General features: G+C 35.5%; 1 protein-coding gene across 3 annotated transcripts; it reads right to left on the bottom strand.

The window, feature by feature from the left end:
- Window positions 1-12,816: 12,816 nt before the first annotated feature.
- On the bottom strand, window positions 12,817-191,438 carry LOC129244669 (uncharacterized). Of its 3 annotated transcripts, XM_054882437.1 has the most exons (9): window positions 190,190-191,438; window positions 135,324-136,449; window positions 80,535-80,694; window positions 64,855-64,923; window positions 25,468-25,520; window positions 19,334-19,403; window positions 15,302-15,859; window positions 14,377-15,222; window positions 12,817-14,303 (listed from the first exon to the last, which is right to left on the bottom strand). In XM_054882437.1, the coding sequence occupies exons 2-9, from the start codon at window positions 135,356-135,358 to the stop codon at window positions 14,073-14,075; spliced, it is 2,022 nt and encodes a 673-aa protein (XP_054738412.1). In that variant the 5' UTR covers window positions 135,359-136,449; window positions 190,190-191,438; the 3' UTR covers window positions 12,817-14,072. The 3 variants fall into 3 exon arrangements, with proteins under 3 accessions (XP_054738412.1, XP_054738413.1, XP_054738414.1); XM_054882438.1 differs by lacking the exon at window positions 64,855-64,923 and having other exon boundaries at window positions 190,190-191,437; XM_054882439.1 differs by lacking the exons at window positions 64,855-64,923; window positions 80,535-80,694; window positions 135,324-136,449; window positions 190,190-191,438 and adding an exon at window positions 38,695-38,990 and having other exon boundaries at window positions 12,819-14,303.
- Between the last annotated feature and the right edge of the window lie 59,204 nt (window positions 191,439-250,642).

Genomic DNA, 250,642 nt, shown 5'->3' with positions numbered 1-250,642 from the left:
AAAGCTTATCCGCTCAAGTAGAACTGGACAGTCGACGGTGCTATTAACTACACTGAAAATAAACAAAATTGAAAGGACTGCCCTTTTCTTTTCTACAGATTCAAAACTAATTAGTTTTAGCCAAGAATTATAGGATAGAACAGGGGACTCAAATGGTAGAGAACGTAATGTCTGCTTAAGAAATGTCTTTGGAACTCGCTCAATTCTATTTATCGAAAGTTGGTCGTAAGGCCTCGTATTAAGAAGAGGAAAATGTGAAAATCCCGTTAGCATTTCATTTTATTTTATTTATTCATTTATTTATTCATTAAGGTCTAACAAAATTCAAAACAGACATTTAAGATACATATAAATTCAGAACTAAAATACAAATTTACAATATTAAACATTAAATAGTGTAGTAAAATTAGATTACCACCATAAGAAACCATTAAATTGCTAAAAATATATGCAAGTTATAATTGAATTTTAACGAAATTAAAATTATGAAACTAAAATAACAAATATTTACAAGGTATTATTTTGATTTCTTACATAGAAAGCAATTTTTTAATTGCATTTGAAATACTTGTTTAGGCCCAGAAAGGTCCAAATCCAAAAAGGTTGAGAGATAATTAAGTGGGAACGCCACTGTGGGAGGTAAAAAAATAGTCGTTTTTGGGGAATTTTGTTTTGTAAATAGGAATGAGTATTCGAGAATCGGACAGAAGGCAATTTATTACATATCGTCACATGAAATCAAAAAAGCCCTAAGTTACATTTTAAAAATTTTACGGGAGAAGCAAAAAACCTTTTAAAATGAAAATGTTTTATTCACCGTCACCGTCACCGGCTTTTCGAATTTTGTTTATACCAACGTCATTATTGGTTGTTGGATTATAAAATTTTAAAGGAACATGTATAATGATACGGTGCATGAAAATCAACTAAAAAGTCGATTTTGAATTTTTTGTAACTTAGGGCTTTTTTGAATTCATATGACGATATGTATTAAACTATGCTGATGTAAGTTTTTATTCAAAAATATTGAAAATTGTCAAATTTATGTAAATAAACGTAACGAGTTAAAAAAATGACGTCATCTGGTGGCAGCGATACAGCAATGAATAATCATCTGAAATAAAAAAACCAAAAATTTTATTAATCTACACAATAGTGGCTATCGTTGTGCGTAGCCGTTCTTTTTTTTTTGACAAAATGGTGGTAATTTGAATTTCAATGTGTGTTTTTCACCATTTTTTTGATTTTCAACAGGCCCAAAAAAATTGTCATTTTGAAAATTTTGAAAATCGGCTACGTACAACGATAGCCAATGCGATAACAAACATTTTTAAAAAAAGAAATTAGTCTTCGAGAAATAGTTGCCACCGTATCAAAAAAAGTCGATTCGAGAAAAACAGATTTGAAATAAAGCATCGTATCGTAAGCGCTTCGGGGCCGATCCGACGGGCGCTCACTTAAATGCACATAGAATCGGGAATAAAGCGAATTTCGCCTAAAAAATTTTACCACATTTTCTTGAGTAGTTATACCAACAATTTATGCAAAAAAAATCGATTTTTTTGAATTTTCACAGTGGCGTTCCCCCTTAAGGTGAGACAACGTTCTAACGAGTAGCGCATTACCACTATATGATGTCCTCACTCAACGACGAAAATCTCTGCAAGCAACATCAGATTGTATTCTTTCTAGAAGGACCGGGCAATCAATTTTGCCATTAGTGAGATCAAAGATAAATGATACTCGTACTGCCTGAAAAGTATCTCTGTCACTTAATGGAAAGAGACTAAGCAAACGACAGCGAGATTCGTATGATGGTTTCGGATCTGAGATATTGAGTGAATGTAGTGCGAAACGCACAAAAAATCTTTGAACCCTCTCTACTCGATTTATATGAACTGCATAGAATTATCAAATTTGGACCGAACAAACGCAGAGTATAATATCTTTAGAGTATAAGGGTCAGTGAAGTGCGATGAGTGACATCTAACAAAAGTGAGCATAGCAAGTGAATTGGAAACGGCATAATTTAAGAGCGTGATAAAATTACGCTTCGTATCAAAGAAAACCGCTAAATCTTTTATCACATCGGACGAAGCAAGGTATGTAAAATTAATATGATAGGAGATATTAAGGGGGTTTTGAAGTTTAGAAAATGTGATTTTATGAGAGAAATAGGCCATTCATAAGGCACCAGGAAAATAAATTAAAATAAATTATTCAACTCGGACTGTAGGACGGCTGAATCACTAGAATTTCTTATTTCAGCATACATTTTTAGATCATCAGCATAGAGAAGAAAATTAGCAAAGGAAAAAACGAACAAATATCATTAATAAATTAAACAAATAACAAAAGTCCTAAAATACTACCCTGAGGTGGCAATGAACTGTTTCGACGAAACTCCATCGATAACTACAGTACAGCATCTCTTTATTAAATAGGATCGAATACAATCAAGGAAAGTGGAATGGAAACCGAGACATGCCAATTTAGTTACTAAAATCGTATGAGAGATTTTATCAAAGGCTTTAGAGAAATCCGTGTATATCGCTTCAGTTTGGAAGGCTGCGTGGCAATCTTCAAATCTATGCAAAGCGCATAAGTTAGATAACGTAGCTCTTGCAACTACAAAATCATGCTGTCTAGGACTAATTAGACGTTTAACGCTAAAATATAACTTGTCTTTGACAACGCATTCAAAAAGTTAAGATACAGCAGATAATTTGAAAATTGGCCTATAATTTTATCACTATCATTAATTTTATATGAAGTAACTAGCGAAAACCCGCCCGTTCCGCTGGTCGTCTTTAAAAAAATCTAGATTAATTAATTATATTAAGCCGAAAAATAGTGTGTGTTTTTTATAAAAATTCTCGCGCATGAATAGAAATGAAAGACGTTTTAAATAGTAGTAGCAATTAAAAAACGTTTGATGCGATTTACTTTATTACTTTTTTTTATTGTAATGCTCTTTGGTATACAATATTCTTCGTTTTTCCCCTGCGTTGTTGAATAAATGAACAATACCGATGGCTTACCAACTCTTGAGCATGAAACATAAAGTTGGCCATGAGAAAAGCATGGGTATTCTAAATCAATACCACAAATTGATAAAGTTTGGCCTTGTGACTTATTAATAGTAATCGCGAATGTAAGGCAAACAGGAAATTGAAGACGTTTGAATTCAAACGGCATATCCGATGGTATCATTGGTATTCGCGGTATTAAAACGTCTTCACCAGAGTATTTTCCATTCAAAATTGTTGCTTCAATGACGTTATTCATCAATCTCTTAACTGTTAATCGAGTGCCATTACATAGTCGTGGTTGATTTATGTTTCTCAACATAATAATCGGTGCTCCTATTTTCAAGTTGAGCATGTGTGGCGGTAATCCATAAGCCGGTAATTTACAATATCATCTTGATTTGTAACAGTGTCAAGGGATCGATATGTTTGGTATGTTAGCCAAAATAGCCGCATTCATTTCATTCACATCTTTATTTTTGCCAGCCATGATGGCACGTTCACTAAGCCAATCATGATTTTTGTAATTTTGAGGCAAATTTGGGAAAATACTTTGAATTAACTGTTCTTTCGTTTGACTTATTTGACAAAAGTTTGGTTGTGAAGTTATTAAGCCAGTTAAATTATCGACAGGAACTTTGCCATATCCAATATCCAATAATTGCTGTGAAAATTCAGCAGCTGAGGGATCATTTTGCATTAGAACACGTACATTTGTAGTTAGTTTGAGTGTTTGAACATGTCTCCACAAATATGATGATTTCAAACATGCAGCCAATTCATCTGCTACAGTTGCTCGAGGAATAACATGCAGTGTTTGTCTAAAATCACCTGCCAGCAGAACTAAGGCACGACCCAACATTTCATTTTTACTACGTAAATCTTGTAATGTCCTATCAAGCGCTTCCAGTGACTTTTTATGTGCCATCGTGCACTAATCCAATACAATTACGTGTGCGAAAAAGCGGAGAAGGAGAAGAGAACTGTTCTATTCCCCCCAGCCTTAACCCAGCTATGTGTTCAGGTGCAAATGACTTTTTTGCGTGAAGTCTGATATAAAATAAGTTCTATTTACTCTTCTTAAATTTATATAAACTTTTCCAGACGAAGTAAAAAAACTGACATATATTTGCTTCAACCGTATATTTGTGAGTACACAGGTAATACGTAAATATATGAATGATATAGGTAATATCTCATATTAGCATAACCTTTCAGCAAAAAATTAAGGAAACGATCACCAATCACGCCGGCAATTTTTCACTATAACTGACTTCAGATTAACGTTTATATAACAAGCGTATATGCAACATTTTAAAATTTTTTTAGATTTTTTTTTTTAATTTTTAATAATAAATGGTCTTCCTCTTCCTGTAACTATTCCTTTTCCTCTTCCATCTCCCGCTCCATCTCCTTTCTTTATCCCGGAAACGGGCAGTAAAAATTACTTTACTTAAAAGCTTTCATCAACAGCTTCCATCTGATACCCATATTGTACAAACACATCCAAGGGTTCCTTGGTCCACCTTTTCGGCTATATCTCGAGACCCTGGTCACTCAGAGATCTAAAAAATACTCTGTATTAAAGCACTCATCAGTAGCTTTGATTTGATACCCACAATGTAAAAACACATCCTAGGGTTACCCGGGTCCTCGTTTTGGCCTTCGGCAGCGCCACCTGGTGGCGAGTGGTAAATATCACCGTGGAAAAATATATATATATACCAAATTTCATAATAATCGGCCCAGACACACACGACCAAAATGTATTGAATTCTAATGAATGCTATGTGCGGTGCAAAATACGTGCGGCAAATAGCAAAAACACACTCACTTAACCGACGCACCGCACATGCACGTGTTATCGGATTTCAACCAAACTTCACAGAAACCTTTGCCAAAGTAACACCAACAATGTGTGAAACTTTCATTGTTTTCCTTATACGCGTTGCTGAGATTACCCCGGACAAATGCACACTTTTTTTGGCTTAATTTTTATATATATAATATAGATTATATCAATATCACTTTTATTACCGCTTTTGTAAATTGGAGTGGGAGAAGTCAGCTTCCAATCATCGATAAATATTCTTTCAGCCAAGGGTTTGTTAAAAATTAGTTTAAGAGGTTTTCAACAAATTCTACACATCCCACTTTCATTTTCATTATTTTTGGCCTCTATGTTGCCTGAATAAAGTTCTTTGCCCTGTTGCGTTGTTTCATTTTTTTTTTCTTTTTTTAACCCAAAAATTTAACAGACAATAAAAATAAAACAACCATAATTTCTATTGTTTAATATTATCAATTTTATTTCTTATTTTCATTCCTTTGTTTTTTAGTGTATTTATTTTGTTTTTATTTTGCATAAATGCTAGGTTTATAATTTTTTTAATAAATATTTAAGGTATTACATATCAATAGGAAAAATATTTCAACAGAAAAAAGAACAGAAAAAATAGTATTGTTAAATAGTGTACAAGTATATAGTAGTCGTTAGTAACTAACTACACTGAGAAAAAACTATGCGTATAGCCTAAAAATATACAATACATTACAAAATACGCACTAAATCTAAGATCTTTAACGTCACTGCTACACTAAAATATGTGTTTATATGCATATGCGGTAATTATAATTAATCCATACAAATCTTAGGTTGATAGTAGTAGTCTATAATATAATTAGGAGTAGTATAATAATTTAGTAGTGTTTCGTTTAACATTTTGTACTGGCTACGCTACCGAGAAAAAGGAAGAAAGGGGCAAATATTTGCGCTAAACCTCGTGACATTACTTAAATGCTATGTCTGTGTGTATGCCTACGTATGTATATGTGTATGTCCGCAGGTTTGTGAGTAAATACCCAGTTACTGGCTTAGTTAAATCACTAGTTGTATGTACATATGTATGTCTGTAAGTAGTTCATTAGTCGATTACTTCGCCGTTACTCAGCACTGCAAATATTTTCTTTTTATTACGGATTTGTAAATATTTTTTATTTACTCATTACATCTGTACATATGTATGTATATTTTGCTGTAAATGTGTGTGTAATACTATGCACTTGTGTTGTTATTGTTTAATTTATATTGTTCGCGGTTACATCATAAGTAGGACATTATTTTCTTGCAAGTTTTTCAGTGTAAGTGCGTAAAATGCAACTGTTTTTGGTTGGCAGTGGTGAGTGGAAAAAGTTGACAACTCTTAAAAAATCTTTCGTTGGACAAGCGTATGCTGGCTATTGGTGTTTTCGAAGTGCCTAAATGCATTGAAGGATTTCAGTAGAACTCAGCGATAAAAAACGATACGAATTTCGAAATAAAATGTTTGTGTCCACGACGATCGGATTCAGATGCATGTATGTAAGGACAGTGATTCGCATTGATAGTCAGCCTATATTTATGTATATAATAATATTTGACGAAAATGTTTATGGTCTATTAATGCTTTTGGACTACTGCTGTAAATACATAAACATTTAATTGAAGAGATTTAAAAATTTTTAAAATGTATTTACTATTATTTTTTTTTATTTTCTAAAGAGTATGAAAGAATTTTATATCAGGTGCACAACTAAGTTCCCACTGCTTGTCAATAAATGCCGCCAGCAGTGTGTGCTAGTCGATTCCAACATAACCTAAACGTCATAAACCAAGCTTAGACATATGGCAAACAAACTGCTTCGACGCATTAGTGATTTTGTTTTGGTATCATATACTTTTGGTTTTGAGAAAATGTCTAATTTTGTTCCGAATAATCGTCATTTGCGGGAGTGTTGATTTTCTTCTTTCATTCGAAAAAATGGCGGCTGAAGCGCATCGAGAGCTATAAAAAGTTTATGGAAATGCTGCTTAAAGTGTAACAACGTGCCGTCGCTTCAAAGACGGTGATTTTAATGTTGACGACCGTCCGCGTGAAGGAAGGTCGAAAATCTTCGAAGACACTGAATTGAAGGCATTGCTCAATGAGGATCCGTGTCAAACGCAAGAAGAGCTTAATTCAGTATTAGAAGTTACCCGCTAATACATTTCCAAGCGATTGCATGCTTTGGAAATGATTCAGAAACAGGGGACTTGGGTTCCTTATGAGTTAAAACCAAGGGGTGTTGAACGTCGTTATTTCGCCTGTGAACAACTGCTCTAGTGGCAAAAAGGAAAGGGGTTTCTTCATCGCATCGTGACGGGTGATGAAAAATGGATTCGTTACAGCAATCCAAAGAAAATAAAGTCATGGGTACTGCCCGGACATGCTTCTACGTCGTCGCCTCGGCCGAATATTCACGCTGTGAAGGTTATGTTCAAAAACAAAATTGGAGGACTAATTTTGTGCCACTTTTAAAGGTCAAAATAAAGATTTCCATCATTTCAAATCCCTTTTGTTTTCATTTAGGATAAATTTATTCAAAAACAAAATTGGATGGTTAATTTTGTGCCACTTTTAAAGGTCAAAATAGAGATTTCTACCTTTCAAAATAGTTTGTTTTTATTTAGAAAAAGGTTATTCAAAAACAAAATTGGGTGATTAAGTTTCCGCCACCTTGTAAAACTTGAGGGGAAAAATCGGATCGAAATTAAATGAAGTTAAAAAAGAAAAGTGGTTTTAGAAATCACATTTAGTTGCAAGAGAGTGTTGCCAGACGGTAGCGCCATGAAATTTTTTTTATTCAAAACATGGCACTTTAACAGGAAACAACAGTAGAGTACAAAGAAGAAGAGCAATGCATGTTATTTGGTTTTCGCTTTTAGTCTATAAAAGGTCAAAATCTATAAACAAAGATTAATGGTTTTAAACAAAGTAAACAGTAATTTAAACAAAATTTGACAATGTAGAGACTAAATAAAAAAAATTGTAACCCTTCTGTTGCTAGTTGACTTGATTTATATAAAAAAAAATGTTCAAGTCCCTTACTATCATTTGGTAACAAAATAATAGTGTATACAGTGGGAGGCATAACTGAGAGCACGAGGATGTTTTTAAATATTTAGAATGGATTTTTTAGATTTTTTTTAGTATTTACAATGTTTTTTGAGTACAGATGTTTTGTAATTTTTTTTGTTCATATTTTAACTAAAGCCAAATAAATCTGAATTTCAAAATTTATGAAAAATTTGAAAAAATTCAACAAATTTCAATGTAAATTTACGCCTTTACGATGAACTTTTAGAAAAATTTCGAGTATGCCGTTTTATACCTTATTGAATTTTAGGTGAAACTCTGGTTGTTTTGAAAACAATTGTTTTTTTGTTTGGGGACAGTGATCGAGCCAATTATTCTTTAAATTAATCTATCGCTAGATCGTTTCTAGAACTCAATATCCTATATGAAATGATTGATGCGAACACTTCTAGATGTTAAGTCGAGCTTCTCCTCCTATTTGTGGCATGCGTCTTGATGTTGTTCCACTAATGGAGGGACTTATGCCGATTCCGAACGGCAGATATTTTGTTTTTATGAGGAGCTTTTTCATTGCAGAAATACACTCGGTGGTTTACCATTGCCTGCCTAGGCCGACCGCTATTAGAAAAAAATGTTTCTATCACTTTGCTGTTTCATGCACGGAGTCACGCGAATGGTTATCACGCACAAACTCGTTCGGCTAAGGCGACCGAAAAAAAATTACATACTCTAATTTTTAAGTAAACAAAATGATTTATAACTTAAACAAGATTGAGAGATAATTTACAAATTGCAACAAAAAAAAAATCGATATCACTGAAACTCAGCCATCAGCTAACAAAAATTTGTATTTTCTACTTCTCATTTTAGCTCTTCAAGTTCTACTGAAACCCATTAAATAAATCCTTCAAAGCAGCAGCATTGCCAACGAAAGTGTGAGTGTGAAGGCACTGCCCTCCCTGCATGTTGTGCTGCTGTATTTTGGTGTATCGAAATTTATTGATAGTTTTTTAAGTGGTTTTTTAATAATTATTTTTTGCTACTTGCCTACTTGCCTACTTTCACTTTACTTTCATTCTATACGTACAAGTACTGCGAAGGTGTACCTCTAACAATTTGCCTGGAATATATTTGTTTATGTTTGTTTGGAAACCGTTATAACTATTATTATTACTATTTTTATGTTATATATTTTTTATTGTTTATTTTCTCTTGCAAATTTTTTTGTTTTTGCCACAGTTTTTTCATTGTTTAGCGTATTAAACATTACATTTTATTTGCCTTTTTGATTTTGTGATGTCACGCATTACATTTTTTGTTCGGCTGCGCTTTTGTTGTCAATTTAAACTCCTATACGATTTATAAAAATTATTATTTTTTTGTTCAATATAATAACTCCATTGTATATAGGGTCTGTTTAGTTTTTAATAACTATAAATTTTATTTTGGTTTTTATTTATTTGAATTATTTTGTGCGGAAGACTACTTAACTTTAATAGTTTACATGACGGGACATAAGATTTTTGTCATTCGTTCAGCTGCATGCTTCAAATTTCTCTTTCCTTTCCTTTCACCAAATTAACAGCGTTACTTGTAGAAAATACTTGTTTTTTAAATGCTTGATAAATGAAAAAAATATATTACATAAAAAATGAAAAAAAAATGGAAATATCATTTTATAAAGCATTTAGTAGCTGTTAAATTTATTATGAATAAGTTCTTATTTATATTTTGAATACATTTGTTGAATATACCATGTTTACTATAATACAAATTAAGTATCATATAAGAGTTGCATGTAATACAATAGAGGTATTCATGATGTCGGTCGAACAAATTACATTACTGGCAAAAGAAGAATTGCATATCTTAGAAAATAATTTTGGCTATCTTTGCAACATTTATTTGTGAACTTTGAGTTTGATAAATATTTCACTTTACCGCCAGTGTCTTTTTTTAAGTTTTCATTTCAAACTACTCCAATTCTCATTTGCCATCTTTCACAAATACCTCTTTATGATTAGTCGTAGTTTTCGTTTATGTCTGGAAATCGTTTTCATACTTTACAAAAGAAAATTTGTATAATTTTCCATAATGCAATAAAATATTTCAAAATCCCTAAAAAAGTCAGATTATCGTATTCGTAATTAGTCTTACATGAACCAATAGATTACAAAATTGTTCAGTTTTTCATTTTACATGGTATTTTTACGAAGTAGCACAGTAAATATCGAGTGTTACATGGCAAAATACATAAAATAGAAAGAAATAATTAATTTGGCCAATTTTAGGAATAAATAAGAAGAATAAAATTTAAATTAAAAAAAAAGAAAATTTAGGAATAACATTGGAATTTTTTAAGTTTTGGTTACTTGGACTTGCACTTGATTTTCAAAGCATTTTTATATTACATATTTCAAAAAACAAATTTTGTTTTGCAGAATCTTAGGCTGAAATGAGTGATTAAAAAAAAAGGCAGAATTTTAAGCTGTAATAAGTGATTTTTAAAATTTTTATCGAAGTGGATATTTGAAGAATTAAAAAAAAAAAAAATGGATTCAATAACAATGCATTTAAAAACAAATTCTGTAATTTGAAGCAATGATAATTGTCATTATTGGCCATTTGTAGGTATATATTTTTTTGGCAGTATTGTAAATGTTTATTGAATAGTAGAGAAATATATTCTTATAAAATGAACAATAATTTAATAAATTTCCTAGAGCAATTAATTTTCAAATGCGTTTCCCCAATAACAAATAGTTTTGAATACCAGAAACAAAACCTATTACTAAATTTCGTAGCGCAGTAATATTCCCAACCTTTTCATTTTACACATTCATATTTCTGGCATAAGGGGGACGGTATATTTAGTACCTGCATTAACATTTAAAATTCAAATGGTCAAAACAACTATATTAACCCTTTACCGCATATGAGCCCATATATCGTCCCCTTAGTATAACAATAGCCTATGTGCTCATAGGCTATTATTTTTTTATTGAATTTTTGGATTCTCCATCGTCGATTTTATATGTGGTCAAAATTTTGTCAAATTCTAGTTCCACAAAGTGGGGCAAAACGTCAGTCAAAATATAATAAATATTTACAGACATAACGAGATTTGAGTGAGAGCTACTTTCGACAAAAAGTTTGAAATTCATTTTCTCAAAACATCAAAAAATTTATAGGCTATTTTAATACTAAGGGGACGATATGGTATTGCAGTTTTGTTTCAATTTTACTTCTAAATTAATTATTATTAAATAATTTTAATACAACAAATATGCATTTAGCAATAATAGAACGCAAAAAAATCAACAGAATTGTGTATGACATTTTGAAATAACCTCACTTTTGTATGATACAAATGGGTGAAAAGGCAGAATTGAAGTTCGCGTGATTCATTTTCAAAAAATGATAGCAGAGTAAAGCGTAAGCACTTTTTGACAAACTAAAAAATATATTTTTTCATGGAGTCGCTGTACTCATCTTTCTCGGTGTAAAATAAGTTTTCCGCTTTTCAACTGTTTTCTATACTTTACAACTATTTTTGATATGTGGTTCCGTAAAAAACCCAAAAAATAAATTTATTACTTTTCTTTTAATATGTCTTATTGATAATTAAACACAATTATTTCCCCCGTGAAACAATTTTTTTGCAACGCTTTATTAATTCATGCAGTAAAGGGTTAATGGCAGTTTTTAGTAAAAAAAATATTTTGATTGCAAAAAATACTAACATTTAAAGTTTATCGGAATATTTCCTTAAAATTTAAGTAGTTCTGGAAAACTTTTAGCAAATGAAAAATTCGATGAATTTTTTGGAAATTTATTTTTGAGTTTTTCGGAGTGACATTATTCGTAAAAAATAGTTTTATGACCCCTAACTATTCTAGCAACTTTATTAGTATTTATTAGTAAATAATGAAGAAAGTGAAACTCGGTGTTTACTAAAAATTTAAATAATGAAAAAATGGTTTAATTAAAAAAAAAAGACAATTTTTAACATTTTTTGGTTTCTACTAAAAATTTAAATAATTCAAAAATAGTTTAGTTAAAAAAAGTAAATGTTGAACATTTTTTTATTGACACTAATTAAAAACGCACTATGCCTTAGATAGACTATTTTCGACTTTTTTTTGTGTGAAAATTCTTATTGTTGTTTATCTATTTTAAATTAATTAATGCTTGGTCGAGCTACGTATTAAAAATTTCGGTTGAGAATTAGGATAGGAATTTGTTAGAATTATAAATTTTGGAATATTTCGAAAATATCAAACCGAAATAAGTTCAAACAATTTTTGATTTATTTTCACCTTAAAATTTTCAATTTTTTCATTAAATTTTTTTAAATTGTTAGAAGCGGCTTCTGGGTCATGTCGTTCGAAGAGATATATAAACGCTTTATGTTTAATTTGTTTTTGAATTATAGAATTTTGAAATATTTCGAAAAAACTTTTGATTTCTTTTTCAAATTAAAATTTTTCATTTTTTCATAAAATTTTTTAATTGCTACAAGCGGCTAGCCCATGCCGTTTCAAGTGATATAAACACTTGTAATGTATTTGTTGTGGCACCTACTGGTGGGAGCAGAGGAAAAGTAAGTCTTTTTTTGGGTTTGAAAGAGCAGATGGAGCAGAATTTAGGTTGACTTGGCGTGTCCAACTGGCGCCGGTTAGAAAGAAACGACAGGCGCAATTGGTGAAACTAGACGAAACGCGATAACCGCGCGTTAATTAAGAAAAAGAAGAGTAAAACCTACTTTTGAATTTTTTAGTCTTAACTAATTGCTCTGAATTTTAAATGCTTTTAAAAGCTGGCATGGTTTAAAGTTACACATTTAGTTACATACAAGTTCTAATAAAATAGTATTTAAAAAAAAATAATAATAAATAAATAAATAAGTGTACTCATTGATATTCAATTTTTTTAGCATGAAAAGTTCTTTTTCGAAGTTTAACTATTAAAGTTTGGGTTGACTCATTCATGCAGGGATTAACTATTTTCACAAAAAAATACAATATCTAAGTGAAGTTTCGTTTGAGTCCAAAAACTGTTAGTTGTTCCATTTGTTTCAGTAATTTTCTTTTTATTAATAAATAATTTTCTCGAAAATATGTACCCTGGATTTATGAATTTCTTAGAATTAACAAATATTAACAAGCATTTTGAAATGTAACACTCGATAATATGTACATACATATGTACATTAATGTATAACAGTACACAAATTTTAATAAATTTACATTTGCTTATAAATATTATACAAAACTGTTTCTGTGTGTTTCCACCTTACCAAATTATTATATATCTACAATGTCTACTAATTAGTAATTTCGCTTCGAAACTTACCAACGAGCCGCTTCCTCTCGACATACTATCTTACATATATTCCAGCATATAACGGATGAATCCGGAATAAACTGATGAGTACACTTATATGAGATGGAAGTGTCTGTTACTCGGTTGGCTTTCGCTATTCTGCAACCAAATGTGAGCACTCCCCTTCGGTAGTGGGAGTGTGGTGAAAATAGTAGAAATCACTCATTTTAATTACATACATACATTATGTGTATGTATGTGTCTATGTATATATGTATATCAAATGTAAATTTGCTTGCCACACTACAAAACTTTATTCATAAATATTAGTATAGACAATACGAGTAAGTAGGCAGTGTGAATTTACATTTTACGATTTTCAATTAATTTTTTACTGGCTAATATTTATGTATATATTTAAATAAAAAAAAATTTGCAAAATTAATCCTCATTTTTTGCGCCAATAGATTAGTAATTTTTTTTTTTTTTCTTTCATTTTATTTCTATTTTTGTTTTTGTAGAGTAGGCAGTTTCTATTTTGGTGTTACGTTTGTGTTTCTTCCACAATTTTATTCAGCAATTTGCTCGTGATTTCTCTTATTTCGTGCTTGGTTTCTACATCTACGTTTGCATACTTTTTCTTCGCTCAAATATCACATATAAGTCTTTTTTCATAAATTTGCTTAAATTAATTAACTTTTGGGATTCGCTTCAACCGTAACGGTGCATATCGTTTTATAACATTATCAATACTTAATTTTATTAACTGAATGTAGTTTTGTTTTTTTATATTTGTTTTTGTATTTATATTTGTATTTTAATTTTAGCTCGCATAAGAACGTCGCACGGGAACTGGCGGAGGAATTTTCGATTTTCGTATTGGTTGCTGTTGTTGTTGCGATTGCTGCTGTTGCGTTTCGCCAAAATGTATTGGTCCACTTTGGTGTTGCTTTGGCGACGGCGGCGATTGCTGTTGTACGCTAGTTGGTATACGCGTTGGCGGTATTTTTGGCGTCGCGCTTACACAGCTGCGCACAATCTCCGTTTTCATTTCCTATAGCACGAAAAAAGGTGAATAAAAAATGTATGTTACGTTTTAGTCATCAAAAAAAACATGACTTCCTCACCTTTTTCGGTGATAACGGCGCTGTGGGCGAGCTAGCCGGCGTTGTGACGCGCTTCCAACCGCTGCTTTTGCGCCACGAGTTAGCCGGTCGTTGCTGCAGTCGTTCTTGCAGCTTGTGCGCACTTGCAGAACCACGACTTACACCGCTACTGCCACTGCTGCTGCCACTGCCGCCAACTATGGCGCCATTAACGCTCTCGCTCCGCACCACACGCGGCGGTCTACCGTCGTTGCCGTTTACGGTTACACCGTTTCGTAGCAATCCATTGAGATTGTTGAGTTCGTTTTCCGTTTTGTGCATCATCGATTTGGATTTGACCATTAGATGCGCTGGTCCAGCAGCGACAGGTCTTCGCAGTTCCGTGCGTATTATCGCTTCAATGCATTCTTGTTCGTTCAGCTTTTGCAACGCCTCGGGTTCTAGTTGTATGTCTTCGATTTCGATATCACTGCTTTCATTGCCACACAATTGTGTGTCCATCTCCTCTTCTTCTTCAATGCTGTCTTCGACGATGCTGCCGTTCAGTTCGTGTTGCGTTGTCGTACAACGCGAGTGTTCGTCTGATTCGCTGGATGAGCAGCTGGTCACTTGCGCGCGTCCCGCTTCGCTTGGCGTCGGGCTGGGCGCTTTCAGTCGGTTGCCATTCAACGCTGGCTTGCAACGTAGACGCACGCGTCGATCAGAAAGACTAGACACTGCGTCTTCATCATCGTCATCCTCATCGTCTGTTTCGCCTTCGATGTAGGAGAAGAGACTACGCGCCGAGGCAGAACGTATATCCACTAACTTGTAGAATTCGTTGGTGAACTCAGTGCGTGCAATATCTTCATCCTCGGAGTAAACGATCTGTGAAAGTAAAAGAGCGTTTTAAATTTAAAAATTATTTGTCCACATAGATGCCCAAGTACATATATTAGAGGTTCACCTTTTGTTGCAGCAATTGTGAGATCGCTTCCGACTCAGAATCCGTTTCCGCTGTAGTCGATGTTAGGAAATCATTCGAATTCCATATCCAGTCATTTTCGCCATTTTGCCTAGAAAGGTTTGTCGTCAAGCGTGCACCACGCAAATGTTGGTGCTCATCATCCAGCGTGACGACGGGCAGCTCCTCTTGTGACATGCTCCAGTCTTCCATTTCAGTCGAACATGGTTCCGCCGGCAACAACCACTGCTCCGGCTCTTCGGGTAAATCTTCCAGATGCCCATTCGACGGCTGTGGTTGCCCACTGCTCATGGTACAGTAGCCTTCGTCACGCCCTTTGGCGGGACTAGCCGAAAGCGCTGCATTTTGCGCTTCCAAATCGCGTACTCGATTCTTAAGCATGGTGACCTCTTCGCGGAGTATGTCTTCAGCAACAATGGCATCCACTACCTTGCGCATGACATCGTCTAGACAGCGTTCGTAGTGACGTATGCTGCGTTTCAGTGTGTAATTTTCCTGTTGCATGGAACGTAAAAGTGTTTCTTGGTGGGTGATGCGGGTCTGGAAAAGGAAAGGTTGTCATTTAGCTGGGGAAGGCAAAAAACTTTCTTTTTTCTATTGATTGAGTCTAACTCCCTTAATCTACGAGTTCAAATGGAGAATTAATAAATTATTTCCATTTACTTTTCCAATTTATTACTTTCCATTTTCTTTCTTAATTTATTATTCGTCTACCTGTGAAAGTCTTGTATTGTAAATTAGGCGCAGTAAAGGGAAGCGGATTTAGCTACGCAAATATGATGCTACTTTGAACTAAGTAGGTAGAAAAATCCTTTCTCGATGAACAAAACAACACTTTATCAGGCTCTCATCAGAAGCTTGAACGATGGCAACATCAGATGAGGGACGCTTCATTTTGGAGTGTTTGAAAGAAAGAGTCTGCGCCAAATTTTTGTATCTTTGCACGTTGGCGACAGCGAGTATCGTAGGCAATGGAGCAATGAACTGTATAAGCTTTACGATAACATAGACTTAGAGCAGCGAATAAAAATTCAGCGTCTTCGTTGGCTAGGTCATTTAGTTTGAATAGATATAAACGCTCCGCTTTTCATAGTATTCGATGCGGTACCAGCTGGTGGTAGCAGAGGGAAGGCCTCCTCTGCGTTGGAAAGATCTGATGGAGAAAGCCTTGGCTTCGCTTGGTGTTTTTATCTGGCACCAGTTAGCACGAGAAAGAAACGATTGGCGCGCTTTGTTACTAAACCCTGCCCAAACAGCTTAAACGGTTATTGCGCCAATCAAGAAGAAGAAGAAGTATGGCAGTATTCTCGTAATGTCGGCTTATAATAAGGGCGCATATTTTCGGGAAATGAAAACAAAAAAGATTTTTGGTTTTATAAATTAAATTCATTAACAGCGATTTCATTAATAAAAATGAATTACAACAGAATTTGTTCTAGAAGTTATTTTCTATACTCACTTTTTATTGTAACTTTACCACAGTTAAAGCAACTTATTTTGCATTGAAATTACATTTTATGAAAAAGGTTATTTAAAATAGATTTTTTTAATGAAAATATTTCGTAGGTGCTAGTTTCAACATAAATTAGATATAGATATATCATTTATTTTAGCATCAACATTTCTTGACAGTGCTATTTGGGGGTCTAGTCAGTAATGCGATGCGAATGATAATTGCAATGTGAAAGGCAGAAAACGTCTACTTCACCTTGCTGGTAGTGTTGTGCATCTATATAAATTATGGAACAATAAAGCTCGAAATTTACTAAAGTTTTTAAGTACATTCCTAATACCATATACACCATAATAACTCAAATCAATGCTCTGATTCTTAAGTAAATGAAAGCGTGAAATAAAGCGTTTTTCAGTAAGAGCGCTCCAACTTTTTTTTTTTTAATAAAACACAAACGGTTTGACTTTTTTAACTAATTTTTTTTTTATTATCGAGTTTGAATATATACATTTAAGTATGAAGTTCGATTTATTTTGCATGACCACCGCGTGCACGTTTTACGAAGTCCAATTGTTGAACCCAATTTTCGACCACTCTTTTACATAAATCGGCCGAAATTCCAGCAATTTCGCGTTCAATATTGGCTCTGAGCTCACAAATCGTCACCGGCTTGTTACTGTAGACCAATGACTTCACATAACCCCAAAGAAAATAGTCTAGAGGCGTCAAATCACACGAGCGCGGCGGCCATTCGACCGGTCCATTTTTGGAAATAATGCGCTCATCGAACTTACTCTTCAACAAATCAATTGTAGCGTGTGCTGTGTGGCTTGTGGCCCCGTCCTGTTGAAACCACATGTCGTCTAAGTCCATACCATTCAATTGCGGCGAAAAATAATCGTTTATCATGTCGCGGTATCGATTTCCATTCACAGTAACGTGGCGATCGTTCTCGTCAACGAAAAAATATGGGCCAATTACGCCGCCGGCATGTAAACCGCACCAAACAGCGATTTTTTCGGGATGCAACGGTGCCTCATAAATCACGTGTGGATTGCTTTCTGCCCAGTAACGCATATTTTGCTTGTTGACAAAGCCATTGAGCCAAAAGTGAGCTTCATCACTGAAGATGATTTTTCGACTTTAAACTTTCTTAACAGAACACGCATTTTTATAATAAAATTCAATGATTAGCAAGCGTTGCTCAAGTGTGTAGCGTTCCATGATGAAATGTATACTAATGAAGTTTACAAATGACAAGCGGAAAATAAAAAATATTGCGTCGTTCGCCCTCCCTATCGGAAAAAAGTTGAAGCGCACCTATTGAAAAACGCCTTACAATATTCTAACAAATATGGTTTCTGTATGTAAATATAAGTATTTTGATAGTCTCATGACGTTTGTTTGACATGTGGAAAAAGGCGCTGAACTCATGTTAAAAAAAAGAGATATGGACTTCTCACTCTCTTATTTGCTGAACTAATTTACATTAAATATAAAATAAATATGCATATTTCTAAGTACTACACACATACATAGGAATGTTTGGTACGTTACGGTGTACCCCTAAAAACTGTTGGAGTTTCCCCATCGGAATTATAAGATTTATTATATTTTAAGACCTACGCCAGAAGCTTTAAAAAACTTTTGGGTATGCAAGTTTATAGCCAATTCAATTTCAGCACATGTTCAGAAGTCGCTTATGTGGCAGAGAATGCTCAACATCGTATGAAAAAAATTATAATTATAATTATAATTTATAAAATCAGGGCGATTTTTGAGCGACTTTATATTTTTTTATATTCAAATTCCCTAATCTGTACTGACGCCATAGCCGAATGGGTTGGTGCGTGATTACCATTCGGAATTCACAGAGAGGTCGTTGGTTCGAATTTCGGTGAAAGCAAAATTAATAAAAACATTTTTCTAATAGCGGTTGCCCCTCGGCAGGCAATGGCAAACCTCCGAGTGTATTTCTGCCATGAAAAAGCTCCTCATAAAAATATCTGCCGTTCGGAGTCGGCTTGAAACTGTAGGTCCCTCCATTTGTGGAACAACATCAAGACGCACACCACAAATAGGAGGAGGAGCTCTGCCATTCAACGAAAAAGGGTGTACGCGCCAATTATACATATGCATACCATCTGTACTGCATGCAAAATACAATATTATATTTTTTATATTAGTGATATATAATATTATGTATATTATATTTTACAAAAATATTAAGATTTACGTAAGCTAAACCCGTTTTAAAATACCTTAAAAAATGTAGTATTTTTAAAATAATTTTATAAAAATTTTTTTTTTCAGAACAGTTTAAGATTAAATCAAAATAATGAGATTTTAGCAGTACTTTCAAATCAGCCCAGTTCACGTACATCTTAATAATTTTCCGAAATATTTCTGCGCAAGTCTTAAAGTGTAATGAACTTTATAATTCCAATGGAAAATAATACCGTTTTATTTGGAGGGTGATGCACCCTAATGTACGTCTGCTAATAGATTGTTTTCAATAGTGCTAGGTATAATATTTAATTATGTTATTATCAAGTACCCACCTGCAACGTTTTGTGTCCCGGACAAGTTTGCTTTTGCTTTCGCTCTTTCGATTTTATCACACGATTCATGCTGCAGAGAAAATATAACAAATTTGTGATAATTATAGAAAAATATTTATTGATTCAATTAAAGCCACTTCCGAAGATAAAATCATTGTAAAATATATTTTATGCAAGGTGGCGCAAAATTAATCATCCAATTTTGGTTTTAAATAACTTTCTTAATAAATAAAAATAAATGATTTTGAGTGATGGAAATCTTTCTTTTGACCTTTACGCGCTCTATTGCTTGTCTGTTTGTCTATTTCATAAGCAGCTGTCTATTTCATAAGCGTCAATATGATTGACGTACGACGCCATTAGCAAAAATTATGAATGTTCCGATAGGGTGACTAATTTTGCGCCATCTTGTACTTTATTGGGGATGTTATGGTACTAAAAGAAAATATTAGTACTAAAAGAAGAAATAAAATCTAATTTTAAGAAATTGACTTTATTGAAAACAACGAGTGGTGGGATCACTGCTTTTTCATCGTTGAAATGAGATGTGAACTATCAGGTCATGAATTCAGATATGAAAGGTAAGCAAACGCTTAAGGGGAGCAGAGCGCTGTTCATTTATCTCTTCTCTCGTAAATATAACCTAATATATGAATTCTTAATGGTGAATTTACGTTCTCTGCCAGAAGGACAAAATATACCAAAAAACAAAAACTCCGCAAAATACAAAAAAAGCATGCACTGTATTTTAACTACACAAACAAAACTCATATAATATACATTGCGCTCGTTTTTTTCTGCTGTTCAATTTTTCTATTTCCCACTTATTTGCAAATCTATGGTGTGTGGTGGCTGTATGTATGTTTTAATAATGAATTTAGATGACAAGCAGGGGAAGTTTAGCGTAGAATAGATTGTAGTGGTAGCAGTACCACGTTCTAATAGAAATCGGTGTACGAAGGTTATGCTTATTTTGGCTTAGTAGGGTTTCTGTGCGTTTAGAATTGAAAACCAAATTTGTCTGAAGATTCCTCAGGTGGGTTCATTACTCTATTTTTCGTTCGCTATTCTCAAAATAAAGTTGGTTACATGTTTATAAGGCTATATTAATGTCATCTGCTATGTTTTCGCAAGATTCCGAGTCTCGCTAATTCATCGGACCAACAATTCTTCTCGATGTCACAATATCCATGAACCCGTGTTACATCTGGGCGAAATGTCTCAGTCATCTCCTTAAGAGATGTGCGTCACTTCAAGGCTACTTTGAAGGTTGTCGATTGCTTTGTGCGAAATTTTTTCGCCGACTAGTTGTCAGGGAAAATATAGATATGATTTCCCGGTATCGCACCACACTGTACCAGTGCATGACCTTAATAATGCAGGGGGAAATTGCTTTGAAATTATTCAAGGGCCTTTATAGTGCAGTCATAGGTATTGTATTAAAATCTGCAAAAAATGATTCGATTTTTATTTATTGTTATAGATCAGATGTCGGAAACGGTTACACCCAGCTCGGCGGTAATGCTTCAGGCAAACTTCAAAAATAAAATTATATTTTTTAATTAAGAATTTGTTTTTTTCTACAATTAATTAAACAATAAAAAAATTTCATATTTAGTTGTACCAATGAAGAAGAACATCAAAATCCTCCGTCTCAATGACAAAAATTACTTGGGAATTCAGCATATACATTTGAAAAACAGTTCACCCATAAATTCACATCTGATTGTTGTTACTAAGAAGCATACCTGAGCATCCTAGGACATGCCTGTTGCTAAATTCATTAACAAAGTAAGGCGCATTCCATTCCAAAGCTGGGTAAGAAACTAACGATCTCGTCTGTCATTCAGGGCTGACGAGTACTGAAGGGTTAGTATGAATACTAAAGTGGAATCAAATGCAAATGGGAATACGCTCGCGTTATGATAAGAATATTATATAATATTAAACTATAATCGACGTAATTTTCTCGCTATATTTAGAGCCTCTCAATCAGAGTGTAATCCATATTTTACCTATTATCGACTAATAGTTTAATTTAGTTTCCTACGCTGCGTACTCACAGCTTTTTAAATCCCATTTAATAATCTACTGGTTTTCACAAAAATAAATTACTTGACTTTTAAAATTTATTTAAGTCCTTAAGAGGTAACAAGCCAAATATGGTTGAAAGTTTTGCGCTGCACGCCCATTAAATTAACAAAATTATAAGTTGCCAAGCCTAAGGCAATAACATTTATACCACAAACATATTTACTTAGCACAGGCTGTGGATAATAAACCACATAAAACAGTAGTAAACTCCACAGAGTCTAAAAGATAGAGCTGATAATTTGGTTTGTAGGCATAAGTTTACAAGTACACTTACATGTCTACATACATATGAACCTTCATTTAACTGTAATAAATGCTACTGTGCTATTTGGGTATCCAAAAAATTTTAAATTGCCCTAAGGAGAGCCAGATAGAGCCAAAAAATATAGCTATCTACTTATATGGCAATATATGTATGCACATATGTAAGTATGTATTTATGCCTAGCTTTGCATGCGTGGCCATAGGCACATTGCACCTTTTTGCACAGTTAGTAGTTGTGCAATTTTCAAATTTTGTGGTTCCCGAATGTGGGAGCATATGGATATGGTACATACCTACATACATGCGTACACACTATACACTTCGTAAATAACCGTACAATGAACACTTGTATGATGAATTTTCTCATGTAATTACTTTGTACGAGTAGTTATGAGTTTGTGGAGCGCATGTGTATGTATCATAGGTACATGTGGTGGTGCCTAACCAATTTTGAGCAACCCTTAAGGGTGTTTCCCTGTTAGTAAGTGTTGTATTTACCAAAATAGGAGGTCAAATGAAGTCCTGAGGGCAACTAGGAAATTTGCATGTGAAGTATCAGGGGAATGTTGCTGAGTACAAATAGGTTGCATACGAATATAAGTACGTAGGTCAGCTGGGTAATTTGGCAATTTGAAAATTGGATACACATACTTATGTATGCACGCTAATAAGTGTGTTGGTGAAATTTTTGATTATTGTTCGTTGTAAAAAAGTTTGGCTAGATAATAGGTTTAGGGAGTTTCGAAGTAACACTTTTTCGTAACGAATTCGAAAAGCTTGCAAAAATTGCTGCGTATTAGCTTGGATGAAGGTGGTAACACCGCTTGGATGTAATATTTTAGACGCAATGCATGGAAATGAGCACAACGTGCACATTAATAAATATTGAAGGAAGTGACTAATTTTTGCATAAATTTGCAGGACCGCCTTAGAGTTTCACAAATGAAGAGTTCGCTTTAAGCCACTTTAGTTATTAAGTTATCCAAGTATTCAGGAATTATCGTAAATTTTCTGGAAAATTGGATATAGTAAACAGTAAGTCGAAAACATTTAAAAAAAACATTTAATAATTTTGAGATTGATCAAATGTGGAAAGTTTTGTCACATACTTTTCGGTTTTTTTGTGCATTTTTATAATTTTTTTTTGGTTTTTTAGGATGAAATATACTTAAAAAAATGTTTTTTTAACGTGATATTTTTATTCAAAATTTTTGGATTGTTTTGTTTGTTAGTGTCCTTCTTTAGGGTTTTCTCTTATTTTTTCATTATTAGCTGAAACCATCTTCAGTAATCTCTGAAAGTTTCATAGAAGGATTCCATTAATTTTGCGAGATATACTCAAATGCGTACAGCGAATCGGCGGAAAATCAGTGCTAACTTCTGCTCCGTTGCGGTAACGCATTGGATTGACGTTTGAGTAGTCTAAATGTTTATAAATTCGCGTCGCGCTTAACTGTGCTTTTTACCTTGCCAAGTTGAGATCTTTTATTTTCATGCTCACAGCGGATCTTGCCCGTCTCTAGTGGTGATGTTTTCTTCAGAGGCTTAAGCCAAAACACATTTTTACTTAAGACGCCTTGTGTTAGTTTGTGTGGGACAGACTATTTATATATTTTCTAGATATACTTCAAGTATATCTTCATGTGTATTCTAAAGAATGAATGTGGCTATCTTCTAAATTAGTTTCTAGTGTTATTGTATAGTTCGGAGGGAGCTCGGGTAGTTTAAGGATTCTATTAATGAAGTAACGTTGAAGTTTATTTACTTCATCAAACAAGGCATAACCCCAAACTTGCACTGCGTAAGTTTGTGTCGCTTCCATTTCGATTTTAATGAAATGAATGGCTTCGCTAAAAAATCGTTCCATGTGCAATTAATACTAGCGTTTGCTGAAGTATTTCAGGCTTCTGAGTGCTTGCCGATTTTTGTGTGAGAATGCCACCAAGATATTTATATTCTGCCACCAATTTAATTTCTTCACCTTGGCACCACCATTTTTCTGGCTGGGAAAGTCGTCTGCCTCTTCTAAAGACCATCATGCTCTCAACCAATAGTCCACCTTACAAATAGTTATGCAAATCATTTAGGTATAAAGTGAACAATAATGGCGACAACAGACATCCTTATTTCACACCAGTGTAGGTTTCAAAATAATCGGATACCTCTTTTCCCGTCCAAACCGCAGATCGAGTATTCTCGTAGGTATTTTCTATCAGGTTCGTTATCTTGCTAGATATTCCCATCTGTCGAAGTTATGAAACAATGAAAGTGTTGCCGCATATAAACAAAAAAAAGTTGTTCTTGCCGTGAAAGCAAATATTTATTTCGTTTTGTATATAAAGAGGTTTTTGTTGCTTGTGAAATATTTACATTATAAAATTAAGGGTTATTGAAGCGAAAGAGGGCATTTAATAGAACTTATGATAGTCGTGGACGGGATGAACGACTTCGAGATCGGAACGTACATTAATTTTTCAGGAAAACTTGGTTAAACCTGGCCTGTTCTTTAAATTTCAAGCTTTTACCGAAAATATAAGAGTGCATTTGAATTGACTCAATTAATTTAAAATTCACTATTTTTTTTGTATTTAATTTGATATAATATAATATAATAAAAAACCCCATCGATTCAAATTTGCGCGATTCAAAATTGTTCTTTTTCAAACAGTTGCCATTTGCGCCGGACTTGCCGTACGGCAAAAGTAGAGAGTTGCCAGCTTTGAGCATTTCGGCATGGCGGAATATCTATTTGCTGTTGCTGGCACATAATCTATTTAGCTGTCAGTCAAATTCGTTTCCGTAACGTACCCATTCGACGGTTCTATTACTAGGCAGATACACTGCATTTCTCACTGGTTCTTCGATGGTGTGCTAATCTCCTATTTCCAAGACCACGTATCCACTGGCTACCGCGCTAACGTTTTTTTTTCTTAAAATCAAACCATTAAATAAAATCATTAATAATAACAATAGATTGGCTCATATGCCCATAAAAGGCGTTTAAGTCAAGGCTCTTTCTATCGGTGGGTAGCGCACTCTGATCGTTGTCTCACAAATGGAGAAACCTGCAATTTAACGCTGCCTTCTATTGGCAGCTGGCAATTTTCAAGTAAAAATTTCACAAATATACTCGGATGGTTTAAACTGTTTGCAGAAGCCCAAACTCTGTTAGAAAAAAATTATTTCTATAATTTCATATTTTGATAATTTTTTACCTGACGGTGTTCCGCATTTTCTTCATATAAAAAAATTATCATACTTTCGTTATATTGAGAATATGCTCACCACCATCAGGGGAGAAAATACAAAAATTCAAGAGGAACTTTGAGTTAGTTCAAACTTGCACTATATTATATTAAAATTTTATGGATTTTACAACTGCCTACTAATATTTTTGTTTTTTAAATGTAATTAAAAATTTTGAAACTTTCAAGAAAATTTGTCGAATTTTTTTAAATCGTGTGCAAAGTTTGAAACTTCGATTTATATTACGGTAATTGTGAACCTTATTTTTAAAAAGAATTAATGGAACAATTTTCAAAAGGGAGCCATTTACAAGTTTTGACTTTTTTCTTCTCATTTAATTTCAATAATTTGGTTATGAAAATAGAGCCCATTATTTTACAAAAACCAAATAAATTGAAATTTAAAATTTTGTGAAAATTTCATAAAAAAAAATCAATATTTTAATAAAAATTCTAAATACTTATATATGCATGCATACCAGTGAACTTATTTATTATTAGTTTTTAATATTTAAAGCCATAAAAACTTACTTATCCAATTGCTCACGCAGCTCCTTCTCAAACGTCGGTGACACGCAATGACTCTGAAATGAATAAACATAAAAATGATTTGAATTTAAAATGTAATTGCTTAAGAGTTTTAAAATTTAATAATCAAAGAATTAGAAATAATCATAAAATGTTACATTTAAGTGGTGAGCAATAAAATGCAGACGATATGCCATGTAGAAATTGTAATTATTTACAGTATACATATTTATGTACGTGCACACTTGTAAATGCATTAATGTACAGAACGAAATACTGTAGTTAAAAATCGTAAAAATCTAAAAACTTATCATTTTGATTGACTTTTACGAGCGTTAAAAAGCAACAATGGAATGAGTAGAAATTAATAAATACATAAAACACAAATACATATGTATGTACATACATATATATTAGGGCGGGTCGATTTAAAAATCGCTCATTGCTCTGTGAAAATCGTATTCTAGGGATCAAAAAAGAAACTTTGCCGAAGGAACCATACCTCTAAAACGAATTCTGATGTCCCCCAATTTGGGTCGAACTTTCGGGTAGGGGCAAATTTTGAAAAATCTCACTTTGACCCATTTAGAGTGCTCCAATCGAGTCCAAATGTATGACCGACCCCCACTAACTTTGGACGGCCGATCCACCCATTCCAGTGGCACACCCCCTGGAACTCCCCTGGGGGGTTCCCCATACAATCATTTCAAAATATCACCATTTTTGGCCTTTACATGAAAAAATCAGCTAAATGGCTATGTGTTTTCTTTATTTTTATTTATTTATAATAATATTTATTATTTATTTATAATAATATCTATTTTTTCTCTTAAGAAATTTATTCAGAACATATGTAAATGAAAAAATGAATTTAAGTGAGTTATAGCAAAGAAACTAAAAAGTTCGACGCAAATTGGGGGGCATCAGAATTCGTTTTAGAGGTATGGTTCCTTCGGCATAGTTTCTTATTTTGATCCCTAGAATATGATTTTCACAGAGCAATGGGCGATTTTTTTGCCTCTCCACAAATCGACCCGGCCTAATATATATAATATATATAAGACCTCAAAATATTACACTATAGGCGATAGTGGTTTGCAACAAGATTTACGACTTAAAACACAATTTTAAAATAAAAAATATGTGTGTATAATAAGAATAAAAAAAAATTTTAATCAGTTTTTGATAGTTCCATGTCAAAACAATTAAGACTAGCAGAAAATTATAGACACAACTCTATTGTTTTTTTTTTTGTAAAAACATAGTTCATACTACAACAAAATCCATACAATATAACATTTCAAAATTTGTACAACAATTTTTTAAATATTTTTAAATTTTTAATTTTTTTTTCAAAATTTCATCAAAATTCTCAACTTTTTACCAAAAATTTGGGATTTTTGGATATGCTCAGATTATAGCCCATTGAATTTTAGCATAACGAAGTGCAAGTTTCAAGTGATTACAAAATACCGTTGACTTTTGGTAATTTTTTTGTTGACGCTGCTAGGCTTTTTCTTCCTATAATAAAATCGAGTAGTCACTTTGTATTGCGGTAAAGGTGTGACACTTGACTACAGCTTAGGAGCATGTGTAGGTATGATATATATTTATTATATTTTTCATTACTATTTATTATTATATTATATATTTATTTCGTTAAAATCAGTTCAAAGAATATTATATATACATATATATATATAATTTTACTTTCTGCTCAGCCTCAGCCTTAGACTGGGCCTATTATGGGAGCGAAACATTCAAAACTTCTCACTTTCGGTTTCTTCCGCTGAATCGTGTCAAAGTTTGGATATTTTCGCATAAAATAAACATTCAACATACACAAAAAAAGTAAAAATGTTTGCTTTTACTCGTATAATGTGAAACTTTTCCATACAGTAAATTTCATGCTGTAAATAATGCTGGAGAATACCTCGTTGAATTGAAATCTGCAAATCGAAATGACTATTGCCGTTCATACTAAATTGCTGGTGTGGGTGTTGCAAAAGCAGATTGCTAAATAAATATGTGGCATTATATATACATACACATAATCCATACATACATACATACGAGGTGTGTTCAAAAAGTATTGCGAATTTTGAATTTTCGCAGGTTACGTATATTCGAATTTCGATTTTTTGTGGCGATATGTTGGTACTCATGTCTCTCACTCATGCAAATGGCAAATGTGGCCATTTGGACGCTCAGGTAATTGTTGACAGCAGCTTTGCTTACACGTGTTTCGGCTCGTCTTCGATTTTTACCTATTCAAAAAGATGGATCAAAGAATCTGTATCAAATTTTGTGTGCAAATCGAAATTAAGTGCGCGGATGCATTCCGAATGTTGACTGTGTCATACGGAGAAGCTACTTTGGACCAAAGCAACGTTTATCGGTGGTACAAAATGTTCTCAGAAGGCCCAGAAGATGTGAACAACGAAAAGCGAGCCGGACGCCCGAGCACTTCAACAACAGACGAAAAAACTGGTGACGTGAAAAAAATGGTATTGGCCTATCGTCGAATAACCGTTAGAGAAGTTGCTGAGAACCTAGACATATCGATTGGCTCATGCCATTCGATTTTTTTTTATGATTTGGGCATGAGACGGGTCGCCGCAAAATTCGTACCAAAACTGCTCAATTTCGACCAAAAGCAGCATCGCATGAACATTTCTAATGAGATGTTGGTCTCTGTCCGCGACGACCCAAATTTGCTCCAGAGGGTCATAACTGGTGATGAATCGTGGGTTTATGGTTATGACGTGGAAACCAAAGCGCAATCATCTGAATGGAAGCTGCCACACGAACCAAGACCGAAAAAAGCGCGCCAAGTTCGGTCGAATGTAAAAGTTTTGCTTACCGTTTTATTCGATTGCAGGAGCGTAATGCATAATGAGTTCTTGCCACAAGGTAAAACGGTCAATAAGGAATATTACCTGCAAGTTATGCGCAATTCGCGCGAAGCAATCCGCCAGAAACGCCCAGATTTGTGGAAGAACAAAAATTGGCTCTTGCATCACGATAACGCCCCTGCTCACACACTAATGATGTCACAGCCACCGTATTCCCCAGATCTGGCCCCCTGTGACTTTTTCTTGTTCCCTAAACTGAAGAGGCCCAAAAAAGGGCGACGCTACGCTACGATTCACGAGATAAAGACGGCATCGAAGAAGGAGCTGAACAAGCTAAAAAAAAATTGATTTTTTGAAGTGCTTCGAAGATTGGAAAAAACGTTCACACAAGTGCATAATATCTCATGGGGACTACATAGATACTAATGAATAAATAAACAATTTTTGAATAAACACAAAATTCGCGATACTTTTTGAACACACCTCGTATAATCCACGAAAAGAACATTTCACTATACTGATCAAGGCAAGCCAGTCAAACATGGCTTACCATTCAAAGTAAATTGATTTCGGAAGCGATTAATATGCGAATAACACGCATGTGATTTTTCTTTTCTTTTATTTCATTTTGCAATAAAGAATGTACATATATAAGTATAATGGTCAATGGATTATTAATACCACTACACTTGAATACGCATACAACCACATTTGCCATTTGCTGCTCAATGTAGGTATATATTTAGCAGGCAGTTTTTAATAAAAAAAGCACCCATCAACACTTCATTCAGTAGAATTAATAAACATTGTGCAACATACGCACCCACATACATACATACATACGCATAGGGCAAATATTGTCTAATAAAAATGAGAAATTACATATTCGTCGGTATAATAAATATGGTGATAAAGATTTCTAAAACAAATAAAATTAATTCAATAAAAGAATGAAAGAAATCGCCAATTTATTGTTGTGCCACGTATTGCATTAATGAGTTGGTGTTGGCAGAAGTGGTGGTGGTGCTAGAGGCCTCAGAGATCAGGCAAAATAACACATTTACATATGTGCATGTACTGCTGATGAAATCTGAACCAGTGAGTTGGAATGACTAATTCCAATTAGTCAGAAGAAGCCTACTTAAAAAAATTTAACCACCTTATGCGCGCAGGTATTAAAAATTAAGGAAAATTACTTTTAAGTTTTTACGGTAAAATAGACTTTTCATAAAGAAAATTGTTTCGAGAATAAATTATATTTGTTTGTTAAACATTTTTGTGAAAAAATTTTTTGTCAGCCTAATTTTAGCTATTAATAAAAAAAAAAAAACAATTTGATTGGAGGTGCTTTCCAAAAATTGAAAATTTTTTACCAACATTTTTTTCAGCTTAATCTTAGGTATTAGTAAAATGGGGGGGAAAAAGGGAAGGTGTTTTTCAAAAATGGTCAAAATTTGTTGTTTTTACAAAAATTTTCAACAAAAAAATATAATTTGTTTCAAAATTTCAGCATATTCTTAGCTATTAATAAAAAAAAAATTTAAATCTGAGGGAGAGTGTTCTCCAAAAATCAGAGCTTTTCTTTTTCTCCAAAATTTTTTTGTCAGCTTAGTTTTAGGTATTAATAAAAAAATGGGAAAAGCTCCGAGAGGTGTTTTCAAAAATTACAACTTTCTTTTTACAAAAAATTTAATTTTTTTCCAAAAACTTTCTTTAAAAAATCCTAAAATATCTTAAAATATTAAAACAAAAATATAAAAAAAAATTATATTTGTTTGTTAAAAATGTTTGGCAAAAATTTTGGTTTTTGTCAGGAAAAAAATATAATGTTTTCCAGTTCTTTTGCCAGTACAGTCTGAACTGTTAATAAAAAACTTTATTTTTACAAAAAAATTAGTTTTTTCAAAATTTCAGCAATAAAAAAAAAATAAAAAAAAGAATAAAAATTTTAAAAAGAACTGAAGTAATTTCACGTTAAAAAGCTCTAACATTGGATAAACTCTCAGATGAACTAAATTTTTTTCCAAAAATATTAAATAGAATAATAAATAAAAATAGAAATATATTAAATTAAATAAGAAATAAAAAATGATGCAAGTGTTAAAACGAACTGAAGTAATTTCAATTTGAGAAGCTCTATGCCAAAATTTTTAATTTTTAATAAATCTCGCAATTACTAAATTTGTTAAAAAAATTTTCCAGTTTGAATCTTTGAAGCTCAGAAATAGTTATGAATTTTGTTTTTGAATAACTTTTTTACTAAATAAAACAAGAAAATTTTGTGTGAAGGAAATCTTTATTTTAACCTTCACGCGCTCCATTGCTTGTCTGTTTGTAGGAGTATAGTGCAGCTGCACAAGCATCAAATATGATTAATGTACGACGTCTTTTGAAAAAATTATAAATCTTGCGAAAGGGAGATTAATTTTGCGCCTGCACGTACATCACTATTTGTGATTTATTTAGAAAGTTCCTTTAAGGAACTAAGGCCTAAATCCCATTTTTAAATCTATTTTAGGAAACATTTTGATAGTTTTGATCTTAAACATTGTTGATAGTTGGATTATCTATCGAGCATAGAATATACCTATGGCTATGAGGGTCTTACTTGGAAATCATAAAAATCATGCAAGTTCTCACAGCATGAAAAATACTTTGCTGTGCGATGGATATGATCAGTGAAACCAAAATATTGGATTATTGTGGTTTTATCTTCTATGTTTAGTTAGGTTAGCCATGTTGCTTGTCTAAGACAAGATACTCGATGACCCTAAGGCCCAAAGTGATACCTGCATATAATTTCCATCTCATAACTAAGAACTTAAGAAGATAACTAGTCCCTCCAGTGAGACATTTTGCAAATTTTCCAGGTCTTCAAAGAAATAATCGCCAAGTATGTATTTAGAGAAACTTCAACATGCTGGGGAACCACAGTAAATAACTCATTAAAAAGTTTGGATGTAATGGAGTTATCAGCTGTAGCGGCACCAGTTCAAAAAAGTAATATATTTTCGCTTCGGGGTATGTACCACATATACATATTATCATATGTACTTATACATACAAATAAATATATAAATAGCGTGTACTTATATCAGTGGAAATGTACGTTCAATGTAAGTTGTCAAGCGGTCGCATGAATGCGTAATGTCACATTTGTGCATGAAGTGAGTAAGCGCGCTTAATCAAGCGGAAGCAAAATATTAAAATAAAACAAAAATATATACGCATACTTGCACATGACAACAAACACACTAGCAGCATTGATCAGAGAAAATTAACAATACATAGCACAGCAAGAATACAGCAAAGAAAACCTATCAAAATTCGCTGTCGTAAAAGTGTTCATCGATTCCCTAGACTGGCTGCCGTCAAGTGCCCCAAGTGTTTTGTCTTCGGAGTTCTGCGAATAAGTTAAGCGTTTTCTTCATGTTATTTTATCACATTGTTATTCTTAATGTGGAAGTTGCTGTATTTGCTTTATTTTTACTTTGCAGCAATTATTTGTATTGTTGTTTTTAGTTGTTGATGTGATTGGCGCCAGCGCTCAGTGGTTGTGGCAGCATTGGTGGCGCCGCACACTGGGTGTGGGTGCAGTCACAAGATTACATAAGACAGTAGCTAAGCAAATGACATGTTTGTTTGACATGACATGGCAGGCGGAAGGCCGGAGGTCGGCTGAGCTACTGTGCAGCGGTGAGCTGTTGATTTTTCCCCTCTTATAGGTCTCTTTGGTGTCGTTTGTAACGCTCGGGTCGAGATACATATGTACCTATATTTAATCTTGAGGATTACATATATATTATTGAAAGCTGTAAGGGAGTTGCTTAAGTAAAGTGAAGAATGTTGGGATGGCGATATGACAAAAATTTAACAATATACATAATTCCAAGTTGAAGGGCTTTGCCTACTTAGAAATCAGCATTAACGCACATTTGTACTTGAATAGCGAAAACTTATCGCGAAGAATAAAAAAATACACTCTACAGCTAGCAGAGGACTATCTTTTTGCATTAATCTTGTGTGGCTTGTATGTTTAAGTATCACTTTGAAAATTGTGAAGTAGCTACACAAATTAATTTCACTTAGTGAGATATTTTTCCTTGGCGTCCGTATTCAAAGCTGACAAAACATCTAAACACTATCAGCGTCATAACTGCATAACGTCCTACTCACCCGAAATTGATGCGAAGACTCTTCTTTATGTAGTTAAGCCTACAAATAAGCTAAATTTTAGAAAACTTACCACAAAGTCCAAAACTCTTAAATCTCTTGACATGAAGTCGCTAGGATGTTTTTCTACGAGTCACTAAATTTTAACCTACGATTATGTAGCTGTGCTTTGGTAGTTGATTCATAGTACGCTAGTTCACGTAGTTCATAAAGTATCGCGATACTCATATCAGTTCAAGTTTGGTCTATTTTGAAATAGATTATGCAACATATTTTTTGAAAAGCCTTTTCCAATATTCTTTTCTGGAGCCCTCCGTAAAGAAAGTTAGGCCAAGCCTTCATCAAAAAACTCAGGATTGCTTCGTTGTTCTCTTATGGGAAAACAAGCAGCATATTTTCTTGCCAAATAGCCTTCGCACCAAAAAATATGTAAAAATCCTGTTCGATATGGAAATAATGAGATGTTCACTTGTACTCTGTACAAGTATGGACATAATTCAGACAAATCACGGGCCAATACATATATCCAGTAGCACCTGTTCTACTATATTGCAGACGACAATACGAAGTATTTTGTAAATTTTTGTCTGGTTTTTGCTCGAACAAGCTTCTCAATCTCACGATGCACTTACATGACATGCTTTTTACAGATTTTTTCCTTTCCATTGATTGAAAAATTCGAAAAAACAAATTTTTCACATATTTTGGCAAGGGTTGTATGAAAGAAAATATTTTTGAATTTTTTTCTTTCATTTGTTTGCTTTCATTCTATGCCTATGTGTCTATGTCATATACTTTTATTGAAATAGGATAATTTGTTTAATGACTTAACTATTAAATTTTTTAATTTGTTATACATTTAATTGAATAAATAAATAAATATTTGATAATTGGCCTTAACTGAAACATTGAAGTCCTGGAAAAAATCTTGACGTGCTGCTAAAAAATGAAAAACTCAGGTTTACTACCATTGGGTAAAAGTATACCACACATATCGATTTTTTAATGTGTGAAAGAAAAGTTCAAATTTGTCACACTGTGTAACCTTCACTCTACTTGTATGCTGAATAAATATTAATGACAAAAAAATATTTTGCTTAAAGCTTCAAACTTTAGTTGCTTTAAAGATCATTAAAATATTGTTCTTATTTTCAGACTTTGGAAAGCAGCCGGTAATAGACATAACAGCGCTATAGTTGCTTTTCACAGGAACTAGGAGTTCCACCAGAGAACACACAATACCAAAATTATCTCTACAATACATATAATGCATTTTAGATTAGTCTTAGAAGAGTGCATAAGGTTCGGTTGCTGGTCTTACTGGTGCCCGTATTATTAAGGAGCCCCATAAGGACTTGGACGAGAATCCACTTAGGTTGTGTGCTTCCAGATACGTTGATACCAGGCAGTAACGCTTTGGCTTGGTGATGTGCTCAGACTTGGCTCGTGCTACATTACTCAGCAATTACCAGAAATAAATCCTTGCACTACTATAACGCCATACCGTGAGACGTTGAAGAGCTTTTAGATCTTCTTGCTGATGTTTCTGAAATAAAAACATCTGTTTGCCTGTTACTTTCGAATTGGTCTTGCAGTGTTTGGACTCTTAATATAAATGTTTTGCTTATTGGAGCTTCATAGCAGTATGCATGATAGTTCTATCCCAGGATGATAGAGCATCCACAAAAAGTTCATTACTCGAAGTGCTTGGATAAAACTAGAGATAGTGGATCGGAGTAGCCACACTTATTCCGAAAGGACTGTGATGAACAATAACGAAGTGATAATGGGAATATTTAATATGAAATATGGTTTGCCAAGTCTATGGTATGAGGGCTCAATGTCAAGGCCATAAGGTCATTGGAGGAAACGAGATCGTAGACGAAATAGCGAAAAACAGGGTCTTATATCCACGGATTTTATCATCGAGATACCAAAGTCAATACGAATACTATGCAACGAACTAGACGAAAACATGATCAGAAAATTCAGGACGAGATAGGAGAGCCTGTCCACTTGCGGGACTAAGATCGTGTGTAAATATGACTGTCACAGTCTTACTAGATTCATATTATCACTCACATGGTCCTGAGCCTTTCTGTGCATTTACAAAGGGCCACATCAACGAACTTCTCATTAGGTGGTAGGAGAAGAAGTTCGGTGTACACTGGCGAAATTCTACCGGTCACCGACAAGCGACCTACACCGCACAGAGGAATTTCTGATAAGCTACTTTCACCGTGCAGAGTAGACTTAAGACATTTAACTGGTTATTTTACAGACCACTATAGCCTGAGAAACAACCGATTCTGCGAAATGGACACTGAAAATTCAGAACACATTCTTTATAAATGTCCTGCACTAGGCAGAACACGGCTACACCCCCTTGGAGGTAGTGCCGTGCATCCATATAAATTATGGAACAATAAACCTCAGAATGTGCTAAAGTTTTTAAAAAGCTTTAAAATATAGGCTACCCATAGGTTTTGCACAATAAATCACTTACACGAAGAGATTGGAGAACTATGATAGTCGTGATGACGGAATATGGCACAGCAGAACAGTGAGGAGTGCACGAAATTTAGGGAGCATGGCTCAAAGGAAATTGTAGAGCATCTGCTTTGCGGATGTCTGGCGTTATTCAAAATATCTGGGGCATCACAGTTTGATGGATGGGAAGGTATTCAGCAATTGGCTGGAAATGTCTCTTTAAATTCGCAATAGAAACAGGCTCCATGCGAGTGGACTATTTCAAAACGCATAACTAATAAACTCCATTTGGTATTGCTATGTACCGAACAGGTCTATGCGTGACTGCAAGTCAACCAGTTCAACCTAACTCAACCTAGACTTTAAAATGAAATGAACGCCATATTCCAAATACTTGTTTAGGTACTTCATTTGAATATTTCAATGGCGAAGTTAAATGCAAAGTATTTCGCAACAATTTATCATTAGAAAAATACGCGCAATTGAATAGCTGAAAAATAACCTGCAGCAACCAAAAAAAAAAAAATAAACAAATTTTGACATCCCCAAATACCAACCACCAGTCAAACCAACTGGCAGCCCTCACACTCCTTCAATAAGTTAATTCTGTGGATTGCACTGGGGGTACTTGTACAAACAAACGAGATTTGGGAAATTCCGTATTGTCATTTGCTCAAACGTGAGGCCCAGTTACTCGCCATGCCGACATGGATGCCTGCTGCCACAATTAGCATAATGAATCATACGAGCTATGCTGGATGGAATGCCAAAATCATAACCGATAACTTCAGAACATCAGCAACATAACAAGAATATTCACTTACAAATGGAAAAAAAATTAAAATAAATTACAAGTGTCAGTTGAGCATATCCTGTGGACAGTCGCCAGTGCGTCGCCTGGACCAAGGGATTCTTGATGTATGTATGGGTATATGTGTGTACATATGCGTGTGGGAGGAGTGCAAATGGAGTGTGTATCTGCATAAATATCAATTTGATGAGTATTCAAATGGACTTCATACAAGTACTCGCCAAACGAGTATGAATTCAAAGCAACAGGGGATGCCATTTGCCGCATGCTGATATTGTTGTTGATGGCGCCGTAATATAATAACAAAGTACGTTGTAGTATGAAACAAAAATTGAAAGAAATTTGAATACTTTTCGTGTAAGGGTTGTTGGCAATTTTCAAACAGTTGCACGAATTAACAAAACAAATCCTAGCAACATGTTGCATTGGTGCGAACATAATGCCATGTTTTGATAAACCCCAAGCACAAAGGGCTCAAGCGATTGCTAGCAGGCGACTGCGCGGGTGACAAGCAGCAAATCCGCTGAAGCGCCAAGTTGGCTTGGCTGACTTTGGCAAGCCAATGGAAAAGTGGGAAAGTGGGTAGGCGCATCCGTTTGCGTGTGGCATGTACACGTGCGATTGCAATTGCAATGCGGGGAGGAGAAGAACGCTTGAAGTTGTTTTTGAATATGTTTCGGGTGTGTGGGTGCTAAGGTGGTTGATTGGTTGCTTGGTTCGTTGAATTTTTCACAACGGAAGGGCTTAAATTATATTATTGCTGTTGTGTGTATAGTCGCCGTTCAGCTTTAGTGGATTTACATTTACTTATGTATGAAAAATTGAGGAAGAGATTTTCCGAAAATATGAACATGCGTAATATTTAATTAACATTAAGCATTAATATCACTGGGTGGTGACTGAGAATTGTAAAGCCACAGCTGAATGGAATTTAACGAAAACACAGTTGTACCTTTGTATGAGGAATTCACATTGTGAGTGACTGAGTGCCGGTGTGGGAAAGTAGGTACAATCACGGATGATAGATTACAAGGTTTGACCATCCGAAGCAAAATTTTGAAAGTGTCTTTGGCTGTTGTGTCATAAAGGATTCGACTGAGAGAGAGGTGCATGAAATGAAAACGAAATGTGTAAAGTGAGGTTAGCTGAATAGAATCAGTTTTCCAATCAGTAGCTCCAACGAACATGAGTAGTGGCTGTGTAGATTTTTTCGTATATAACCAACACAACCTCGGCTTTTGGCGATCTCTGTCATTAAACAAACCGCTGTCACATCTCCTGAATGTAACAGCAAATCAACTGATTCCTTCAAAATGTCAAAGTGCCGGCTAACGGTTTGATTTTGGACGCCCCTTCTGCAGTTTTTCCATCGTGGGTACAATAGTGCTTTAGGTAACTTTCACTCAGCGCAATTTAGTTGCAATGCTATAAGAAAGTATGATATATTACCAGGTTTGGCCAACAGCTATGGTGAAAAATGGAACTGAATGAAATGAGTTGGATATATTGTGAGTGGATTACAGAAGAAAGAGATGAACGCAAGTTTTTTCCGTGAGAATACATTTTTGTTGATACGGTGAATAAATAAGTTGAAAAATTTTCAATAATCATAAATCTTTTTAGGGAATTTCATTTTTTGACTAAAAATACTGCGATTTTCTATTAAATATTTTCAATATACATATATTAAAATATTCTTTTACTTAGGCTAATACGATCATTTTTTGAAATATGCCAGAAAAATATGCAATTCAAATAATGTCAGTCAATTTTTATACATCCCAAATGCTTTCAGAGCACGAGTATTTCCAGAAATTCAAAATAGGGAAATGCGAACACCCCACATGCATATATGGTGACACAGCCGCAGATGACGCTGAAGACGCCGTTTTGCAATGCATGGATTGGGAACAAGAATGTCAAACGTTGGAGAATACAGTCGGTCACATACCTACTGAAAATGTATTCGACAAGATACTAAGCAGCGAGCAAACGTGGGCGTGTTGTGGTGGTTTCGCGAAAAAAAAAATTCCGGATGAAAAAGAGGGACATGGGCGCAGCCAAAAAAGCATACACCTTGTAATGGGGAAGATGGAACTTCACTCTGAAGTAATGGGAAAGCGGTTCCAGAGTGGGCGACGGTTACAAACGAGGCGAGTTTTTTGTCTCCGGACAACCATTGCGATGTTAGCTTTGTTGATGCAGTAGACATTTTAAACCTCCTTATACGCAAAGAAAAAAATGTAAAATGGTAGAAATATTGACTTAAATATTCCATAAAAATATACACCAATAAATTTTATTATATACTCCTGAAGACAATATTAATGGTAAGTGCAGTTTTATAATTTTTTTTTTTTTTGTAAGAATTTATGTCAACATGAGAGCAAATCAGTAAAACTTCAATGCAAAATAAAAAAAAATTGAGACGCTTAAGGGCAAAACGGCAGGTGACCCAATATTCTGCAGCTCTTCTTCTTTCCTCTTTCATAATTGGTTTACCGCTTTCCTCTTTTTATTGTTCCTCATTGTAATTAATTGCTTTAATAAACATATATATTTATAGAACCGCAACTCTTTCGGTGCATTTTCTAGCAATTAGGTAAACTTTCGTATTAAACTGGTAAAAAATTAAAAATTTATTTTCTTTCACTGTGAGTGAGTGCTAAGGATTTTGCAACAGAATAATGACTGGTTTACTTGAGTTTTTTGTTGTTGTCTAGAAAATGGAGAACAATAGTAGATGGCGTTGATGATTTTTTAATTGCTGTATCCATGGTATTTAAAGCGATTGAATTGGTAATTCCACTGAGGTGGTTTGAAAATTTTGCCATTAAAATGCTACACTACTACTACTACAGATGCTCCAAAACTTTCGTTCTACTTTGAAAAGGAACTTACCATATTATAACCGAGTGCTGCATAGTTCAATAAATCGCACTGGAAACTCGGCATGCAATACATAACAGCTGAACAAGTTAAATAACCACACCAGCGTGAATATTTTGATTTTATTTCTTCAAATGCAAGCACAAATTTTTAATTTCTTTCCTGTTCTTTCTGTTCCTCGCCAAACAAAATATAGCTTGTTTTTCAAATAAGTAAATGTAATAACACGTATAGCAACAACAATAGAAAAATTAAACTACAACAAAATCAACTACCAGCCGTAATAAATATTAGTGCTGCGCTTTGAAAAAAAGCCGGTTGAATACTGAAAGGCAATGATGAATTAAACGAGACGACTTGCAGATGTTGTCGGCATAAAACCAGAAGAAACAACCCTCGGTGTTGTTGTTGGTAGATGGTGTCGTTTAGCCGGCCGGCATTTCGTGACCATTCAGTCACTCAGCCAGTCAACCGATGGACTATTTTCAGCTGTTCGTGACACTGAAATATTATTAATGTTGCAGTTGTTGTTTTAGTAGTGTAGCGAGAGTGCATTAGTGCATGTGGTTGTTTTTATTGCAATGTATGAAAATGGAAGAGGTCAAAATGATGAGAGACATAGTGGTGGCCGCTTTGAATTTTCGAGCAAAGTGGTAATGAGGGAAATATAAAGTTTGTTATTTTTATTTATTTAAAAAGGTAATTCGGAGTAAAATCCATTAAGAAAAAATATTTAATAGTGTATTGGGTTAGTAACTATGTATGTCAATAGTTTTTTATATAAAAGCTGTACAAATTTTTCTTATGAATATCGATGGAGATCATGAGAAAGAGTTTCGAGCACTGAAGGTATCTCTCTAACTATGCAATTACTAATAACGTTTAAGTAATTTATTATTAAAATTTTGCAATAACCCTAGAATTTTTAATATAAAATGTGAACTTATCACTTATATTTTCAATAAAATATGGCACCATTTGACACGAGATTCCGAAAATTATATCAGCTCTTACAAATGAACCCAAGCTAGAAGCTGACAACAGAGGTTTGCTACCAGATATTTAAAAAGTAATCAGAATAAAACAACCAGAGCGAATACAATTTATTTTTAGAGACATATAGGAGTAGAATACGGATTAGGAGCCTTCTAGAGAACTACTTTTCGGAAGATAAATGTTGTAATTCCACAAGATTTGGGAGCATAAGATGGAACCAGAAACTGGGGCAGTTCCATGAGGACAATAATATTGACCGTTGTAGGAGAATTCAATGTCTATGCGATTTGGTAGTAAAGAAATAATATTTTTCGCTTTATTCACTGTATGTGCATAGGTATGATTATATGTATAGGGCGCGCCATCTTTTATGTCGGTATGTAAACGCTGAATAACTTTGTCATTTACCAACCGATCGACTTCAGCATACATGTTTTCGATACCTCAATTCAGTACATATTTTCTATCAACCATGGATCGCTTTACACCGAAACAACGCGAAATCGATGCTATAAAACCCGAAATGATTTACAAGGTGATGACAAGCGCAGAAAAAAGATCGCAGTTTGTGATTGCTAATAGAGGTGGTTACTTGATTGATATTGTATTCAAAAAATAGTTTTAATGAATGAAATGCATCTGTCGAAAGAAACCGTTAACATTTGACATTGGTTTCACTTAGTACGGATGAACCAGGTTTTATTTTGTCGAATAGTGTAATTATTGTAGCTTTACGCGGCCAAGAAAATAAAGTCATGCATTCGAGAGCTTTTGGAATATTATTGAAATACGCTCAGCATTAAAGGGTTTTCCAATAAGAGGTGTTATTCCCGGATCATTTTCATGCATTTCAACGACTCAATCAGCAAAGACACGACATTGTTGATGATCGGCCGGCTTGAGTTCTTGTGTTAACTGGACTTTATAAGCCTTAAGACCCAAATCTTTATGCGAAATTCGGTGTAATGACGTTTGTGGATGCCTAATTCCAAAGAACGACGAGGAATAGACAAACCTGTGTTTTCTTCAACACTTTCGGCTACAACAGCAATATTTTCGGCTGTTCTTGAGCGACGTGCACGGGTTTTATTCTTCACATCACTAACTTGTCCCAACAGCTCGAATTTTTTCACCAATTTCTGTGTTGCGGTCCGACAAGGTGTTTCACGATGACCCCAAAATGTTCGAGGTTTACGAACCACCTCTGCCAAATTTTCACCATTTTTATAGTGAATTTTAATAATTTCAATGCGTTGCTTAAGCGTGTACCGTTTCGTTTTTAGAATATTAATGGCATAGTTTCTACTTGTCAAATATTAAGAAATGACAACTTCAAAAGTGACATCTACCGAAATAGTGGGCTATTCAAAATAATACCTGTTATAGGAAAACCCTTTACTATGCATTCTAGAAATTTTTCTTAGCCTGTAAAAAAATACTTTAGCGAATTGTATTTTGCTATGACCAAAATATTTTATAAAATGCGTTTAATCGGCTGAAAAGTAGTAATGAAAGTCAACTGGCCTGCTGGCAATAAATATAGAGTTTTCTAAAGGAACTATGCAAACCGAAAAAATGTGAAAGTGTCTTATTTCATAACTAACAGAGGAGTATTATTACTTTTACGTAAATACTTTTTCTAGGCGTAAATCTAAATGTGAGTCACATACGTCAATCTGTTACCCTACCCTTTAATAAAAAGCTGTTAAAATTTCAATTAGAACTTTCACGCCTGCAGCGTTGCTTTTATGTGGTTAGTTAGATGGGCATACATATGAAATATATTCAGATTTCACACTCAAAGATATCGAATTCACTATACACATATCGTTAAAAAATATACACTTACATATACATATACATATGTCCATGTGACTGCTCGTATATTAGGATGGTTCGACTTTTTACTGCACAATCGTATCACTATTTTACGAATCACACATAATGATCGCTCAAAAATATACGAGAAATCCCATTTGTCTTTTGCATTAATAGCACTTAACTTTTTTTTGCCCCAAAAGTATGTACAAGTCGGTGGTTCTTATAGGATTTTTCGCATTAAATACGAACTGGTAAGTAAAACCTCTTTATCAAGCCTTCAGTTTTTGCAACAAAGCGGTATGAGAGAGAGCTTAAATATGGCTTGAATGATAGCTTGAACCCCGAACTGCCACAAATGAAAGAAAAATCACAAAATGCTATAGGAGTCACCAACAATTTCTTGAAACAAAGCTTTGTCAATCAGCGCAATTTGGTAATATTTTATTGTTATTAAATGTTTATGAATATTTGTGAATAATTTTTGTTTGATTTTAACAAAACGTAGATAAACTAAGTGAGCAGTGTCTAATCCAACGATAATATTTCCACTTCTAGGAAGAAGGGATTTGAGATTTCTTTTTTAAATTACTTATTAATCTTTAAAAAGATAACACAGGTCAACAACGTTTTGTTCTAGGAAAGTGTAGGGTCATTTTCGAAGTAATTGTTTGCGTAGAATCCGAATCCGGGGTTTAAATTGTTCTATCACGTCAGGATTTTGAGATATCCTAACCTAAAAGTGCAAAAACGCTGTTTTTGCCCGTTTTTGAGGTTATGTAGCTACGCAGATTTTGCTCTTCATAAAAAAGTAAACATAGTATTTTAAAGTATAAGTCTTCCTCTTTTAAATGCCTTTGAGTTTGCTTAAATATCTTTATTTTTCACTGAGATATCGCATTTTGAAGTTTCCATGTTTGTGAATTTTTCGATATTCGAAAATCCATTGAGATAACATGAGACGTGATGCGGTCGATTACATAGTCGCACAAAAGAAAATAAAAAAAAAACTTCAAAATGCGATATCTCAGTGAAAAATTAAGATATTTGAGCAAACTCAACGGCATTTAAAAGAGGAAGACTTATAATTTAAAATATTACGTCTACTTTTTTATGAAGAGCAAAATCTTCGTAGCTACATAACCTCAAAAATGGGCAAAAACAGCGCTTTTGCACTTTTAGGTTAGGATATCTCAAAGTCCTGACGTGATAGAGCAATTTAAACCCCGGATTCGGATTCTACGCAAAAAATTACTTCGGAAATGACACTACACTTTTATAGAACATTCCGAACCCATTTTTTTGCAGACCTGTGTAATAAATATATTTATTTTTCAAGCATTGCGTACCAGAACAGTACACATGGTGTGCTCAGTGAATTTTTGTTTTATTTCACCTCAACTCATTTTATGAAAAAAACGCAAGGCGTCAGAAAAAAGTATTAAAAATTAGGCGATTTACCTGCTTAAAACATGCGCTTGTTTTACTAAAAGTTCATAAGCTATGTTACAGAGTACCCTAAAGCTTTTTAAAAATTAAGATTAAAAAGCTAAAAAAATTTGTTGAAAGTTTGAATTGAACGTTTGAAAGCTTTTAACTTGGCGAACATTGTAAATATTTTAATCCAATCTCCGTGCTCAATTATGTTCTTCTTCTTCTTCTTCTTAGCCTCACAGTCCGTGGTGGACCATAGCTTCATCAACAATTTTTCTCCACTTTATTCTATCCATGGCTACATCTCTCCAGTTGTGTACGTTCATTTGCTTAAGATCTGATTCGACGTCATCTAACCATCGCTTTCGTGGGCGTCCTCTTTTTCTTCCTCCAATTGGTGTTAAAATAAAAGCTTTCCTAGCATTTCGCTCTTTCGGCATGCGCAGTACGTGCCCAATCCAGCTAATTCGTTGGGCTTTGATAAAACGTATTATATTTTGTCCTTGAACGATTTCTTCGATTTCATTATTGTAGCGAATGCGGTAGCTGCCATCTATTGTTGCAACCGGACCATATATTTTCCTTATGATACGTCTTTCGAAGCACATCAGCTGATGAATGTCATTTATTTTCAGCGTCCATATTTCTGCACCATATGTAAGGACGGGTCGTATCAGTACTTTGTACATTCTTATTTTCTGTGCTCTGGACAAATCTTTTGATTTAAATAGTTTTATGTTAACGTAGTAGGCGTTATTTGCAGCTTGGATTCTGTCGTTAATAGCTATCGCCGAATCTTTATCTGCTGATAGTTTAAAACCCAAGTATTTAAATTCAGTGATATTTTCGAAAGCAAAGTTGTTAATACTTAGGTCATCGCGTGTCGTGTTGTTGACTGACCGAATCATGTATTTGGTTTTCTCGGTATTTACGTGTAGTCCCAGAGCTTTTGCATCTTTATCAATGTTTATCAAAGTGTTTCTATCTTTAGCCATAATAAGAATATCATCTGCGTAGGCACATATCTGAAAATCATTATTAAATAATGTTCCATTCGTGTTTATTTCTTTAACAGTCGTGTGTAGCATTAAATTGAATACTAAACATGACAATGCGTCTCCTTGTTTTACTCCGGATATGATTTCGAATGGGTCTGACAGGCTTCCTTGCACCAGTACTTTACTTGTTGTGTTCGACAATGTACAGAGAATCAAATTAATTAACTTCAGAGGTATTCCAATTTTCTGAAAGCAGTATTTTATCCGCTTTCTATTTATACTGTCAAATGCCTGTTTGAAGTCAACAAAGAGGCAAAATATATCAATTTTATATTCGTAAAACTTTTCGAATATCTGGTGGACAGTAAAACCTTGATCAATCGTTGAGCGGTTGTTTCTAAAACCACATTGGTAATCGTCTAGGATGTTCTCAGCATAAATATTCAGCCTTTCAAATAGAATGTTTGTAAATACTTTATAACCTGTATTAAGTAAAGATATGCCTCTGTAATTTTGGCATTCAGTTTTATGTCCTTTTTTGTGTATAGGTACTATTATGCTTGATGCCCATCCAGTGGGTATTTCATTTGAATGCCATATTTGGCTTACTAAGGTAAATATTTGTTTATGTAGTTCATGTCTGCCATATTTCAGAAGTTCTGCGGGTATTCCATCTTCACCACAGCTTTTATGGTTTTTAAGTTTTCTTATAGCCAATAGTACTTCGTCAAAGCTAGGTTCTTCAACATAGATTTCGGCCGTATGTACTACTTGTTCCTCCTTACTTGTATTATCGTAGTTTTCTTTGTTAAGTAGTTCGTTGAAATATTCTTTCCATCTATCTATTACTTGTTGTTTTTCGCTGATTATGGAACCATCCTTTGCTTTGCATATATTTGTTCGAGGTTGAAATGTTTTAGTCTGTTTTTTGATGTTCTGATACATAGCTCTGACATTTTTGTTTCTAAAATCGCTTTCAATTTGTTCAATTTGCCGCTTCATGTAGGTTTTTTTCTTTTTTCGCATTATTTTCTTAGCTTCTTTTCTTTTGTTTACATAATATAATCTATTTGTACGTGTGTTTCTTTCCATATATTTAATTCTAGCTTCCTTTTTCGCATAATTAGCTGCTCTGCATTCCTCATCATACCATTCGTTCATTACTGATCTCTTCTCTCCAATAGTATTCTTTGCGGATTTTATGATTGTAGCTTTCAGTTTATTCCATTGATCTTCAATATCTAATTCAGTTGAGTCATTATTTGTGCTATTTTCATTAAATAAAATGTTTTCAATCGCATATTTGTACTTTGCTTTCATATCTTCATTATTTATAAGTTCATCTGTATTCCACTTTAATTTTTTATAGCCTTTGTTGTCATTTACTATTGAAAATCGTTGTCGTAACTTAGCTACCACGAGATAGTGATCTGTGTCGCAGCAAGCGCCTCTATATGATCTCACATCTATGACTGATGTAGCATGTCTTTTGTCAGCAAGTATATGATCGATCTGATTAGCCATATTGCGGCCCGGCAATTATGTTCGGTACTTTATATTTTCAAACGCATTTTCATATTTTTGAAATCTCAAAATAAATTGAACAAATTGCATTTCTTCGTTTCCTTTAAAAAGGAAAGGCCGCATGCAATTATATGATTTTTAATAAAGTGTCTATTTTAAAATTTTGATTTACACCGCACTAGTAATCGGAATAAAATAAAAATATTTTCGTTGGAGAGAAAAAATTTTAGCTATTAAAATGCATTCATTCAAATTCAAGAATAAATCTTAAAATAATTTGTTCTTCAGAAAATTTTTAATGTAAGACCATTTTTCAATTTCCACTACCTTCTTTTATTGTTTAATACCCGTAACATTATTTCTCGGAGTTTAAAACACGTTTTCTAGTGTTTTAGTGAAAAAATCTGAGGAATGGTTAAAATCGATTTTCTCGCAAATTTGAAGTGATACAGACCTCTGGTGGATACCGATGAAATCGGTAAGCTTGCCTGTAATAAACAGAATATACGAAAACGCCAATACATTAGTTATTTTTTTGGTTACGACAACACTTTCATACTTAAATATTTGAAAGCGACTGCCGCTCAATAGATGCGTTGTAGGGTCTTTGAGTCGCTGCCGCTGATGCTATGTACCATTGATAATGGGGCTTGCTTATTTTAGCAATATTTCAGAGTTTTAGAGTCCTATAACTTAAAAAGGGATATACTGTTTGAGCTTATCATCCATGAATTCCATATACAATATATTCGCAATTTCGACATTATTTAAAAAAATTTGTTTTCGACGAAAGTTTTTCTAGGAACGCAACTTTGACTCAAGTCAGACTGATTGTAAAAATATTTTTTTTTAATGCATTTTCTCCCATACTAATCGAGCCACACTAATGCATGCATCTATGTAATTATGTATGTATGTACGTGTGTATGTATGAATTTATTCCAACTTAATTGTGTAAAATGATATTTTACATGCGAATTTATTTCTTTTAATAATAACACAGTGGCATTTTGTTTTAAAACATGAAATAAAGGTAAGTAGAATCGGATTTCAAAAGGCAGGAGAGTACATATGCACATACGAGGGTCATTTGAAACGTCCGTGCAAACTATCTTTGGTTAGTAACATCTTTTGGAAGAATACACACCAAGTTTGGGCAGGATTGGAATTCGTATTCCTTTGATTCGAGGAAGTCCAGTGATTTTCTTTCCTTTTCCACACAACAACGTGCCACCTGACGTCTCAGCAGTAATGGAAGTAGGATTTCTACTCGTTTCACATCCCTCATATTCTACAGACTTTGATTCGTTGGATTACTATTTGTTCCACAATTTCAAGAAGTGCCTTGCGGGAAAAGATTTTATTTAAACGAGGAGGTGATGGCAGAAACGAATGACTATTTTTCGTACAAATCCTATTGTTCAGAAGGGATCAGCAAGCTAGAACAACGGTGGACAAAGTGTATGAACCTAAAAGGAGACTATGTTGAAAAATAAGAAAGGCTTACCCCATACAATTAAGTACTTTTTATTTTACACGGACTTTTCAAGCGACCCTGATACATACACATATTTTTTTCAGATTATTATTCTTTTTCTTTTGGTCGTGTGCTTCTGTAATCAGCTTTTCACTTTTTGTGACGCTTTCTGCCTTTGTCTTTTTTAGATTACTGTTTTTTATTTATGTTTTACTTCACGCTGATGCTCATTCAGTCAGTTTCAAATACAATAGACGCATAACGGTGTTTTGTTCGCTGGTTTATGGATAAGTTTCATAAACCGGAAAATAGCTAAGGCACGTACGATATCATAACAATATAAATAATTCTACTGCACTGTGATTTTTCGGCAAGTATTTTGCTAGTAATTTATTTCTTACATAAATTTCCAATTTAAGCAGACTCTAATAGTGACTCATTTACTTTTGAGCGCGTGACTCCCGTACCATCCTAATTTCCTCAAGAGTTCACTAGACGCACTAAAAGCGTGAAGAAGAAATATATTTTTTAAATCATCTGCATTTCAATTCTGGCTATTTTGACTTAATAAATTAATTTTTCTATTTTTATTATTGATTTTGAACTTTCCCAACACAGTTGGTTTCGAGTGGTCTATTCATATAATTTTTCGTTTAGTGGCTATAGTAAATATTAATTATACAGGGACGTCACAGTCAGGGGAACGTTTCAAGGACTTAGACTAATTGACAGTGCAATCGAAACTGCCGCGGAGTATTTGATATCGCTTTTGGTCGCATCCGAATATTTCGCAATAAATCTTATATACTTGTAAATGCCAGATCGCAGTGACATTGCTGGCAACTGTTTGGCCGATGCCCTGATACAACAGGACACCCTTAAGGTAGTTTCTTCATGTAAACCGAGGGTACAGGGTTTGATTGAAAAGTAATGAGCCTTATTTTTTTTAAGCAGTTTTATTAAACCTTTTGGCTTATGCAACTAATATTCTTCAAAATAGGACCCTTGAGCGTCAATACACCGCTGGTAGCGGTCATTCCACTGCAGGACAAATTTTTTAAACTCATCCGCCGGAATCGCGTTCAATTCGGCTGTCACAGTTTTTTGGATCGCCTCGATGGAGTCGAAACGCCTCCCCTTCAGCTTTCTGTTCAGGCGCGGGAACAAGAAGAAGTCCGGAGGGGACAGGTCTGGAATGTCGGGAGGGTGGGGAAGCACCGGAACCCCCATCTTGGCCAATGCAGAGGTGCAGAGGAAGGCGGTGTGCGCCGGCGCATTGTCGTGATGAAGGGTCCAATTGTTGACGAGGTCGGGCCGAACCCGGGCGACGCGGTTTTCAGCAGAAGGAGCACTTCTTTGTAAAATGCCGCGTTTACAGTGCTTCCTGGAGGTACAAACTGCTTAGCTTTACGCAAAATTTGATCGAGTAACGTTGCTCCAACGATCGCTGCATTTTCGCCACTGCAAAATACTAACACACTTTTAAAACAGCTTTCACGTGCGGAGTGATGTTGACTGCGCCGCTGTTGCCAGCGAACTGGGACCGGTTTCTAGTGGAAGGAGAAGGTCCAACGATTATTTTCTCCCACCAGCCGATTCGGTTAATCGCTTGGTAGACGCTCCGCGCGGGAAGGCTCTTTACTTTTCAACCCTGTAAGAGTTAATTTGGCTAGCTGAGTCTGCATTTGCGCAAATGGGCCTCGAGTAAACTCAGACGCACGGGACATTTAGGGTGATGCTTTGGAGCTAATAAAGTTCCATCGCTCATTAGTGATGGTGGGATGACATCCATGATCAATGATTATGAGCTGCAATCATTTCAGCTTCTACTACTACGCTGATCTTCTTTTGCAGGGCGTAGATTGGTATATTTTCGTTCTCACTAAACTTAAGGAGCTATCAGGTTTCGTTAATAACCATCCACAGAATTTTCGCATTTACATGCAGCGTTTTTCTTTCCCTAAACACTAACTACAAGTTGACGCCAAATTAATCATCCGATTTTGTTTTTCAATACCTTTCTTATTAAATAAAAAAACTTGATTTGGAGTGATGGAAATTTTTTGTTCGACCTTTACGCGCTCTATTTCCTGTCTGTATACCGCATCTGTCTGGCTTACAAGTCTCAAATATGATGAACGGACGACACTATTTGCAAAAATAAATTATAAATTCTTCCGATATGTTTACTAATTTTGTGACGCTTTGGTTTGTTTGTAGGCTTGAGTATAATAGAAGGGAACCGGAAAAAATTTAAAATTATTTTAACTTTCATATTTATTCAACGTTGAAAACTTTGGTATGGAGGTTTTTAAAGTCCAACATCTGCTGTTCTTTTTAACATTTTATTTTTATTTAAAATAATAATTTTTTTGTTAAAATTTTTTGTGATTGTTTTTTGGAAAAAATAGAAATCTCAGATTTTTTTTTAATTTTTTCTATTAATAGCTGGGACAATGGGCCGTAATCCCTGAATGTTTAGTAGCGGGATTCCATTAAGTTTTGGAGTTATATTCAAATACGTACAGCGCACCAGTGAAAAATCAGTGCAAAATACTGCTATAGTGAAGCGCTGGCGTGCGTACTCGTGCTAACGTCCATTTGCAAATCGATCGAATCGTCGCTACGTTAAATAGCAAGCAGATGTACGGTGTTTGTCACTTGTTCCGTGGATGTTTCATTAATTTACTGTAGTGAAGAAATATCTAAAACTTGTAGAGGAACATGCAACTTGGAAAAATGTATACAATTTTTTAATTCGCTGCCTAGAAAACCCCTTTTTCGTGCACAGCAACATATAAAATCAATAACTTATCGCGTAGAGTGGGTGTCACGTAGTTGGTTGTCACGCGTATCTCGAATTTTGCATTTAATTTCAACGCTCTTTAGCAGTTTTATTGAAATAAGAGTGTGGCGTATGGAAAAAAATGAAACGGGCCATATGAGAAACAACAACTACAAATAATAATGCAACCACATTTTGAATAGGGGGAATTTAGAGGGTAGTTTTCTTATTAGAGGGTTGTTTCAAAAGCGACACCAGGCAGTAATGTGATGAATCATAAGTGCAAATAAAACGCGAAAAAGTGCACGCAAACTATGCAATGTCCATGAAATTCAGAGAATTGATGTTGAAGTTCAAATGTAATGATAGAGTTAGGAAAAGTGTTCGTTTGAACGAGGCAAATTTTAGTAAAGCTATAAAGGCAATGTGGCCTTTTGAAGCTTACATGCTTTTTTTACAAATTTTGTATACTGCGCCGTGATTTTTTATTGTGTGAAAATTGTGCATGGTTCCTCTTTTTTTATATTGTAAATAAAAAAAAATATTTCCGCCCGAATATAGTTTAGGTATGAATGTTCGTGTACTCGTCTAGACTATCATAAAAATAAAATAAACAATTCCTATCAAACTTGATTTACGAGTATTATGATTTTCATGAGGCAAAGGTCGTCTAAGCAGCCAGCGTTTTTGCAAAATTTTAATGTATTGGTTCTTTATAATTATTACTCTTACATATAAATAAAATATAAAAAAAATAATATTATTATTGCGAGGGGATTTAACACTGCTACCTTCATGGAATTAGAGTATTTTTTTGAGCCCTACTTCTTCAATAAATTTTAGTATTTATCCTATTTAATTGTCCTTTGATATAATATGTTTACTCAGGTGTTTGCCCCACTTTTGTATCAGTGTTGAGCACTTCACCTCCCTTTAGAAACTGCAAGTTCCATTGGATTATATTCCCGGGTTAGTAAGATGATGATTCATTGTAAATTGAATATTAGAACTTCTGCGATGATTCTAAAATTAAAATCGGTCTAAGTTAAAGATACCTATCATTGATTTTGATTGCATTAAACCTGGTAGATTGTCCCATTTTCTCTACTTCCTGAATAAAAGAGAAGAGTTGCCCGTTCCTAAGACATAAAATGTCTTTGGGCCTTGATTTACATGCACACTTTTTGCATTAGGCTCTAATATTTTGCAAACTAATAGAGATTTTTTAATTTTTATGAATCTCTTAATTGATGGTTATCGATCTTGGTATAGAAAATTAATTATTATTAGTTTGAAAAGTTTTTGATTTTAGAAAAAGTGAGAAAACGCATACCTTATAATTATGACTTAAACAAATTTAGTCTACTAAATTCGCCCTGGTGCAGCTATTTCTCCAAGTTGTGGTATGCGTCTCGATGTTGTCCTACAAATGTGCTTCATTTTAAAAAATAAGCTTGGGTGATGACGTTCTACGAATTTTATAATGACATGGAAATAGTTAAAAGGCATAAAAATACAGCGATCGAAATTGATGACGCCAACGAACACAATGAATGGACCTGTCTGTACTTGGAACGAAAACTGGCGAAAATACGCAATGTAGGTATGTACAGTGACAATAGGCGAATCTTTTTTCTTTCAGCCTAAATGGATAAATGGTTGTAGCGTCTGACGCAAATGATTCTTCTAAGAACAAATATCATATATAGTAGAGTAACATATTGCCAAGTTATGACAATTTATTTGTTTCCAATAATTTCTAATTTTAATAATTTTTTTATGAAAATAGTGTTCTTTCTCCCACAAAATCTAAATAAATCCAAGTTTCAAACTTTGTGAATATTAAAAAAAAATCCACCTGATTTTAAGAAAATTTTCGAGTATGCAGTTTTATAGCTCATTGAATTTTGGATGTGCCGGTTTGAAGAAATTTTTTTTTTTTTGCTGTCGGTGTTAGGTATTTTTTCCATATAAAAAAATGTCGATCATTCGTTATAAGGAGAAAAGCCCGAGACCGCCAGCAAATACGAAATTTCGAAAATCTACGAAAATATTAAGCCACTTAAAATTTGGACTTTTGGATCAAAATTCAAAGAGCAATAAAATGGCATAACCGATATTTTTTTCAAAATTCTGATTAAAATAAATGGAATTTGGTGAAAAATTGTTTGACTGTTACAATCAATCTGCGTACCACTTTAGGATTTAATTGACTTAATCCGAGAGTCTTTATTATATCATAATCTTTTAACGAAAGCAAGGCGCTTTAAAAGAAGCAAGGGGCTATGCAAGAAAGCAACTGTCAAAGTTATTTATAGTTCTCACAGATCAAATACGAGTACATGGCCACGAAATACTAAAATATGCAGATAGAAAAGGTTTCTATCAATAGCTGTGGACCCTCCGAAGACAATGGCAAACCTCCGAGTGTATTTCTGCCATGAAAAATCTCCTCATAAAAAATAAGTGTGTCTCGGAGGTGGTATAAAACTGTAGGTCGCTCCTTTTCTCAAACAACAACAAGACGTATAGCACAAGTGTGAAGAGGAGCAAAGAGGACCAAATACTCAACAAAGAAAGACCAAAAAACAGCAACAACTCCAAAAATCTTAGAAAATATACAAGATATCGTATTGGAAAATCATTGAGGGACTGAAAGAGATTAAGTAGAAGCCCTAGGCATCTCTTTGGGCAGTGTAAGTAGTATTTTGACTGAAGTATTGGGTAACAAAAACACATTTGAATGCGACTTTCTCAGTAACATTTAGAGCGGTTTCGAAAGGATACAGCGGATTTTGTGCGTCGATTCATCAAGAGGCAAAAGAGTGGTGTGAATCTGGTTCTTCGGCTCCGAAACGAGTTCGTGCCCAGAAATTGGACAAGATGGTGCTCATCAGTTTTTTGGGATATGAAACGAAATTTGTTTGTGGATTACTTAAAAAGTGGTAAAAGAATAAATTCTGAATATTATTGTAACCTTTTCGACCAACTAAAGAAGAAAATGGTGAAAAAGACCTAGTTTGCAAAATATTATTTTTTCATCAGGACAACGCGCTGTGTCGTGTTATAAGACAATGGCTAAAATCCATGAATTAAAGTTCGAATTGTTGGAGCATCCACCGTATTCATCAGATTTGGACTCTAGCGATTTCCATCTGTTTTCAGACCTAAAAAATGCATGTGTGGAATGCGTTTTTCATCAAATGATGGGGTCATAACAGCTGTGGAAGCGTATTTTACAGACCTTCCAGATTCTCACTTCAAGGATAGAATTCATAAATTGGAATTTTGTTGGAACAAGCGCATTGACGTTCAGGGAGACTATGCAGAATAATAAAATAATAAAAATGTCTTTCAAACCATAAAATTTTGTTCTTCTTATCGAACAACCTAGTACATTCTGGCTGACTTTCTGCGCTGCCTATAATACCTTGAATATATTTTCCTTCATGCTCATACCTGATCGCTTTCACATTTCTACAAAAAATCCATGGCCAAAACTGTCAAATTTTCGACCTGCGTTATTAGCTTCTGCAACATCTATTACACGCCGCCTTTCTCTCACCCATCTGACAATTCTATGTGGATTGTCAAAACATCCTTGCCGCACTCTAATTAGCCAAGCTGTAAATTTTAATTAGAGGCAAAATCTTAAAGTACACACTCGAATGTGGCATGTGTCCTTCGTTCTATAATACACCGCATTTGTTATGCACCACTCCCCCGGCACTCACACTCACCTACCCGCTTGCTCCACTCATTCGCATTTGGAGTGCCAAAAGAGTCACTTGAATGTTGGCACATGAATGCGTGAATTTTTCTGGGACATTAAACTGAACAGATACTTCAAATTAAGAAGAAGGAGCAGAAGAAAAAAAAAGAATACACAAAAAAGCTGAAAAATGAAAAAAGAATACAAAAAAAAGAGAAAAAAGAAAAGTTAAAAAGCACCGAATGCACTGGCGCATTGTGCGTTCAGACTGAATGACGCGAAATTAGCTTTCGCTTTCAAGTGGCAGCGGCATATGTTTGTGCAAATCTATGTATGTATGCATAAACACGCCTACCAATAAAACCAAAAAAAATAATAATAATAAGTAGCATACTTTGTGTGAGTTAGTATGAGTGCCCGGTACATCAGTTTATACAACTCTGCATAATGCACTCCAGTACTCAAGAGCCTATTATTTATTACGAGCGTGACGCGGAATCGAGTACAGTGGCAAACAAGCTCGCCAACAAGCTTATCGCCACAAAGGCATACATCCATACAATCACAGACACACACATACGTAAGTTGTGTGTATTTTGAATATACGCCATAGAACTGCATTCGGCGAATCAACTTGAATAAAGTTGTACTTGCATATTGAGTTCACGTCGTTATAACCCACAAATGTTATTGGTCGTGGAGCCGGGACAGTGGAGAGGGCTCTGACACACCGGAGGAAGCTGTTCTCTCGGGCTAATTGGCGACTTTATAACCTTTTATGAAGAGTTTTCTTGTGCGTGTATGCCCACTTTTGTTGTTCGGCTATTACTCTACACACATACACATGAACATATACAAATTTCCATATATACATCCATGCATACATACATTATTTTTGTGTCGAGTAATGCCTTAAGGACTTTACATTATTCATCATTGCTATTAACAGGCAGGTGCTACGCATCCATACACATTTCTGCCATTCATTCTCTTCGTTGGTCCTTGCTGTTGCGCGCGATTCTGTGTTTAATGGAGCCGTTAAGAAGTGGTAGCTAGTTGGCTAGCCACCCTTATCTAAGTAAGAAGTAGCTTTTAATAGTAGCAATACTCCCCATACGCAACGAGTATTTTATAATATATTTGTATACTTCAACTCCAATACAAAATTATGACAAGTTTTACTGGCGCAGTCTAAACAACGTGCCGGCTTATGGGGTACTTAGCTTTTGTTTGGGCCTTTTACAATTTTTGGGGTGGAAAACTAAAACGAGTTTGAAGTTATTGGGGTATCGGTTTTATGACAGTTTACCTCCTGGCATTTCATTAAATATGTCGATTGTGGGTGAATGGGTGGAAAATGTGTGGTCTTAATTGAGGCAAGCTGCGAAGTTGTTTTGTTGCAGGAAATTTGGTTTCTCAAGTGCACTCAGAATGAACTACCTCTTAAATTTTATATTAAGCAATAAATGTTGGTAAAATGTGGAAATTTCTAATGAGCTATTTAAATAATTAAATAGTCTGCATCAATCTTGTCAAGTTCCATAAATTAACTTCTCTGGCGCTTATAGGTATAAAGTTTTGGACTGGTTTATTCCAGAAGGTAAAACTCATTTACCAATGGTGAAGGGGATTTTTCAAATACTACTTATAAATATAATATATGCAAGTGGCGCAAAATTAATCACGCTACCGGAATATTTATAATTTTTGCAAATGGCGTCGCACATCAATCACACCACCTTGAACAAAAAGTTACCGGAGCAACCGCCAGCTGACGCTCTAAGTGAATTGATTTTAGTTCTGCTTTTTTTGTTAGCTTAGGTGCCCTAGTGGCAGATGAAAGCATCAATAAAGTGAAAGAAAAATTGATCAATAACCACAAATTAACCAACCGAGAGCTGACAGAAGACTTGAACATTGCTTATGGATCCATTCAGGACATTGTATTTAATGTCCGTGTTGCTGCAAAGTTGATCCCAAAGGACCAGAATTTCATGCCAAAAAGGGACTTTGATGATCTCGCCAAATATATGATTTTCAAGGCTGAGTCCTACCCAACATTTATCAAATGCATCATTATTGGAGACGGGAGGTGGACTTATGAGTACGACACGTAATCCAGACATCAGGCGAGTGTGTGGATAGCTCCAAATGAACCAAGACCAAAAAACCAAGTCGACTTCATTAAAAAAAGAAAGCGATGCTCACGGTTTTTTCCCAGAAGGTCAAACAGTTAATAAGGACTATTATTTGGGCGTTATGAGACGCCAAATCATATACGTGAAGCAGTTCACTAAAAAGGAAAGGATTTGTGGGAAAACCACTTGTGGATTTTGCACCATAATAACTCACCGTCGCACAATGCCATTTTTATCTGAGAATTTTCGACCAAGAGCGAAACGAATACCATCCAGCAGCTATCAAACTAATATGGCTCTTCGATTTCCTTCTGTTTGATCGAGTCAAAAAACCACTGTGGAACACGTTTTAACAGCCTAACCCGGAAGGTAGTCTCCTCGCGAAATGAGATAATTGGGGTTCCCTTGACTATTTGTTCTCCGTTCCTGGGCACGTGGGCTTTGCTTCAATTCAACGGGCGCTGTGCAAGAACATTAACTTGAAAGGTTGTGAGATCCTGCTGTCCCTGAAAGTATCAAAGGCGCTCCAGAGAACTTCGAAAGCTAACATAGCCTTTTGTGGAGATTGGTCGTTCTTCGAGGGACTAACTCGGCTTTACAGCGAAACTCGGCTTTACAGCCCTCTCTCAGTAGAAAAGTAGAGAAATGAGAAAGTTTAATATCATTCGTAATGGGTCTATGGTAAGCGAAATACTTTGAAATCAGATATCCATAATCCCTCAGCACTAAAATAAGCCAGCAAACAAAAATTCCAATATAATTATCCTACTTATTTAGCTGCGATTAGTGTTGCCTTTATTAGTGTTTGAGCTAATCTCAAATGATTTCTCCTCCAACCATTAACATTTCTGTTGTATTGCTCTCCGCTTTCAGCTTAACCGCAAAGTTTCTACTGAATTAATTGATTTAAATCCTGTTTTGTGTCAGCAGCTATTTACTGCGTCTTTAATTAAAGGATTCCACGCTCGGTGATTGTTAAATTGTGTCAACTGGCATAGCAAGGAAATGTAGATATAAGAATGTCCATCCGCATTGCTGATACAAGCGCAGAGACAAGTCGTACAACTGTTTCAGCTGTTAAAATGAAAAAAAAAGTCGAGAAAAAACAGAAAATGGGACGATTTCCGCTGAACAGTTGGAAAAAAGGAAGTAGAAAAAATCCCGGCTATAATCGTTATTTACATGCAGATAAAGGGCGCTACGAATTCGCAAGCAACGAAATGTACAACGCACACAATCGAATTACCGGCGTTGCACCGACTATCGACCATACTTACACAAATACATATATACGCGTTGTCGCATGACTGGGCCGGGCTTGATCCACATGGCAAAGCGCCAAATTGGTGAAACAGCAGGGAGCTGCCAAGTATCCCCAAAAATAGAGAAAAAAGTGAAAAATACGAAGAAATAAAGGAAAAACGGAGGCGAATCACTTTGTGGAAATCGATAAGCGAAGCCCATGGCGCGTAAAAGACAATAAATTTCCGCCCAAGCACCCCACCTCTCAACTGATAGTGAAGTGTACATTCATTCAGTCATTCGCTCATGGTTGTTATGTGCTGATGTGTTGAGGAATCCAAGTAGCCTGTCAGTCAGCCACCCACCCACTCGATGGCAAATCTGTCTACTGGCGCAAATGACACCAAGCAGCGACGGCTATGGCACTCCTTCGAAGAGTCGCTTCACTGCCGAAAATCATTAGAAAATTTGTACGCCCTGACTAACCGATGCAGTGGCACGCACACAAACATATAGTAATTGTTTGGTGGTAATGGAGTTGAAGGAACATTCTTTGTTACTATACGCAGTTGTCTACTAAAGGGTGGGCCAACGGCTGAATTTTCTTTTAAATATTATAGAAAATGGCGCGTAATATGATATATTTCAATGAGTATGAGTTTGTTCTTAATTCTGGGGTATAGGTTCATTCAAATGACTGCTTCGGCAGGCCCTACAGTGGACTACTCTGACAACCCAATTTTTCAACACAATGCTGATGGTTTCTGGCTCTATCTCACCCATTACTCGGTTGAAGATTATATATGGTTTCGGAATTATTCCCATAATTTTGATCTTTCATGGCGTACGACAGTTATCAGAAAACATCAATAAGATAAAAACTATTTTTTCAAATAGCGGTCGCCCCTTGGCGGCAATGGCAAACCTTCGAGCTCGTCATCATTCGGAGGCTGCATAAAATTGTAGATCCTCCATTTGTGAAACAATATCTAAGCACACTCACAAAGGGTGTAGGCGCCATTCATATATAATCGCGACCCACGAAAAAAAGGCGAACGGAGTCGGGTTGTAGCTCCGAGGCTTCCAAGTGACAGCGCTAAAAGTGCTGCTAACACGATGATCGAAGTTTTTCTTCATTTTGATTGGAGCCTTATCACTGAAATGATTTTGGCAGAGTTTAACAAAGTTATACACGCCGAGTGCAGTCAAGTCCTTCTCAATCTGATCTTATCAGCCGAAAACGCGCTTTCCTCAATCTCGAACTTAGTGCCACAAGTATCGACTGTTTGATGGGCTGTGTGCCAACGACCAAAAATTCCATACTATACTATACCATACTAGTCTCAAACTATCAATCTTTGCGAATGTATAGGTTTCTTAAATATTACGTGCGAAGCACTCATTTTGAAAGCCAGTTTTAAATATTAAAAAAAAAAATCAATCGTAAAAGGATGCATTTCCTAGCGCGGAGATAGGATTCTGAGTTTTTGCTACTTTTTTGAGTGTGAAATATCAGCCAGTGTCAAAATAACAATTGATTCCAGTGCAAACCAGCTAATGGTCCACCCTTTATATACGGACATACTTATGTGCATATACGTGGCTTCATATCTGACTACATTCTAACTGAGTTGACTGTTTGTCTGTTGTGCTTTTTCACATCATAAACTTTGGGTATAATGGCATTTGCGCGTAAAATGCGCGGCCAATTTCGGTAATTGTGGGTGGGTAAATACGACATATTTCTATACAAGAGCCAGTTAGTTGATTTTCGTTTCGCTTTGGTTGATTTCGGTTGGTTGGCGAGGCTTTGAACTACCACTGCGCTACTTTTTTATTCAATTCAATTCAATTACTGAGTTGAAAATACTATACCATAACATCGATGAGATTTTCGTTGGAGGCTGTGGTACTGGTGCTTGGCAAATTTGACAGTTATTTGTCTTTCAATGCTTAGCATGTATTTAGGTATTTTGTTGTGCTTTCCTATGCCTTTACGCTGGCTTAGTGCACTCTGTTGCTTCAAGGTGTTTTGAAGCATATCCGTTAACGGTGCTAATAGAATTTAGTTAACAAATTAGGTAATTGCGGCATTTGGTATATCACGAGAAATATGATTAAAATAGGCAGAATTTATTTATTAAAGCGGAAGCGCGTATTAGTGATTGACAATCGAAGACAAACCAACAATTTTTATTGGTAAATTTTACTTCCAACTATTTAAATCAAAGCGCCATCCAGATAATGCCAGCGTATTCCAAGAAAAGTTGGTAGCAATTGGAGAAGTTTGGAATAGCATCTATGACAACATGCAAACTGGAGCCAAGTTGGTTATCTTCCCTGATAGTCAGGCTGCTACGAACATAGTAAGCTCAATCAAAATAACTTCTTCTGAAAAGAGTCGATATAGGCATTTTTTGACAATTTCACTCCATCATATAAAGTTTAAGGCAATAGTGGCCAGAGTCCGAAGGAAAGAGATCTTGCTGCAAGTGAGATATGCCCCGGTAAAGAATGTATTTTTATTGTGATCTGATGAAAAAAGCTGTATTGAGTTCGTTTTTAAAGACATGAACCCTTATTCCAGTGGATTACTTTCGTCATATTTATACTCTTCTCAAGATGCCTAAGCTATACATTTTTTACGTTTATTAAGAATGACGTAATAGCGACAGGGTTCAAGTGAGCCCTTATTTACGAGTGAAAAAGCCAGAAAGTTAAAAGAGAGAAAATTTGTATTTGTTGGTTGGACGACTGGAATCCAACAGAGCAGATCGCACTAAAACTATGTAAGGATGAAGGAAGTGCAAGAAGTTGATCTGATGGGAGCAGAGCAAAGTTGTGCACTCTGCACTCTGTGAAATTGCCAAAGTAACGATGATAACACAGAATATGAAGACACAATGCTTATTTAATAATCGAGGTGATATTGACCGTATATATCGTGAACCATATATTCACCACATGTCAAACGGAATGGTTTTGAATGATTTGTGAAGAAGAATATTTTTTTTCAAAACATTTTAACACTCTATGGTTCACTTTAAGGTTGCTATTGACCACAAAAGAAACGCTCCCTTCAGGTTCTCCTATTTGCATGTGGTATTTCAGTGGTCTATCGAGCGATGCCAACGGCTTCGTCAAAATACGGAATCACCTGAAAACATTTTTTGTAGTAATTTATATACTTTTTATATTTGGAAAAAAATTGATTTGAACAATTTTTTCCTTCAAAATTTTTGGTAGATTTTTGTCAGTTCTTTTCTTAAGTTTTTCATTAATAGCTAAGTGCTTAGTGCTTCTTGAAAATTTCATATTAGGACTATCGTAAACTTTCCGAGTTATATTAAAGCACGTCGCCCGAACCAGACAGAAATACCATGTATCTGTTTACTAATGTCCGTAGAGACGCTTCGACCGGTTTGAAAACGAGCGTAATATATAGTACAAGACCGTATGCTAGCGCTGAGCTAGGCAGAATTTTGCACTGCTTCAAAATACTTGAATCAATTGACATGTACTCGCTCTATTATTATTAATGTGGTTATTTGTGCTTGACCGCAAACCAATAATTTAAGGCTTTTGATGAATTTGATTCTCTTTTCAAGCTTTTTTTCTGCAAATTAGAGTTCGTAAGTCCCCTCTATCTCTTTGTGTTCGTCTGGAGGATAAACTGTGTAGCCTGCCCCAGTCCTAGCCTCTCCATCCGGTGTTGTATGAATTCCCTATTTTCCCATTCTTTGGTAACATCCTTTATGTGGAATTTTATAAACCCACAAAGGGGTTCTGGTCCATGAAATTTTGAAGTAGCATTAATTTCGGTAGGTAGTGCTCGGGTTTGTTGCCGTCATAAACTGCATGTCCTAGCACCCCGCCCAAAAAATGGTATTTTTTGTTCCCAAACTTTTGAAATCAAAATGTTAAAAACATTATCAAACCAGACTCCCACCAATACTATAAGTATAACATTCCTCCTCTTCGACTGATTTTCACCCTGAAACCGCGTTAGCATTTCCTCAAGGTGGAGTCGCGTTTATGTTTATTGACACAACAGGCTTTTGCTTCCAGGTTACATTTCTGTGGGCGTATGTAGACTTCACGTCATCGATAGTATCTACTCCTTATACTACGTTTATAAGCGATTGTGGAGAAAATGATAGGTCAGAAAATGTGCAATATTCTGATGCTTATACACGATTGCCTTGTCTTCCGTATCTGCCTAAAATACTTCAATTCCACTGCCAAACTGCTTCTACTGCTGCTGGCGTTCTTGTTGCTGCTGAAGTTCCAACTGCTGCTGTTTTTTCTGGGCTTTCCTCTCTAAATCAATGTGGTTGAGCCTCCCCACGACTTTAGCCGTGAACGATTTTATGGCGTCCCATTTAGCGATGGACAAGCACAAATCTAAAACAAATCTTGTGTGAGTTGGCGCCTACCCCAATTCCTTCTCTAGCACTGCTCGTTCTTTACTAAAACGTTTACAGTGAAAGGCAATGTGACCGGTGCTCTTAACTGTATTGGAGTAACTGTGGAACAACGAGAAGGGCTGTCAGACAGCTGGAAATGGTGTAGGTATCCCGAGAAGCAGCCGCGTCTGGTGGGTATCTGGGTATCATCATACTTTCTGTTCATCCACTATCCGAGATTTGGCATAAGCTTGTACGTCTACCAACCTTTGGTTTACTCTTCCCATCTTTTTTGCAATTCGGCCATCGATCGCGCTTTTTCTGCTCCCGTTGGTTTCACTGCTTGCACTCCATATAGGTGATATAGCTGCACCGCATACGTCTATGGGTACGGCCCACCTCACGCATATGGCTTTGCATGACCTCAGGCCTTATCGGCGTCGTGTTTGGCACGATAGAGTCTACCACAGTTGATATGAGTCGTCTCCTTTCTAATTGTGAGCCACCTATTGTAGGGAGAGTTTTTGCGAATTCTTTGCTTCTAGGCTATTGAGACGGTAGTGCAAATACGGCTGCCTGTCTATCTGAGAAAATATTTATGTGTCCATCAAACGGTACAATATACACAAAATTTACGGTTCTTTGATCAAGCCATTGTAGCGCACATTCTAAAGGCTCTAACTTATCGTAGAATGATCGCCATGCGTTAGGAAATACTCGTAGCCACCTTTCATGAAAATTAATTTTTTTATTAGGAATTAAGCAATGGAGTTCCACTGTTAGGAAGAGTAAAAGTTCCCAGTAAACAGTTGCAAAGTTATTCAATATACACAACAACTTAAGATTCTCATACTTGTTACATCACAAAAACTTTGTTAAGTGGCTTTTCATAAACATCAAATCATGGCACTTAAGCACTGCGTATGTGTGTGTAAATGCACTTATGCTTATGCGAAAGTACTTATGAAAGTACGTATACATATGTGAAAGTACATTCGTGTTATCTCCATTCAAGCAGACCATAAAACCCGGAATTGAATGTTTCTGGAATCTATGTTAGATTACATACTTTAACGAGCGTTAGTGATGGCTTTTCGTAATACTTTTCCACTCGGACAGTGGTCAGACATTTAATTCCTCATTTGAGACGTTAATTTGCAACAAAACATGCGTATAAACAATTGACAAATGGCATGGAACGGCTGAAAGATGACAACAACTAGGCGTTTCAGCAACTACCAGCATACATATATACATTAGGGTGCATCACTGCACATACTAAACAAAAAAATTTCGTAAGCTAGGCCGATTTGAAAGTACCTCCCAAAATATCTCAATAGTTTGATTCCGTTGATAAAAGAAAAATTCTATTATCTGAGTTTTTTGTTTGAAGAAAAATATTATTAAAAACCAGTTTGGAGTTTTTGGAGACATTTTGAAATCGGTCCATCTCACTTAAATCTTAATATTTTTGGGAATTGTTTTCTTGAAAGTTTAAGCATAGTTTTAGTTTTTGTCATATGGCTGCCTAGTTTGGTGGATAGCTCTTCGGAAGGGCTATAACACCACTAAATTAGTGCGAGTTAACGTCAATCTGCACTTCTTCAAGTTCAACCTATTGCTGCTCAGAGCGCTATCAGGTTGAACGAGGTTGGCTTTTGGGAAGAATCTTCTGTAGGACATGGTAACATTTTGAGCCAGATTTCTCCTTTTGGTCAACTCCTGTAAGGAGAAGATCAAACATCTGGAACGTGCAGGAAACATTTTTTTATCTGTGTTCAACAACATAGTAACATAGAGGGAAATGAAGTTGCCGATGAGCTTGCCAGGAAGGAGCCGACAGAAACGGTTTCAGTTAGTGATAGACATCGGTATCCTCTTATCTGTTGTTAAAGGGAAATTGCACTATTTCTTTCTTCAAAAAGCTCCATACAGATGTAGTTCTATCTTATCGCGGAGTTCTATCTCAAATACACTTTCACCTCAGTACGACAGAAGCAGCACGCTTAAAGCGTAGGGGATCTTCCTCCATTCAATTTCCAAACTCATAGCGGTGTTTACCGGTCACTGAGTGTTCGGAACTCATGCGGTGAAGCATGGACTTCCGTACAACCCCAATTGCAGCAGAAAGAGACTGTTGAACACTTTCTTTGCAAATGTCCGGGTCTGACGGCTAGCCGATTGAGGCTCTTTCGTGTGCCTTTTTGGGGGTAGCCTGAGACAGTTCTCTCGCCTAGATCTCTTTTCCCTCCTCCACCCGGCACTCTAGAGCTACTTGTAGGATACCTTGGTACTCTTGGCATCTAACCTACCTACCTTCCTTTGGCATATCATAAATTGTATAACTCCTGTGGAAAAATCCCAACTTGTTTGGTGAGGCACCCTAATATACAAACATACGTACATATGTGACTCTAGCAAAATAAACAGTAAATACTCGAATTGACTGCAAAAACAAATAGCATGAATAGCGAAGAAGAAGAAGATGAAGAGGAAGTTGGTTTAGTAACCAAACACCAAAAACGATTCATGGAGCGAGCAGAGTAGCGTTGGGTGACGCTCGAGCAGAAGAGTGAACCGACAATCCACCATCAAACCATTCCATAATATTTATGTGTGGAAGCCAACATGTGTATGCGATGGCAATGGTGTGGAATGGGTTAATAAAGAGTATTTGTTGAGTTTTTCCAGGCGTATTGCCTACATTTCCTGCTTCAACCCAAACGCCAGCCAAATGAGTGGGGGCTATGAATGAGAGGATCTATAAACTGGGCTGGGCGAAATATTGGCTAGCAAACGCCAAAGGCCGCAATTCACTAAACATCTCTACACAGTATCGTTCACATTCCGTTGGGCGCTGCCGCTGTTGAGTGGTTGTTTATTTCAATTGCGTGCAGAGATGGACAACTGAATTGTCTCTGCAAATGGTATCTGTAACTAAAGAACCAAACCTTCACTGGCCAGTTAGCCACCAAATGTGCTTGTATGTGCGTTTGTGTTGGAATGTGGCTGGAGAGTAATGTCCGTTTCAGGAAATTAAGTTGCCACATCAGCTTTGCGCGCTTTCTGCCACATAACAGTTACATCTAATACATTGACGAAATTGACTGCTCGCCTGACTGACTGAATGTCTGGTGACCATTGGCTATAATGTGTTGCATGGTTAGGCTCTAAGTACCTACTTTATCTGTGCTGGCCACATAAATATGTTCGTCTAAAGCAGTGTATGCACTGTATGTGTGTGTATAAGAAATTTTAATAGAAAACTGTGTGTGTGCTTTTATTTTCATTTTAATTCGATTCAAACTCCGGCGCGTTATAAACGAGTTTCACTGACAGTCGAGAGTTTGTCGTTCGTAATCTGTCCTTTTTCTTCTGTCTTCCATCGTTTATCGCCCTTGTCAGCTATAACGACACTTTGACGTTGGCGGCGCCACTAAGCGCATACTTAGCAGTTGCATGGGCTCTAATACGAAATTTCGCTTGGCAGTTGGCCGCTTAGCTTTTACTATTAATTTCGTTATTATTTTTGTTTTTATATTTTTTAATATAGTTTTTGTTTTTGTTTTTTTTTTTTTTTTGGTTTCGATTTCCCTTCTTTTTCGATTTAGCGCTATTACCAACAAATGCTACGGTACTCACATTATTAACCCTTTCCTGCAAACGGGAAAGCGCTTCTTCGAGCTCGATAATCCGATTTTCCAGTACCTCCTGCGGAGAGAGTAAAAAGAGAGAAAGAGAGTGCGAAAGATAGCAAAACAATAATCGATGAGTTAAAAAAATTTTGTTACTCAAATTATAATTTTTGGTTTGTTTTTAGTTAACATAAATATTTACTTATAATGCGATAGTGGTGGTTTTTATTGTTAAAAAAGCCGAATATGTTTTGTTTCTGTAATACACCAAATGGGTTTTGTAAGTGACACCGCGTTAAACGTATGTAAATGAAATAATTACCGTTTTGTGCTGTGTAAATTATGAAGTAAATGGTGTGATTTAGTGTTGGTGTGTAAATAATAATAAGATGGTATTCGTGATGAGTACAAGTACAAACACCAGTACACAGATAGAACAGACAGATGAGCGAAGGATGAAATCCACATAAGTACACTAATATCTAGCATAGTATGGGTTCCTTATATTTACATTCGTACAGTTGCCGCAAGTATGACTCTACTCTATGGGCACTACAGAGCAAAAATTACTAATACTTCTATGGCGAGATTTATGCACTCGTATTATATTTAACTACGTAGTGTGTATTTAGGCGGAAAATATTAAAATGTTACTAGACAAAGGGAGAATATTTTAAGAAGAGCTTATGAGTTATACAATCAGTATGTGTCAGAAGAAAAGAACCGGTTTTTTTTTCTTGTAACTTCAAGATATATTTCGTTCTGCTTTTTGCTGCATAATAGTCCCACTCAAGGGCCACGACGCCATTGCTAACTCAGGTTAGTATCGTAACGTAACCAAACAAAAATGAGTGAGATGTACGCGACGCGTTTCGAGGCGGTATTTTTATGCACGCATTCGAAAGTGCCGAAATTATCTTACGCCGCGGCTGCAAAAGTAATTAAAAAATCAAACAATTTTGTTGTGATGTGGAATCAGCGGTATAAGGTGTAAAAAAATGTTGATGAGTTTTCCGAGCGTGGCTGGCTTGAAGCGAGTGACGACAAAAAAGCAGGATAAAGTGATCGTCCAACTTTTTAAACGTGACCCTACTTTGTGGCTAGCCAAGCACGATCAGTTCTTGCTAAAAAGGAAATGGATGTGAGTATCAACACCAACGAACGTCGACTGAAGGAGGCGAACATATCTTACCGTCTCACATCATCAAAACCACTGCTCTCAGAAAAACATATTGAGAAACAAAAAAACAAGTAAGTATTGGACTGGTCTTCCCAGTCCCCAGGCGCCAACCCCATTGAAAATGTGTGGGGAACAATGAAAATGCATATTGCTGGAAGGACAGTCCATGATTTAATGCAACTCGTGCGTCAAGTTCGCAAAACCTAGTCCAGTCGACGAGCTGGCTCAAAGCATGAAGAAGACGCCAGGCTATACTCGTCAACGAAGAAGACTACACGGCTTATAGAGTAATTGCGACTCGTAGTTTTGTGCATACTTTCATGTAAAAGAAATTTTAAATATATATCTTTCGTGAATAATTGCGGCTCCTTTTTTCTGACACAGACTGTAGATGGATTGTGCTAAATTTCACAACTGTTTACTACACAGGGTCTTCAAGTGTGAGAGTCTATAATTAATAAATGAGTAAATGAATTAATGATAAATGAAAAAATTATTGTTATTAATATTTAATTATTACAAATAAATTTACAATAAATATTTCAACGTCCGAGCAACTAAGGCTAACATCGGCTTAATAAAAAATATTTTCCAAAAGTCGATGTTTATGTTAAAATTTCGGATGACATCTGGGCCTACCAATCTTCAGACACGTATACGGGGTATTCATACCACATACTATAATAGAATTAGGGAGGAGGTTATTGATAAAACCCTAGGGTTAAATTTAGGCTCATTATAGGTTGATAACTTGAGAAGCGTCAACATAGAACCATCTAAACGACTTCCTTATAGCAATGCAAGAAAGGAAAATTGGAAAAAGTTCTCTAAGCTTTAGGCTAAGTTAGATCCCCCTGAGAAGGAAGAAACAACTAACGTCTCCAGCTTGGAAAATAACGTAAATTTATTGATATCTGTAATGAATCAAGCTTTTCGTAAATCTTGTTCAGTAAGCAGGCCCAAAAAAACCGAACAAACTCATGGTGAACCCGGGTGTTGAAACTACTAAGAAGAGAAACAAGAAGGCTTCACATTGCAGCAAAGGCGTCAATGAGAGGATTGGGACTGCTATCGAAATAGTTCTAATACCTTTAAGAGGGAAATAAAGAAAGTAATTTATTGCTTTATTTATTGAAGAATTTGAGCACACATCTGAGTTCTCCACATTTAGGAAATGCCTCTCCGAAGAATCCAGCCGACCAAAGTTTTTGGAAAGACCGGAGGGAAGCTTCATAGAATCAGGGCAGGAAATACTTGGATATCTCAAGTAAATACATTCCCCCGGACGCCAAGAATGAACGAATAATGTGCAAAGTTCTAGCCCTTCTGGAATTCAGAACTCACAAGGAATATTATCTGTGAGACTAAGGCAATCTGGGCAGTAAACTCCTTGCAACCCTGCAAATCAGGAGCACCAGATGGAATTATGCCAGTGATGTTGCAGCAATCAATAGAAACGATGAATACTTATATATTGTATTGAACTGTGAGGGTGTTCTTTATTCCCAAAGCAAGAAACCGGGCCATAATACTGCGAAAAATTTCAGACCAATTCGTGTCAACTCGTTTTTACATTAGAAAGGCTGATTGATTTACAAATGTATCAAGTGCACTTTATAGTACGCACAAGCACTAGCCAGGAAACGGAAATAAGCGCCAAAAAGTAGGCGCAAAAAAAACAAAAAACGCCAAAAAAATTGGGTCCAAAAAACCCCCCAAACAGTAGGCACCAAGGAAATATAATGCCAAAAAGTAGGCATCAAAAATATATTTCCTACAAGTTTGCACCAACAAACAAGCGCCAAAAAGTAGGCAGTGTTATTTCTCTCTAGAAATTAGCCACCACAAGGAAAAACTCAGGAAAAATAGCCTAAAGTGTATCTAAGGTATACATAAGGTATAGCTCTCTCTCTCGTTTTCCTCTACGAAGTGTATCTAAGATATTATATGTATCAGGTATAGCTCTATCTCTCCTTTTCCTCTACGTTATATCTTTTTTCTCTCTCGCGGAACGAAAATGCCCAAAACGTTGCATGGTCTTGAAATTTTACTCTCCATTCCCGCTCGTCCATCGACGCCTAAGAAGTTTCACTTCAAAAAACCGTCGCCGGCCCCTCGGAGGTGGCATAATACTACCTCCAATTGTGGAAAAACATCAGCCGCTCTGACTACGCAACTCTATAAGTACGTACATTTGTATTAATAAAAAATATTTTATATGTGTTTTTCCTAGTTTTTTGTATTTATTTTTCTATTTGTTTCCTTTCTTCAAATATATTGTAGTAACTTTCATTCAGTTTTCCAAGTAAAAACAAGTTAACCATAATTTTGTAAGCATTCTTAAAATGGTTATAGGAAGTATTAAGATGTATTTACACGCATCATACATATTTATAAGCTTACTTTTATAAGCATTTATAGAAAATTCTGCGCTACCTCTCAGCACAATTGCATGTCCAGAAATCGTATTGCACATGCGCAGAAGTGCTCGATCGTTCACATGAACAGGCTGGCTACAAATAATAACAATCACCGCGGTGCGCGTCACGCATTACTGCACTTGAGTATTGTGCGTTTGCAGTGCAATGAACTTCCACGCAATCAAAGCGTAAAGTGCGTCATAGTGAGGCAATAAAGTTGTGCTACTAGCCAAGTCCATTCAAGTTCACTTGCCACATGTTGCTATATGTATGTGTGTATGCATATATGGGCATGTATTTCGTATAAAGCAAGAACAGAAAAGCCAGTGGGCAGCAGTGGGAATCGAAATAGTAGCAGTAGCAACTAGTGGTTGGCTCCTTCTCGTTTGGCGCGCCGAGAACGTGACCATGCATTTGGTTGCATAAACCAACGGCGAGTTGGGCAATTTTCATTGTCGCGGTTTTTGCGTGATATTTTGCTGTAGTAATTTGTTTTTATTCTTTTTGTATATATTTTTTTATTTTTTTTTTTATGAAAAAGTAGCAACTGCAGTAGGCTACTTGTTAGTGCGACTGATAAATGCGCGCCAGCGCGCTATTAGTGAAATTACAGGGATCAAAGAGTCAACAAAGGAAGAGAGCACAGCCTTAAGGCAAATATTCAAAACACTTACAAAGGCATGCATACATTGCAAATGCACACAAACACACACGCACATACACTCACATGCTAAAGTAAGCTTTGTACGTAAGCACTTAAGCCTGCCATTTGCGGCAGCTGTAACTAATGCCGCATTGTAATTGTACGGTAGACAGCAGCAAAGCACTGCCTCAATACTTAATTGTATACTTCGGCGCTGCCGATTGCAGCAAATCTGCGCTTTTGAGCATGCGCAAACACCCCACTGCACGCACGCACACATACACGCGCAACATGCCGGCTTCACTTAGACTTAGCCTAATGCGGACTGACGTTCGGGCGAGTATAACCGCATTGCCGACTGCATTTTCCTTCCATGTGTCGCCTCATTGGTAGTCTACTATGATTGCATACTGCGAGTATAACATAACTACCTATGTGGATGCCTGATGCCTGATGCCTGAGTATCGAGCATGGCTTGTGGTTGCGGCGACCGTCATTGCGATTTCTTCGCCAGTCATTGCTGCTGTTACTCTAGCTTTTGCTGCTACGAGTATTGCTGCTGTATCAATAAGCATTAAATATACAAAGGAATTGCGTGTCTGCCACAATCAGCTCATTGTCAGTGGTCTTGTTAAGTCGTTACGTGCACATGCACTCGCTTCTTTGGATGGTTGTTTGCAACTACGATCGTTAGTTGTTTGCCTTTGATTGCTAAATACGAGTAGTTAACGCGTTTCAGGTGAGTTGTGTTGTAATTGCATTCTGCTGCATCACTTACACAGTTGCTAATCAGAGTATTCAATATGAAAAGACGCTAACAAAAAAAAAATATATAAAATATGTACTTAACTATTTCAGTTATTTGGAAATGAATACATTTATTTTCACATTTTTGTTCAAATATCTGAGCTACGGAATTTGGCGCGCAACAATTAACGTACAGTGCAGTTAAACTTCCATAACTCGAACGTACGAGTGTATGACTTGAAATTTTGAACTCAAACTAAAACTAAGGAGCTTTTGCCCCATCCACTTTTATTGATGTTTCTTGAAGTTTACACCTATACATCGTTAAATATTTATGGTAGGGGGACTATTTATATATATTGACTATATATATGTATCTTATTGAATTTTAGTAGTTTTTTTTTATAAATTTCATTAGGCATTGCAAACATGTTTATGGATGGCTCGAAGTTGGACGAAAGAGTGGGTGGGGAAGTATTCTGCGAGGAGCTCTCCATCAAGCTCAAATTTAGGCTTCCGTTCTACTTCAGTGTTTTCCAAGCCCAGGTAGCCGCAATTAAAGAAGCAGTGAATTGGTTGCTAACTTCTGTAATTACTGTATTGTAAAATTAGTCGGGGAATGCCTGACTTCTCTCTCGATTGCATCCGTATACTTCGATATTAGACTCATTTGGGCTCTCAATCACAGCGGTATAGAACGAAACTGGTGCGCTGTTGACCCTGGAAACGGTTTCATCACAAAATGAGAGCATTGGCGTTCGCTTGAGAACCTGTGGTCTACTCCTGTAAAGATGCCACGTCGCAAGATAGTTCTGGCTATGGGTAGATCCGGGGCGCTCAAAGGATGTTTTAAGACCAACAAAGCCGCAGCTCTCGAATTTGGTGGGTATTCTTACCGGACATTGTCCGTTAGATGTCCATGCGGTGAGACTTGGGATTGCTTCAAGTCCTTTCTGCAGAAGCTGTCTGGAGGAGGAGGTGGAATCATCTCAGCACCTTCTTCTCAGCTGTTCTGCTCTTATCGAGCAAAGACATAAATATTTGAGCTTTCACTTTCACCTGCGGATATTGTGGATTTAAATATCACACAACTTGTGAATCTTTAATATGAACGTAAAAAGCCACTTTTGGTCGCCATCCTCTAATCCAAAAACTCCTTCTTCCTTTTTCCAACTGTCTGGTACTTTTCCTTCTCCTGGCAAGGGTAGCCATTAATCCCAACCTAACCTAATAGTTCATTATCCTACAAAAATCATACAAATCCAAGTTTGAAACTATGTGAAAATTAAAAACTTTTTTTTTTAATTTTCATGAAACTTTCATAATTTCATCAGACATTTTAGAATAATTTTGGGTATGCCGTTTTAAAGCCCGTTAAATGTTGGCATAGTAAAATACAAGTTTCTAGTGGCTCAAAAATTGCATTGATGTTTGACATTTTTGTTTTTTTGCTGGCGATCGTGTACATTTTCTCCATTTAATGAATGCTCGAATTTTTTATATGGAAGAAAAAATAGCAAAAATAGTTATCAAAAATTAACGTGATTTTTGAGTCACTTGAAGCTTGCACTTGCCTAAATTTAATGGAATAAAAAACTGCATAGTCGATTTTTTCTATACCTTCACTCTTTTTGGGGTTTTGGGCCGAGTCCTTCCTCCTATTTGTGCTGTGCGTCTAATGTTGTTCCTCAAATGGAGGGACCTACAGTTTTGAGTCGACTCCGAACGGCAGATATTTTTATGAGGAGCTTTTTCATGGCAAAAATACACTCGGAGGTTTGCCATTGCCTGCCGAGGGCAACCGCTATTAGAAAAGCCATTTTCTTCATTTTGGTGTTTCATGCACGGAGAATCGAACCTACTAAGTCCGAATAGAAGTCACGAACGACGACTTCGTCGGATGAGGTTAAAAAAATATACCTGTCCAAAGCAAGATTAGAAGTTCATTCATTTATTCATGATAAAGCCGAACTTATTGTTGCGTGAAACCGAAGCAGCTGTAAGAAAAAGTGGTGTTAATGTATCCAAAGATACCATTCGAGGACATTTACGTACAGAAGACTTCAAATTCCGGAGCGCATTGAAAAATCCGCTGCTATCATTGTCACACATTGAAAAAAAAAAGACTTGGACAGGTTAAGCCAAATTCAGAATGGAATTGAGCAAACGTAATATTCATGGTTCAATCTTCTTTTTGGGTGAATAGTTGCACACGTCGGTTCTGAAGTACTGCTAATAATCGAGAAGTTCTACGAACTGGTAAGTAATGCAGTTAAGGTCATGGTTGGGGTTGCTTCTCCGAAAAGGATTTGAAGAATAGGTAAACCTTGGATTTTACAAGCAGGCAACGATACCAAGCATCGAAGCCGAAGGTTTGTAGAGTGGAAATAGCGAAATGGGATTGGAATTAAATCCTGGGTTGGCTTTCACAGTCACTTGATGCCAATCTTATTGAATACGTTTGGAGAATAGTTAAGCAAAAACTCAAAGGAACACAAGTAGGGACGGTCAAAAAGTAATCAAGGGAAAATCGATTGATTTGGAAACGATCATCTCCACAACTTGCGTAGAAATTAACACAAAGTATTATTCGAAGATGTGATGCCATTATACCTTACCAACTATGCCTTTTATTGACTATATTGCGTCTAATAAATATTATAAGCAAATTGGCCAAATAGTTTCCAACTTATGGCGGTCACGCCTCTATTAGACATGGTTAATGGTAGTAAAGGGTTAAGGTATAGGCCTTTAGCATAGCGACCATATTGATCTATTGTGCACCCTATGCTGTCTGTTGACTGTTAAGTATGCATATGAATTGTACCAGCTCCTTCTGAGGGAGTGATTGTAGGTCTTCATCTATAAGCATGAACTTGTTTAAAAACTTTTTCTTTCTATGCGTCAACCCCGGACATTCGATGATGAGATGTTCTATAGACTCCTCATCTTCGCAGCAAAATCTGCAGGTGCTGGTGTTGGTTATGCCTAATTTATGTAAGTGTTTGTTGCAGGTGAAGTGACCCGTGAGGGCGCCTGTGAGAGTGCGAATGCTCTTTTTGTTTAACGTGAGGGCCATGTTAGCTCTTTTAGCGTTGAAACTTAGGAACTTTTTGGAGTGTCTAAGACTCCCTCGTTGTTCCAATGTTGATTTATTAGCGTTTTGGCGCAGTACTTTAGTTTTTGTTTTAGGCTGTTTTTGTTAAATCCAAACATGGGACTAGGTAAGATGAAATTTTCATCTGCCCATTTTTTGGCTTGAACGACTGCCTTTTCGTTGCCGTCATATCCTTAATGGCCAAGTACCCAAATTAATGAGACATTGTTTTTGGATGCCAGGTTATTGAGTGCCTTGTGGCATTCTAAGAGAGTTTTTGAGTTGTAGGTATAGCTATCTAAAGCTTTTAGAACTGATTGGCTGTCCGAGAGTATTCTAATCTTTGATCTCTTGTAGTTTCTACGTTGCATGATGTTTGCTGCTTCCATTAATGCGGAAGATGGTGGTGTCCCTGGTGAGAGTGAATGATTTGTGGATTCTGGGCCCCACTACTCCTGCTCCTACACCATAAGGTGTTTTTGATCCATCAGTGTACCATTTTTGTGAATCATCATTCATCCATTTTGGGTTTGTTTTCCACTCGTTCCTCTCAGGAAAGGTAACTGTGTATCCTTTTGTGAAACAGGGGGTTGGGTCAATGTGGTCTGAAACTTGAAACTTATTTAGGATAGTTAGGTGACCGGTGAGATTGCCTAATTTGAAATTTTCTTTCATGTGTAGCATGAGTGCTTGCGTAGCTGCTTCCTCTTGGATTGCTATATGAAGTGGTGGGTGATTAAGGAGTGCTTCCATGCCAGCTGTTGGGGTAGTTCTCATAGCCCCTGTAATGCGTAGGCAATCAAGCCTTTGTACTTTTCCCAGTTTGGTTATCGCTGTTTGTTGGATAGATTTGCTCCACCCTACTAGTGCCCCATACAGTATGATTGGTCTAACTATTTGGGTGCATATCCAGAGGGCCATACTAGGGCTGAGGCCCCCGGATCTCCCCAGTAATTGTTTGGTTGTCCACAAAGATTTCGTGGCTTTTTTTGTTATATTATTTATACGTGACTCCCAAGTGAGTTTTTTATCTAAGGTTAAACCTAGATACTTGACCTCTTCCTTTAGTTCTTTCATTTATTTTTAATATAGGAAACTCCAACTTTCTTTTTCTTGTGAAGGGGATAATTGTGGTTTTGTTAGGGTTGATCGACAGCCCCTCCTTTTTACAGCATTCCCATGTAGCGTTCAAGGCATTTTGCATTAATTCTGTTAGTGTCCTTTCATGGTTGCCTTTTATTATTGTATAACAGATATGTCATCTGCATAACCAAGGGTTATAAATCCCTTATTGTTTAGGTGCTGCACCAAGTCATCAACTAGTAGGGACCATAGCAGTGGAGAAATAACTCCTTCTTGCGGACATCCCTTTACTGTTGTTACACTAAGTTCAGCTCGGCCTAACGAGGCTTTAATAATCCTCTGATTAAGCATTTGGCCTATTAGATATACTGCAATTCAAAATCATTTCATAAGCCACGTATGTATAAGTGTTTTGGAACAAAAGCGGTTTCGTTTGTTAAACTCGATCAATAGTAATTTCGGAACTTTATATTTAAGCTTAAAGCCGCGTGAAGTCAGATACTTCGTCTTTAACTTTACAAACACTTGTTTCCGATATAACTGTATAAAGTATTATACTAAAATGCATAGCATGCAATATTTGTGTTTAGATTTTAAGCTGAAAAGACTTTAAAGCTCTTATTATAAAATTTGCTTAAAAAAATGCTTGCAACTTCTCAGCAGTTTGACGGAGGTTGAAGTTGAGACAGAAAATCACTGAATAGCTGGGCAATTAATTTCAAAAAACAATATATTATTTCTGAATCTCATGCAGCGCTACTCAAGTTCAAAAGTTCAACTCTGAATGTAATAACAATTCTGAAGAATATTATTTTAAGACCTCACTTGAATGGAAAAATAAAACCAATGTAACGCACGTAAAGCCAGTAACCAACCAAGCCCAAAATTTGCGATGTAAGCGATTATGACTATGATGTATTAGACAGACATTCTGGTTATTATCGGCAAACTGACATCAAACAGCATGCGAGCGCTGCGAGAGGTCCACATTAATACTCGTGCGCACCAAAAGTCAAATAATATTTAAGAAAATGCATATGCTTTCAGGCGCGTACATAAGTCTGTACTATGCATAGGCCTGCACTTAGGTGCACATACTCTTACATATATACATACATATGTATATGTATGTATGCACATCTGATATGCGTGTGCATTTTTACTTGGGAGCGTTCTCAAAATGAAACACAGGTGTTGCCTCGAGTTGCATGTCATGCCCACGAAACATAGAATTTCGCCTCGTTCTAATTACAGTTGTTGGTAATTGTGCTAGCTGCTGTTATTGTTGTTGTTGTTGGCCGACTGTTGCTGCTTCAAATGTCGGTTGCAATTGAGATTATGCTTTTCCTTTGTGGTTTCATGTTTTTTCTCTCTATTTCATGTTTTTAGCTTTACATGCTCCACATGCCCCCTTTGCTCTACACACACACATACACGTACTTAGAAACATATATATGAATGTGGACTATACTTTGCTTTTTTAGTGCATGAAATTGCTTCATCAAATGATGCATCATATTATGTGTGTTCTAACAGATATTTTTACCGTTAGATGACTACAACAGAAAGAAGGGTTGTTGGAGAAATGTATTAGCATGTAAGTATGTATGTATGTATGTCGTTTGTAGTATGCAACTCTTAAGAAGGAAAATTAGTTAGTTTACGAAATAAAGCAAGTCACTCATTATTTCAAGTATATAATTAACCCAGTTTTGAATACGTAATCTTGAAATTGTTGAAGGTTAATAGCTGAAGCATATTTGTACGTGACACTCGCTTTGTTGGGGCGAAAAGGAGATAGTAAAAAGCTTTCAAGTATGTAAGTACGCACAGATATGACATTTAATCCCGAACCACTGAGTAAATAGCGGGACTTTGAGGTTTTCAAATGACGATACCGGAATTTCGAAATTTTTTCGGGACTTTTCGAGATTTAGAAGTCACCTAATTCTAGCTGAAACTTGGATATAAATAATGGTGAAAGCATTGCATGCATTACTTATGACGGTATTTTACATATTTTATTTACTTATTTAATTTATTTATTTACTTAGGACGTTTTGAGGCTTCTAAATGGCGATGCCGGGATCCTGCAATTTTTTCGGGGTTAAGGGGGGGGGGGGGTAGGGTCACAAAATCGAAATTTTTTTTCTTCACTCATCTTATAGTAAATCATTTCAAGAATGTTGTGTCAAAATTTTAAGTGGATCGGAGCAGAACTCTCAAAGTTATAGCCTTTGTAGGCACTCTACCTCGAATGCGGAGCATCGATAATTTCTCAGAGTCATTTTTTCAAACGCGTTTTTCCCGAAACGACTTCTTAAAAGTCGGTGCCAATCACAACTCCGAAACTATTCAACCGATTCTTTTCAAATTTGGCACACGTTTTCTAAATCAAAAATACCTCCCCCCTACACTGTTTTTTTTTTATTTTTTGTTTTTTAAGGTTGTTTTTCACTTACAAATATGGCGAAATTTTTCGCCAAAAATGCTCGTTTTACGTTTTTTTGCCACCAAAACTACAAAAATGAAAAAAAAAGTTTTTATTAATGTAGGGGGGAGCATTACGTCATACTATAACTGAAAAATTCGACTTTTTTAGTTTCAGATGATTCTACGACGAATGCCGATTGGCACCGCAGAGCACCTCTCGAAAAACATATCTCCAAAAAAACTCTGTCATGGGCTTATTTGTCAATATTTTATTATTAATTTTTTTTTAAAAGCTTATTGAAAATATGTACAATACAATGCAACTGATTTTATTAAAGTATCTTAAGCCATATTTCTGTAAAAAATTCACAAAAAAAGTGTTTTTTTTTTAGCGCTAAACCCTACCTCCCCCTTAAGAGTTTACCTAATTCTAGCTGAAAATTGGATATGAAACATGGTGAAAGCCGTCTCTTCACAATTTCTAACGGTATTTCATATCTTTTATTTACTAATCTTATTTATTTATTTATATGGTATATATCCAACCTAGTCCAGGATGTCTAATAAAGTTTTGCACTTCTTAGTGAGGTAACTGTCTGGTTAGGCAAAAATGTGTCTACCTTTCTATAAAAGTCTATATTTATTCCGATAGCCAAGCGGCGATTAAATCTCTTGGTGGGGTTGTCACCAATTCGCTACTTAATCGGTCACGGAAAACTTTTCTATGCTAGTTGCTTTGCTCACAGGCGATTGTATCCTAGGTTGAAATACTCAAAAATTGAACGTACCTCAATTTGACCATTACAGAAGCTGCAAAAATGATGAGGACGAATAGTCTGTCAGACACCTTCTCAATTACTACCCTGCATACCAAGCCACGAGGTTTAGATACTTTGGCTTATTGTTTTTGAATGACACTGACGACCGTATGGATATAGGTGTCAGCCAGATCAATGAGTTTACACCTAAAACAAAATGGTTTAAAGAGGAGTAGCAGATAAACTGCTATGTAGTGTCACCATGAATCGGCAATAGTTTTAGTGAGATGATTTAGAGATCGAAGGCCATTTCTACCAACTTACCTACCTCAGTATTGATAATTGCTATGCTGAGGGTCATTCAAGTTTTACTTTTGAAACTATGTCGATTGAACCGTTCTGTTCGCTTATTTGTGAAAACAAAAATTTCACTTGTAAAAAGTTTGTGGTGCAACTTTTAAATTCAGTACAACTAAAAATCATTATTTCTTCAATATTCACGCACATAATAAAATTTTACTAAGACTGCTTTTCTGAATTTTTGGCGGAAGACACTATAGAATGGAAACTTTATTAATTAAAAAAAATTAATTACAAAAATAGAAAAAAAAAAAAATATGACTGGACGTACGTGTTTAATAGTGTTAGGTCTAGTGTAAGTCCACACTGCACGTAGAGTTTTGAACAATTAAAGCGTATTAGTTGTTTGAAAGTAGTATGCTACATGTAAGTTTTTTTATACCAAAAATATTCAAGGGTCTATAGGGCTCTATAAGGCTTAAACTGTAACTTACCACATTATTCTTCAATACTCCAGTAAACTTCTCACTCGATCGATTTTGCTATGAGACTATTATGTTTTACTTTTATAATGCAACCAGATACATTATAATGCGTGGTTTGCGTTTGAGAAAAAGGTTATTTTACTAATACGGAAATAAGTACTAAAATAGCATTGCTATATATTTACACTTGGAAATACGAAATACGAAAAGCCAAAGCTGAAGTTATCATATGAATGTAGAAGTATAAGCATAGATAAAAAATTATATACAAAGAAATATGAGTATGAGAAACCATTTCATCTATGTTATTAGCTTTAATTACCATATTAAATTGTTATTACATTCGTTACCAATTATTCCATACAGAACCCAAATGAAAACTACTAGATCGCTAATACCCTTTTATGCGTACTTCGTCTTTAATAAATACCACAAAAGGCGCATTGATTAGTTTTAAGCATCATGTTTAAAAAAATTGTAATTGGAAAATTAATTCTTGAAAACTTTGTGTCCGAATTTGCATAAATACCATAACTAATAAAAAATTATGCAGAAGTATACATTTGTGTTTAAAAAAAAATACTTGTGTGAAGTTGTAGTTCTAAAAAAGTTTACATTTTGTTAAAATAGCTTTCGTTATTTCATGAACAAGCAAACTCTCTCCTAAGGCACTAAAATGCTTTTAACGACGCAGTTAGCGGCTTTGTGTACGAGGGGTGCCTTTTATATTTCGGGATTTGGCAACCCTGGTATTGCAATCAGGCAACTGACAGTTGTATCGCAAAGTTTGACATTTTTTGGCTTTTACATACTCAGCACGTTTTGAAATACCAGCGCTATTTGTGTTGTTTACAGTAACTTAAAAGAATCATCTCGGTCCAAAAATGGAATTAAATCGTGAACATTTTTGTGCGATTATTTTTTACAACTTTCGACGTGGATTAACTCAGTAACATTGCATGGATGAACTTAATTCATTTTTTGGCCATGAAGCCCCATCAAGAACCAGTGTTTATCGATGGTATGGTGAATTCAGTCGTGGTCGTAGTTCACTCCAAGACAAATTTCGTGAAGGTCGTCCAAAATCAGTTGTTGTTCCGAAAACCAATGATGCTGAGCGCGAACTGATATTGAAAGATCGTCATGTGACTTATCGTGAGATTGAGACAATCTTAGGCATTAGTGGGACCAGCATACATTCAATATTGCATAAACATTTGACTGTCAAAAAAATTTGTTCGCGTTGGATCCCACACAATTTGTCAATCGCTCAAAAAAAGGCTCGTGTCGATTGGTCGAAGGAAATGCTCAAAAAATACGATCGCGGTGCTTCGAAACACGTCTATGACATCGTGACAGGAGATGGATTTACGCGTATGAGCCCGAAAGTAAACAGCAGTCAACTGTATGGGTGTTTCAAGATGAGCCAAATCCAACAAAAGTTTTTCGCGCACGAAGCACTTCCAAGCAAATGGTCGCCTGTTTTTTTCGGAAAAACTGGACATGTCGCAACCGTACCACTAGAACAACGCAGAACAGTAAATTCTGAGTTGTACACAACCATTTGTTTGCCAGTTGTCTTCCAAGAAATTAGGAAAACCAATCGCCAAAGACGGATCACTCTTCACCAGGACAATGCGAGCTCTCACACATCGGCTCAAACAATTGCATTTTTGAGCACCCAAAACATCGAATTAATGGGTCATCCGCCGTACAGTCCTGACTTGACACCGAATGACTTCTTTTTATTCCCGTACGTAAAAAACAAACTGAGAGGTCAACGTTTTTCGACACCTGAAGAAGCGGTTGCGGCATTCAGAATGCATGTTTTGGAGGTACCTCATTCAGAGTGGCAAAAGTGCTTCGACAATTGGTTCAAACGCATGCAAAAGAGTATAGATCTTCATGGAGAATATTTTGAAAAACAATAAAGTCATTTTCGATGATTAAAATTTGTTTTTGTTCTCTAATCCCGAAATATAAAAAGCACCCCTCGTATTCCCACCGCAAATGCCTGTGAAAGAAAGTGTAAGAACTGTTGCACAGCTTAAGGGGAACTAGAGAACTATTTGCTATTTTAGTTTTTGTTGACTTTTACGTTATTTTTATGAAGATTTTGCCTGAGAAGAGCTCTAGTAAATTTTTCTGAACTATAATTTTCTAGAACATTTTAATCCTATAGAAATGTATTTTTTCCTATCTTAAAGGATCTAATGGGTTAAACTATTTAACATATTTTCTTGTTTCCAAAAAGGTATACAATAATTGAAAAATCGGCTGACACAGTATTTTTAGAATTCATATTTATTCATAGGTATATAAAAAAACTCAATAATTTCACTTGCTTTATAACAAACAAAAAAAAAAAAAAAACAAAACAACAAGAAAGCGGTATGACGAAAGTTTTGCTCAAAAATGTTAGTTAATGGTAATTTTTGTTTAATTTCTTCTTTATGTCTTATCAATGCGCCTTTTTTAATTTGTTAGTTTTTACCTACCCAAATTTTTGTAGAATAATACACTTTTTTTTGTTTGACTTACCCGATCTTTTCGACTTTGCGCATCGGAAACATCACTTTCCTGTGAGTGTTGTTGGTGTACTAGCTGGATTTTCCCTTGAGATATTGTAATATAATTCGTTGGTGGCGAAAACGCCTGTATGTCGTCCTTGTCGTCATCTTCTTCTTTAATATCTAGCGTTCTGGAAAAAAGGATGAAAATATCATGTAATTTTATACATACATCCATAAATCAGTGTTAACATTAAGGTGCCCAATAAGTTGTTTTAAAATTTGCAAAGATGTTTTGAATAAATAATTTCCTGAAGTTGTTTATTTCGTTTTTAGCCCATGACTTCATACAGAAGTTGAAATATCGATAGCCCAAATAAATCAAACAGTATAGTAGAACTGTGTGTTTTATTTAAATTCTGGCCTTGAGATTAACATTTTGAAAATATTAATTTTCCAAAGGGTGTGACAAAAATATACGTTCCTATAAATAAAACAAGTTATATATATATGTATATATATGTATATATATATATATATATATGTATATATATATATATATATATATGTATATATATATATATATATAATATATAATTTTTTTCTTTCTTGCTACACTTTCGTATGTATTGAAAACCTTTTCCAACTAAATATTGAACGAGTTTGTGGAGCTCTGAGTACATAATAACTCTCCTTTACTCCTACCAGCTAAGTTTTTATGATGACTTCTCAATGCTTTACATTCTTGTTTAAACAATAGCATCGCGTTCGCAGTCTTTACCAGCGTATTTGCAGTCATAAATTAGTCTAAGCTCTTGTTTACATATGTACATATGTACATAGGTGTTTAAGTACATAATAGATTTCAAGTTTTCGATCGTAAAGCCACAGCTTGTTTGCTTTATTTCTGTGGTATTAATCGCACAGCGATTATCTAAGCAAATAAATGTTTACTAAGCACTCTTTATTTTTTCTAAATTCGATACAACCAGTATTTACATACTTCTTAAAATACACACACATAAACAATTGGTTGCACATAAGCCGATAAGCTCGCTTCTAAAGTGCATTGAGAACATTAGCAGCTGTTCTTGAACAGAGAAGGCTGTGGGATTAACAAATTATCGATTATTTCTTGTTGTTGGAAAAAGGTAAATGGGTTAATTGGTGTAGTCAAGTATGTAAGTGATTATACAGCAAGATAAGTGTGGCAACGTCAGCTGTCTATACATTTCGTTTCTATTGTAAAACATAATACTTTTCGCCCTCGAAAGTTTAGAATATGGAACCCAATTATGTATTAGATTAGGATTTGGTAATAATAGTCCACACTACAATGCATACTCAGAAGGTTTATATGGTAAAAATTTCTTCGATATATCTATATTTTTTTCTTTATTTTTCATATTAATCAAAAACCTATCATACAGACAAAAAGTATATTTTTTAACAATTAGTTAGAAAAATTTTAAACATATTTCATCATGGCCAAGTCGGATACAGTTTAAGATATACAGTGATAAGATTTTACACGGAACAGTTATTTAATTATATTTAGTTTAACAGGTGAATTTTTTATTTTTTATATTTATTGGTCAAAAGGTCAATTGGTCGGGTCCTCTTCAGACGTCGTATAGTTTTCTTTTTCTAGTTGTTAAAGTGTGTTGACTTTTTTGAGCTTGTGCTGGTTTATTTTTTATAATGATTTTTTTTTTATATCTATGAGCCTTTTTTGTATAGATCATTTGGAAACAACGAGATTTTTCCCAAAGAACTTAGCAAATATTTTGTCATATTGATCTTTTGATTTTAGCAAGTTCCGTTATATCGACGTTTCTCTGTACTTTCTAAACTGTGTAAATTCTATGCCTAACCGCAGTATACAAACAGACAAGCAATAGAGCGTGTAAAGGTCAAAATAAAGATTTCAATAACCCAAAATCATTTTTTTATTACGCAAAAAATTTATTCAAAACAAAATTAATTTTGCTCCAACTTCCCAATCATTTTCATACAAGTAAGATTTCTTCAACTAGAAATATTTGTGGTTACTATTGGACCACAATAAGGATCATGTCTAAATAAGCTGCATACATATATATATTTTCTTATATTCTTTATATTCTTTATTGGGCGTTTGGTCTTCCTCGTCCTCTTATTTGTGGTATGCGCCTTGATGTAGTTCCTTATAGGGACCTACAAGTTTAGGCCGACTCTTAAAAACAGAACATTTTTTAAAAGGACACTTTTTCATGGCAGAAATACACTCGGAGGTTTGCCATTGCATTTCGAGGGCGACCGCTATTAGAAAAAACTTTGTCTACCATTTGATATTACATGCCCGGAGATTCGAAGTTGTGTACTTCCAAATGTCACGTACCAACCAAATCGGCTACGGCGGCCGACAGGGTGTGCGGTTATTCATGTGAGGTAGTTGTGATTTGCACGGATATATTCACTATTTACTTCAACAGAATTAGTGTCTTAATTTCTTAGTACCTGACCGGTAATTGAAACTCTCTACTCCTTCAAAAACGTACTGTCCCATATATACAGTGGGTCAATAAAGAACTCGAACATGCAGCTTCCAATTCAAAATTTTTGTAAGAAAGGCACGTTAAATATTTTTATTTTTATATTTTTCTATTGGGTGTTCAAATAGGATTTTAAAAATAGTAACAATAATTCACAAATCTCTTACCTCCTTCTTGTAAAAAATAGATCATACGGCATTCGCAAAATTGGTGTGAAAAAAGAACTCGGACATCTGGCATTATTGCAATTGTTTTTAAATTAAAATAAAATTTCGGTCGCGTTTTATTGAATAAAAGTCCAAATTATAAACATGGCTAGACAGCGCGGACAAAGCTCAGTTGAAGCCAGAAATATAATTATTAGGCATTATGAAAAGAGTAAAACCGTTCGGGAAATCGCAGAAGTAGTTGATAGACCCCGTCCACTGTATACGTCTTGATAAAGCGTTTCAAAGAAACAACATCCGTGGAAAATAAGAAGAAATCGGGACGACCGAAACTGCTTTCGGTTGCAGGTAGTGCAACAAACTGAGAAAAATAAAAATTCGAGCGCTCCTAAGATGGCAACAGAAGTCGCCCAATACCTTAATATTAACTGCAACTATATGTATAGTGTTGCGAAAGAATAATTGTAATGGAAGACTTGCACTAAAAAAAACCTTTCATCAACGAGATTAACGGACACAAGAGAATGAAATTCGCAAAGCATCATGGGGATAAGGATTTCGAGTTCTGGAAGCTTGTTTTGTTTGCAGATGAAAGCAAGTTTAACATATTTTGGTCAGATGCACAATCATACATGTGGAGAAGACCTAATGAAGAGTTGCTGAAAAAAAAATTACGTCCGACAGTAAGCCATGTTGGTGGGTCGGTAATGGTATGGGATTTTATGTCCGCTGATGGTACTGGAAATTTGTGCCTCATTAACGGCAATATGGACCACAAACAACAACTAACAATTATGAAAAAAAAGTGCTGAAAAGATGGGAATTATGAACAATATGAACAATTTCCAGTACTTTCCTGACAACGATCCCGTCTATGGCTTATGTACAACTGCTCTACAGAACTTGAAACACCTCCACAAAATCAGACATCAATGAAATTTAAAAACTCTGAGCTAATTTGGAAAACCAACTAAAAAAGCATGTTATTAGAAACGGAAAAGACCTAGAAGATTAAAGAAGCGTGGGGGAAAATGGATCCTTTAACATAAAAGAAACTGGTCGAATCCATGCCAAGAAGACTGTATGCTGTTAGAAAAAATAAATGCTTACTGACTAAAATTAATTATATTGTTGTTGGTTAAATATTATTTGCCTAACTCTGCTTTACATAAATGTCCGAGTTCTTTTTTGTCACGTATTTGGGTAAGTTTTTATGCTTGTATTTTCTATGTACGAATGAGTGGAATTTTACTTATCTTTTTTGTAGTTTTGAGCAATACGCTTGAAGAACGAAAATAAATGTGATACATAAACGCAATTGATTTGCATTTTAATATATATTTTTTTGATTTAAAATCATATCACTTGGGTGTCCGAGTTCTTTATTGAGCCACTGTAGTTACATGTTCAGGCTTCAAACTTTGCACATCGCGTGGCGTTTTCATTTATTTGATCTTATCGGCGTTAAATGGAGTCTGACAGACCTTGCTTTCTTTGCGATGTTAGAGAAGAATGGGAAGGAATATATACTCAAAACTTTACAATATACCGCGCTGCTTTTATTGTGAACACAGGTGTATACCCTATGATCAGAAAGTACCGGGAATGATTAAATAAAACAAAACAGAGTTAAATTTCAGGCAAATTTATTTTATCTCCTTCAAAATATGACCCGTCTGAAGCAACACACATGTACCAACGTTTAACCCAGTCCTCCATGCCCCCCCGGTAGGCCGACGAAGAGGTGGCATTCAGCTCCTCCTTCGAATCCTCTTTGATCTCCTCTATCGACTGAAATCTCCTTCTACGAAGTGGTAACTTCAGCTTGGGAAACAAAAAAAAAAAAAAATCGCACGAGGCCATATCAGGTGAATACGGTGCTTACACGATAATATTTACTTGGTGTTTGGTCAAATATTCCAGCACAATTTGGGCTCGGTGCGAAAGCGCGTTATCATCATGCAAAGTCCGAGAATTGTTTGCCCACATTTCCGGCCATTTGCGACGTACAACATCTCTCAAACGCTTCAAAACGGATAAATAATATTCCTTATTGACTGTCTGGCCCGATGGAAGGTACTCACGGTGCACTACGCCTTGGCAATCGAAGAAAACAGCCAACTTCACCTTCTCGGTACTTTTTGATCATGGGGTATATTGCAAGTTTTAAAAACGGCACACATTTTGATTATTTTTAAGATTGCACAATTTTTCACAGCAACAGTAGCCAATAGATAAATCGTAAAACAATAGCACATCTGATGAAGCCGTCCTTGGATTAGAAAAAAAGGAGAGAGAAAAAAAAAACAAAAATTGCAAATTCTGAGCAAGAAGCCTTAATAGTCTATCGACTGATGAAATGGAAAATTCGGTATGCAACAATTTCCAAATATGTACATAATAAAATTGAGTATGCAAAACAGTTGGGTGTGCCAAATATTTGCTTGCGTTATAAAAAAATAATAATTTGCGAAAACGATTTTTATTGTTTTAGTGCTTGTTATTGGCTTGTACAGCGATTGGTTGAGAATGAAAACAAGCTCCTAATAGTACCAAGCTTATTACGCCGATACTTGATTAAAGAAATGGTAGTGCACATACACACAAACATGCAAACAAACATACAGGCGAACATGCATTCGTATGTGTTTGAAGAGCTCATTTATTTATATATATTTTTTAATTTTAACAACAGGGTTCAACGCCTACAGGCCCTACATGCATTCGTGAGCGTTGCCTCATTTTGGTTAGTACTCGTACGATATTAACTTTTTTTAAGTTTGTAAAAAAAATTAATTTTTTTTTATTTTTACCACAGTAGGAACTTGTTTTTCCTGCTCTTCGACGTTTGATTTTGTGCGAAGTGAAAAATTTCATTCATAAGCATTTTCGTGAAGTGTTGACTTGCATGCTGAAAGATGACGGCGGCAAAAATAAAAATAAAAAAAATAAAAAACAAAACAACAACTGCCTGAATGACTATTACGATTGCGACTGCAACTATCTGTTGCTTTTCGTTTACTTAGACAAGTCGTCGGGCAAATAATAGAAGTATTCATATACTAAGACCCATGTGTGTGAAAATACAGTGGTGGTCAAAACTATGGTAACATGTTTTATAATTTTTTGGATAGCCTGCAGCTGCTAGTGCTAGAAATTAATTTTAAATTTGTAATTTATTTATTTTTTTAAATAAACAATAATTTTTTGGCTCGTGGGTATCCGTTAAAAAAAAAACATATAATAATTGAAGATAAACATTTTTTTTTAAATATAATATGATTGAATTTTCTAAAAATAAAATATATCGAAATATAGGAAAAAGTAGTGCCTTTCGTTCTTGTCTGTTTGGCTATAATTTTGCAATCGCTTTTAAACTACGTAACCTTCCGATAAGCTGGATTCTTCAAATTACCTTCCGAGACTTCAAAGATAAAAAATTTGTTAAAAAAGTCTACACAGCCTATAACAACGAGAGATAGTAAGAGTTTTTTAAAGAACTTTGAATTGAATTGAAAGAGTTGATTTTCAAAGAATCGTATCAAGTACTTGGGTTTAATATAGAATTCGAACGAAAGAGGGTCAAAATAATTTTTTGTGCTGTTCGCGATGACAAATATTAATTTTTTATAGTATACATTGAAAGAAAGTTCAATTATTTGTTTTTTTCATAATTAAATTTAAAATGGATGAATTAATTTTGAAATGGATTTAAATAATTAAATTGATGAGAAAATAAACAACTGAGTATGCAGCATTACTACATTACAGCTATAGTTTCACGTGCATATGAACATTTATATTTTACAGGAAATAAACCGCCTATAAAGGCTTCTGAAAAGATATTTTAAAATAAACTGTCAATCTTTGTTTTTGGACTTGTGGAACAGAATATTCTATAACCTTTTAGATCCCACAGAAAGTTAGAGATTGACTTCATTTCTTTCGGCAAACAAATCATCTATACTAATATTATAAAGAGGAAAACTTTGTTTGTTTGTAATGAATAGGCTCCAAAACTACTGGACCGATTTTAAAAATTCTTTCACCATTCGAAAGCTACATCATTCACGAGTAACATGGATCATATTTTATTTTGGAAATAGGGCTCGAGATATAGGTCAAAACGTGGACCCGGGTAACCTTCGGATGTGTATGTACAATATGGGTATCAAATGAAAGCTGTTGGTGAATGCTTTATTACAGAGTATTTTTCATGCCGCTCCGTGACTGGGGTCTCGAGATATAGGTCAAAACGTGGACCCGGGTAACCTTTGGTTGTGTATGTGCAATATGGGTATCAAATGAAAGCTGTTGATAAGTGCTTTAATTCGGGGTAATTTTCATACCTATTGATGACTAGGGTCTCGAAATATATGCCAAAACGTGGACCCGCCGTGTCTTTGCACCGAATTAAACCAAACTTACGCACATTGTTAAGTAAGTATTGAAAATGGGTTTCGTAATGGTTGGTTGTAATTCGGAGCACTGGCAACGGGTACAGCGTTCTTTTGAACCAGCCATAATGTCGCTTACTTTTTTAACGCTTGGGGCGGAACTGAACTGTCAAATTGACAGTGTGAGTTACAATGTGTCAATATTTCTTTCTGATTTGGTTGCCATAAGGAAAAAACGTAAGTGCAACATGTAAAAATTGTTTGTGAATTTTTTTGGAGTGGATTTTGGAACAGTGAATAATTTCTTACGAAATTTGAGAATTTAATGTGAAATCCGAATGAAATTATGTGTTCGTGGAAAAAAATTTTTTTTTCGTGTTTTGTTTTGAAAAATATAAATGGATAATGGTTAAAAAAGCTCCAATGTTTAATAAAACATATAAATTGAAACGAAAAATTCATGGATGATCAGTAAAAAAGACAATTGTTTATTCATATGCGTTGATTTGAAATTTAAAAACAATCTTCTTTTTTCCTGATTTTCAATTTATATTTTATATTTACTCAAAAACAAATAGAAAAACAAAAAATATTGTTTATGCCAAAGCGCTTGAATAAAGAATAAAGAAATAAATAATATGAAGTGTGCCCAGCGAAGGGGGCCGGGTTTGCTAGTAAATAATAAAGCCAGTGACGTATTTCGGAACTCCACTTGTATTTTACATACATACAAGAAAAACTCTCGCTTTCAATAATTTTCGCCACCAGTGTAAATGCATTTAGGTATAATTTTATTTGCAAGTAATCTGAAAAAACACGCCTACAAACATACATACATCCATCTGTAAGTTTCATGCATGTGTGCTAAGCAGCAGCCACGTTGCAGTCAGACAGGCAGCCATTAAGTCTGGCTCGGCTACGTAGCGGATGAATGATGATGGCTGTTCTGGCATAGCACTTCTGGCACATACATACATGTACTATATATGTAAATACGTACAATGTTGCAACTTCTCAGTATGTGCATATGTCAGCTAAATGAATTGACGAATACTAGTGAGGCAAGCAGTTGCATGTAGCGAGACAGCCAAATAGTCGGTTGGCAAAAAGTCATTGCAATGCACATGTGAGTCTGTCCGTCCCCATTCGTATATTTCGTATATTTTTCAGCCTGTCTATTTGTCACACAGCTTTAGTGTCTATTTGTATTGTAACTTGGTTTGTTTGCGTTTGGTGAAAAAAAGTACAAACAAAAAAATCAAAACACGTTATAAATATTTTATTTGTATTTGTGAATGTGTTATTTTTATACTACTGGTTATTTGGCGTTTTCTCTTGTTTGCTTTTTAATTTTTCGATTTTCTCAAAGCTGCAACGGCTTTGAATTTACGACGACTGGATCGCCAACGCAATCGTGGCAACGCAAATGGCAAGATAACAAAACAGAAAAAAAAACAAATTGAAAAACTAAAAAATATTTGTTTAAACCAGCTGGAAAGCAGCAACAAATAAGAAAATTTTAATGAATGAAAAGTAGGGCCCTTCGTTTTTGGCAGTCATTATTTTGTATGCGCATATACAGATGTGTTTGTTCATATGTATGATTGTACGTGTGTGCGCGCATTTAGTCTGTGTAGTGAAAAATGAAAGTTACAAGAATAAACTATTCAATTTTTTATTTTGTATATTTTTGTTGTTTTTTTAATTGAAGAAATGATTTAATTATATTCATAATCTCAGGGGAAAGCTTGAGTAAAGAATGAAATATAATATATTTTTGCAATTGATCTTAAAGTAGTGCGTCAGTTAGTTGCGCCTTGAATTTTGAATCACCGTTGCTTAAAATAAAAATATGTAAACATTTTTTTTCCAAGATTTAGAAAAAACTAATTTTACTGTTGTCAAGCGGCATCAGCACCCAAGTTATTGTAAAATGAATGCAAAGTATAGCGACATAGAAACCGGATCAGTATCGTATCAAAATGGCTTAGTTCCGATACTAGCTTTCAAGTAACTTGATAAACTGCAGGGTTATACTGCACATACATTTTCTATTTCTAGTCTTCCCAGTATTTCAGTGCAACTATGCAAATAGATTTACATTAAATTTATGGATGCTTGCATTGCCTGAAGTGAAAGCGAAAATACAGCGTGTGAATATTTATTTTCAAATTATTTCATAATTGCAGGTAAACACAAAGATGGCGCAATTAAACCATGGCATTAAATAACTGAAAATGTCAACTTTTGTTTAATAAATATTTTAGCCTTTCTCTTTGCCAGCTTTCTTATTGTTTTCCTCAACTGACTAACCAAGCCGCCTCCCACACCTTAGTATAGTTATAAAATATGAAAATTACAATAGTAGGAAAGCAGAAAAAATAATATATTTAAAAAAAATGTTGTTTAAAAAAAATTTAGTTTTGAGAAAAAATGGCACATTAAGAAAACCTGCATTTTGAGAAAAATATAAAAGAAATTTTACAATACCATATAATGGATAAATATTGTTTATAAACCCAAATACTAACGAAATAGCATTTTAATGACGAGGAAAGTTAGAAATAATAAATGAAAGTGCAATAAAATTAAAGTTCATCACTCTAAAACTAATGAAGGGATTGGAGACCAATACAAGCAGAATATATTCTACAAATATATATATATAAGTATATCAGCATATGGAAGCGATTTTATAACAAATACTTTTCGGTTCTTTTTAACATTAAACACATTTTTTTTATTTTTAGAATAAAATATACTTTAAACAAATTTTTTTGGGAAACATTTTATTATTTTGTTCACTGGCTCGCAGTACGCATTTGAATAGACCGATATAATATATAAAACCATCTCTTGATAGAAAAAATAAGACAAAGGTACTAATTTTTTATCTAAAATTTAAATTTTCCAAGAAAAAAGAACAAAATGTTTTTCAAAAAGTTATTAATTTTTTTCTACAAAAATTAAAAAAAAAAATTTTCCCAAAACAAATAAACTAAATTTTTCAAAAACAAAAATTTATTTTTTTCCTCAACAACATAAATTAATTTTTTTCACCATAAATAATAATAAATGGTGGATGGTTCCATGTGTAGAAGTCCACGCAAGTGGGGAAAGTTACTGATCGCCATTCACTTGGGAATGGCCAGGACGATTCTTCTGCATATGGTTCAAGCAGCTCACAACGGCCGGGATTAGCCCACGTATCCTCTGGGTAGCTTCCGAACATCCGTTTGGTAAAAAAGTGTAAAAAAGCCTCGGATGAGACCTCCCTATACTGATGACGACCCCTGCAAACGATCTAAGGATTATGATTTGAGGGCATGCACCTGGAATGTCCGGTCCCTTAATGGGGAAGGTGCCTCTGCCCGGCTGGTTGATGTCCTCGAGAGAGTAAAGGCTGACATCACTGCCATCCAAGAGATGCGATGGACGGGGCAAGGTAAGAAAACCATAGGACCTTGCGACGTCTACTACAGCTGCCATGTAAAGGAGCGCAAATTCGGTGTCGGATTTGTTGTGGGAGAGAGACTTCGTCGCCAAGTACTGTCGTTCACTCCGGTGGACGAGCGTCTCGCAACAATCCGCATCAAAGCCCGTTTTTTCAACATATCGCTAATTTGCGCCCACGCCCCGACGGAAGAGAAGGACGATGCGACCAAAGATTCCTTCTATGAGCGCCTGGAACGTTCCTATGAGCGCTGCCCCCGCCACGACATAAAAGTCGTGCTTGGCGACTTCAACGCCAGGGTGGGCAAGGAGGGAATTTTTGGTCCCACAGTCGGAAAATTCAGCCTGCACAACGAAACATCCGGTAACGGACAGAGGCTGATCGACTTCGCCGGGGCCCGAAACATGGTAGTCTGCAGCACCAGATTCCAGCATAAAAAGATACACCAAGCTACCTGGCTGTCTCCTGATCGAAAAACGCGAAACCAGATCGATCATGTTGTGATAGATGGAAGACACGCTTCTAGTGTATTAGATGTACGCACGATCCGAGGACCCAACATCGACTCGGATCATTACCTTGTTGCAGCCAAGCTGCGCACCCGCCTCTGTGCAGCAAAAAACGTACATCTACCTACGCAAAGAATGTTCGACATTGAAAAGCTGCAATCACAACAGACAGCCAGAAGATTCGCCACTCGACTCTCACTCCTGCTCTCCGAAAGCACTGCCCAACAAATCGGCATGCGCGAGCAATGGAGCCACATTTCTCGTTCCCTACGTACCGCCGCCGAAGAAGAAATCGGATTCCGGCGAGCCCGAAAAAACAATTGGTACGACGAGGAATGTCATGCTGCCGCAGAAAGAAAAGATGCCGCTTATAGAGCTACGCTGCGATCGGGCGCAACGCGAGCCATGTGGGATCGCTACAGAGAGCTGAAAAAGGAAGAGAGACGTATTATCCGAAAGAAGAAACGAGAGGCCGAAATACGTGAGTGCGAAGAGCTTGAGATGCTGGCCAACAGGAACAACGCCCGAAAATTCTACCAGAAAGTTCGGCGGCTTACAGAAGGTTTCAAGACCGGGGCGTTTTCCTGTAAGAACAAAGACGGCGAACTGGTGACTGACGTACAGAGCAATCTTAAATTATGGAGGGAACACTTCTCGAACCTGTTAAACGGTGACAGCTGCGCATGTCACAGAGAAAGTGAAGATCCCGATACCCCAATCGTTGACGACGGAATTGTCGTTCCGCTACCCGATCATGACGAGGTGAGAATAGCGATAACGCGGCTAAAGAACAACAAAGCCGCGGGCGCCGACGGACTGCCGGCTGAGCTATTCAAACATGGCGGCGAGGAGCTGGTAAGGTGCATGCATCAGCTCCTATGCATAATATGGTCGGATGAAAGCATGCCTGCCGATTGGAATTTAAGTGTGCTCTGCCCAATCCATAAGAAGGGTGATCCTGCAATTTGTGCCAATTACCGCGGGATAAGTCTTCTAAATATCGCCTATAAGGTTCTAGCGAGCGTATTGTGTGAAAGGCTGAAGCCCACCATCAACCAACTGATTGGACCTTATCAGTGTGGCTTCAGACCTGGAAAGTCCACCATCGACCAAATATTCTCAATACGCCAAATCTTGGAAAAGACCCATGAAAGGAGAATCGACACACATCATCTTTTCGTCGACTTCAAAGCTGCATTCGACAGTACGGAAAGAAGTTACCTGTATGCCGCGATGTCTGAATTTGGTATCCCCGCAAAACTAATACGGCTATGTAAGATGACGTTGCTCAACACCAGCAGCGCCGTCAGAATTGGGAAGGACCTCTCCGAGCCGTTTGATACCAAACGAGGTTTCAGACAGGGTGACTCGCTGTCGTGTGACTTCTTTAACCTGATGTTGGAGAGCATCGTACGAGCCGCAGAACTTAATCGCTCAGGCACAATATTTTATAAGAGCGTACAATTGTTGGCGTATGCCGATGATATTGACATCATTGGCCTTAACAACCGCGCTGTTAGTTCTGCCTTCTCCAAACTGGATAAAGAGGCAAAGCGAATGGGTCTGGTGGTGAACGAGGACAAAACGAAGTACCTCCTGTCTTCAAACAAACAGTCGGCGCACTCGCGTATCGGAACCCACGTCACTGTAGACAGTTATAATTTCGAGGTTGTAAAAGACTTCGTCTATTTAGGAACCAGCATTAACACCGATAACAATGTCAGCCTTGAAATCCAACGTAGAATCTCTCTTGCCAACAAGTGCTACTTTGGACTAAGTAGGCAATTGAGTAGTAAAGTCCTCTCTCGACGAACAAAACTAACACTCTACAAGGCTCTCATCATGCCCGTCCTAACGTATGGCGCAGAAGCTTGGACGATGACAACATCCGATGAAGCGACGCTTGGAGTGTTCGAGAGAAAGATTCTGCGTAAGATTTTTGGACCTTTGCACGTTGGCAACGGCGAATATCGCAGACGATGGAACGATGAGCTGTATGAGCTTTACGACGACATAGACATAGCGCAGCGAATAAAGATCCAGCGGCTACGTTGGCTGGGTCATGTCGTCCGAATGGATACAAACGCTCCGGCTTTGAAAGTATTCGATGCGGTACCAGCTGGTGGTAGCAGAGGAAGAGGAAGGCCTCCTCTGCGTTGGAAAGATCAGGTGGAGAAGGACTTGGCTTCACTTGGTGTGTCCAACTGGCGCCGGTTAGCACGAGAAAGAAACGACTGGCGTGCTTTGTTAAACTCGGCCAAAATCGCGTAAGCGGTTCTAGCGCCAATTAAGAAGAAGAAATAATAATAATGCATTTTTCCAAATAAAATAATTTTTTTCCCAAAAGGTATCAATTTTTTTTTCCAAATGAAAATTAATCTTTTTTCAAAAAAGTTAAAAATTAAAAAAAAACCGAAATATTTCACTTTGAAAAAATTGTATGCAAAAATTAAAATAATTTTTTTCCTAAACAAAATTAACCTGTAAATTTTTTTCCAAAACAAAATTATTTGTTTCTAAAAATATAAAAATGTTAAGAAGCCAAAATATTTTACTCTGAAAAACTGTATGTTAAAAGTATATTATATTAAAATTTTTTTTTTTCCAAAATAAAATTAACCTTTTTTACGAAAAAAAGTACAATTTTTTTCCGAAACAAAATTATTTGTTTCTAAAAATTTAAAAATGTTAAAAAAACGAAAATTGTATACTAAAATTTTGAACATTGAAGAAATCTCAAAATATTAAATTTGTTTGAAAATTTTTTCAGTTCCCTCCTTATTATACAGAAGCCTAAAAATAGATCAATTTTCATTAATTGCAATTTTAGTTTTAATAATTATATTAATTGACTTGTTAATTTATTGTAGTGGATATTTAGACGACATTTATCACTTTTTCCTGGTTTTACTTTAATATTTTTAAGAAACAAACTGACAAAATTATACGGCGGACACTTGAAAAGGCTTCAAAAACGAAAACCGTCAAAACTTTGAAAATTTTCCAGCTTCGAAAAATAGCTGTCAAAACTTTAATGAAAAATGCTTGAATAAGTCTCAGAAACCATTAAACCTTGAAGCTTTCCAGACAAATTGGTCGCGAAAATAGCCTCAAAAAGAAGCTTCGGAAACTTTGAAACTTTCCCAGCTTCAAAAAAGAAATGTTAAATTGCTAGACAGATGCTTGTAAAAGCATCGAAAATCTCCAAAACTTCTACATTTTACTAGCCTCGAAAATTAACTGACAAAATTAGATGCATTAACAAGTTCTCGAAACCGCGAAACTGTTGAGAGAAATTGGCCATGAAAAGTTTCTCAATTCAGCGTTCTCCGTGCGACACAGAAAAAGCCGACTTAAAAAAACAGAAAACAGCATTAGAAAATTGTAGTGGGCAACACTTTATTTATTTTTTAATTTATTTTATAATTTAATTTTCCCACTTTTTCCTCTTTTTTTGTTTTTTTAACACATCGACCACCAAACGGATTTGACAGATTTTTTGTTTTGAAACGAAGTGTTCATATCTCAATGATCTCCGATCGAGTGCGCTAATAGACATTTGCTCATAACAAATTTTTTAGAAAATTTCTTGTTGTCGGTATCAAGAATTTCAAAAATATTGAAATTGAGAAATTGAAAAAATACTGAAATATTATTCAAAAGTTGCACAGCTATCTTAAAAGTGTGGCGTTCGTGACATCTTCAACAATGACGTGAGCCATTTATGTCAATGAGCGTCTGAAAAAAAGCTGCTGCCGTTAATCGGTAAGTTTTTCGCCGGATTTAGCCAATATCCACTACTCAAAAGCATCTATGTGGTGGCACCAAAAATACAATGCCGATGTAGTACCGAAAGAATTATACCCATCGAGTTAATTGCTCGCAGCTTCGGGCCATCGAATAGTCCAGCACAATTGTGAAATGAAAATTGAAGTGCTGATAATGTAAAAAATCCAATTTATTTTATATAAGTCGGATAAATTTACTGCAGAAGTTAGCAAGGCCAGAAGTTAGTCAACGCCTGTTGTTATCTGGATATAACGGATTTTTTTGCATAATAAAGAAAATTATTGTTTTTATTATTTCTACTTAAAACACACATTAAATAGCTTTAAGTTCGAAAGATAAATTTTCACCATCGGACTTTTATTCTCAATGATAAAATAACATTTATGTGTACAGAATTTGTATGAATCTTGCTATATGACTGAACTTGCAACCCTCCCCGACCGTCTGTTTTAGGTTAGCGTAACGGCCCGGATTTATACCCGGCCAAGAACTGTCACTCCAGCAGCATTCTCCGTTAATTTATGGAGAATGTTTATGCTGCTACAACAAAAACAACAATTTTTTGTATGTTGTGTTTCGCAATTGTGCACGATGTTGTAAAAACGTGCACTCCCGAAAAGAACTGCTTCGAGCTTTCCACTTTTGGCATTTAAGGGAGTCGCCTAATTGTAACTAAATTAGCTCGAAAAGTCTTCCATTTGCATCCTTCAATTGCCCACATATTTTACTGCTCCACGGCTTTTAGGTTAAATGCAAATTATAAAAGGTACCCTAAGACTGTGTATGACACAACATGAAACCCCCTATAAGGCATGTGCAAAAGCTCCAGAGTCTAAGAATCAGCAACAACAACAATAGCGGCTCTATAAAATAACGAGTTAATTAAATCACATTCGAGGTGAAGTTTGGTAATTGGTAATTGAATTTACAAGTTAACTGCACAGCAACGATCCCAGCGGCAAACGCGACACATACAGTTAGTGCCATTGGTATGCATTCCATGTCCGGTATATGTATTCGGCAAAACAACCATTACTTATAAGCAACAGCTAAGAGCAATGAAGGCTTAAATAGCACATGCAAGGCAGGCTGCCACAAGCTATAACAATTTTCCTTTTTTAACAATTACTTTTCTTTTACTCGTATAAGTCTCGAACGACGGGTAGTCACGTGAGTGGGCCAATCTGGAAGTCTACAAGCATACTCTAGGCTCATATGCATGCATGCGCGTCCGCCACTTTGACTGCGATTTTGCCGCGCAACAACAGCAATATTGATTGTCTTAACTAACTGCTGCTGTACGGCAAAGTCCTGTTTATTGATTTTTGCTTGCTTTGCATTTTTGTGCGATGGAAACTGCAAATCAAAAGCCAGCAATTGTCCAAACACTCAAATAATCACTATACAATGCAAGTATTTGGGGATATATGTCGCATGCACTCACACACGCACACACACACCCGAGTGTGTTTTATTGTATGTAAATATATTTTTAATGCACCTAAATCGGCTACTTGCTACATGCCACGACATTTATGCGAGTGTTTCCAAATGCACCAACCGCTGCTATTTGACTTTTGTATGTTGGGAGCGCGCGCTCCGCGAACAAGTTGACAGTAAGTGGGCATTTAGGTATGAAAAAAATAGGAAAATATTAAAAAAATAACAGTTTACTATTTACTTTGCATTAATGTGAATTTTTCTGTTTTTATTTTAATTTTTTGTAACTTTCTGTTGAACCTTCAGCCGCTTTGAGACTTGCAGCTGCTGGTGATTGTTGGTTTAGTGGTTATATTTCAGTCAATATACGAGTACGAACATGTTTACGCTCATAATAAATAGTTACCGAGTGTCGGCTCTTTAGCGAGCTGCCAGGCAATAAGGCTACAGAGGTACAACTGGATATGGTGGCATTAGCGGCTTAACGCTTGCATTGTTTATCTTGTTGCACTTACATGCATGTTTTGTTGTTTTTGTTTTAATTCTTTTTTTCGTTCATACGATAAGGTTTTGTTTGCTCTGAGGCTAGTAGTTCATTGAGGCTATCTAATATATATTTTGGTTATTGAGATGTGAGCCAGTTTCAAAATTATGCTTGGAAGCTGTCAAGGGAATTGATTGACTCGGACACTTTAATGTGACTTAGGTATTTTCTAATGAACTGTTAAAAATTTAATTGAGCCACTCAAAATGACATATTTTTTCTGCTTATTTAATGGCAAGCGACGCGTTATCAATGTTGTAGCAGCTTACCAGGCACCGCCTAGATCGGTTTGTTATTGTCGGCCTGTATACCTAGAAAACTTGCCTTTTCGACTTGACCAAAGGTAACTGGCTTCCAGATAAGCTGCGGTATTTAGAATTAGCGAGGGTATCTATTCTCTACCGGAGAATGTCGTTAAAAGTGTGCCCCTAATTTTGTGTCAATGCATGAAATTGGTGCGTAGTTTCTTTGTGTGATATTTGACCGAGTTTCTAATCCAATTTGTGGTGTAAGTTTTAATGTTGTTCTGTAAATGGACGGATTCACAGTTCTATGTCGCTTCCTAACGATAAATGTCTTTGCTAGGAATAACTTTTTCACTGTGATTGGAAAATAATTCTTCTATGAGTTGATGTTTTTTTTTTGTGCGCAATGTCCCATATTTTTAATACCGTCAGTAAGTTTGAGGTTCTGAAATGCCTACTTTAGGTTTGTCCCCTATGAGACATACTCAGGCTCATGGTCCATTGTGACGCCGCATGGAAAACTTGTCTCGATAAGCCTACCTTCTGATTTGCTTAAATTCTACGTGCTAAAATTCCCCCTGTGGACTGCACAAATTGCTTTCAGAGAAAGGAATTATATCCCTTAACTGGAAGCACAGTTCACTGGCGGCCATCAAATCAATGGTGGCAGTTATACTGAGATTAAAGGTTGCTAGGGAATGCCTGGAAGCTCTAAATAATATTAGCACCGCATTCAAGGTCATGAAAGAAAATTGCAAGGCCAATGAGCTAGCCAGAAAGAAGCAATATTGGAATTCCTATGGCAACTTGCATATTAAGGATAAAAATAATATTCTCCAAGAGGCCAATAGGTCATGGAGAGAAGAAAATTATGTGTCACAATCAGATTAATTTGGCCGCAAATAGATAAGAAAAGATCAGGAGAATTGCTCAACCACTCATGAGAGAACATTTCATAGTGCTACTAGAATGTGCCTACATGGCCTAAGTGAGTTGGCTATGCTAGATTGGTTTATGGCTTTATCCGTTTCATCTACTGGGCTGCACAACTGATGTTCCATAGTCTATTATGAATAGGCGGATTGCCTATCGCGGGCCGTGCCCTGTACGCGGCCAAGAATTTTTCTCCAACTGAGCATTTGTAGTTGGCGGATGAAAGGCTTTGTCCTTGGAATAGCGATGTCGGTGGGAAGATTTAGTTTTTTCTGGATGAATTAATATCAGAATAGTTATGAATGTACGTTTTCCAATACTTTGAAATTGTGGCGAAGATATTTATTTTTTTGTTGTGTAATTGAACATTACAGATGGAGCCATCGCAGCGCCTTTGGCAGTCTGCATTTTTGTTGACTTTGATTCCCACGTGCCCAGGATCCCATATCAATTTGATTTTTCAGGTAAAGGTTATTAGTGTATGCGAATGATATTTATTTAATTCTGATCATTGAGCTATTGAATCCCTGCATCAGTGCATGAGTTACTGTCGGTGCAAATGATAAACTTGCATTTTCTGCGCTTAGCATACGCCACTTCTTAAAGTATATCTAGCAGTTTAGTTCCCTTAGCCCACTTAGTAAATGAAAGTTTGTCAATGTGGTAAATAAGTTTGCTATGGATTTATGTAAGGCTCTTTGCCGCGAAGATGCTCGGAAGTTCGGAGGAGTAGCCGATTATTTTTGAACAGAAGTCATACGAGTAAATGCGATAACTGGACCATCAATGGTTAGTACATAAGATCAACGAAATTCCCTCTGGTAGTGATCAGCCTTGAAATCCAACGAAGAATCTCTTCCCAACAAGTGCTAGTTTAGACTAAGTAGGCAATTGCGTGGTAAAGTCCTCTCCCAATCCTATGGCGCAGAAGCTTGGATGATGACAACATCCGATGAGGCGTTCCTTGAAGAGTGTGAGAGAAGGATTCTCCGGAAGATTTTTGAACTTGTGCACGTTGGTGACGGCGGCTACGTTGGCTGGGTCACGTCGTTCGAATGGATACAAACGATCCGGCTCTGAAAGTATTCGATGCGATACCAGCTGGTTGTAGCAGAAAACGAGAAAGGTCTCCTCTGTGTTAAAGAGATCAGGTGGAGAAAGGCTTGGATTCACTTAGTGTTTCCAATTGGTGCAGGTTAACACGACAAAGAAACGATTGGCGCAATTAGTTTATGGTATGTTTGATCAGTAAACATTAGTTATGGTTTTCAAATATTCCGGTAAGACAGCGAGCGGTCATATAGCGTTGCTGGGACTGCTACCTCGATTTAGGCCATTATCTATCAGCTTTTAATGTTATGAAATTTTTGTTCTTGCCATAATAGCAGAAAGCATTGTTTACAATGTAAATCCATGTAATGCCTAACTAATTTCAGCTTCTTTCTATAATTTCTCGGATTTATCGTACTTTTATTACTTTCAGAAATACAACTAACTATTCTAAAGTATTTTTTATGACATCTCATGTATTCTCCTTTTACATTTAACGGTTTGCAAAGTGGTATTAGAAAAGTTGTAGTATCCAGAAGCCCGATATGTAGTAAGTTAGTATCAGCGGTGCTAAGAATATTTTCTTCAATTAAGCTTTAATAATAAAAAAGGAGAATAAAATTGCACTCAGATCATTTATGGTGCTACGCGAAAGTCGAGTTGAAAAAATTATGCAAATTTTTGTTCGAATATCATACAATAAAAATTTATGAGCGCTTCGCGCACTTAATCATTTAATTAATTTCCCATTATTATGATAATTTTGTTAGCGCAACTTCTAGTCGCGATCAGACAACACTAAAAATGTAATCGCAACACTAAAAACGTAAGTAATTTGATTAAACGTGCCACCAATGAGTAATCAACAATTTGCATAAAGCAAATAGCCACACTGATTGCAAATTAAAATACTTAGTTAAAGTCGAGAAATCAATGAACTTTGCCCCGCACAAGCGCGCACACTAACACAAACTGTGGTCGGCTTAGTAATCAATTTATTTTTTGCGCAAACTTAATTCAGTTTGCCGACTTATTTACTTAGTTTATTGCGCACACCACAAATTAGCATAAAAATCGCGGCATACATGAATAAAGTACAACAATAACAACAATAATTCACACTATTGGCGGTAATATTAAGAAAGCATTTGAGCGCCAATGGAAAGCAAAAAGCAGAAATTACGCATAGTTGAACTCGTCTACACGCGACAAAAGGCGAGCAGAAATAGCAATGCATAGCATAGCATAGCGAAACAGTGCGCCACTCACTATACTATAGAAAAGAAGGCCGCCAATGTCGCTGCTCCTTTGCACTTTGCAATTCAATTGCCACTAATGATTGTTGGCTGCACTGGCACGATTGGCATAGCAAGTAGGGCAAGGAGCAAGAAGAGGCCTATCGCGTTTGCTTAGGTGCTAAGTAGTGAGGCATTGTTCGGTATTTACTATTTGTTAGACATTTATTTGTGAGTCATGGTGCCGATGAAGTGGCGATAATCGGCGCATTAGATTTGCATTGGATGTCAAGCGTTGGGACCTGTGTGCTTGAACTGCGGCGGCATGCAACAGGCAAAGCGGCGACTAATGATTGGCAGCGCTAGCGAGTGAAAATTAGAGTTGACGGCGTGCAACATGCGATAAAAGATATATGTAATTAAATGACAATGAAAACGTTGAGGAATTTGTTGCATCTGATGATGAATGTTAGATGAATCAGTTGCCGTAAAGAATGAAATACATACATACATATATGTTTGTGTATGTAGTAGAGCTTTTATCATAGGATTATGTCTTATATTTTTAGTAATGTTTGTATTTAATAGGCATTTTACAAAATTTAATAAATTAACATAAAATAATATAACATAACGCTATATAACACAAGGCAACATAGCAGAAGATAACATAATGAAACATAAAACAACAGAACTCAGTGTAATATAACATAAAAACAAAACAAAACATTATAATATATAACCTGGCATAACATAACTCAATATAACATAAGACAACATAACAAAACATAACATAATAAAATAGAGTAACGTAGCATAATATAACTTATATCACCATAATACAACATAACATAATAAAACATGGTACAACATAAAATAACGTAATACAACATAAGAGAAATATTTCATAAATTACTTTGTATTTATTTTCAAGTGATGATATCTCTTACATTTCCTTTTATTGGGTATTAAATTTCTTAGCCCCAATGCCAAATTCCAACCATGAGTCACATCTTTTAATGAATTCATTTTAATAAAAGTTTAAATAAAATGTTAATTTTTTTTTAGATTAAGAACTTTGAAAGCATGCAATTTTTTGTACGAGTTAAAAAAATTTCGAAAAGGTAATGGAAGCCAACCATGGAACTTCCAGGTATTATTGAGAATGGTATCAGCTACTTCAATCAAAATGCAAAATGTTTTTTTTAAATCATTAACTTAAAAAAAAAAAAAAAATTGCGCACGAATTAAAAAAAACTTAAAGTTAATGGATTACTGATTACTGTATATAGTATCAGCTATTAGTGATAAGAAAAAATCTTAGGCGATATTTTTCACAAATGTCAAAAATTACAAAAAAAAATTCCATAAAAATTTTGGCCGAAAAAAAAATAAAACTTGTTCCAAATAAATTTGTTAAGTGTATTTTGTGCGAACAAATTAAAAAAAAAAAAGAATTATAAAAATGTGCGATTCAATGGATGATTCAAAAATTTTGAACATTGAATAAATTTGAAAGTAATCAAATTTTGTGTTGAAAATTTATTTTTCAGTTTACTTCTTATTTTACTCAATTGTAGGCTCCATTTTTAGAAAAATTTAAGACCATGTCCAAAACACATGAATTACTTGACATGGATCCCCTCACTTTTAAAATCGCCAATTGAGACAATGCAACTTCAAGGCAGAAGCAGTACTTGAAATTGCTCCCCCACACTTAAAATGGCTAATGTCTTTATTAGGCCAGTCCGTTGCAAAGCTAAAATTCATGCTACACCCACTTGTCTCATTTCCGCTTTCTGGGCAAAATATAAGTTTTTGTCGATACGGCTGTTTTTTGTCATTGGCGTCTGAGTAACCTCATTTTGCAAAGTAAAACCAAAATAACCAAAAGAAAAAAAGAACACAAAAAAAGAAGTAAGAATTAAATAAAAAACTATCGACAGACAAAGCTTTTAAATCCATTTAAGCATTAAATCACTTCAACGCAGACTCCAAAAAAAGAAACATAGCACAAAATAAATAAATAATATACTTCTACTCTATGCGTAATGATTTATAGACTTTACACCCACAAATCATCAAAAAGATATAGCGAAAAAGGTAAACTTCAACTTCCGCCGCCATTAGCAGTTCATTGAACGAAATGACCGATTGTTGCGCAATGGACACGCCACTCGAGCGTAAAGTGAAAAGAAGAAATAATTAAAAAAGTACAAAAAAACATATGTTGTAAATCTATAAAAATACTACAGTATAATGGCATAAGTACAATTGTAAATGCATTTAATTTATTCATTTTCATGCAAAATCCTATGTTGGTATCTCAGCACAGCGGTAGCCACTACTACGGCAATCACGCACCGTTTAACACTTTCAATTAGCCGGGCAAATGAGTGGGCGCCACTGAAAAGGGCCGACGCGTCGTATTTGTGTTTTTTGCTTTTGGTTTTTTTAGCCAATTCGCTCCTCTACAACTGATTGAATAGTGATACTAAACTGTCTAAACCCTACCCAACCAATTTATAAAGCAAACAAGCAAAACATAAATAAAATAAAATAAATAAACTACTTATAAAAAGACAAAAAAAAACAAAAAAAAAAAATAAATAAAACAATAAGTGCCACAATTAGTTTCAACGTCACATTATTCCGTGCTGGTTACCGGCATCCCCTTCAAATAGCCATTAGCACATTTATGTATGCGCAAAAAACAAGCTTTGGTGTAGCCAAAAAAGCTGAATAGAAAATGGATGTACTTATGTATATTTAACAAATCGTGTGTAAGCCATTTGGGGCGATACTAATTGCGTTAATTGATAGCAATAAATTGGTTGCGAATACTCGTTAAATATGGTTAATGGTAAATGGAGCGAGTCATGTTGGCGATAAGTAATCAAGTGTTAATAATTTGCACTCACCTCGGTATGATCGGTTGGATTGTTGTGTAATATATGTCGATTTAAAATTATTTTCCTTATTTTTTACAAATGATAAGTAGAATATCTGCGGAGTTTCTCAAATTCTTTTGTAATATTCAAGAGCGGCTCTCTTGGATACGGCCTTCAAGTGGCTCAAAAATCGCTGAGCAAAGCAAAAAAAATGTCAAAAATCAACGCGATTTTTTAGCAACTTGAACCTTGCACTTTATGATTTCAAAATTCAATGGGCTATAGAACTGTGTAGTCGATTTTTTTTTGTAGGAATTCCAATAAAATTTATATACTTTTTGCAGGAGACTGAAATGATTCAAACTAAATAGGAAGCAAATAAATTGCCAAACTTGTCAATTAGTTCCTGTGCTATAATTATTTAACGCGATGTAGTAGAATAGCTCTTCTTTCCTGCTTGTTTGTTTCAAACGAGTATATAGATGGATCCCAGGCCCCATCCCCTTAGAAAAATTTTATTTTATGGTACCTTCGAAGGCATGTCGATTTTTTCTATACAACACATGAAAAATCTCATTATGCTCTCAAGAACTTGAACCAAATGAAGTCATCGCAAATTTTACTATGTTACGCTTGTAATAATAGGCTCAGATATAAATAGATTATTTACTTTTTCCAGGTAAATCACAATCCGTACTTACAAAATTCCTCTCCCAAAGTCCGAGATTATTAAACAATCTGAGATTATAACGCGACTTTTTTCCGTACAACCCTATGTTTTTTGTGTTATCGATAATTATTATTACGAATGTAAGGAGAAACGTCAAAGTAAAAACTAAATAAAGTGGACGCTGGCAAAGAAAAGAGGCTTATTAATATAATTGTAATACAATAAAAAACGATCGCAATGTCACAAAGAAGCAGTCGAACTCGTCTGGGCTTGTGGTAGGAGAAGCTATCTCAACTATTAGGCTGCAAAAGGAATTCCCATATTTGTATATAAAAGCATAGGAGTTGAAATGGCCACAACAGACTCTAAGTTAGCATTACTTGACAAGCTGATTGTCAATTTTGCAGCTAATCTGCCATATGTGAATGGGTAGATTAATTTTGTGGATTTATTGCTAATCACTGCATATGTGAACGTACTTGAAGAGGTGCAATCTGCAATCTGTTGTAATCTCATTCCTTAAAAGACACTTTAATTAATTTATTAGCTAAAAATATATTTCATTAACTCAGAGATTGCAAATTTTTTCATCATAAATAAATAAATAAATTTATTGTAATAGGTCATACTATACAGCTATTTAAAGGAGATATTACGTTTCAGAAAAGTTATTCAACAGTTTTGTGTTTTTTAAAGAGATTTACTGCGTTCTAAAAAGTGAGGTAAAAACAAAACAAAAGCAAATTCGATACATGTTTCAGTACCACTACGGCCAAGGTGAATGCTCTACATTTTCTGAGACTAAAAACATTTCTGTTGTTTATGGATCCAATAAAGTGGATTGCATTCTGATAATAATATGGACAGAGAAGATGGGACGCTCTCAGATAGGCCAACGATCAAAAATGTCGATGAAGTCATGGAAATCGTGTAGTCGAATCGGCATGTGAGCACTTATTTAATTGCTCAGGAATGGCTGATTTTATTTATTTATGTTTTTTTATTCAGGATATCGCAGCTATAACTTCGCAAGTTCTCAAGAGTTTATTTTAGAGTTATTGTCGACCCCAAAAAAAGGAACGTTTAAGCACCCACGCATCGTATGATCGACGCATTGCATGGCCGGCACGCTCGAGTTTCTGAACCAATTGAACTTCTTATGGGTTAGGTGCGGGTCTAAACAAAAAATTCCCCACAGAGAGTCGCGCGATAAAACCAAAACTTGTGCATGATTTGAAATCGACAATTTGAGTCTGCCTCTTCACTTCTATTTATAGCATCTATATTTTGAGTTGAATGCACATTGCGATCACGCACAGGCCTCGCAATGGTTTCGCTAGGGTTCGCTAGCATGGTGGACGGCGTATGATAAAATGACGTACATTAAAAGATTGAAAAGCGTGCAAAAATATGTAACCGGCGCTATGAGTACAACTCCAATAGCTGCAAGAGAAAGACTTCTCGGCTGGCATCCGATCAAATTACTAGTAAGAAACTCAGACAAAAGAACTGCACTAAGACTGAGGATGACTGGACAATTCTCACAAAGGCTTTTTGGTCACAGTAACATACAGGTCATACACAGAAGGTCCCACTACTTTATTCCACAAGTAAACGTTGGCAAGAGGTCTGCTTTTGTAATATATCAGAATGGATGGCAGAAGGGCTTAGAATCCCATGGTCACGCATACAATTTCTTTACAGATGGAACCAAAATGGCGGTAGGAGTAAGAGTGGCTGTCTTCTGCCCGCAGTTTGATCTCCAAAATTACTTCAGGTTTCCTAATCACTGTAGCATATTTCAAGTTGAGATATATGCTGTAACCAAAGCAACTGAATTAGCCTTGGAACTGCTCCCCTCAACACTCGCACAAACATCTTCATTGATAGTCAACCTGCTTTAAAGCAATAATGACTGTAAAGACTAGCTCAGAATGCGTGCAGCACTGCAGATCCAAAATGGACGAGCTCTGCGAGAACAGACTGGTCACTATCTACTGAGTACCAATGCACAAGGGAAATGAGAGAGTTGGCGAGCTTGCTAAGGCAGGCGCCTGCTTGTCTATGATGAATACGTCAAACATATATTCATCACTCTCAGTTTTGAAGACGGAGCTAGACGAGGAGCTAACTCTGTAAGCACAGTCTATATGGAAGCCTCGATCTTCTACTGGATTGTCAAAATAATGCAATGAACTTGCAAAACAAAAACAACCAACTTTATTTTATCATTCCCAAGGAAGAAAAGTAAAATACTGACTTGCCTCACTTCATATCATCAAATTTGCTCAGAACGACGCGGTTAACTTATGCAAAAAGGAAAGGGGAACATTGGCACTACCCTACTCTAAGCAGAACTTGTTACAATTGCCTGGGATCGGTATACTTTTCATCCCTGAAGGATATTGCTGATAAAAGTTTAAACTGTTTATTAAAACTTGCCAAGACATGCAACATGAAGTTTATTTAACACAGGTCCAACAACGCTGGTAACACTACGGATGCTTGTAAGCTATGTGAGATCTATTCAGATCAGCCAAATATACCTAACCTAAACTACCGCTACTACTAATACGACTACTACTACAATTTCTACAACAAATTCTACAACTAATACTACTACGACAACAACAACTACTACTACTAATATCAGCTATCATTAATTAGTGCCATACATTCACAAACAAGCACTTAAATTGCATTTTAGGTTTATGTATGTATGTACATACATATGGAAGTACATCAAAGAATTTGCGACAAACTTAATTGGAGTATGACGATGAATCCAAATTAAGCCACATTCTCCTACATAACTTGCAGTTAATTACTTAGTTGTACAATTGCATGTACCTACGCGTATGTGTGTGTGTATGCGTAAATTTTTTAGTGCATGTAGTTACTGTTACTCGAAACTATCGAAATGTATTGAACCATGCAGTCGGCGAATGAATGAATAAAATCAATCGAGTCGAACGCGTACTTTCACTCGACGTAAAAATTGCAGCCTTTCTAATTTGACGAATATCTTTAACTGCAAGCCGCAATGAAGAAAAATATACAAAAAATATTTATATTCATACATAAAATCGAACACATACAGAAACGTGCTTAAATTGTAGCATACTCTCGCAGGTGTAACTCATACCCACATGCACGTATGTGCGCATGTGTTTGTGTAGCAGTTCACTGGTTTATCGCATGCATATCACATAACTAACTGCGGCAATAATTTAATGCAATCAGATTGTCTTGTTCGGTTACTTGTAAGGTGGAGTATTCAATTGGAGCAAGAAGTTATATACACGCCTTTCAAAAGGTCTGGCGATGTGTTATGCATCACGATACTATAATATGTGGGTTTCATCACAAAATCACTAGAAATATTATACCACTTAGAAAAGCTGATTCATTTATTTCCGTTAATCTATATGAACCCTTTTCTCTATTAGTTATTTACCCTCACTGCTGGACAATATTTTTCACTCTAAGTAAAATCTCCTAACTAGCAGTGACAATATTTCTTTACTATCAAATAAATTCTGATTTTTATCAGCATAGCCGCCCTTTGCACACCTACTTTAATGACGCGGCGCCAACATTTTTACTTAGCGTAGGTCTTATTTAAATAAATATCATATTTCACTTTACTGTGAAATAAGTTAATGGATGGTTTGTAGCGTTTTGCTTTTAGAATTATTTCAGAATGAGACGCTTGCTTTTCGATGAAATTTTAGATACTACCATTAAGAGGATATAAATATTTTGTACAATCAGGAATAAGCTGAGGGATTATTGTTTAAAATTCACTGTTGATGGTTTCGGATGTTTCCTTAAATGTAAAAAAATGTCAAGAAGTCGTTACATGGCAAAAATGCACAGGAGCGCCAGAAAATTGTTTTCAGAATGTGGAAAAAAAATTATAAAAAAATTACTATGATTATAAAAAGTTTTCAGAAATCATTGAAAAATTTAAAAAAATATTAAAAACTATAAAAATTTATTTAATAACAGTTTTATCATTTTTTTCTTGTTTAATTTTTTAATAATTTCTGGAAACTTTTTATAATCATATACATTTTTTTTAATTTTTTTTGTAACTTTTGAAAGCTTTTTATACATTTTTTTTTTAATTTCGTTTTTCTCGGAAGCAGAAATGGATTTTTATCGAGAGTTTGACACTGTTGATTTTTAAACAGTTTCCACAAAGAAGAAAATAAAAAATGTAAAAAAATTAAAAATATAAAATTTATAAAAATTTCTAAAATTTTATTTGTAGTTTTTTATACAAATTTAATTAAATATATTGTTTATAATAGGACTATGAATAAGTTCGTGCGGTTTTACAACAGATGGCGTAACTTGATTATTATTCCATCGATCCACATTTCCAAACATTCATTGGAGAGCTACTGTCGTAAGGCACAAACGTCAGTATAAGTTTTTTATTTGAAGCGTAAACAACAATATTTTTACCACACTTGAAAATGTCGAATTTCGTGCCAAATAATGTGTTTTTGCGGGGAATTTTTTAATATGAAGAAAAAAGCAGCCGAAAGTCATCGTATCTTGGTGGAAGTTTATGGTGAGCATGCTCTAGCTGAGCGAACGTGCCAGAAGTGGTTTGCACGCTTTAAAAGTGGTGATTTTGGCTTGGAAGACGAAGAACGCGAGGGTGCGCCGCCAAAGTTCATGGATACCGAATTGGAGGAATTGCTCGATCAAGATCCGGCTCAAACGCAAGAAGAGGTTGCAAAAACTTTGGGAGTTGATCAATCAACCATTTCCAAACGTTTACAAGCCATGGGAATGATCCGAAAGGTAGGCCATTGGGTGCCGTATGAATTGAAGCCAAGAGACGTTGAACGCCGTTTAATGGCATGCGAACAACTGCTTCAACGGCACAAAAGAAAGGGTTTTTTGCATCGAATTGTGACTGGCGATGAAAAGTGGGTCCATTACGACAATCCAAAACGTCGGGCAACGTATGGATACCCTGGCCATGCTTCAACATCGACGACGGCGCAGAATATTCATGGCCTGAAGGTTATGCTGTGTATCTGGTGGGACCAGCTGGGTGTTGTGTATTATGAGCTACTGAAACCGAATGAAACGATTACGGGGGATGTCTACCGACGACAATTGATGCGTTTGAGCCGAGCACTGCGAGAAAAACGGCCGCAATACGCCGATAGACACGACAAAGTTATTTTGCAACATGACAATGCTCGGCCACATGTTGCACAAGTGGTCAAAACATACTTAGAAACGCTCAAATGGGATGTCCTACCCCACCCGCCGTATAGTCCAGACCTTGCGCCATCCGATTACTATCTCTTCCGATCGATGCAACATGGCCTGGCTGACCAGCACTTCCGTAATTACGATGAAGTCAAAAAATGGATCGATTCGTGGATTGCGGCAAAACCGACCGAATTTTTCACAAAGGGAATCCGTGAATTGCCAGAAAGATGGGGAAAAGTAGTAGTAAGCGATGGACAATACTTTGAATATTAAATTTGTAACCATTTTACGTCAATAAAGTTTCAAATTTCGAAAAAAACCGCACGAACTTATTCATAGTCCTAGTTTTTTTTTTAATTTTTTGATAATTTTGGAAAACTTTATATAATCTTATAAACATTTTTTAATTTGTTTTATAAAAAGTTTTGAGAAATTACTAAAAAATTTAAAACAAAATTTTATATTTTATTATTATTTTTTATTATTATTTTTCATTATTATTATTAAAAATAAAATTTTAAATTTTTAATGTTTTTATAAAAATTTAATTAAATCTATTTTATAGTTTTTTTAATATTTTAATCATTTTTGAAAACTTTATATAATCTTCTAAATTTTTTCGTTTATTTATTTTTAATTTCTGAAAGTTGTCTATAATTTTTATTTATTATATTTTTATAATTTCGTTTTTCTCGAAGGCAGGGATGCATTTTTATCGAGAGCTTGACAGTGTTGAGTTTTTAACAGTTTTCAGAAGAAAAAACAATTCAAATGTATTTAGTCAGAACAAATTTTCAGAAATTATTAAACAAATATTTTTTTTTTTAATTTTTTAATAATTTTTCCAAACATTTTATAATCATGCATATATTTTTTATTTTTTTAATTCTGAAAGCCTTTTATAAATTAATTTATTTTATTTCTGAAAACATACATTTAATCTTTTTAATCTTTAATCTGGAAACTTTTTATAAATCTCAAAATAATCTCAAACTCTCGAAAAAATCCATCAAAATTTTGGTTTTCAATTTGGTTTTTTTTTGTTAATATAATTTCTGCAAAAAATCCATTCCTGCTATATTAAACTTTTTTTAAACCAGAGTTTTTGCAAAACTCGATATGTAAAACAATATGTAGCTTCTTAAATAATATAATCAAAAAATTAAAAAACAAATAACGGTTTATTAAGCGGTGCGTCTTTACAGAAAGAAAAGACGATTTGTCAAAACCCACATTTCACATATAGAAATTTGAAAAAATAAAATAAAACGGTTTATTTTTCCAAATTCAGTTGCTTTAACAGCAAATTCAAGAGCATTAAAAAAATAATAATTTTTTTCTAATTTTTTTTTTAACGTTTTTGTTTAGGACACGGCTTTTGCAAACTCGATACATGAAAAAAATCATTCATACTTCCATAGCTTTTAAAAATTTTTTTTTAGTTTTTTATACAAATTTAATTAAATATATTGTTTATATTTTTTTTAATTTTTTGACAATTTTTGAAAACTTTATATAATCTTATAAACGTTTTTAATTTGTTTTACAAAAAGTTTTGAGAAATTACTTAAAAATTAAAAATAAAATTTTATATTTTATTATTATTTTAATGTTTTTATAAAAAATTAATTAAATATAGTTTATATTTTTTTTAATCTTATAATAACTTTTGAAAACTTTATATAATTTTCTAAATTTTTTTTTATTTGTTTTTAATTTCTGAAAGTTGTCTATAATTTTTATTTATTATATTTTTATAATTTCGTTTTTCTCGAAAGCAGGGATGCATTTTTATCGAGAGCTTGACAGTGTTGAGTTCTAAACAGTTTTCAGAAGAAAAAACAATTCAAATGCATTTAGTCATAACAAATTTTCAGAAATTATTAAACTAATATTTTTTTTTTAATTTTTTTTAATAATTTTTCCAAACATTTTATAATCAGGCATATTTTTTTTATTTTTTTAATTCTGCAAGCCTTTTATAAATTAATTTATTTTATTTCTGAAAACATACATTTAATCTTTTTAATCTTTAATCTGGAAACTTGCTGCTTGCTGTTGTATTAAACTTTTTTAAACCACCGTTTTTGCAAAACTCGATATATAAAAAAATTTGTAGCTTCTTAAATAATATGATCAAAAAATTAAAAAACAAATACCGGTTTATTAAGCGGTGCGTCTTTACAGAAAGAAAAGACGATTTGTCAAAACCCACATTCCACATATAGAAATTTGAAAAAATAAAACGGTTTATTTTTCCAAATTCAGTTGCTTTAACAGCAAATTCAAGAGCATTAAAAAAATAATAATTTTTTTCTAATTTTTTTTAACGTTTTTGTTTAGGACACGGCTTTTACAAACTCGATACATGAAAAAAATCATTCATACTTCCATAGCTTTTAAAAATTTTTTTTTTAGTTTTTTATACAAATTTAATTAAATATATTGTTTATATTTTTTTTAATTTTTTGACAATTTTTGAAAACTTTATATAATCTTATAAACGTTTTTAATTTGTTTTACAAAAAGTTTTGAGAAATTACTTAAAAATTAAAAATAAAATTTTATATTTTATTATTATTTTAATGTTTTTATAAAAATTTAATTAAATATAGTTTATAGTTTTTTTAATCTTATAATAACTTTTGAAAACTTTATATAATTTTCTAAATTTTTTTTTATTTGTTTTTAATTTCTGAAAGTTGTCTATAATTTTTATTTATTATATTTTTATAATTTCGTTTTTCTCGAAAGCAGGGATGCATTTTTATCGAGAGCTTGACAGTGTTGAGTTCTAAACAGTTTTCAGAAGAAAAAACAATTCAAATGCATTTAGTCATAACAAATTTTCAGAAATTATTAAACTAATATTTTTTTTTTAATTTTTTTTAATAATTTTTCCAAACATTTTATAATCAGGCATATTTTTTTTATTTTTTTAATTCTGAAAGCCTTTTATAAATTAATTTATTTTATTTCTGAAAACATACATTTAATCTTTTTAATCTTTAATCTGGAAACTTGCTGCTTGCTGTTGTATTAAACTTTTTTAAACCACCGTTTTTGCAAAACTCGATATATAAAAAAATTTGTAGCTTCTTAAATAATATGATCAAAAAATTAAAAAACAAATACCGGTTTATTAAGCGGTGCGTCTTTACAGAAAGAAAAGACGATTTGTCAAAACCCACATTCCACATATAGAAATTTGAAAAAATAAAACGGTTTATTTTTCCAAATTCAGTTGCTTTAACAGCAAATTCAAGAGCATTAAAAAAATAATAATTTTTTTCTAATTTTTTTTTTAACGTTTTTGTTTAGGACACGGCTTTTGCAAACTCGATACATGAAAAAAAATCATTCATACTTCCATAACTTTTAAAGTATATAATCGAGGAATTAAAATACGCCTCTAAAGAAAAGATAGGCTTGGGTGAACAAAAGCGGTGCAGCTGCCATTTGCTTTTATATAACTTTGAAAAAAAAAAAAAATATTAGATTGTTTATAAAGCTTTGATTGAAAACAAAAAAATCGTTTCCCCAATTTTAAATTTTAAAATTTAAATTTATCCAGCTGAAAAAACTTCCTAAATTATGCTTATTTTTCAAAATCTGTTTGAATCTCTTAAGGAAATCCGTTCTAGAGTTCTGCTTTTTATTTATTTATTTAACCTGCTCATTCGCTTTTTAGATCCGTTATCTCGCTTTCGTGTGATAGATATATAGAATAAGAGGTCCGTTGCTTTAGCAGCTAATACAAGCGCATTTCATCCTTCATCATGGCTAATTCGCGGAGTTTCTTCCATTTAGCTGCCGCGCGTTTTCTTCTTCAGAATGCACGGCAATCAGTCAGTTCGTATTCACAAGCGTCCTCAGTAATCAATTATTTATTAATATATCTGTTGACATTTGATCGAGATAAGGTATTTTTATAATAAAATTATAAGTACAACTAACGACATATGAGTCCATTTCCTTCAAGTTCGTTATGTTAATGCTTCACTGTAATTACATGCTGCTTCTAGTTTACAACATTAACAAGCGCTGTTCTTGTACCATAACTTTCCATCAATTTACATAACATACTCTGCTATGTAAGATCTATTTTGTAAGGCATTAATCTCAACAACGCCGAGTAATAAATTGTGAAAAAAGCGCGTTACCTCTCACATATTTTTAAATATGTGCGCACGAAATTTAAAATTCAAAAACTTAATTTAGCTGGTTGAACCTAGTTAAAGCCTCAAATAGGCGCATTTAAATAGTTTTAAAGACGTAAATCCCTTTACATGTTAATATAGCTATGCATGTAAACATAATTTTTGTGGTTTTACATAATTCTTAATCCCCACACGGCAGGGAAAGATTTTCCATAGTACAAGCAGCTCATACGCTTCATTTGTTTTTTAGTAACCTTCGCCGCCAGCCTTCTAAGAATCTCAGCCATTTGGTCATAAGACACCGCCGCTTGTCGACTGACGGACGGAAGTCATGTTAACACTTCATATTAAAGTTGCAAGAAACTGAAGTTTTTGCTTAAAGTGTTAGAGTGATTGTTGCGCGTCTCCGTGTCTGTCATTGTCCGTGTTGCCACGTAGCGACAGGTTGTTGTTTTTGGTATTTGCTGTACAAAAGTCTGCATTGTAAGTAGCTGTTTTTTTTTAACTTTTGCATTTTTTTACAGTAACCAGGTTTTTGTTAGTTTTTTTACTTGCTTTCCTTTGAAGTCGACAGGAAGCCCTTCAGGTGCAGTTTGCTAAATAGTTGTTGGCAGTCAGTTGACATTTTGCCCACAAAACATTACAACGCATTGAGGCGCAAACAAAAGGCAGGGCTAAAACGTAATATTAATGCATACAGAGTAGTACTAAAAAATACAAAAAACAAAAAATCTGAAAAAGTGTTGTCATGTGGTTTTGCATTATGCACACGCATATTTAAATTTCCGTGGCAGCATTTAATGAATGAAAATGTTTCAGTATACAAGTATTTACATATTTGACTATGTATGTATGTATAACAATACCATAATTACGACAATACGGAGGTAAGTAAATATGTGTTCTATTTACTCATAGTTTGACTGTTTTGTTTCTGGAATAGTTATTTATGTACATACGCCCTTCGAGAAAATCACCGCACCCTTTGTGATTGTAAATGTGAACATTTAAGTTTTCTCAATTTAATTTTAACTAATTTTCATTAAAAATATAAGCCATTCTGTATGCAAAAACCACATAAATCCATGTTTAAAAGGCAATTTCATCTCGTACTCAAAATGAGTATAATAAAAAGCTAGCTTAAAAACGGAATTACAAATATCATGAATATCATTATTTTCAATATCAAAACTTTGAAATGAAGTAAATGAATTTGCGCCTAAAAACAGGCAACATCTGCTTAATATTATCATTAATATGCAAAGTACTATTTCGGCTCTAAGCTATTTTTGCGGCAAACAATTTAAATCCAAATTAAGGTAATTAAAGTATATCTAAAATAGCACAAATTCGCCAAAAATTTACTATTCTTGTTAGATATACGATTACATGCCGCAGTTGTGTCTACAAATAACAAAAACCGCAAAAAAGTACAGAACATTTAAGGGCATAGTTGGCACGCGTCCTCGCTGTAATTCATACGGTGAAGGTAAACACATGCATCTACATTGTTTAAATGTATGTGTATATATTCGCAAACATTGCGTTAAAATTCCACATAATAAATGTGTAGTTCTCGCACTCACTAATGGGCTTACAATATGTGCGTATGTATATGTGAGCATGCATAGGTGTGTAATAAGTGTGCGTGGTTAATACCCGTAGAGAAATCAGTTCTATTGAGATACATTTGACAGTGATCTTCACCAGTTTGAAGGTAAGCAAAGAAGGATAGAATATTAATCTATGTAATATTTGCACCATTAATTCATACCGCTACGATTTCTTCTTATATACACCCTCTCGCGAAATTATAAACATACCATTAATTTTTTACAACAAAAACCAAATAACGTACAGTTTCAAACTTTGAACAAAATGTTTGAAAATATTTCAAAATATAATCAATACTCCCAATTTTTTCATCAGAATTTTTAGAATTTTTCTGGGTATGCAGTTGTATAGCCCTATGCATTTTATTATAACAAACTGGAAGTTTCAAGTGATTGCAAATTGTCATTGATTTTTGGCAATTTTTTCACCTGACGATGTTGCGTATTTTATCCATATAACAAAATTCGTAGATTTGTTTTATGGAGAAAATGGGCTTTAAAACAGCATACCCAGAAAAATTCTAAAAATTCTCGTTGAAAAGTTGAATGTTTTGATGAAATTTTGAGCAAAGTTTGAGTACTTTATATAGTTTTTGTTGTATCACAATACTATGTTTTTATAAAAAAATTGTGTGTTTATAATTTTACAACGAGGTCAAAGCATAGGATTAAGTTAGCACTTCAGGTGAAATTGCTGACAAAATCCAAATCGCATTGCCGTGAAAATACGTGAAATATGAAAGCAATATTTAGCGCATTTATGATAATTTAAAATTGAGCGAAAACTGACAGTTCGTTTCAGAGTGAAGTGCCTGAGTTCAAGCACTCCGAAGATATGTCATTTTGATGCAAAACGTCTTCTCAAAGAGTGTAAAGAAATCTTCTTTATATTTTTTTGTTTAAAAACACTTTTCTTACCAAAATTTGCCAATTGCTCAAGGAGGATGCTCATAAAGTTGACGCTTGGTTGAAAGTTGATGCTAGTACAGCGTTAACTTTTAAATGCATACAATAATTGTATTGTTATGTAAACTTTTATGAAAAAAAAAATAAAATAAAACTTTAAATAATAAGAAACAAATAAAAAAACATATATGTACATATATATACCTATATTTGACAATCAATGTTGCCAGCAACATTTCGCGGCTGTGAAGTGAGTACTAACCTTTATACGGGGAAACATGATAGTGTACGAAATATTAGTGGTTAGGGACAGGAATTGACTGGAGCAAAGCAAATAACGCATACGATAAAGAAGCTGTAATATCAATAACTTTCCCGAAAAACTAAGTCGAAAATCTAAGAGCCCATTGAAAAGATGATAGGCGCAGTTTCCTTTAAAATAACTTCAAATTTTTACACTTCCAATATTTTGAAACACAAACAAGTGGCCGACTTGAATAATTTTGAAACCACTAGTTCTCTTCTCTTTCTTTTGTTAGAAGAATACATATGGATTGCAGCCTTCATACCTTCGTTAGAGATGGTTTCGCTTGCTACTTATTCAGAAATTCAACAGCTCGGAATGAGTTAATTTCTCTGCAAGGGCTTAAGGTGAATGCGTATAGTTCGGCATGAGCTTATCACAGCGGGAATACCTATCATATATGTTTCATATTCCCTAAAAATTTTTGTAATTATTATATTATTTACATATACAATACATTTTCCGGCCTACAAATATGCGCCAATAATAAAAATGTTTATTAGATTTGCATGACAAAAGGTAATAGAGTGAGAGGTTCGGTGATGCGAAAAACAGGCAGGCGGTCGAATGTGAGAAACAGCTTGAACAGGAGCATAAACACGTACATATGTATGTATGTACAAATACATGTGCCATGCCATATGTATGTGAATATTTCCCTCATTTACTGCTTATTTGGTATTTTATTAGATTTTGTTTTCATTACTCGTTTTGGGTAGGTTAGGGTCACAAATTATGAGTTGAAGTAGAAATTTATTACTTCAGTGAGTTGAATTACACATTTCACCTGGATCACGTACGTGTATAAAAACAATAAAAACAGTAACTACAACTGGGACGCACACATGTCGGCAACGTTATCAGAGGGACATGCACACACATGTATTAGGGATGTGAGAGTCCGGATCCCGAGATTATGGGAGTTAAGATATTCGGGATTTCGGAATATGTAATTTCTTGCGAAGCGTATGAAGTGCAAACAGAAATATCTCCTTTTGTAGAAGTACACTGAGTTAAATTCAGGGATTCGTTTGAACGTTCTTGTTTTTGTTTTCTTTCCAATATATATATATATATGGATATACCTATGCCTCTGTTGTAAAAAGTGACACTGACTTACTTGGTCTTTTAACAGTCAACAGCTCTGTCAACAGGGGAACTTCACAGGGGGGAGTTTTATCCCTTCGGCTATGATTATTAGTTGTCAATTATATCTTTCGATCGAAAGCAGTGGCGTATGCGGATGACATAGTGATCATAGTTTCAGGAATGTTTCCAGCAATAATCAGTGAGATCATGGAAGGAGCTCTGGGATTACACACCAATTGGGCCAAAGACTGTGGTTTAAGTGTAAGCCCGAGTAAAACTGAACTGACGCTATTCACTAAGAAAACCGAGATACTAAACTTTAATCTCCCAACAAGTAAAATACTTAGGTGTTATCCTAGATTTCAAACTCAGCTGGAGATCCAACATAGAATACAGGGTGAAGAAAGCTAATGTAGCTCTTTACACGAGAATATTGGGTAAATAACTGGGGTATTCAACTAAAGCTATCCAATTGGTCCTACACAGCCATGGTAAGATCGATACTAATATATGCAGCACTAGTCTGGTGGCCAGCTACGGCAAATAAATACAATCAAACCAAGCTGGACAAAATACAAAGATCAGCAAGTATCCCAACCACTGGAGCGGTTAGCACCTGTTCTACTGAAGCGCTTAACGTGCTAACACATCCATTATCATTAGATTTACACATAAAAACAATCGCAACATTCAACGTAGTGAGACTCGGAGACATAGAAAGCTGGACAACAAGATCGTATGGATACAGTAAGATCCTCCTACCAGTTACCTTCACTGCTCAAAAACAAATCAGACTTCACAATCCCCGACCTTAAGTTTAAGAAAGATTTTACGGTAGGTTTTCCACCGCGAGCCGAATGGAAGAAAGGGAAGGTGATTGGTTGATTCGACATTGAAATCTACATTTCCTGGCTACCCAGCGTGCTCCAGGCAGAACTATTAGCAATCAGAGAAGCATGCAAATCACTAAAACACTACAAATAGATTGGTGCAAGAGTAGCTATCTTTTCAGATAGTGAAGCAGCTATCGAGGCCTTAGATACCAGTTTCATTTCATTTAAAATAGTTTTACAATGTAGAGAGGAACTAGAATTGCTGGACTTTTCGCTTCAAACTACTGTCATATGGGTTCCTGGTTGTAGGAATATAGAGGGTAATGTGATAGCGGATGAGCTAGCAAGAAAAGGTTCGGCACTAGGCATAACAGACGCGATGGCAGTTCAACACAATAAAAACATCCATTGCTTCACACTACTATGCTTTTTGCCAAAAGAAGGTGGAAGAAATTAACTATCTTTTCAGACAGTGAAGCAGCTATCGAGACATACATGCACCACAAAAAGCAAAACATGGCTGTCATACAACATCCAGAGGACGAATTACCTGTAAGGATACTCTCGCTCAAGCATCTCACTTATCACTGCAACCCTTACAGGTCATTGGAAGGTAGAGGATCACGCAGACTTAATCAATCAAATTCAATCTCATCTGCAGAAGCTGTCAGGCGGAGGGGGTCAAAAAAAGTCGTTTTTACTACTTATGCAAATGTCCAGTTCTAACTAGAGCAAGACTTCGCTCTTTCGGTGAGCATTTCTTCTGTTAATGAAATCTCAGACATAGATATAAAAAGTTTGCTGCTATACGTGGATCTCATGTAATGGATCTGACTCAAACAAAAAAAAAACAAGGCATCACACCAGATCAGTGGTGGCAAAATGGCGCTAGTCCTAATTAGGATCAGAAATATTCAACCACAGCAACAATACATGCTTGTATATCAAAGCCCACAACTATATTACTTTCCGCTTAAATTGTACGTTCCGCTTAATTGTGACTTGCAAGTATTTTGGCCCACTCGCGGACAATGGCTTTTTTCAACGCCTCGAGACTGGTGAATCTTTTAGTTCGGATTTTGTTCTCTAAAATGGCACAAAGAGAATAATCCATCGGATTCGTGTCTGGTGAATTTGAGAGCCATTTTTTGGACGTCATGAAGTTCAGAACGTTTTTTTAGTACTTTGTGATTCACTCGAGCTTTGTGAGACGGTGCCGAGTCCTGTTGAAACGTGCATGGTCTGCCACCGAAATGTTTGTCTGCCCACGGCTTCAAAGCAACTTCCAGAATACTTTCCCGATAATATTTCACATTTACCTTGACGCCAGACTCGATGAAAACGATTGGAGAGCGCACATCTGCGGTTACAACGGTCCAAACCATTAACTTGTGGCCAATCGATAACTCAAATTCTCCTATGAATGGTCGGTCAAATAAACTCTATCGTTTTGGGAGTTTACAAATTGCTCAATATGAAAAATTTTCTGGTCAGAAAACACAACGTTTGGAAATTTACAATTTTCGGCCAAGCGAAGCAAATCCTTCGCTCTCTCAAGTCTGATTTGTTGCTGCTTTGGTATGAGATTATGCGCCTTGTGGATCTTGATTTTGAGATAGTTTTTCAGTATGCGGCGGATGCTACGGTCAGATGTCTTCAGTTCTTTCGCCATGTGATTGGAACTTCGTCGGGGAATTCGCTCAAGTGGCTTCTTCACTTTTTGGACCATTTCTCGTGACGTTGCAGTCGAGTGCCGGACCCTGTAAATGAACTTCTTTCAAGCACAATATTCATTTGTTTACTTTTTAAGTATTTTTGCATCGATCATTTTTGGCATACGGTAGGTTAGGTTATCAGATTCGCATATCTTAAAAATTGCGAGCCTATAAATTTAACTTTTGTCTTTTGTTTTTTACTAATGAAGTAATTTTGACTTTAAATAAAAAATACATTTATAATACCTGTTCAAACAATATTTTTTCGAAATAAGTTATTGCAAAATAACGAATATCTAAATCTCTGCACTATTCCCGAAAATCCGAGATTGTAATAAAGAAATCCCGAAAATCAAGGAAACGTATAAATTAAAAAAAAAATACAGCCCTACTATGTACATTTGGAAATACTTGTGTATGTATGCCTGTAACGATATGTGCGTGTGTATGTGAGAACAAAAGTGCTGGTAAATAGCAAAAAAGTCAAATCGTGAAAACAACACACACAAAATTCATAGGTACAATCCCTTAGCGGCACTTCCAGTGTTGAACTGCAAACATTTGTTTTCGAAATTTTTTATTTCTTATTCTTCCTTTTTTTTGTATTGTTTTTTGTTTCTGTTCAACTGACATTTCCATTGCGCAGCGTTGACGCCTATTTACTCGTACTCGCGTTTGGCACACACCTATTTTTTGCTTAATTTTCCTACACAGTTCATTTATATTTTTTTGATAAATTAAAGCGGTGTAAATAAATGTAAAGCTAGTGCCAAAAAAAATTGGAAAAATTTGGAAAAATTTGGAAGAATTGGGAAAATTGATTTTTTGCTGCCATTTGAGTACTTTTTAAACAGTTTTCATTAAGTACCATACTTTGTGTGTAGGTGCATATTTTTTCTTGTACGATCGGCTTCTCTTTCCACAGTCCAATGGATGATACCAACCGACGTTTATTACTTTCTCACAAATTCGGTTTTGTGAGAAAAATTCAAGCTGTGAGTCATTAGTGAGGCGAAAGGCGTCCAAGTTTGCATTGCAACTTCTCAAAATAATCAGTTTTTGTTGTTTTTTGTTTAGCAATAAAGATGTTTGTCTCAAACTTTTGTTACATTTAATGGCATTTTCACCGTCCAATAACTAACATTTATACTATTTGTCTTTCACTTTTCGTGCTTTTTACATTTCTCCGACTTATTTTGTATGTTTGACACGGAGTTCACTTGCTTACTAATTGCAGTTTTAGCGTGACCCGTTCTTTACGTTTTTTCTCTTCCTGTTTTTTGAAGAATGCCCAAGTGAATGCTTTCTTCAATTTTTTCTATTATTCTCGATGTTAGTTGTGTATTTTAATGGTTAATGGCCATTTAATCTGACTATTGTTTTTGGTCTATGTACTCTTTGTTTTGGTTTTGATATGATTCTCTATGGCTATGTACATACATGTGTATGTATGTATTTCTAAGTATGCGGCCATAAAAGCTCATTAGTCTGAACATTTTTACGTGCTCGCTTATGCAATTTTAATAATTACGCACAATTAAAATGCGTTGAAGAACCATTAGTTAGCGGACTTGTAAGCTCTTAAACTATAACTGTAATTGTGATTAAAGCCATAGCGGCTAAGAGAAGCCCCATATTTAATTATCTATCAGATAAGCACACAATGAGCTTTCTGCAAAATTCTGTCATTATTTACGATGTTGTTTTTTCAGCTTAAAATATTTCATTTACGGGTCGAAAAAAATGCATAAATTTCTTTTGAAAGAACGATAAACTGGGCATTTGTGCGGTTGCCCATCAGCTACGCTCTTTTTAATTTTTTAATAAAATCTTATTTTGACTCTGACAACCAGTTCGAGTTTAAAATACAGCGCCTTCCACTTGAACAATAAGGAAATATCGAAAATTTACTTCCAAATTTTGAAAAGAGATTTTGGTCGAGATAAAACGACAACAAAAAATGCTATATTTTTTTTTGAGTAGGTGGAATGGATAGAATGGAATTGTAGATGGTCGGAAATCTTTCAAGCACTCAGAAATTTTCCGTGGCCATTACACTTAAAGCCAACAGAGAGCATCTTAAGGACAGGCACTGTCAGATGAGGAGCGGATTCATTGCTTCTTTGCAAACTCCCCACATTCTTTTAAAAACCTTACCACTTTGTTGAGGGAAAACCAATATAGCTACGTCCGTTCTTGGTACACGTCTGGTGAAAGCGAATGCTCGGTACTATCTACCGCACAGTGGATCATTGATGCTAGCTATGGTGACCTTAAGTCGTCGCGAAGGATTGTACTTCCTACCAAGGGTCGAGGCTCACCGCTCCTCTGTTTGAGAAAGAATTGCTGGCACCCTGTTACGCCTTTTTAGGTAGCACTTAGTTGTTTTGCATGTGTTATTGATGAGAACCTTGATGTATCCGATAGTCCCGCTTTACTTGGCCCTAAAACTGGATCCGGCCCAATTGGCTGCTTCAAAGAACTGCAGTTCGTCAATTTATCAGTCAGCTCGTTGGCTTGTGCACCACAGCGTCCCGTCACCCACTCAAGCTTAGTAGCATTCGATCTGGCAACGAAATTTTGCCTCAACTTACTTTCCTGAAATATTTTTGAAAAGATGTGTGTGGTTTCTTTAGCCCTTAGAACAGTATACCTTGCTTTTAAGTTCTCGCTCCACTTATCCGGTTTACTACTTTAAGTAATGCAATGACTTCCGATTGAAAGACCACTGCCATCATCTCTAAGATCATACAGCATCTGAAGTTATTGTCGAAGTGCTCTGCCGCTACAATACCATTTCCAGTCTTGAAACCGTAGTTGAGGAAAATTCTTATCGAGCTCCTCAAGAGAGTGCCTGGATTTCTCCATTGCTCCTTGTAGAAGGGTAACGACTTACTTGTTCCCAAGATACTCCAGAGTTTTACAGAGTGCTATGTATTTAGACAAGCTATTCCTTGCAAGAGGCTATTGTTTCAGGATGTGGTGCGCTCAATCTCGACCTGTCTTTATAAAGCGCGATAAGTGCTTGAAAGTTCTTTTGCAGTTCAATTTTCAGATAGACTGATGGCTTCTTCACTCGTATGTATAAGCTTGTTAAGGAATATATTGTTGTTGTTGTAGCAGCATAAGCATTCCTCATGCATATACGGGGAGTGCTGCTAAAGTGACACTCCTTGGTCGGATATAAATCTGGGTCTTTCCGGTTACGTGGAACCGACTGTCTTGGGAACGTTAAGAATGTATTCCTGGCAGTTGCTGTATTGGCTGCCTGGTTACTGACGGTTCGAATTTAACCAGAGCATTGCTGAAAATGTCCTTATGGGATAGGTAACCATTAAACTTAGAGCGGCATGAGTATTGAAGGAAAGTAGATATCTTCAGTAGGACGACGGCATGAAGTACTATAGTTAGGTAGTGTTGAGGTTATTTTGCTTACGCGTCGGTCAAAACTACTTAGTTTTTCTCATGCACAAGTATTGGTTAGGTCTGTCTACTAGGAAAATTGGTTTGAAAATTTTCAACTCATATGTATATACAGCTTATAGTACATTAATATTTCGCCCAATTTTTTCATTTCTTTTGCTTTTTTAAAAGTAAAGCTCCTTGTATAACAAACCCCATTTAACCAATTCACAAACTTTATACAATAAATAGAAAAATTACGCAATCTTTGCTTCCAAGACATTGGTTTTCACATGGAGAAAATGCGGAACATCATCAGGTGAAGAACTTATAAAAAATCAACGCGATTTTTTAGCAACTTAAAACTGGTATTTTCATCCTCATTGGCTACACTATCTTTGGCAGATCATGGCTTCCGTAGCTACATTCCTCCATTTAACTCGATCATTAATCAGGTCCTTCCAATTGGCACCACTCATTGTCCTTAGATCATTTATGCCAGAATGCAGCCACCATTTCCGCGGTCTTGCTCTGCTTCTTTTTCCCACCAATGTTCTGTGATACGCTATAGTAGCTCGGCATTCTGTTAATATGAATCAATCATCTTATTAGTTGACTCTTCATATATATCTTACTGCATTTTCTCTTGCTACGAGTATAAGTATATCGAGCGCTTCGTTATATCTTACTTGATACGCGCCATCTGCCATGCAGAGTATGTATGAGTATTTTCCTTTCGAAAGTTAATATTTGTTTGCTTTGAGGGTTCGTACCTCGCAACTGTACGTATGGACTGGCCTGATTAGCGACTTATACATGCCAAGTTTCTGCACTCTCGTTGTCAGTTCGCAGAGCATATTCGATCACTTATAGCCACAGATGTATCGGCATTGACGTTGATGATTATGTCTAGGTATTTGAATTGATCCACTCTCTCGATGCATTCATTCACGATTGTTAGGTATTTCTCGGCATAGGATTCTTTGCAAGCTGCATACACTTAGTTCTCTCTACGTTTATGTGGGGAACTGCATCTAGTGCTTGGTTTTTTAGTTTTTTGTATATAGTGCAGCTCTACTTTAAACTCAGTATGTGTTTTGCGGTACAGGTAAACACTAATTAGTTGTAGATCTGTTTCGTCGAAATCCGTATTGGTAGCTGCCTAAGATTTTCTCTTATCCAAAGCGTTTGAGAGCACTTTGAACCCCGTATTCAACAAAGAGATGCCCCTGTAGTTATTGCAACTCGTTTTGTCGCCTTTTTTGTGTAGTGGTATAATTAGACTGGTGTTCCATTCAGTGGGTATGCATTCCGTATCCCCATCGGTTTTATTAATTTCGTTATACAGCGAGTTAAGGCGTCACCTCCGTATTCTAGGGGTTCTGCACTTATTTGTTCCTCACCACTACTTCGACTGTTCTTTAGTTTTTTGATACTTCCTATGATTTCTGCGTCATTAGCGAGTTCTATAAAGTTTTGGGTCGTGCTGTACATTCCAATTATATCATTTTGATATTATCCGGTGTGCACTCCGTATTTAAAGCTCGCGCCATCTATCAATTTTTACATCTCTCGCTGCTATTAAGTATTTATCTTTGTTGCGGCAAATGGTGGTTCTAGACTGATATGCTTTTATTTGGCTTCGAATATGCTTTTATATTAAAATTTAAGAAGCTATGAAACTGCTTACCAAAAATTATCTAGAAACCAACTTATTAAAAACCATAGAACTGGGGTGAAAATTTGGAGGAAATTTTTCTAATATTTGTAATATATAAAATTTTAAAATTGGACTTATGTGGGTTTGATAGACAATAGTATAGTCTATATATCCGAAAATTATTAACATTAACAAAAATAAAATACTAGTCAAAACTGGTCTGATTGATGTGCTAAAGTTTCGTGTACATAGACAAAAGTCTAAGCGTTAGAAATTCTGCTACCAAGGACTTTTCAAGCATTAATTAGTGATTATGCTCTTTTGTGACAGATTTTGTTTATGGACTAAAATATTGCATATATGAGTACTATCACAAAAGTGAGCGTTCACAGTATAAAGTAATTGTTTAGGCTTTTTTGTACAAACTAATCACATTTTCCATCTTTTTTTTCATTGCACATATCACATATGTATTTTTTGATATTTAATTATGAATACAATTCAGCAACCACAAACTAAAATTAAACACTAAAAAAGTAATTAAAAATGGTGAAAAATAAATAGCTTTAACAATATTGCAAAAAACATAATAACATAACAACAAAAAATTGCATTCAGGGTTTATAATCTGCAATGAATTGACGAGCAGTTGATGGTGAATGTGAATGCAAATTAATTAATTTTATATTAATTTTTATATTATTGTTGTGGTTTTTGTGTTTATGTTTTTTGCAATATCTGCATATCTTTTTTGCAAACAAAAATACAAACGTATTACGTACGAGAGCGCAAGCGTCAGAGGAGCCAGTACGGAGCGAGCAGTCGGCAATTCATCAGCAGCAACTTTAATTAGTTTGTTGCCTAATAAAGTGAGCGCACATGGAGATTTGTACACTTAAATGAGTGCTGCATATTTGTTTGCATGCATGTACGTACTTTTGTGAATGGCTGATAGTCTATATGTAAGCATGAACATATTCGTGGTGTTAGCTGATAGCGCTTTAACTATTTCAATTACGAATTAATTGCAAACTGAAAAGGGAAATCGTATGGCTTCATTGGCTCGTAAATTGGCGAAATTGGTGACAGACAGACTGCCCCCCATACACACTGCGCCGACATGATGATGGACAGCTGAACACAGCAACACACATATTCTTAATTACATGTGTAATTATGTGTATACAGGGTGGTCCAAATGCAAATTTTGTATGGAATCAAAGATTAGACCTCTTTGTTGCGCCAAATGTTAGCAAGTGGCGAATAGATAAAGCAGCTGGTATAAATAAACTTAACTTCGTAGCGCTGGAAAAGTGCTGCCAAAGATTACATTTGTTTTTGAAAATAGTGAAATATACCAGTCTAATGAGGTATAACCATACGCGCTTGTGGCGAATCTTGTTCGATAACTTTGTTTTTGCTTTCATATACAAATTTTTCGTCAAGTGCAGCGCGAAGATATAGCGAGCAGGGGAGTGGCGAATCGAAGGCGCCTATTGTTTTGACGCTGAATGCTCTTTTTCGCTCGGAATATCGATAGTCAGTAAGAAATGGGGGTTTAAAGAGTTTAAGAATTTTGTATATATATACAACCACACTCTAAAACTTTTTTTTATTTTATGACAAAACGTCATTCATATATAGTTTACAACATACATAGCAACATTTGGAAATCATTAAGAATTACCATCGAAAATCTGAGTCGATTGTCGCAATTTTAAAACGTTTACATTGGTTGTAATAAGCGTCGCACCGGCTGTGGCGTGCTATATTTTTTAGTCGAAAAATTCGCCCAAAATGAACCATCCAATAATGTTTTTGAGTAATATTTTAATAAAAAAAAAAAATGGTTTTGAGTGATGGAAATTGGATGAATCATCCAATAATGTTTTTGAATAATATTTTAATAAATAAAACATAAAGGTTTTGAGTGATGGAAATCTTTATTTTGACCGCGCTTCATTTTGAGTCTATTTGTACTATAAACAGCGGCTGCCTAGTTCACAAGTGTCAAATATGATTGATGTACCACAAAAAATTATAAATGTTTACAAATGATTAATTTTGCGCCACCTTGTATGCATATGTATATTGTGCTTTTGGCAGAAAAAGAATTGTGTTAAATAGTGTAATTATTGAGAGCACGAAAAAAATATATAACATATTTTTTTATTTTATTTTTAAAAGTAAACTTGCACTTGGATCACCCTTCATAATTGTACATATGTTAAGTTAATTTTTTGCACCATCAATGCATCCAAATAAGACAGCAAATGAGCTTTTTCGAGAATTTTGTAATTAAAGTGATATGTGTACGTATGTATGCATGTGCAAATATGTATGTATGTAATTATATGTGTGTAAAATAAATCTGTTCGTACACACATTGCCACCAATTACAACCTGGCTAATTTCGGATTTTACTACCTTTTACTTATGTGCTGTACACACATCCATACATACACGCAAACTTGAGGAGATGTCTTGTCTGAAAACTTTCAATTTTCTGCGAAAAATGTGAAAAATGCAAAACATAAAAATAAATAAACACAGAAAACTAAGACCACACCTCGCCACATTCTAAATTTTTTGACATTTAAACCCACTTTTATTTTTAATTTTATCAGCTGCGGCAACATTTATTTATTTTCACTTCTTCTTGTTTTTCTTTTTCTTTCTCGTGAATGTGTTTAAGTCACAATAAGTAATTATTCGTATGCATCTATCAATAGGTATACTCATACATACATACATACATACATATGTACATGAATTGTATTTTGTTAATAGCCACGTTTTGCTATTAAAATAAAAGTAAAAAATAAACTATAAAATTCCGCACGCAATTCGACTCTTGAAGGAGTTGGCCGGTGCAATTTGACCTGGCTTCGACACAGCTGCCAATAAATTACTTGTGAACATATTTAATGTAGTCTACACGTACACACACACACTTTCATGTGGTTGTTTGGGGCCTATTCGGAAACTAGTTTTCGTTAATTAAGCGTATTGTCGTGCGTGCAAAGCGACTATCAGCTATGACTGTATTTAAATAGCTTTTTTTCCCGCCGTTTTTTTGGTAATTTATTCTATACAAATTTTAATGAGCTCTATTAGGCGGTGTTTGGTTATCTTTTGACAAGTGTGCATTATGAATTTAAGCAACCTCGAAGAAGTATTCCATTGTGCGCAATTTTTGTATGACTTAAAAGACCCCAAAATCTTTGTTAAGTCAACTACAATTCTCAACTCGTTTAATACAGGTATTTAAGCTACTTAAATTTTGATTACAAATTATTGCTATAATCTCTCATCACAAAGCAAGAGGAAAGTTTATCGCACAAAAAGAGGTTAACATTTCCTTGTCCCTGCTTTGGACTGATTCAAAGAATTGTTTCTTATAATCGATTCACGCTATAACTAGGCGAATGAGATAAATAGATAGACAAACCTTGTATAACAGGAAACTAAAGTATGTTGTGACACAGGAGCATTACTTATTTAATACATGAATGCTCATGCGAATCGTTGATGAAGTACTCACACCAGCAAAACAACCAAGTGTGAATGGACCAACTTGACAGGGTAGTAGCAAAATTCCGTCTCAGATAGAGGAGGAGTGAGCTACGAGTTCACGAGCAGGTAGGACACTAATTACAGGGAGGGTACAATCCATGGGGGGCATATGGTCACCATGCGCAGCATCAACGATACACTGCGTACATCTTATTTGGAAGATGAGGATACGAGTAGTATAGAGCATTTTCTTTGTCGCTAGGTGGGCTGTAAATGTTTGGGTGGAATGTACTCAAACAAACTGCGCACAGGTCCATAAAAAAGAAAACGGAAAGTTTGCATAGAAGCAATGAATCGTCACCTACCTGTCATTGGCAATTCTTTAAATCACCTATCTTGGCCTTAAAAACAACGGGAAGTAGTTTCTGAATGCTTTTCCGGCTACTCACAGTTGCATTATGTTCCCTTCGAAGACATATTAACCACGGCTGTCCAAGACACACCTCACACTTTTTATTGAATGCTATAAGGTACTTTGTACACGAATTATTGATATTCAGAATACTCCAAAGCCTCATTATCAACAAGACAAAGTCGGTAAGTTATACGAAGGCCAATGGATGCCTGGAGCCTTGAAATCATATCATATGAAAAAATACCGTCAAGTACGTAGTGTTAATAATAAATTTGTATCTATAGTGTGACTAATGGCCGACACTTCGACCTAAAAGATCTTTTTGTCCTACTACATGTTTAAGACGTACAAAGTTAATATTAGTCCTATTAATTGACTTTATGACTAATTGACCTACCTTAAATATTTTACATCAGGTTCTAGTTTACTTAGATGTTCCTTGCCTTAGATTGCGAATTGGTTGGAGCCAAATTCTTTCAGTAAATTTTCCACCTGGCGGAAAAATTTCAGGATATCTGCAACAATTCTTGATTTCATTCGCATTCATTTGATATCTATGATCGACTCCTTGTCTTTACCAAGGCAATACAATTGCACAAGATATGCTCTATGGCTCCATCATCTTCCAAGACAGAGTCTACACTCTGTCTCATTCCCAATGTCAATTTTTGAGAAATAGTAACCAAGAGATCTTCAAGCTTCTTAATGAATTCTTGAGAAACAAAATACCCAAGCGCCTCATCATCATCTCCAATACAAAGACGAAGGCTTATGGATGCTTAGAGCATTGAAAGCATATCATTTGACAGATTATAACAAAAAAAAAGTGGTGTTGCAGATAACAACTATTTTTTTAATTTTTTTGAAGCCTTTTAGTCAAGGACGGTAGGATCCTCCTTTTGTGGAAAAACATCCAAGACGTATACCGCAAATGATTGGAGCAGCTCGGCCAAATATCCAACAAAGGACGTAAGCTCAAATTATATATATGGTATATAAAGGTTGGCAAAAAAGTCTTGCGGTATTTCCGCAAGCTTGTCTTTGCAAGCGCGTAGTTCTAGTTGTATTCATCGCATCGGTTCACGCTAGAGCTTTTTGGAAAGCTCTTTTCATAAAATCGCTGAATTGATCGAAAGAGACCGGCATAGTAGCAGCCGTAGCATCGGCCAAGAGCTGGGCATGAGTCATCAAACCGTTATAAACCATTTGAAGAAGCTTGGATTCAAAAAGAAGCTCGATGTATGGGTGCCACACGTCTTGACGCAAAAAAACATTTTTGCCTGTATGGATGCATGCGAATCGCTTCTGAATCGCAACAAAATCGACCCGTTTTTGAAGCGGATGGTGACTGGCGATGAAAAGTGGGTCACTTACGATAACGTGAAGCGCAAACGGTCGTGGTCGAAAAGCGGTGAAGCTGCCCAGACGGTGGCCAAGCCTGGATTGACGGCCAGGAAGGTTCTTCTGCGTGTTTGGAGGGATTGGCAGGGAATCATCCACTATGAGCTGCTCCTCTATGGCCAAACGCTCAATTCGGACCTGTACTGCCAACAACTGGACCGCTTGAATGCAGCACTCATGCAGAAGAGGTCATCTTTGATCAACAGAGGCCGAATTGTCTTCCATCAGGACAACGCCAGGCCACACACATCTTTGGTGACGCGCCAGAAGCTCCGGGAGCTCGGATGGGAGGTTCTTTTGCATCCACCGTATAGTCCGGATCTGGCACCAAGTGATTACCACATATTTCTGTCCATGGCGAACGAGCTTGGTAGTCGGAAGTTGTCCACAAGAGAGTCCTGTGAAAATTGGCTCTCCGAGTTTTTTGACAATAGGGAAGCGAGCTTCTATAAGAGGGACATTATGAAGTTGGCATCTCGTTGGGAACTCGTCATCGAACAAAACGGGTATATTTGACTTAAATCGCATTATTATAACCAATTTTATGAACAATTGAAAGTTCAATAAAAATACCGCAAGACTTTTTTGCCAACCTTATATATATGATATATTAGCCAAGATATGGCACAACCAGTTTTCTATATAGACGTAGTATTTTTGATATGCCATCAAATAATTCTAATTTCTCTAAGCTGAGGGCTATGCAGATGCCAACCTCTTTTAGTAGAAACTTTGTTTTGACGCATAGTCGAAGACTAATGTCAAAGAGACGTGCTAACAATTTGTTTGAAGCACATTGAAGAATTGGAGCAAAGAGCAAATTTTTTCTTCACAAGCATTTTGATTATTTGGTTTTTATAATTCTAAAAATTACACTTTGCGCACATTTTTGTATTGCGAATTGTATCGTCGTGGAAATTTTGTGTCCAACGGTTGACAGAAGTGAATGATAATTATTTTTGAGTCTGAAACGAAAATAGACGACTGTAAAAAGATAGGTGCAGAAGAAGAATTTGTGAAATATTGGCCCCTGATGAATGGTTTAAATTTTGAATTCAGAACCTTTCATCCCAATTTCGCGGATTTTAATTAAAATTTTTAGAACGATTTTTGGTAAGCAGTTTTATACTTTATTAAATTTTAATATAATAAAATGTAAAGTTGAGGTTATTGAAAAACTCTTTTCAACAATCTCCTGCATTGTCAATTATGGGATGGCACCGTCGAGGCATACTTTCCACTACTTTTCCTGCATATTCTACCGGAAAAGACCTCGAAATTTTCCGAATTTGTCGAGAAAGTTGATCTAAATTACATGGCCTGCGTCTGCGAAGCTGCATTTTCATCAGAGCCCACACATTTTCTATGCATCCGGGTACTGAGATGGCCAATCTAAAGTGACAACTCCGTTTTGCGCTCCACTCGTTTTCAACGTGTTTTTGCACTCAACATTGGATTTTCCAAAGTACTGCGATATTTCAGTTTATTGGCAAGCAAGTGCCAGCGAATCATTCCGTAAGATATGTCAACACCTTTCGCTTTCAATTTCACAGCAGCTCCACGTAAGGTCAAAGTTGGATCTTTCGAGAACAATGCGAGAATCTTTTTTTCGTCTTTTTTTAAGACTTTGCTTGCACTTCCGCGATCAGGAAAATCATCAACGTTACCGACCTTTTTATAGCGATTTATCCACTTGCTAATGAACTGCTTCGACTTTCTCATATATTTCGCAGCAGCAGTTTGCGTTAATTTGGGTCCCTTTTCATGCAAACATAGAAAAATTGCCTCAAAGCGAGAGGCGTAAACAGCACTCATTTCGAAAAACCACCCAATTGAAGACTAAATTTGACAGACAGCTGTCTTTTTACCTACAACAAGCATGAAGGACTGAGGTGCCCTCTATGGCATTGAAAAAGAAACAGGACGCTCTGATTTTTTATCTACGTGTAACAACGACCACGCTCTTATGTAACAGACTGCATATGGAAAAAATGCGCAAAACTGTTAAGGAAAAAATTAGCAAAAATCTAGGGGAGTTTTCAGCAACTTCGAATTCGTAATTTATTATATTGAAATTTCATAAACATTAAAAATGCATACCAGAGTGAGAAGTCTTTTCATGGCAGAGATTTGCCATTGCCTGCCGAGGGGAGATCGCTATTAGAGAAAAATCGTTTGTATCAATTAGAGTTGTATGCCTGTAATGAGTTTGAATCCATGCCTACCGAATGGTAGCCACGTACAAACGAATTCCGCTAGGCGTCCACCTCTAACGAGTATACTTACACATAAATATGTATAGTATTCAATTATTAAATCACTTGGGGGAAAAGCTAACAAAAAATCTTCCCATCGAGAATGGAAATATTTTACATAATTAAATTGCTTTTTACAGACTACGAGGAGCGGAAATGAAAACTAATTTATTATAATTTTACGAGCGCATTTCTTTATGGGAATTCGCATACGTTCGGTGGTCTAGACTCTTCAATTGTACACACATATCTACATATATACGGAAATTTTACAGCCTAACCTGCACTGTGGTTATTTATTTATAGTATTAAGGATGTGAGTCCCGGCATGGCGGGATTTCAATAATTTTGAAGTCCTAAAAATTTTGGTATTATTTGTCAGCAATCCCAGCATTTTCGGGATTTGAAGCATATGGAATGGATAAAGTAACATTTTTTTTATAACAAAAAAAATACATTAACTTTGACTTTTTAGGAAATATGTATGTGTTTGAACGCTTTAGTTTTGTCTTTTTAATGCAGAAAAAATGTTGTAAGAAGTCACACTGACTTACATTTTATTTTAATATAAAAAATATGCATCATTTCTACTTCCTTCATTTAAATTGTACGGTATTAAAAAATGTATGAACTTCCTTCAGCTACAAAAGTGATTACTTTTCCATTTTTTTTCTTTCCTGTCGATCTTTTTTCGACATACAGAGGCTCACCGCTTATTTCAAGCAATTCGAAAGCTTCTTAACTATAAAACTAAGCAGATATTAAAGAGATATCTGTCCCAGCTATGGGGGAAATGGCAACTGTTTTCCAAACGGAAGTTTTTGCCATCCTGAAAAAAAGCCGAATGGATAATCGAGAAGAGATGGAGCGGGAAACAGATTGGAGTCTTGGCCCTGGAGAACGCGAAACCAACCTCAAGGATTGTTCAAGAATGTAAGAAGCTTAATTCCGTCGCAAGACAAAACAGACTTCTACTTATATGGGTTCCAGGACACTCCGATGTTCAAGGAAACGAAATTGCCGAGGAATTGGCCAACCGTGGATCAGCGGTTCCCCCACAAAGGCCAGAGCCAATAATGGGAATCAATTCCGCAGGAATGATGAATTGGATCAGCGATTATGTATGCAATCCACATAAAGAGCGATGGTCCGGTCTAAAACGCTGCAGAACTGCAAAGTGTTTTGTGACAAGTCCACACAGAAAACTGTCAAACTTTGTACTAAAACTTGGAAGGAAAGACGTTCGGTTGATGGTCGGTATTATTACAGGACACAATCTATGGGGTCAGCATATGAGCACCATTGGAATCTTTGAGGACCCAATGTGCCTGCCGTGCTTGCAGGAGGCGGATAGCACTGAACACTTTTTTTGTGAGTGTCCTGCCTTTGCTAGAGCACGGCTACGACTCTTGGGTGCCGATGTTGTGAGAATGAGTAATATTCGTTCTCTAAAACTGGAGGATATTTACAGATTTGTCAAAGAATCTGGAAAATTGTCACAGGACTAACTATCTCTATCTCTGTCTCTATTCTTTCCTATCTCTTTCTCTGATACTTTTCTCCTTCCCTCCTTGACAATCTCCCCCCTTTCCAGAGCTCTAAATAAAATGGGCTTTTTAGCCTGAGTGTTTTAGAAGCCACCAAATCTCCTGGTGCTCCTTGGCTCGACCTTTTCAAATTTCAATTTCAAAATTTCAGTATTTTCGTGTATTACATTCCAGAATAGACTTCACGGGTGATTGTGTCGACAACGTCGTCGAATGTGGACAATGGTATAGTATATTAGCCAGGGTGAACGAATATTGTTTTTTGTGCTTTGGATCGTTATCCTGATGGGAATCGGAAATTCCACTTTATGACACGATTCTCGCCACTCTGCAACAAGTTATCTTTTGGAGCCTGTAGGTAATTAAATTTGTCTATTTATTATAAACGTTAGCCTCTCGGTATCAGCAGTCGACCTACAGGCCATGTTGCCGCCATCGCCATATTTCATCGTCGGCGTCAAGTTTTCCTTAAGTTACTTTATGATATTTGTTTAGGTCTTTTATTTTGGTATTAATGAAATAATTTTCACTTTAAATTAAAAAGTGCATTTAAAATTTATTTACTTTACAAAATAATCAATATCTAAATCCTAGGGCTAGTCCCGAAAATTTCGGGATCATAAAAATTTACATCTCTGATACGAACATATTCACATAAGGGCTAATTTTTGCTAATTTACCTGATTTATCATTGCGACTACTCCCAAAAATTTCGGGATCTTAAAAATTAGCATCCCTAATACGTAACTCAAGGGTTAATTTTTGCTAATTTTCCTGATTTATCACAGTACCAGAAGCGATTATGAACTCCAAAAATAAAGTCTGATTAGTTGCACATATGTACATATATATATATGCATGTATGTATGAGTGCATGTGCACGTGAATATAGCTTTAGTACTTACTTGCGCGCCAAACGCTTCCTTATGCCGGCCAACATTGCTGCTTTCGCTGTTATTAACTCGATGACTTCTTGATGATTTTCCGGTCGGTCGGCCGTTTTAGCCAATTATGCGCTGCTACCAATTCAATTCTCTCAATTTAGCTAATTTCGTTTTTTGTGACTACGAGCGCGAGATCGATTAGTGAAAAAATTAGTTTTCTTCTAAAACCCCGCCACGGCTAATGGGCAACAGCACGCAGGGCAGCTGTTCTATGTAATTACTAGTAGTATTGCTTTTGTTGTTGTTGTTGTTATTGGTGCTGCTGCTCTTCCCGCTGCACATAATCACAAAGCGAATCACGAAACAATTTCAATGCGCTTCAAAAACTGCCAGTGTAATAAGTTAGATTTTACCAAGCACCTACTTTCATACACAATACACACGCACATGTATGTATACGTTTGCAACAGAGAACTAGTAGACGATTTCGATCTTCGCGCGTTCTCTGCTCAGCATCTTTTGCCTGATAGGCACGAATTCAATTTCACGGATTTCACTCGCGCGATTTTCAAGTACAAATTACTATGGTTGAATTTTATATGCTTTTGCATCATTAACGCCGTCTTTGCCGGCGCAGTCAAAATTCTTATGTGGTTCGTCTGTGTGTAGCTCACGATGGCGGCCACACAGCCCACACGCCGCCGGTGACTGCCTGCAAGGGAGTAAGCAAATTTCCGAGTACACGCGCACTCACGCACGCACGAAATGCGCTGCTGCTCCCAATATCACAATATCAAATTCAGCAATAACCAGCTGTGAAGTTGAAGTTTGCGTTTTGTTTACACTAACTCCAACTGCAGGCGATCCATTCGATTTATTTGCTTATGATTATTTCTTCTTTCTTTTTGCTACGAGAATTTTTATTTTGACTGCGACTTTATTTGTGCACGCGCTCCGTTCCCTTCACTTTGCGGCTGGCTGCTCGAATTTCTTGCTCGCTATGCTTTGAAGCCCGAAAAAACACTTGCGCCTTTGTGGAGTTTCAGCGGACAACATGTCTCCTGCTGTTGTTGCTGTTGCTGCTCGCTGCTTGCTGCTTGCTGTTGGCGGCGAGTGCAGTGGCCCAACACTCGTTTGGGGATAGACTCTGTAAATAGCATAAGAGAAACCAAAGAATTCACACATTATTTTTCTTTTCAGTAACCGAAACTGATGCTGCAAAAAGAGAAAAGAAAGGAGGAAAGCAGAAATATGGTAAGGCTGCAATGCATTGGCCTCGCAAGTACTTCTCCGCTGCCTTCTGGTTGGTTGCGCAAATGTGCTTTGTGATTTATTGTGGGAAATTCGATATTTCTCACAAAGCATGCACATAGACACACACACACATGCACTTTCATCCAGGGAGATTTTATATAACTACGAGAAATGTAAATGAAGTGTTTATGCCAACATAAACACCGAAATGATTATGTGCGAATTTCTCGTGCATTCAAATTAATTATGATGAATTTTTTCATTCCTTTTTTCTTCACAACTTTTCTTTGCTTCATACCAACAATGACTTCGCATAATTCAGAACTTTCAGCATTTCAATTATTTTTAGTTTAAACTCCTGCTTGTCTTTGTCCCTGACGTAGTATATCTGAATGCTGCATTACATTCCACAAATGATTTTTTTCTGGAATATTGTATTACTTGTGGTAGTGTGCGTTTGCAGTTAGGGCGACAGCGTCATAAAATTTCATTCATTATTTTGGGTAATTGTTTCGGAGAGTCGGAGTTCGATAAATGTTCATAAAAATTGTAAATACATTAGAAATATTTTGAGTATGCAATTTTATAACCGATTCAATTTCGGTAGCTCAAGTTTGAAGGATCTCAAAAATCTCGTTAATTTTCGATATTTTTCTTTGCTGGCGGACTTGTGCATTTTCTTCATACATAAAAATTTCGAACATTCGTTATATGAAAGAGTTATGCATAATATTGTAACAACAAAAACAAAAAATTTAAAACTCAACGCGAAATTTGATTTACTTTATGTTAAGTTGAAATGGTTGCCCAAAGAGATGGCATACTCGGACGAAAAGAAAAAATATGGCCTTTGTGATACCCTTGTAAAGGAGGTATGAAGACTAGGAAGAGCAGAATAAGGAGGTGGGAGGTGGGACGGCGGTGGTCAAGATTGAATGGAGTCAAAACTGCGTACCCAGAATTTTTTCTTAGGATTCTGTCTAAAAAAATTTATATTTTGATGAAAATTCGTGGATTGTTTTAAATTTTGTATAAATTTTGAAGCTTTGAGTTATATGGCTATTATTCTACTCTGAATTGTATTTTTATAAAATAATACAATACAAAATTTAAGTACAAAATGAAAAAATAGTCGAAACTTCGCTGCTATTACTGCGACCACAGAAAGTCATTGCATCTCAGCATTTTGACCAATTTTTACTATTTTCGTTTTTTGTTTTTGATTTAAATTATTTTTTTTATAAAAGTTAACTCATTGACTAACAAAACCCATAAAAATTAAAATTTCAAACTTTATATAAAAGTTAAAGAAATTCCACAAACTTTTTGCTCACGATATTTGTTTTAACATAGAGAAAGTGCGCAACACAATCAGGGAAAAAATTATAAAAAATAAATTTATTTATTTAACTATAGCAACTAAAAACTTGCACTTTGTTATGGTAAAATTCCATAAGCTACACATCTGCATACTTTTTTCTAGAAATTCTAATTAAAATCTGTGGAAATGTGATGGAAAATTTTGTGGAATTTTTTAAATTTTTGTATAAAATTTGGAACTTGGCTGGATATGGATTTGAGTAAACTTTTATAAAACATAATGAGCACTCAAAAAAACAAAACGATGAGAAAAATATTCAAGACTGGTGAGAATTTTGATGTGCGCTATCGTTTGTCGCGTGCTGTAACAGTAAAATGAAAATAAAAATAAATAAAAAATAAAAAATAAACTATTTCAGAATCTCTGAAAACTGTGCAAATTACATTATTATGTGCCCCCGTTTTTTTCACATACATACATATTTTCTTTCTCAATTAGCGTTACCTACTTCAATTCTATGAGGTACCACCAGAGAAAACAGTACATAGGGGCGACCGATCGGGCGGCCTGAGTGGCCAGGAATGTTACCGAAACGGCATATTTTGTTTGTTAGAGATTAGATTAGATTTGTGGGGGGTTGGACAAGTCCAAGCACTCAGTCAGTAGACCATTGTACTACACCCGGAAAATTTTCAGTAGAAAGAATAGAGATATGAAAGATAAAAAGTGGGTGGTAAGACGGTTAAATTAGTTTGAGGTCACTCTTCCATAAATCTCTTGGATTCATTGATGAATTTTAAGAGATCCGGAAAAGGATGAGTGTGAACTTTATCCATACTCAGTATATCGCAACCCAATATCCTAAGTCTGCTTCAAGACAGGATAGGCATATCGGCCTGTCTACGACTCTCATGGTAGCCATATGCTGACCACAGACGTTGTGCCCTGTGATTACACCCACCAATACTCTCAGGTCCTTTCTGCTGAGTTTTAGGAGAAAGGTCGCTATTTTCCTGTTTGGTTCTTTCACAAAGCACTTGGCTATTCTGTACGAGTTCAACCCAGACCAACGTCCTCTATGGGTAGACCTTATGAAGTCGTCAATCCATAGTTGAATCTATGCAGAATTGACACCTAGAAAGGGTTCAGGGTCTCGTGGCATACTTGCAGAGCCTTCATTAGCCAATTTATCAGCTAAATCGTACCCTTTGTTGTGTTTTGCAACTCTGTTCAGTTTTGTCTTACATTCACCGACTAACTTCGAAGAGCAGCGAGGGTTAGCAGAGGCTTTCAGTGCAGCTTGACTGTTACTACTGTGTTTGTTAGGGAAGAAATCACGCAGAATCGCCATGGTCTCAGAAATTCATTGCTGTTGACGATTTAAAAAAAAAAAATACGGTTCGCTCATTCCACTGCTTGGTAAAGCACGATTTAAATTTTGAAGAAGTCTGAGATCTTTACTCAATATTTCCTGCACAATAGTTTTTGCAGGTTCCAGGGCAGCCGCTCTCCTACGCACGGACAGACGCGGACTGTGGTGCAAACTTGTAACGACGAGTTCAATATTTTCATTTGCTCTCGATGTCCAGCTTGCACACGACCGTGGTATGTTTGTCACCGAACTTGTTGCCCGGAACTTTCGCATCCGTGAACGAATCAAATCTTTATTTGTGGCATCATGTAAATGTCGAATATTGTAAAGTGAACAAAATCTACTGTGAGCAGTTGCATACGAATCATTCAAGACCTGAAATACGCTTCGATTGTGAATGCACGTTGTTTGCCCGTCCACTGCGACATCGTGTCTAAATAACATGCACCAATAACGAAGCGCAGGGGTCATGCTAATGAAGCAAGAACGGCGCCTGCCATAGCCGAATGGGTTGCTCCCTATTTGTAGATCCCTCTACTTGTGGAACAATTTCAGGACGCACACCACAAGTAGGAAGAGGAGCTGAGCCAAATACCCAAAAAGGGGGCTAACGAAGCTAACGCTAATACGCTCCGCGGTTAGAGAGAAACTTTAAATTTAGAATCTAATTCGGCCCTCGGACACCCTGTAATATGGCGACAACTTTTTTAAATGTGGCACACCTATTTAATTGTCCATGAGTGTATAAGCATACATATAATATATCATTAAATTTTTTCGATCTTTCCGAGTTTTTCTAGGTTTTGGGAGTTTTCAGTACTTTTCAAGTTTATTTATTTTTATTTATTTATTAACTTCAACATACAATAATAAAACTAATTTGTAAGAAAAAGCTTACTGGCTTAAATAAAATAATTCAGCACTTAATTCATACAAAATATACAAAAAAGCATCAGGTCAGTCGCCCAGTTCAAGCTTTCACAACGAATATTTTTGAACACTGCTTGAGGACTTTAAATTTTGTTTTTTTCTCTTGCCTTTCGCGTGACCAACAAATTTAGATGGCGCAAAACTTCCTACGACTAATGACTACTTTGGTGAAACAAAAATGCCATAATTGAAAAGACCAAAGCAAAAAAGAAGAAACAAGAGCAACGGCCATTAATTCTAAGCATATCTCAAACGCAAAGTGCAACATTTCCTGACAAGCATTTTTTCTCCCTTGTTTTTGCTATTCTTGTTTCATAGATCTGACCGAAAAGTAACAAACCATCACAACCACCACCACCCACTCGCTTTAGACACTTAGATTCGCCGCGACTGCCCAGCGCTCCCAGCTGAGTAAACCAGATTTTAATGGACACCTCAGCATTTCAATCTCGGTAGCTATAATTTCATAAATACGCCGCGGAAGAGTTGCTGCAGAAGAATAGTAATTTATGTAGCCACAGAATGGAGATAACAAACGTAACAACACGAGCACAAAACACCGCTTACGTTCCGTTCCATGGTCGGATGATTGCTGCTGGTGTGAGTAAATGAGTTGAAATAAAGCATTTGTGTCGCCACTAAAGCTATTGCCAGAATTGGCGAATGTGTGTGCGGGGATGTAGGTACCTAATTTTTTTGTATTTTCGTGAACAAGTGCATATGTATGTGTATGTGTGCATGTATGTATGTATGTATGTTTGCAATGCACTTGGCGCAAAAGCATAATTTCCTACGTTGCGTCACACAGTACCGCCAATTCTGAGCCGTGAGCAGCAACATAAAAGCAGAATCAAGCAGAAATGTTGCAGAGGCTCTAGCAATCAAAGCGGGTTGGCCAAAGAGAAGAGGTTGCTGGGTGCACTTTTCCGACAGTTACATGTGTGTATATGTTTATATGTATGCATGCCTGTATGTTTGTCTGTCTATTTATTTGTTTGTTTGACTATTGTTTGTTGGCATTTTGTTTCGGCTTCAGCTTCGCCTCCAGCTCCTGCTTTTTGCCGATGCTAGTTTCGCTATCCATATTGCCAACGCTATCGTCTATCCTCTGTCGTCTGTTACCATATTCTCCCTTCCCCCTTCTTCATTCTTCATTCTCCGTTCTCTAGTCGACGTTGTTCCGCATTTGGTTTTAAATGCTACTTTGGGCTGTTGTTTCTGCCATTCATTTAACGGAAACATGCAACAACATTCGATATGCCCCACCGCGCATGCAATTATCCAGCGTCAAGGGAAAACACAATAAGCGACTATTTACAGATGTACTGTAGCTACACAAATAAATGCACGAGTTCATATGTGCATACATATGTACAAATACACATGTAGCTATGTTACAATAACACTCCGACTTTTGTATGTATGTGTGTAGTGTGCAGATATATGAGCCGGCAAACGGTGTCTGTTAACTGCCTTGCAGTGCCAGTTTGTTGGTTTGTTTGCTCTCTGGTTGGTGAGTGAATGAGCAGCGCACAAAACTCTTTCACCATTCGCAGTTGCAGTTGCAGTTGTTGCGCTTTCTGCACTCGCTATTATCACTATTTGTTCAACTACATACAGGCTGATGAATATAGTTAGAATGGAGTGCAATAAAACAAATGAAGAGGCGCATAAAAAAGGCTGAACAGTTGCTCGAAAATAAACATAATATACGTTTGTATGTATGTATGTATGTACATACATTTTTTACACTTTTGTAATATTTGAGGGTAAATTTCTGTATTTGGAATATAAAAAAAAGTGTCAAAATGAACTTGAATCAGCTTCATAAAAGTCAAAACACTGTGACACCTTTCAGGGAAAATATTGTTCAAAATGTTTTTGGTAAAGAAAAACTATTACGCCGAAGGGATGGATCAGTTGTTAGAATGCGTTCAAGATTGTGGTAGGAAAAACGAATCACTACCATTAGAGATGGCGACTCCACAGTAAAAAGTTTTAAATTACCTCATAATCCAGTTGGTGAGGGGGAGCGTTGAGTTATTTTAATTTGTGGTAAAATGTGTAAATGTTTCTCAAGAATGACGTGTTAAAATCTCAAGTCGATAAGAGCAAAATTAGCAAAATTTACAAGATTATAAGTATTTTATCGTCTGTTGCTCCAGACCGGTTTTCGCAGAATGCAAAACTCTAAAGAACTCTTTGGAAATTACTCTCTGAAATGCTCTATATGTATATGTATGCAATAAATCCCATAAACCAGATGAGAATCGCAGATGAATGGACGACGCAGTTAAACGAGGCGCTTTGGTTCACCTATTTTTTTGGTCGAAAGATAAAAATTTATAAAAGTTGCGGTTTTCAATGTAGATACATACATATTTACATGTACATATTTAAATTTTATCCAGCTCGGAACGCTGGTGTTGATATATTGTGAAAATTCGTATTTATTTGTCACTTTAGTTTATATTAAGCATTTATGTTAGTTACATGATTAGATACAGATTCATAAAAATTTCGATAGGTGGCGCTAGTATGGCGATATTTCTAGAAATTTAATTTACAGCCCCCATCTTCTTGAAGGAAAGCGAAGCAATGGCTTGAAAAGTGTTATGGACACTCCGCTCCATCAGAAACTACAATAACCGATGATGGACAACGTAGTGGACGTCCAAATGAGGCGGTAATACCAGAAAGCATAAAAAAATCCACAAAATCGTTTTGAATGATCGACAAGTGAAGTTGCGTGAGTTAGCTGGCATCATAAATATATCAAAAGAACGTGATGGCTTTATATTGCATGAGCATTTGACTATGAGAAAACTCTATTCAAAGTGGGTGCTACGTTTGCTCACTGTTTTGTTTCATCAAGACAACACTCAACACAACGTTTCATCAAGACAAATTTCGATCGAATCAAAAGGGTATCGCTAAAACTGAGGCCTATTTCGAACAAAGCATGAATCTTTCTACAAAAGTGGTATCCAGTGTTAGAATGGCGGTGGAATGATAACGTTGTTCTTGATGGAAATTACGTTGATTAGTAAAGCTAATTTTGAGCAAAAAAACGTGTTTTCTTTGTTCGACTTTGTTCGGATTTTTCAGCCAATCGGTAATGGGTGTTGTAGGAGACGAATGGAAGACGATCTTGAGGGAAAGCCATAAGTTTCTTTGAATACCATTTGATTTCTAAGGGGTTAGAGGTAGTCAGAGGCCCGAAAAAATGATGATTTTCCGCAATTTTTTGTGCTAGTCAATTGCTTTATTTTACAAAAATAAAAACATAACTTTAATACATCATATTTCGACCTCACTTTCGAGAAAGCACCGAGAATTAATTACTTAAAAAAATCGAAATTTAAAAAAAAAAATCCTTCGATCAGGCACGGTTTTTTTTTTCAAAAGCAGTATACATTTTCTTGAAATCTACCAAGCGGTTTTTAAGTTACAGTGATCACCAGTTCAAAAAAATTTAGTTTTGAGAAAAACGCATTTAAATTTTATCTATCGAACCGAAGCGCCCGAGCGCCATTTGTTAATTGTTGAATAACTCGAAGAGTATTTGTCGGATTCACTTCAAATTTTCACACAATATTTTTAAGATATTATACTTTAAGAAAATGCAAAAACGAAAATTCAATTTTTTGAAAATTCTGACCACCCCTAACCCCTTAATATCCTAATTAAACACCTGCATACATCATCATCGCATGATCAAAGCTTGTTGAAGTGCTTCAGGCATCTAATTTCGATGAGAAACTAACACAGCAGCAAATCAATGGGTGTAGTTCAATAAGAACGAAACGAGTCCAGTGGAATTAAGCAAAACACCCCACATTTCAAGATTTATTTTGGGGAAACCCCCTTTTAAGCAAATTCTAAATATTAAGTAACTCAATTCAATGCAGTAGTACAAAATCCCTTTTCATTTTTCTCGGTCGATTTCGCGTATTAAGCTATACTACAAGTATACCATATAAAATTCGGCTGTGCTCATACTTAGACCCTTCTACACATTTTACAGTAGTAAGAAAGAAAGATATTTCTATAAATGTGCACTTAGCCACATACATATATCCTTCCATGTAACATGTATGTACCTATGTATATATTTATGTATATGTGCATTGTATGTGACAAAATAATGTATGAAATGCTGAAGTTTAAATAACATTTGTGCAGAAAAATGTAAAAAACGGGCACAATTGTATTGCTCCAAATGCCATTATTCTGGTAGAGCTAATAAATGTAAAATTCTGCATTTTTACATACATACATATGCACATAAATGAGAGAAACATTTTATTGCATACAGTATTGCAGCCAGCTTTTATATACTATGCATGTATGAGTGTACATTTATATTGTATGTCCATATGGCACGTACTTCTCAAAAGTGTCACAACTCAAAAATTTTGAAAATTTAGCCTTCACATTTTTACTGTTCTGCCGAAATAGGTATGCTATCCTACACGACACTGTGTTGATTTGTTTTTTACATTTCTGGCAAAAAATGTTGTTTTGAGTTGTGTCGCTTTCAAAGAATATATGCAATATGTGAAAACACTATTGGAATAGCCAAACAATGAGTAATTTGAATTTGCTGCTGACTGCCAAATGTACTGTGACTATTGTAACTACAAGTCGGGACTTTAGTTAAACTACACAAATACACGTACAAGCAAACAATTACGTGTGTATGCTTGTATGTACGTATATTCATTTCCGTCATTGTGCAAAAGGAAACAAAACCGCTATAGTTTCAAAAGCACAAATTTCAGTGAAGAAGGCAAAGTGTGTTCTTTCTCAATATTTGAATAAAAAACAATAGAAAGCAATCAAGCATTTTTCGCAAAAGTGCAGTGCGAAGTAGAGAAGAGCACTACGACCATACAATTAAACGCGCATACACACACATATACACATTTTTGTAAGAGTATAGGTAACTAACATTACGAGCCCTATTGTTTAATGCCTCTATTTTGAAGTGACTACTTACTCCTCAACGTCGCCGTACTTTCTTTTCTTTATTGAGTTGCCAACAATTGCAACTTTTTTGCAACCTACGGTTGGTAACAAAAATAAACGGCCTTAAACTCAACTATGTATCATTTACTCTTATTTATATTTACATACAAACATATTACAAGTATGCATTCTATGGTATAAGCGAGCGTGCATGGACTACATAGCTGCGAAAAATGAAGTTGAACTATGAAGTGTATGCAGACAAAAGACGGGTGGGAGGAGTTGAGCAAACACTGCGGAAAGAAGAGAAAATAAAACACTTTTCAAAGTGCAAAATATCTGGTTGCACTGCAAAAAGCCAGAGTGTAGCAGAATAACAAAATGGTAGCAGCTGATAAAACAAACAATTTGATCCAGTAGGTATCAATTTCTACAAAAACAAAAAACCAAAAAGAAAACAATAATGGTCGACCAAACAAAAACTAACATCTGTATCAATTTCTTCGCCTTCGAGTAAATCTCGAAATTCCAATAAGTTTTCTAGCGAAAGAAACTTTTGTAATGAAATACTCAAAGTGTGTTCTCGATTTTGTAATCACAAAAAATACAAACAAAACATAAAATAAATTGGTTGAAGTCAAATATTTTTGTTTCAATATTTGCGGTAATCCTCGGATTTAAAAGAAAGTTAATGGAGTTCGAAAGTACTTACGTACATACACATACATACAAATACTTCGTAGCAGTTTTGTTAAAGAAACGCATTAGCGTTGGTTGATGTGCGATTTCTCACATATTGGTGAGAGCAAGAGAGCAAAAACTTTGTTGATAATTTATGCTATCATAAGAAGTTGAAGTGAAACTTTACAAATACAGTATAAGTTTTAGAACAGTGCTGTCCAAAATGAAAAATGTGAGTGTATAAGTGAGAACGAGAGAATGGGAGCAGCCCAGTGGGAAATTTAAACCAAAATAAATAAGTAAATATTGGATTGGAGTAGAAAATTTTTGTGGGAGGAATCGAAATGCCTTTTGATATTACATCTATAGCTTCCTTTGAACGACTTGTAACATAAAAGGCATTGCAAGTCGCCAAAGGCATTTTCTAGCATAAAAAAGTTCTCACAGGGCATTTTATTGCATACATTAAGCGTCGCGGACAAACGTGGTGTTTATTCGTTGCTGGTTTGCTAACGACTGAACGATGGAGAGTAAGAATACGTGTCATCAATTGATGTATGGGATGGACAGCACTGTTTTAGAACCTCCATGGAGTTGCTGCTAAGAACAACAATGCATTCCGATAGCCGACGCCGAAGTGAGAATTTTATTGTACTCTCAGAGAGCTTTGAATTGTCTTGCACATTTGCATCATTTTTTCTAATCAACTAGGCTGACATAATACCAAGAGAGGCCAACTTTAATATATCGCACTTGTTACGTTAAAGCGTAACAACTCAAAATCTGAACATTTTCAGTAGAGACGAAAAACTGTTTCCGTAAATATTAATAATATAGGTATTACAAGGGGAAAAATATGCAATTGCACGAAAATATCATTAAAAACAATATAACGGTTGTTTCATTCTTATTTGTTTAGTAGTTGCGCTAAAATAACAAATTTTTGAGTGGTTACTCTTTTCCTTTTCTTTTTGATACGGGTGAGCATAAATGAGTGAATTAAGATTTTGAACATTAAATTTGAACAATTTATCAAATTTTCATATAAATTTTGATCTGAATTTTGAGAAAATTTCGATGATGCAATAAATTTCATGTTTGAAGTACGTAGCGCAAAAATCCCGTTGTGTTTTGATACTTTCTTTTTTTACTGGCGGTCTTGTGAATTTTTTCCATATGTGAGGCTCGATATTTTTTATGTAGAAGAAAACACTCAACATCATTAGGGAAAAAAATTTTCAAAAAATGACGTGATTTCTGAGCAACTTTAGGCGTTACCTTAATATGTTGGGGTATAAAATTGCCTTCTCGAAATGATTTTAAATATTCTGGTTAACAAGTTTGAAATTTTGACAATAAAACATGAAATAAATGGAGCAAATTAACAAAAAAAAATAAATAACAACTTAAATTAAATTATTAAAATTTAAGTATTTCAGAAAAAATCAAGAAATTGCTTTATTGGCAATTTGTGCTTTCCATTATTTGAACATATATTACTAAGATTTTTTTTTTTAATTTTGCGCATTTCTGTTCTTCGGGTTAAAGTATTTTTATGTCACCATAGTAATCCAACACCACGTTGGGCGGAGAATAGATCTGATATGAAACCGATAGGATATCTCCAGAGATTTCATATTCAGAAACCATTTAGAATACATCCAAAATCATCGACTGAGCGTAGCCAATGAGTGGAATCTGTTTGGTACAGTGGAGCACCTGGCGAGATTTTGCAAAATTCGGTTGAATCTATGCTTACTGACGCTGTGATTATAGCAAAGCGAGGATCAACGAAATATTAGACATTTTAGACTGGTAGTTTGTATACTTTGTATTTGTATCCTGAGTACAGTGATCCTTTCAGATATAATTTTTCCTTAAAATACAGTCCTGCTGAATTTATAAAGACTAACTTAAAAATTATATTTTTTTATTAAATAGGCTACTGCTTTCAACTAATTTTAATAGAAACAAAAAAATCAGCACCTACTTTAATAAAAGTAAAGCATTTTCTATGATTGCGGCGGTATTTGTGCATTCTCACGATAGTCGGTTTTACGAACCGGAATGAATTTGTAATGGAATAACCGTGTGAAAATGGTAAACCCCTCTAATTGCTCCTACATCTTACGATGGCAGAATAGGTATTTTTATAATAATAGAACCTCAAAATCAGTTTGCATTGTTCAGCCACACTTCTTTGCTCAGACCATTTGAAATTTGCAATGTTCGGCTAAATGTTTTTAGAATAAATGAAAAAAAAGAGTTAAAAGAGATAAATGTGTTGTTAAGGAGCAAGTAAAGTAAACTCTTTCGAGGAATCATTTTGTTGAATATTTTAACGTGTTACTTCTCTCATGAACGAGTCGCTTTGGCTACTTTTTCAGAAAGTCCGAATAAAATGGCATTTCGAAGGTCGCTAGAGGGTTAAGACGTTCTAGAAAATTACAATATTTGCCATAAAATTTGATTAGGGATTTCCTTAAGCAAAATCTTTGTGCAAAGAATTTGTAAATGTACTGAAAAAAAAAACATATAATATATCCCCTTGAAATATGCAAAAAAAAACCAAGGTTACTACATGGCTCTATGTCTTTAATTAAGAGCTGAAATCATTTCCCCCACAGAAAATGAGCTGCACATTGTTGCACAGTGTTAATGAAAAAGCTTAGTGCATTAAAGATTTGTAGTGTAATTACTCTAGATGTAAACCTAACTTAAGTTACGTAAGAACTTAAAAATGTTTACTCAAACTGAGAAATCAGCTTATGTGTACAGTATTATTCCAAATAAATATGAGCACGCCATTTTCCATGAGTTTTTCTTTGTAATTTTCATTGAGTTCGATAAATACTCGTAACAAAAAGTAGACTTTTACCTCCTATAACTTGATCCTCGATCTAAACCTCGTATCTTGCTGCCTCTCAGCTAAAAATACTTTTACGATAAACAAAAAATAACTTCGCAACGTACAGTATATATAGTTTTTAATGATGCCACATTAAATAAATTTATGCAAAACATTACTTTCACATATACATTTTCTCATGGTGATTTTAAAATCCAAAATTCACATCTCTCTAAGTTTGAGCTCTTTTAGGCAAGACCTAGACATACTTACATACTTTACATTACTTAGACTAACCTATGTTTCTGGCTAGCCTAAACTTAACTTATATCAGGTTTAAGATTTCCAAGTATGGTAGATTACAAGGTTTGGCCATCCGAAGCGAAATTGTGAGAGTAACTTCGGCTGCCACGTCATCGGGGATTCGGTGGCAGAATTCTGCATGCTGATTTCACACGTATTCAGTCAGTGATCGTTCGATCAGTCAGGGATCGTTAACATTGTAAACATGAACAATGAAAAATATGATGTGCTGAGTGGCAACCTCTAAGTTTTTATGATAAAAAAAGTCCAATCCTTTGCTAACAGAGCCCTTTCTTAAGGCTGAAGTAATAATTTATATATACGCACTGCTCCTTTGACAAATAGCTCTTAAGTTTCTTAAGTAACGTTTACGTCTAAAGTAATTAAATGATTAATTTTATAAAATTTCACACGGGATGTCAAAAAGCCTTCAACTTGAGTAAAATCTTGACTATTTTCAAATTTTTATTAAGTTGTGAATTTAAATATCGGTGCAAAAATAAAAAAATGTTCTCTGATTTTTTGTGAAGCTTTTTAATGGGGATTGGGATATGAAAAACTTGTTCTAGTATTTTGATGTTTGGAATTTAAGAAGCTGAAATGTCATGATCAAGTGAACTCACTTATTATTTAACATTAATGCTATCTATTAATTTCAAACTTATCCAAGAACACTTCAAGGGTAAACCCGAAGTTAAAAGTTACATTGTACTTTCTTCATATTCAGCTCTGCTCTATTACCGCATTTCTTCAAATATTTTCGGAAAATTAATGTGACTTTACTACTCCATGTGCACCTCTCTTACCAAGCAATTGGATGCAAATCACGTCGTGCTATGTTTTCGTGCATTTGAAAAGAAATTGCAGCAATCATCACTATTTCGTACGCATTTCTAAAAATAACTTCACATACATATGTACATACGTATCTGTTTACTCTTCATTCATTTCATTTGCCGACGAAAGAAACTCAGGCACCTCATAAGAAACCACGAATATTTATATTTACATTTTGCCAATGCCCATTTTTACTTTCTAATTAGTGACGTGCGACTTTGAGGGAAAATATGCAATTTTCTGCAAATATGAATTGCAATGGTTTTTGACAAAATACTTCAAGTCGAATTGATGTCGTGCGTGTGATTGTGATGTGGCTCTGACTGTGGCTGCGGTGGCGATGTGTCGCCACATCGTGATGACAACGCACGTTTTGTGCCACTTGGCGTATATCAAACACAGCCGCGTGCGCCAAGCGCGCTCAATTCAGTGCCCTACAGGCGACAGTAGGAGGGGGGAGAGTGCGCAGGCAATGGCAGTAAATCAGTGGAATCTGTTAGAGACATTGACAAAACGACACTGGGTGGTCACGTAAATCAGTCGCTTTATGCTGCATCAATTTATGACTTGTTTATTTTCACTAAATATGCCAACGACCGTAGCCATGCAATGCGAAAGAAAATCGACGGAGCCAAATTAGCATTTATTTATTTTTGTTTTTGTTTCTGACTTTGTTTATTTTTGCATTGGCATGTGTTTGTAGGTGTGTAGTGCGTATTTATTTTTATGCGACATTAGCGGTTTCTGGGCATTTTGCAAAAGTTTTGCTGATATATGAATTATGAAATAATAAACAGAGTAAATTAAAAACTAACTGCAGCAGCGCCTATGAATTTGCGAAATTTGGTAGTTTCTCGTAGCCTCAAAACTGGACAACCGTGCGACAAAAAGTGCATTGCACGTAAAAATTTTGCTTATGTTTCGGAAATTATTGCTTACCGAGGGCGTAAACTGCACGCATACCCTGTAGGAAATCTGACGGTTTCCTATAAATGCAGATTTGTATGTATACATCTACTGTAAGCTTCGAAATAAAGATGAGATAATGAGAAATTTTTACTATTAATTTATTTTTCGATAAAAATATAGTTTATACTACAACAAAAGTCAGATAATGCAAAGTTTCAAGTTTTTTTAAATTTATAAAAATTTGCATACAAACTTCAAACTCTTTAATCAGAGGAAACTTTTTAAGCTCGTTTCAGGACCCATTGAATTTTAGTATAACAAAGTGCAAGTTGCAAGTAGCTTAACATTTTTTCTCATTGAGCTGTTGCGCACTTTCTCCATATATGGAATTCGTGATATTTTTTATGTGGAAGAAAGAAATATGATGAAAGAATGTCATTGACTCTTACACGAGGGCAGACTAATGAGTGTGTTGCCCACTTTGCAGCGCTACTCTTTACATCTTATGAAACAAAGTCTCAAATTTGTATGTAGAATGAAATAAAATAGAATAATTGGAGGTTTGCTATTTGGGGCCCTCTACTCACCTCAATACCTTACATAAATCCAACTAAACAAGCAAACCTAAGATAGAGCTGTATTCTCGCGGTTGAGATGTATAGGTTACATAACACCATTGGGCAGAAACCGTCGAGCGTGGCTAAAAAAGAAGAAAGGCTGCGAACAATTGAAGAATGGCAGATACGATGGGAGCAATCCGAGAAAGGTAGGTGGACCTTTGAACTGATTCCAAACATTGCAAGGTAGATTTAGCAAAAACACTGTGAAATTGATTTTTATATCACACTGTCGCTTACTGGACACGGTTGCTTCAAAACATACCTACACAGGTTCCACCTTGAGAACGACCCGTACTGCCCGCAGTGCCGCGAAACACAAAAAACGGTAAGGCATATCTTGTTCCAATGTTCGCGGTTCATTAATGAGCGAAATATGCTTGAGGGGGTGTTTGGTGAAAACATAAGTGAGACAAATCTTATCCTACATATTTGCGAAAACGAAGAAAACTGGAAAATTACATGTGTAGTGGCCGCAAATATCATGAAGAACCTTCAATACGTGGAATATGCACGTAGGTCCCTAGAAAGAGTTCCTTAACACAATGTACAGAACAGAAAGACAATTACAGAAGATTGAGTAATAATATACTCACAACGGCCTCCTGACGTACTACTTAACGGTGAAGTTCCAGGAGGACGTACCGTAGGCTTCGGCCATAGGCTTTTGATGCTTCACCTCCTCCACAAAAAAAAAAAATAGAACTGTGTTGGGCTGAGTGTATGTACCTTTTTTCTAGCCGTACTAGATGTCCATTCCGTTCTTCTCGCTATGGTATCGTATTCGAGAAGAAGGTGTGCTGAAGTTTCAGGAGTTTGATCGCAAAAAGGCAGGGATCCCGAGCCAATGCAGATGGTTACGTAATCGGCAGAGGCCTGTGAGAACGCCCACTAGGGCATTCTCAGTTTAACCTTCGGGAGGCTTATGAGATGTCGGACTTAGCCTAGTGTAGCCCCACTGATTGGTATCAGCTTATATCCCAAAACCTAAGCTCGTATTTAACCTCTTTCTGGATTATATGTTGCCCTAAGGTGAGGAATGGCTGAACTTTTACTGATCCTATTACTAGCAAAGTTTTTCGAGGTGTTCCTGGAACGCATATGGGCGATCAATCATATTTGATAAGTGTAAATTACACAACTGCAATATAGAAACAAGCAAAGAATTTAGAGCCTAAAGATCTAAATAAAGATTTTCATCACTTAAAATCAGGTTTTTTATTAAGTAAACAAGCTATTAAAAAAAAATTATGATTAATTTTGATCTACCTTGTGTATTTATAAGAATACTTGCATTTTTGCTGTGATCTGTCAAGTCTACAGTGTAATGCATTAAAATACCATTCAGGAGATTATAAGTTCGATTCTTTGGACAGCCAAGTTGTCATTATATTTGTTTCCTTAAAAATGTTATTTAATTTTGTAAAATTTATTCAATAAACGATTAAGTTTAAAAAAGAATTTTTCTTATTCAATACTTTCTGACATGTAGAAATGTCTTCAAAATCAATGACTCGCAAACTTTCCTAATAAAGAATTTTAATCGAATTCAGTCCTTTTTTTTAAAATCACCTTATTGTCATAATATTAGTGTGGGGTAAAAGAAATACATTTCATCTTCTCTGTAGATGGCAATAGTGATCGGTATCTCGTAAAGTATCGATCGAACGGTAAAATACCGACACTAAAAAAAATCGTTTGCTGTTCTTTGTTTGTTCCATTCAGTTGTGAGGTACAGGGTGTCCATAATGGAAGTTAACAAAGAAAAATTTCGGTACATTTTATCAAACTCTTACAGCATCGAAGCCGACGCCACGATCGCAACATGCGAGAAGAGAGTTGAAGACAGATGTCGGTACTCGCAGCATGAGCAGCGTGATGCCAAAAATTTAATTCACTATTTCATTATTTTCCTACCGAGCCATGCTCACTTACACCTGCATTGCTATAATTTATACTCCCACAGCCTCATTTTATACCTTTAATTCCTTCTGTTCATATTAGCATCTCACTCATTCAAATCAGAACACACAGTGGCGTGTGTGGAAATCTTTTTAAAGAGGGATTTTAGACTTTTTTTATTGCCTATAACATTTTTTTTTGGTTTAATAGTGCGTATGTGTTGTAGCAGCATAAATATGCCCCTTAAATGTTTGGTGAGAGTCCAGCTGGTGAGAGTACTTGGCCGAATATAAGTACCGGTCGTTCCGATTGACTTATTAATATTTGGCTTCCTTGAACTTTCGGTGACATAAATAAAATCTAATTATACTTTTTATACACTGACATATGCATATATGTTAAGATCGCTTTTGGAGCTTGATAAAATCTCACAAAAATTATATATTGACCTCTTACTTTCTAAATCTGTTTTTAAATCTGCCATTGACGCTCTGTAGCGTTACTTTCTATTGTCCTTTTATGGGATTTAATATGTTCGTATACATTAGTTTTAAGTACCTAATATTGTATATTTCTAATCTGTAAGAACTGTAAGATTTCCATACCATAGAGCGAATAATTCAAAATAAATAAAAGCACTTCTACAAATTTGGAACTCCGCAAGAAGATATTGAAAAGAAAAACAGAATGCTTAACTCACTCTTTAGGAACACTTGGCAATACTTGGTCGCTACTAAGATGCATTCATAATTGGCATGTCGCGGGAAAAGAAAATACAAAAGAAAAAGAAAAGGACGAACTACGTTGAATAGCCGGCATGTATTTAAAGGCAGAAGCATACGACGATAGTACGAATGGAACGGCTTTGTGACATTTCATTTTGTACTGACCTCCGAATGTACACGGCGAAAGAACAAAAAAAAAAAACAAACACTCGAATCAGATCAAGGACGATAGATTTAGCATGTTCGGCCATCGTCTATGGCAAAAACCAAAGTTCTCAGAGTAACTTCGGCTGCCACATCATCGGGGACTCGGCGGCAGAATTTTCTCTTCCACTCATTTCACACGTATTCATACACTCGTCCAATCAATCGTTGTTCAAAAGGCAACGAAGTTTCATTGGTTGATGTTTTCATTATAATCAACACAATCCCCGCTTTTTGTATACACATCCTAAGTCACGTCACAGAGCACACCTCTAAAAATCGTTTCATCATGAAATCAGTTGGTCTACTAATACAACCTTTAATATATTCGCCTTGGTGGCTACGATCTAAAGTTACTCATGAGATGGACATGCAGCCGTAAATAATATACAATTTTTACTTTCACCGCGTTTGTATGGACCAAAGCAAAAACTAACACCACACTGCATTTGTGCATTCAGAAAAAATGATGCTGGAATTTTGAATATTTTTGCTATTACAGGAGAGAAACTTCCTCCTCCTCTGAAGGAAAACGTTAAGAATTTCTTTGAAGAATTTGTTATGATTTTTTAAATATAATAGTTTCATGTTCAGAATTGTTCATAGCACAGTCGCGAATGACGCTGAACTGTCAAAGAACTTTCCCCTCACTCAGCTCCGGCTGATACATTAAGATAGCCCAAAAATTTTTTTTGTTTCTTGACTTTCCAAATTTGTTCTATGATGAATAAAAATTAAGTCACCTACATGTACCGTATTCTTTTTTATTAAATAATTCGCCGTACTATCAGCGCTTTACAAAATAATTGAAATTGCAAACGATAAAATGCACTCTTCTCGTTCAAAAATTTATTAAATTTTTTTTTTTAATTTTAAGACTTTTTAAAATTCTAGGGAGTTTCAGTATAACTAAAAAAAAATGGTTAGATATATTTTTTTTTGTTGTAACAAAGCTTTCTGGACATTTGTGAAAGCGGTACCATCAAAAAAAAAATTTTGCTGGGCCATCCTAATGTACATATGCATATACGAGTATACTTGTATACATGTGACCAATCAAATATAGATGCACATGTAGCCTCTGCACCCAATCGCATACTTCGGTGTTTGTATATTTTGCAATTACAAATTTCAATTTTTATTAAATTGTCCGCAGCGAGCGCAATATCTCCAAGAATAACTGCAATATTAGCGTTGAAGTCATTGCTTCATTTATAATTAAAAATTCCTGCTATTGAAGTACACAAATGCAGCAACTCTCTTGGCTCTCGTCGCCTGTGTGAGGATGAAGTACCTACATACGTGTTTTTTTTTTAACTTTCTCCTTTTTGGCTACGTTTTCTTATTGTGGGTTTGCACATAAAAATATTTTTTGTTTTTGTTATTTAAGACTTTAATAAGATTTGATTATTTACGTACGTGGTTTTGTTATTGTAACATTTCAGGATGGTTTAGTTGTATGAAGCATTCGAATGAAATTACGAAGTTTATTTAAAAGAATTTGTGGGTACTGACTTTATGAGTTGAATTTATTATCATCTCAAATCAATGGAAAATGAGCCATTTATTTATGCGCGGTTATTTGTTTTCGAGCATGAAAATTTGGCAAAATGTTTTCATAACATTTTAATCGTCAAAAATCATTCAATATCAGAGTGAAAGAGGTAGGCTTCAGAGTGCATTTTTTAGTTGCAGGAAGCAATAGATTGAGCGCTCAATTGTGTAATGCGTTTTAAGGAGATAAAAATTTATAATAGGATAGACGAGGCGGATGGACAGTAATCAAGGCTATAGCCTCATAGAAGATAACATGCAACTGCGTTACTCTTCTGGCCGCTTGCAGATCGGAGGTGGTAATGTGAATTAGAGATAGGGGAGCAATTTATCTAATTTTGGCAATTATGGTATAGAGTTTATTGAAGTGAAGTACCTTCGGTTCTTTTTACCATATTTATAATCTTTTTCAGTCTTTTTGGATAAAATATACCTTTGAGAAAAGCTATATAAAGAGAGGTTAAGTTTCAAGAGCCGGTGTTGATTTTAAATAAAATACAATGTTTTATGAAATTATTGTAATTTGTCTTTATTATGAAAATATTGGTATGGCTCAATTACACGTGGAACAGATATCGGCCAAATGACCGCCGCGGCCTCGGCGGCACACCTCCATCCGATGGTCCAAATTTTCGAGGACGCTAAGGCATAATTGAGGTTCTATGCCGTTAATGTGCCGAATTATCTCATTCATTAGCTCTTGAATTGTTGATGGCTTATCAACGTACACCTTTTCTTTCAAATAACCCCAAAGAAAGAAATCAAACGGTGTCAAATCACATGGTCTTGGCGGCCGATTGACATCGCCGCGACGTGAGATTATTCGGCCATCAAATTTTTCGCGCAAAAGAGCCATTGTTTCGGTAGCTGTGTGACAAGTGGCACCGTCCTGTTGAAACCTCAATGGCCAGTTCGTCCATATCCATATCTTCCAATTCGGGCCATAAAAAGTTCGTTATCATCTCTCGATAGCGAACACTATTCACAGTAACTGCCTGACCGGCCTCATTTTGGAAAAAATACGGCCCAATGATGCCGCCGGCCCATAAACCGCACCAAACAGTCATTCGCTGTAGGTGCATTGGTTTTTCGGCAATCACTCTTGGATTATCAGTTGCCCAAATGCGGCAATTCTGCTTATTGACGAATCCACTGAGGTGAAAATGTGCCTCATCACTGAAGATGATTTTCTTCGAAAATTGGTCATTCACTGTTGCCCGTTTTCATAATAAGCTTGAATAACTTTAACGCGTTGCTCGATTGTGTACCTTTCCATGGTTCAAATTGAAGTAGTCTCAAATTGAAAAATGTCAAATGAAATGCAAAAACAAAACTTGATGTTTAGGTGTGGTTTACATTCAACATCGGCCCTTGACATTTAACCTGCCTTTATAAATAAAATATACGTTTTTATGGAAAATTTTGTGGAAAAAAACTTGATACTTTTTGAAAAACTCGAAAACTAAAAAAAAATTTAAAAGAAATTTACAATAATAATTTTTATTTTTTATTTAATGTTAAAAATATGGTAAAGAAAATACGAAACATATTCGACTCTCAACATATTTATAACTTTTTTATATAAATAATAATTTTGGAAACATTTTGGGATACATCCTACTTATTTGTTAAACAGTTTTAGAAAACAACTTTTAATTTTAGAAGAATACGCTTCCTATTGTTTTCTTGCATTTAGCTTAGTAAAGTGAAAATTTTTAAAAGAAATTTAATAATTTTCAGATTTATTTAATATTTAAAATTTTGGTACACAGATTTTTGGAGTGAAATGTATTCGAATATCGACATATTTATAACTTTTTTGAGATGAAATATACGTAAAAATAAAAAATAATTAAAAAAATATATCTGTATATCAAAAATAAAATTGTTTTTAAAAAACACGCTTCCTCTTTTTTCTTACTTTTAGCTCAGTAAACTGAAAAATCTTAAAATAAATTTAATAATTTTCAGTTTTTTTTTTAATTTGAAAATTTAGGTATGGAACTTCTTAAAGACAAATATTTTTGACTTTTTTGAACATATTTATGACATTTTAGCTAATCCTGCGGGATAAAATAAGCTTAAAACAAATTAATTGGAAAAAAAAATACTTTTCTGTTCAAAATTAAAAACAAAAAGTTCTCAAAAACACATCTCCAAATATTTTGCTCTTATTTTTTTTATTTTTATTATCTTAGACTGCGTTCAGTAATCCTTACATGCTTTGAAGCAATCCTATAGATGTATATATGTATGTACATATGTGACAATACGTTCAGCGAGCCAATGAAAATGTTCTTATGCTATGTCCAAAAGACCTATCAAATAAAACAAAAAACATTAAGAAGCCACTCGTTCCTCTAAAACTGGAAAAACGCTGATAAAATTTCGGTGTTGGTCTGTACAAAGAAGCTGAGAAATCGCTCGAAAAATGGATCAATCTGACAGAATGATTCGAAATTGTTAAAATTATAGTAGTAAGCTTAAAATGTAACAGGTCTGGCAATGCTTTAGCATCAACACATTCTATTGTATTGTACTATACACATTCAGTGCGTCTTCAACCATGCTTAGTTCTCCACGCACATTAAACTACTTGCCATAACCTTGTCAAAAATAAATACCTACATTATAAATACTGACTTGATTCGCTGCGTCTTTCCTCCAACAGAAATTAATCGGCGCACTTTATATGGTATTCCACAAAACTCTTCGTATAGAAAATTTTACTGTGAGCTCAACTAGGAAATAATTTACATAATCTGGGAGGCACTTTTGATAACTAGAACAATTTTTTCAAAACATCTCCAACATAAGGCGATAGGAAGGAATGGCCAGTTCGCAAAAAATTTATATTTATTAGAAAAAATTACTTCACAAAACTCTTCGTACATTATTAGTTGGGAACTAAACCAAGCAAAAGAAAACGAAATTAGGGACTTAGTAGTTTGTTGGGTAGCTTTTTTTCTTTATAGCAGCTTAAAGTCATTTTCGATGCAATTAGAATAAATTAAAAAAAAATTCTTGAATAAAGCCTGGTTTAATTGTATCATTAGTATGATGAGCTGAACCTTTTCCCTTTACACGTGTTCGGGTGGTTTAACATTTGTACTATGTGACGGAGTTGCAATAAGATGAACGATTCCATGTCAAGTCATCCAAGTATTTTGGACATGGTCTTCACTTTTTCTTAAAATTGGTTTATTTGTATATTAAGATGTAAACTGGAATAGTTTTGAAAAACATTGAGCAATTTTGAAAATTTTGGTGTAGCGTTATTTAAAGTAAAATATTTCGGTTACTTTTAACATTTGAATTAAGTTTTTTTTTTTAGGAAAAAATTAATTTTTTGGAAAATTTTTAAATAATTTATTAATTAATAATATCTATTTAATGATTATAAATTTAATAAAAACAATTTTTTTTTGGAAAAATATAAATTTTTTTGTTCAAAATTTTTCGGTAATTTTTTTTCTCATTTTTGAAAAACACCCTACTATATTTTTTCTTTGTTTTCCTTAATAGCTGAAACAGCGCTCAGCAATCCCTGAAAGTTTCATAGTGATATTCATATACGTACAGCGAGTCAAAGAAAAATGCGCGTAGTGTTGCTTCGATCCATTTGCGAACGGAGGTAATACAGGAGTAAGTGTGCCAGCGCTTCAACAGAACTGTATTTTGCTTATAAAGCTTAAAAAAGTTTGAAATATATTATGACGACTCACCACCATTAATTGGAATCATCCATCACTGGTTTACTTAATTAATGTGCGAGCATTCTAGTCAATTAATTGTGGTTACCAAACCAGATATAGTCGATATAAGGCATGGTATTTATGCTATTGGACGATATTGAACGATTGAGCCTATTTGTATGTATTTGGATATGAAAAGACTATCCTCAAGATTAGTGACTTGTTAGATCATACTTTGACAACTTCGAGGGAATATTTGGCCATATTCAATCACAATTCGTAGTCGTCGAAGAAATATAGATTCATTACAATGCAACAGAGACCAGAGAAAAACGATCGAAATTGAGCACTTCCTATAGTAAATCGAAGCCGAAGAATTCCAAGGTAGGTCACTCGGTTTACAAACTCCGTGCGACAGCTTTTTGGGGCAGATCGTTATTCCAGTCGATTATCTTGAAATGTTTAAACGATCTCTGCCACATGCCATGGAGAGCTGCGTGGATCGTTTCGCCGCCTGGTTGAAGCAAAATCTACCGATTTTCCACAACCACAACGCAGCGGCGCATAATTCTGCAGTTCCAATAGTAAAATTGATGAACTATGTAAGTTAAGAGTTTGGTAGCTTAGTGAGTAAATTCTATCTTGAAATATGAAGAAACAGTTATGCGGTAAGAAATTCGAGTCGAATAAAAGGGTGACGAAACAATTCAATATTTGGCGGGGTTTGAGAAATTATTTGGAGGACATCTAAAAATTAAAAATAAAATGGAAGAAAAAAATTAAAATATTTTACAAAATTAAGCATTTTTTATGCCAAACTATTTATGCTATTTACATTTTCATCGACTTATTGACCCACCTTCAAAGAAAGGAAAGCAAAAGGTGAAACTTTTCTCAATTTTTTTTTTACAATTGATGAATTACTTTTTAGGAAACCACAATTTGCTGCATTTTGTACTACTACCTTGACTTTTCTTAGATTCAGTCTTAAGTTGGCAAACAATTTTTCACGAAATCAAGTCGCAGCGCAAATCGTGCACATTTTCACTGCACTGCAAGCAATTTAAATAAATTATTTTCAACATATTTGAGTCTATGCCATTTTTTACGTTTTTTCAATTTTTTCCTTTTCACTTTTCCTCTATAAAATCAAACACCAAATAAATATTTAAATTTCACAAATTACAACTTTGTAAGAAAGTCATCACTTCCAGCTACTCGCTGACACTTTGCACAGCTGACAGCTTACAAACAACACACGCGTACCGTCATTAGATTGCAAGTTTGGCAAGATGCGAAGCAATGAAGATGAAGTGGCAGCGCAGAAAGGAGTCCAATAAGCAGCCGCATGAAAGCGTCAAAAGAGCTGAGAGAAAAGAAAAGCGCAATTTATGGTGTTAAACAATACCTGAGGCGGTCTGTGTTGAAGGAGCGATACCGAGTGCAAGACATTCGAGTGCTGGTATCAGTATTCCAGAGGTGGCAGTTTGTAAAATTAATTCAAAATTTATGCGCACAGCATTATCAAGGCGACAGGTGTTTGTATGAGTAGACAGTAGACAGTAAACAGAAGACACGAGAGTATGCACATACACGTGAGTAGGTAAATACGAGTATGCATGTGTGCGTGTGATCGAAATGTGTGCCAATGTACGCGGCGGCATTCCATCCGTGATGTTGAGGCAGGTTTGGTAAAACCGTTGGCGGTAAATGCATATGTAGGTGCCCCGCTCTCAGTGCATCCATCTCCATATAAATATATTCAATCATGCACACACACACACACACACAAATAAATTCACTAACCAGCAAAAGCAACGCACCTCAACTGGAAAATCGATTATTCGCTGTGGGTAATTGAATCAATCGATGGTGTTGTTGTTAATACCCGTAGCGCTGCATTATTGTTATTCTTGTTGTTGTTGTTGTTATGTATAATTTTTTGCTATTTTGTTGTCGATGTTATGACGGATAACATGTGCCATTCGAAGTGGTGCAGGTCCGGTGTTTCATATGTGGCGCATGTTTTGGCGTCAAAAGTAGGTGACGTGTGCCTGCCGCCCAGCCGGTGCATCAAATGCTTGAATAGCTGCATGCACCGAGTGCACGAATGAATGAATAACGGTCGTGTTCAACATGTTGCGCTGTGTAGTTATCAGATGCGATTTCACTGATTGATCATGAAAATCAATGATCCTTTGATTAAAAGGCATAACGCGTTAACTGTATTTAATGACGATGTGAAAGTTCGATTTCGATTCAAGTGAATGTGTGATAAATATTGATTGACAGGAGGCTGTGTGATGCGATTTGAAAAAAATACTTATGAGTTTTTTTTTTCATTGCTGCACGAAGCATTTTAAGTGCGTTATAATTTTTCAGTTAATTAAAAAATAATTCATTTACACTCATGGATAAAATAATAAATACACGATATTTTCACCAGTTTCGACTACTTTTTTATAAATTATCATTAATTTTTCTAAAAAAATATATGTAACTCATTCGGCAAAAAAATTTCATACATGGTTGATTTTTAATAATTCTTCGACGAATTTTCGTAATATAAGAAAAAATTCGAGAAATGTGAAAAAAATTATCAAAAAGCGAAAAAATGTTGAGCCACTTCAGATTTGCACTTTATTATACTGAAATTCAATGCGTTATAAAACTGTGTACCTCAATTTTTTTTGAAAAATATAATTTAATTTTTTTTTTTTAATTTTGATAACAAATTTTCCTACTTTTTATAAATTTTGCACAAATTTTCAGAGTTTAATTTATGTGAAATTTAGTCTCGAATGAGCGATATTTTAAATAAAAAAATTAAAGTAGTCAAAGCTATCGCAAATATCGCGTGCTTATTATTTTGACCATGAGTGTATTTGGCATGCTTTTGGTATTAGAAAGGCAGTGAAAAATATTCGCATAATCGGATCCTTGATTGATACTGTCATAGAAAAATGTTATTTATATATTTCTTATACATTAAAAGGCAAAGGTATTTGTGTGCTGAAGAAGTAGAGATTTTCAAACAGAAATTTAAAAGTAATAAAATTTGTATCTTAGGTAGCATTCAGCTCAACACTGGCACACATTTTATTGATTGGTCACTGCGGTTGCTTCAACTAATATTTTTTTACATATTTTTGGGCAAATCGGCATTAAGTTATAATTTTCATCGCCGAAGTTGGTCAAAATACAAAGAAATCAAACGCCTTTTTCTAATAGCGATACACGCTCGGGAGGCAATGAAAAATCTCCGCGTTCACTTTTCACATGAAATAGCCTCCCATAAAAAATCGTCCACTGTTACAAACCTGAGCATAACAAAATTCAAAGCAAAGGTAATTTTTTTTCGTTATTCATGGGATTGTGTACCTTTACTAGGTTCTTGAGAGTCACAACCTATTACTATCTATTAGTCAACCCAAGATGATATCGGTTCTTCCAACACAACAATTTGGTGGGCTATTGTTAAATTGTTCTACTGGTCTTCCTGAAGAAAGAAGAAGAAAGAAAATGCGAATACTCTCAACTTGATAATCAAACACCAATCAGTTGATACAGCAATACCGCCAATAGATTAAAGATGGAACATACCTCTGGTATGTGCGTGATATGTGATAAGGGTCCATCACCTTCTTTGCTCATATCGTGTCTTAGCTGACAATTCACTTTTATGTCTTAGGGTACGTAATACAGCTGACGAATGGAAGGTCAAGAAAAAAATTTTACAAATAGTGAAAAGAAATGCGCGGCAACCACGATTTGATTGTTCTTGAAGACCCGAGAACCTCCTTTATAAGAATTCAGCAAGCCTTTTGTTTTTTTAACTTTATATTGAAAATGTACAAAGTAAGTTGTTAAAGGTTGGTTTTTACTTTGTAAGTTAAATAATATCGGTTAAAATGTTTTTGCGTCTTTTCGGCTCTACAAGCGACACAAAAACTAGTTTTGATTTGATTCGGCAATTTTACATTTTAACTGTTCTTATTAACTTTTAACAGGTTTTTTTTCAAATAATACTACAGTCAAGAAATATATTTTTTTTTGCAAAACTTTATTATGAAAAGTCCTTGAAGTTGTAGCCAAAGAAGAACTAAAAACGAAAAAAATCCCTTTATTTTTCCTATGGCATCGCACATTTTTATTTGCATATTTTTCAGTTCTTTTTTGATCGGTAAAGCAGTGACATTAAAATTTCTCTGACAACGGGGATTCCATTTATGGAATTTTCTTTTGTGAGCCGAAAATGCGGGGAGATGAAAAGCGAGTATAGCAAATAAAAAAAATAAATACACGCTTTTTCATATACAGTGTATTTTCAAAAACCTTCCAAGAACAGAAGTTTTAGCTGTAAAATTATCAAAAAATGCAAATAAATACGTTTTTTAATGGCCCAGCCAAAGGCATATTTATTTTGCATTCTTAATTGTTAATAGTTACTGCTCCCCTGCTACGGCGGACGAAGTGTAATGCAGAAGTGGCGAGTATCCCCTGCATGCATTTTGCTATCTGCGTGGTAATGCTGCGTTGGCGATGGCCCACTGCCTATGAATGAAACTATTAAATGCGTCTACCGGTTGAATTGAGAATATCATTGATTGGGCTGGGGCTACCTACTGTTGCATACCAAGTCGTTGATGGGTCGTCAGTCCGGGTTCGATAGTTGGTGTTTTCGTGAACTCAAAGGCTAATTTCGCGTTGTCTACCAAGGTACTTCTAACCAAGTGTGACATACCAGTGGCAGTTCGTCCGCCTTTTTCACCGGATCGTGCATCATGCGACTTACTTTGGTTTTCTAAGGTATTAAAATCAGTTCACCAAGGAGGACTTTCAATACGGTTCCGAACATTTGGTAGATATGTAAGGAGTATGTTAGAGCTTTGTAATGAAAGTAAAGGAGGTTTATAATGAAGGTGTGACAATAGGTGAATAATGAAGGTGAATAATATATGCAAGGGTAACCGGGGAAGTCGTCCTCTTGGGTGTTTGGCAGAGCTCGTTCTCCTATTTGTAGTGTGCGTCTTGATGTTGTTCCACAAATGGTCCCTCTATAGTTTTAAGCCGACTCCGAACGGCAAATGGTTTTTATGAGGATTTTTTTCATGACAGGAATAGACTCGAAAGTTTGCCGATGCTTGCCAGGGGGAGACGGCTATCAGAAAAAAACGTTTTCCATAAATTGTTGTATTGCTTCCGAGGTTTTGAACCTGCGCACTTCCAAATGGTAGTCAAGCACCAACCCATTCGGCTACGGTGGCCGCCTAGACATTGTAAGACTTTGTTTTTTGCACAATTTCTGAGGGTAGAAATCCATACTAATTTTTCAAATAATTTCTAGAATAGTTTCCATACGAATGTTTGTTTTTTTAATCATGTGAAGTAGGGCACAACTAGCGAAATATCATAAATTCAAAATTTCTTCAAGCATCCATTTTCATCTATCAACGCGTGGGCCAAAGTTATTGATGATTTTTATGAATTGATATTTTTTCTTCAACTAAGAATGGAAAAAATCGGACCACTGAACCAACATTGAAGTACAAAACAAAACAATTTTTTTTTTAAATAAACTTTGAAATCAAATATCTTGAAAACGGTTAAGTTGTGGATATCATGTCATATAACTAAATTAATCAAAAATTACCTAAACAATAATGTCCTTAAGTATCTAGGAGGACTCTCTCGGTAACCCTGTATATGAAATACATAATTTGTACAGTCTCAGTCCCAAATTCAAAATTACAGTGAAATATAAAAATTCGTCTTTAAATTTTACATTAATTTGAAGTGGTAATAGAATTTATGGCACGACCAAGCAATGTAACACTTTTGAAGAACTTAGAAAATTAAGCAATGATACGTCTGAAATACGTGCACTCCAATTTCCGGCTAAGAAGTTTCTTTTTTTAGATACAAATACAATAACAATTAATTTCAAGGTACATTTCGTTAAAAACGCCAATGCATAGAAAAAAGTAAATATTATCATTACTTATTATTTGGTATAATGCACTTAAACCGAATTATGATTGATCATTGTGAGGCTTAGACTATTTTGGAATACATTACACCCGTTGACAGTGTTGCACAATCCATTTGATTTTCACACAATGCGAGCACAGACCACTCGCTGTCTCATTGACAATCAAAGCCAGTTGCCAACGATTCGTCCAATCAACCTTTCAATTTACTACGATTAAAATCCCATTCAAGGTTCCAGCATTAGAGTAAGCCAAAAAATAAATAAAATGGATGAAAAGAAAAAACACGAAAAGAGGCCAACTTTTAATTAAGATATTAAAATGCGCTTTGGGCTGATTAACAAGTCATCGGCATTAAAGCAACTGGAGGCAACTGTGAAGCAGTCAACTAAAATAAATACATACAATTCACGGTTGTATGAAAACACCAAAAATACACAAAATAAACTGTAATATTTATAAAATGTATAAATTCTCCATGCGCTGGCGTCAATCGATGTTTAATGCGTCAACAGAACGCGTTTGTGGTGCGTTTGAAATGAAAACAAGATGCGGAAATTGCGTGTGACCGAAGTCATAAACAAATGAAAACAAAGACAAGAAAAACTGGACAAACTATTGTGGTGACAAAGTAGTGAGTCTGACAAGCGAATGAAGGTAATATATGTGCGTATGTTTATTAGAGAAATATATTTACATTAATAGGAGTATATGGACACTCAAAAGTAAAGTTAGATCGCTTATAGTAAAACAATAAAGCTACGAATGACATAATCCCACCATGAGCAACAGCAGCGAGTTATTTTTTTTTTGTGGCTAAAAGGTTTAGAAGCTAATTTATGATGTGGTAAACATAAATTTTAAGCATTCACAATTACACACCTTCTAATATAAGAAACACCCGTAGAGTTGTTCTAAGTTCGTGTGTGTCTAGAAACCTTTTTTTGAATTGAAAGTTTTGTTTGAGGTACGCAATCGACTGTTGCTAAAAATAATCTGCTTAAAATAAAAAAATAGAAAATAAAATAAAATTAAAAAGAAAATAAAACAAAAACGTGACAGGTGCGCATGCAAATTAACATATCCAAAGTTCTGTGTTATTTCGCTATTTTTTTAGCAGATAAAAAAAGAGTTAAGTAATTTGCTAATATAGAATTGTAGACAAAATGTTGCCAATACAACGCGAAAGCTTTGTGATGCACAGTAAAATTGCAAGACAGCAACAACTTAAATTGTTTCAAGCAACTTGGAGAATTTCTGATGTAATTAAAAAAAAAAATTAATTCTGAGTTTACACTTCGCTCCTAATTTGTTTGTGCGAATTTTAGTGAAAGACTTTGCTCCCCTACAAAGTGCAATCAGTGAATCAGTTAATGCCTGCCGACTATCAGTAGAGTGTAAATTACTCTCAAGCGATCCTCAATCTCAACAACGAAGAGGACGATTTTGTTTCGAAAATCATCATGAGCGACCGAGCGCATTTCCACATAAGCGGTTACGTCAATAAGCAAAATCTTCAGTACACTGAAAATCTGCATGTGATGCGCGAAGAGCCATTACATCCATTCGAAGCTACTGTGTGCAGATGCTAGCAGAGGCAGCAGTGCCCCATGTAGTACCCGGTGACTGTTCTTGACAATTTTTTTAGTTTTCTAGCTTCTAGGTTTGGTTAGCTGTGATCCTGCAGATCGCACGTAGACCAGAAATTGATGCATAGTGATACCAAGTGTTTGTAAGTGGAGTGTAAGAACTTTATATTTCGTCTTTAATATGTTTTCGCTTTTTGAATCATTGCTGCATCTATATCCAGTCATTGTGTACAGAGATGTGGTTACAGGCCGTGCTAGCTACAGGAAAATTTGCGCCTGTTTTGGCTAGTATGTTCACTTTCTCGTTTGCTTCACTTTCCTTATGTCCTGGAACTTAGTAGTTGTTACTCAGTTAATAGTTGATCTATCCTGCTCCGAAATTGTCGTAAGCTTCTATCGGTACCCTATATTTTTGACTCTGGCGCTCAGTACATATTGTTTCTGCCTTTCTAAAAGTTAAGAACAAAATAGCACCCATCAACTATATTCGAAGGGTGGGATTAGAACTTGCAGGTTGACATAATGTTGATAAATGCAGGTGATACTCTTCTTTGAAGGGCCTCCTTATTATAAATTCTAGTTTCATGAATTTCGGCCTCCAAATTGTGGGATGGATTCCTCTCATTCCTATTTTTATGGGTTTGGCGCCCAAGATACCAGTCCTAGTTTTCCCATCCTCAAGTAATCCAAACATCAAATCCTCAGTAATCCAAAGCTTCGAATTAGGTTTGAAACACGGAATTACTAGCCTCCGTAAAGAATAACCTAGAAAAGTTCTCAAAATTTCATGTCATCTTGAGCTTCAGAACTTCGCATATTTTCATATGGATCGCTTATGAATTTCATTAAGATCTTCATAAAACGCGAAGTGGGCTATTTTCATGACCAATACTTGTTTGGCGATTTCTGATTACATCTCACGTATGACGCGAACGATAATTGCCGTAATGATTTGAATCATTTCTGCCGCACTCGTTCAACATCGATATACTTACGAGGTATGTTCAAAAAATAAGGGGAACTATCAAATTTCGCGGCTACTTTCATTCGACTTTTTTATTATTATTATTTTTTATGTTGGTACACTCGTCTGGAAGATATGTTCACGGTTTTAGCAATATAGATATTTAGTTTGTTTGTGAGAGGCATTAATAAGACAAGTGTTTTGCGTGTTTGGCGATTTTCTGCTATTGAAAAAAATGGATCAAAGAAATTGCATCAAAAACGCTTAAAATGTTGACAGTGGCTTACGGTGGGAGTAGTCTGAGTCAAAAAAATTTTTACAAGTGGTACCAGCTTTTCACAGAAAGTCGAGAAGATGTGAATGACGATGCTCGCTCTGGACGCCCCATCACATCTACAATCGATATAAAGTGAAGAAATTGAGAAAGTGAAATTGTTATGGAGAATCGTCAATCACAATAAGAGAAGATGCTGAGGAAGTCAGCACATAGGTTGGCTCATGCCATGCAATGTTTTCGGAAATTTTGGGTATGGAGCGTGTGTCAGCGAAGTTAGTTCAAAAATTGCTGAATTTTTACCAACAATAACGTCGCATGAGCATCGTTCAGGAATTGTTGAATGACGTCAACGATGATTCAGATTTGCTTAAAAGGGTCATAACTCGTGACGAATCATAGGTATATGGTTGCGACATAGAAACCAAAGCCCAATCGTCCCAATGGAAGAGTCCAGGGAGCCAAGAGCCGATCGCAGAAAATCGCCGAACACGCAAAACACATGTCTTACTTATACCTCTCGCAAGCAAACTAAAAATGCTATTTTGCTAAAACCGTGAAGATATATTCGATACGAGTGTACTAACATAAAAGAAATAATAATCGAAAGTCTAATGTGCGTGGCCCGCAAAATTTGAAAATTCGCCTTATCTTTTTAACACACCTCGTAAATATAATTCTATGGCTATCATAAGTAACTATTTTAAAAGCACACTGGTTTCGTTTTCTTGATCTTTGCATACCTTACTTTCAGTTTTTTGTAGGCATCTTCCATATACTAGATAAGAACATACGATTGTCACTCAAACGAAACACTTCGACCAGCACTGAAATTATTGTATTTGTGTAAGAAGACTCAAAAAAGAAATATTCCAATTATTCTTCTAAGAATAGTAATTATTTTTTTCTTATTTCAAATTTAGAACATTTCTAATCAAACAAGGGTGAAGCAACAACCCAAGAAAATTGACATGAAATCTCATTAGTAACTTCACATGCGCTCATATACTTACATACAAACATGCAATACTCGCAATATCAGCACTGCAACACTTCTAAACATTGTAAACCAACAAGCCAGATAGCACTTAATGCTCATATTATTACTTGGTGTTTGTTGGTGTGTTGCAAGTATGCAATAGCACGCATATCTCAACGCCTCTTTCATAGATAATCTAAGCGCAACTTCGAATGAAGTAACAGAGAGTAAAAAAAAAGTATCGCAGTACTATTTGCTTGACCGTTTTGTAAGATTGTTGACTCTGAATGTTGACACCTACATAAGCACATGCATATGTACATATGTATTGGTGTGGGTTAGTATGTTGTGGATAAGTGTGACAAAAATAGTCAGATGCCTGTAGTGAAATTCTGAAATAATGATACAAATTAATAAGCAACAACACTCAGTGATATTTTATCAATTATGGTATATAGAGACTGACAGGGTGTAAATAGAGCAAGATGAGGTTAGTTGCAAATATTTTCTATCGAAGGGAACTGCAAGGACCACCGCGTTCTTTTTAGAATATACACCCCGCGACAAATCGGTAGCACCACAACATTTTGCTCAGGTTTGCTTTTTCTTTTATGTTCAATTTTTGTTTTTTAATTTAATTTTTTTCCGTGTATGGAACACTAAATGATATATAAAAAACATTTGCCGTTGGGACTCGGATTAAAAGTATAGTTCCCTCCATTTATGGAGCAACGTTAAGGGGTTATATACCTTGTGTTTTTCAAAAAAATCAAAATAAATTTTATTTCTTTATCGTAAAGTACAATCCCTTGTGAACATTTTCCAAAAATTTCATAGAGATCTGAGCAATAGATCGAAAGTTACAGCGTTTTAAATTGTGCGTCGTCACAACGTAACGTAACTAAACTTGAAACTTTAAACGCGATTATCTCAAAAACGTGTTTTTCCAAAAATGCTTTTGCGGTGGACGCGATTGCAAAAAAAGTATTCAACCGATTTTTATAATTTTTTTTTTAAATTGTTCGTAATTGATGTCGTCTCTTAGTGAACGATCAACTTTTTATGTATAAATTTTTATTTTGCAGATATGAATGTTTTAATGCCAATTTTAGGACTGTAGAAGTGGAGTTTTTTAAAAACATGTTCCTATTTTCACAAAAATCAAAATATTTAATATATTGATCGTTCACTAAGAAGATATAACTCTATACTAATGAAATCTTTTCGATTTTTTGATTTCAGTTGACTTGGTGGACTTGAATCGCGTCCACCGCAAGCCTCTTCCAAAAAAAGGGTCTTGGGGGAAAACGCCATAACTCCGCCATTTTTAAATATTTTTACACACAAAGCCTTTTTTTTTCTTTAAACATTGTAATATCCAATAATAAAAACTTTTATACAATAAAATTATTGCTACATATCTTTAAAAAAACCCAACTTTCGCTAATTTCACCGGACCACAAGGTATATAACCCCTTAAGACGCATACCACAAATAGGAGGAGGAGCACGGCGAAACACCTAATTAATCAGAATTTCCAAAAAAATATTGGTATGTAATTCGACAGCTTAATAAATTTTAGTGCAATAAAGCGCAAGTTTGAAATATTGCGAAGTTTATCTACATAAAAAAATTTAAGTTTGCTATGAACAGAAAATGCTCAACACCGTCAGGAAAAAAATTATCAAAAATAAACAGAAATTTTGAGCCTATTTTACCAAATTAAAAAAAATCGTTCTTGCCAACAAGTGCTAGTTTGGACTAAGTAGTCAATTGAGTAGTAAAGGCCTCTCTCGGCGAACGAAACTAACCCTCAGCAAGGCTCTCATCATGCCCATCCTCATATATGGCACAGAAGCGTGGACGATGACAACATCCGATGAAGCGTCGCTTGGATACTTTGCACGTTGGCGACGGCGAGTATCGTAGGCGATAAAACAATGAGCTGTATGAGCTTTACGACAACATAGACATAGCGCAGCAAATAAAGATCCAGTGGCTTCGTTGGCTGGGTCATGTCGTCCGAATGGATAAAAAACGCTCCGGATCTGAAAGCATTCTTTGCGGTGCCAGCTAATGGTGGTAGAAGAAGACGAAGTCCACCTTTGTGTTGGAAAGATCAGGTGGAGAAGGACTTGGCTTCATTTGGTGTGTCGTACTGGTGCCGGTTATTATGAGAAAGAAACGACTGACTCGCTTTTTAAACTCGTCCAATCAAGAAGAAGAAGAAAATTTAGCAGGCTATGAAACTGCATACCCTATTTTTTATACTGATAGAAAATAAAAAATTTCGATTATATCTTTTTTGTAAATTTTGTACTTACACTTTGTTATAGAATTGTTAATATTTTTATAAAAAATTATCGAAATTAAAAAATAAATGAAGAAATAATAAACATTTCCTAAAAAGTTGAGGTGCTACAATTTTCTCGTGAGCTGTAGTTGTGAAAATTATAATATAAATTTTAATGTTGGAGGAGAAGAAGCATATATTGAAAGTTAATTTTTTAGTTTCTTGATACAAAAAACGCCTAAGACAATTAATTTTGGGGGAAAAATAAACACATTATTTTCTCGGCAGACGGCTGTAGTGATCGATAACTCGATCAAGTAATTTGGGGTTTATGCTTGTTGTCAAGGTGGTATTTCACAGCAAAAGTTCCTTTGCTGATTTTTGTTTGTTCCATCAGTTGTGAGTTACAGAAAAGGCAGTTATCAATAGAAGCCAACAAAGAGAAAATTCGGTACATTTTAAAGTTTTTCTGTGATAAAGGCGAAAATGCAATACGTGCAATTCTGGTCTCGTCAATTCAAGTTCAGGTATTTTTGATGTTAAAGAAAATGTTGATAATAACGAGAGCGTCGATAAAGTAACAAATAATTGAATTTGACCGGCATGTTAGTAGTCGTAGCATCGCATCTTAAGTGCTAGCTTGCAACCAACAGATTTTCCTGCAGGGTTTCTATGCCCGTTTTTGGTTAAACAAAATATAGCATCACCGAAGGTGGCAGAGCTCCCCACAGTTTAAAAGCAAAGCAGATTCGTGTCAGAATCTTATCAAAGCAGAGCTGAGAAATCTTTGTAATAGGCATGAAATTCATTGCATGTGCGTTTGTACCTAGAAATGTGTCAGCGGGGGCTTGTGTTGTCATAAAAACGCCAAAAACAGATAGTGAAGCGAAAAGTGTCTTCCACTAAAGCAGCGGCAGTACTGCTGCAGCAGGAAAAGACAGCAAAAAAAAAAACAAAAAACGAAAACAAAAAACGAGATTCATTGTATCTACGATTGTGTGGCATGAATGTTCTTTGTATGCATATGCACATTGCCCCAATTTCGGTGGAATCACATACGCACACATACATATGTACATATAGCCCATCTATGATTGTGATATGACTACCATATTTATTCACATTTGGGGCTTATCACACTCAACACACTTAACACAGCAAAAGATCGGCGCAGCTTAGTGCTGCTATGCGTATGTAAATATGTGTGAGTGAATTTACATGTGCCGCTACTACTTACAGGCACAACAATGTCGCTGGCAGCATTGTCGTTCGCTGGCAGTCAGTTGGTCGACAGCTTTTCATCAATGCTTCAAAAAATGACTTGGTCGTGCGGACCGGCACAGCAACGTATACCCAAAAAACAAGAGATAAAAAACAATGTATATAAGAACAACTCTCGTGCCAAAGTCAAATAAATAATACTCAACAGCGCCGAGCTCCAAAACCGATGCCAGCTACAACTCCTTGCGGGAGCTCCCTACGCAATACTTTCTACTCGCCCATATGAACGGAGTGGCGTGAATGGTATAGCGACTTTTGTCTGGTGTGATTGCGGTTGTTTTTGTATTGTAGTTGCAGCTATTTTGCGATTATCATTATCATTCACGCACACATATCAAAAGCAAATGCGCGAAGCTCATAAATTTGAAGTTATGTGAGGCAGAAGAATAGCGTACGTCGGCAGTTTTTTTTCGCAAGGGCTGCGATTATATTTTTACACACACACGCTCATTTCAGTGGGACTCTACGAATGTGCTACCCAGTGAACAGAATTGATGAGGGATTTATACAATTTAGATTTTCCCATGTTTCTATCAAATGTTCTCCCTGCAATGATTCTCAAATTGAAAAAGAGTTTTTAATATAGTTTTTTAAGAGGAGCGACAAGTACTGTTGAGAAGAGCGCAAAGTACGTCTGAGTTCAGAGCGAGTTCCATTTATCGGAACTTTTTCTGGAGTGAGAGAATACAGTAGGCTTCGTGTGCCTGCTGTCGTAATTGTAGAGCTCAGTTGAAAGTGTTTGCTTGTTTTTCTTTCTTTTTTGCATTAATTTAACCGAACTTTTATTTTTTGTACGAATCCTCGCTATTTCGACGCTCTTTTTCTTCGTTTTTATTTCAACCTGTGCAATACATTGTGTCAAAAATTGCGTTCCCTACATACATATATATGTAGATAGGCAGCTAGAGCTAAATTATATCAACGACTTGGGCCACGTCTGATTACATCGAACATCCCGACAAAAACTGAATTGAATATGAAACAGTGTTCCAGAGGAGGTCGACTAAGACGTACCGAAGACAACTACAGACGCTTGAGTTAACGACTGAGGACCATATCATACGCAGACAAGACGGCAATCGCACCCTTTCGAAACTCCATCTGCTTCATAGTAAAAGCAATGGAGACTATCAACGACGTATAACCTCCATACGTCATAGGTAGAGAGCCTGGACAGATTTTTCTTTTATGGTTGATAGACACATGCAGGGCTCCACCCTCGATGTAGTGAAAATGCTGTCTCAGTGTGAAAATCAGCCGAAACAAACTTCCCCTTGTTTTAATTGGAGCATACCCCACATACCATTGGTGCAACGGTATCAATCAAAATATTGCTGACATTTTTATCCTACCCTTCCCAAAAAAACAAAAAGAAAAAAGATATTGATACTCCCTAAAGTTCGTAGTTGAAGCACTCAGCTTAGCCCGTACGAGTTATTCGTCTTGGCACGCCTATAGTTAAATTATCTGCTCAACATTTGAATCAAATAATCCAACCCCTCTAACTGTGTTTTTAATGAAATTTGATTTTACCTGCTTTGCGAAAGGGATAAAAATACTCATTTAGCTAGGAGGTATAGTGTTCAAATCGACTATAAAAAACTTCCTTGTCAAATTTTACTATAAAAGTCTAAGGAGAGAAATTATATTGAAAGTTGTTTTATAAATAATATTTTAAATAACTATTCAGATTTTCGTCTGAAATTCTAAAATTTTACCGCTCGTGAAAAAAATCCGACACACCGGACTAGTTCTGTCTTTGGCGAAGTTGATCCTGGAAATAATCTATTTCAAAATTATTAGCGTTCGCTCATTTTGACTAACATTTTTGTAAAATTTGTGGAATATGTCTTTTTATGAGCGCGACCCTCTTAAATAACAAAGTTTTTATTCCGTCTTTGAATCCCAATTATTTTAAATAACAATTAATTAAACTCACCAAAGGCTTGTCATTTGAGAATGACTTTTGATTCCAAATCATGCTAAAATTACTGTAAATGTTTGTTGGGTATATGTGTTGGCTTAGTTTTGTAGCTATTCTCTTCTGCTTTCTGATGTTGTGTGCCACATTCTCATAATTCTATACAGCTTTCGTTGTTAGTTACAGATATGCATATCATAAATATAAGTATTTCCTTTGCCCTTTAGGCACAGTACAATGATATTTTTGCGGCAAGCAAATAGGAGAAAAATTTATGTTGAAATGAAAGTATGCAAAAATAAACATTTCGGTAAATGAGCTGCAAAACGAGCACATCGGTGCACAGCACGTTGAACAGCACTCAAATTTGCCGGAGGCACTATGTCAATGTTCTACACTCTTTCTCAGAATCACCCATATTCACCCAGTACGTTTAGAAATGTAATTGATCATTATCGTAAATTTCATGCATGCCTACGTTTGGAAACATATCTGTATTTGCTTATAGGGATATAAAAATATTTATAAGCATTTCGGATTCGTAAAATTGCAACAAATACCCGCCTCACATGCGTTATTGTTGCCCTAGGTTTAGTTAAAGTAGTACCATACGGAGGAGCATTCGATGACTTAACTCTAAGCTTCTGGACTACACTTCTGATGATAGTTTGAAATATTAGCTATTCAAATCCGATTTGCGTGTTCGAAAATGTGTTCTCCATATTAATATGCCGTGCAAATTAACAGGAAGATCATGGTTATAATTGTAGTCGGTCTGTATGACCAACTCACTTAGACCTCACACGTCCGTTGTGATACCACTGAGCGACACGAGAAACTCATTTATTTTCTTTCGTAGAACGATTTTGTGGCTCTTATATAGAGCAGGATTGGTTCCATCCCCACGTCAGACCGTTTCGTAAGAGAATTTACCTAGAAAACCTGTTTTGATTTTAGCTAAGGCTGAACAATTGCAGAGGAAGTTCCCAACTGCTCTTCTTCTTCCTCATTTTTTTAATATTTATGATAGAAATATCTGCCAAATAGCCAATGACTGGTTATACAAGCCACGACCTTCGCTATATTTTCTCTTGAAAGGCTAAGTAGGCTTTGCCTTTTTCTTATATATTTGCGGCCCTAGTTACCTATTTATGTAGCTGTTACGCATGTGTCTACATCTAAGGGTATCGTGACACATCTTTGCTTTGATAAACATTTGCTTTGTACGCTCCTTTTTGTATTACTTGATCAGGATGATTAGTGGTCAATATTTGAAGGAATAAGACGATAGTACAGTTGGCATGCCGGCTTGAGCAATTTTTGCTGTAGTTGCAGTGACGAGAAGGAAAATGAAAACTTCGAAAACTATTTTTATACTACCCTGGCTCAGCAAGATTGTGAGGATTTTTCTTTCAGTAGCTCTTCTCGGAATATCTTTCGGACCTTCAACGAATCTGTTTTATGAATTTTTTTAGTAAATCAACTAACTACTTATATTTGTAAGAAAACGGAGCTCCGTAAATCTGACCACGGTATCACAATGGGCTGCGCTTTGACAACGAATGCCACGGATGTGACATGTGTTTCTGCTAAAGAGAAGGGCGACCTTAATTAGAGAAAAGCCTTTTTATCATTTGGTGTTTCATGCCCACAATAAGTCTCGCGTTGTCTCGCCACAAATAAGCTGCTGTTTCTGGGAATATCTTCACGCAAAATACTGATAAGAAGGTCGGTGGGTATGTTTTGGGATGGACAAGTAAAAATTTAGAGTTTATTTCATAATAGAAAAGAACAAATAGAAGGAGGAGCTCGGCCAAACACTTAACAGAAATCTACGCGCCAATTATTTAATTATTTTTTTTTTATACTTACCGAGGCGAGGAAAGATGTTTTGCAGCGTCTATATACTAAAAGGTGTATCGCGAAGAAAACGACTCGTTACTACTTAATGATCACAGCATAAAAAAGATGATGTTTCGAATAATTATTATTCCAATAAACAAATCAAAGTTAATATGAGCGATAATAAGAAGTACTGTTAACATAACACTTAATTTCAAGCTGAGTTAACTGAAAGGAGTTTGGGAGATTGGGTACAATAACAATGCCACGTGAATTTCAGCATTTAAATGTAAACAATTAAACATTTGTAGTTAAGAGTAAACTGTTAGTTGGCTTAGTAGATAAGGGGGAAAAATTTATTAATCGATGATGGAATCAAGAGCTCTATATTTCATCTTTGCAGACACAGCGAAAAAGTAGCCAGTTTGAAATTATGTTTTCTTGACTTCTCGAAATAAATAAATTTAAATGAAGAATCTGGTCCATATTCTGCATTCGACGGCAGTTGCCTTGCCTATTCGTGATAAGATATGAAAACAGTCTAACACCGGAAGTAGGTTTGGTTATTTGCCATTTATTTTTCTGAAATTTATATAGGAATTTTTAATAGGTTTATAAATTAATTTTTGCAAAGCCCAATCGGAGAATTACGAGAATTCTTCATCTAAAATTCGCCATATTGTGCTCTGTGAGTTTCCCGATTACAGTGAATGGGGTAAAATCTACTGATTTGGCTTAATTTGAATTGAAGCACTTACAGTTGCGATACGTATTCGGTACTTCGACTGGTGCGTTGTGTCATTGCACAGGAGTGTTCAATAGTGATTACAAATGTTAACTCGAATTTCTTCACTACAATACAGCAAAGTTGCATTCACCGAATAAGAATTTCAAAGTTAACTTTTCCAAACATTGGTTGTTTACTTTAAGATGTCACTGCCCTAACTTCAAGATGTCACTGCCCTGCTCTCTGTAGGGCTCAGCAAATGTGCCTAGGATTAACAAAAGGCTGAACGGCTTGTTAAAACTCGCGAAGACGTGTTTTAAAAATTACATAAAATAATAACTTCGACTCCAAATTCATAGTACTGGCAACACAATGAACCCTAGAGGTCTAAGCGAGATCTTTTTACTACCTAACCTAACTTAATTTCAAGATGAAAGAAATATAAATCTTCCAAGATCATGCATTAAAAAAAATTTATTCCTCCTTGCAAGCACCCATTATGTATAAATAATTTGAAAAATGTTAAATAAACTTCTTCCTGACTTACAGCTCATTACCTTATATGCACATAGTTAATTTTAGCAAATTTAATTTTTGCAAACTTGAAAAGTTTTCCTTATCTTGGTTAACAAATATTTGCTCAGTGCCTTTGGGCAAGTCCCATTTCCATTAGCCATAAACATTATTCATTGTCAAAGTGATTCAATTGAAATTCCATCGAAAGGAAAAAATTAAAAGGCGGCGCCTCAAAGCTTATCACAAATAATTGATTTCAGTTGAATTACCACAAATTTTTATTCTATTTTTTCTTCATATGTAACATGTAAGTATATATATGCCAGTGAAATTTATTAAAAAGCAACTGTCAATTGGCATTAACAAAAGCATTAGAATACAATAAAATTATGACAAATAATACGTCATAGAAATTAGCAAACAAAAGCAGGTAGATAGGCCATGCCTTTTAGAATATAAACAAACGCCACGGCACTGATTAAGGTACACAAGACGGCGCAAACACCCAGGTGAGAGTTAACAACAGCGATATGATGCACGAGGAGTTTATGAATGAAGGCGAGGAAACTTTGTTTGATAGACTATTCAAGCGGGTAGTTGTGAACGATAGGTGAGAACTACATATTTGTAATTGAGCGCTTATCAATTTAAAAATTTATACAAAGTGTTTGAGACAAAACTGCAAGCAGTTCGTATGCCTACGTAGGTTACTAACCGGTTCAAGTAGTGAGAGGCAGAAGCATCTCTCCACATTTACTAAGTATGCACTCATGTGCACTGTAAATTTCGACAAGAACTCTATCGACAGTCAACGATATCTACTTGAATTACACTTATCCAAAATTTCCAACCGCAACAACAAGCACGCCGTGGACTCTGTGTGAGTGAGAAGCAGCGCATAAAATTTCAAGTGCTGATGACAACTACAAAATGTGAAATTATTAACTATCATACTACAGTGACAATGAAAAGTGTAATGTTGTTGTAAAATCAGGCAAGAAGAACAACAATTATATTCACAACAATTACAACAAAGTTGTGTGTTGAATGAGGCAATCATTAAGGCAATTGACAAGTTCACAATTACCATACAATTTACTTCTCGTATGTCGCTTCATACGAACACTCTCTCAGGGGAGGTGGGAGAGGAAATGTGTACGTTGTATGAATTAAAATTTTTTTATTTTTATAACAAGCACTAAGAATATGAATATGTTTCTGTTGTAACAAGCAATTATTGACAAGATGAGTGAAGAAAAAAATGAGTCCGTGGGCGAGCGGAGAGTTGAGGATGAGTTTGTGACGACATCCACTTCAAATGTATGCATGTAATCATTCAAATGTGGAGTGTGTCATTGTACTTTAAAGCTACAAAGCTGATCATAGATTAAATATACATATATTTACATATAAATAGAATATACTTACGCACATGCATACAAATGTGTATGGTAAATGAGGATGAACCAAAAAAACAAAAAATAATAAGGAAATAAGTATTTATTTTTTTATTTAATATTTCCGATGAGCGTATACACTTTTCTTTAAATTTGGCATAAAATACTTGTAGAAAATATTATTTAACTTTCTCTTTTAATTTCCCTTCAAAAATGCCCAAAAAAAATATATAAGAAAATAACAAAAAAGGGATACATATTTTGTAAGTTTTAAAATCATTTTAGATTTTTTCGAGGCTTTCCCTATACAATTTTTTTTTTTTTTAAACCCAAGCAAAGGGTATGATTATTTTGATTAATGGAATTCTTTTTCCCCAAACTAATATTTTCGTTGAAAAATTGCACTTTTCCTTGAATTTGGTATGAAATGTTTAGATAAAATTATATAAAAAAAGATTAATATTAAAAAAATATATATATTTATATTATATACATATATATTTATATTTATATATACATATGTATATTTTTTTTCAATTTTTAAATCAGTTTTAAATTTCTTCGAGGTTTTCCCTATAAATGATAGTTTACTTATTTATTTATATTTAACGAAGCAAAGGGTTTTATTTTTTGGAGATTTGTGAAGGTGGTTAACATAAGTTTTTGGCAATCCTGTGTAGTATGTATATCTATTATTATTCTATATAACTATAGAATGCCTAAAACTGGAAAAAACATCATAAGTTCGCTTCGTAAAGGGCGATTTTATATATTTTTAAATTTTCAATCTAAGCTCATAGCTATAAATAGTCGTTCTACCATTTTCATAATGACAAACAATTTTCGATTTACTTCTTAAACCGCTAATTTTCGCGTTTTAATATTCATTAGTCCAAAAAACAAATTCTCGATTTTGAATTGCTTGCTATTGAGATTATGGCATTAGAAGTAAATTACGAAATTCGCTTAAAATAAGAAACTGGCTTTAATTCAAATTTATGTTTATTTATGTCCATAATACTATGAAATATTTTAGGTGTGCCTAAAAATACAATTTATGTTAATTTCAGTTATTAAATAAATATTTTCTGATCACGTCTACAATTTTATCGCAACAAAGTGTTTCAAAACAACGACAACGAGCGATAAACAGATTTACTTTGTGAGATAATTTAGATGAAAAAATGTCTCGAACGCTTCTTACATCAGCATTCTGAATTTTAAATTAATAAAAAAATATGTTTGTAGCAGAGTACTACAAAAAGATAATTAAAATTTAATTGTGTAATTTGAAAGCTAAATGATTGTAAGTACTGGCAATCCTATTCGAAAGAAGTCATTTTTTTTAGGAAACCTTATACCGGAAAAGAAATCATATCCTTACTCAAAAAATGTATAGTAAAGAGCGAAAATTGGTAGGTATTTGATAAGTGTCTTATTTTTCTTGACTAAAAGAGGCCGAGCTGTATTTAGCGGTAAAAATGAATACCATAGTATACCATAGTAGTGACAAAGTCAAGGATGAGAGACTAACAAAGTTTACTTTTTAATTGTGGGGAAAAAGAAAATTCTGAGGGGATCTTCGGCTGACACGTCACTTGAGAGCTTCGCAGCCGAATTCTGCACGATCGTCCAATCAGTCGCTGTTCAGATAGCAACGAAGCAACATAAGCGAAAACAGCGTTGAATTTTTGTCGTACCAATCAGTCATTGTTCAGATGAGAACGATATGTCATTGGTTAATTTTTTTCGAATAACACCAACTTAAGCACAGTTTTTTCGTAAACACATCCCAAGTGACGTCAGCTAATCCTTTAAAATTCGCTGAGAGCCGGTAACGATCTGATCTTGGCCCCACCTTCAAAATGGTTTCCCCATGTAACAAAGTGGTGTTTGTTGTGATTTTGACAAGTTTGACAAGCTTATTTTGGAACTTGACTTATTTGTCTCTTTTTAAATACTTTTTATTTGAACATCGCCAACCTCTTTCTAGTTTTAATTTAAAAAATGTTAGGTTAGGTTAGGTTGAAGCGGTTGTCCTATGGGACACACTCACGCTCATAGCCCATTGTGATGCCGCGTGGGGAGCTTGTCCCTATCTCTCCTAAAACTAGTGTGTGTTTTTCAAAAATTTTAAAATATCTCCAATTTCTATAGTACTGAGGTCTTCTAGCTCATTAAAAAATCTACCCAGAATAGTAAACCTGCGTCTGGATAGAGCAGGGCAGTGGCACAGTAGGTGCGAGATTGTCTCTTCTTCGTCCTCATCTAGACAACTTCTATAGAAGTTATGTGTTTGCAACCCATCCTTTGGGCGTGTCTGCCTATTAGGCAGTGCCCCGTTATGACTGAGATCAATGTACTAAGACTGTGTTTATTTTGGCTTAACAGAGATTCTGTGCGTTTAGCATTTAGAGTCGGCCAAAGTTGACGGGTGATTTTGAAGGTTGCTTCATTTCGCCATCTTTCGTTTGCTTTCTTTACAATTTCTTCAAGGATGTGTAGCTTACATGTTTGTAAGGGTATCCCTATGTCATTATCTATGTGCTCGTCAGACAATTTAGTGCCGAGTCTTGCTAGGTCATCGGCTCTACAGTTACCCTCAATGTCGCGATGGCCAGGAACCCATGTTACCTTTAGGTGAAATGACTCAGCCATCTCGTTAAGAGATGTGCGGCATTTCATGGCTACCTTGGAGGTTGTCGACTGTTTTGTGAGGGATTTTATCGCCGCTTGGCTATCAGTGAAAATGTAGATATCATTTCCGGATATCGCATCACACTGTATCAGTGTCCCGGCTTTTATTATTGCCATCAGTTCAGCCTGAAAGGCACTACAGTAGTCGGGGAGCCGAAAACTGAAGGAGATCCCCAGATGTTCGGAATATACACCTCCGCCCACCCTGCCCTCGAGCTTTGAGCCATCTGTGTAAACATGGATGGACTCGCCCTGTCTCACGTCGTCCCGTTCCCACTCTTTCCTTGAGGGTCATAGCTTTTCGTGCTCTGTCTGCGACTGTGAGCCCCCAATTTAGCTTCCTATCTAGTATAAGTCCTAGATATTTTGCCCTTTCTATTACTCTAAGTGGTTTCCCTCCTAGGAATATTTGTTGAAGAATAGGTGTTTTGTGTTTCCTACTAAAAAGTATCAGATCCGTTTTTTCCGGATTTACCTCTAGTCCTCGACTTTTACACCAAAGTGATAGTCTGTTGAGAGATCTTTGTTGGAGGTCACATAATGTTGGAAGGTGTTTCCCCCAGATTGCTATTATAATATCATCGGCATATGATATTATTTTACCTCCAATTTTTTTTTAGTTCTTGTAGAAGATTATTGACAGTTAGGTTCCACAGAAGTGGAGAAATTACCCCACCTTGGGGTGTACCCCTGATAGGAAATTTTTTAACAAATGTGTCATCCAAATTTGCGCTTATCGTTCGCCCAGTTAGCATTCGTTCTATAAACGAGACTATTGCATTGCTTACTCCCATTTCCGTTAGCGAAGTGGTAATTGCTTCCGGATATATGTTATTGAAAGCACCCTCGATGTCTAGAACGACAGCGAGGGTAAATTCTTTGTAGTGAAGTGATTTCTCGACTGTGTGAACTAGCTCATGGAGCTCATGGAGCTCATGACTGAAGGAATTAATTTTGCTAAAGAAATTCTTTACAATGTAGTGGAAGATGTTAGGACTTTATAAAAACCATTCTTACTCCCTCGAATTATATTGCAAATTTTACTTTTAAAGCACGATAATAAATAAAATATATATCAACATATTCTAAGAAATTGCTGCAGTTTAGATATTTTTATTTAACTTGAATAAAAAATAGTACAAAAAAGTAGTACGAAAGGTTCTTTAATTGATCTTCTTTTTAACATCTTAAATAGTAAGACCAGTATAGACCTACCAAAAAAGTGAGGTCATGTAATATATTTAAACTATGGTGTCAAACTAAAATCAACTGTTTCCTGGTTAGAAAAACTAAAACTGATAAAACTCAGAAAATGAAAATGGTGGAGAAAATAGAAACGGAATTAGTCTGGCATGGAACTCATTTATAATGTAAATATTCTATATTTTTATTAAAAATTATATATTGAGGTGTATTTACAAGTTTGTTGAACCATTATTGGAACCATGCGCGCACACCAGGTGGAGCTTCGTTTGGGCATTTAGTCTTATCTTTATTTGTTCCATTGTGATATATTTGCTCTCGTTAAAACCTATTTTGTTTTTTCGTTTTTCATTACAAATTGTTTTGAAATATTGAACGTGTTTTTTGTTTCCTTTTATAAGCCCATACCAAAAGGTGATCAGATCATATTTCCAATAGGGTTTTATTGCCAGATTACGCTTGACTACTTTCAAACTAAGTACATCACTGTTTTCAGTATTCATTAACATTACATTATCGCAAGATTCAATTCAAAATTCAACAAATCGTGCAATTGTATTCCGAAAATCGACGTTCTGCGAAAAGTTTCAGCTATGAGGCCCATTTTTGGCTTAATGGCTATATCAATAAACAAAATTGCCGTATTTGAGCTGAAGAACAACCCGAAGTCATTCAAGAACAACCATTACATCAATTGAAAACAATCGTTTATTGCGGCCTATGGACTTTGGGAATCATCGGTCCATATTTCTTCGAAGACGAGGCTGACGTCAATATAAAAGCGAATCGCGAGCGCTTTCGCGCCATGATAAACGACTTTTTGATACCGAAAATTGAAGCTCGTGATTTCCACAACATTTTGAAAATGTAGTAGAAAAATATACAAATGTATGTGACTAATTTGAAGTCTTTCTCAATTTTTATAAATGAAGAATAATGAGTTGAGAGAATTTTATACGAAATAAAAACAAATACAGTTATTTATGAAACTATAGGCGTGAAAGTTCTTTTTTTTATTTTGTTTAGGTGTTTTAATCTTCTCTTTATTTAACTCATATAAATCACCCTGTGAAGTATAGTATAAGAATTGTAGAACTTCAGTTGGTGTTCTAACCCCGCTTAGTTTCAGGGCATGCTTACAAGCTAAATTTAGCATCTGGAGCATCCCCTATGCTGCTGTCCAGCTCTCTAGAAAACTAGGCTATACTACCTGGGTGCTTTCAGTTTTGAAAGACTAAAATGTATCCCTGAACGGGAGCTTGAGCGACTCCTAAAATACGCGAACAGTACGCGCATATTGAGTGATTACATTACATATATTTTATATACAGTTCAAAGCGATAGTTCAAAGTTATATTTGTTTTTATGTGGAAGAAAGCAGACAACACCGTCAGTACAAAAAATTGTCAAAAATCAACGCAATTTTTCAGCTACTTGAAATTTGCACTTTGTTATGCCAAAATTGAATGTGCTATAAAACTTCATACCTAAATTTACAATAAATCTGATTAAGAAGTGTGAAATTTCGTATTTTTTTTTTAGTTTGCAACTTGAATTTATATGGCTTTTATAGTAAAGTGGACTATATTTTCCTAAAAAAATTATGAAAATTAAATAAGAAACAAATAAATTGTTAAAACTTCTCAATAAATCCCACGCAGTGCATGTCTACTATCGATAAGCGCAATTGCACAAATCGTGAAGACCGACTAAATTTAATAGAAAAGGTAAAAAAAAAATTACTCACGGGCTTAAAAAATGAGGGTAGCGAGTGTCATGCGCTGTTGGGAATTAGAAGGGCGTTACCTGCAATATGAAAAGGTGGAAAGTACGAGTACCAGCGTCAACACTTTAAAAGGAAACAGATGCTGTTGCGCTTTGGGTATTATGAGAAAAGAAAGCAGCTGGCAACTGGAGTTCGTGGGAACAAGGAAAACTAAAAATTATTTTATATGCATATGCACATAACTACACATGCATATGTCCATATGTATGCTACGAAACTATTGGTGAGGCAAAAGTGGCAAATATAGTTTGAAATAGCGTGCGAGAAAAATAAAAAGAAAATATGCAAAACATTTTAATTAAGAATATTTGATAACTAAAAATTTGTAGTAATATAAGCATTTTTTGTTTTAATAAACTTCTTTACTACAAAAAATGCAAATAAAATTAATTAAAATGGAAATTTTGCAGCTAAATGTTTGTTTCTTATTTTTATTTTGCATAGTAAACATTTTATGCCAAAAACAAGGTATTATGCCCCGAAGTAATTCGAGTATAACCACCAATTTAACGCCAGTATGCACGAGCACGAGTATACTCGCATCTACTTCTTTGTTGTCAAGCAACAATGAACACATTACTTCCACGCACGCCCCGCTACATATATATAAAGAAAATTGCAAGTTAATGATGCTGAGACGCCAATAGTTCTTTAATGCCAACGTACATAGGAAGAATGAGATGTTTCAAAGTCAATTTAAAAGTAATCGACAACAAAAATTCATTATCAAGTTAGTCACCATCGACAAGGGGCGACTGACGACTGACGTCTTCAACTAATTAATTTTGTGACTTCTTCTTGTTGGTTTGCTAATATTTGCTAATTATAAAGAAGGCTCCGGCTTAATGAACAACTGTCTTCTGTCTGACAGGTATGCATAGTTTAGCCATTATATTTGCACTTTCAGTAACAGGATTTGGCAATGAAGGATATGAATTACTTCTTTTATGATACTTCAGGTTACACTTCAGGGGAAACCTGCATTAGTGCGGCAAGCTTAGAAACCAGAGAGGTTTTGCTAAATTTTAATTAGTTTGTGGCGACTAGATTTTTATCGGTTAAAAAGAGTTGAATGGGTTTTCGCTACATATCGCGCGTTTGCTGAAAAAATTAGGGTTTTGTGAAAAGTGTGCAGAAATTAGCGCAGCCATTTCCTTATTTATACATTTTTGTGATTTTATTGAATTCAAATCCAATATTTTTTTCTATCTAATTAGAATGAGTGGCTTTTCTTTGTTATGAAATGAAGAACAACTTATCTTTAACACTCTTCACTTTCATGATAATATCTTAATACCTAATTTATAATAACCTGACCTTATTTCCTTCTAACTATTTCATTTTAAAATTATATAAATTTCTGTTTATTGAATGTTTAGCTACTCTCTTCGGAAAAGCCTGATTTTGGGTAATAACATTTGTCTTATGGCTATTCTTATGCGATTAGTTAAAGGGTCCCGGTGGTGTAAAGCTCGAAAATTTAGGGTATTTTCAGGAATTTTTTCTTACAATAAAAAAATGTAAGCGATATTTAAATTTTTTAGGCTTTTTATTTAACTTCATCGAAATATCAAAAAAAAAAAATGTAAAAATGGCGCGGTTTTGAATTTAACATTCCAAAAATCGGATTATTTTCAGTTTTTAATAAAAGAAAGCGAAATAATTGAAATCATAATATGATTCTAGGTACGGGCGGTAGCCATTGATGTTGTGAATAACATATTACAATTTCAGACGATTCGGTCGAATAGTTTCTTTTTTGACAAAGCCAGGCCGAAAAAAGTAGTTTTGAGATGCGTTTAAATGCGACTACCGCGTGACGAATCTGACTCTACCTGCTAAAACGGCTATAGAATCGTACTGGGAATATCCTTCCAAAAAATTAAAAATATATTCTTAAAAGCCTATACTTTCGAAATATCAAAAAAAGTCGATTTTTTGAATATTCTAGACCACCGGGACCCCTTAATACCTGTGACTGAAGACTAAAGTATTTAGCCTGCATGTATACATAGTTGCTACTTTTTAAAGGTAGATAGGCCTTATTACTAAAATACAAGGAGAAAATTGTCTCCCTTCACTCCCACTGACCCGCAAACGATTTGATTTTGACACATAACAAATGAGCGATGAATGAACGTACAAAACAAAGTCTATGTGAACTGTTAAGCGGCGATCTTTTTCAGTTTACTGATTGATGGCATGGAAATAAAAAATCAGCTGGAGGTATCTCTGGTGATACTTTGGGTTTAAGGGCGTCAAAATACATACATGGAGATATTCTTTAAATTACAAAGATTCTCACAGAAATACAAAAAAAAAGACAAACATCTTTAAGTGCTTTCAAGAAAGCAATATATTTTTGGCCTCCGTTTGAAATATTTGGCTTCGAAATAAACAGTGTGGCGCATAGTGCCAAGGTTAATGATTTCCACTTATTTCTATCGTTTTCGTTTTGCCTCAATTGAGTCCAGGTGAGATTCTTGCGAGTTATTTCGTCATGCGAGCTGTGTCGTCAGGATCCTCTTGGTTTACCCCTGGGTCTGCATCCCTGTGGATTGTACTTCAAAGCCATCGCTGGTATTTCTTGGGATGGTTTTCTGAGGGTGTGTCCAATCCATGCCCACTTTCTCTTACGGATTTCGACGTCAATGGAGTACCACACTATTTTGGGCATAGCAAAGGCTGCTTTTGCTTTCTTTGATCTTGCTGTTATATCAGCGAAAGCGCCACCGCTTGCACTAATTTGGCTACCAAAATACGTAAACTCTTCAACTTCTTCAATCTGTTGACCAGCAATGGTAATAGTATTCGACCGGGTAGTATTTATATTAATTGATTTCGTTTTCTTATTATTTATTTTGAGGCCGTGCCTTAAAGATTAGTCGCACAAATCTTTCAGTTTGGACTGCAGATAAGACTGTTTACTTGAGAAAAGAACGAAAAGAAAGTCCACATTATCCAAATCGCTTAGATGCTCAACGGTTGGGGGATTCCATACAATACCTCTTCGGGGATTTTTGTCAATTGCATTGTGTGAAATTTCGTCAATTACCATCAAAAAGTTTAAAGAAGAAAGGATGCATTCTTGTCGGACGCCTGCAACTACTTTGATTGGGTCTGCTTCATGCATTACTTTACATTTGAAGTTGGAATACTGTAATTTTAGCAAAATTACAGAGTCTCTCGGGTATGCCCTTTCGGTGCATTGAATAGACTGGCAAACTATTGAACATTGAATAAACTGGTGAAACAGTCTAGATTGGAAATTGCCAAATAAATGTTAAATTAGTCTAGGTGAAGTGTGAAGTGTGAAGAAAAAGCCCTTTATCCGCGAACGAAAAACGTTTTCTACCGCCTTACTCATTATATGGCGTATAAGCTTGGATGAGGCGGCCCTGGGAATGAGAAGATTTTCAGGAATATACAAAGACTTTTACACCTTATAGGCGCGTATACCTTAGACGAGGGAGCGATAAAATAGCTAAGCTTTGAAATGGCGCAGAAATAGTATAACAGATTGAGATACCTACATCACCAGCCTTAGCTCTGAAATTAATTGGTGTGGCATTTGTCAGCAGTTTCAGAGATTGCATTGCCTTGTTTGAGAGCAAGCTGTGAAAAATTTGATATCTCTTTGATTTTTTATCGACGTCAGGGTGCTTGTGAAAGAAAAAAATTACTTGTCTGGAATTTTAAGGCCAGGCAAAACCATTTAGACAATTTTTCACCCTGCGGATAAGAATATCAAAAACATTTTATCAAGTTTAATTTTTTCAATTGTTTCAGTTTTAATCGAATACTCGTACAAAGGATTTGAAATCGTTCTAGAGAAAGGGGTCGAATAATAGTAAGGTTAATATTAAGACAGCGGCCGCCGTAGCCGAATGGGTTGGTGCGTGACTACTATTTGGAATTCAGGGTCGAATCTCGGTGAAAGACCAAAAATGAAGAAAAGGTTTTTCTAATAGCGGTCGCTCCTTGGCAGGCAATGGCAAGCCTGTGAGTGTATTTCTGTCACGAAAAAGCTATTCATAAAAAATATTGCCGTTCGGAGCCGGTTTTAAACTGTAGGTTCCTCCATTTGTGGAATAACATCAAGACGCACACAAGTAGCCAATTTATAATATATAATATTAAGTCAAATACGAATGCGGAATTAGTTCATATTAATAATTATTTTCAACAATTGATATCGTAAACTCAGTTGAATACCTTAATGGTTTTAAAAATTGGCTGAGGTTTCTGTTTTCTGAATAGAAAATAGATTTAAACGCGTTAGAATACATTTTATGTATTATAAAATTTTGAAAAGTTGATTGTGGTTTTCTTCTTGTTTTTTTTTAATTTTTATTAAAATGAAATAAATCATATAGTAAATTTTATCAATTTTTTCATTATACATAGAAATAAGTTAGGTAATAAAATAAATTAATCTTCCTGTCTACTGTCTATATAATATCAGGATACATAATTTTTACTTATTAGAGTCTTCACACTTGAGTTTTGAAGCGAGGTGAATGAACCACATCTTTAATTGCAACTTTCTATAGTAAATTTGTTGTGGAAAAAATGTGTAGCTTTCACAAATAGAAAAAAACATTTCGTCTCTTAATTTCATATTATCTAGAAAGTAAAAGAGGATGCCATAGAAACAGAACAACGAAAATGAGTTGTGGAAAAAACTTAATTAATCATACACTGCGCGACAAAACGAAAGCACAGCAATACCATTTTGGCCAGTTTTCACTCTTTTTCCTTTTTTTTGCATGCTTATTATTTTTATATAAAAATATTGCAAATTGTCTAAGAAAATCTAAACTCAATTTCTCAATTTTCTGTATGCAGTTTTACAATATATTAAATTTTATATATTAAATTTTAGTATATTATAATAAAGTACAAGTTTGAAGTTGCTAAAAAATCACTTTGATTTTTTATGATTTTTTTCCTTGACTGTATTGCACAGTATCTCCAAATAAAAAAAAAATTGCATAATGAAAATATTTTGCTATTTTTTTTTTTAAATTCTACTCAGAATGAAATTTGAATCCAATTTAGAAGTAAATAAAAATAAGTTCGTATTAAACCTCTTCAGCATAGGACTGCAATTCGTTATAGCTAAAAAAAACTTCATTGTAGTTATTTTACTCTACTAATTGTTCCAAAAAAAAAATTGGCTCAAAGGAAATACCAAGAAAAACTTTCCATACATAACAAATTTATCATAATCAAACCTTTTTTTGCAATGCTAACTTGTAATTTATCACTAAAGTTTAATTAAAAATCAATTATTTATATTCACCTTTAGATTTTCGACGCTCTTATCCGAAGTACGTGCACATATCCATCAAATTGGCATGAATTATTGCTTTACTGCATCAGCCACAATTTTCAAAGTAACTATTTCTCATTTATTAACACGTACTTTAAATTTAATTTAAATTTTAATTCTATATTCCGATATACAAAATGAATACTTGTATTTATCGCGTATATTTATCAGAATGTATTTATTCACACTTGTGACCAATTTTCTTTAAACAAAATTCCTTCTTATCGTTCACCACTCAACACTTTCACAATTTAGCGTACCTTTCTGCATTAATTATTCACACAATATCACTTTTGGTTGCTAATTTCCATTTGAATTTGATATTCACTTCATTGCGACCTTCGTTTTGCTGATAAGAGCCTAAAAGCAACCAACCAACTAACCAATTGTGGCCTCTGACTGTGGCTCGGCGCCTCGTCGAGTGCAGCAGTAACAACAAACTAACCGACAACGATAAAGGGCTGGATGTACGCAATGCGAAGTTTGCGAACACAGTAATTAACTTTTTTGTTGTTCACTTGATGATGTTGACGAATTATAATGAATTTATTCGCGTAGTCGTTGTAAGTTGTTTTTTTTTTGTTAATTCGTTTTAAGTTTTTATGTAATTTATATGTTGTGGAATAAATTCAACAACTGCAACTGCAACGCAAAATGAAGCACAACGAATTGTGTACAGCGAGACACGACAACGAACCGACACTTAAGCAGGCAATGTTACAACGGAAAGAGGGAGGCAAGAGGGACACATTGAAAGTGCGGCACTGTTTCCCAGCTGGCTGGCCACTGTACGTCGAGGGGGTCTCACTGGTCGCTGACGATGACGAACGTTTGAGTGATTACTAGCGTTGCCGGCAAAACATGCAACAACTGCGAATTGTTGCCTGAGCCAAAGGAGGTGAGATTATTGGTGATGTTTGGCGACGACGCTGATGGCAGCTGCGACACCGACAATTTCGCAGACTTTGCGACAGGTGACAGCTGTCAATATTTGACTGTGCAACACACTTGGGATTATTGCTAGCACATTTGGTGCTAATTTTCTTTACATTTGCTTCAGCATTTCCTTTATTTAGTATTTTAAATTAAATACACGGATAGTTAAGGAGTTTCAAAAAGACAACACATACAAGCGTACAGATAAACATCGTTCCAAATTATAAAATCAAATTATATTTGAGTGATAGAAAATTAAAAATTATAAAACCGAGCAACGAGAAGCGAAGTTATTTCACACAACATCCAAACTAAACGAACAGACGACGAATACTGAACTCGCTGGTGCTGGCCAAATGCCCTGCTAGTGCGACTTGCGACTTGCGACTCCAGTTAAACAGGCAAACAAACAACGGTTCAATATGAGTGAATGATTGGTAGAGAACGTCTTCCGGTGTAGTGTTTGAAATTATGAGCGGAATGAACTGCAATGAGGGAGCGTAGAATAAAGAGTACTAGCAGAGAACGTTGATTATGATAATCATGGAAATCAACGTTCTCTGGTACTAGAGAGACGGCGCGTAGTAGGTGAAACAAGAACCGGGTGGTAGTGAAACGTTGAGAGAATCTAGAGAAATTAAACAATAGAATTGGGGTGGAGGGAGAATGCACTATTCGTTGGGGTCATATAGGCAAAGACCGTACGTTCTCTGGTATAAGAGTTAACGAATGTTGTGAAAGAGAAGGTGGAATGAAATACAAAAATGCAATTGTTAATGCAAGGCAGCAATCAGCTGTGGGGCTGTAGGATGGCTTAGAAATGTGTAAAAAAAAATATAATATAAGAACAATAAAACGAATACTAAATGTTAATAGTAATTTCAGTACATTAAACTATGTATTTAAATATAGAAAATCTATAAAAAAGCGAAAGGTCAAAAAAATGTGGAGGTAGTTACAAAACAATAACAAAAGCTGCTGGTTTAAAGAAGAGTTGAAGGTAGATTGGAGATGCATACATGCATAAAGCTGCAGGTGCAGATGCAGATACTGAAGGATTGTTTTAGATACTAAGAAATTTAAATTTTCTAGACTATAAATGTGTTAAATAAATTAAAATGAAATAACAGCTACAGAAAAAATATATACTCGCACACCGATCTAAATACAAATTCAAATAAAAATAAAAATAAATAAATAACAAGCGCGTACACTTCTGTTAGGTGTTTGATCGAGATTCTCCTCCTATTTGTGGTGTGCGTCTTAATGGAGGGACCGAATGGCAAGTGGTTTTTATGAGGAGGATAAAAATTCGAATACAGGTGCAAATAGTTGGATAAAAGGTTAATTTTTGAATTTATTCCCAACGAAGCAAAGAAGAAATTTTGGTACCAGTTTACAGAGCTATGATGTTTATCCGTATCCAATTCATGCAAAGTATACAATTTTATTTTTAATTTACGGACTCGCGAGAGAGTTATAGAGTTCCTAATGACACCCACTGCCAGCAGAAATTCGTTTTTCGGCACCACTCCTCAGCTAACAAACGTTTTTTCGCCAGTTTTAATTACTGAGCAAATACCACTCAACCAGTCTTTAACCGTTTTGGCTTTAAAAAGTGCATTTAGTTGAAATAATTGAATGCTCAAGCAGGAAAATAAATCATCGGTCATAGTTTTAGGTCAGAGACTATATTCACGAAAGAATTGACAGCTTTTGTAGCTTATACGCCTAGAAATAGGCACAGAAAATTATGCAAATAATGTGGAATCCGAAATCTTAAAAAAAGATAAATCCTCAACTTGATGAAATGTATAAAGAATTTTTCATAAACAGATTTAAGCTGGAAAAAAATAATAATTATTAGACGGAGAGCTGGCTACATAGATAGTGCCCGCATCAGGTACATGGCTAATTTATATTGAAAATAATAGTATTAGTGTAGACGAATATAAAAATGAATGTCTGCCATGGCAAAACTGGGGCGCAAAGGGGGGATACGCAGTGAAAGGGGTGAATTTTGGGTGGGAAAAAATTCATAAGGTACAGGGATTCTATGTACGGGAAAAGTTTGATTATATATTTGAGAAAGTGTAAAAAAAATTGGCAGACATTTTGCGAGGGGCTAACTCGCCGGCAGACAGCGCTGAAGATTGCAAAAATTAATTTAAAAAAATTAAATTAAATTAATTTATAAACAATTTGTTTTTTTTTCAACGTTAATATTGAAAGGGAAAGTAGCCACTTTACAAACTCTATCTCAGCGCGGCAAAGATGGGCTAAAAGCCATGGCATCCGATCAACTATTGTATCACATACATTCGATGTAACAGGCTTCAAAAGAAGTCAAGATATCACCGGAGACTTAGAAAAACACCAAATTAAAAAAGATACTACTCAGTTGCAGAATTTTATAACTATATTAAAACAAAATATGAATCCTTTCAACACCGAAGATACTCAGAGCAGCGAAGATACTCGGAGCAATGAATTGTTTAATATTGCAACTGGACGAGCAGCATCGAAAGAAGTGAGCGACTTTTTATTAAATGTGGAAAGAACTGGCCGTGGTTTAAGAGAAAAGTTTATTTCTGAATGTGCTGCGTCTGATGATCGTTTCGAATTAACTATTAAACAAAATAAAATACTGAATTTCGCTACATCAACCCAGAAACGATTAGTCTCGATAAATAATAAAGTTCAAGAAGTACGACTACAGCGTGACTTGTTCGACCGAATGTTAGCTTTTTCAATGAATGACAATGCTAATGTTGAAAAAATATTGACTTATCCTCTAACACCCGTTCCAATGTGTATGTGTCACTTGGATGGATCGATTTATAAAACAGATAAATCTGTTTTGTTGAAGTCGTTGGAAAAAGATGTTCAAAGTACAGCCCCAAGCTACACTGACATTTGTTTAATAGACGGATTCTTTCTCATACATTGTATCAAGGATTTACCAAAAACATTCGGAAGTATCTCCAAAAAAATACTTCAAATGGTGACTAACAATGCAACCCGTGAAATTCATGTAAATTTTGATAGATATTGGACACCATCTATCAAAGATTACGAAAGATCTCAGCGAAGCGGTTCCTCTAGTAATCGTATGTACGTGATTTCTGGACCTGAACAATCAAGACCATCAGACTTTAATAAAGAACTCCGAAATAGCTTTTCAAAGAGGCACTCGTAAAATTTTTAATCGTCAACTGGCAAAATCAGTAATTAATTCCATTCTTTCAAAATAAAAAAGTGCTACTCAATTTTGATAACTGTTATCAATATGAAGCTGTGAATGAAAGCATATTATTTTCAAAAAATGATAAGTTTACTCTCGATTTGCATGAAGAGGCGGATTCAAAAATAGTATATCATGCGTGCAATATCGAGTCAACAGCGAATTCTCATTCATTCTAATAAAATGCTCAGATACGGATATTTTAATTATTATGTTGGCTAATATGATTCACGTACAACACCATAGCAAAGTTTATATTCAAACAGGGGTTTGGAATAAGCAACGAATAATTGTTGTATCGACGTTTCATGAAAAGTTAGGTGAGATAATGTGTCAATCTCTGTCAGGATTTCATGCTTTAACTGGATGCGATTTTAATCCCGCATTATTTCGCAAGGGAAAGCAACGTCCTTTACAGATTTTAAAGAAAAATGAAGACTTACAAAAAGCATTCGGTCAAATTGGACATGAAGACTGGATGAAACCGCTGTTTTCCCGATTCTTGAAAAGTTTATCTGTAATTTGTACAACTTTCCGCTGTTGAGCTCCGTAAATGATGCACGATTCGCCTTATTTTTAAAAACCTGCCAACGATTTGGAATTTTGACTCATCCACTTTGCCTCCTAGCCAGGCTGAATTAACGCAGCATTTATTGAGGACCAAATATATTGCTACAATATGGAAAAATGCTCATAAGAAAATTCCATCATATTTACGACCAGAAACTTGCGGATGGATATTAGTAGAGGGAAAGTATACATTTAAATGGTTCGACGGACCACAGCTGCCTAGTACAATACAAGATATTATTGATCCTGGAACAAACGAAGGTAATATATTTATCCACAGAACATATAACTATTCCATTCTATTAAATGTCTAAAAATAATTTTGCTTTGTGCTTTGTTACAGGCGATGAAGACGTTAATGCAGAAAGCGAATCAAATGAAGATGAATATAGCGATAGCGAAGGAGATGTCACGTCCGAATCAGATTCCGATTGTGAATGTGACTAAAAATGTTGATGTGTAGCGCACTTTTTAACGTCGTCTGCCGCGGCCTTAGCCCTCACTTTTTTGTCTGCCATTTTGTAAATGGCTTTTGGAATGTTTAAACTTTAAAATACAATAATTGGAATTCATGTACCTTATGAATTTTTTTAAATTAATTTTTGCAATCTTCAGCGCTGTCTGCCGGCGAGTTAGCCCCTCGCAAAATGTCTGCCAATTTTTTTTACACTTTCTCAAATATATAATCAAACTTTTCCCGTACATAGAATCCCTGTACCTTATGAATTTTTTCCCACCCAAAATTCACCCCTTTCACTGCGTATCCCCCCTTTGCGCCCCAGTTTTGCCATGGCAGACATTCATTTTTATATTCGTCTACACTAATACTATTATTTTCAATATAAATTAGCCATGTACCTGATGCGGGCACTTTCATGTAGCTATATAGTCTAAGAGTATTACAATGATGCTTTTATTCGCAAAAAAATCGAATATGGACATAACACAGACATTAGACAACATTTCTTCGCGGATAATTTTAGTGAATTATTTCTTACTCAAATGCTCTGGGTAAAATATATTCGAGTATGTTTAGAAGATTGCCATTAATAATAATTACTTTTAGATATCGCACGTTTGAATAGTGGCTATTGTAATTAAGCATCTGGGTTAGGGACATTTGAGTAGTGAAGGATGGGCTTACCAATAAAGAAAAGGTACGTCAAAAACTTTCCTTCTGCATTCTTCTTCTTAGACCTACCGTGGAACCCCTTTATAATAAATCATTAGAGAGGGATTCTCTTTTAGGAAACCTAAAAAGAGCGGTTTTTGAAAACTTGCTCTAGTCTTTTATGATTTTTATTCCCCGAACTAAATAAAACAAATAAAAAAAAAATCATTATGAATGTAGTGAGCAAACTGAATATAATAATAATTCTTATCTGAACCCTAAATTCTAACAAAAATTTTAAATTTCAAAGATTTTTCTTCAATATGAACTTAGAGAAGCTTGGAGAAATTGTTAAACTGAAATCTTTGAAATACCTATTTTAACGAAAAGAAAATTGTTTTTCGGAAAAATTCAAGTTTGTTTACAGATATATTATTTCTTAATGTGTTTACTTAAAGTAATAACAAAAATACGTTTGAACTGGCTCAAATTGCTTGCCTAGTTGCCTTCTAAGCCTGCCTGTTTATAAATATTGTAAGAATCATTAGTGGAGAAACCGGTCTTAAAATCCCATTGTTTAGCTTAGGGGAAAAAGAATAGTGGAAACTAGTATTTGAAGTTCCAGGTGGACTCGCTTACGATTTTATTTACTTGAGCCTGATAGCTCCTAAGGTTAAATATGCCTATAGTAGGGTGGTCCAAAAAAAATTTGTATGCTGCCGCCCCCCAAAATAGTAAAGAATGAAAAATAAAAAGACCCGTATTTTTTTTTTTTTAATCAGACCATATTTAATGGTGCCGCCGGGGCTTTGAAATATCCCATGTATTTTGCATGGGAAAAAAATACTTTTTCGTAGATTTCATGTAAAAACCTGGAAAATGAATATATTTTAACCGGATAACTCAGTTTCTCTTCATAATTGGTCAGGGAAAAACAACCAATTATGAAATAATTAATTTTTTTTGTATTAACTATTTTCATAAAAGTAATATAAAATATTGTTTTTCGATTTTTTCTTAGATTTTCGTTTTATGGGGGCTTTTTGGGGTTCTATAAAAAATAGTTAATACAAAAAAATTAATTATTTCATAATTGGTTGTTATTCCCTGACCAATTATGAAGAGAAACTGAGGTATCCGGTTAAAATATATTCATTTTCCAGGTTTTTACATGAAATCTACGAAAAAGTATTTTTTTCCCATGCAAAATACATGGGATATTTCAAAGCCCCGGCGGCACCATTAAATATAGTCTGATTAAAAAAAAAAAAATACGGGTCTTTTTATTTTTCATTATTTACCATTATGGGGGGCGGCAGTATAAAAATTTTATTATAAATTTTTTCCCATGCATTTTTGGACCACCCTAGCCTATAGCCACTTGTAAATGACTTATAGATAGCGAAACCATTAAGAAGGTAAATACAGGGTTGGCCATATTAAACTGACCCATTGAGTAACCCTATAACTTTTTACTGTAATTTGAAATCTAAGGTTTACGTCAACAAGCCAAAGACACTAGGCGCACTTAAGGCCAATATCCGACGGGAAATAGCCGCCATATCGGCCGAGACGCTGGCCAAAACTATGGAAAACGCCGAAAAACGGGCACATTATGCTATACGAGCTAAGGGCGACCACTTGCGCGATATCATATTCAAAAAGTGATGTAAACGAATCTCCTTGAACTAAATTAAATGTTTTTCACAATGAAACACAAAAAAATGTTTCTTTTTCCATATTTTTTTAATAATCACATGGGTCAGTTTAAGATGGCCAACCCTGTACATATCCAAATACGTGCTAAGGGCGACCACTTGCGCGATATCATATTCAAAAAGTGATGTAAACGAATCTCCTTGAACTAAATTAAATGTTTTTCACAATGAAACACAAAAAAATGTTTCTTTTTCCATATTTTTTTAATAATCACATGGGTCAGTTTAAGATGGCCAACCCTGTACATATCCAAATACGTGCTAAGGGCGACCACTTGCGCGATATCATATTCAAAAAGTGATGTAAACGAATCTCCTTGAACTAAATTAAATGTTTTTCACAATGAAACACAAAAAAATGTTTCTTTTTCCATATTTTTTTAATAATCACATGGGTCAGTTTAATATGGCCAACCCTGTATATACAAGTTGGCAAAACCTTACAATATGCGAACTAAGCAGACAGACATGGCCGAAATGGAACAGCGGTCGATCGAAAAGCTTGTTAAGATTTAACAGAGAAGCTGTAAGAAAAAATGATAGGGGTATTAACTGGTCATTGTTTAATAGGCAGCCACGCTAGAAGGTTAGGACTCCCGTACTTCGATTTCTGTAGAAGCTGTCTTAATTCAGAATAAGAGGAAACAGTCAGAAGCATTTTATGTGAGTGTGAAAGCTTACCTATGAGGAGGCTAGGCACTCTTGGTACGGCATTTTAAACTGATGTAGCGGACATAGCGCATCTAAAACTAACGAAGCTTTAATCGATTATTAAAGCTACCGGATGGTTTTGAAAAGGACCTACGAAAGGTCGTAGTGTGCCGTTGCGACAGCTACCCTACCTACTTACCAAGCTCCTAAGGTTTATTAGCGCATGCCAATGTGATGCAGCCTAACACTTTTTTATAAATTTTTTTAGCCTTGAGGAGCCCTCTTACTAGGAAGAGCTAATTGATATGATGCATTGGCGCAAGTGGAGCGTCTGTAGTATTAATGCTGTGTACGCCTTCCCCCTCATAAGCAATTTGAGAGATACAGCGATATGCTCGCCAAATTAAATAACTGCGACGCAACTTGCTGCATACTTACAGGCGTGAAGGAAACTAAGCGGTAATCGCTCAAACATCAATCAAGTACTCGTACGCCTGCTTGACGCCTCACGCAATTAAAATTATATCTTCGGCTTAGTCTCTATAACTGCGGATATATTCTCTCCGATACCTAAAGTAAAGATTTTAGAAAATAAAACCGATTTTTTTGATCTTTTAAAGCAGAATTCCCGCTTAAGTCCAGATAAGTAAATATGCTGGCGTTATGTATGTTGAAAATATTATTGTATTGTAGATTTAAACTGCACTTCTCTTGGTCTACGTACCTGGAACTTTAACAGATAAATAGAATCTAGCCAAAGCCCATTGCGGTGGGAAGCAGGGCAAGAGCTTTGATGCACATTCAAGACCATCTCTTGATGAAAAAAGTGTAGTTAGTGCCTATGACTATACCGAGCCCTGGTTCTCTTTAGTACAAACGTCATCATAATTACCTACTAAATCGGTAGGTAGGTGGAATGGCTGAAGTACCACACTGGCACTCCCAAAATAGCACTAAGGCACGGTTTTGATACCATTTTGAGACCTCCAATAGGCAGATATCTACAGCCAGCCAGAGCTGTTGATGTAATGGAGAATATTGATGGGATTTCGGTTAGCTCACTGCCCCAGGCTGTCGAAGATAAAAGCACACAGTGACCTTAATCGTCTAGCCGGACATTTATAGAGAAAGTGCTCAACACATTTCTTCTCCAAAAGGTCCCCACAGCTTCTGTAATGGGAGTTAAATGGTAAACCTAGCTTGTCCGCGTGTGTGCCGGTCGTTCAATGACCGTTTAGCATAGCCACGAATTTGGAAATTGAATGGTGTAGAGTCTCCAGGACTTTTTGAGTCCTTCGTCTATTGTACTGATGCAAAAGTCTCTGCGTACTAGATGATCTCACTTAAGATGGCCGCCATAACCAAACGAGTTTAAGCGTAACTAGCATTAGGTTGCCTTGGGTTCAAAACCCGCTGTGGACATGAAATACTAAGTAATAGAAAGAGTGAGGTTAGGGAATACCAGTCACTCCTCAGCTAGCAGTGGCAAACTTCTATGTGTATTTCTGCCACGAAAAGTGTTTAATAAAAACCAAAGACAGGTAGCAGTAAACTGCAAGTAGCCCCATTTTTATGAAAAGATCGAGATGCATGCCATAAATTGGAGAATAAACTCGGCCAAACACCTAATGAAAGGTATGCGCCCCTATTATAAATATATGTAAAATACATATACCACTTAATTTTAAATTTTTCCAGTTTTTTAAACCAAAAACATCTCAAATTTTTCCATCATGACTTGTAGCCTACACAATCTTAAAAAAATATGATTTCTATTTTAATAAGTTTAATAAATATTCCTCATTATCCTTATAGCTACCTAAAATAAGTCACTTGCATCCGCATTTACAAGCCATTTCAGCTCGAAGTTCATTAGCCTGTGTTTGAGTTTAAGGACACTTCGCACTCGGTGATTTATGAAAAAGAGTTGTTTATTACAAATTCGCATTTCAATGCCTTTGTCCTCTCGTTGGCTGCGAGCACATTCAGCAGATGCCTAACTGCAGAAATTATAGCCTACAAACCAAAAAAAAAAAAAAAATAAGTGGGGATGTACGTTTTGCTACGAATGAATGCTTTGGTGTAAGTATTTATGCGCTTTTAACGCACTCTCTAACCCATGCACACAAACGAAAAGTGGAACAAAGGCTTTTGAACTTTAGGACATTGTGCCACTTATAATTGGTTATGTTTACCACAGCAGTAGCACTTGATTTAACCAACAGCAAGCAGCAGTTCATTCATTGATTCTGGCAATTTGGCATTCACATTCGCATTTGCTGAGCGAGCGTTTTCTTGGCCCACTTATTATCGAGCCAAAATAATCATTTATTGTCTATTCATAGATGTATGAGATGTAAACATAAAAGCTGCTTATGCATACACATACATACATAAGCAAATAAGAACCCTGTAGGGAACACCTGAACTAGTAAGAGGAGTCACTTCCATACGCAAGTTGTGAGTGGCACCTCTACCTTTAGAGTGCCAAGATAATGTCAAAGCTGAAAGACATTCTACAAAATAGGTGGTGTAAAAATAGTCGCCTATTCGCTGACGTATTAGGCCTTCTTTCCTCCCACGATTGGTGAAATACTTGAGCAAACTTTATGCATATTAACTTTAACAGTGTCTAGCAGAGGAAAACATAACTTATGCTCTGCACTCACTTCAGACCTCCTTACAGTCATTCTCCATGAACGAGTAGAGAAGTATATTTAGGCCTGAAGGTTCATTGTGAAACCAATTCAGCCTCTGCTCGCCCTCTAATTCTCATCATCTCTACAACAAACGTTAAAATATTGTGAACTGCTGCCAATTCCAAGTCTTTCAGACACACAAAGAAGTAATAGTTCAGCGATTAAGACAGCGATGTCACGTTCTAGCAAGGATGAACTAGTGGCAGAGGAAGTGTTTAACGCTCTCGCTTTCACCTCGTTCCGGTAGCTCGGCATAATTGAAAGCCTACACTGCATAATTGCTGTAGGCATGCCGCTGTACCCAATGAGAGCGACTTTTTTCAAGAGCCTACCGAACCTTAAAGCATACTAAATTCATCAAATTTTCATCTCGAAGCTCAAATAATGCAGTATCAACCTAACCCATTACAAAGGTCAGTTAATATAATGTAACTAGCGCTCATCTCGAAGCTCAAATATGCAATACATTAACGCGACGCAGCAATAAGCTCTTGCCAAGGCTCAATAAATTTATTAAAAGGAGTTTAGCCGCGCCACGCTGGTTAGCACACACGAGGCGCACAAACCATATGAGTTATCAAGGACGGAAACGAGTTCACCCAAAAACTAAGGGAACAATCCTTAATTTCTCGGCTCCCCCAGTCTTCATATAAAATTCAGGACCAAAATCAAAGCTTGTTCCTACGTTACAGGGGCGATCAGAAAAATTTAATTTTTTTTTCTAAATAAGCTGTGCAAAGAACTTCTCAATCGTAGTCCGTGGCAATGCAACTATTGTTACGTTCTTGACAGATTTCTTTAGATTTCGAAAAAAAACCACATGTGAAGTATTCTTCTAAGAGGGAGTGGGAAAAATTGAGAGTAGGACGACTTTAGATGAGGACGATTTTCTAACGATGGCTTCAAATGGACCTAACACTGTTAGCAACTTAAAGTGGAAATATTAAAACCTTGGGTACTGCGAAGCAGTTACGAAGTAGTGCAAGTTGTTTGTACCTTTAAGAGAGCCTGACAGGTTAGTCAGGAAATGCAAGTCGATGTGCAGCTCAACACACCTCTCTCAATATGTCTGAGCACCTGACTATAGGAACATACATGGTAACGAGAAGGTTTGGCTTTTCTTAATGACTCCGATGCAATGACACTACACTGTGCACCCAGAGTATTTCATACAAATGGCTGAGTAAGAAAAAGAGATTTGGCTTAACCCGAAAAAATTTTGACAAGGTCAAGAAAGGATCTTTGCAGACTAAAAGATACATTTTTTTTCATTTCGCTGATTTCACGTCTAAATCACAATAATAGTTTTTACAGACCACCTAGAACTAATATGAGTTTTAATTACTACAGAAAAAAACACAACTGTGATGGAACGGTTTTCAGATGATATTTTATGGTTACAATAAATTAATTTTGTTGTGAAATCTTTTCGGTTGCTATACTCGTATTTGTGAAGCAACTCGTTGCTGCTCATTGTTAAAAAAAATGTATTTCTAAAATATTGAAATTTAGCGGGGTTTCCTGTGCAAATCGAATAAATATTATTTGCGTGTTATTTGACTTCTTTTGCTTGTAAACAAAAAATTTGTCATCAGAAAAGCAACTCTGAGTCTTAAATCCGTCGGAAAATTAGAAATAAATCTAATTGCATAAGCGATTGCATGCTATTTATGCTAACAAATGTGCTTCAAATGTGCTGCCGGAGCTGTAAACAGGAACAATAAGAAAGTTTTGTTTCGTTCACAAGGCAGGAAATTATATTGCGTTTAACCTTGGAAACTATCCTTAGCCTTGAAGCTATCGAAAGAGTTGCAGTACCAGATTTCATCTAATGAATTCAGTTGCAAATAAAATTATCAAAAAATAGACGCTGCGGGGAAACTTATCATATCTAAGATATCATCCCGCAAAACTCACCGGCAGCTTATACGGAGAAGAGAAGTAACGCGAATCAGTTACGAAAATATATTCATTCGGCACTAGGGAATTTTCCTGTAGGGACGATACAATTTTGATTTTGGCAGATAGATGTCCGATATGTATGCGTTAGTATATGTATATGCACTCATACTTAAGCACTTAATCTCACCAGCCCGTTCAATAATCAGCAATAAAAGTTTGCTTCAATTGCATACTCGTACCAAAAGTCATGACTAAGTATTAAAAATTTTATGAGTTTCAGGAGGGTAACGCGCATATAGAAGGGAGATACTTAAAAACTTTTTAATACCTTTGATGCATAAAAACAGGCGTACACACATAAGAAGCACGTAGAAGTCTATCTATCTCTAACTAGTGATATGTAGGTAAGTAGGAGAGTTGGGGAGCTGGCGCCTGCAAAGTTCTCTGGAGTTGAAGCGGAAATAAGAAGAAAGTATTTGTTTTTGTATAGGCAAAGTAAATCTGGGTCACGCGAATGACTTGTGGGGCTCTTCAAAAATTTGTGGCGTGCACACAAATATAGCTGAAATTTATTAAAAACTAGTGGAAAATATGGGCTAAGAAAATATGTGCATATTTAATTTAAGATAGATTTTATGTCGAGTGATCCAAGTAGTTTGAACATTTTCGTAGATTATTCTGAAAATTGGCTTATTTGTAGGTTTGAGGTTTAACAAGAAGTAGGCTGAAAAAATTTTACAAAAAAATTTAATAGCTTTAGGATCTATTCAATGTTGAATATGTTTCTACAAAAATATCTTCGGTTCTTTTTTAATATTGTATATTAATTTTTTTTTAAGATATATAATACATGAACACAAATGTTTGTAATCAAATTTAGACAACGGTACAATTTTTTAAATAAAATTCGTTACATTTTTTTCTGCAGAGAGCATATGACAAGTGATCACTCTAGGACAGGGGCCGGCAACCTTTTGAGTCAGAAGTGTCAAAAATTGCAATTTACAAAATTTCAAAGTTTTTAAAAATCCATCTTGAAACAATTTTGCCAAAAAATTTAATAATTTTATATTTAATTTACAAAGATTTAATTTACAAAAATATTTTCGGTGCTTCTTAACATATTAATTTTTTTCAATTTTTTAAGATATATAACACCGGAGAAAAAAAATTTGTTGGAAAAAATTATTGAGTTAAAATATTTTTTTTTGTTAATTCTTGGGCTTTGCATCTTGACATTTTTTCTTAATATTTTTGAGTCGCAACAGATACCGCAAACATTTTACTTTGCTTGCCACCTTTAGACAACGATAAAATTCTTTATTTTTCTTTATGTAGAAAGCAATATGTCGTAGAAGCCACAAATGATCACTCTAGGGCAGATGTCGGCAACCTTTTGAGCCAGAAAAGTCAAAAATTCCTATTTTAAAAATTTCAAAGTTTTTAAAGATCCAAAGAATTTTTTCTTGCCATCAATAAATAGTACTCGCATAAATAAAGTTTTTTGATAAAAAAAAGAATATATTCCTCATAAGACAAAATATCCATTTAATTGCTTATTATTTAGGTGAAAATGTAAAATAATGCAACATTTACTTACAACACTAACTTGCGCTTCTAAAGGGTGGTTGAATTTCAAGGGTCGATGTTGAATGTGAACCCCACCTAAACGTCAACGACACCGTTGGACTTCTTTCTTTGAGGTTATTTGAAAGAAAAGGTGTCCGTCGATAAGCCAGCAACAATTCAAGATCTAAAGGATGAGATAATTCGGCACATTAACGGCATAGAACCCTAATTATGCCTCAGCGTCATCGAAAATTTGGACCATCGGATGGAGGTGTGCCGCCGAGGCCGTGGCTGCCAGTGGGCCGATATTTTGTTCCATACATAATTAAGCCATACCAAAATTATCATAATAAAGAGAAATGACAATAATTTCTTAAAAAAATTGTATTTTATTCAAAACCAAAACCGGGCCTTAAAACTTAACCCCCCTTTATAACAAAGAATTGAGCAAATAAATTCAATGGGAGTCGTGGTTTTGCACGGTTTTAGAAAGTTTGGATACATTTGACTCATTGACTTGATGTTTTAAGTCTCAAATATGACTCTAAATTTGCATTAGTTAGTTGGCTTCTTATTATACTTTTCATTATATTCATGCAAGGGATCGCTTGCTCGCACGAATATGTCCATTCGAAGATAGTCAGCATTCGAAATGCCAACTTCTCTACCTCACTGTAGCAATCAGGAAGACTATTATTAGACCTCCAACTCTTCCAAGTTACTTTTTAACTTTGAAAATGGTCCATTCCACAAATCTTTACTTTTCAAATCGATTAATTGCATTTGGCGGCCGCCGTGGCCGAATGAGAGAGAGAACGTCGGTTCGAATCTCGGTGAAAGATCAAAATTAAGAAAAAGTTTTTTCTAAAGCAGTCGGACTCGCCAGGCAATGGCAAACCTCCAAGAGTATTTCTGCCATGCAAAAACTTTTCATAAAAAAAAAATATACATAAACTGCCGTTCGGGTTCGGCTTGAAACTGTAGGACCCACCATTTGTGAAACAACATCAAGACGCACACCAAACACCCAATTCTAAATGGCTCAATGTGCATTTCCTTACAATTTTTTATGTTGAGAGGATTTACTATGAATCTAGAGTGGTTTGGTTTGTTTTGTATTGCTCAAATATGTCAGCAAATTCCTTTTTAATTTTTTTGTATACCTGTGCTGAAGTAATTCGTGTCAACAGTTGTATTGGATATACCGCGGGTAAAGAAATTAAAAGAAGTAATTTACCGCTCTGAATGTCTTCTGAAATATAATAATTTTTTTTCTCAAAACAAATCAATTCTTCTACCCAAACATAGGTTGAGTTTCCCTTTACTTGCAGTGTTTGATTCAGCTCATTTAATTACGCTGTGATATCCACCATAAAGTAACATTTTTGCAGCCATTTGTCGTTCTCTAATTCAGGGTGATAAATGCTAATGCCTTTTTTATTTAAGAATGTATATATTTCATATTCTTATATTACCTTTGGAAAGCCATCGCACTTTATTGTGAAGAAGAAGGTCGGAATACTGAGTATCCATTTCGTTTAAGAATTCTTTATAGTCAGCGAGCGCAATTGGCTGAGAGATAGAATCGGTGCCTAATCCTCGTTAATCGATTCAGAACGATTTTTAAATCTTTTTTTTTTTTGTGTTTGATGGCGCCATCTTTTTAATGACTTAGTAAGTAGGAAGTTACATCCCTAGCTGAAGCAAAGTTATTTCCTCTAAAATGTCAATATGTTTATGTCATCGGTACAAAAATGAGTTTCGTACAAAGAGCTAATATAGAATTTTATTTTAAAATCGGTAAAACGTTTACCGAAATATTTGAATTGATAAAAAAAAAATGATGGCGATGATTATCTATCTCGTTCCAGAATTCATGAATGGTTTACACGTTTCAGGTTGTGAGGACATAAGTGACAATGAAGATAAGGGCCACCCAAAATCAGTAATCTCCGAAAACTCAATTGAAATTGTTCGTAAATTTATAAAAAATGAACTGAAGTCATTGTTGAAATTCATGGAATTGGAGTTAATTATATATCTCCAAAAAATGATTTACCGCATTTTAACTGATCATTTGGGCTTACGAAAGGTTTGTGCACGTTTCATTCCGCACAAGTTAAATGGGGACCAAAAATTGCTCAGAATTCAACATTTGGAATACCTCATTAAAGAGGCAAGAAAAGACGGGAAGTTCTTTTACAACATTGTAACTGGTGATGAAACGTGGCCTTTCCAACATGAACCTGAAACCGAATGGGAGGCCCCAGACGAGCCACCAACAAAAAATTGGTTTTGGAGAAGTCAAGAATCAAGTCGATGCTCATTTGTTTTACGGTCCAAAGTGAATTGTCCACAAGGAGTTCGTGCCAATGGGCCAAACCGTCAATGCAATTTTCCATCTTGGCATTTTGAAGCGTTTGTTGCCCTGAATACCGCAAAGGAGCAAGCTGGCGCTTATTGCATGACAATGCACCATCTCTGAGATCCACTCTTGTGATTGAGTTTTTGACTGGAAATCGCAGTTTAACTATCAATCACTCACCGTATTTGAATGATATGGCTTCCTGTCACTTCCACCTATTCGTTTTGTGTCCGTAGACGCCATCCAAATGGCCTTATACCGGCATCCTGAAGGGCATTCCGGTCAATGACCTGAAACACTCTTTCGAAAAGCTTTTAGATCGCGCAAAACAGTGTATCGAGGTCAGACTATTTTGTATAAATAAACTCGATGTTATCAGAACAAAGCTCCTGTCGTTTATATTTTAGCTCAGTCTCGTTTATTTTGGACTTCATCTTGTATACCTTTAGATTTTACATTTACTAAAAATCAATTCTCTTCTTTGTTGAATGCGCCGAATTGATCTATTGTGCTCCCCTAGGTGCTTAATTTTACCACTCTCTACTTGGTATGAGCCCAGGATTCTGTGTCTTCTGGGCCTAATACTTCACAATTGTTGATTAAGGCTTCCTCTTCATCACAGCAGAACCTGCATAAACTAGTGCTAGATAGTCCTATTGTATTGAAATGTTTATTGCATCCTTTAAGTGCTCCATAGAGTAATCTAAGGGCCTTTTTATATAGCATTAGAGCAGAATTTGCTCGATTGGTATTAAAGTTTCGAAGCATTTTGGGGTGTTTATGGCCGTTTGTGCCATTCCAATATGATATTTTCTGATTTTTATTTTGATCCATTTCTTGTTTCCTTTAGGTTGTTTTTGTTAAAGCCGAAAAATGGGATCGGTCCAATAATTGGCCCTTCCGCCCGTTTTTGGCATAAAAGTCTGCCTCTCGTTTCCTTCGTGTCCCTCATGTCCTGGTACTCAAATCACGGAGACCTGATTAAAAGTCGCCTGTTTGTTGAACGCGATGGAAAATTGCCAGTAGTCGGTAAAAAGCTATGCGGTTTTTGACTAAAATCAAAATAAATAAACTATGCGATTGAGAGATTTTGATCATTGCCATTTTAAAAGCTTCCCATTATTTAATTTTCTAAATCAATTTCCCTAAATATGTCTTAAAGTAAACATTTACCTTTTACCAACTACGTACAAGTGCACATTTTTGGACAAAAACTTTATTGGCGATAGATGTATATACTACATGTATGAATGCACTACTATAGATGCACAACCCATATCTGCACCGTTGAGAAATCATAAAAATGCTTCCATCAAAACATCGAAACTTCAACTTTCAATAAATGCAACTAAGTTTAAAAGCAAATATACAAACCCACGATACAAGACAGCGTAAGTATGTATGCATGCCGTACGTATTTGTGTGTATTTGTACGTGCACTGTATATTGTGTACGTTTTCTTTTAATTAAGCAATCGTTTTTCAATCGACAATCAATAAACTCAGATTGATAGATGCAGACGACAATCAATACACACGCACGTATGCAATAAAAGACCCCACAGTAAATGTATTTATGTATGGATATGAGTCTAAAATGAGTGTATGTACGCTTATGCATGAGATTTATGTTGAAAAGGTGAAAGCATTGGTTAAATTAAAATTTACCAATAAACTCGAAAAATCACACAAACTAATATCGGATGTTTTTTTAAGAGCTATAGAACTTAAAATGATTATACAAAACAGAAGTTTTGTTGGAATGCTTTTTTTTGTATTATAATCTGGCAGACAATTTCATGGTATTTATTTTTTGAATATGACATCCGACAATTGTCCGCCGAAGCTACGAGTAACAGGCGATGGAAACGATGGTCATTTAGCTTCAAATCTTGTACTAGCTGTATTTTACAGGCAAGTAAGCCAAGATCTTTACGTAAACTTTTCCACGTAGTCGAAGGATAAATGCAACGACGACGAATCGACATTTTGACTTTTCCTTCAACATTTCGCTTTATTATTGTAATTTCGCGAAAAGATTTTTTTTTTTCAAAGTAAATATCCACAATTTGGAAGCGTTGTTCTAGCATTAAACCATTCAGGATGGCGTGCCACACCTTACTGAACTGAAATGTCAACACAGTTTTCCATGCTCAACAGTCAAACCATTGTTATCGATATCGACAGCTCTCATGCAGCTAACGAAACACCCAATACATATAAACATTTATTCAGATTCCGAACTGGAAATTAAAAAACTAAAGCTAAGCTATATTAGCTATATTATAAGCAATATTTGATTTTTTTATGCATTTTGAATTGAATTATGAATTTTGGGTTAATTAAAAAAAAAAAAAATTAACAAGTTTTCAACCAAATTTCACACTATTCAATCAGAATTTTAGAAAATTTATAGCTAACTAAATTTTGCTATAATAAAGTGCAAATTTTAAGCGGCTAAATTTTTGGCATTTTTTGTTTTGCTGCCGGTCTGATGCAATTTCTCTATACAACGACTGCCCGAAAACCTTTTATTTGATTTTACCACCATAAGTCCGGGCTTTTCATATAAGTCAACCTTCTGGTAATTAAAAACTCAAAGATAGCTAGAGCTCCATACCTATTGAGCTCAATTTTTGAGTATATAAGTGGATGTAGTTAGCGCGCCATTAGGTGACCTGATATTTCCAATTGGTATGAGGCATAAGAATGCAATAGGTGACTTGGAAAGCGTATATTGACTGCGCCTGGTTACTCGCATGGAGTTCATAACCCCTCAGATTACCACCGTCTTAGGTTAATACGTTTTGGAGTCTCAATAAATAAAGACTCATACGCAAGAGGTAAAGGTATTCGCAAAGCAAGATTTTAAGAAACAAAGGCAAGCAACTATCCAAAGTGGTAAAAAAAAAAAAAAAATAAATAATTGGCGCGTACACTTCTGTTAGGTGTTTGGCCGAGCTCCTCCTCCTATTTGTGGTGTGCGTCTTGATGTTGTTCCCCAAATGGAGGGACCTACAGTTTCAAGCCGACTCCGAACGGCAGATATTTTTATGAGGAGCTTTTTCATGGCAGAAATACACTCGGAGGTTTGCCATTGCCTGCCGAGGGGCGACCGCCATTAGAAAAATGTTTTTCTTAATTTGGTGTTTTCACCGAGATTCGAACCAACGACCTCTCTGTGAATTCTGAATGGTAATCACGCACCAACCCATTCGGCTACGGCGGCCGCCAAAGTGGTAAGAAATACATAATTACGATACTCATATCTTTGAATGAAGGAAATATGTACGAGAGGAATAAGTCTGGCTGGGCATTATAATTCTCGTTCGCGCTGCTCCAGAATGTCATTCAATTGCACCTTTTTGGATTAGATATCCAAACCTGCGAAACAGTAAGGCCGCTTTAGTCTACCTACTACAACAGATCTAATCCATAGACCAAGCGCAGACGTGCATATGTATTATATATAGAGTCTCAGCAACTATTACCGGCTTATAATTGAAGTAATGTTAGGATAGTTTTGTTCCGATATCGTCATGTACTCGATACCTGTACTCGTTAAAAGTATCGAAGAGAAGTATTCGATATTTACTCGCATCGAACTCATTCTAAAATTCACGCAGATAAAAATCTCTTTGATATTGTATAAGTATAAACGATTAGAAACGTGATTTTGAGAGCTTCCCTTTCTTCTGACGGCTTACTCTTTAAAGTCCTTAAAAAAATGTATAAAATGACCTTAACAAAGTGTCGTATATTTACTCGTATTTACGCGTATCAGAATCACACCACCCTTTAGCACCCAGGAGAGGAAACCCGAGGAGTGTAGCTTGCATTGGTACAAAAATGGTTCGAAGACACCAGAAGGCATATACGTTCGAATATATGACCTCGGGAACCAAACGTTCTGTGCCGATGGGTAGTTTACCAAGCATTTTTCAAGCGGAGATGTATGCCATCTGTCTATGTGGAGAGATTAATTTACACAGGAACTTCCGGAATGAGCGAACTGAATATTTTAATTCACAGCCAGGCGGATTTGTCATCCTGTGAGATTAAGTCCTCACTAGTCCTTGAGTGTATCGATAAACTTAATCTATTGGGAATGCACAATCGCATCTGGCTAATTTGGGTCCAAGAACAAGGGATATAACTAGGAACAAAGGAGTGACGTAATGACAAAGAGGCTGCGATGTCCTCATTAATACGGCCCGATCCCTTACTTGCTATGGAAGAACACACCATCAAGGATAGGCTTAGCAGTGATGAGCAAAAGTCTCACTGAAAGAGTGAAATAAATCTAAATCTAAATCTTAAAACCCGTTTTGTCACTGCTCAGCATTTAACTGGTCGCAATAAGTTGCTCTGGTTCTGCCTCCCTTCATTGAGAAATATTGCGAATCAGAGCATCCGTATTCTACTAAAGCTTAGAATCGGAAGGAAAGCAAGTCTAGCAGGGCTTCGTATACATACTATCTCCCCAACACTAGAGCCCAAGCCTGATTTATGTATGATCACTGCTGATCAGCCATGGTGCATTGCACCTATTGTTGACCCATTACGCACAAGTTTTCCAACAGGGTGTAGTATTTATGTGCACTTAGATGGGGTATTTGTATGCGTAGAGTGATTGCTTTGAATAAACCTTGGACTTGATTGCATTTAATTGTAGCTGCTGTTCAAAGAGTAAATAATGGAAAGGTAGCTGCACACATACACATGTGTAATTCGTATGTAAATATATGAACTACTCTTCCGTATTTTTAAGAATTTGGATATTTCTATGAGCTTTCTATGGTAAAGCTACCTTGTAGAAGAATTAAGGTATAAACCATTTTCATAGTCAGAGAGAATGACATATCGTATATTATACCTGAGACATATTGCACGCGAACCTAAGTTCAGAAATTCAGTTGAGTTTTTCAAAGCTTAGTCGGCTCCAAGTTCACCTGCTTGAGCAGTTCTGATTTCAGGTAATTTTATGAACAGCCGTAGTTGTTAGGCTTTATAAGCATAGGGTGAAATAGCGCGAATTATGATACATAGGGCCGTGGTGACGGAACCAAAAATCAAGTAAGAAAAATCGATATTACCATTAGATACCAAGTTTAGGAACTCTGCAAAATACGGTTCAATGGAAACTTTTACGTCTGTTTGCAAATCTATTGGAGCGTGGCTATTAGGCCGGGTCGATTTGTGGGGAGGCAAAAAAATCGCCCGTTGCTCTGTGAAAATCATATTCTAGGAATCAAAATAAGAAACTTTGCCGATGGAACCATACCTCTAAAACGAATTCTGATGTCCCCCAATTTGGGTCGAACTTTTTAGTTTCTTTTCTCATGTAAAGGTTAAAAATGGTGATATTTTGAAATGATTGTATGGGGAGCCCCCAGGGGAGTTCCAGGGGTTGTGCCACTGGCATGGGTGGATCGGCCGTCCAAAGTTAGTGGGGGTCGGGCATATATTTGGACTCGATTGGATCAAAGTGGGATTTTTCGTTCGATCCAAATTGGGGGACATCAGAATTTGTTTAGAGGTATGATTCCTTCCGCAAAGTTTCTTATTTTGACAATGACCGATTTTTAAATCGACCCGATCTAGTGGCTATGTATATTTGTAAGCAGAGACAAGGTATTTTTCACTAATTCGCTGTACGTATTTGAATATAAATCGAAACAAAAAATTCCATGAAAATAAAATTTTGTTTTAATGTTTTTTTGATAATATTTTATGCTACAAAAAAATAAAAATAAAACGTATACAAATTTTAAAAACAACAGAAGATATTTGACTTAAAAAAACTCCAACTAATATTTTCAGCATTAAATAATTCTGCAATTTGTTAAATTTGACAAAATAAAAAATTCAGTTCACTTCTTATTAGACTCAAGTCTAAAATTAAAATAATTTTCAGAAAAATTAAAGACATGTCTAACCATCCCTAGCCAGAAAATATCATGATTTCGTAAGTTTCGCTGAGGAATATTGAAGTTAATTTTCTCGAGTTTTCTTATCAAATCGAAAACGAAAACATGCTGTTTCGACGGGTGTGGTGCAAAAGTAGAAGTGAGTGGGTTTAAGGGTGCATGTAATTAGGTGCTTAGTATAGTGCGGAATACCTTCACATGCCGAGCATGTGCTGAGTATGTCGTGGTCGATTCTGGATAGGTAGAAGGCTAACCTACTATATACAATATCCTGCACATAATTATGCCAAGCTCGTCGTCAGCAAAGTGTGGTAAGTTGACCTCAGCAGGCGGCACTCGAAAGCTATGGTTTTAGGAAGATGGTAAGACTCTCGATGCCGGATATCGCTTAATGTATATCTATAAACTGTCTGGTCCAGTAATTGTAGAATTCTTCTGTCCAGGGGCTCGTCAGTGTAGTTGAAGAGATTTCTCGTGACTCAGCCTAGAAACTTTGTCCCCTGCGAATTACTAGTAGCAGGCGACCAGATGGTCCCAGCGTAATTCAGAACCGGCCGGCCAATTGCTTTAAATGGCGCCACTACGCGGTAAGTGCTGTAGTGACACTGTGCACTTTGCGGTAGCCATGCTGATGTGTAGCTGGGATCGGGTATTTGGTAAAGAGCGGAGTCGTAGGTTGTGCGTATAAACAATTCGAAATGAGCACGAAAATTCAATTCACACTTCTTTTTGTTTTTTGTTTTACCGATCATTCAATTTCAAATTAAGAAAGCACACATCATTCTGAAAAGTTGCAGTTCACATGTGCCACCCTTTATTTCTACAACAGCCAACTTCTTGCCGGAAACTGATATTATGGGTGCGTTAGGAGCTAAAAAATTAGATTGTTTCAGAAAAAAATCTTATTGCACAAAAATCATATAATTGGGATTACGGCCGAGTAATAATCAAACCAAGAAAATAAAATCTTTTTCGCCACCTTTTTTTCCACCACACAAATCTTAGTCTGCCGCTGTCTGTTACTGACCTATACCACACCTCAGACACTAATTAACTTGACATTTTATATGTCTGCAAAATGCATGTCCTTGACCTTACTGTGATATTTAATATTTATTTACTTGGCTGCTCCCAACGGCAGACAGGCGACAGACGGACAATTGAAGCGATTAGCATTTGAAACGGCAGCGATTTTGTTTTTATTGCCAACCAAAGTGTGGTAGTAAAGTAAGGAAACTCTATTTTTATTATTTTATTGTTTTATTATTTTATTTTGCATTTACTTGCAAGTCTTAGCTGATTTGCAAGCTCTTTTCTTTTTTATAACTCAGCGGCTGTGGTTGCTTCCATTGCAATTTCAAATGCAGAAAAAACAGATTTGCATGACTACATATACATACACATATATATGCAAGTATTAAATCAGAGTTTCTTATGCATCAACTGTGTGTATGTATGTATGTATTTCCACTGCCGCTTCAAAAGTCAACGTAGTTCATTCTGAGTATGGCTTAAGGCGCAATTTATGCAAATAGCGGCACGTATGCTCACATGCACACAAACATATATGTATATATATGTATATTTGAATGTGAGGGAGTGCGCTGCTCTGTGGGTGTAAAATAAGTTCTTTACGCGGGGTCAGCTTCGAAGTGATTTAACTTCTCTTCAATGCACTGCAGTGCAGTACAGTGGCGTGCAACGCCTTCAGCTGCTGCTGTCGAGCATACATACATACATATTTATGTATGCGGGCGCAAAGTTTGTATCTCAGCTGTTGAAACCGTGCATTGCACCCGTTATAGCAGCAGCAGCAGCAACAGCAACGGCGGCAACAGTCAGCAGCCAATAGACAAAAGTCAAAGCACCAGTCAGCAGCAATTTGTGGCTGCCTCAGTTTGTTGTCTTGCAAAGTGTTTCTCGTAAGCTGCTGACAAACTAAAAGTACAACAAAAAGCAGTACAACAACAATAGGAACAACAATGATGATGGTAATAACAAGTTGCGCGTCCGTCCAATCGTGGCACTAGAATTCTACACAAAATAACCTTTTTCCTCTAAGTAAATTGATTTTTGCTTAGTTTGAGTTATTTGTGCTTGTTGTTGCTGTTATTGTAGCTGACTGCTAAATTCGTGCGATAAATGCATTCACATAAATTCAGTTCGCCCGCAGTGCAGAGAGGTGAAGTGAAATGAAGTGAAGGCGCGCATAAATAAGTTAAAGCCAATATATAATGTGTGGCTATGTCCTATCCCACATACATACATACATACATATTTATGCTGCTATGCAACATTGTATGCTTGTTGGCATTTTTGTAAGAATGTTGCACGCATTTGGGTGTAGGTGGCACTTGAGCTATATTATGTGTGTATGTGTATGTATGCATGAAATTTTGTTAACACGATTATTGCATTAAACGTTGTTGCAGCCACCGGTGCAGTGTTTTGGTTAAGTTCGTTAATATGCGTTTATGCAACAACAACAATAGTAGATTTGGGCAACTCGAATGCTTTGATTGGTTTGTGTCAGTTTTTCCAAAGTAGGTACTTGTCGTTGTGATTTGAAAATTTACGTGGAAGTTCAAAAAACTTTGCAGCATTCAACATGAAAAGAGTTTTGTAATTGGATTATAAAAATTATATTTATACTTATTACACTTGCGGTAACCAACATTAATTCGTACACCTACGATTTCCCTTCATATTCACCACATTGCAAAATTATAAACACTCTACTATTTTTAATAAAAATATATAATGCTTCAACAACAAAAAAACCACATAACACAAAGTTTCAAGCGTTGTGCAAAATTTTTCTAAATTTCATAAAAGCTTTTAACTTTTTAAACAAAATTTTTTCGGGTATACAGTTTTATAGCCCATTGAATTTCAGTATAACGAAATGCAAGTTTCAATAAACTACAAAATCGTTGATTTTGACCATTTTTTTTCGCCGAAGTGTTACACCTTTTTCACGCCATACAAAATGCATGCTCGGCTTTTTTAGGCAAAGAAATAACTTAGCACCGTCAACAAAAAAAAAAAAATAATAAGAATCAAGGGTATTTTGTAACCGCTGGAATTGGTCTTTCTTATACTAAAATTCAAAGTGCTATAAATTGCGTTATAACTGCTAAATATTCTGGTTAAATGTTGAAAGAGGAGAAATCGTAAGGGTACGAATTAATAGTGATTAGGGTAATTACTATCCCGCCTCTTTGGTATGGTGGCCAAAAGTAGACCAAATTTAGACTTAGATAACACTTAACAAGGTATGCAGAATAACCTGTCTGTGCGTAGCGGGAGCAATGCGAACTTGCCCCACAACGGCTTTAGGAATGGTCACTGGGCTCATTCCACTCCATCTTGTAGCAAAACGGTCAGCAGCTAATACACCTCTTAGGCTTCCTAATCTATTTCATTTTAAAGAAGGCAATCTTACAGGTTTACTCCGGAACTCTCCGTGTCTGACGGTCTATGACACGCACAGCGTGGAAAAATAATGAAATATTTTTAAAATAGCGCGCACAGGTGTGGTTTACTGATGGGTCCAAAATGGAAGATGGCAGTGCGATTTCAAGAAGACAATCGCAATGGGAAAAGCAACTCCAATTTTTCAGGCGGAGGCCAACGCCTTAGAGATATGTGCCCGATAATGGCAATATTCTCTGTGACAGTCAAGCAACTCTAAAATCACGAGATAGCTTCTCATTCCAATCAAGGTTGGTTTGGGAATGTTTTAAAATCCTCGATATTCTAGCATCACAAAACTTTGTACTCTGATGTGGGTATCAGGACAGGAGGGGCACGAAGAGAATATGTCCTTCATAGGTCCTGAACCTTTCTGCAGGATAAATAACAGCTTCAAATAGCCTTTCTACGTGAGCGGGACAACGAGGCCTAATCGAGTACTGGAGAGCCCAAACGAGCATGCGGCAATCAAAAAGACTCATTGATCCCACGACAGTCGGTTCTACGAAATCGGAACGACCCGGATTTATATCCGGCCAAGGACTGTCACTTCAGCAGCATTCCTCGTGTATGCACGGGGAATGTTTATGCTGCTACAACAACAACAACAACTCATTGACCCATAACGTAAAAAGGTAGAGGCAATCAGAAACCTTGGCAGAAATGGCACATAACTTTACACTGAATTATTAACAGGACTTTGTAAACTTAATTAGCACACGAAAAAAATTGGTGTGATAGAAAATGTTTCTTATTGACTCTGTAAGGAGGCAAAAGGTATAATTATAATTACTAATAGAATTGCATTTCTGGGCTAATTCAAAGTCTAAGATTGGAAATTAATTTAACTATTATTTCTTGGAATTTCACATAATTATTACAGAAAGCTAGTCTATTGAGATACCAAGCGAGCACGTACTCTGTTAAGTCCCTCTTACTTCGCTTTACTATCCTGCATTTTCTTGGCAAAGCATTGAGAATTTCAAATGGCAGAAATAATCTGCTACAGGTTATATGAAAGATATTTGAGCAGAAGCCAACTCACATGCAATGCATTCCCATTAGGCACTACGCTCTATTGACATCTACCACTGAACCAATAGAGGTTAGATATTTAGAGATGAAGATATTTTTCCATTGATGCTTGAACAGATCTAGCTTATCGTTGCATGGCTCATTAAATCTTCTGAAGTTAACCTCTTCAGCACCGCGACTAGAATTTCTATGACTTTCTTGATGTCACCACTTCTTCTTAGCAAAAATAAAAAGTCGCGGGAGTTAATGTCGTTTATTAATTTATTAATTATTATGAGTAAGTTCAGGTCGTACACGAAAAATGCACGCCCACAGTTGCTCTAGAACGCTAGCAAGATGTACAGCAGCAATATGTTCACGTGAAGTGAATCCGCCGATACCTAAAAAACGATTAACTGGATATCATCAGTCACGACTTGGACATCCTTGCTTTCGTTACGCGCTTCCCATCCTTTCCACTTACTACTGACTTTCTTTGTGCTCTCACAGTTATACTTAAAAGTCTGGGTTTAATGTCCGTTGACTACTCGAATCATCCAATCTCTATCTTCGGAGGAAATCCTGAAAAATTATTTTAGAAATATATGCACAAAAGGCAAACTAAACGTTGACTTAAAATTTTAATTGCAACTGAAAGTAGGCCGTCGCTATTTTGACGTAGTATTGCCAGTTCTCGATTTATTAAAAAAAAAATCTTGCAACATAATTGATACATTTCACAAAAGAGCCAAGTGCCGTAAATGGAGTTTAATGTCGCATCTGGACGAAACTATTGCTTGACAGTGCTATTGCCTGCTAAGGTATTTCCAAAGTTTATCACAAAAAGCTAACCGTTTGAAGTGACTTATGATGTGTGGCCATCATTCTTCCATAAACAGCTCTACAGTTTTATGACTCTTCCGAACGGCCGCTGGTTTTTAACTAAATACTTTCCATGACAAAAATACATTTCAAGAGCTGCCATCATCTTTGGAGGCTGCTGGTTGTTTAACTATGCCCACGTTATTATTAGGCCAGCCCAGTTTATTATAACGTTTTTACTTTTTTTTTCGTTGAGAGAGAGATACCTACTTTTCAATTCCCTAATACAAAATTCTATGTAAACAAAGCGCTTTATAACGTCGAAGATGCATAAGCCTCCTTTGCCGTTTGTCTAACCTCTTTTACTTCGTTAACTTAGCTTGAGAAAACGCATTGAGGTGTCTGGTTTTTAGGTCAATGATGTTAATATCATCTGCGTAGCGCCCTCTTGCTACATATTAGGGAGATTCAGATTGACGGCTTGTATCTCGCACTCAAATATTAGATTACAAAAGCTCCTCGAGAAACAGAAACCGTGTTTAAAGGCGCAAACAGGTTGTTGAAAATGAGGAAAAGATTGAACTCAGTCTAGGGCATGGATTGGACAGGGTACAGTTAGGTCGAAATATATTAACTACCATGTGCGCCTCACCAACTCTTCGCCTCCTGCTCTGAACAGCTCAGTATAATGTCGACTCCCAACAAAAAACTGAAAAAACGTCTGGGCTTGCAAAGATTGTGCCGAAGGTTATGCCGAAGCGTTAAGGGAAACACCTACACTTTATTATTCGAAACATCTTCCTGCATTAATTATATTAGCGTAGATGACATGCTGTGATGTAGGGAAAATTTTACTTTCAGTCGAAAGATCAGAAATTCATTGTGTTTTCAAAATTTAGAACCTTTTACGATTATTAAGAATTTTGTTCCATAATATGCATTTTTCGAAATCTGGATATGAGGCTGAAATAAAAGTGTCATAAAACAAATATAAGGGAATGTACAGAAAAACATTCAGAGGAAGAATACTGTAGACAGGAGAGCAAAGCCACTCCTGCTGCTTGGGTGTATAATAGTGCTGTCTGCAGGACGATATAGTTCTACAAATTGTCCATGCCTTGCTTGGTTTTGAAAAAAAAAAATAATTAATATTCATTCATTAACAACTGAAATCCTATATTTTCACTTTACGTTGCAAGCAACAAGTTAGTTTCAAATTCCATTCAAGAAACTCTTGCGAAATATTTCTCTCATATATTCTTGTAGCCTCCAACTCTGCTTTGGCATAGTTTTGTAATTATTATTTTGGATTTTACTTCTGCTTTTAATCGTATTTGAAGCACTCATATTCACAATTAAGAGCGCTCGCCTTTCACACTTTTATCGCATGTTTTTGACTACTACGCATTTGTTGCTTGTACACGAGTAGGTGCATATGTACATATGTACATTAGGGTGAATCACCAAAGAAAGTTGCGATTTTTCCAATGGGATTATAAAACTTTAAAGACTTTCGCAAAAACATTTTGAAAAAATTCGAGGTTTTTTAAATATATTTAAAAAACCCAGATAATAGAAAAGCTTAAGTTATAAAGCTCTGCATAAAAATATTTAAAACCTGTATCAAAACAATACGATTTTTGAAGCTATTTTTTACTTTTTTGTTTTACGGAGAATTCAATCAAGGCGATGTTACTAGACCGCTGATTTGTTCTTTTCCTTTTGTCCTGTACAGATGAATATGCGGGTGCTTTACAAAATAAATTTTCTCAGTGCGTTGGAATTAAATGCCTTTCGAATAAACAGACAGACAACAGAGCTCGTCACCTTCGCATTTAATGATAGTGACCAAATTCCGAAATTTTATATTGGTACAGAAGAGTTAGCCACAGCTGAAAGCTTTAAATATCTTGGAACCAATGGTATACAAACCAGCTGGCAAAGTCGGCGCGCAATATCAGGAGTTCTGTGCGACAAAAAGATACCGATGAAACTAAAAGGCAAAATTTATAAAATTTGGGTCCGACCCGTAATGGCGTCTGGTTCTGAATGCTGACCGCTGTCCGCTGTCCGCTAAGCAGGAACAAAAGATCCATGTGGCGAAGATGAGAATGCTGCATTGGGCTTCGGACGTCACAAAACTGGACAAAATAAGTAATAAACCTATCAGAGGTAGCTATCACGTGGCTGGAATAACTCATTCATAGGCCCATCATGACAGGACCAGATCAGCATGCAAAAAGAAATTGGTAAGTCAACCGATTCCATCAAAGGTACGAGGCAGACCCTTTCCATCCTGGCCAAGCACCATTCAAAATGATATGCAGCGGAATGAAGTCAACCCAGGGACAACTCAGCGCCGTTTACCTGGAGATTGCGAAGCGGGCCGATCGCAACTAAGGGATCATGGCGAGGAAGAAGAAGAAGAAAAGAAGTGTACAGAAGGATAAAAGCATAAAATGAAAGCCGTTCCATTTTAGTCTGGGAGCCAGGGGTCGATTTTGGACTGCGTTTTTATATCGTCAAATTCATGAGTATACTCGTGATTTAGCTTTCATGAATAAGGAAAGTGAACGTCAGCTGGCGCACCCGCGGTGGGTGTGATTGTGGGAGGTTACGAAGATGTCGAAAAAAAATTTTTAACAACTCATTTAATACCGGCTGAAATTTTTTTTGTGTATTGTTGATATTTAGTAGAATAAAAAAAAAATAGTCAGCTGCGCCGTAGAGGGGGGAAAACACGTCAGCTGGCAAGGTGAACTTGTAAAATAAATTAAAAAGTAAAACTACTTCATGTCGATTGAAATTTTTTTACATAATTTTGGACACATATGAAAATATAATAATGATGGTCAGCTGCGTTTATAGCGGTGGGAGGACCGTCAGCCGAAGCAGGAATGTATCATTGCGTTCATACATCTCGGCGGCGCGCGGAATTTAAAAAATTTTCTCACGCACGTACCCACCGCTACTGGACCAGCTGACGGTTGGTTTCGTCATCCATTGGATAGCGTCTACCTTCAGTCTTAAAATCAGTTGGCATGAAATGATGAGGTCAAAATGACCACTGGCTCCCGGACTATTCGCACAATCGACGAATACTTTTTTTCTACTCCCTTTTGTCGCGACCTTCCGATGTACAAAACGTTATTATTTGTCTAGTGTCACCAGCTTTAATGAATGCGCTTTACTATCACCTTTAATAGATTCGCTTTGGAAGATATGAAAATTATAGAAAAAACAGCCAAATCTTGATGGATTTACACTTCTACGGTGACACTAGCAACATATTTTTTGTCACTATTTTAATTTCTGGGAAAATAAACCCAAGTCCAAATCCCAAAACCAAGCAATCACAATTGTGTTTTTCTTCATTTACCACTATTTTGATTCTGCTGCTGATCAAACTTTTCAATATTTTTACGCAGATCTTTTAAGCTTAAGCTTTTCTATCAACTGGGGTTTGTGTTGAGAAAAAAACTGCAATAATTACTTTTACTTACAAAAAATTCGATTTTTGAAAATACTTCAAATTGGTCCATCTCACGTAAATCAAAATATTTTTGATGACGCGCCCTAATCAATCAGTTTCCGCAGTTTACAAAAATCAGTTTTCGAATTGCCGAACGAATAACCAATTTTCAAATAAACCACGTAAATCAAGTAGTCAATGCTAAAATCGGCGAAGCTCTGCAATTCGCTTCCGAATGAATTTCATTGAAATTTGCTACCAATCACATTGAAACTCACCCCGGCGATGAATACAGCACTGGCGCGATGATAATATTGTAATAACACTTTTTTTGTTTCAATGGTTTGGTTTCAATTCATCAGCTCTTATTCACGATGTTGCGATTTATCAACTTTTTCCAGCAGCAAAAACATCTCATAGACAATTTTTACGAAATATACTTTGAGCATAAGCAAAATATCATATTAAGGAAGTTAAAAAAAGATATCAACTAATTATATGTTTTTACCTTTCGTGTGAATTCAATGCTGCCAATCTACGAATTCCGAATTTACTTTCGTAGCTATTCGAATTCTGTGTTACCACATTCACAAATTGTATGAAAACGCAAATTGCTATAAATTCACAGATGAGGCTGATTGAGAGGAAAAAACAGCTAGCAGCTGTAAGTAAACTTCGCCAAATTCCAATCGCGCTAGTAAATTACGCCTCGCCTTCGCAATCGAGTAATTTACATTTATTGCACGAAATGCATAATTTTCGAATCGATCGCCCTAATATACATAAAAATACATATTAGTGTAAAGTTGTATGTATGTATGCATATAAATTTGAACTAACTATGCGGTTTCTATAAAAATGTGCGCTTACATGCTTGATTTGTTGCAAGCTCTTCAGATTACTCCATTTCCTTCCACTCTGAATGCAGGTCACTACGGCATGATATGCCCGACGGTGTTACTGTATGTGTGCCGAACACAAACATATGGGATATAATTATTAGAAAAGTAAAGCAAAAAAAACAAAAACAAAACGAAAGACCGATATAAATATTCATAAAATGGAAGGCCTCGACAGTCTTAGAATTGCATAAATCGACACTTGAAGCAATATGTGAATGCACTTACATACTCAAAAGTATTCAAACAGTTTTGGTTATTTCAATATGCTGCACACATACCTTTCTACATACATCATATACATCTATGGTTACTTTTGCAATAACTTATTTTTAAAGCAAATTCACAAATCAATGAACTGTACAACACCAGATTTGCTTAAGATTTTTGCACTAATAAGCATTTGTTTGGCAAGTAATATGATTTTGCCCATACAAATAATTATACAAGCATCCAAACAAACAGAAATTTGTATATGTAATTTAATGAATATTTGCATTTAAGTTATCAGGCTGCGATTGACACAACAACCCAGTGGTTTTCAGGCCAAACGCCCATTGCTAATCTACTCAACTGAATGATTTCCCAGCATTTCAGATTTTCTTAAGCTTCAAAAGTAATGCGCAGACTTTTCTATAGATATGTGCGTGCATGTGCATATGTATGTGCGTATGTACTTCTGCATATAAGCAATGAATTCAAGACTTTTTATAATTTTTTCCACCAAACTGCACATTGCATAGTTGAATATATTTGCAGATAAAGCATTGCAATGTTACCACAAACACGCACACACGTAGATGTGCCCGTACATTAATATAACCCCAGTTGGAAACCGATACCTACCGTCATGCATGACAGGGAAAATTTCGTTGATCTCCCGCTGACTTATTCAAACAACTGTCGCCTTTAGCGGGCCTGGCTTTAGATTTGCGACACTCAATATGACTTGTCATCTATTACGTCATGCATACTTAGTTTTTACATGCCTCTTTTTATACTCGCTTGTATGCAATGGTATTATGGTGGTGATGGTGGAGGTGTTGTGTGTATGACACAGCCCAAACCCAATTAGCACAAAGGGACCATTTTGATACAGCACTTGCAGAACCACTTATTAGTCGAACCACCTTGATTTGACTATAAATCTGCCTATGTCGTCTATTTTATTTTCTGCAATTTCTTTCAGGCCAAACATCGAGAATTTCCCCAAGCATTATATGTCGCAGAGCACCTAGACTTGGATACTTACACAGATAGTGCGAGACTGTTTCCTTAGATTCATCTTGATACAGCTTCTACATCTATCATTTTACGGCCGCCATCTTCCTGGCATGGTCTCCAAAGGCCAGTGGCCCGTTATTATTAAGGTTATTCTGAATATGTCCGCTCGTGCGTTTCTTAACAACTCGCCAGTACTGGATTTATTGAAATTGGGCCTCGTTTGTTAAGTTATTTTGCAGGTATCCGTGTTAGTCCATCTGTCAACGACCTGCTTCTGGAATAGCGAGAATATCTCTCTTGGGGATAGCCACTTCTACCACTTCAAACTCGTTATAGGATGCCCCATGTTTTGCCAGTTCATGAGCTTCCTCATTTCCTTCTATGTTCCTATGGACAGGTACCAAGATGAGAATGATGCCTGTCGTATGCGCTAAAGCATTAAGTTCGTCTTTGCATTGTTTGACGATTTTGGAATTGGTTATAGGTGTCTTTAAAGCTAAGATAGTTGTTGTGGATGATTTCTAATTATCCTGCAAGCTTCTCTTATCCCAAGAACTTCTGCTTGGAAAATACTATTCGAAGTTTCCAGATATTTCTACAATACTCGTACTTATACCGATGCCGACGCCGACGCCACAGCCTATCTTGAATCCGTCAGTGTAGAGTGCAGTTGTATTTTCTTTGAATTCTGAATTTAAATCCCATCCTTTTACGTGAAGATCTTAAACTTGAACTCTGTTCTAAAGTTTAGGGTAGCGGCAGTAAAATCAGATGAGTTACTGGCTGTCTAAAATAAACCTATGACCAAATATCCGAGTATTCCAAAAATCGTCTATTTTTATTCCGAAGGCGGTATAATTTTGTTCAGATAACGGCTGCGTTTAAAAACATAAGGGAATCGAGATAGATATAGACATTAGGGTGGAGTCCATTTTTTTATTTATTTTGACAGGCCTGCAGAAAGTTGGCTTTCTATCCCATAAATAAGGCTGCTGAAAAGTATTATTTGCCTAAGAGGGACACCTTTAATTTAAAAGAAATCATTAAACATTTAAAATCTCCATTTTCAATTTTCAAAACTTATATAATATACTCGTATTTATACGTATCTACACTTGTATTTGTATTTGTGTTACTTCCTCGAAATTGAACGAGGGTGAGAAGCTATGATTGTTTATATTTTAAAATGATGTAAACTAAGCCTCCCTCGAAGTTCGATTCATCAGACCACTGAGCGCTTTTTCCGATTTTTTTCTGAAGGCCACGGCTTCTTTCGGGCTTTGAACTCTTTTAAGCCTGCTTCCAGAAACCCTTTTCTAGCTGTTCGAATAGTAACAAATTTTTAATCTTCTTCCAGCATGGGAGCTGCAAGGACAGAAGGGATTTTTTACGATTTTTGAGAGACTAGCGTAAAAGTTTTTGTGTTTCGCGTTCACCAGTGCTGTGTTTTATTCCATTTTTTGATTTATTATGGTTGGATTTTGTATCCGCAAATCGCAAACCTCCCACCAAATTGGTAATCTCAACGTCAGACTTCCGTTCCTCGCTTAAAACTTGTCGAGAAGAATGGTGGCTGTTGATGACCCACTGCATGACAGGCCATCATCAGCGAAGCCAGCCGATATTTTTCTTAATTATTTTGTTTTTGAGCAGAATGCTGGTCCATTTCAGTGAGCTAATGCAGCCAAAGCCAAGTCATTTATAGTGCCACGCTACTTCCTAAAATCAAATGAATGGTTTCGTTGGTGGCAAAGTCACCTTTGCGCTATTTTCCAACAGGGACGAATCGATCGCTGCTTGCTTGCTTATAGTAATGTGTAACCACAAACTCATGATTAAATTACATATCAAACGAATTTGTCTAACAAAGAAATAAAATTTCTCAAGCCTGAGCTAAGTCTATCAGCTGTGCACAGTTCAGTAGCCCGCCAAACAGTCGGCCAAATTTGTTGCCAACTGGTGAGTAAGTTAGCAAGTCACTTTGAGTCGCTGACAGAAAATCGAAAAACCGCAAAAACATATCGAGACACTTCCTCAATCAGTGGTTTAGTGTCTGCGTATACGTCTGCGCCGGGAGTTGTTGTCCGCCTGCTTGGTTGTTGGTTTGTAAGATGTTTCGAGCAGCGACTACTGTGCTGGTTATTAGAAGTTTATGTGTAAGTTTGTCTGTTTTTGTTGTTGTTGCTGATTATTTGTTATGCCTCATTGTACGTATGCTTGTAAGTGTGATGAAATTGTTTTCTTTAGCCATCGATTGCGGTTAGCTTTCACAGTTACACAATTTCTAACAAATATGCAATCGATTATCTTTCGCATTCGAAATTGTTGTATGAAATTGTGGCTAGAGTTGATAGGAATAAAAAAAAAATTCTAATATACATGTTTTAAAAATTTGCTTAAGGATTAAGATTTGAAAGAATAAATTAAAATTTCTCAAAGTTTTTTTTTGGATTTTTGTTTTTGTTACACTAAAATATCCCAAATCGATTTGGAAAATCGAAAATCGTCGAAATCGAAAAAAACAGCTGCTGTATTTTAAAAACAAATAATTTCGTAATAAAATCCTTGTGGTATCGAATCAAATGGATAAAAAATTAACAAAGTGATTTACTAAAAATAATGAAACTGCATTTCAATAAACCAAAATACGCTCCTACAAAATGCTGAAAGAATCGTCAATAAAAAAAAAATGTTTTACCAAAATATGATTTCATTGAAGTATTAGAGCTTGTAAAGACAATTTTTGTTTAGTTAAGTGAAACTTAAACTGTTTATGTGATTTAATTGTAAACGAATAGTTTTTAGTTTTTTATGCAAATATTTTATTATTAATAAAAATAAAAATAATCTTCATTTTCTAATATATATGTTCATTTTAGAGGTTTTTATTTTATTTTTTTAAAGATTTCCGAATTTTTAAACCAAAAAAATCTGGCAACAACATTCGGGAGTCTCTTTGTCACCGCTTTTAAATGGTAGCTACCGAATTTACTAGTCACTGCCTTTCAAATGTTTTAATTTTTAACTATGAATTAAACAAACATGGAAATAAAATGCTTAAAAAAAAAAAAATAATTTTAGGGCGAGTTTTCCTACTATTTTTGCTTCGAAAAAATTATTTTTTCAAAACATTTTTAAAAACTTGTAAATTCACATAGAAAGTAATATCATAAAAAAGATGTGTGCAAAATTTCAGGGACATCGGTCAATAACTTTTCGAGTTATCGTGTACGCCAATTTGAAAAATATAGTTTTGAGAAAAACGCGTCTTAAATTTGAATACAACATAACTATACCTCTCCCAGCGCTCGAACGCAAAGAATAGAGTCGTCACGGTTGACGATCTATAATATAAGAAATACTTAAATTTACGTTCTAAAATTTTTTTGACACATTCTTAAAAGATTATATTAACGTTTTATGAAAAAAAACAAAAAAAAAATCGAAATTTTACAGGTATCTGTCGCCTTAGTTCTGTTCGACCAGGACAAGCATTTGGGTAAGCATTTGGCAACAGAGAAGAAAATAAAACTTAATAAAATAAGGCATATACTAAAATTTACTGAAGAAGTTGGGCTCAGAGAAATATATTGAACCCATAAGGCATTTCAGGTCGCAGTGCTAAATCACTTCATAATAATAATAATATTTCTCTTTGAGTAGTACTTTAACAATTGTTCTCTTTTATTTTATTTATCTTGTCTTCTCATCAATATCAAGTCCTTTGTTTCTCATATCCTTAAGCCTATTGATTGTTATAAAACACTTTTTTATATTTATGGCATCATTTTTATACTTTTTATGCCCCTTTTATTCCTCTTGCTTCTTTACTTTACCTGACACAATAACATTCGCAGTGTCGCCTATCTGGCTGCCCTCATTTCCCAACTGTCGACGCTTTGTCTGTGCGAGGTCGTAAAGAAACTTTTTCGCATGCTTTTTTTTTTGTTTTGCTTTGTTTTTGGAACTGCGCAAGTGAGGTTGTATGTGAAGTTATGTATATACGCTTGCACACTCACACTAAACCACCTACATTTTAACTTGTATCCTTACAAAATATGCAGCTGACTGAAAAAGGCTGAATGTATGTGTGTATGTTTATAGAATTGTATTCAAGCACGCGTAAATTAGCTGAGATTTACGTTAGCCTCGAAAGCATAAAGTTTTTGTAGTTATTCGCTCAAATGCGAAAGCGAAAGTGAAAATGTGAGACTGGCAGGCGACAAAAAGTTTGGTGAAATTGGAAAATAAATATTCCTTCGTGTACGTAACTAAATGATACGCATACGCACACATACTTATACAAGTATGCTAAGCGCCATTCCCTGAAGGTTCGCTATGTCTGAGTTGGTATTCTATAGAAGTTTCATACTTTGCATACTTGTGCTCTTCTCCTCTTGCCTTTCAGTCTTTGTGATACCTCAATTTGCTGCCATTTAATAGAGAAGCAACTGCTACTGGCGCTACTGTTGTGCCCACTTGGCATCTAATGCATCACCTTCGCAGACTTTGCTGGCATTTAAGAAGATGAAGAATTTTGCAAACAGTAGCCATCGCCGGGAGCAGCAACCTTTTAGAGTAGACAACAGTAACGGCAGCAAAGGCGAGTGAACTTTGAAAGCGTTGCACTTCCTTTGTTTGTTTGCAACAAACAAAAAATAAAACAAAGCAAAAGGGAAAAGCGACAAATAACAAAAGTATGTGTAGTCAGTTGTCTCAAATAGGAATGCTGACTGCTGCAAACACTTCATTTGCTGGATAATGGGATGCACTCAATTCAATCGCTAGGAATATGAGCAGGGTGTCAATCAATATGATTGAAAGTTATTGTGCATTTAGTGCGCAAAAAAGGAAACTAGAAAAAAATATATTAAAAACAGAAAAAACTCAAAAAACAAATGAAAGAAACAAAGAAATAAAATGAGGAACAGAGCAACAAGAGTTAAGTGAATTTTTTTTCAGCTATTTAAATTCTTGTAATTTTTTTTAATTATAAATTTGCATGTTTTGCGCACAACTATTAAAAAGAAAAATTCTTTGCCACAACCCTCATTTGCAGCAGCCCCCGCTTCACTGTCTAAACCCTTTTGTTCTCGGTATCACTTTCCACTTTATGCCAATAAAAACCGAGTCCCCACTGTCAGTTTTCATCCCTGCCCTTTCTACCGCCAAAAGCATTCATAACCGCAACGCTCAAACGCAACGCAAGCAGCAAACAAAATAAAACAATGCACTGACATCCTTCAATTTTTGCTGCTTGCAACTCCTACAATTCATTCCCGGTCTTTCTATTTCCCCTTCCCTCTATCTCACTTTTTCACTGTGAAATGTGCCGCCATTGTCGTTCCTGCTGCTTTTCGTTACGCTCTGCTTCCAGCTGTGGCAGCTATTCATTTTTAGGTGTGACAGCAAGGCCGTCACCCGCGCAGATAAATACCGCCTTCAACACCATTGCCGCCCGCTTGTTGGTTGCTTGGTTGGTTGGTGTGTCTATCTGTCTGTCACTTAAAAATTTCTCCGTCTGGAAAGTTTTTCATTCTGACAGCTTTTCATATGAAAGGATGTACAAATACGGACAAAAAGTATTTGTGTGAGAAACATGACAGTTTTGATAAAACAAGCTGGTGTTCGTGTATGTAAATGTCTTTTAAATGTTTCCTGCGGATGTCCTTGAAATTTCTAAAATACATGAAAGTGTTGGTTGGTTCGTAATCGATGAGGAAATCCGGTGGGAATTTCAAATTTACGATGCATGAAACAGTACACTTCGTTTCAGTTCTGTTTCTTTGGCCTAATGCATCATTATTTGGACCTATTTTGATTATTTTAATTTTTTTTGAAGGATCTCTATATTTTTTTACAAATTTTAGCTCATTGCCTAATAATATAATATATGTAATAATAAATGCATACATCCCATTTCCAAATTTAATATAAAATTTAAAAATATATTAAACAAATTTTCATAAAAATTTCAAACTCTTAAATCTAATCTAGTAAAAAACTTGTATGTACATTTAATTTTAGTGTAACAAAGTGAAAGATTGAAATTATTAGAGCATATTGTTGACTTTTTATAATTCTTTTCTTTTTTTTCTTTTTTTCATTTTCTCCAAACTACAAATGCACTAAAACAAGCACTGTTAGAGAAAAAAAATTATCAAAAATCAAGGAGAACTTTGAGTCACATCAAATTTGCTTTTATTAAATTAGAATTTATTGGGCTGTGAAACTGCGTACCCAAATACTTTTTTGTTTAATTCTGATTAAAATTAAAAATTTCTAATTTTTATCTAAGTTTTAAGTTTGAGATTTGGATTTATTTGGTTTTTGTAATTAGGATAAAAAATAAATAAATATTTATATTTATTTATTTATTTACAGACGTGAAATAATAATACCATTATTCTTACACGTAAAAAAGGAGCACTGGCTGCCAAGACCTTCGGCTCGCTGATGTAAAAGTAACAGATAGTTAGCTTAAAGGCCTTGCATGTAAAAGGAGACTAAAAAACATAATTAATTAAGAACATGGTAAAAATATAGTAACTATGTGAGAGGAGCAAACATCAAATCAATTTTTTCAATCCTGACTTAACTAGAAATTTTGACATTTTTGATATATTTTCAGAGGAAGTAGTTCTTAACAGTGTAGAAGGTATTTGGTTTCGGGAGATACTTTTCCTGATTTGTTCAAAATGTGGGCAGTCGTCGAGTAGGTAGCAGACCGTTAAAGATGGTGAGTGACAGTGTTGGCAGCATGGAGGAGGGCTGGAGGAGGGCTGGAACCATTTAAAACGTATGAATGTGTGGCGATTGTGTGCCCTTGGCGAAGGCGGAGTACCTCTGTTTTCACTGATGGATCCAAGATGGAATCTGTAGTGGGATTGGGGGTTTTCTCTAAATCAGCCAGCATTTCGGTGTCCTTTAAGCTGCCAGAAACGAGAAGCGTTTTTCAAGCAGAGGTTTTCGCGATCATGCAGGCATGCAAAATGCTTCGGGATCGCTGTTGGGAGGGAGACATTAATATTTTTTCCGATAGCCAAGCTGCGATCTAGGCCCTGTCATCGCCGTATTGCAGCTCTCTCCTGGTGAACTACTGTAAGGAGGGACTCAAACATCTCGGTCGAGTACCAAACATCTCCCTTATCTAGGTTCCTGGGCACAGAAATATAGAGAAAAATGAAATTGTCGACGAGCTTGCCAGGAAGGGGTCGACGGGACTGGTTTCAGCTGTCCCCACTGTCTCAGACATCGGTGTCTCTTTGTCCGTTTTTAAAGGGAAAACTACACAATTTCTTTCTAAAAAAAGTGCAAGACAGATGGAAGTCTGTCTCATCATGTGCTACTTCGAAAACACTATGGGCTCAATACGATAGAAACAGAACGCGTAAGGTGATGGGAGTCCCCCGCCATCCAACTCATTGCGGTGTTCACTGGTCACTGTGTGATCGGTACTCATGCGGAGAAACTTGGAATTCCGTACAACTCCTATTGCAGAAGCTGTGGAGATCTTACAGAGAAAGAAACTGTTGAACATTTTCTCTGCAAATGTCCGGCTCTGGCGGCTAGGCGCTTGAGATTCCTTGGCGTGGCCTTTGGGGATGACTTGAAGAAATTCTCCAGCCTAGATCCCGTTTCTCTTCTCCACTACATCAACAACACTGGATGCCTGTAAAAGGTTTTCTCTTCCCAAACATCTTTGCATAGGTAATGGTCCAGATTATGGTATCAAAACAGCACGTAAGTGCTACTTGAAGTGTGTCTGCGGTATTCTTGCCATTTTATCTACCTACCTACCTGTTCAAAATTAATGAAACAAATTTTATGAAAAACGCCTTCCACGAATTGGTTTTTATTTATTTCATTTATACATTTGTAGATATAATGACTTAAAAAACGAAATATTAATAAGCAAAAAATGTGTTTATTTTTTCCAAAATTGTTTTGCTTACAATATAAGTTTTAAAATTTTTTTTAGAAAATAAGTTTATTTTTATGTTCAAAATTTTTGGAAATTTTTGTTTTTTCATTTCCTAAAAACTCCCCTTAATTTTTTTCTTATTTATCACATACATATGTATATAACATACTTATAAAATTTGTTTTTATTCATTTTTTCTTATTTAGCTTATTTTGTTTATTTGTTTTGTATTTTGTTTAAAATTATTAGAAAAATAATATTTTGTGAAAAGCACCCCCTTAAATTTTGTCCTATTTATTCTATTGATAGCTGAGATTAAGCTTAGTAAACTCTGAAAGTTTCATAATGGCATTCCATTAACTTTTCGAGTTATATTCAAACATTTACAGCGACAGTGCTAAATACTGCTCTAGCGCTCGTATACCGTTTGCAAATCATTCCTTACGTGCATTTATAAGCGGATAACCTGTATTGAAGTTGAGTAAGCGATGAATTTCAGTAAACAATTCAAATTCTTTCATTTTTGCTCTCTTATTATAGGAAGCCGCTGTTCGAGAGTCTCGAGCAACTGTCTGGCTTAGACGTCAACAGCCTAATAAGGTTCCCAAACCGCACAGACTGGATATAGTCTTGCTGTTAATAACTGTTGAACAAGTTGGTAACGAGGATGTGGCAACAAAATGGTGCGGAAACGCTAGTTGGATTCTGGATGAATCACCACTCTAACCAACCAACCAGCTCTCTTATTTTTCAACCAACATGAATAGAGATGTTATCTTTCACAAATTATATGAAAAAAGGCTTGCCAGACTCATCTATCTAACTAGAGGCAACTGAAATAGGAAAATACAGTATTTCTGTCAAACATTCCGTCATTCCACGCTACTACAGACGACTTTTTGAATTGCTACTCAAAGAACGAACGTCATTCTCAAAGATTTCATAATATGCAGTATTTCATAGCATGCAATGCTCTGATGTAAAAATATTTTCAACCCCATGACCTATTAAAAGCTGTATGATAAGAAAAAAAATGTGTAGGTATATGGAAAGGAAGTCGTAAATTGAGGCAGGTTAGTCTTAACCTACATTACTAGCGCATAGTGTGCTGAAATTTTCAAAATCGTTTTAGTGCGCTGTGCTCATTTCAGTATCACTGGCCTCTTTTGCGTTTCTAATTGTATGATAAAAAAAATTTGTTAATGCACAGCTATAAAAAATCTTCGCTATTAAGCGACTACTCCCCCTAATTTTCCGCATACTCCTCATTTAGCTGAGTCATTACTAAGCAAGCATTTTTTAGGCAACAATTAAGTACTTGCACTTAGAAATTACTGTCACATCTCCTTGCGTACGCATACATACATTTATACATGAACTTCTAATTCTGGCATACATACATACAAACATACATATATTGCAATTGAGCCACGTACTTAGTACACTTGTAACGCCTCGCTTTTTTAATCATTTCGGTATATTTTAGGGTATGCATTTGCCTGTGTATGTGTAAGCCTATGCCTAAATGGGGGAGCCTACATTAAACACTTAGTACCCAATGCGCCATTTAAAGGCACTAAAACAGTTTGCAGCGTTTTATACTTCAGTTTTATTTAGCATTTTTGCTCTTTTGCAAACACATTTTCTTCTTTTGTTTTAACGCGCGCGAGCGTTAAGCACTTTGCGGCCCTTTGGGCGTTGGGTTGACTGGCGGCTGGTGACTGGTAGCTGCTTGCTTGGATATTCAAAATGTTAAACGGAGCGTAATAAGCTGCTGCACACCAGATTACGACGGTAGCGATTTATTACGGAAGCGCACTTATGCATTCATGAATAAATTAACAATTGCCGGGCGCGACTTTTTCTATTGCTTTAATTCTAACACTTAATTTTTATACAAATTCTTTTCTCTTGTTATTTTTATTCTATTTTCTAATTTAATAAAATAAATTTGGGCATGTAATGTATAAGTATATACTCGTAAATGTGTATATATATATTAAGTAGACGTAAAAAAAGAAATCATTTCTTTATTTTGTAATATGTAATAAAATATATTTTGTACATTTAAGTTCAAATATCGAAATAACAGAAAAACGTTTTCGATACTATATATTTAAAGCTGGTGAGTATGGTTGGTAGTTCTCTAGCGATACGTTTTAGCTCTGTAAATACGATTTTACAATTTGGGTAGGGGTGCAAAATTTAAGCATTTCGGTGTTGACATGTTCATGGCAAAGGCCGAAAATGTGTTTAAAGAACGGGAAGGTCATTTATAGTACGCCGCTTAGCGTTGTCTGGAAAAATATCGCATGTGCCCTAACAGGAAATCTTTACATTACATCTCCCTCTTTGCTATTTATATTATGTTACCGATTCTTGGGAGGTATTCCCTTTCGCATGTCCTGAAAGTAATTACTGTATCCATCGGGACCTACCAAATTAAGCTTCTTCTAGTCTACGAAAAAAATTATCACAAAAATTAATAGAAAATACTCGAAATTTTTCTGAAAATTCTTATTAAATAATTTCGAATTTTGATGATTTTGATGGGTTTATTGATTTTTTTTTTTTTAATTTTCGTAAATTTTGAAATAAGAACTTACATGGTCTTTGTAGAGGAATTAACTATTATTTCATAAAAAATATTTCCTATAATGAAATGGGTTATTAAACTGTGTACCTTCATTTTTTTTAAATTCTGATTAAAGCGCTTGATGGACATTTTTGTATGTTTTACCCCAGTATGAAAGTTTGATTTAGGTGATATTGACTGTAAAATAATCTACATTTTTATAAAAACAATAAATGAAACCTAAATAGGAATAAAACAGTAGTCAAAATTGGTAAAACTATCACGTGTCTGAGTATGCTTTTTGTTTTTTTTATGCGGAGGAAGCATCGAAAGCCTTACGTCGTCAGTGTGCCAGTTGGACACACCAAGTGAAGCCAAGTCATTCTCCACCTGATCTCTCCAACGCAGCTGGTGCCACATCGAATACTTTCAGAGCCGGATCGTTTGTATCCATTCGGACGACATGACCCAGCCAACGTAGCCACTGGATCTTTATTCACTGCGTTATATCTATGCTATCGTAAAGCTCATACAGATCATCGTTCCATCGCTTGCGATATTCGCCGTTGCCAACGTGCAAACGTCCAAAAATCTTGCGCAGAATCTTTCTCTCAAACACTCCAAGCGTCGCTTCATCGGATGTTATCATCGCGCACGCTTCTGCGCCATACGTTAGGACGGGCATGATGAGAGTATTGTAAAATGTTAGTTTTGTTCGTCGAGATTGGACTTTACTACGCAATTGCTGTCTACTACTTTGCTTATATAATGCAATGGATTTAGATGAAATTTGGCAAGATCATAATAAATTAGCATAAACTAACCCATTAGCTCACAGATTAGCTTTTCAGATTTATAGACAAGCAATACTCAGGAGAATACAAAGTGTGCGAATGTTTTGAATAAAATACGGACTTATTTGACTGGCATCAAAAGAGAAATATAGTATTTCCAAAGGCTTTATAAAAAATATGCTCGAACATAAAATAAGCTGAAAAAAATTGAAAAAATGGTGTATAATCGAACGCAGTTATAAAGGGTCGGCTGGTTTATTTTTAAAATTAATATGTAAATCTACTGTTTAACATTTTTTTTTTATATTTTGCCTTTCATGTAATTAGTAAATATTCCGATTGATTTTGAAAATTACCATCAATAACTTGGCTGCCTCTGCAATTTTCAAAGACCGATGCTGCAGGACTCATCAATAACTTGGCTGCATATCCCAGTTATTTCTGAATAAGCTGCAACACTTCGATTTTTAACGACAATTCACATAAAAAAGAAAGTCTAACAGAGTCTAAGTCAGTTCTCAGGCAATCAATTGACATCGCCAATAGAGGCTGATTTCCGATTCTTTGGTGGGCTGTGTGACAACCTTATAAAAAAAGGTTTCAAATGTCAATGTCGAAAGTTTCCACATACCCGGGAGCTAATGCTCCATCAGGCAACAACCTGCTTCTTCTAAAGTTAAACTTCGACTATCAAAATTCTAGAAGTCTAATCGACAAAACAAATATCCATTGGAACTACTTAGAGTTCTCACAATCTCACAAACGATGAAAATATAGGAATACTCATAACATTGTTTAATAAAATGTATGATTCTGGCAGATATCCAGAAGAATGGCTACAATTACGCTTTGTACATCTACGCTCAAATGTGATGACTACGGATTAATTAGCTTGCTGAGTCATGGCCTAAAAGTATTTTTAAAAGTGATTCACAGTCGTTTATTGTTAAAGTGCGAGCAGGTTATGGGGCGTTCAATATTTGGCTTCAAACAAGCAATGGGGACATGCTCATTGACTATGAAAAAGCTTTTGTTGTACCTTGTCAAAATTGATAAAAATTCTACGGAATATAGACCTTGATGAAAAAAAATGTATTGCTTATTTGTATGGGGGTAAAACCGCAAATGTAAAACTGGAAAACGTTCTGACCGACGATGTTAAAATAAAAAAGGGAGTACGACAGCGATGCTTTTTACCAATACTCTTCAATATATATTTTGAATATTTATTCGAAGAGGCTTCAAACAATAACGGCATTAAAGTAAATGGAGAACTCATAAACAATGTAAGATTTGCTGATGATACCACTATACGGCTGATAACATAGTTGATCTTCAAACTTTAGCACAAACTGTCAGTGAAATAAGTCCCTCGTATGGCCTACAAAATACATGGTTGTCTCCAAAAACAATCAACAGTGTCATGTTTCAAATACTTAGGATGATGGCTTAACGACAGCTAACAAAGCGATAATAAAATTCGCTGACGAATAGCAGCAGCCTTTTACAACTACAGGAATGTTCTCTGTAACAGGAACTTAAATTTAAAATTGCGGTTGCGGTATCCTAAATGCTATGATTGGTCCGTTTTGCTGTATGGTGCTGAATCTGTAAATGGGTTGGAGACTTTTGAAATGTGGTTCTATTGAAGAATGCTAAGACTATCTTGGGCACAAAAGATTAGCAACGCTGAAGTTTTATGTAAAGGAAAGAGAGCTTATAACAACAATAAAGCGTCAAAAATCCGCATATTTCCGGCATATCTTGCGTCGACTCAAATACGAATTGTTGCAACTCATTGTGGAAGGAAAATTGAGGCCAAAAGTGGCATAGGAAGGAATAAAATATCTCGGTTAAGGAACAATTAGGCAACTCGTACACGCAGAACGAAACTGTGAAGATTATCGTGATATAGTATCAAGAATAAATGATGTGCCCACAAAATTTTTAAAATTTGCATAGTACTATAATATTGTGATCGGTCTCTCTTTAATTGAAATAACATTTGCAGTTGCATGGTTTCGAAAAATTCTCAATGGTACCACCCTCACTGGTTACTTAAAAATCGAGTGCGAAATTGCGTCTCGCTTAAGGAGTCCCAATAGACTAGATTTTTCAAAAAATCGTTTTTTTTACATTTCGAAAGAATAGGCTTTCAGAAAATACTGTGCCAGTATTTTCGATTCTACTTTTTTCGGGCTGGTGTTGTCAAAAAAAAACGAAAAAAAAACTATTCAACAAAAAACTGAAAAACCCCGATTTTTAGAGTGTCAAATTCATGCCATTTTGTCATTTTTGTTTTATTCTAGTACGCGTCATAGCTACAGTAATAGTGGTTAATAATTTTTTTTTGGTTTTTGTGTTTCAGATAAATAGAAGAGCCAAAATAAACCACACCGTCCGGGTACAATTTTCCGGGAGGGCCATTTTTAAAATTAAAAAACGAATGTTTTTTTTTTCATTTTGTTATGTAAAAGAAGTTAAATAAAAAGTCTATAAATTTTAAATATCGTTTTTTATTGTAAAAAAATCCCGAAAATACCCTAAATTTTCGACCTCTGGACCACCGGAACCCCTTAAATTATCTTTTCAAAAAGGCAAAGCCATTGAGTTTTCAATCTACAAGGTGAGTAGTTATTCCAGTGCTTTGATGAAGAACTGCCAAAGATTCGAATTCAAAACACAAGCTTTATGGAATTTTCGCTAAGATAGTCTGATAGTACCCCGTTATTAAAGTTAAGTCAAAAAATCATCGTCTAAACAATTTTAAAATGTTTATAAAGATATTTTTGACATTTGGTCGCTGGTAGTTTTACTTACGATAAGAATTTTCTTACCAGCCTGCAACCAACGGACATTTATGTTAGGTACTGTAATTTATTAAACTGACACTTGCAAGGCGGAGGGGAGTATTGAAGCTACTGGCGCTTAACAATTGCTGCATTGTATTGTTGCTTTATTTTCATGACTTTCTTGGCGCAACTACAATAAATTACAAAATGTCAACTTTGACAATTGTACGAGTAGTTATTGTTTATGAATAACTAAATACCAAGTTGGTGGCGGTGGCGGCGCTGCTGCTGTCAACGTTGTCACTTTAACTGATTTTCTAGCTATTTTTATACATAAACAATTCTGCTTGCTATTTTTGCTGATTTTATTGCTGTCTTTTATTGTTAGCCGTTTTTGTTGCTTTTATTGTATTCAGTCGCTGGCCCTGTCGTCAGTGCGTTGCTGATGTAGTCACTTCAGTGCATAAATGGTAAAAATTACTTAAGTAAATGTTATGCTACAGGTAAGTTCCTCTGACTGCGCCACCTTTTTTGTCTATTCACTAGCAATCAAACTTTTTATACGAGTTTTTTATTTTCTTTCGGCGAGTAACTATTTATAATTTTTTGCTAGGAGTGGAGCGGAATTAAATGCAACATTTGTCGTGTTTGCCTGGGTTTGGTTCGACATAGAAAAAAAAACAAAATTAGTTATAAATAATACATATTAGCATAACGTGCAGTAACTTATGCTGGTGCTTTTGTAATCTGTACCGGGTGGCCCCGTCGAAAAATATCAAAAAAATCATGCACCGCTTCTGATAATAAAATTTGACAATTAATTTTTTTTTTTTAATTAATTTTATGTAGCTTTTAAAAAAATGTGGTTGATTCTTTAACAAAAGCTACATGAATAATAATACCAAATTTTGTACGAAATTCCGAAATTTCCAACTTTTTAATGAGAATTTTTTAAGGCGAATCTATTAATGAATGAGTCTGGGAACTTTTAGATAACTTTTGACTAAACAGTTTTATAGTTCATTTAACTTAAAGATATAAAGTTTGAAGTACCTCAAAAGTCGGGATAATGTTTTTAATTTGTTTTGTTGATGGTATTTTGAATTTTCTTCCATATGAAGGAAGGAAAAGTAAAGCAAAAAAAAAACAAAAAATTATCATAAAAAATCAGCGCAATTTTTGAGGTACCTCAAACTTTAACTTTCTTATACAAAAATGAAATTGCTATAAAAGGGGACAATTAAAAGCTTTCTGGAACTTCCGGTAAAACAGTTCGATATTTGAATGAAGGTTCATTAATTTTTCTGAATTTCATACAAAGTTTAAAATTTCGTTTCATATGACATTTTTTATATAAAGAATGAAATACGTTTTTATTGAAAACTAAGTGAAATTAATTTGAAAGAAATAAATGTCAATCTTTATAATCAGAAATGGAGCGTAGATTTTCTTGACGAGTGTAACTGTATTTAAAATGAATTCCATTTTGATACTCATACGTTTTTTTAGTGTCGTTTGAGTCGCTTTACGCTTGAAGTATGGAAAACTTCCACTTCCAAAGTATGTATGTGTGACATTACCAAAACTATTGCGGATTTAAGCATCACGCACCTGGTGAATTTCATTAGTAGCTTGAAGCGGTTAATAAAAATGTAATTAGCCACTGTTACACGCTATCCTCCAACCCTGAGCCGTTTTTTTACAGTTTACTGATAAGAAATTTCATCACATATGCCAATCTTTGTATCCGTCGCGGAGAATGCGAATGACAATGTGGCTACGTTGTGAAAGCGGCCATCTTGATCTGAATACAAAAGTCAGCGTATCACCCATCACCCTGATGAGAATTTTGCGCACTAATCTTACAAGGCTCAATTGACTCAGCAAGTGAAGAGTCATTTTCGCTTTTTTGTCTATTATATGTTGTATTTCAATAGATGTGACTATTTAAAGTTTTTCATAAAAATCAAAATTGTAATTTTCTCATTCGAAATTAAATTCTTAAATTTTCTTTGGCTTCCACGAAATTTTAACAGTTTAAGCCTTAGAAGATGCTGCTATTTTCAAAAATACTGCCCGAGATGCCATTGTATTGCAACAATGAGCGCTACAGAGCCGTGATTACTATTTGTTTGTAAATACATAAGCATTTGGACGACCTTTAGAGGCGCAGTATGCCATACAATCCATCACAAAATCAGTAATCAAACTATTTGGTTCTCTTCAGTTATGTTTCAGTTCTCCTAGCAGCTTTGCACGCCTTTGTCCTTTTCCGTAGCATAACGTTAAAAGTCAATGTCATACGGATAATCCATTTGTTAATCGAAACAGAAACTGTTAATAAATCTTTGGAAAATTGGGATCACACGCGAAGCATAGCCTGGCTGCAGCATGAATGATAAACATTAAATAATGATAACATTTCTGCTCATATAATTTATTTTACATAACATAAAAATATGCTTGCTCTTGGACTACCCGGTATGTACAATACTATTTGAGTTTCACTATTTTTTCACCTTGCTGTAAATTGTCTTTGAATACAGTTACAAAAAAATTATGTTAGCGCTTAAATGCTAAAATTAATTTACATTTATTGCACTTAGCGTAGAGTAGTGATTTTAAATAAATTTTAGGTACCTTATGCCTTATGCATTTTAATAAACGTAATTTGGTGGGTTTGGCAACGCTCGCTTGCAACTGCAGCTACTTAAGTTGCTTATTTAGGTAAACACTTTAAAGCCGATTTTATTTGGGTGGGTGGTCTGTTAGGAAGTATGAATACATAGTTTGTAAAAAAGTATCTGTATAGGTTTGAATATAGTTTGTAATAGCACATAACTATAGCACAGACACATTTTGACTATTTATTTGTTTTTTATTTAATTTTTATAATTTTGCATGAAACTATTTTTCATTTTACCGAAAAAATCCAATAAATTCATGTTTAAAACTTTATTCAAATATTAAAATAAAAAATTTGAATCCATATTTGAAAATTTTTAATCAGAATTTATGGAAAAAGCTCGAGTGTGCAGCCGATAGTATTTGGTATAATAAAGTGAAAGTTTCAAGCGACTCAAGGATCGGATAGGCAAAAATATTTTCTTGACATCCCCTTTAAGGCTAAACTATGTATCGAAATTATAAAAGAATTATATGCATATCATTTGAAAGGTATTTTCATGCTGTCAAATAATACACTAATCAAATAAAGGGTGTTTTTTTAGAGGTTAGGTTTTCAAGTTGGCACTACTTTTTTTGTAGATGGTCTTTTTGACAGCTGTCACTTGATTTATGCTCAGTTTGGTTTGCCATTTCATAATGAATAGACTTACACTTGAACAACGTTTGCAAATCGTGCAAATTTATTACGAAAATAATGGTTCGGTTCGCGCGACGCATCGCAAGAAAATTTTGTTCGGCGATGAAGCTCACTTTTGGTTGAATGGGTATGTCAATAAGCAAAATTGTCACATTTGGAGTGAACATAATCCACAAGCCATTGCTGAGACGCCGTTACATCCTCAAAAAGTCACTGTTTGGTGTGCTCTATGGGCAGAGGGAATCATTGGTCCATATTTCTTTAAAAATGAAGCCGGCCATAAAGTTACAGTCAATGGAGAGCGCTATAGAGCCATGATTAATGACTTTTTCGTGCCTGAATTGGACGATGTTGATGTGGACGACCTTTGGTTCCAACAAGCCGGCGCTACATGCCATACAACCAACGCAACAATCGATTTATTGAAGGAAACTTTTGGTGAGCGCATTATCTCGCGCCGTGGACCTGTGGCGTGGCCTCCAAGATCGTGCGATATAACACCGCTGGACTATTTCTTGTGGGGCTATGGGAAGTCGCTTGTCTACGCAGATAAGCCCGAGACGATTGACGTCTTGGAAGAGAATATTCGGCGCGTTATTGCTGACATACGGCCCCAATTGCTGCAAAAAGTGGTCGAAAATTGGGCCTCTCGGCTGGAATTTATTCGAGCCAGCCGCGGCGGCCACTTGCCCGAAACATAACATTAAATTATATACGTTTTATTTCATCTTGAAAACCTAACCTCTAAAAAAACACCCTTTACCAAAACATACATATACAATATGTCTCCTAAATGTATGCTTTAATAATGACACGGAATTAAAGAATGTTAATCAGCGATTTAAGAATACGATTTAGATTAACATTAGTAAAACGATGAAGGTAAAATGAAAAAAATGAATATGACGAAGAAAAGGATAAAGGCAAATATAAAAATAAAAGTAAAGATACGTAAATATAAAGTCAAAAATGAGGGTAAATTTAGATACTTAATATAAAGACTGAGGCGAATGTGAAGGTTAATATGTATTGGGTTGGCAACTAAGTAATTGCGAATTTTTTTTAGAAAAACAAAGACAATTTTTTTATTGAACTAAACAACTTTATTCTGTAATGTATTGCGCATTTAGATGAATGACTTTTTGCCATCTTTCAGGCAGCATCATAATCCCACGTTCATAAAACTTCTGGTTTCTCTTAGCAAAAAACTTAATCGGGTATGATTTGACATTATCATCATTCTTGAAATTCTTACCACTCGAAGAGTTTTGTAAAGATCGAAACAAAAAGTAATCAGATGGTGCAAGGTCAGGACTATGTATATGGTGGATGTGGCAAAACATGCCAACCAAGCTCCAATAATTTTCGCCGAGTGGCCAAAGATGTGTGTGTCCTTGCATTGTCATGATGGAATACAATACCTTTTCGATTTCTCAATTAGGACCGCTTTTCTTCAACTGTATTGTTTAATTTCGTTAGTTGTTGAATGTAGACATCAGAATTGATCGTTCGGTTGGGTCGTAACAGTTCAAAGTAGACAATTCCTTTGTAAGCCCACCAAAGTGATAACAAAACCTTCTTTTGATGAATATCAGCTTTTGATGTTGTTGGAGTTGGTTCACCTGGCCTGCTCCACGATCTTTTCCGCTTGATATTGTTGTAAACCCCCCATTTTTCATCGCCAGTTATGAGTCGTTTTAAAAATTGATCATTTTCACTACGTTTCTTTAGCAAATGGCAGCTTTTAATGCATTGCGTTAAATGCGTTTCTTTCAGTTCGTGAGGAACCCATGCATCGAGTTTTTGAACATAGCCAAATTGTTTTAAATGATTTTCAATGCATTTATGTGATACTTGAAGCTTCTCTGCAATCTCACTGACTATCCGAATCGATTATTCCTTTGATTAGGACGTCATCAAGTTCAACTGGACGACCAGAGCATTTTTCATCTTTAAGTGAAAAATCACCAGCACGAAATTTGTTAAACCAATTTGGACACTGCCGTTCTTTTAAGGCTTCCTCACCATAAACAGCACATAACTTTTTATGAGCTTGCGATGCGGTTTTCCTTTTGCGGAAATAAAAAAGAGAAATATGACGAAAATGTTCCTTTTAAACATATGTTTTAAAGATGTTCCAGATAAACATGAAGATGGAGATGAAGATGGAGGTAAATATAAAGATTAAGATAAATATCTGCATGGATACAGAGAGTGAGATAGAGTTAAATACAAGGAATCAAAGGTAAAGATAAACTAGTTGAATTTCAACCACTCGGCGAAATCTAATATACATAGTAATAAAAACAAGAAGATAAGCATATTTTTATTATTTTATCTGTTCACTGCATTACTGTGTTTTTGTTTTCAAAATTAAGATAAACTCGGCCTTTTTGGCTTCCACATAAATATTATTACCAAATTGCATATCTGATTTTACTTTCGAACAAACTTCCACTGCAACCCATTAACAACATTTCACCTATATTATTACAAACCCAGCTTTGATTGCATTTTTCGCCAACATCATACGCTTTAATCATGTTAAATCATAACATAATCCCATCATACTCGCCAGTGAAAGGCATCATTCAATTATCATATATACATCCTCTGGATTTTAAAATTTGAAGTACGTACATATATAAGTTTTGTAATTGAATGGCTGAATTAACTATTAACAAGTCGATGACTGGGAATACTCAGCTACTAGCCACGCTCTAAGACACATTGAGTGCAATTCAACTTACATACACGTACATAAATATTTGTCTGTCTGTCTCTATGCCCGCTTGTAGATTAGATGCATCTGGCTATGGGTGTGTGTATGTGTATGCATGTGAGTTGTAAGTGAGTGAGTGGGTATCAAAAGTCCAACACTTGACACATTGAAATGCAGTAAATCCTGTTCGATGTGTCCGAAGCGAACGCACTTCAAAGGTGATGGCTATAGCGACGGTGGCTATGGTGGTGGTGGTGGTGGTGGTGTTGTAGTCGTTACGAGTGGCAACAGTGACAGCAATCACAGCTCCTAATCGCAAATGTCGCGCACACACCAGCGGGGAGTAAGTGCGACTTAAGAAGTTGATAGTGAAAAATTTAGTGTCTGGATTCAAATTAAAATAAAAACAAAAAAAAAATAATGATTTTGTATAGGAAATTGAGCTTGTTTGGAAAAAGAAATATTGACTGCAAAGTAGTATATCGAACTAAGTGGACCTATGACAACATTGCTGACACGCGTACAAATAATAGCACAAGCATGTATACATTTCTGTTCAAAAAGTACCCGGAAGTTCTCATTTAAATGAACCGTATTTGGGATGTTGTTAAAATTAGTTTGTCTAGTTTTATCTTTTATAATCAACTGCTAAGTGCAATGCGGCGGATAGGGTGTCTGGAAAGCCTTGTAGAGAACTCCTTCTTTAATGTATTCTGGCAATTTCGATATGGAGAATTTAGTTCAGCAATAAGTGCGTCTGAAATTTTGTTTTCGTAGTAAATTATCAGATACGAATGCGCTGAATATATAATATTAGCCAAAATTTAGCCTTTGTGAACTCAAACATATAAATTGCCCGAAGAGTTTAAAGCGTTTCGTATTGTGGTTGATGATTTGCTTTGTTCCGGTCGTCGCTACACTTCTGTGGCCAACGAAAAAGTCGAATTAGTGAAGAAAATAGTAACCGAAGGCATTCGCGTGAGCACTCGGAAACTATCAGTAAATATTAGTGACTTGCTCGAGCATTCTACACAAATTTCGTGAGACGGGAACCGGCTGACGAGCGACTTGTGCCGAAACAAGTTTTTCGAAAAGCGCACAACAAAAAATTTTTCCTTGGACTAAAATATTAACGAACGCAGTGGTACAGGTCACTAGGTAAAATAGATAAGTACATTGTGTAATTACCGCAACGAAATGAACCAACATTAATTCGAATGACGTTTCTCGTATGAGCCAAAAGCCAAAAAATCAAGCCAAAATTTATCAAAAATCGATGCAAAATCAAATCCAAATTTTGGGTAGTCGAAAAAGTCTTTTCGTATTTCTAATCAAACTTCAACTCATTTTTTTTATATTTATAATGAACTCTATTAAACCAAATATGTACCATTTTGGTGGACCACCTTTGGCCATTTTTCTTTTAGAGACATTATTCCATCAGTGTAAAACTTTTGTGGTTTCTCGGCGAAAAACTGCGACAACTAATTTTCACAGACTTCTCTTCAAGTCAACTTTACTCCATTAAGGGAGATCTGCATTGACCAAAACAAATAGTAGTACGATGGTGCAAGGGCAGGGCTGTATGGTGGATGCATCAAAACTTCCCAGCCAAGCTCTCCCAGTTTTTGCCGAGTCATCAAAGATGTGTGTGGCCTAGCGTTGTCCTGATGGAAGACGACGCCCTTTCTGCTGATCAGTTCGGGCCGTTTTTTTCGATTGCTTCCTTCAATCTCATCAGTTGTTGACAGTAAAGTGTAGAATCAATCGTTCGAGCAGGTTGGAGCAGCTCATAGTGGATGATTCCTTTCCAATCCCACCAAACACATAGCATATCATTTCGAGGTGTCAATCCTGGCTTTGCGACCACTTGTTGAGCTTCACCACCCTTGCACCATGATCTTTTTCGCACATTATTGTCGTATTTTATCCACTTTTCGTCTCCTGTCACCATTCGCTTCAGAAATGGTTTGATTTCATTTCGTTTCAGCAAGGAATCGCAGATGTTAATTCGGTCCATTAAATTTTTCACAGACAATTCATGTGGTACCCAAACATCGAGCTTCTTTTTGTAACCAGCCTTTTTTAAATGGTTCAAAACCGTTTGATGATGAATGTTTAGTGCCTTGGCGGTGTCATGGCAGCTTATGTGATGGTCCTGGTCAATCTTTTCCATAATTTCATCGACTTTTTCAACGATGGGTCGACCGGAGCGAGGTGCATCTTTCACGTCGAAATTTCTAGAACGGAAGCGAGCGAGCCATTGTTGTGCTACACGAACTGATACAGCATAGTCTCCGTAAACTTCTCAAATTTCATTGGTGGCTTGCGTGGTATTCTTCCCTTTTTTATACAAAAAATTCAAAATATAGCGAATTTCTTCATTATTTTCACTCATTTTTGAACAGCTATAACTTTTTTTCAACTTCTCCGAATTTAATTTTTTTTGGTTAAATGAAGCTTAAAATGTCACCTTTCTAACACCATATGATATGACACAATGTGATTGGTAGCACTAGAGATAGACATCTATTGACAAAATACGAAAAGACTTTTTCGACTACCAATAAAAATTTTGTAGACCGTTTCCTTTGATTGCCATTCTCTAGCTCACTCCAAGTTAAGACAGCTCAAATAGTAAGAACGCTGACTGTTCGTCGCAAGTGATCGGAATTCTGTAGAAATATCTAGCAGTTGCTTCAACAGAGAGTGAACCGGCGCATACATTTCATCTCTTCCGCAACTCTTTAACTAAAAATAAAATTGACGGGATGAACAAGTTCATTATTCATCTGACATGACTCCAAGTAACTTTTTTCGGTTCTCAAAATTTAAGTAACCACTTGACGGAAGGTTTTTGGAGGCATTGTTATAGGGAATAATGCGTAGAAGAAGCTGATAGCTGATTGAAAACATGGCTATGGAAACTGATTTGAAACTTGCGAAAAGCGTTGGGATATGTGTGTTGGTAATGTTAGAATCAGTTTCCATAGCCTTACTCTTTGAACCTTCTTAGTACATTTTTTTGAATAATTGTCGTTACTTTTTGAACAGAAGGTGTATTGCACAAGTCTGGTTGCGTTCGTACGCTTGTTTGAAATGTAAAGCCTCCTTGAAGGGATTACGATTGCGTCTGGCGCTGACACATTTAGTGCTTTTCGGACATGTACAATGCGCGCTGGCAAACGCTGACAGCTCGCGCGACGTGAATGGCTGCAAATATGTCCGCACATGTCGCCGCCGACGCTGCTGCCACCTCCGTCACCACCATCACCAACACAGCCGCAGCCATGGGACGTCGTCGCCACGCTTTATGTTGGCAATAAAATTTGCTTTAATTGCATTTCATCGTTTTTCGCATAAAAGACGTGCAAGTAAATTTGATTTTAAATTAGTCCTTTGTCTTAAAGCACTGCAGGCTATTAGCATGAATGCCTTGCTTTTTTCTCAATTCATCTGCCCAGCTTCATTTATTCTTTTTATTTTATTTGCATTACGCATGTGCCGCAGTTGCATGCCACATCATATATATTATACAGCATTTGACCCAGCATACTGAACGGCCCACATACTCGTGCATACATACATAGATGTAAACAACCATGCAAATAAAAAATCGTGAAAAATAATTCCGTCAAGAAATCTCTTTACGCTCATTTGCCATGTAATCGATATCAGCAGCTTTCGTGATGACTCCACAGCTACTGTAACTGCAGATCTATGCAGCTTTGCTGTTGTAGCAAATCACAGCAGTGCGCTTTGCGCATGAGCAAATGCACCGCACACAGTGAGTGAGACGTGTGGCAAATGGGGTAGGCAACAAGCAGCAAGTAACAACAGTAGCGGAACCCGCAGCTATGCTGTTGCACATCCAAAACATATGGCAGACCCGACCTGAATGCATTACATGGCAGGCCCATTTGCACATACATACACACCTCAAGTGCACGTACATGTAAATGTATGCAGGAGCATGTTGCTTCTGATTTAGTTCCGTATCCCTGCTTTGGCGCTGCGGCAATGCGTGCGCTGCTATCTTTGGTGATTCTTAATGCGGAATAAGGCAGAAAAGCCACATGAATTGGTAACATGAGTCGCCAACACGCCACAAACACGCTTCACCGCAGCCTCCTATCCGCCACCATATCCAGCACCCATTTAGTGGCAATGTGGCATTGCAAGCCAGCGGTTGGTGGTGGTGGCATGCAATGTAGCGATTAACAATGCCAAAGCAATGAAAAGCAGAGCAACGCTAAGGAAAACAACAACCGCATTGTGTTGTCTTCTTATGTTCTAAACGTGAGTGATTCTCCTAGTTCACCGCATACGCAGCAAACAGAACAGAACGAGCACGACGACGACAAGCTCTGTATCGGCAACATCAGCAGCAGCAATTAGTTGCTGGAATCTCGCATGTTGCCCGACTTTGATGGGAATTCCAGCAACTTTTCACTGTACGCTGTTAATGAAAACTCTACCTAAATACGGCTTAAGCAGCGTTTGCTTTTAGCGAAATGAGCAAAGAAAGCCATGTGTGGAAATAAGACCAAAAGATAGCGGCAAGCTTTCCCTAGTTCTTTCTAGCATAGCGCGATGTTAAGTAGGAAGACAACAAACAAACTACAAAAAAAAAAACAAGAACAATAAGTTCAAGATATTGTGGCCGCAGAGTGTAACCTGATATGTCCACATAGACAAAAAAGATTTTAAGCAGCTTTCTAATCACTGCTTTTTAAAGTCCCATAAAGAACTGCGGCCATATCCAAATTATCTCCATTTATCTACACTACGCCAGAAATAGTCATAATTCTGAATTAACTTTAAAAATTAGTGATCTAAATCTTCCTCACTGATAAAGTTCAGCACTTTTAGCGGTTTATTGTAATTCAAAAATAATAAAAAGAAAAATAATAGAAGCTTTATGGTTGAAGTAATGTTGTTTATTTCAGCAGAGGTGGACATTCGCGAAGGTGGATAATGAGCAACTCCCTTAGCTACAGTTACAAGCCTCGTATTTTATAAGTTTGAGTTGAGCTGGAGGTGAGTATAAAAAGGTAATTATAATAAGTTCAGTATCAAAAAACGAATATAAACTGATATCCACTTTTAATGAAATTCTATTTTCTATGGGATTCAGGTCCTCCACAATTATTGGGTTGGGGAATAAGTTCATAGCGTTTTTATATTTTCTTTTCTTTTACAACTATTTGTTTGCTGTTTGTCAAAGGGTAATTATTCGTTCGATAAAACTCTTTCTGTTCTGTAAAACTATGTTTATTGTATTTTTGAGTTATTTAATATTTTATTAGCTTTGAGACTTAGAAATGGGATACCCAGGAGGCAAAAGGCAACATTTTCGCCGCCTACTCTTCTTTGCTTTTCATCGAGGTCAAAAAACTGCCGAAGCGGCTCTGGACACTTGCGACGTGTATGGCGAAGGCAAGTCTACAGCACCAAAATAGTTTGCAAATTTCAAAAATGATGACTTCGACGTCGATGACACGTCCCGCAGCAGAAGGCCTTCTGAATTCGATAAAGAACGACTCAAATCACTTCTGAAGGAGCGAAAGAACGGTCACCAAACCAGTAGTGAGTTGGTGGAAAAAATGAGCTGCGATCATAAAACAGTTCTCAGTCACCTTCATTCAATGGGATTTACCGAAAAATTGGGAGTCTGGGAGCCTGGGTGCCTCACGAGCTCAACGAAAAGAACAAAGAAATCCGCCTTCAAAATTCATCTCGGTAACACGCGGTAATAAAAAGTGCTTTTTGTGCCGAATCGTCACAGGAGATGAGAAATGGTGCCTGTACATCAATATGAAGCAAAGAAAGGAGTGGGTGTCTCAGGAAATGCACTAAAGCCAAGAGTCAAGCTTGATCTTCATCCAAAGAAGATTATGACATGTGTTTGGTGGGACCGGTTGGAATTTGGAGGGCTTGGTGCATTAGGAAATGCTCAAAAAGAAAACCACAGCCAACAAGGAGCTCTACATTGCCCAGCTACACCGCGTGAGTGAGGCTATTCGACCGCAAAGACCTGATCGACATGGTCAAACCATGCTCCTTCACGACAACGCCAGACCCCATATTGCACAAGTGGTCAAAGTCACACTCCAAGAGTCTGAATGGGAAGTCCTTCAGCATCCGCCGTATTCTCCGAACCTTGAACGGACAGATTATCATCTTTTCCGCTCCCTGTCAAACCATATGAAGGGCGTTAACTTCGATAACAAGGTCCTTAAAAAGTGGCTCCCCCTCTTATTTGTGGCTTTCTTGCTTACATTCAACAATTTTTTTTTGAACTTTTGTTATTGAACGGAAACTCATTCTTCATGTTTTGTTCCAATATTACAAAGGGAGATGCTCAAGAATTTATATTTCGAAATCTAGCATAACATATTAAGCAAACAAATCGTCTTCGCCAACTGCGGTACAAAAAAGGAATTTATCTAAATATTTGCGTAATAAAGGGTTCTTTTCTGTTTAATTACATATACCTATTAAGTTATTGGAGGCATTGCAAAATCTAAATTTTTTAAAATCAATTACGCGTAGAAGCTCCAAGAACTCATGGCCTTTTGTGCCCTCTACACATCACAGTACCTCATCCAGGCCAAGTCCCGTTATTAAACTTACGATAGAGCTGGGTTGGATTGAGTATATGTTCCTTTCTTGTGGCTGCAAATGGCCGA

This window comes from Anastrepha obliqua, chromosome 4 (assembly GCF_027943255.1).
Source record: "Anastrepha obliqua isolate idAnaObli1 chromosome 4, idAnaObli1_1.0, whole genome shotgun sequence".
Lineage (NCBI taxonomy): Eukaryota > Metazoa > Arthropoda > Insecta > Diptera > Tephritidae > Anastrepha > Anastrepha obliqua.
This window is presented reverse-complemented; position numbering and strand designations above follow the sequence as displayed.

What these genes read in the sequence shown, in the direction of transcription:
- LOC129244669 (XM_054882437.1), bottom strand. Translation starts at nt 135,358, where the DNA reads ATGTTGGCCGGCATAAGGAAGCGTTTGGCGCGCAA. An exon ending in TGCAGGAAAGGGTTAATAAT is followed by an intron (nt 25,521 to 64,854) that starts GTGAGTACCGTA and finishes TATTCATTTCAG; the next exon opens with AGTCATTGCGTGTCACCGAC. An exon ending in CGCCGTTATCACCGAAAAAG is followed by an intron (nt 14,304 to 14,376) that starts GTGAGGAAGTCA and finishes TTCGTGCTATAG; the next exon opens with GAAATGAAAACGGAGATTGT.